Source organism: Meleagris gallopavo, chromosome 4, assembly GCF_905368555.1.
Source record: "Meleagris gallopavo chromosome 4, MGAL_WU_HG_1.1, whole genome shotgun sequence".
In the NCBI taxonomy this organism is placed as follows: domain Eukaryota; kingdom Metazoa; phylum Chordata; class Aves; order Galliformes; family Phasianidae; genus Meleagris; species Meleagris gallopavo.
Window position 1 is genome coordinate 2,409,527 of NC_139407.1, and position 288,358 is coordinate 2,697,884.

At 41.8% G+C, this 288,358-nt stretch overlaps 1 protein-coding gene across 10 annotated transcripts; it reads left to right on the plus strand.

Annotated features, from left to right (window-relative positions):
- The first annotated feature begins 12,943 nt into the window (after positions 1-12,943).
- On the plus strand, positions 12,944-187,164 carry RAPGEF2 (Rap guanine nucleotide exchange factor 2). Of its 10 annotated transcripts, none has more exons than XM_085222021.1 (30): positions 12,944-13,415; positions 65,746-65,816; positions 70,500-70,556; positions 85,199-85,282; positions 103,572-103,647; positions 105,350-105,517; positions 108,137-108,154; positions 142,617-142,748; positions 148,944-149,121; positions 150,764-150,900; positions 151,306-151,464; positions 153,155-153,307; positions 154,530-154,694; positions 157,694-157,801; positions 157,890-158,093; positions 158,183-158,291; positions 161,269-161,515; positions 165,687-165,844; positions 170,010-170,250; positions 170,487-170,870; positions 171,617-171,828; positions 171,919-172,042; positions 172,817-172,840; positions 173,865-174,088; positions 174,927-175,112; positions 176,642-176,794; positions 178,894-179,119; positions 180,577-181,136; positions 183,594-183,899; positions 186,496-187,164. In XM_085222021.1, the coding sequence occupies exons 1-30, from the start codon at positions 13,347-13,349 to the stop codon at positions 186,540-186,542; spliced, it is 4,980 nt and encodes a 1,659-aa protein (XP_085078147.1). In that variant the 5' UTR covers positions 12,944-13,346; the 3' UTR covers positions 186,543-187,164. The 10 variants fall into 10 exon arrangements, with proteins under 10 accessions (XP_085078147.1, XP_085078153.1, XP_085078149.1 ...); XM_085222020.1 differs by having other exon boundaries at positions 13,330-13,415; positions 185,134-187,164; XM_085222027.1 differs by lacking the exon at positions 176,642-176,794.
- Positions 187,165-288,358: the final 101,194 nt, after the last annotated feature.

Consider the following 288,358-nt stretch of genomic DNA (forward strand, 5'->3'; position numbering starts at 1 on the left):
AATATGTGTAATATCTAAATTACTCAGCAGAGATTTCTAATATGTTTCCAACCACGTCTGAGCTGATAAAACTTCTAATTAACAAATAATCAAGGATAACAAAAAGTTCTTTAACATTCTAGTGGAACATATGCTTTGAAAGTAACACCACTTGTTTTATTACGTTGGCCTGCAATGTCAGAGGCAGATGTTGGTTATAGCAGTACAGGTTGAACCTTCCCACCCATATCCTGTTATATTTTGTTGCCGTGTGACAGATGGCAGCAGAGGAGCAATCTGACAAAATGGCATCTGACATGGAATTGCTTATGGAGCAAAGGTGTATCATTGAAATCCTCCATGTGGAAAAAATGGCACTCGTTGGCATTCACTGATGCTTGCTGAGCATTTCTGGAGACCAAACAGTGGCTGTGAGTACAGTGAGGGTGAGTAGTGCACCCCAGAAATGGTGACAGTGACTGTGGGTCACCTCCATTGGTGCATATTTTTATGAGCACAGCATACAGCCTCCTGTTCATCGATGAAAAAAATGCACAACTAACGGTGGTTACTGTGTTGAAAAATAGTGTTTTGTAGCTGAGAATTTGCTCTATCAAATACTGTTCTTGTACTCTTTGTAGCCATTGTCATTTCCATGGAAATAAATAGGAGATGTCACTTTTGGAGCAACCTATGTACATGACAGCTCTGATTTGTGTGCCAGCCTTCCCTAAAGGGCAATGGAGAGTATCAGAGATTGTGGCTGGGGATGCTTGTCTGTGCATGATTATGGCAAATTCTGATGTTCTGAGTAAGCTGGGGGACACTGATCTCTGAATCACCACGGGTTTACTTGCTCAACCACATTTTGCTCCTCCTCCTGATCCTCCAGCTGCTCCTCCCAGTCTGGTTTGGCTGCTCCCTCATTTTTGCAGCCTGTCCCTTTCCTCACACCTCTTTCTCCTCCCTGCATCTGCCCTGCAGCTGGATGGCTTCATGTTCTGTCATGCAAGGGTGGAAGCACAACAAAACCTCCACCCAACGAGTCCACGGCTTTGCTGTGTGCAGCCTCCTGTCAGCATCTGTGCTGATACGTCTCAGTACTGTGTGACTTGGGGTTGATTTCATCTCTGCATCCAGCTCTTGTCTTTACAGAATTAGAATCATTATAGTTGAAAAGACCACCGAGATCATCTAGTCTAATCATCAACCTATCACCACCCTAGCAGTAAACCATATCCCTCAGTGTGACATCTGCTCTTTGCTTAAAAACCTTTGTGGACTCTTTTAGCCGTTTACAATGTCAGTGTGGATGAAGAGGTGTTGTACCTCCTCATGAGATGCTGCACTTTGGTAGGTGTGCAGGTATTGCTTACAGAAAAAGAGAGCTTTTATTTTTCTTACACACCTTTATGATAAACTTCTTTTGCAGTGAATGATGTTTGTATTTAGGAGTCTAAAATCCTCTCTTCTGACTGGCGTAATTATATTCTGTGTATAGAAACTGATAACTGATGGAAAGATGGAATACAGGAAAACTTGAGTACTTATGTTTGGGGGACTATACCATATGATTTCAAAATTTCTAGAAGTGAAAAGAATGCAAATTCCATTATAAAGACTGCACAAGGGCACTCAGTTTTCGGAGCAGCAGCATGGGAAGTGTCAGGACTGCCTTGGGCCACACAGCCTCCCTGGAGGATGTGCTGCTGAGGCGAAGGCAGGCCTCAGGGCAATGCAGACAATGAATATGTTAATTAGTTATTAGGATAAGGCGGAGCTTTGTTTAAAAAAAGACCCTGGAGATCTCAGGGAAGTCACTGTTTTAGTGGGCTGTGCTCTTTTATAAAGCATGCTCTGGTGAGCCGTGGCCAAGCTGGCTGCTCTCCATAGGCTCTCCCAGCAAGCTGTAGGAGGAGGCAGGAGGACTGACAGAAGCCCGGTGCAGACAAACTGCAGGCACATTAATTATTGATTGTGTTAGTTGATGAGTTGTGCTGAATTGATCTGGTAAAGATAATGTGAATTAAAAGCTGCTTAAATATTTAATTCAGGGCTTTTTGGCTATGGCAGGGATTTGAATGAAAGATAACGTGTGATTCATGACTGGAATCAGCTTCTCAATAAAGACAAGCTATTAGAATGAGAGGTACTATCTAAATGTAAATTATGATTTATTAGAGGAGAAATCTCTTGTGTGTAAAATTTTAATGAAAGATTAGAAAGCTTTCTAGATTAAATTATCTAAATACATGATAGACATTTTCATGTTATTCGTTCAATCCCTATGTATGTGACTTAATAAAACTTTGTTGCGTCTGAAGGCGTGCGTGAAGCACTGTAGGAAAGAAGCCAGGCAGACCTCCTCTGGTTGCTCTGGCTGTACTGCACTGACCTCCAGACTTTTGGGAAGGGCTTGGTGGTAGCACTAGCACTGAAGGCTGACATGCCCTCTTGGTTGGCTTAGGTGCTGCAGCTCCGAGGAAATTCCTGCCTGGTTTCTCCCAGCCTCTCCACAGAGACGTCCTCAATGCAAAGCAGACCTGATCCTGAAGCAAAAATGTTTTCTGTTTCAGCTTTTAGGGCATACAGGCTTCAATGAGAATAGCAGGCCGCTGCCTACTGCAGTTTCTGCCTCCCCTTCTATCTTGCTTCATTCCTCCATGTACCGGAGAGGGCTTTGGCAGAGTGTTAGCCTGATTTCTCTCACCCTTCAGAAAAGCTGTCCTCTGTTTAACCTGTGCATTCCTTCCTCCGGAGCCATTTTCTTCCACGGGCTCTCTGGGCTGGCCAGTGGCCAAACAGTAGGGTGAGCTGCATGAGAAGGCCTTGATCACTGACAGGCTGTCTTACAATTTTTTACTTGTATTCAAGATGCAGATGGATGTCATTAGAAAGATGTTTAATTTGAATGTGCACAACTCGCCCACATGCCCAAGCTTAGAGCTCAGTACTTATATAGTACTCATAAATGTGCTTTTCATCCTCAAAAGGGCTTTGCAAGCTCGAGTCCTCAGAACAGTTGTGTGAGGTGGGTTTGTGCGTTTTGTAATATGCTTCATAACAAGGAGGGACGCATGTCAGTGTCTCGTTCAAAGATACATTGTGCAGTGAACGTTATAAAGGAAGAAAATCTTTACACCTCCCTGGGGTTCCTCTCTGATGTTCTCTCTGAAAATCACATGGTTTCACCGTGGGAGCTTGTCTCTCCATATGAAAGATTTGATTAGTGACAGCAAAAATTAAACTGTATCTCAGGTTACAGTAGTACTAGGTAAATATATAGCATTTCTAAAAGTTGTGAGGCCAGATTTCCTACTGTACTCAGCTTAACACAGAAGAGCAGGAACCAAAGGGCATCATCAAAGAGACCCAAGTTTGATGGAAGATCTGAAGCTGCTTCACGTCGTACTTCTAAACAGAGGGAAATGATATCATGAAGAGTGATGAAAATTGCTTGTCTTCTCAGTTGAAAGGACAAGGCAGGATTAATTTTTTTTTTCCTTTCAAACTGTAGGATTATAATTAAAGTAGCTACAGTAACAGCAACAGCCCCAGTGTGAACTCAGCTCTATCAAAAGTTTTTGTAATATTGCATCTCATCTATGTGAGGGGGCTGGAATAATCTATAGCTATGGCAGGCATTTTTGAAATTTTGCATTCTGTCTGAGTTGTTACTGGCATGACTACCTTGGCACTCTTTACCTTGCACAGGCAAGCCAATAAATGCTTCAAGTGTCATCCAGCAGGAAAAATCTGGCTAGGGATGAGATCATATTGTGAGTGTGGTTCCTAAACTAGATCAGTGAGCTCTGGAAGAGAGGTTTAATAACCAGCATTAGGGTTTTTTGCACCTTCAGTGTGCCTTAGAACATGCATAGATATCTGGAGGAAATAGGTTTAGAAATCAGTAGCTACCTTATCCCAATAAGGAATTCTTTATAAGAGATGGAATGGCACTTGTCCTGAATAAACAAGCAGGAGTCTGTAAGAAAAAGCATCTGCTTTATAGACCTACACCTCCTTCATGCTTTCTGGGCAAATAGACTGAGAATAGCCTGTCTACTTCAAGTCATAAGAAGGATGAGTTAAAGGTAGATAGGTTAAAGCAAGCATTTATTTTAATACTGCTCCAGTTTCCCTCTTTTAATATGTAATTATGTCCAGTCACAACAGGACTCTGCATCTTCTCGGAAAGATGTTGAGAACTAGTTAATGAGCAACCTAGTGTGGCAGAGATGCTCACCTTCACCTGCTGAATACAGTAGGGTGGAGAAGTGGAACGGAGTAAATTAGTCATGCTTTTTTAACCCCAAAAGGATCATTTCTTTTTTTTTTTTTTTTTTCAAGAGAATTCTGTGTTCAGCTATTATCTCCCTCTTGCTGCTCTGGGAAGGGTATCTGGCCCCAGAAATTACTCTGGAGAAATAGGAAATGCAACTTATTTTCTGGTTTTCTAAACATTATGCAGTTTCAGATGAATTCATGGGAATGATGGGCAGAAAAAGTCCCAGAGAATTGCTGTGTGATGAATTACAAGTTATCACTTTTTTATGGATTCCACATCCATAGCTTTAATGTTGTCTACTCTATTCTGCTTAATAATTTTTAAGTGAGTACATCTGGGCCAATTAAGCATTTTCATTTGCCCTTAGATGTTACAAATGTCTGCTAGAGTTGGAAGAGTCTGTGATTTAAGCTCAAACATCTGGGGGACAGAAATGCTCTACCAGGCCTATTCAGTTCTACGTTGTTTTGATGACAAAATACATGTATGCTCATTGCAAAACCATTTGAGTTTTAAATTGCTGCCTTAAAGCTATGCAGTGCTCTGGATGCATCCAGAACTTCTATTCCTCTTTACATCTCACCATAACCATGAGTTACAAGCACTGCGATGTGAGTTCACTTTACCTGTGGACCACTGCCTAATGGTTGCCTTCACATCTCCATCCACCTACAAATCCCTTTATTATTTCCCACAAGATTGTCTTTGGAAGCATCAGGTTTGAAGGTCCCACAGAATGAAATGCAGCTCGACTCCTGCATACATCGGTCTTTCAGGATTTAACCACAGTAGAGAAATACTTTCCCTTGCTTCAGCGTTGCCCTCCAAGTTAAAATTAGCTGAGTATCTGCACCGTTCCTGCTGGTATCAAAAAATGTGTAGTGCTACTGCTTGAAGGGCCCCTCTTTGCCCTTTGGAGATGTGCTGATGTGTGTTTTAACCTATTGTATTTACATTGCCCAGGAGTCCACTGTCTGGCTCACATTCACATGTGTGGGGAGTGGGATCCTTACTAAAATTGTGTCTGGTGAGGAGTGGAGGTTAAGAATAATAAGTTGTTCAAAGAAAGTCTCAGAAAGTCTATTTGCATGTAACAAAATATCTGTGTGAATACTTAACTTCAGGAGGTTTGGTATTATTTCTGAAGCGCAAAGGACCAAGGCAAATAAATTAAAGATGAAATTTTCTCTTGTACTTCATTTCTTTTCCTCCATGGTAAGAAGAATCTGCTTTATCCTGATTGCAAGAGTAATGCTAAGGCTTCAGGCAAAATTATAAGCTACTTGCATCCATGGAATGAAGTTGCACAGCTAGCTTCAACCTGGGGACTTATCATTTCATGAGCTGTTGCGTTGCTAACAAGACACAGACATTGCCGTTGGACAAACAAGGGTAAGATTGTTTCGCTGTTTCTTCTGCAGCCCTTCTCAGCAGCACTGCTGAGCATGAGAGAACTCTCTTTCTGGGAGGTTCAAACAGTTCAGTGTTTTTTGCTGGAGATGAAAGGGGGCATACCCATCCTCTGTTGCAACATTATGGAAGTTCCCAGCAACCCCAACAGGAATCAGACCCTGAGCTGTTTTAAACGGACAGGAACTAGCTGATCCCCTTGAAATACATGGGTTTTCATTAGCTGAGGACCTGGAGGAAGGGTCCACCTGTGCCCTACCTCACACGGATGCGATTGCAAAGACACTGGATTCCAGCCTCCACTCTGCAGCATTTTTAGAGGAGGACACTCCTGAGGTATGCCAAGACTTTCTTGCCCAAAGGACTAAATACACTGTGCTGTCTCCATTCCAGCTAGCTGGAGTCGAAGGAAGAGAAACAAAAATTCAATATGGGTAAATACACAAGGGTGTATTTACTATGGCTACGTACAATGTTTTTTGTCATGCTGGTAAGATGCCAAAATAGCAGTATTTTAAGTTGCATGAAAAAGGAAAAAAAGTCCCAGAAAATAACTTCCCCATGACAAAATCTTTAAGAGTTCATATGCCTTTCAAAATGTGCATCTTCCAAAGCGTCCTTTTGGCTCCCCACAAAAAAGCAATCTTCATCTCTACTACTTCTTTTGTACAACAGCTTCCTACATTTCAGTTTCTATTCTGACTTACAAAACACACTTAACAAGATATATTTGCTTGGGTGCAGCTTCCCCTACATGCAGCAAAAAATGAGAGAGGCATTTATTTATTTTTTTAAATTATTATTATTTTTTAATAAATTTTGTTTTGGAAATCAAAAATGAAGCAAGCGGCAGGTTCCCATGTTTTTGCAATAGTGGTATAAGAAGGTGATGGTGGATGTTCTGAGCAGAATCAGTTGTTACAGAAGAGCAAAGATACTGTTTATCACATCTTGCTGCTGAGCATTTAAAGAGTATTATCTGCTTAACAAATGGAAAAGATTGTGAAATGTAAACAAAATAAGAGAAGGAAAGTAATTATTTATTTCAAGTCTGCCTTAGCAAAGACCCTGGCAATACAAGTAGCTCACTGTATGAACTTCTGCCCCATGGTCAGTAACAAGTCACCTGTGCAGTGCTGCTTATTTTTGTCAGCTCCTTCATGTCACTGTTTCCATGTTAATCATGGATTTCCTTCTTCAGAAGAATGTAATACTTGGATTTGTCACTGTATTTGTACAGAGATAGTGGGAGTGGAAACAGAAATCTCCACAAGTTTTCTACAAAAAAGACTCATAGAAAATCTTAATTTTCACCACTGACATCTGATAAACATATTATTTAGAAAACAAACTGGATCATAACAACATTTTGAACCCTTTTCCATGATCGAATACGAATGTTCTCAGTTAATGGTTGCAGCAGGGCACTCCACATACATGAGGGTAGGTATATTGTCATTATATTGTCAGGACTGATGAGTGCAATTCCAGGCAATATGTTAAGTTTAGATTGCTTTGATAGCTTACTTCAGTGTTGATCTATCTCAAATATGTTTTTTATAATAAGGAAAAATTAAATTTTAGTTCTGTTTTATTCCAAGTACTAGATGGTTTCTTCTGGAAGCAAAACAAAACAAAAAAGGAACATAAATTGATGAAGTGTGATGGCACTGATTGTAAGTAACAAACATATTAACTTTTTTAGCTTTTACTGATCTTGAAGTTGATTCTCTCCACTTAAATTGGTACCTAGTACTTGTCACATTGTGATATAGGTGTGAATATGCTTTGCCAGGATATGTATGCACAGCTTAGAAACATTCATTTAAGCTCACACCCACACATCTCCATATGCTTTGAACAGATCTAAATGATGACTGAGGGAAGAAGAAGGCAGAACCACAAAAACATACTGCTCGTCCAACACTTATTAATTTTGAAGCAATGGAATAATTTATAATGGTCATTAGAGAGCAGTGGAATTGGAAACGCTCTTGTAATGAGTGCTGTTAGTATCATAGTGGGGAATATTCCTGATGCTGCAGTAGGGGAGAGTGTGGCTGATTCCTATAGAACATGATGACAAGAGTAAAGAGGTGAAACATGAGGGGAATGCGGCATTCGGGGATTCGTTCCAAGAAGCAGTTCCAACACGAGCTCAGTGAGCAGTACAGTAAACAATGCTTGGTGGCTGACTGAGGAAAGGCAATATCTGGAATAATTAATCAGTAATTCACAACAGAAAAATGCTACCAGCCGTAAACTTAATATAAAAAAAATAATGCCCTGCAGTAATGCCAAAAATTATAAATGTATATATATATAAAGAATTAGTATAGACCAAAAGCCAAACACGTCAATCATACTTAATAAAATCGATTATCTTAAAAAAGATTTATGATAGTGAAAATTAGACAATCAGTGAAGAACCCTAATACTGAAAAAACCCCACATTTGCAGTGAAAGATCTTAATAACAGAGTTAACAACAAATTTTTCACTTATAAATATTTCAAATCTTTGTGCAGGAATAAAATTCCTACTTCTTTTATGTTTCATTTTCCTTGCAGAGATTTAGATGTTTTATAACCATTATGCATGATCTATTAGTGCAACAGATTTAATTTTGTCAACTTTCTGTGTTTTATGAAAAGCAGTATCATTGGATATTAATGAGTATCTATTGGCTATCTATTGTTCATACTTGAGTTTAACTCTTCCAAAGACTTGGCCGGCTTTGAATAAATAGTAATCCTGTCTAGATTGGCTTCCAGACAATTTCCCCTTTTCATACTTCAGCACAATCATGTAATGTTTACGTTTTAGGAACTTCAAAAGATTATCTTAAACAACTCAATTACTGTTATTTAAGAAATATTACATATGCATTTTTTCCAGAAAATATATTGGTTTAAAAACAGAAGACTGAGATGTAAGTTTGAACTCTAATTTGTCCAGTGACGAAAACATGAGTAAGAATGAAGTATTTTGTCCTTATTTTGGATGCTACCTAAATATAATATTTGCAAAGCATATGATGCTGAACATATAATTCGCAAATCTGTGGTATAATAGATTTCAGCAGACGAAATTACTCCTAATCTTTTACAGTGAGGGTGGTGAGGCACTGGAAAGGTTGCTTGGTGACGTGATTGGTGCCCCATCCATGGAGACTTTCAAAGCCAGGCTGGATCAGGCCCTGGGCAACCTCATCTAGCTGTGGTGCCCCTGTTCATTGCAGGGCTGTTGGACTAGATGCCCTCAGATGTCCCTTTGAACTCTAAGGGTACTATGACTCTATGGTTCTAATCCTGCCTGCAATTGTTACAACTGTTCCTCTTTTCACAGGATGAGAAGGCGAAGGGAAATCCTGAAGATCACTCTTCAAGTGGAGGAAGCAGGACAGAAGACTCATAATCATGTCCTAACAGCACTTCCATGACTGAGAGATGATGGACACACCTGCATTGTGATCTCAAGTATGCATGAAGCTTGCGTGAGCTTATCTGAACTTACTTCAGAAATTCAGGCTTGACCTCTGAGAGTTCATGCTAATATATCTGGCGTTCATTCAGAATCCAGCATAATGGTCCATGATCCATCACTGTGCTCCCAAGGTGCTCCTGCAAGACAGATTTCAGCCACCTTTCCCTTTGTATAGGTTCCTTTACCTGTGAATCTGAATGCTGTGTGTGTGGACTGTGAATTCCTCTCAGAAGACACTGTAAGTATTTGGACAGCTAATTTGTGCAGGTCCCTGAGCTACCTCTGCTAGGATTAAGCTCACTAGTTAAAGCTGCTTTAGATGGATGCAGCTACAGCAAAAGTTGAATGATAAATATTCCCAAATGTAACCAAACAAACTGGCAAACTGAATAAATACATGAAATACATCATAGCAGTCGCAAACTCTCCTTGTTAGTCTCAAGAGGAATGATTTTGTTTAGAGCCACAAACCTCTCTCTTTTACAGCATTTTGGATTTTATGCTGCCTTACAACTGCAAAAGGACAATAAAGCAATGGTAAATGTTCAAAAATTACTTTAGCATGGACTGTGTTAACTCACTGATATCTTTCTATCCTACACCACAGGCATATAGGGTGATGGCTATATACTGTGCTTGTGCACTGATGATGTCTGGATGAAAATGAGACATGTACCTATGGGATGTTGTAAAAAAAAACATCAGCCATTCTTTTCATGTTGTGAAAGATAATAAAAAATGGAGTTGGCAATGGTAGTTCTCAATGTCAGACATGGAGTGGTCCATCAGACGGACTGCAGTTCACTTTTGCCTTCCACCTACACAAATGATTATGAAAGGAACTTCCTATGACTGCAGAGAAGCTGCCAGGTGAGAGCTGCGAAGCAAAAAGGCAGTTCTGCATGAACTCATCTGTGTGAATTTGCTCTAGCTGCCACGCAATCTTCAGAAGATATAAGAAAATGACAATTTACCCAGAGAAAGGAGCTGGAAGGACATCCATGGGTTTATATTCTCACTGATGGTACATATCTTAATGAAATTGTAACTATGTGTGTATATATTTACATATATGTGTTATATGTATATTTAACTAAAAAAGAAATGCAAAATGAATGGCAATCCTGACACGTGTGTACTGCAAAACACTGATCTACTGTTGAAGATAGGAAATGGGAAAGAATGAACATGAAGGCTGCAAAAACATAGTCAACACTGTAAACTGTACCACACCAACATTTGCATGAAAAGTAGGGCTTAGCCTAAATGATTATTTGATATTTTTTCCTATTCAGATGTAAGAACTACTATAATAATGGCAAGAAAAACAAACATCATGCAGGGCAGACTCGTATCCACCATAGAGAACATGAGGAGCATTTACGTAATACTGGGCTGCTTACAGAAAGCTAAAGAAAGAGTAAGCAGGTACAACATGTTCTTAAATACTTTTGAGAAAGTGTTGAATATATTTGAATGTAATTTTTTAGCTTTCATTCCTTGTCATCTCTAACAAGTTTGTGGCATGTGATGGGTCTCTGACATACACTGATAGCCATCAAGGTTTGTTACACTAATCAGAGCGTAATCAGAGCACTCAAAATTGTGTCATTTGAAGCCGAGTATCATTGTGAATCACAGGTACTCTGCTAGCAGATAGCACAACAGAAATTAATCGCAGTGAAACAATTCACTGTATGCTGTTAAAGGTAATAGGTCTGGAATTAAAACTAATTGCATATTAAAATGGAGTGGGTAGCTATGTTTTGATTTAGAGATAGGAACACGTCAGGCAAGCTCGTCTGTAACAGGAGATATTCAGTGCCCTGAAGTGATGGAGGAGAAGAGCCCAGGAGAGCATTCCTTGCATTCCTGTGGCACTCAGCATATACATATGCCCCACAAAAAAGGGAAATCTTAGCACTCTGGGTTGGTAAGCTGAGCTTCAGAAAAGCTGGCACTTTCATGTAGCTGCAGGCTTGGTTAATTTGAAGAAATGATACTCTCTGATGATGAATATGAGGAATATTTAAAACTGTTTTTTTTTTCAGGGCAAAGGGCATTATATTTTCAGTCTGTTAGTTAAAAAGTAAATTCCCATAAGAACTACTAGTTAGCAACCACTAGCAAGATATCACTGGGATGTGGAGCTCTGTCTATTTGTGTCCTGTGGTCTGCCCAGAATGATCAGTATTAGATGCAAAAATGTTCTGCTGACATGTATGAGTAGGATTAGCACAAGGAGTTATCTTTGTTGATGATCTAAATGTAGAATTTCAAGAGGTTTAAAAGAATACTGTTTGAAGACATAGCCAGTAAGAGGGTCATCTGTGTCTAAACACATAAGATTTTGTCTCCTGAGATATGTAAGGAAAAAAAAAAAACATTCTTCATACCGATGTCCGTAAAATTTCACAAATACAGAAATAAAAATAAACGTTACAAGACCTTACTTCTGATCAAATGTAAATCTATGTCAGTGAGTGAAAATCAATCCAATCAGATTTCCTAATGCCAGTATTATTTACATTGCGTGATACGTATCAGTGAAAGGTAGACATTGCTTATGAAAGCAAACACAGCAATAGTTTCACACTGCCAGTAAGGACACCTTAATAGCAGTTCCACGCTTCGTGTTGCTGGGCTGCTTTTGTGACATGTTCATGTCACGTAACAAACAGTACCGGCCAACAGACAAGATCACTGCCCTTTACTGACCGTGCTTAGGTGAGAGGAAAGGGCCGCTTGGCAGCCCTAAAAGGTGCTGGTTTGGTGCCACAGTGCTCCCTTCCTTGGTTCCCTTCTTGCCTGTGCGGGGACAGCTGGTGTGTCGATGGGGGTCAGTGAGGGACAATCACCTCCCTGTCTCTGCTGGCCACCCCTCTTGCTCCATCAAAAGAGGGGCGGCCAGCAGGGACACGGAGGTGGTTGTTCCCCTCTACTCTGCTATTGTGAGGCCCCATCTGCAGTACTGCGTCCAGGTCTGGAGTCCCCAGTACAAGAAAGACAGGGAGCTGTTAGAGAGCATGCAGAGGAGAGCCACAGAGATGATCAGGGGACTGGAGCACCTCCCTATGAAGACAGGCTGAGGGAGCTGGGCTTGTTCAGCCTGGAGAAAAGAAGGCTGCGGGGTGACCTCATTGCAGCATTTCAGTACCTAAAGGGAGCCTACAAACAGGGGGGGAATCAACTCTTTGAAAGGGTAGATAACTGCAGGACAAGGGGAAATGGTTTGAAGTTGAGGGAGGGGAGATTTAGGTTGGATGGCAGGGGGGATGGAGATTCATGATCCCTGAGGTCCCTTCCAACCCTGGCCATTCTGTGATTCTGTGACAGGAGGAATGGCAACAGGTGGCCCGGCCAAAGCTGCTGGCCTCCCCATCCAGCTGGTGTGGCTTCAGCGCCCGGCTTGGAGGCAGTGCGCACCAGACGCCTCTTCGAAGAACGTTGGCTCTCGTGCCGCACATCCCTCGGGACTTTCGAGCCCTCCTTTTTAGGATTTCAGCCTCTCAAACGACGGACGTGGACTCTCGGGGCTGGCTTCCCAGGCTGGCTGGCGTGCAGCCGGGCTGAGCTCAGCCCTGCTTCGGCGCAAGCCAGCTCGGGCCCGGGCGCTGACCCCACCAGCTACATTCAGGAGTTGCTTCTCCGGGACAGGCGGGACACGACTAGACCCGTCGTTGCCGGGGCCGCCAGCTCGCACAAAGCGCCGAGCGCGGAGGCGGCAGCCCCCCGCCGCCCGCGGCCCCCCGCGGTCCGCCCCGCCCCGCCCCGCCCCGCCCCGGCCGGCCCTCCTCGGCCCCGCCTCCCCGAGCCAGCAACTTCCCCGTCGCCGAGACGGGCGCGGAGCCCCTAGCAGCTCGGATGGGAGGCGGCGGAGGTGCCCGTGGGGATGCGGCGGAGCGAGCCGGCGGGAGGCGCAGCGCCGGATAGAGCGGGAGCGCGCAGCCGCCTCCGCCGGGCGCCTCCGGCCCGCCGGGAGCCCCCGCGCCTCGGGGGCTCGGCCGCGGCCTAAATCCGGGCGGCGGCGCTGCTGAGCCGAAGCGCCGCCGGGGTCCCCGTCGCCGCCTCCCTCCGCTCGCCCCGGGCCGCGGCTCCAGGCCGCTGCCGGCCCTCCTCTCCTCTGCCGTCCCGCCCTTCCGAGCCGGGCGGGAGCGGCTGCCGCGCCGGCGGAGCGAGACGCGATGGCGTCCTACGTGGATAACAGCTTCCGCCAGGCGGTGATGAAGAACCCGGCGGAGCGGAGCCCCCAGGTAGGCGGCCCCTTCCCCGCGCCCCCCACACTTCCCACCCCGGGCGTGGAGGCGGGCGGGGGCCCCGCTGGCGGACGAGGGTGTCTGGGCGCGGGTCTGCTAGCTGGGAGAGGAGCGGAGGGGAGGGGAGAGGAGAGGAGAGGGCGCGCAAGTTTCCTCCCGCTGCCCGGTTTGGGGCACCACGGGGTGCTTCTGGCGGGGCGGGCGCCGATGCTGAGCCCCATCGCGGGACGCGCAGCCCGTACTGGAGACGGGCGCTGCCGGGGCGAGCCGGGAAGCCAGCACCCCGCCGTGAGCTCCCGCTGCTCCCGGACGGGTGCCGTTGCCAGCTGTCTGCGGGCTAATGAGCTTTGCGCTGATCCCCCCCATCGCCGTGCTCCGAGGCTAGCGGAGTTACTTTGCTGCGAGTTGCGGTGCCATCTGCCCTATTTTCCCCGCGCCCTGGGAGCCCGTTGCACTCTGGTTTTTAGGAAGGGATGTTTTTGCTGATCATTTTGGCGAGCCTCTGATTGGCTGGCAACGGTTTCAAATTGGGGGCAAAGAGGAAACCTTAACTTTCGGCCTGCACCCATAAGTCATTCCTTTTGCTAGAGAGACGTCATTGTGGTCGTTTTATTTTTATCCCTGTGCTGGTGGAATATGTGTGAGAAAACAAAAGCTCCCATGGAAAAACACGCCAGCCGCATGGACATTGCGTTAACCTGTCTTCTTTCCACATCTTCTAGTCTCCCACTTATTTTTTTTAGCCTACTTCTAGAATGTGTTCTTTTTTTTTTTTTTTTGGAGCTCAAGTTGTTCCTTTGTCATTGATTGACCTTTCCAAATGTCCCTCAGCTCAGTGCAGGAGGGATCCCCTGGCACCCGCTGGAAGTGCGGTGTTCTGGCAGCCAAGCCCCCGCACTGGGACAGTCCCAGGGTGGGAGCCTTGGTGTGGTGCTCACCCTGGGAGGTGGTTGTGGAGTGGTGGCCGGCTGCCGGTGGGGAGTGACACCACCAGTTGCTCAGGAACCAGTCAGTCAGGTCGTGGGGCCACCAGGCTGAGCATGGGGAGCCAACCCTTCCCCGTGACAGCTGTGAGCCTGTGCCAGGTGAGGCTGGAGCCTTGGCCCTGCCAGGCCACGCTCTCTGCAAGGGGTGGCTGAAAAGAGCAATGAACAAGTAGGAACTGGTGCAGTGAGGAAATCAGCTGGAAAGCAGGGATAAAGCCAGTGTGAAGGGCACAGAGCTAAATTGGGAACACCAGGGCTGCATTAATGTGCTAAAACTTCAAGAATCAGCAGACTGAAAGCGTGCTGTGGCAGTTGCCACAGGAAAAGAAACCCACCCTGAAATCCACAGAGCTGACTGGCCAAAATAAGCCACAAATAGACCACGCTGGTGGGAAATAGAATGTGTCATCAGAACCATAGAATGGCTTAGGTTGGGAGGGACCTTAAAGATATTGCAATCCAACCCCCTGCTGTGAGTAGGGCTGCCACCCACCAGATCAGGCTGCCCTGATCTGGGGATGGGGCATCTGTAACTTCTTTGGGCAGCCTGTTCAAGCACTGGGGGTGCTGGGAGCTGGGGCTCAGGCATGCTTGCCCGGTGCTGCCGGTGGGAGTGATATGGTGGGGAGAGGGCCCTCTGCTCCATCAGACCTGCTGTCCACAGTTGTGCTGTTGGCTAATCTGTAGTGCTTGTTTTCCACTCTGGAAGTAGTCTCAGCTTTGGAATCTGAAAGAAATGTAGCTATGAGCGATATCTCTGTAATGCAGATATCTCTGTAATGCAGTTATCAAGTGAAATGAAAAGCAAACAAAAGAAGTTTCTTCTGTATGAAGACACAAGGACCTTGTTTTATTGTGTTCCCAGAAAGTGACTTTTTTCTGTCCCTGTTTTCCTCTGCCTATGTTTTTGTTTCTACGGCTGTCTAGTGAAGATACTTATTTTTAGCTTTTGGGAACTCATTAGGCCAAGTCATTGGGAGCCGACAGAGTGTTGGGAAGAGAAAATATATTTATCGTCTTCATGTCAGTACAGGAAATAACATGACAGCAGCTTTAGTATCGTGTTCACTGCCTGCTCATGTTAACCAACTCATTTGGCTCAGCTTCTCCCAAATTAGGGAGATGTGAATTTGCATCTGACATTACTACTCTGCCCTGCACCAGTTTAGTGAAGTGTCTTCACCGCAGGCTCAGAGCAAGGAGTGGAGTGACAGCAGCACAGTGAGCACTCAGGTGTAGGTACGGCTTCAGTGACTGTTAGAGCTGGTGTAATCTGTTGGAGAAAGCAAACTAAACTGCATGAGCACATGTAGTGCAAAAACCTCTTGGAGATTTTGGACTTTAATTTTGTTTTTGGAAGGCAAACAATTCTGCACCTCCTTTGGGAAGTTCTTAGTAGCATACATCTTCTTTGTGTCCATGTTTAAGAGTTTCTTTGTGTTCTACGTATTACAACTCAACACTCCATTGACTAGAACTCTAAATAAAATAAATGGAAACGTACATAGTCTATACTTCAGCATGTCTGTTGTGTAACAGAGCTCTCCTCTTTAACTGCTTTATTAAACTATTCATTTTCTCTTTGAAGACTTGAACTGCGAAGTTAATTTGACTACTTTGGGGAATCTAACTTCTAAATGTTCATAAATTACAAATGGTTTTATGCCCTCGAGCTGTGACTAATAACAATCTAGTTTTTTTTCTCCAAATGTCATCTTATATTAAAGCTATAAAATTTCAGTCCTATCAAAACCATTTCCTATTAGCTTCATAGACCACCTCAGAGAGCATGCAGTTATATTCTGGAGGAGTTTAACCTAAAAAAACCCCACAATCCCAAAACAAGGCTCCTTTTGCTTTGCAGTAAGAGAACCAGCCCTAATCCCTCTCTGCCCTAGCATCCCATTTGCATGGCGTGGTACGCGAGGAGCTCCCTACCGCAGAAACTCCACATACTGGCTCACTGTTTGCATGCTGCACATTGACGTCTGCGGGAAGGACTGCTTCAATGTATGTATGCTTTAGATACACATTTGGTACTTCAAGTTTCCTTCTGGAAGCTGTTGATGTGGTTCGGTCTGGCAGTAAGAAGCCACAGGGAGATGATGGCACCAGGCTGTCGTAGCAGGCGAGGGAAGCGCTGCTGGGCTCAGTGCTGGCATGTTGTCATGTGCCAGAAGGCACCAGAGCAGGATGCCACTGCTGGGCAGATGTTCCCACTTCCAGTGCCTGGGAGGAACAATGGTTTAATTATAGGATGTACCTTGGCTTTTTCCAAATAATCTTTCAACTTGTTCTTCAGTGGTGTTATTTTTAACTTGGAGTCACCGACAGTGTGTTTGTGCGCAATATGAAGATAAGCCAGAAATGAACATTTCCTTCTTACTATAATGATCTCTTAGCAAATAAACAATGGGGTCAGAGGAGATAAGAGCTTCATGTGTGAGTCCAATGCAGGGGAATAAAGTCAAGTTTCACGTGTGTGAATGTGCCAAATGCACGAGGAGATATTTGTTAGCATCCTCAGAACGGTGTCTGAATGGCACTGTTTGGGTCTGAATCTGAATCCCTTGGTGCGTTCAGCCTAAGGCAGAGGAGCTGAGGGGAGGCCTGATGGCGGGTGCCTGAGGGCAGCACTCTGTGACAGCAACAGGGCCCAAGGGAATGGCATGGAGCCTTGTCGGGGAGGGGCAGCTGGGGGTTAGGAAAAGGTTCTTCAACAGAAGGTGGTGGGCATGGAACAGGCTGCTCAGGGCAGTGGGCATGGCCCTGAGCTGCTGGAGTTCAGTGGCTGTTTGGATACCGCTGTTGGACATAGGGTTTGGGTTTTGGGTGGTCTGTGTGGAGCTGGGTTGGACTCGATGACCTTTGGGGATCCCTTTCAACTCAGGATGTTCTGTGATTCTGCCATAATTAGGAAGATGGATGCAGATAATGGGCAGAAGTTAGGACACAGATGTGCCTTGGCCATAGTTGTTTTTCTTGTCACATTTCAGCCTGTAACTGAGAGAATAAAAAAAAAAACAACAAAGTAACAATTTGGAAAAGTGAGGCCTTTACCTGACAGAGCAAGTGACGTTTTCAGTAGGGAAGTTACAGAATCCCTCTGAAGTAGAAGTGCACTCTTTCTCTTGCTGTTTACTCTTGAGCTACAGAATATTTTGTGACAGAATATCCTACTGAAGAAACAGCTCTACTGATGGGCTTTCTTGTGCCTGGTAACTCGAACTGCAAGCCCTTGCCTAGCTCGCATTCTTTCCTGCGACCTCACTCATCTTGGTCTGTCAGAAAAGTTCAGGAATGTCTGATTCAGAATTCCACCATAAATTTCCATGCACTTCCTGAAGCTGAAGACTTGTGTTGTAATGCACTGCTCAGTTGTTTGCACATTCTTGCAGAAAATCCCTTTATTTCCAGGCCTTTCCGAAGGAATTTTCCATAGGTGTTCACAGCTTTGTTGCTAAGAGTTTTGACAATGATAAGAATGCAGAAGTTTGAATTTTCTTCAATTTTTTTTTCTCATTAATTCTCCCCCCATAGCAGTGCCATTCTTCTGTGCGTGTGCAGATTTCTGTGTTGTGCAGCATTGAGCTTCGCCACTGCCTGCAAAGCCCTTGTTGCAATGAGAGCACCTTTATCTGCAGAGCAGAAACAGCTGATTTGAAGCCTTATCCTGAACACGTGCCTGCTTTCTCATTGCATCAGCAGGTCGTGGCTGGGGTAGCTGTACAAATCCAAGCCGACTGGGAACTTGAACTTGGAAATTTACAATTTAACTGTAGCAAGCGGCACAATGAATGCTGAAGCTGGCTAGAAGCAAACCTATCAGTTCAGCAGCAGCAGAGGCAGAAGGGGCTTAGTTTGTTCTTGCCGTAGAAGCAGCAACAGATAATTGGTGTGCAAGTATTTGCCCAAAATCATGTTTTCCCCCTCAGGAGGGAGGGACATTGTTCCACAGTCTGTCAGGTTATTCACACTTTGTACCCGTGGAGGGAGAAGAGAAAAAAGATTCAGATATTGTCTCAGAAGATGTGTATTTTAGCTAATCTCCCCTGTAGTTGCTGTAAGGTGTTTTAAAGAACAGCTGCTTTTAAAGTTCTGGAACTGAAAAAAAAAAAGTATTTATTCTTACTCAAATTATTAACAAGCGATAGCTACTAATTCATTCTGATGAATCCCCGATTTGATTTTGATTTTTTTTTTTTTTTTCTTAAATCAAGATGCCGCTACTTGATCTGTTGCGTGTTTCGAGAACAACCATATGTACACTGAACGGATGGTGCAAGAATTCTGACTTCCTCATGGAGGGCTTCATGAGAAAATGTATTTTGGCTTGTGTCTTGGGAACTTTCCCACAGTAGGAGATCTAATTTTTGCAAGGTATTGTTTGGGAATTCAAAAGGAGCGCTGGCAGAAAGATAGCTCCACAAAGAGCCTTTGTGAGAGGCAGCCTAGCCTGCACGCCGCTCACTGCCGCCAGCGTTGCAGATTTAATTTGCTGGATATATTTTGTGTGAAAGGATGCATTTTAGTAAGTCTCAAAATGGAAGTGGCGCTCCACTTTGCTTCTTCTGAACTTCGTGGAGTTCTCCACTTCTCTTGAAAGCAAGGAGAGAAAGGAGCTCTATTGCAGAGCTTTTCTTATGGCTTTGTTTTTGGAGTAGAGATAAGCTGTTTAGTCTCCGTGCAGCTCTGTTATGCACATATATCTGTAGATATATTCCTTTGTGTGCCTCTCTATTGTCTGGCCTGAATAAAAGTGATTTAATATCTGGTTTTCAGCGGTTCTGAAGGATTCTGACTAACAATACTGAGCAGTATATATATCATTAAAACACTGGAGGAAAAAGATAAACTTGAAATATTTCAGTGGTCATGGGGGGAGGAAAAAAAAGTGCCTTTTTTAGTCACTGATAAAGCCAAGGAGTTTTTCTATATTAATATTTTTCTGGATAAAAGATTTCCATGTTTTTGCTTTTTTTTTTTTAAGGATACTCATGTCTCTGTCTGTATTTTACCTGTTCTGTAGTCGATGGGAAAATTTCTGGTAGCCTCTTTGTTTGAATAGTCATTCAGACGGCATGTCCTATTAAATAACAGCCCTCCCCCCAAAAAAAAACCCACCAAAACCAAAAAATGTAGGGAAATGAGATAGTATGTTATGCAAATGTGGTTTGTATGCACTTGATGGAAAATGAAGGCTGTACCACCAATACAGTTGGAAGATCCTTCTGTTTGAGATTAGGTTTACTTAACCAGGAGGCGGAATCTTTAATGGTGCATTGTCTTTTTCTAGTGGCAAATCTTGTTTAGGGGCTTTGTTTCTCATGGGATGTCTTCTCATTTGTGCTGATCTGCCTGTTTGTGAGGCCGGAATATAAACAGGATAAGTGATACAACCTTGTTAGCTGAACAAAAGAGAAATGACTTACTCCAAGAGATGGAGTGTGGTTTTTTCTTACCGAGATCTGGGTGGTGCAATAGTGTGGTTTAGATTATGGCTCCAAATGTCGGTGTTGGTGCAACTGAAAGTGTGAAGGCTTGTGTTATAAGGTGGAGAGTAAATGCTTATGGCTTTGTGTACGAACCTCTGAGCAGCCTAACCTCTGCCAAGTGAGCAGTGTTTGTTTTCAGACACTTTCTTAAGGTGTATTAAAAAAAAAAAGAGGAATGTTGTAGGAGTATTTATTCTTGCTGTAATTCCTAGTTGCCCAGAGAGGTGGTGAATGCCCCATCCTTGGAGACATCCAAGGTCAGGCTGGCTGGGGCTCTGAGCACCTGATGTGGCTGTAGATGTCCCTGGTCATAGCAGGGGGTTGGACTAGATGGCCTTTAAGGGTCACTTCCAACTGAAACGATTCTGTGATTCTAAAATCAGAATGTTTCTTGAACTAATGATGCATATGTGCAAGATAGGTCTTGAGAGAGCTCTTTTCTTTATATGCTGTACTGGAGATTAGCTTCAGAGGAAATCTTTGTGAGAACTCTGTTTTGTAGGTGTTTGTTCCCTCACTACTGTATGGCAATGGTAAGAAACTCAGCTAGCAACACTATCTTTGTGTACACTGTATTGAGTGAGTAACATGCTAATGCCTGATAGGCTTTGTGTGCCTAATACTGAGTCTTGTCTGTGTTTGCATTGCTCTGTTGTAGGCAGCTGAGAAATGGATGCTGAGGGCTCTTTCTGAGGGAAATGAAGGTGTAAAGGGAACCTGCTTTTGTTGGTATGCGTGTTGAGTGACAACGCATGCTTCCCTGTTTCTTATCTGATGGGACATACCTACAATACAGACCCTATGGTGTTCCTGTTTTGCCTTTGAGATAAGTGCTTCATCCCATTAGGAAACTGTTCCTTCACCTGCACAGAACATCGTCCCAAAATATTTAATCTCACCGAGATCAGCAGCACGTTGCAGTCCTGTGGGCAGCCAGCAGGAACTCAAATGGCTGTATCGGCTTTGGCTTTGTCAGAAGGAGTATCAGAATACACAGCAGTAAATATTTAGCCATATTGTGAGTGGATAGAGTGTGCCTTGGCCACATGCCGTTGCAGGTCTCCGTACCCACTGTCAGTGTCCCTGCAGGCACTATCGGTGCCCTCCTCGGTGTGCACAGGGCATGCTGCCCACACCAGTTTGCAGGAAGGTGGGAGAGGAGCAGTCTTATTTATGTAGCTATGTCAGCATTTTGGCGTCGTGGCCTTTTGTTGTGTTGATGTATGGTGGCCCTTGGTGGCTCTGGTGTTTTGGATGCCTGGTGCCGCTGAAGCATACTGTGTTGCCAAGATGTTTTATGTTGTGAAGCTTCTTCCAACTCCATTTGGATGCCAGAAGCTGCGGTGACCCAGTTGGTCTTGACCTGAGTTGTGATTTCCTGATGAGGGTGGCTAATGAATGGCCGCTTTCCTGCTGGCAGCTGTAAATGGCTCATTGATTGAAGTTACATTAGTACCGTGCCTTTGTAAAATATTCATTTAGCTTGTGGATAAAATACAGGTTGAGGGTATAGAGAAGCTCAGTTTGATTGGATTGTTTCCTCTCTGGCTGTAGTCTCAAAGGAATAAGTAGCAAATGTATCTAAAAAAAATATGGGAGTTAGAGTTTATGGAGGATGGTCAATGGAACAAGAAATGAGATTTTGCACCAGTTTGTTATAAGTGCCAGTTATGGCTCTGATTTATTAAACTCTTTTTTTATTGATGCAGTGGCTAAGTATTTTCTGTTCCCAGCTGCAGAGGTAGTGAGTAGACAGTAAAGACACAGTAAAGCAGTTTTCACTCTAAACTATGGAAAGGTAATTATGAAGGAATCTGTTTAAGTTGCATTTCATCTTCTCCGTTGATGTGTGGTATACACTGCTAGATGATGCATCAAATCTGTCTGTGAGCACCCTGCTCTGAGAACCAAGCATCTCTTCCTGTGTGATGCAGGTATGGAGCAGCATGCTGACCAGGAGGGCTGTAGTGAGGGTAAAGGTGTTTCCAGCCTTGTTGCACTGCTCTGTGGCAGCTGGGAAATGCTAATTTCAGCTGATGTCTCATTTTAATTTGTGATGATTTACTTGAATGATGCTTGCTCCTTGGTCACAGGCTGCTCATTGACTATCAGATGGCAATGCAGCTCAAGCTTGGCTGTTAAAAATGATTTGAGGCAACAACGCTGAAGAAAGAGTAATTGGTGCAGAGGTTTTCAGAGGGGGGAGGAGAGGAGTTTATTGCATCTCTGCTGTGTCTGAGGCAGCTGTCTGTTTTAGTGCTGCTAGCTCTTATTCTGCTAGACACGGCACTGATGAATAGCTGGTCTCCATTGCTCCTAAATCCTCTTGAAGAAGCTTGTAAGGCTTTTATTTAGGGTAACTCTTAGGAAAGTCTCTGTTCAGAAGCTGAACAATATCTAGACAACTGGATATTCCTGGAAAATAGTGGTTATGTATATGATGTGCTGGTGTACAAAATGCTTTGTTAGCTTTATAAAGCAGTGTTCAGTGACTGGAGCAGAGGCTCCTGAGGTTTGCAGCAGTATGTGCCACTGGTCTGCATAGGAAGGTGGTTTATTTCTGAATGCCCAGCTGGAACGTGAATCCTTTATCCTTTTCTTTCTTCTCTTACTCATTGTATGTCACCTGCTGCTATGGTTTAATATCTGTCCTGATAATTTAATGGCTTCTATTTTTTCCCTTTTTATATCCCTGTTGGTGGTTTTAATTTTGTACCTTGAAGTAACCACCTTCTATATTTTTCTTATTAGAGCACTTAGAGGAACACTCAGGTAGTCTTAGCTTATGCTTTCATTCATGTGTATTAATTTCAGAGCAGGAAGGAAATTCCTCTTTACTTACAAAGTACTCTACAGTGTATATTATAGAAAATATTGCCCACTTGTAGAAGAAATGAAGAAATACCCTCAGTACATCCTCATTTGAATTGGCATACACCAAACCTTGAACTGTATAGGGTTGATGAACTAAGTTTGCTTTTTAAGGTCTAGCGTTCTTGTGTGAGTGAATATTCTATGTGAATGTAAAAGAAAAGTAAAAAAAGAAGGAAAAAAAAAAAAAGAACTTTTTGTGCAGTCTGTCTTAGCTGGATAGTAAATGAACGGTCAGCTGTGACGAAAGTAGCACAGTTTGCAGAGACACAACCTAAATAAACCCAGGAAGGCTTGCTGTTGACATTGGCCCACATCTTAGCACAGGAGTTCCCTTACACGTCTCTTAAACAAAGGGGATTTGTTTGGAACAGGTGCTCTAATGGCTGCCCTGGCCTTCAGAAATAGTTCTTAGGTGAAGTAGTACTGCAGTAAACCATAGGTAGTTTCATAAGGCATCTTGGTTTATTGCGTATTTTTTTATTCTATTTTTTTCCTCAGAAAAGCAATCTGCTGATAGCTTCATGATGCTTGCTCCCCCTTACACAGCTGTATATTTTTAGAAGGTGCCTGTCACAATTTGACAGGCCAGCATGCAGCTGACACCTCTGCAGCTAGACAGCTGCTAAAATGCAGTTCCCAAGATGACTTTTTTAAACTACATGTAATGAATTAATGCCTACCCTGGCTGTTGCAGAGTGCTCTTAGTTGCAGTAGGAAATAGGCAGCTTGAAGTTGGCAGCTCTGCTGAATGTGTGAAAGGGTAGCAAAACTGAGATGCTCATATTAAATACTGAAACCATACTATAATGCATTAAGTGCAATTAATGTCGTAGAATGGGCATAAGAGTGCCTTGTGAGTTGCATGAGCATGTGGAAAGACTTGCATTCAATTTACTGAGAATAGCAAAAGACGATTCTACATCAGTTTGTTGTAAATAGAGGTAGGAGATGAAGAAGTAGCCGTGCCATCTCCTTATGCTGTTAAGACAGGCTATTGCCACACTGCATTGCTTTAGGAAAATGGTATCTGATTTTAAAAGAAAAATGAAAATCCCACTTTGTACAAGCATTATATGATACCTTACTTGATTTCTTTCTGACTTCTTCTATTTATAGACGTCTTGTTTCAGATTTATCTGGAAGCAAAGGTCAGGAAGTGCTCTATTCCAGAAGTGCTACTTGCTGTGGGTTTCTGGCATGTCCTCTCCCTGCTCCTTCCCGTGAGGAACTGTACAGAAAGTATTTTTCCACAGTGTACCACAGTTCCTCAGCTCTACAGATTTCAGGCTCTGCTGCCTGTGGCTTATGTTGCTTCACTTCCAATAACAGTACTGTTTTTTCACCATCTCTTGGTGTCCGCATCAGTTACACAAGTGATTGAACTGCAGAAGACGCTCACTGCTTTATTGGAAAGCATTACAGCTTTGAACGGTGTCCATGTGTGGGTTGGGGTGTGGGGGGCATAGGAACTTGGACTCTATCCTGTTTGGCAGGGCTCATTTCCCATGTGGAGTTTCAGACCATTGAATCATAGAATGGCTTGGGTCGGAAAGGACCTCAAAGCCCACCCAGCCCCAACCCCTGCCATGGGCAGGGCTGCTCCCATCAGCTCAGGCTGCCCAGGGCCCCATCCAGCCTGGCCTTGAGCACCTGCAGAGATGGGGCACCCACAGCTCTCTGGGCAGCTGTGCCAGGGCCTCACTGCCCTCTGAGGAAAGAATTTCCTCCTAACGTCTAATCTAAATCTCTCCTCTTTTAGTTTAAACCATCCCTCCCTTGTCCTATCTCTGCCAGACACTGTAAAACAAAAAGTTGTTTTCCCTTCTATTTATAAGCTTCCTTTAAGTACTGGAAGGTCATAATGACTGTATTTTAGACATATTAGGAATATGTATGTACGTGGGAGAAGTGCTCAGCCATTCTGTGTACTTCCACCAAGCATTTAGGGGCATGGTCTTGTACCAACATCTCTTTGTCTCTGCCATCTTGGAGGAGATGAGAATACAAAGCCCAAGGTCACGAAATGAATGAGGCTTTTTGCTAATTCTAGGGTAGGGAGAGGTTTTTCCCCCCCGTGTACAAACAAAAGGCATTCTTTTCAACTGGTCTTCTGAGAGAGTGTGGTAATTCTGAGGGCGGTAAAGATGTGGGATAGAAGTGCAACACATGCTTTTGACGAAATAACTGCTTTTGTGGTGGCTGGAGTTCAGTGCCAGGTCTTAAATGCTGAGCTAATTTCTCGCATAGCCCTGCTTAGTCATTCAAGCTTGTGCTGTTCTGCTCATGCAGTGCTGACCGAACTTGTGTGCTTCTGGTGTGATTACTTGAGGCAAAGTACTCTTGAGGAATAGGTATTAATCTAAGGAATTTGAAAGTTAGCTATAATTTAAGTCAAAATTAAAAACGTTTATCTAAGCAAAGCCCCCGCTGCCAAGTCATCTTGTCACGGTTGCTATTTTTTTTTTTTTTTTTTTTTGCATTAAATCCTATATACTTCCTGAGCCTGATGACCTGTAACTCCTCCTGTTTGTGTCAGTGTGTTATAATGACTGACTTGTCCTCTACAGTGACTGTTTGGCCCTTTGACTTGCTTTCGTATTGTTTTGTTCTTCCATTTGCCATAAACTTGTGCTTGAAAATCAGGACTGTCAACAATTGTGGAACTACTTGTGAACTTCAGGTCCCTGTAACTGGCTGCTTTGTGATTTTTTTTTTAATAATGGACTTGATTTGTGTTTAGAACTTTCTATTTACTTTTAATAGACTTTCCTATCTGTTGCCTTGAACAGGTTTCAAGAAACCAAATCTTTGAGTTTAGTTGTTGCTATTTGACAACCTCATTCTTAGTGTGTAGCACTGTTTGAGAGAGACTTAGGGAACCAGCTTGTCGAACATAAAGCTTCTCTTAGCTGTTACAAGTTGAAGTACTGACCAGACTGATTTAAATTTACTCCAGCAGACGTTGTGGCACTTGTTAAGAAAGTACTGTGAACAAAATAGGTTTGTGCATTCACCCTGTGTCTAACCTTCTTGTTGCCCTGCTGGTTGTGTTATCAATTTTGCATTCCGTATTTAAATAAAACATGAGATTAAAAACAAGCGCCCTTTGAATAGTGAGGGCTAGGGGCTCAGCCAGCGTGTGAGCTGCTCCTGCTCCCTTTTCCATACAGTCTGCAGAGGGTGAGGAGCTTGAATGTTTTTAGAGCATTACTTTTATTTCTTGCTCTTAAATATTCACCACAGGAAGGAGGCTGCTTTATATTTTTCTCCTTTTCCTAATTGCTAAACCTGTAAAATAACAGGGACCTACAGTTAAGACAAAAAAAAAAAAAACCAAAAACCAAAACAAAACCAAAAAAACACTCAAACCTTATTAATCCTATGCCTTGTTTTCCAGCTGTAAAATGCAGAAGGCTGGTAAGCATCTTTTCAGGCTGTCTGGTGTCTGTTGGAAGCTGGCCTTGAAACCACTGCAGTAAGACTGCATGCAGAAACGAGCAATTCTGTACTCAGATTAATGAGTAGACCTGGCAGCTGTAAAGTGAGGTGAGAGGCCAGGCGATGAGTGTTGAAAATGATGTTTTTTGCATTTACTTTCATTCACTTCGTATCTTAGTTTCGTATCTAAATGCTCTCTAAAATGTCAGAATGAATTACCTTAAGATAGGTGCCTGATTTGTTTCCAGAAGATAAAATAGTGACAGTAAGTAGCTGGAGGAACAAGAGCTGGTTGTTCTGTACAGGAGCTGTTACTGCAGCCAGTGACAGAGCTGCAGGCCTCACCATGGTGTTTGGCAGCAGGACGCTGAGGTTGAGTCATTTGAGCAAACTCCAGGTCTGACTGTATGGCTCGTGAGAGATCTGCATTGCAGCTGCTTTGGTGGAAAGTCGCGAATAACTCCGAATAAATGTTCAGAGAATACCTGCAAAACCTGGTGAGGCTGCAATTGGGAGTGAATGAGAAAGCTTGAGTTACGAGCCCACTAGCTTGGGAAGTACATTTATGTAGAGTAGCTCTCCAAACGCTCTCATGAGTTCCCTACTTTCAGAATATTAAGAAGAAACTGCCAGGGAATTAATTAACCAGTTTACTTCATCTTCTCAGAAGAACTATTAAGGACGTAAAGATGTTTTCCTACAATTAAAAAAATATGAATATAAAAATGAGGCCGCCTGTAAGTCCAAAAATTGCATTTTGATCCAGGGTAGATGGAGAAAAAAGAGTGAGAAACTTCCAGGCAGGGGGGAGATAATGACCTGACAGAAAGCCAGGTAAAGAAAAAAAGTCTCTTGGAGTCTCACAGTTGGTACCAACTGGGAGTTTTTTCCATCCACTCATTCTACTGCTTATTCTCTGCTCTTCCTATTCTCTTCAGTTGCAGTCTTTTCTTTGTGAGGATCTCTATTTCTGATCCCTTTGTGCTGCCAGGATTCAGCTTTATAAAATTCTGAAGCTATTCACTTTGGTAATGAACAATGTAAGAAAAAATGCTTTAGGGTTAAAGAGGAATTCAGTCTGTCATAATCACTAAATTGTACTTGCTGCTTATGGAGATGCCTTCCCCAGCCTCAAGAAGTGCTTCTCTTGCAAATCCCATACAGTATCAAAATCTGAAGGAAGAGATGGTGATTGTGCTGACATCTATTTGCATGATGAATTAAAAAAAAAGAAAGCAAGCCCACACTGGGATTATTTTTTTTTTGGCTTGTTACTTACGAAGATTCTGTTCAATCAATAGTCTCAGTGGATTTACATTTGCTTTTTATTAAAAAATGAAGTTCCCAGTAATAACAACATGATATTGAAATGACACACATTAGAAATGGTTTCTGACTTTTCGTATATTAAAGAAATTCTATTCAAACATCTGTTTATACTTGTGTGAAATCAAGAAAATTTATTTGCTGTTCTGTGGGGTATATGTGACTTTTTTTTTTTCTACTTTGCATTAAAATAAATGACTTATTGCAATTGAAGCTAACTTAGCTATACTTCAGTTTTATTCATTGATAGCTCGAAATAATTGAAACAGGAATACGCTTTAAATATTCAATTTTGGAACATTTTTGTTACTTTCTTCTTCTATCTTTTTCTAGCTAATCTGTTATATTTGTTTTTGGTGTAGATATAACAGTTTTTAACTATCCTTAGTTCAAACAAGTGAAACCTGTTCTTTAAACATGAAATAAAACTCAAGCATGTTGTGTGGGAGGCCTGTAAAATACCATACGTGAGTGTAAAAAGGGTGTTCTTTCCAAACTGGTATTTCAGACTTGGGGTTGTGGGTTGAAAAAGGGCAGCAGTTTATCAGTCTTGCCCTTGTTTTGCCAAGGATGCAATCCTGAACATCAGCTGTAAAAGGAATTATTGAAATTCTACGCCATCTTTAAGAATATAAGGATATATAAATAAAAATATTTAAAAATATAGATTGTATCCAGTGTTAACTTGTTGCGGGACCTTGGAAAAGTTGTCTTTCTGGGCAATTTTGAGAAATAAACTTTTTCTTGTGCTTTTTCTCTTGACTGCTTCTTGTTTGGCACTTCACTCGGGACCAGTGGGAAGAACTGTGGATCTGGATCCGAAGAAATGCTTTTTTATTCAGTGTAAAGTCAGGGTGAAGAAAAGCATTTTTATGTGTGCAGGGGAATATTTTAGCAACAAACAGTTCTGCATTCTGTTGCCATTAAAGCTAGAAGAGCGGGTGGAGAACTGGAGTGCTCTTTTTTTTTTTTTCCCCCATCCAATTTGACTTCTTGCAAATAAACCCTCTGGGATATATTTTTGTGTCCAGCTCCTTTGAGTGTCTCTGGAGGTTGCTTGTGCTTCCAATGACAGCCATCTAGAAGGAACTTTTAGTTGGTTCTGCATGACAACTCAGTGCTCTTCTGTAATTGCTACCCTGTGGACAGCCGAGAGGCACTGCCTGCTTAACAAGGCATATCTTAAGGCTTTGCTCTCTTCTGTCCATTGGACTAAGCATTAGCTGCTATCTGCAGGGACTTTCTAGCCACCTCAGAGCCATTTAAATTAGTGGAGCCACTTAGAAGTTAACTTTCAAAGCACCATCCTCTCATCTTTTTGCCGCCTAGGTGCTCCTAGTTTTAACACTCCCATAAAAAAATGATTTTGTGCATCTTCTTATTCAAGGATGGCAAATAATGTTTCTGATGCCCTGCAGTGCAGCTTACTGTGTGATAGTGTAACTAATGATCAGAGTCCTCAATAGCTGATGCAGTTGCACATATATGGGTTCTGGGGTCCCCGTGGTTAGCCCATCAAAACACTCGAGATTTTGAGGGGGAGAGAAGAGCTTTCACCAAACAAACTGAACAACGTTACGGTGCTGTGTGTCACCCTGAGCATTGCCGTGCTCCTTTCACTGTAAGCCTTTGATTGGAAACAACCATCTGTAATACTTCCCTTTTCCAAAACAGAGGAGGTTGATTTGGTGTCAGTGTTTTGTCCTGTTTCTCTCAAGTGAAACCCAGTGCAGCTTGAAGAGAACCGAAACAAAACTTAGTTGTGTGCAAAATGAATATAATGGCAAGCCTGGAAGTGTTCACTGGATCACACCTTATGAACAGGTGCAATGCTTACAAATAATACGGGCAATAATTACTACTGCAGAACTTGGAAGTAGTACCTGCAAGGATTCCGAAATGTTAATGACCTTCAGCCCGCAAGTCCAGACAGTTTCTTAAGGTTGTTGAAAATGCTAAACAATGAAGTGCAGGGGTGTTCACCAAGAGTAATAGAACAGCCAAATAGATGCTTTGTGTGACTGCTTTGACGTGTGGGTGAACGTTAACCACTTTAGCAGAACCACTTCTTTCTAAGAACTTGGTGGTTTTCTTCAGGCTGAGCCCCAGGTGAATAGCACAGGAAAAAGAATAAAACACAAAAGCACTGCAGGTCAGAGTGCACAACACATTTCCAGGTATCATCTTTTCCTCCCCGCTGTTAACTGTCTCCTCCAGCAACTTATTTGATTTGTAGTTCTTCAGAAAGCCGAATTGTTTCATTTAATGCAGCTGCAGAAGAAAATAACTTCCAGAGGAAGGTTAGATAAGGAGTGTGTTGTGGGCTTTCAGTTCATAGCAGCTGGGCCCTTTTTTTTTTTTTTTTTTTTTTTTGCTTAAACACACCTGAACTGTGTTAATTCCAATTTCCACAACTAAGTGTGACTATTTTATTGCAAGATATTGTGAAGGGCTTTCTCAGTATGGCCAAGCTTTTTAACTTATTTCTGTCTGCTCCCTATTTCTATCCAGGTAGAAATGTGCTTTCAGTGCACTCAGATTCTAGCAGCTCCTTGATCTAAGCATATTGACAAGATCATCCATGTACTGACGTACTGATTAAGAGAATGTAGTGCCATAAGAAGTTGCATCCTGTACTGTGGCTGCAGGAGTTTGTCTAAACTGGCATCCTCTCGGGAAGGTAATGGCTGTGATGCTTTCCTGTGCGGTAGTACAAGTGTAACTGATGCTCTGTTCATTGTTTTAACCAGCAAAACTACTTTTGATCATTTTATATCACAAAATACTCTGTTTGTTCTGAGAAGTGACATATACTGTACTGGCAGAGCAGCTTTTGCAGATGTCTCCACTCGTGTCAGCTAGCTTTGACTGCCTTTGTAGGCTGTTCTTTTTATAAAACTGTCTGCAGAGAGGGTGTAGGAGTGATAATAGCAGCTTTCATTTTCATGAAATTTAGTGAAGTGTTTGCAGTTTCCCTGATATCTTCCTGTACAAGTATTATTTCGCCAATGAATTACATGACTGTTAGGCTAACTGATCTGCAGGTGTTCCTGAATTTTTGGTTGTCTGTGATGTTGATGGATGTGTCTCATCTCACTGTGCTTCTATTTATAAGAGGTTCCAAGAGAAGCTGAAACAGCCTTCTTTTTTCCAATAAATTACAAAAATATGGTGCGACTGGTTTGAAACCTTTCTCTGAGAATAGAGGAGAATGCTGAGATGATGAATATTGCTCTATGAAACACGAAGCCATTAGGCAAGCTGGCTTAAGGGTTGGACTGCTGACTGCATTTCATATTTCAGAGGGACATGCAGGAGTGTGGGATGATTAGGTCCTCTGTAGTATTATTTCTGGTCTTGCTAAGATGGTGTGCTTTGAAAGAGAAGTGCTATTGGTGTGGAGAGGGGAGGGGGAAAATTGCAGGTTGCATTGTTTCATTACTGTCTAGTTATTTGGTGTGCGTGTAAAATTTTTATGTGGGAAGATGGAGAGTAGCTATAATAGAATTGGGAACAGAAACAGCCTTTCAGTAGTGTTCTGCTTGGATCCAAAAAAGCGCTCATTTAGAAGAAGGTGTGAACTGAGGAGCTGGGTGACCTCACGTCCCTTCTTCATTGCCAGTATTGTGTCTGAAAATACAGGTCTGATGCTTTAAGTGCTCGTTGCTTAAGACTGTGGCAGTGTGGAGTTGAAAGTAACACTACTCATGTCAAAAAAAGTAAGCAGGAGCTTTGTATCTCTGCTGAAACACTCTTGGTGAAAGGCCTGATTTCTTTTTCTTTGCTTAAGCTCAGGCAAACCTGAAGAAGAAAACCAAAAGAAATTATCTTTGCTGACCTTGGTGGACACAGGGGAAGTTCAAAATAGAAGCAGCATCCACAATTTAATGCATGAAATGAAACTTAGGTTGCACGAAGGAAGTAAATATACTTGAAAATCTCCATTAAGTCTGAATTTCTTCTTTTTGCAATAAAGTTTAGTCTCTCTTATTTCCACGTAGAAACACAGCCTAATATTGCAAAATACTGTCAGCTTTCCGTTGTCCTTATAAATAGTGTATCTGCACTCCTTGAGGTTTAAGATAGCCAAGCGAAGTCTGTGGCTGTAAATAATCTTATGTTGGGTATAGGATGTGGGTTTGTTGTCGGGATGCTTTTGTTCTCTTGAAGTCTGTTGTATGCATTGGGTGGGGAAAATGAAAACCATAGCATAACGTTCATGAATGTGCTTAGAAAAAATATTCCTTCTGAATTTCTGGTACCAGAATATACTGTGGAGAGACGTATTCCTATAGTCTGGAAACCAAACTGTTGCCATTACTGAACAATAATTTCAGAGACAATGCTTGTTGGATAAACTATAGTGGCAAAAAATAGACTTTCAGTAGTCTGTGACTGCTTTGTTTCTTGCAGCTGCACTCTTGCAGATAGGAGGCCTCACTATTTAACTAAACCTTGCTCTGTAAACAGAGGAAAAGCTACAATTTTTTCTACCTGATGATATATTTTTTTTAATACCCTTTGAAAACTCTGCTGCCAAATTTGACAGTAAAACTGACAGTATTTTTAACATCTGAAGTTAAGGAGCAACTTCTTTAAGTAGTCACAGCCTAGATTTACCATATTTAGAAGTGAATCATTTCAACACTCCTGACAGCCTGCATTTAGCAGCGCGTGTCAGGCGTAGCAAAGAGCCAGCAGTGAGCAGATGAGTGGTCCGTCAGCAGCTGCCACGAGTGAATGCTGGTTTAAGCCATAGCTATTAATGAGTTCTGCCATGAAGAGGACGAAAATGTATTGGAAGCCTTTAGGGCACTGGGAGGGTCAATTTCTTTACTCTACAAAACAGGAAAAATACACTTTTTGTAGTCATGTAGGGCCTTAAGTTGCTTGTGATAGCAGAGTTGTGCTTAAACTGTTTCTTTTGTGGACTGCATTTTTTTGCAACAACATTCATTGATGATCTTTCAAACAGCTGCAAAGATCCCATCTGTGTGGTTCTCCGAGTAGAATTTTTTTTTTCCCAGAGCGTAGAAAGGGGACACGAACCAGATTTGGTTCTGTTGGTTATGTACAGTCTTGCTAGTTCACTTTCCCTGTGTTCCTGCATGAAGCTTTTTTTTTTTTTTTGAAGATAAGACTGTAGCATTTCTAAGTTGTGAACTGTAAAATATCAAAAATCCCTGAGAAATCCTTCTGTGCTGTTGTTAATAAATTATAAACTGTGATTAAGTAAAGGTAGAACTCCAGAAATGCTTATGTTTGTGGAACCTGAAGAAATTCTGATTTACGTAAGCTGCTCATACTGCTTAACTTCAGCAGATTTAAAGAGATTGGAGTTTATTAAAGTTGGAGAAAGCCTCAAAGATCTAGTCCATCACCACCTTGCCCGTGTGTGCCCCATGCACACAGTTGTACCTAGCAAAACCCCTACGGAGAGCCACAAACATTTCCCTCAAACTTGGAATGTTCTTCAGGAAGCCAAGTATAAACTGTGAGGAGACCAAACATTCTTTAGTTAACATTCATTTTTAATTGTAGAAATTAGATGATTAACTCCAGGCCTTGAAAATAACTGTCAAGTGTGAGCCAGTAGCAGGTGTACAGGCTTTGAAAGATATTTGGGATGTTGTTCTAGATCACTAGTGCTAAAATAGATGCGGTGCTTAGGCAAAGGTATAATTAGAACAAGTGTTTGTTTTGATTAATGTCTCTAAATGGGAAGTAGGGATTTGAAACTGGGAATAGGGTAGTATTTCTCATGTATGCTCAACTCCATAAAAGCTGGATTTTTCTTGTGCATAGGCTATTCTGCATAGGTTGAAAATGAAAGCTGTTCTTTGGAAATCCAAGGAATGGCAGCCTGCCAGCAGTCAAAACATTGCTTCTGTTCTGTTAAGATCGGTGAATTCGAAATAAAAACTTCTGGATCTTCTAATGTAGATTAGAACACTAGAAAAATACCTGTTCTGCAGCGGCGTAGGGTCACTTGTGAATATTTGCTCATTTGGAATGCTACAGGGAGCATCCTATCACCCAATACAGACCTTTGAATTTTTAAATGCATTTTGTGGGTAGAGTATCAATGCTTCTGATTTTGTACCAAATCTTTTAATAAAATGTATTCTTGGTATGAAAATAAATCTTACCACAAGTATTTGTTTCCTTCCAAATAAACAGAATTATACAAGTCAGTTTCCCCCTTGTTACTGTAGTATCTTGAAAGCTGTTGACCTAAAAAGTCATGTTTACATGGTTTTTTTTTTCATGTTTGTGAAGATAGCCGGACACATTTGATAAGATAAAGGGATTTTTTTTCTTTATGTATTGTCATGGCCTCAGCCTTTCTGTTATGGATAGCTTTATCATAGCATGAGAGAAAAATGACTTGGCAACAGTGAAATGAAAAGAACAGCCGTGCCTTCAATGAGATGTAGTGTCCACAAAGGTAAATTTGCACCTACTTTGAGGTAAGAAGCTAGAAAAATAGAATCTCAGGGCTGGTGGAAAAGCTGAGCCTGTTTCTGAGTGAAGAAGCTACCAATAGTGATTAGAAGTACTGCTTTCTTTGGGAGCAACTGGGAATGCTACAAAAATGGCTTATTTTAGAACAGAGTCTTTTTAGGCAGTCTTAACCTTTCACAAATTCCTGGTTTGGCTGCAACAGTGGCTGGAGGGAAGTCTTAATGAAGGACAATCTTAAATTAGTACCAAGGGCATGTGACAAGGCATGTTACTGGTATTTCTCATAGTTCTGGCCCTCCTCATGTTTTTTACATTCTGCTTAGCAATTATGCTGTCAAGGATGCTAGCTGATGGACAGCTATACTTTGCATACTGGACAAGTGAATGCCTGGAACAAAACGGCCTTTGTGGCTCTGAAAAAAGGTCTGATTTGTACTGGGTGAAATATATGCAATTTCATACCATTATTTAGAATGCACAGTTCAATTAAAAAACTGATGCCAATTCACATGTGTAGCAAATAGGAAGGAAATAAACGTAAAATAAACATGCAGATGTAGTCTTGCGTTCTACACTTATTAACTTGCTGTGATGATATCATTATGCAGGACTGTAATGACAAAGCTAACCATCCTAGCAATCTTGCCTGGACAAGATTGATAATAATTTTTTTTGGTGATCATTCCACCATCTCAACTCATGAGGAAGCTAGAAAGTAGTGGTACTGTGGGAGAAAAATTAACAGAAGTTGAATATTATACTGTATTTAAATACCAAGTTAATGCATGTGACCGAATGCCCCTCTACTCTGCCCTCATGAGACCCTATCAGGAGTTCTGCCTCCACTTCTGAGATTCCTGACACAAGAAGGACATGGAGCTGTTGGAGTGGGATCAGAGGAGGGCCATGAAGATGATCAGAGGGCTGGAGCACCTCTGCTATGGGGACAGGCTGAGAGAGCTGGGGCTCTGTGGTCTGGAGAAGAGAGGGCTCCAAAGGGGTCCTTACAGTGGCCTTCCAGTCCCTGAAGGGGGCCTACAGGAAAGCTGGGGAGGAGCTTTTTATGAGGAAATGGCTTCTAACTGGAAGTGGGTAGATTTAGACTAGATAGTAGGAAGAAATTCTTTCCTGTGGGGTGGTGACACACTGGAACAAGTTGCTCAGAGAGCTTGTGGATGCTCCTTCCCTGGAAGCATTCAAGGCCAGGCTGGATGGGGCTGCAAGCAGCCTGGTCTACAGGGAGGTGACCCTGCCTATAGCATTGGGGTTGGATCTAGATGACCTAAAAGGGCCCTTCCAACCCAAACCATTCTATGATTAATGAAAGGCAAGCTACTGTTTGCCTGCAGAGTTCAAGGCTTAGTACTGTCCTTGCTGATACTGATAGGAGCCTTTTTTCTGGCAACTTCCATCTTTTCGATAGTATTAGGAGGCTTAGCTGAAGCTTCTGCAGTCTTCATTCATTTTGCTCTATTTACTTCTTTCTTCCATCTTTTTTTCCAGGTGCAGAGCTTTCTAAGGTAAACTGCCAGGTGTCCATGCAGTGCATGGGCTGAAAATGGTGCTGCTGAAGCACTTGTATTTGTCTGCACAATAAAAACTATCTTTCATCCTTCAAAGTGCATTTTAGATGTATATTAGCTTGATAGTTATTTCTGCTGATTTCTGAGCAGAGAAGAATTCTAAGAAGAATGTAGAACATATCAGAGTACACAGAACAGGCTCCCTAATGGTTTGTATGTGTACAAATTTCAGGTGGACTAAAACTATTCAGGGACCAATTCCTTTGAAAGGAAGCACAGGGTTTTCTTTTAATCACTTGTAATAAGGATTCTTGTGCTCTGCAGTGTGATTACACCATTATGCACAACAGTTATAGTGTAATTAAATGAAGCCTAAAAAGATAGCCCTCTTAAGTCATGAACCTTGTAAATTGATCCAGCTTATAATCTCAGTATTTCAGTTAAGAAGCTTCTGTAATGCTTGGACTTGGTGATGTTAACTAAATGATTTGCTCGAATGCTTTTCAACAGTGAAATAGCCATTCTAAGGATATAAGTTGTAAATTCTTGGTTGGCTTCTGCCATCTATCACCTTGATCTCTGAGCTCCCATCTTCGCTGAAAGTGGCACCTACTCTTGAGAGTTTTATGTTTGCTGTTGTAGTCTTTGTGGATACCACGGGCCAAGACCTGCAAGGTTTTGAAATAAGGTGCTTTAAATCCTTTAGTGTCATTTTGTGGCCTTGCTTTATATAAAATGATGTAACAGTAAAGATTTTAATTGCATGTAAAGAGAAAATGAGATCTTACTGCAAACGAAATATGTAATCTGCGTGGTCTAAGAGAACTTGGAATTTGCTTGCAGTTCTAAATGTCATTGTCAAATATCTGACCTTATGGCCTTCTTTTTCACAAAAATATTTTTGTGTTGTTGTGATGTCAAAACAGTGACCATTTCCTATATTTTTGTGCAGCTCTAAACAAAAAATGCATCCTGTTGGTTGTGTATATCCAATGGATATCTACTTTTTTAAAAAGAAAAGTTGCTTTCTAGAAGATAAGGTGGGGTCAGGGATTTTTTTTTCTTTAAGTTCTGTGTAATGAAAGGTTACTGGAAGTTGACCGTGAGTCAGGATGAACGCATGGTGGTGATGAAGTATTAGAGGCATGCTGGAAAAGCTGTTGATATGTGCTATAGATAGCTAGTGAGAAAGAGGAAACTAACAGCTCTGACAGTGTCTTTCAGCATATCAAAGCCATAGCTATTGCAGTAGGTGAATTTCTGACACGTTTGCTGGAACAGTGTACTCAAGGAAATGAATTTCTGTGGAGCAGAACAGAAGACCACTAAGTCGTATCTCACCTGAATAAGTTGCTGCCAAAGGTGGTTCTGATCTATAGCACTTGGTTCTTCAATGGCTTGCCTTCAAAGTTCTGTCTAGCACTATCGCTATTTCACTTCACACTTTGTTGGCAGGACTATGTGGCAGAGCTATGGGCTCTGATTTGCTGTAGCTTTGTTGATAGACCTTGTAGGGGGTTCCCATATTCTTCTTTTGAGTTTGAAGTTAAAGGAGGTAAGTAATGGGAAAGATCAATGTTTGGCTGTTTAGCTATTTGTCTCAATTGGGTGGTGATGTAAGGGAGAAGGAAAGATTATTGTGATGACTTGCGGGTGTTTCCAGGCCTTGAGTTCAGAAAATCCTAAGATGAAAAAAAAAAAGAAGTTGTTTATAGTATTAATGAAAAAGGGAATTGAGACAAAATGACTATTCAGAAAACATGCTTTTAAGGAGATATTTCACACTGAAAGTTTCCTTGAGGAGGCCAGCACAAACCACAGCAAGTGGATGACTTGCAGAGATGTGTGTGCAGGCACTAGCAGAGGATGTGCCCGATGGCTGGTAGTCATCTTTTTGGCTCTTCGTTTCTCTGATATGCTGTTAGAGCTACAGCTGCTGCGAGGGATTTACTTCTGCTCGACTACTGCAGTATTCACGAAGTGCAAATGAATGGGAATCGTCTTGGTTTGCTGTAAGGCAGGTTAGAGATAATAAACGGTAATTGTTTGGTAATGAGAGAGATATCACTTTGCAAATGAGCTTAAGCTGCGGTTCTCTTTTCAGCAATTGTAGCCCTCTGTTTGCCACAGCAAATGACAATTTTTACATAATAGAAAAAGGTGGTGTACAGAAATTATCCTAACACTGAATAAATCTGTTGAAGAACGATCTCATTCGGATCACTGCTTTTTCCTTATCTGAAGTCACAGTAACAAACTTTACAAGTATGACACGACAGTGCTGTCCTTCCAGACTCTGCTGTAGTGCATTTTCTTGGGGCCTCTTGCACCCTTTGAAGCTTTTGCTTGCTCTAAGCAACAAAAATCGTTGTTTTCAGCTGAGCTAAAGCAAAACAGTTGGGATTTTTCAGTTTTTAGTGAAAGTTGGAAAAAAATGGAATAATGTGTTTGTTAGAACCACTAATTCTGGGTAGTGGGAGTTGCTGCTCTAGCTATGCAGAGGATAAACAATGTGCTCCTAATGTCAATACTTTTAAAGCTGGATTCACTGTGAATGCTACTTAATGCTGAAAAATGAGTTTAATGCAGGAAATCCTGTTTAGTGCCATTGGGAGGATGACAAAGGAATGCATTTCAGAAACGAACTGATTTGGCAGAGCCAACAGCTGCTTTTGAGCCCTGTTGGCAGACATTTTGATAGCTCTGACTGTCTGGGTTTTTCATGTTAATATTGTGGTTGTGATTTTCATGTTACTTTTTTTTTTTTTTTTTTTTTTTGTATTGGCTTTCTTCTTTCCGAATATTATTTTCAATAAGAACTCCATGGCACAATTTTGTAACTGCCCCATTGGATTCTAGGTCATAGACTCCTGTGAAATAAGAATCATTTTACATTGCTACTTTTCTTTCTTTTCTCATGCCAGTGTGTGAATGTTAGATGTGTTAACTGGGGCATGTGAAATAAACTTATGGATGAGGCAATGTTTTGTTGGAGAACTGCGTGTCTGATGTACATGTAGAAAAAGGCATTCAAGGAGTTACGTGAATGAGATTTTTACTTCCCTTCCCGTGGACTTTTACTTCTGTGGGGAGGTAACTTGGTTAGCAGAAGCCTGTGGTCTCCCTCTGTGTAGTGCTGCTAGACCACGTGTTAAATGGAAGAAATTCAGAATCTTTTAGATTAGATTTAGAATTGGAGAAAAGTGTAGCCCTCAGGGGACTCGAGGGAGGGGATTGCTGGGACCAGAGCAGTCTCTCATACCTGAAATCATAAACTGGCTGCTGTTCTTAAAGTCTATTGGGATATGTGGTGTGCTGCGTAGGGGCGATCAGATGCCAGTTCTGTGTTCAACACTGATAAAGAGCACACTGAATTCCAGCCCTTGCTCTTTCTGGAATGCTTTGAGGTATTTGGCATGGCTTGGTTGCAGTCCAGCTTTATGCCGCAGAAGTGTTTAATGGAGATGGATGACTGTACTTGGTGTATGTTATCTTGATGTTCTCTAAAGTATCCCATAAACCAGAAAGATTTGTATACTTGTCCACATTAGCTGGGCTCTGGATTTAGTGTCTGACTGAATTGTATTTGTTCTGAATTTCTCGCTTTGGATTGATAGACTCCATGCTTATAACAACACAGAGCTTTCATTAGCAGCGTATTATTTTGATTATAACTTCATTTAGCTACACTAGCTTTCATAAATCTATTGTTGTGTGCCTGGTCTACTTCTAGGTGCCTAACTCCAAGTTTGCAGCTTCATCTCCCCTTCTCCCTTCTTTCAGAGGCAAGTTCCACGGTGTCATTTATCTCCAAGCTGTATAACTGCTGTGAAACACGAAAGCTGAAGAGCCAAGTAAATATTCAAAGGTGCCGTTCTTCCAGCTTTGGATGGCTTTGCCCTTCTTTGCTACTTATGAATGAGCGGAGAAAATGGAAATTTTCATTTGCAGTAAATACATTGGACAGGAAAAAAAGGATAAATGAAAATAACTTTTCATCTTAAAATAAATACAAATACAATATATATATATATATATAACGAGTTCTGCTTTCTTGTTGATTGTGGTGAGCTCAGTGAGTGCTGAACTATACTGGAGTTGTTAGGGAAGGAACCCTGCTTCCATTCTGACCTGAAGCTCTAATCAGAAAGGACACAGCTAAGGAAATACACTGATTCTGCATGAACAAATGCTGTGAAGTAATGCTTGAACTTGAGTTTATGAAGAACTGATATCAAGTACTATTCTTCTCTATCTGTTTTCAGAGGGCTCACTGTTATGTGGGCAGGTTATGTGTTCTCCTCAGTAGTGGTGACCTGCCCTGATACCTCTTGGAATCCTGAATCATTCCCCTAGTATTTGTTTTTCTTAACATAGCAGAGTATGTTTGAGTGCACTTGTGCATTCAGCTAGGACACGAGTTCAATACAACTGTAACCAATTCTGCATTCCTATGTGGCAACTTAAATTAGCCCAGTGCTAATGGGAGGAGGAGAGAAAGAGGAGTAATGCTTTTTCTGCCATGCTGATTGAGCAACAGGTTATTTAACGTTGCATGCAGTTCCTGAGAAGTCCAAGTTGTGCTGGTCTCCCGGACACGTAGCCTTGATTATACCCTCTGAAACACTGGTTGTTCTAGTTTATCTCAGTCTTGCTTTTCTACATTCTTTTCAGCATTTTTCCAGTGTTTGAGCTGAAAGAGCATGCTCTTCTTTCACAGGCACAAGTGGACTTCTGTATTCAGTGCCCCACAGCCTTGGTGTCAGTTGGGAATTTCAGGGAAAGGAGAATAAGATGCTTAGCACCCAGACAGACTGCATGTTGTGAGAGGGGGAAAAAAAGATCCTACACTTAAGCTTAAAATTGTGCTCGTTAGAAGAACCTTTTAATAAGTATTTAGGTTTTTATCTTGTTCAATGATAAAACTCTGTGTGATAGAGATATTTACTTCTGAAACTTGAAATTTAGTGATTGACAGGGTGAAGGAAGCAGTTTGTTTAAAATGGTGTGTTCTGAAAGCTTTAAAGGCAGGAAGAACATTCACCTGATTGTAAGCTGTGGCTCTCAGGAAGAGTCTGGTACAGGCTGAGAAGGACTGCCTCAGGTGTGCCTGAGATCTAAGACTTCTCTCATTCTGGATCTGGGAAATAATTTGAGGTTAATTTTGTCTCATTTTTCTGCCTTATCCATCCTACCTGCCAGCACCTGAACAACAGGGAAGGGTGAGTGCCAGAGCTGAAAGGAGTATGAAAGACAAGTTCAAGAGTCCTGAAACCAATTAAAATGCCTGCCCTTATCCTTAAGGATGAGGAACTGGGGCTGTAGTTCTCCTTGGTAGTATTAATAAGGGTCAAACTGACACTCGAGTGTAATCCCAAGAGTCTGTCACTCATTTATCCCCCTGCATGTGCTGTTTCATACCAGGGGGCATGGCTTGGGGCAGGCAGTGGGCAGGGAAGTGCAAAGAACATGGTGCAGAGCCTGGGGAGGGCAGAGCTGGGCTTCTGCAGAGCTGATGGGGCTTCTGGCCAGCACTCGGTATTGCCCTGCTGGAGTTGCACAAGCTGCCCAATGCCTCTATTAAATTGTGGCTGCTGTTCCAAATGGTAATGCCTGCAACCTTGAAACCTCTCCAGTTAAGTTTCCCTGTGCAAAGCAAGATGCTAGTCTGTCTTTTAATAGCACGAAATGAATTGGTGAAGTTGTTTTACAGAAATGCATCTCTAAGATGGGCTGTGGCATGCAGCTCGAGTGAAACAACGCTCACTTCTATTCTGCTCCTGGTGGTTTTTAGTCTTTAAGTTTTTAAATGACTGTCCCCTGTATAAGAAATGACCGAGTAAGACTTTTTGGGAACAGCAAGAGTTGAACTCATTGTGCTTTTGCATAATAAAGTGCGGGTACATTCTATTCATTTTACAGTGAGAACAGCCTAGACCTTGAAAGCTAAACATCCTAGGTGGTGAGGCAGTGAGTTGTTGAAGTAACCCCTCGGGGCAGAGTCTTTGTCCCTTCTCCATAGGTGCTCTCTGATGAAGGGCAGGTGGCTGATGTTACTGACTTTAGGGACAGCAAAGTAGGGGAAGGTGAATGCAGCCTACTGCTTCTGGAGAATAAGTTGAACTCAGTGTAATTTTGTTCTTTTAAAGACTTCTCCTTCTTTCTGTCCTTGCTGAAAACTTTAAAAAGTTGATTTCGTTTTTATTAAAAGCAAAACTAAGGAATAATGCAAGCAGTAAGTAGCACCAAATTGCCTGACAGGCCACTCGGGCTATGAAACTGCCTTATTAACGAAAGGGGAGGGGAGAGTTTGTTTTGTTTTTCCAACATAATGCACTTGAGCTTTGTTTTAGGACTGAATTAGGAGACACCCCTGGGTGACTAAATCCATCTTTTTGCAGTTGCCCGGCTACGACGAAGCAGAGCATCTCCTGAACTGTTAGTGTTCCTTCCCTAATTCCCATGGCAGTGGTGCTCACACTATTAGGTTAGCTCTGTAGCTTTGTCTTTTAATTGTTTTCTGTATATTCTGTTTGTCTGCCTTTCTAGAGTGCTGTGGTTTCCTTGGACCTCTTCTGTGTGCTAACAAAGCCAAGTTTTTGGGAGCCCTCTCTTAAACAGACTCTGCAGCTTCTCTGATTTTGAACTAATTTGAACAAAATCAGTAGGTGAAATCTCAAGAGTAGTTTGTAGGGTGCTAAATAGTTCTACCCTAATCTTAGAACTGACTTTTTTTTTTGTGGCTGCATTATAGCTCTTGGAGCTGTTACGTCCTCAATTAATAAGCAAGTTATTTTTCACTTGTTCATAAATATTTTGGCTGATTTTGGCTGATTTTTTTTTTTTTTCATGATTAAAATCCTTTTCTTTAGGTATGATTTGCCTTTTGACTGTGCTTTTAACTCTTTTTGTCATAAAATTGGAAAAAATGGTCAGTAATGACAAGATAGGATATAAAATCAGTCCAGAAAGATAGCCCAGTAATTCCTTTCTAAGGTCCTTTCTGTAATATTTTGCTGTATTCCCTTTGAAATAAGTCCTTGGGTTTTGTGTTCCTGTGCTTTGCTATAAACAGTCACATTCTCCAACTTTACTCATTTTCAACGTGGCACCGTATTCAATGTGATGTTCATTAAAAGCAACTAATCTTTCTGGATTTCCTCTAAGAGAGGGGGGGAAAAAAATCCACCCAAGTATAACCGAAATGTAATAAAAAATCTGGTTTTGGTTACGTTGTTGGCTGTGCTGTAATAGCTTATGTTTTTCTCTCTGACCTTAAAATTTGTTTCAAAGCCTTGTATGCCTGGAGATAAGAATAACAGTTGAAAAGCCTGGCTTCTTGTGTTTCCTGTTGAAATGAAGCTACTGCAGGTGATTTTGTTCTGTATGTCTTTGTCCATCACCTGACGGATATGTTGAAAATCCTAGCATGGGTGATTTGCTGTGTTTGAGTATTGTGGGATGAAAATGGTCCAACCTTCTGATTTAGTGCACCAACCTTTTGTTTGCGTTAGGCTCCTCTGTCCTTTTTCTCCGTTCACGATTCTTGTTTCGCCCCTTACATCTGTGCTGTGTTTCATCCTGGTTTATAGAGATGCAGTTCAAGACTGAGTTTTATCCCCAGCTACAGATGTTATGGAAGGTTGGTTGTACCACTGAGTGTTTTCAGAAAGTGTACTATAGGCAAAGAAAAAAAAAAAAAGAAAAAATAGGAAGTGCAAATGCTTGTTCATTCACCATAGATGAGTTCAGAGGAATGCTGGGCTGGTGATCATCTGTATATTGTCCAGTGCTTCTACACTCAAATCCCAAATGCAAGTACAGAGTAAATTTGACCAGAACTGCCGGTGCTGTTTGAAAGGATATGCAGTGGTGTTAAAGCAGAAGTGATCAAACCGCAGACATGTAAAAAGGCTGGCTGTCTATAAACAGACCACAAGTAGCTGGGGCTGGGGAGGCATGCAGGGAGGAAAGGAAGGAAGGAGGACGGCGGCTCCCTTAATTTGCTGGCGTTCGAGGATACCCTTGAGAAATAAAAAAAGCCCAAACAGAGCAGTACAGGTCATGGTCTTTCCTGATGATATCTTTGTTGTGACGGAAGTGTTCGGATGAGCTGTAGCACTGTAGCTGTTCTTAAATGTTTGCTTTGCTGAGAAGTCAAAATGTGTCCTTATGCAATGCCCGCAGGTTTTTGTGTTCCTGCTGCAGCTGGCTTGCTTGAATTCACCTCCTCTATTTTTTGTTTTTTCCTTTGTTAACGCAGCAATGCTTTCTGCTGTCAGTTGTGCACGCTTAATGACACGACCTCAACGGCTACAGTATATGGTCTTGCACATTTTACATGCATCAGAATAGGAAAACAGGTGTGGAGAAGGAGTTGCTTTGTACCTGAGACACAAGAAATAGCAAGGTTAAGGTTTTCTGTCTGGAAGTCAGGTGGAGATTACATGGCAGCTTCAGATCTGGGCAGCTGGAGATTCTTCTTTGCAATAAGACCTTCGTGCAGAGCATACATGCAGGGGACAGTCCTATGAAGAGACTTGCAGATATTCAGCTTAGTCACATTATATATGGTACTTAAGACAGATAATAAGTGGAGTGCTGCTGTAGCTTGTCTGGTATTTGGTTTAAGTAGGTCTAGTATACTGCTGCTGTGCTTTGAACGTATGCTAAAGAAATGATGCTTTCTTCTGTAGGCTTAATACGAATTCTGTCAAGCTGAGCTTAAACTAGAAGAATACCTCTTAGTTATGCTATATTGGACTTCATAAACGTGGCAGTGTTTATTTGGAGAAATGTGTTCAAAGGCTAATTGGAAAAGAGAACCTTAGACTTGAAAAATTCTTGTCTTTTTCCTAAAAATAAAGCCTTTTTTTTTTTTTTTTTTTCCAGGGGAAAGCCAAACAGCTAAGTGGCAAATAAGTACTGCAGTAAGACAACTTTGTAATGTCCAGGCTTTGACACGCTGCTGTAGAAGTTGATGTTTCTGACTTCACAGTTATCTATTTGTTGAATTTATTATAAGCTACTGTAATGCAATTTGTTTTTTAGTAGCCTGAAAGCTATCACAAGTCCTTGAAATCCTTTCATCGATTTGGAACTGTGATTTTTTTTTTTTTCCTTTAGAAGAGTTGGAAAAAATACAGTCCTTTCTGAAAAATGATGCAAGAACTTGCACATGATGCAGCGTGGAAGCATTTATGTAGTGTCCTCTTCCAAGCTAATAAGTGACTTAGCTTGTTTTCAGATAGGATTTTATTGTAGCACCCAGATGTTTGTAAACTAGTGAGTTGGCAGAATTTGTTTTAAGATGACTCTTGAGTGACTAGGATGGAACTAAATCAGTAGTAGTCAGAGACTGTGAAGTGATGCTGTTTAATTTTGAACCTCGGCGTGTTCCTCAATTGGAATATTTGTCAGGAGGTAAATGTGGAGGCAACACAATTTGCTGTAAACAATCTTGAATAATTTTCCTTAATACAAATGCGCCAGTTAGTTATCTAAAGAGTACTGTAAGGAATTTGGTGAATATGGAGTTTCCCCTTGTTATTCCTGGTAGAAATAGCATTCATTGGTGCTGGAAGCCTGTGGCAGTGTTGTGTATAGACGTAAGATTTTCCTGTTGGCAAGTTTCCTTTTGCATAATGCAGGAAAATACCTGAGATGAAAAAGCAAAACAGAGTTGCATTCTTTTCTGTTGTTTCTTCATTTATAACAACTCCACTGATCTTTCAGCACATTCTATTATCTGTTGGTTTGTGCTGTTATTCTAATATGCTTATAGCTTTCATTCTGATGACTGCAACTTTTTCCTTAAGTGCTTCTCCTCCCTACCCGCGTTCTTTTCTTTTTCTGGAGGCATGTCTACCTCTCAAGTGTATATAGACAACCCAAAACTAAACTCTGTGTTTGCCACAACGATGTGTAAAGTTCAGTGCAGACAAACTGCCAAATATAACTTGTCAGGAAGAAACAGATGATTATTTATAATCCATGTAGGACAGGTGTAGTCTTGATCAACTCAGCTGCTCCTGACTTACAACCCTACTGGGATGTATTTGCCTGCCTGGCAGGCTGTCTTTTGCAGATGTACCTTGAGAGATATCACTTCAGGATCTCTGTAGGATGTGGTTTCCTGACATGGGGTGCCAACATTGGCTCCCAGCTGCACTCCCTGGTAGCAGCCTGGCTGTGCTTGGAGCCCTGGAAGTGAGCTGGGGTGGGGGCACAGAGCAGCCCTGGATGATATAAGGGCTGCTGCACTGTTGTGATGCTTTCTCAAAGAGAAACACAAATTATACTTTTGTGAATGAAGGATGCCAGTGAAATATCTAAGCTTTCCTAATGAAATGTAACTGATAATAGCACTGATTTGGATTAGTGGCTGGTGTGATTTACGGTACTTGGTGCCATCAGGAAAGAAAATAGTACATCAGAGATATGTGACAGTAAAGCTTTCTGATATGTGATATCACATACCTGATACGTGACAGTAAAGCTTTCAAACCTATGACAAGGGTAGTGCTTTCTCCTTTCCCCCCTCTTTGTGGCTTCCCTTCTATTGATGACACAAGAATCTATCCACAGACTGATGCTCAAGCCACCTGGGTTTCTTTGTCCATCTGTACTTGTCTTTTCTGGTCAGACGTGGGCTAGCTCACAGTGCTTGTGTAGCACATCTCAAACCAACCTGCAGGTACCAATAAACGCTTCCTGAACTTACTCTCCTGATCAACTGTAGCACTTCCCTTCCCTTGGCTGGCCAACGACGCAGACTTCTATGCTGGCTTTTTCTCTGTCCTTCTTGAAAATCTGAGGTATGATTAAAATCACAGAATGGCTTGGGTTAGAAGGGGATCTTAAAGATCATCTAATTTCTTCCCTCCAAAATACAGGTATGTATGTACTGATAGACCTGCCAAACACAAAAATCTTAATGAAAACTGATGTTTACTCTTCCCCACAGGTGCTTTAAAGTACTGTTGGATGTACAAGGTAAAGGACAGCCCCACATGATATTAAAATCCCACACCAAGTCCATTGTCCAGTAGTTTGCTGTTCCTATTCAAGTTTCCTTTCTGTAAAGAATAACAGAATGATAGAATGGCCTGGATTGGAAGGGACCACAAGGATTGTGAAGCTCCAACCCCCCAGATGCATGCAGGGCCACCAACCTCCACATTTGATACCAGACCAGGCTGCCCAGGGCCCCATCCAACCTGACCTGAATACAACCTGTCAAGAAGTTGGAGTGTCTGAGAGGTGACTTGCATTAATTATTGTACTTTTTTTCTGGTTGCCTTTTTGGTCCTTTATTTAAGATGGAGGACTTCTCGATTCCAAGAAAGGGGAAAAAAAAAATACACCTCCACCCTTGCTTTTAATCTGCTCATGTAACTGATTGACTGCTGACACAATAGCAGTCACATCTGATATAACAACATCTTATTTATAGATGGAAGCAGCTGCATCCTCTGTCTTTGCATGCAAGAAACTCTATTGTTTTCAAATCACCAGGCTAATGAGACTGTGGGAGAATGAAGGCATGCTATAAAGGTATTATTAAAGATAATTATTTAACACAAAAAGGAAAGGAGGATGTGGCTGGTACGACTTGCTTTTATAACTGAGTTAGGCGTGGTTAAATGTAGGCACTGAGAAGTGAGGGAATGATATGGCCTTGCTGGTTTTTGTGCCACCCTTCAGTTTGGCAATGTTAAATCATCTACTTCTAAAGGTGGCCAAGCGTGGAACACCAAACAAATTCAGCGTGTAGGGAAGAGGCACTGCCCCTCGAACTCTTCTAGCACCCTGAATGCTTCCTACTCTTGGGCTCCCTTCAGGTGAGAGGAGTCGGTGCCCCGTGCACTGCAAGGTAACAGCAGGTTTTGTGGGGGCTGCAGGGGCTGCTTGGCACTGCCTGGTGTCAGGGCTTGCTTGAGCTGGGAGAGGTTCTCCTCTGGGAACTGTGGCCAGCTGGCCTGCCTCTGAAACTGGAGCACGGAGTTTGGGAGCTATCATAACTCATTAATCCCTCTGTTGTCATCCTTGCTTTTTCCCCTCGGGATGCCCTAGATGGAAGGAAGAATTTCTCTCTTTGTGCACAAGCTATTCCAGGTTTGAGAGCAGTTTCAGCTTCTTTACAGGTCCCTGGCAGCCTTCAGAACTGGCAACTGTCTCTAATCTAATTCACGAATTAAAAACTAGTACTGCCAAGTGGAAAATACTGGATGGTAGGAACAGTAATGGTGAGAATGCGTTCGGTGCAAACTCAAGTGACATCAGTTCTTGGTTGGTTGTCTTAAGGTCTTGTCTTAAGGTCCTTTGCGTGAAATGGAATTCTTGTTGAGAACATAGCTTTAGAATTTGTGCATGTGGAAGTCTGACTCAATGATCAAGAGTGTACTAAGATCAGCCTATGGCGTCTTCTGCACTACACCTACACTGTGAGTGCACCTTTAGAGAACTCTCTGATCCTGGTGTAAGTGATGGGATTTCCTGCATTCTTTAGGTAAGCTGGCCGAATGTTTAACAGCAGTCTACCAGAACAACAACAACAGAGTCCAATGGTCCCTTAAGTTCCTAGTTGGAATCATCTTGTTCCAGGTTTTGGGTTATTGAATTCGCTGCATCACCTTCTGTTAAACTGTAATTGGGATATCAGTCACATGACACTGTAGATGATTATCGAGCCTCAGGACCTCAGAGCCTTCCTTCGGTTCAGCTAGGTTCAGCTGATGAGCTATCTGATTTGTGTCCTTTTTCTCTCTTAAGCTCTAGAGCCAATGATTATTTCTCTTTTCCTTTTGAAGTGATTACAGTAGCTTTTAGGAAAGAATCCCGTACTTGCGTTGTGGAAAAACTTGGAATAAATAGTTCCTACAATTACTGTTGGGGATTTTTTAAAATAATTTCAATTAAAATTTACTGATTTGAAACATACTGCTCTAAGATATGGAGTCCTTTTTGAGGTATGTGTGTTTTAGGTTGTTTTTTGGCATTCATTCTTTAGATGTAATTAAAGGAGGAGGCTTATTTTACTGGTCAGTTTGTTACTTGGCTTATTTTTGTAATGTGTTTTACTGTAATTTTGACTCTTGATTTAATTCATATGTAATTTTTCAATTAGGCTGTTTTAAATTAAATGTTGGCAAGATAGAACCTTTTTCCTCTGGAACGTATTTTATTTTTAGAAGAAGCCATTATTAGGGAGATGTTTTGCACTCTCCAGGTCTCTTGACCCTTCTTATCTTGTTGAAAATCTAGCTTCAGTAATCTCCTGGAATTAGACTGCTTTGTTGCACAGATTCTTTGGTAAATAGATTAATCTCTGGGTCTTGTGACTGTATTAATCTTACTCTGCTGCTTAGGTTTGTGCAGGGATTTCTAATAATTAGGACGTCTTTGTGCTCTTTCTCAAAACAGTTACTGTGTGTGCTGGGGTTCAAATGGTGAGGTAGGAAACAGTGCAGACAGTCGGATGAAGTAACAGTAAGAGGTTCTTTGGTTACTTTTGCTTCCAGTGTTGTGTAAAAAGCTTATTTAACTAGATATAACTTTTCTAAGATACCAACCTGAAACAGAAGCTTGTGAAATCATGCTAACTGTGGGATTCAGCTGCAGTGTTGGCATGTTCAGGAAGGAGAGTTTAAAACAGAAAAAAAATGGACTCCTTTAAAAGGTGCAATCACTTTGTTTCATCTTCTGATGCCTCGCTGGGTGCTTGTGAACTGCGGACTGCTGCCAGGCTCAATCAAGTACCTTTATAATGCCAGAATGCTTCTGCAGTAACAGGATTCTTCTTTAGCAGTGTCTGGGAATTTGGATGATTACATGATGTAATTTCTTAGTGAAAAACCTGTACTTATCGAATGAGTTTGTTAGATCTGCCTGCCAGTGCCATTTGTTAATCAAGTATACTGAATAAAGATTTTGACACCAGAGGCAGTGGGAAACATCCTCTGAAGAAATGAAAGCATTTGAGTGCATCTTTATGTGCAAGTCTGTTTTGATAGACTACTTCCAATTACTTACTTTCAGAATTTTATTCCTCGCTATTCAGCAAATAGTGAATACAAGAATCCTTTGCTTGCTTTGTGTGGTGCTGCTTGCTCAGTTATTGTGGTTTTTTTTAATATATTTTTGTGTAAGTGGGCTTCCAGTAAACCTATTTCCATGTGATGTGTATTTGTGTTTAGTAATGCATGTGCTCACCAACCACGTGTGCTCCGAGGGTTAATCTGAATACATGTTAGCAGTGGCTGTGCTGTGAATGTACCCTGGGTTTCTTGGACTTTACTCTGCTGGCTTGAGGTCAGAAATAAAACTTATTCTTGGTAATAGTCATATTAATAGTCAAACAGAGGCTGTTCCAGTGAATGAAATGACATTAACCAGAAGGGCAATGGAAGCATTTCTTGGTTTTAATTTGCTTAGCAGAATGAGATTACAGCCAGAAAATTGTCTTGTCAGCCAGCCAGATATTGACTTCTTGGTCCTGCATTGCCAAATGATCAAGCTTCTTGTACTCCTCTGCCAGCTCACTGTAAAGCCAAGAATGAAAGCTTGGGCAGTTCATTTCTTTGGACGAAGTGTTACCTAGAAAAGACCCGAGCATTACTTTTCACTTGTAAGTTCTGAGAATTTGGATAGGCTGTTTTTACTTGAAGACCAACAAAGCTCTGTTTTTCTTAAGTCACTTTTCATTTGAGCACACTATAAATGTATACTGTGAGTAGGGTATTATGATTTGCTAACATGTAACTCGCTTTTAGTAATCAAGCTAAGGAAAGGTCAGTATTAAATTATAACTTAAAAAGCTTGAAAAAGCTGAACTTCTGTTTCAGGTCAGGTGTTTTAGTTTGAAGTACTTAATGTGTTTTTTAATTTTTTTAAAAAGAGATTATTCTGTGAACATAAGAATGTGTGTAAATATTTGTGTTTTCAAGTGTTTGATGTCCCCAACACGGACCCTCTGTGCTTCCCACCCCTTTTGAAATCTTCATGTTTCCAGTTTCTTAAAAATTCTTGATTTCTTCATCTTTTCTTCCTGCTAGAAAGCTCTTTCAGGCTGCCAGATTGGGTTATAATTAGCTAGCAGTTAAGAAAACAAAGAAGAATACACCTTGCACTCAAAAGTACCTTTCTTAAATCAAAAGAATAAATGTATTGAAACAAAAGGTTGGATTAGTTTGACTTAATTTTGAAATCAGCTTTGCAGATTTTACCAGTTCCTGTAAAGCTATTAGTTCAGTATTTCAGTTTTCTTCTGCCAAAGTATAAAATCAAGCTTAAAAGTAGGCTTTCTCTGACAAACCATTATCATTCCCCTCAAATTACTCCTGTAAAGTGATTTTCTAAAAGACTTTTCTAGATTTCACTGAATGAGAAAGAACTTTAGGCATCTTCTGAAAAGTCTGTGTGCAGTCAAACCTTCTGCAACTCAGTTTATCACAGAAAGTTGTGCTTCCTTCTCAGGATCTGCCTTTTGATTAGTTGTGCTTGCTTCCCTTCCCTTGTTCCGAAGGAATCCTAACTCTCTTATAGTAAAGCTGAAGCTTGGCCTTAAATAAGCTCTCAGTTTTAACATGAGAGAAGATCCCCTTGCCACAAGGTGGTTAGCTACTGCTGAAGACTTAAAAGGAGAAATACCCAAGGATCTGCTGTAGCTCTAAAAATAATTGATTCCACTGCTTAAAATATAAAAAATGGTATAATTCATTCCCAAATCACTTAGTATTTTCAGAGTAAATCCGGAGAGCTTTTGCATAGTGGAGAACGGACCAGTAGCCTGAATATAGTATTGGCACCTTGCAGGCACTGAAATCTCTGTTTTCCTGCAGTGTGGTTGAGAAGCAAGTTTAGCTTTTCTAAATTTCCCCTCAGTTTTGTAAGTGGGGAAGAAAAAGCTCTGAAAATGTCAGTGTTTTCTTCCTGTAGGTCTCTGCTGCTGTTAGCAGTTTTCATTCTTCCACTGCTTGTAAGCTCCCGAGGAAGAATCTAAAGGAGAGTCTGGTCACAGTCTTACCCGACTGAGGGTTGGTGTCCACATACAATCTTCTCTGCACCCTCATCCTTAGGATCATTCCCTCAAATGCTGGAGGACCCCTCTGCCTCCCGGTACCCTGGTAATAACGATGTTAAGCACATATTGACCCTAAACTACCTGGAGTTATCAGCTGGTTCACTGAAGGGCAGATAGTCCTTGCGTATAATTCAGTGGCCACCTGTGCTCTGTACTTGTACTGTGTGTGACTGCAACATTAATCTAGTAAATAGCTAACCTCTAACTTCTTACTTGGCAGGTATGTTCTGTGAGTTCTCTCTCTGTGAGTTAATGAATTCTTGCTTTCAGTCTAGAGTTCCAACTTTTTTTGATGTGCCACTGAAAACAAAATCAAGGTGTCTAATGGAAGCTATTCTATAATTGCAGTTTAAATGGGTTGAAATCGGCATTTTCTTGATTTACCGAGGAAACAGAAAAAAAATGCAAACCCCAAGGCATTTACTGTTCTTGACTATTGCATTCATTGAGTCTTCCAAAAAAGCAAGAATCACAGAGAAGTGCCAGTCAGTGTCAAACGAAAAAAAAGAATTGCAGAACCATCCTGTGAGATGTGGTGAGACAGCTGAACAGAGTCAGCTAAATCACAGCTGTAATGCTGGAGAATGTCTTCTGGCAAATCTGGAGGAAACCTGAGCAGTGAGCGTCTCTGTCATTCAGGCTGTCCTTCATCTGTGCATCACCAGCTGTGCAGGACTGGCAGGAGAAGATACATGCTGTACTGTACTGGTGCATTGTTTGAGATGATAAAATGGTCTCTGGCAGGCTGCAAAAAGGTGTTCCCAATTCCTAGGGTCCGAATTTCAATTTGGGTGGCAGAGAAGGGAGCCAAAGGCCACTATTGGGTGCTGGATCCCTGGAAATATAGAGAACATGCAAGTAGCATATTTTAAGGTCATTGCAAATAGGAAGTGGAAACAATCGTTTGAGATTTGGCTCAGGGCAGGTCATACAGTGAGTGGTGGCTGCACCTGGCAATCAGAGCTCCTGAGCAATGTCTGAGCCCTGCTGTTGTTTGTGCAAGTGAGTATTGAGCTGGGTGTGCGGAGGTGGAGCTGAGGTGCAATGAGAGCTGCAGGCCACTGAATTCTGTTGCTTGTGACAGTGATCTGTAGCCAAGTCTTGCTTTATTTCTCCTTCGGTTTGTTGTGGAAGAATAAGCACTAAGAATAAGCAGTGTGATCGTGGTATTCTGCACTCTAAAGAGAAGCTGTGGGGTTCTCTATTTCTATGAACAGCCATAAACAAAGTTTTCACGAAAATATTGCTCTGCTGATTGCTTCCCCAGAAACATACAGCTGATGAGCTTGTTGTAGAAATCCCAGCTGCCTTCTGCACCTTCGTAAGTGCCAAATGGCTTTAGTTAGCAGTACAGCTGGAACTTGCATAGAACTTTTAACCAGATTTTGCAGGGTTTTTCTGGCCATAAAATGTGTGGGGCCTTGGAGCTGCTGCTACGTCCAGTCTTTTTCTAGCATCTGCCAAGAAAGGTGACAATTTCTTTTCTCATCTGGTGGTTATTTAAGCTGTGCACTTGCCCTCTAGCAGCTGCTTAGAGGCCACTAACTCATTTTTATACTGGCCATCAACCGTGTTCCTGCCTGCTCTGTCTAAATACTGAAGGTATAGGAGAGAATGTAGTTAGATATTCAGTGAACTAATTTATTTGAATTAGTTACCAGGAAAAAAAATGGTAGCCGTGCTTGCCAACCTACAGCAATTGCCAAAGAAAGGCAAAGAAACCCCTCAGATCTTGATTGAAAAGTAGAAGCAATGAAATGGCTTAATGTTGGTGAGGAAGAGAAGGCAGAAGGGCTAACGTGGCAGGGTAGAAACTTCTTTCAACAGAAGTACTCAGCTGCAACGAATGGGCTGTGTGCGTAGGAAAAATGACTAAGTGCCACCTGAAAGTGCTGTGTTGTACAACCCATTGTTGATGAAATGTTGACAGTCTGATTGCTGTTTCTTCAACCAGTTCGCCTGAGGCTGTTAATCACTTGAAGATTAAATAGATAAAATCAGACAAACAAGCCACCCTTTGGATATGGTGGTCACTAGACATAATCAGCATAATCTGTGCTAAGCCTAAATGACGGAGGGAGGAGACTTTCTAAAAGGAAGAAGTCCCACCCCTGAAAGGCTGCCTCCTCAGTTAGTATCTGGATTACGTGTGCTGTGGGGATCTTTCAGAGAAGTCAGGTCCTGCCACATGCCTGAGCTGAGATGGAACAGCACGTGGAGGCACAAGGAGTGCTCTGAGGAAAGCCTGTGACAGTATAGGGTTGACTGAGTAACTCCTGAGCTGAGTTTCTAGACCTGGGGCAGTGGGAACGATACAGAGACACCCTGGGTTTCCACAGTGGGAGTTATCATCCAGTTCTGTTACTCCTGAGCTGATTCTCTATGGTTCTGCCTTCTACACCTCATTCTCTGGGGTTTCCATGGCTTATTTCTCCAGCTGAGAAATGCTACCTAAATGTGTGGAGACCGTCTTGGTGTCGTCAGGTTCCTGACTTAATGAGCCTTACTCAGTGAGGCTGGACAGTGAGGAAGAGAAGCAGCAATTAGCTCTGCTGGTACCAGCGTGAGGCCAGTGGAGGCCACAGCTAATGACAGGCCTGCCTGCATCTCGGTTCTTCATGCCAACACCACAGGGCTGGGCCTTACCCTCCCAGTACTCTGCAGCCAAGCAGATCGTGCAACTCAGCCACTGTGCCCAGCCTTTGCAAACAAACAAACAAACCAAAAACCTCTGCTTTTAGTCACACTGTCATTAGTAGTAACCCCTCTCCCTCCATGCCCAAAGCTCAGGTGTGCCAGTGAGTGCTGTGCAGCCATGAGTTGCACTGGCTGCTCCTGGAGCCAATCTCCTTGGCCACTGCCCTTTTCCATGGCTGTGGTGTCATCAGGATATATTTGCTGCCCTTTGGGATCCCTCTTGTCGCTTCTATGGTCTTGTGCTAGACTCAGAAGAATGAGCGGAAAGATGTTTGTCTCTTTTTCTTGTTTTAGAACACTCTAGACCTGTGGGAACAGGTAATTAATGTTAGTCATATTTCTTAGCACACTCTTAGGAATGTGTAGATACTGATGTGGTGCCTGGCTGTGTTTACAGTAGGATTTCTGGTGGTATTACAAGGGCTCACGTGGGGTACTCTGCAGAGAGAACTTGTCTGTTACCTGCTTTGGGGAGATGTGTGGTGTTTCACTCAGCTGCTAGAGCTGGGCTCTCCTTGGGGTTGTTTTTCATAGTAAAGAAGTGTTGTCAGACTTGGCAGTAAATTAATAGTCTCTAATGAAGAATGCACGTGCTTTAGTGTGCAGTTTTGTAGTTCAAACACGTGCTGCTGTGAAGGTAAGCACTGTGTTTAAGAGCAAATGTCACTCGTTCGTCAGTTGATAAGCAGTATCAAGATTTTGTAAACTGATGGCTGTCATGCTCAGTCTAAATCAGTCTGCAAAGTAACTGGTAAGCTTTTTCATGTTAAGACTTAACTAAGTTATTTTATACTAAGCAAAGAATATAAAACCTGATGGCACTCTGAAAAGACTGAAGTTTTAAAACTTGTTTGCCTTTAGTGTGGGGTGAATTAAGATGCTGAAAGACCAGCTGCTGCTGTCCTGTGTGGAGTTTTCAGGTGGTGGAGTGCTGGATTTTTCCATTCAGCAAAACCTGCTGCCAGTCCTTTGGCAGCTGCTATGCTTGCTGACCTGTAGATGTTGGTTGGTATTTGTTAGAACTGGAGAACGTGGTGGGAGAAATGCTAGTACAACACATGAATGTTAATGGAAACTTTAAAAATAAGTAAATAAATCAGTTGTGATTTGACCAGCACTTATCTTGGTAGCAATTATTAGAAATTAAGCTGTAGTTCAGTAGACAGCTTGTAGACCAGAGGTAAACAGTCACTGCTATTGGACAGAATAACTCCTGATTCTCCAACACAGTGTTTTAAGGTGTGGAATTTGAGATTCAATAATGAATATAGGTGTTGGGTATTGGATTTGGGAATCTGATGCAAGAAGTGGGTTTGGATCTGATAGTATGGTAAGATAAAAGGGACTTTAGAATACTGAGGAAGGGCTATCTAGAGATGCTAATGGGGAATGATAGAGAGAAAAGTGTTTCCAAATTTCTTCAGACAATTCAAGCCAAACCAACTTGCATGACTTGTTCTCTCTAAAATGCAATTTTTTCTTGACTGGTGGAGCGTTGTAGTGAAGCATTATGCTTGACTTCTCTCTAGTTTTTTTTGAGCTACTGTTTCTGATGGCTTTCCCTTGTAGATGCAGCACTGGATGAAGCTGAATGAAGGGAAATAAGCCCTTCCCCTGTGGGGCAGTGATCCATTTTATCTGCTGAAGCTGTGTCACTTTATCTTAGCAGCCACACGCAGAGCAGATGGGTTGAGCCCTGCTCATCTTTTGGCTGCAGAGCCGCGGTGGTCTTGTCTGCTCCTTGTGCCATGGGCAGCCTCACATGGGCTGGATGTGGACATGTGCATAGCCTCACTGGACTTAGGCCATTAAAGGGTCAACACAGTAGCCTGAACCTTCAGGATGTGGCTTTGGCAGGTGGGATTGGCTCACTGAGGACTCAGACATGGCCACTGTCAGAGTGAAAGGAAGTCTAATCATTGGCAACAAAAAATGCTAGGTGTTTCTTTTTTTTCCCTATCTTATTTTGTGGTACTCAGAGCTGCATTTAGGTGCAGAGTGGTGACCAAAGAGGACAGCACTTTTCAACACTGCCGTAATGCTACAGTGTTAATGACTGAATGTTTCACAATTTGATGTGAAAATGTCTTTGTCTAGAAGCTGTTCTGCTTCTAAGGCTATGACAATCTACCATATCAGCTCAGAGAAATGTCTCCAGTCAGCCCACCTGAGATATGGAAACTGATTCATCCCGAAGTTATGTTTAAGACAAGTCCTTTCAGAATCCTACAATTCCTTATCAGAAGGAAAGAAAACCCAAAAACTCGGCTCCAAACCCAGAAGATAAAAATGTGGAATTGCTTCAGGAAACACCTGAGCTAGCAAATTGAGGCTTGGAGAGGCTGTTCCTTGGAAAGTACTTCAGCATTTTTCTAATCACCTCATTTGCACAGAGGAGTAATCGCAGCTCTGGGAGGATGTGACCGCTAGCAGCTTTTGAGGTGAATTGTTGGATGCAAATGGATTTGACATGCAAATACGTACTTCAGTCTGATCATTTGCTTGATTGTTTGGGAATAATTTTCCTGTGATCTATTACTGATGCTTGGAGAAAGATGCTCGAAAAACCTCTCGAAGTTCTGTGCTATTTCCTTTTAAAACAAGAAATCAAATGATAAAGCTTTTGTTTAAATTATAAACTGAACTAAGAGGAGTTGAATGTTTGAATTTTGGCTGCCTAAATGAATTTTAACGCTTTGTTTAAACATGAGAGAAAAGTTGCATATCGCACTTGAAACCTTTGTGAAATCAGCCACGGTGCAATCTTATCTCCTCCTTTCCTTGTGCTTTTATTTATTGGTTCATGAACGTAAAGAAACTGAGAAATAGGATTTTTCTCAAGTGAAAATAGAATTATCCATGCCATAAAGGAGCTGTGCAGTTCTGCTGCAGTTAGTGCTCCAGTCAGCAGCTGGAGAGCTAAGCTTTTTGTTTTATTTTCTGTTTTTTGCTCGGGTTGATTGTAAGCCAGCAACAAAAATGGTTGCAGGCCAGTGATATAAAGTAACTTGCTCTTTTCTGTTGATTATAGTCCTGCCGAGATATTTCTGTTGTAAGTTCTGGCAGAGCGCTGCTTCCAGCACACTTGGTTTCTTTTGTTTTCTGCCTGCGAGTTGCCATGGTAATCAGGCAGGCAGCTCACCAGTCCCTGAGGATGCTGATGTCAGTCTGCAGCAAGGAACCTCGGGAGAGCACTTGGGGTCTTCCTTGGAGACCTCTAGGAATCCTGGTTGTTGATGGTTGTGGTTGTTTGTTTCTTTGCTTTCCTTTTTAAATTATTATTTTTATTAGTATTAGTTTTTCTTTCTGTGTGGCAAAGGAAAAATAGCAGAAAGTCGTGGGTGGAGTTTGCTGGCTTTCAGCACTCGGGACAGTGCTGAAAAAGCAAAGCTATGTGAAGCCTTGTTTTGAAAAAAAGATAAGGGAAAATTTGGGAGTATTCTGGAGAAATTAGACAAAACAGGAGTAAGTTGGCTTTGTCTGATTGTGCTGGTGTAGTTTACCAGGTTGTCCATTCATCGGCTGAGCATCATTGCCTTCTTAGCCTGTTGATACATTTATAGCTTGTTTGTAATGATGAACGTAAAATCTTTACGTGAATGGCTATCACAGATCAGTTGGCAAATGGCAGCTCTTTAATGTCACTGTAATTTATTTGCTTGTGGCTGGGAACAGCCACCCCTCCCAACAAATGTGCTGCTCTGTGGGTACCAATATGGTGTACGCTGTGACTTGTAATGATCACAGTAGTTGTAGTGCTGTGTTTGAAGAAAGGTTGCTGTGTAGTTGTGCTTGGCTATGATATTAAAGTACTGCGATCTAAGCTTTATAGAAATTCACAGTTCTCAGACAATAGAGGGCTCTTGCCCGCTGCAAGGCAAGTGTATCAGGATTTCAACAAGAGCAAATTGGGAGGAGGGATGGGATGTCTTTACTTTGTGGGGATTGGTTTGACTGGTTTAGTTAGGCTGAAGTTCTCTGGGTTGTAGTCCCTGTGGTTAACTGGTGTCATGGATCTAACCTGTAAACTAATGAAGCTAAGAAAAAAAAAATCAAAAAAAAAAACCCCAAATTATTGTCCAAAAACTGTCAACCATTATAATTTTAAGTGGTTAGTTAGATTTCTGTTGCAAATAGTTATTTTGAAATAAGTCCCACTTTATTTATTAGCTGGTATTTGTTACAAGACTGATTTTCTTGTAGTAGGTATTGAATCTTATACTACATAAATAATGGAAAACGTGGGACAAATAACATGGTCTCAAAACAATTCGAGGCTCTTCTAAGGATTATGAAAAGAAAATGAAACCAAACCCCTGGGGACTGGCCTAAGTGCAACAAAATATGTGAACTTTGGTACAATGAATGTGAAATGGGTAGAACAGATTTAATGCAAGCTTCCAACTGTTGGCTATAAATATTGAAAAGGCAATTATATATACTTCAAATAGCGAGTAACATAAATGCCTTTTATAATTATGAACTGTGCAATCAGTAGGAGAGATCTTTTGTGGTGAAACCATTTTGTTTACATTTGGACTTGCGACCAAAGATTGGATTTTTGACTACAGAACTTATACTCTTGTGTTAAGCATTTAATTGTCTGACTTCCGAGAGTCTGGGAAGCAGAAAGGAAATGCACAGCACTACCCTGTAATTTCCTATGCTCATTAGTTTATGCACTGACTTCAATGAGATGGCAGGCTTTAATTTCCCATCTACCCTTCCCACGTATAACCCCATCATATAGGATGGTTATATTCACAACTGTCTTGATTTCTTTACTCAGCTAAAAGCTTTATGACCAGCAGGTTATGTTAAATCAATTGTACTAATTTTGAGCCAAAGTTAAAAGTCTATTCCTAAGGGATGGGTCGTTGAACCTTCCAACTCCATTTTATACGTTTGAGCAGGTTTTGCTGGTTAAGATTGAAAACCAGCAACTGCTCAAATTATTATATGTGAATCTCTGAGGCATTATGTGGGAGCAGAGGTTTATAACCCAGCCTTTTGTTAGAGAGAAAAAAAAAAAAAAAGCATAAATGGAGATGAATGAAATTTTCTTTCACGAGGAACTTGTTTAAACAAAGTATTCACAACCCAAACGAAATATATGTGAAAGAGAGGAAGGCTGAATTAAGTATCCCACTGAAACACCTTGTTTCTCCACATTTGTTTTGCCGTGATCCTATAGTATTTCTCCAGCTTCTGAATTTTAGAAGCAATAATGCAACTGAAGGCTTTGCAGAAGCATGCATTTGTTCTGAGCTGGGACAGTGCCCAGTTAAGACAGACCATGAAAATGGGAATTTTCCATTTTCTTTAGGAGGTTTTGGAGTTGTTCCTGATGACCTTCACGTACGGGTGCTTCAGTTCCAGATAGAAATTGCCTGCTTTTCCTCTTGCCAATTGGGTTTGAAAATTCCTTTCCTAACCCAGAACAAATGTCCTTCCTCACAGCGTAGCTAATAATAACAATTTTCGTGTCTCAGCAAGCCTGAGCAAGATCAATACAGTGCCTGTATTCCTTTCCCACCACATCAGCCAAAGCAGGGGAAGTGAAGGCTTGTGCTCAGTTACTGCCCTTCTGATGGGGGCTGGTTCTCAAGCTTAGTCATGCCTGGTTACTGAGGAGTCATGTTTTGTCATAGGTTTCCTGAAATATGATGCATACTAGTCAAGACAAATTCATACAGGTTGAAGATGGCAACATTTTTCAGAACTTTGGCCCCCAACAGGTTTAGCTAATGTTCTAAAATAACTATTTTAACATCTGATGTCTCTAAAAGACCCTTGCATTCAAAAGTTGCCTTTTGATCCCAGTCACCCGTTCTGACTACGGCTGAGAAAGTACTTGTTTTTAGAAACTCTTCCATTCAAGTTCTCTTCTCATTGTCTCGGAGAGCTGTATTTTTTGAGAAAAGCCAATCTAGTGCTTGGAGCCTTTGTACGAGAGGGATGTGTTGGGCTGGGTGAGGTGCTCTGTGTCTTAGGTGGCACTTGGAAATCCAGTATATAAAGAATTATCAGTTTTATTCTGTGTTCAGAGATAAACTATTAGTCACTGATAGTTTGCTTTGCTGTCCCCACCGATCAGAATAAGATCTGTGTAGCTGCCAATTGGGTCACCTTATTCTGAAGAGAGAAACTTTTTTGAAAGCCACAAATTTCTTTGTGTGTTGTACAGTAGTAGGGATAACTTTCAGAAAAAAATGCTGTGGTAGCTTGCGGTGAAGTTAAAGAGTAATTTAACTTACAATAATGTGTTACATAGGATTATGCCTGGCTTTCCATGCAGTGAACACCCATCCCCTGAGTGTGAAGGCCCTGATGTGAGGAAGACAATGTCAGTGCTGCATGACAAATTCTTCATTTTAATCTCTTCAGTGACTGACTCCTGGTATGGCTCACTGATAAATACTCACATACCTGGACACGTTCCTGCACAGCAACTATGAGGAAGTTTAATTTTTTTCCTGCTGTTGGGAAGCTAGAAGTAGAGTACTTCATCTTCCTTTGTGCGTGGCAGGGATTTTAGTATCAGCAACGCTGGATTTTTGTGTTGTGGCGTAATTCTGTTTAGTCTGTGGTTTTGCTCTTGCTTTTGACAGCTTAATATTTGTAAAGCGTGAGCTCATTTTCAGGGTAACATCTTGCCATACCTTTGGGTTTGGCTGGGACAACCCAAGTCGCTTCCTTTCTGCTTGCCTGCCCTTCCCTTAGAAGCTGCTGGCTCTGATGGCAGGAAGCCTGCAAGTCCTTCTGAACAGCTTGTGGTGAGTGTGACACAGCTGCTGGAACCCACTTGTGTGCACAGACATGCTGGGAAGGAGGAACCTCTTCTGTGGCACGGGCACTTCTGTTTGAGCCTGATGAGTGGCTGCAGTAATCCAGTCTGTTTCTTTTGGCAGTACTGGCACTGCTTTGGCCTTGGAGCTGGTACAGGCAGCTAGACAGATGGGTGCTGAATTGAATGCTGGAGGGGCAAGAAAGAAATGCTTGGAGTAGGTACATGAATGACTGAAAGTCAGGTACCTTCAGGTGCTGGATGCAAGAAAAAAAAAAATGGAAAAGGATCCTACAGCTGCAAAGAAAGAGAAGAAAGATGCGATGTTAGTTTCAGTTACAGCTTAATTCTTCAGTCTCTCCTTAGTATATGACTAGGGTTGCGTATGGGGGAGACATTACAACACTTGAGGAGAAAAGGAAGTTCCAATTTCAAGCTAACTCTTCTGTCAGCCATGCTGAAACTACCAGCCCTCGCTCCCTGCTAGCTGATACGGCGTGCGTAAGCCAGCAAGAAGTATGCCAGCTTCCACCTCCATCTCCCCAACGCCCGCGCAGCACCCAGCCGCTGAGCAGTGCTGAGCCAGATGAGTGGCAGGGCTGGGAGCTCCCATTTTCACAATGCTGAAACCGCTTGGCTGGGGCACTGCCAGGGCCTGGAGCTGTGAGCGGGGTGCAGCCGCCTGGCCCTGAGCCGCCTCTGCTCTCTGTTTTCTTCTGTTGTTTGCTCCTCGCTGCCTCAATTGGAGTGATGAGCTGATGCGGCAAGCGCCAGCCTCTTGGAAACGGTTCTAGAGTCAGTAGGCTGGTAGTTTTGAGGTGGGTATCAGGTGCTTTGAGGAACCTTTTCCACCCTGGTGTGGTGAATTAAGGAATTTGTTCCTACCCTTGGATTTGAAATGAATGTCTTGGAGCGCTTTTGCCTTTCAACTGTAGGAACAGTTGAGTTCGGCTGGTAGTTCAATGTCTTAATGCAAAGCAGAACTGAAATCAGCAGAAGTTCAAAATGTATAGGGTGGCATGCTTTTTTAAGCCACAGCTAGTGAATTTTGAGGTGTATACATCACTTCACTGAAGTTTTTAAAGCTAGAGTGAATTTGGGGTCAGCATTTTTGGTTTGGCTTGTGTAACTGATGCTGCATTTGTTTCAAGCATGTTGGCAATATCTGTATGTAAATATCTGTAGATCTTTATTAGAAGTGAGAGCAAAGATAGGGTCGCAGATGTTTTTTTTTTTTTTTTTACAGTTCTAAATGAAACTGAGCTGTGTTAAATCTCGAGTCTCCCTGTTTTCTTCCATAGCCCAGTCAGAAAATTAACGTGAGCCAGCTAACACCACATCAAGAAACATCAAGAAATATCAGCAAATTAAATTTCAGTTTGCTCCACATACAGCAACTAAGCATACAACTTTGGCTGTACCACGGGTTGAAGTACAGATCAGTTTTCTGTCTTTCAGCCCGTTTCTTCATTTAAATAAAGAAAATGCTTTAAAACTCTGCTAATTTGTTCTCTGCATTAGCATAATCTCTGCTTTTAGAGTTTCCATTGACATTTTGTCTAACCACTGTCAAGGCCTTTATGCAGACTGGAATTCTTGCAGTAAGATCTGCTCTGTCTTTGCTTTGCTGTTGTGGTGATCTCTTTCCTATGGATAAAGTTAGAAAGCAGAAAGTTATTGGTTTGTAGCAGGATGTTGAACCACTTACATCAGTTGCAGCGAGCGTAGGACTTCATAAGATGTTCTGAAGTATCAATTACTTTTTAAAACAGAAGGAACTGTGTGAAGAACTGCAGTCTTAAAACTTTTGATGGCTCAGGCTGCCACCGTGTGGTAATTGAAGTACATCTATCGCAGGAGCAGAAAGTGCAACACACAGCATATACAGTGTAATTTAAGTGCTGCTTTTAAGGTTTTGCTCAGTGGTTCTGCATGTTCTGCTGTGTCCTCCTTGAAACAAAATCCTTTTCCTAGGAATTTTGAGTCTTCAGCTTTCTGCTGGTTTGTCAATGCTGTCAAAACTGAAAACATTCAGCCTAAGTTGGTATGTGTGAAGGTGAGGGGGCTTTGGGGAAGGCAGGTGGCAGGTGGGTAAGCTGGCTGTTATTTTGCCACTGTTTCAAGCATTCTGACTGTATTGGGATTTGACAAGGCTTAGTACGAATGTTTCAGAGGAACTCTTACGTTCCATTAACTCACTTTTAACTAAGAAGTTCAAACAACAGTTAAACATCCGTGTTTGCTAAGTAAGCAAAGCACAGCTTTCCAGAGATAAACAGAAAATGGAGGTGACGCACAGTGATACCTATTCAATATACTGATTCTTTTCAAATAGCTTTCCTTGTTAATGCTGCAAACTGAATGGGAGAGTAGAGGACCTACTGTTCGCGTGTGAAAATACAGCCAGTGCTCTTGGCTGGCTCTTCTGTGGGTTGTTTTGTTTTGTTTTCTTTTTAGTTAGGGGAACCTAGTGACTGGATTGATAGCGGAATCAGCTACTGAAGTGTCAGTGAACAGTCGTGGTGCTAGAGGGAGCTGTTTGCTGTCGAACACCCTCTGGAGAGAGACTGCAGCACTTGTGAGGAGCAGCTGATCTGGCACTGCTGCACATCAGCTGCAGTGCGATCATGCCAGAGTGCTTTGACGAGAAAGCAAGATGTCTGTGGACCCTTTTGACCACGTGCTTCCACTTGAGATCTGTGGATTCCCTGAAGTCAGAGTCTCTAGTGGTTCTTCAGTTAGTCTATGAACCGTTCCCTGCATATTAAATCCATGCCACTTGAGGGAAACCACGGTGCTAGCCCTGATGGCAGAGGGTTGGAGAAGAACTCCTGTGCCTGCCCGTTGCTGCTGAAAATGTCAGGCAGTTCAGAATTAAAGCCTTCTGACCAGGCTCTTGCCCATGGTGATGGGTTATGTGGAGATGTGATCTCCTCTCAGGCTCCTCTCAGCCTGCAGTGAGCGCAGGCCCCCAAAGGAACCTCTGCTTCACCCCAAGCCTGTCTGCAAGTGAGCAGCAGGCATGAGCTTTTACATCCTTTCATTAGTATAAAAAGAAAAAGAAAAAAAAAATCCTTGTGACTGCTATATTTTGTTCTCAAAGCTGTATGTGCAAGGTCCCTCCGTTCCAACCCATAGTGTTTTTTTGTTGTTGATGCATCATCTGCTCCTCACAGGAGGACCAAAGCCCGCAAGGAACAGAAGGATCAGAACAGCAGAATTTTGACTTGGCTTACTTGTGTGTTTCTTCCACTTTGTCAAACTATTCACTTTTTTTTTTCAGTGTGTGTGTGTGGGAGGAAAGACTTTCTTTTAGATACATTTATTTAGTCTCAAGCACTCGCTGCACCTCCTCACATCTTTTCTGATCAGTAGTGCGATTTAAGTACAATTACACTTGTGCAATAATATATTGAATTAGAACAACTTGGGGGAGTTGGACTAGATATCTCTGGAGGTCTCTTCCAACCCCTACATTCTGTGATTCTGTGATCATTGTAACTTTCCTCACTTTAACTTCTCTTTGAGGCGTCAGCACTAAAGTCTCTCTCCAGTTACCACCTCTCTCCAAACACCATACTCTTTCATTACATCTATAAACTGTATTTCACATTCAATTTTAAATAAAGTTTTCCAATTTTTCCAGCACTTTCCCATTTCCCTAATTTTTTTTTTTTAAGTTAATAGCTTTAATAGGTTCTATTACTGGGAAACATAATCTGACAGTGAGTTATGATGGCATTGGTGTTAGCTCGTTCTCAGCTTTCTGTCTGCTTCAGATAGTGGCTTTGGGCCATATTATCTACAATGAATTGTAAATAACACGTTTCTTAGCCAACAAGTTAAAAAAAAAAAAAAAAAAAAAAGGATGGTGAAACTATCAAATCCACCAACTAAGGTTAAATTATCCTAGAGATGGAGTTGAACTGAAATTTTCTGAAGTGATGGGAAGGTGTAACATTAGCAGTGCTTTTAGACTGATGTTAGTGTTTCCATAGCTGTATCTTGGGAAGCTTCAGTCTTGGGTGTTGGTTTTTGTGCTACTTGTCAGAGGTCTGCGATGGTTATCTGTAGGTTGAATGTAAAATTTATCATATAATTGGCATTTTGTTTATAAGGGTTTTTTTCTTTTGTTGTTATCTCATGGCAGTAGTTTTCTGTTTGCTTCACCTTTTTCTCACGTAAGCTCACGGTTTAGTTTCCATTTGAAGATATTTTATAAACCTTTATTTACATCGGGTAATTTTGGCTCAGTGTTTTGTACCTTTTTTCCACTCCATATGGAAGGCCTATTTTTCCTATTGTATTCCTTTATGGAGTAAATGAAGGGTTTTGGATGCACAGCCATTGAGAAGCTGGACAGTTGCAAAGTAGCTCCATTGAACTCTGGACCAGGCTTGCTTACTGAGCAAAAGCATAAAGGTTTTCTGTCTTTGAATGTTATGATTGGGCATATTTTAATGCTTTCCTGTGCCAGTTTCCAAAGGGGAATCAAAGGTTTTCATGAAGCTTGCCCTTAGTTGCCTGTAAGCATGTTATTTCCAATATTCCCGTGGCCTGGAATGGGAGAGCTCTGGGTGAATTATAAAAGCAGTATTTTAACAGCTTGTACCAAATTGAGAATCCTAACTGTGTTTTTCATTTGCTTGTAGGATTTGGAGATTGTGTATTCGTATTTGCATGGAATGGAAGCCTTGTCTAATCTGAGAGAACATCAGCTAAGGTATGATGCTGTATAGATACTACTGTTTGTGTGTGGAGAAAAGGTTTACACAATCTTATAAGAATCTGCGTTTCTTACAGACGTGTTAATCTTCTATTAAAAGTATTTTTTATATAAAGCATAGAAATAATAATGTAAGCGTCTCTTGCACTTGACCTCGCATCAAAAAAGGGCCAAGAAGTTTGGTGCTGAAGAGGTTCTGCTGCCAACATTTTTATTATGCATATATTTTATTAAAACAGAATTTCATGCTTTATACGAAGGAGTTCATAACTTTTATCACTTTTTTTTTTACACAAGCTTTGAACTTTCATAGGAAGAGATCATCAAAGTTAAATGTTGTCAAGATAGTTACAGTTTTTCTACTTGAGAACGCTTTCAGCTAATTATAGATTTGTCTATGTTTTGAACTCTTCTGTCTGAAACTACTTCTGTCCTGGGTATGAGCCCAGCCCTGAACGCATTCAGAAGGGCCAATCAGAAATAATTTTGAACTGCTTCTGAGCATGGAGTGTTGTGCTACTCCCTCTTCTTTGCTCTCCACTGAATAATAAAAAGGTCTACTGAAATCCATTATGTCCTTCAGTCTCTAAATCTTATGTCATCTTGAGTGTCAGGACAGCCAAAAGTTTGGACTGGAGACATGTGCTCTACTTAGGTTGTTTTGTTGGCAGACTTGCTGCGGTGGTTATCCTTGTTTCTTTATGAGATTTCATACTGGAAAATTACCAATAGAGAAGCAAATAGAGGAGAGAGGTATGATAGTCTCGAAGGGTGTAAAGGGAGAGATACTGCAGAGTAAAGAGGCTAGTCTTCTCCCTGCTATGGAAAGAGTAAAACTGGGCTGAAGACAAGTGCAATTTGCCTGTTACCAGAAAAATGAATTTTCCTACTGTTCTAGGAATGGTTTTTAAACTTTATATCTTCTTGTATAATCTTCACTGTTACTTATTGAAAGGAAAGCATTTAACAATCTTTTTGTTTTTATTGAGGATTAAACGTAAAGTTGAATACTTTACAGTAAGGTATTGCATGAATGCCTGATGGCAAATGCAGCAATGTTATTTAGAAAATAAAAGTTTGATTAAAATGAGTATAAAAGATATTGCTTTCTTTGGCCATACAATTAAGTTTCTTCTAGAAAAAGCTATTAAACTCTCAAGAAAAGAAGTGAAGATTTGAAGTTATATGCCATAACTGTAGTAACAGGTTTTTTTACATTTAATCAATTTTATTTCATTATTTCTGAAATATTTAAGGTATTAAAATAACGCATATTCATGCACTAATAAAATAAATGGATGGCATGTTTATTAACTATACATGACTGTTGTGTACCATACCTTGCATTCCAAAGCTCGTTGCATATATTTATTCAATTTTTTTATTGTCTTAATGATTTCTTCGTGTAGGTGCTATTGTTTATATACCTGCGTGCTCCTTTTAGTTTATATATTTTTTACATTATGGTGTTGTTTTTCTTGTTTAAGCTTTGAGGCTGGAAGTAAATGCTTTACATGCAATGTACAGGTTCCAGTCTTGAACAGAAGTTGGTATATGGTCCATTTCTAGGATGTAATAATCACAAAAGCAGCTTGTTATTTGGGTTCTGTTTCAGTTTGTGCTTGCTTTTGTGCTGAACTTTTAGGCAAGTTGTGCTATGCAAATAATACTTAGTCATAAACTACTAATAAATGTAATTGGATTTGCCTCATAAAGCATTCTAATAAAGTAATAAAGACTTCCAGATAAACTTTATATTTTTAAAAGACTTGTTTATTTGATTTTAAGTCGTTGCTCCAGTTGTCTTCACACAAACATCTTACTACCAACTGAGGCTTTTAAGGGCGTTTGAGCAACATCAGTTTGCAGCTGGTAGATATTAAGAAAAAAAAAAAAAGGACCACCATATCTCCTGTATGTTCTATAAAGAAAGAGGTTAAATCACTGTATTGCATCATGAGGCTTGTCAGCTTTTGCCACACCTGAAGATGCTGAAGCAACTTTGATTAATGCTGTTGTAATTTCTGCTTTCCTCCTTCATCATTCTGTCAGAGTCTGCATTCCCAAGCCAGTGTTCTGTAATTGTGAGAAAATAGAAGTGGGATTTTCTTCCTCCCAATCTGCGTTTTGTCATGTGAATGTTGACTTCAAAGTAGGTGTGTAATTACTTCTACTTTGGAAGCGTTCCACAATCACATTCAGTAAAGTTTTTCATGTTTTGCTCTTATGTGCAAGTCTTTTAAAACATCAAGTTTTGCAGACCTGGAGTTGAAGTGATGTTAACTTGTTTATAGAGATCCAAGTGTTCACATGTGGTTGCATGGTGTGTTGATTTCTGCTTTTTGGCTTCCTGTGCCAAATGAGGTTCTTGCTTAGGAATGTGTGGAACTTGAGCTAGCTCTCCCAGCACAGTACATTCCTAGAAGAGAGTTTCTGTTTTTAGTTCCATACATGGCAAAGGCTGGAATCTCTGCAGATGTGGGACAAAAAACTTTTATAGCATCCTTTAAGATATGGCATTTGTTGCAGCTGTGGAATACCAGAGAAACTTGAGATGAATTAAAATACTGATATTAAATATAGCCTAAATATATATATTATATATATTTATGCTATTTTAATATATATATGTCATATATGTAGCTAAATATAGTGAATAGCTTGCTTATAGTTTTCTGATGATCTCATCTTGGATTTATTAAGTATATTCAGGAATTGGACTAGAACACACTTGAGTGAAAATTAAACACCAGCACTGACAAGATCTAAGTACATTTTTAAAATATTTGAGGAAATGGTCTAGGTTTTGATATTCTGCAACTGTAGCTTCTAATTATTTCAGTTTAGCACAAGAATTTAAGCACTTGTCTATCTTCTGCATTGCCATCATAATAGTGGTTCCAAAGGGCTGTGAAACTCAGAGAGCCAGCCATGAGCTTGCGTGACTTTGTCAAGAATGTACTTCCTTTCCCTCAAATTCACACGGGAACCAAACTTGCTTGTTAAAGGGATTCTGTTTCCTGTAACTCCTACTCCTGAATGGCTTGTTGCCCACAATCTTTTCAGACCAGTAGTTAGTATGTTCCTTAAGCAGTATTCTCATTTTAAAATCTGATAGCTAGCAATGACTTTCCGTTTATTTTCTTCTGGTATCTTATTTCCACTAACCTCATGTCTGTTCTTCGTGTCCCTCTCAAAGCAGAGGACCCAAGATAGAATGCGATGGACACAGTGGTGGAAGCAGACAGTAGCAATTTGGGGTCTGTATGGTCTCAGCAAGACTTCATTCTAGGGTGGGAACTGGTGTTTGAGAAAGAGGAAGCCCTATGGTTTGGAAGCTTCTTGCTGAGCAAGGAAGACAGAAGTTATTTTCTTTAGCAGAAATTTGTATACAGTACATAAGACTTGGAAACAGTTCATGCACTGTTTATAAATAAGTTATCAGAGATCTCTGGGTGAAGGGTCATAAGAATAAAACTCCGAGCAAACAGAATTAAGTTCCCAATTCTTTTTTACGAGAAGTCTGAATGTCAAGGCCTGCCAAAGCCTGCCATTTATGGACAGAAAAAGCATTACTAGTGAGCAGGTCTAACGAGTAAAATCTTGAAAGAGAGAGGATGAAGATGACTTCTAATAATCTACTACTGGCTGTTGAAATGAAGAAATTGAGAAGCTATGAGAAACGATAACAAGGAGTTTTCAAATGTCACACCAAACCCAGAGCAACTCTTCAAAGCCTCAGGTCAACTCCTTTGAGACTTTCTTGCCTGAACAAGAAGCCATGAGCTGTGAGTAGTAGCTGGTCATTGGTACGCTGAGGTTCTTAAGGAATGAGAATTTCTTCCCTAAATCTAAATATAGTCCCTCATTTGAATATTCACATGAGCCTCTTAAGCAAATCTCTATATGATGTGATCTGTCAAAGTGCCTGGGTGTTTGTAGTTTATTTCAGTGCCCAGGATGTTCAAGGGAGGTGGTGGGTTTTATTCCTTGCCACCTGCAATGATTTGCTGAGCCCGTTTCCTCCAGGCAATGGACAGAAATGGAATATTCATTTCCATTATATTCATTTCCATCCCTCCCCCCTCCGCTAAGTTAACATTGTGTTTCCTAATATGTGTTAAATTCTGTTACGGTTGCTGTCTGTTCATTCTGCCTGAGAAATGTGGTAGAAGTGTTTTAATCCTCCTTTCTAGACTAGGGAATTTTCCTGCAGGAAGTTCTCTTCGTCTTGAGCCCTCTGGGATTTCAGTATTAAAATCTCCTGGTAATTTTTAAGTGAAGTTGTTGCTGAATTCAGCAAAATGATATACCATGGCATCTGTGAGTGTTACGTACTGCAAATTTCTACCAACTACTAAAATTCTGAATTGCTTCTTCATAAAGCAACTTACTTTTATCAAATAACCTTACAGAACGAGATCACCATCGTTGTACAGATTTTTTTTTCATGGCAGCAATTGTGTCACGTCCTAAGTTAGATCTGTTTTTGGATAAACTAATAACTTTAATGGATAGTCTTAATAACAACCTACTTTCCTGAATTAAAAATCGTCTTAACTTTAAATTGATGGTTAGTAAGAGCTGGAGGCAAATGTGAAAATGCTGGCTGAGTTCAGGAAGTGAAGTCCTGTGATGCTGATATAAATTGTAATTAAAAATGACTTCTTTCTCTTTCAGACTGATGTGTGAAACTGTTCGATATGAAAGGCATGAAGCAAATGAAGTTCTGTACTAGTAAGTGTTTCTTCTTCCTTTCACATGATGTTAGTTCTAATTATATTCTGTATGATTAGATATATTAACATTCTACATTCATTCTAGAGTGCTTTAAGGACAGTGTTTAATGCCAGCTCCCTCACCCAGAGTAGAGTCTGTAAACATAAATAGGCCACTTCATTTTGATCAAACAGTTTAGTAATTTACTTGTAACTGGGGGAGAGCTAATACTGACTCTTGCTTGTTTAAATTTTATATTACATTAATTTTTGTAACCAGTGAGATAATATAGAATTAAGGGATCTGGGATGCTATTTTATGAGAGTAAGATGTCATTTTGTTTCACATCAATTCTGTTGAAGTAGTAGCGACTAGCTGCTTGTGCCAGAGATGCCAAATCAATAAATCTAACGTGGTTTATAATTAGCAGGGATGTGATCTAATGTCATATCAGATTTACAGTATGTATCTGAGAGCTGTAGTTTCATTATTCACACAAGCAGCTTACTGAAACAATTTTATCAGATTTTGACTCAACGTAGCTAATCTAGGCTCTAAATGGAGATTTGCTGGGTTGTCTGATATCCTCTGAACGTTCGTGCAGGCAAAGAAATGTACCTGCATGCCTTCTTTTATGCATATGTATTTTTTCCTACGTTGACCACTGTGAAGTAAAGTTGATTGAACAAGTTTCAATGCTGAGCCGTAGCTGTTCTGCAAGGTTGAACTAATGTCAACTGAAACACATTAATTGGTTATGTATGGAAAGTGCTCAAGGTCAGAATCCATTGGTGGGTAAATTATTCTGTAATCAGACCAATATAATCTTTGTAATTAATTTTACAAATGAATTTGGTAGAGACTGTTGTACTGGTTGCTTTGTCCTTGTGTAGGCAGTTGGGTTTTGTCTGTTACGTGTTGTGAAGTGTTCAGAGTCAATGTCTTGGCTAATTCTAACTGCTGGTTTAAATTTGAATTATACAATTAGGGCTGCTACTTACATCAAAGCAGGCAAAAGTAACAAGGAAATACGTGTCTAAGAAAATATAATCTGCAAACAAAAAACTATGAAACCTGGGATAACTTGAAGTGGATTTTGCCATTCTTTTGCACTGATTTACCTTGTCACTGCTTTTGTGTGACTTCACTTTGGTTGTTTTTTTTTTTTTTTTTCCTGTCATTCCTATTTACTCACTTCTTGACATTTGTTTGCCCATGATTTATTCAGTAGATTTAATTGGCAGTTTTGCAGTTTCTGGGTTTAGATGCTTATATGAAGTATGCTTTCTCTCTAGCATTTAACATCACTGATTTTTTGTTTAACGGTCTAAACCTGTTAGATAAGACTGAAAGATTTTACCAAAATTCTTCAGTATTTTGAAGCTGTGTGTGTATTTATGGACACTTGTACAAGTGTGTGTGTGTATATCTTGTGTCATCTGAGTTGTTCTGTATTTTATTCTAATGGGCAATTTGAGATCTATTTAGTGGGGAAAATAACTTGGAACTTGCAATCAAATTTCAATATATTTTTTAGCATAATAAACGTGGAGAAATATGTTTTTGCTTCATAAATTCAACATATACACAGGGAGATACAGTCTTCTAAGCAGAAATCCAATTTCATAATGTACACATTTGAAGAATTAGAGTAGTGCAGGAGGTGAGCAATGTGATATGGTAGATGTTAGAGTCAGTGCACTTGGTTATAAGCTCTAGGAAATGGACACACAACCTGGTCATTTGCATTGAACAGGACCAGAACTCTTTACTCAAAGTCTTATTTTGGTCCTGGAGGCTAAGTTTGTTGTTGTTTTTGCTTTCCTTGATTAAATTTGAAATCTGATAGCATTTTTTTTTCCAGCAATATGATTTGCATTAAAATTTGAAATTGGGTGCTAATCTTCTGCATTCATTACAAAAATCTATTAAAATAGCTGTAATTGTTGCAGCTGTTAATTGACCTGTGTGTGTGACCTCCCTGAGGCACAGCTTAATATCTCAGCAAGAAGAAGCTGAAGCCTTATCCCTAAGTGCTAACAATAAAACTAATGCTGTTCCTCCATTTATTTGATGAAATTTCAATCACTGTTGAAACGGTTTGTGTTGTCAGCTGCATTTGTAGAAAGGTAAGTTTGTTTTGCATATATGCAATGCTGAAAATGATTATCCACTTTCAGTATAAATACAGTTAACTTTTTATCCTCCTCTTTTTTTTTTCTCTCTCTCTTTTTTTAAATGGCCAAAAGGATAAAACAAAGCACATTGTTTAAAATTGGCTTATCTGCAGTTACTTTACTATCAGTGGGAGTGCATGGTAGTGACAAATTCTCAAACCCTACGGCCATATCACTGTTTAAATGGAAACTGGGTTATTAAAAGTGGCAGTTCAGCTCGACTTATTCTCCATTTGCCAGTCATTCTCCTACTTGTGTTTGATTGGAAGTTAACAATAAAAGGACTTAATACCTTCAAGGCAAAATTTCAGAATTGAGATTTCACTTGACACTCATACCTGACTTTCTTACCTGCTTTCTTTATTCAAATCTACCTAAAGATCCATTTAAAAAAATATTTAGTTTGGCCACCTCACACATTCCGTGTAGTTGAAGAAAAAAGTTGTTTCAAAGCTGCCTAGTAGTCACACCTGTCATTTCCTTAAGTAAGATTCTAATTATTATTCTGTTTGGAAACCAAGATTTTAGCAGATTCATGATGATATTTATACCTCTTGACAGTTAAACACATTTTTGGGGGGTTAAAATTGAAATGTTTGCTATGGTGATAGAGAAGAATCTTTGGCAATAAGTGTTTTGCATGTGAGCTTTTAGTGAATATGCTTCTAGTAGGATAAGCAGCATTTTTTTCTCTCTCGTTAGTCATACAGTGGCTGGATTTGGTTGTCAGTTGTGCTGCTCAGTATTTCTGTATGTATTTGGCAGTATTTCATGTGCTTGAGCATCCTCACAAGTCCTGCATGACAACTGTCTTGTTCCTGCAGTTTCATGCTATAATTAAAAATCACGACCATTTGAAAAATAGCTTGCAATAAGCTTCTGTTTTAGGTGAAACAAAATCATGGCCATACCTAAAGATATTGTTTTGAAACGTGCAAAATTTTCTGGTATATATTGCAGGAGGACGGCACTGACTGTATGAATGCTATAGCATGGATGCTCTTTATCTAGACGAGTGGTGTTTGGCTTACTCCTTCCATAAGAAAGACTTGTATGTCTTTAAGCTTCACTTATTTTCTTCCCTAAAGATGACTGGCAAAAAAAAAAAACATTTAAGTTCTGATGACCTGAAGCCACTCAGTAATAAAACCCTCCGTGTTTCTGAATTGCCATGCTGTAGTACAGCTTGTTTTTGTGCTCTTAGCAAGCAGAGCATCCTCAGCACAGCTCAGGCACAGCACACACACGTATGAGGGAGGATTTGGTGCCTGGGTATGTTCTAGGCAAACTGCTAACCTGCAGTTTTCTTTGCAGCTGTAGGTCTATGCAATTATGGCACCAATGCTCAAGGTCATTTGAGGAACGGATCTGTGAGGATTCTTAAAGGTTCCCAGTCTTCCAGTCCTACAAAAAAACTTGATGATGAGCCAAAAAAATGCCCAAGTGACTGCACAACTACTACGAGCCTAGCTTAACTGTGCAAAATAAAGTATGGAAAGATGAGCTAAAAGCTTGTTCTTTAGCTACTGGTACGTTGTCTTTAATTAGAACAGCTCAGTGGAGAGCACCTCACTGAAATTCTGTTGACACATCCGATTGCGTTAGAGAGGTGTGCCGGGGATCGATGTTAGCCTCATGGCTTTGCATAGCCAGTTCTGAACTTGTGTTAATGTTTGACCTGTTTTTGAGCCTAAACTAAGGTTTTTGAAGAGACTTAAAATTTCAGCTTCCATACTGTATGTTTTACTAAAGGCTATTGAGTTTTTGTTTTTGCTGAACTATTGAGATTAAGATCCTTGATTTTTTATTATTATTATTATTATTTTTTAATATTACAAACATAAAATTCAAAAGAAGGGTTATCTGGCTAGAATAACCACAAAATGTTTTGGGTGCAAGACCATACTATTTCACTACCACTGCCATCATTTTCCTTATGATGTAAGAGACTATAACTTTTTTGTACTGAGTTTCTCTTCTCTGATATCAAGGGCTAATTCACTGTACGAGTTTGGCACCAAGACTGCAGTGAGAATACACCAATTAAATAGCATAAATACACAGTTGCTTCAAGTATTTAGTGGCTGCCTGTTTAATCAGCTAACTCTATGAAACTGGCACTCGCTAATGATGCTACAATAATATCTGGTTTGACTGAATTTTGTTTCGTTTTACTGATGGCCTATTAAAAAGAAAATTACAAATAAATGAAATATTCTAAAGAAAATCACGCTCCCCATTGTTTGTTTTCATATACACTGAGGAGTTGTTTCCTGTTGCTGAATGCTTCGTTTATTCTTTCATTCCCACTCCAGCTACCATGAGAAAAGAATCCAGTTTTCATCTAGTGCCCATTAATAAAACATTTTATATGAGTTGAAATATTCACTTTAAGATGCCTATTCAGTGAAAATGAGCTCTAATTTGAGTTAACAGTTATGTCTCTGGATGTTTTGCCTTTTTTCTAATGTTTAAAGATAGGCAGTAAGACTAAACGTAGCTATAATATGTTCATTTTTTTTTAAAAAAGTATAGTTAGAAATGGATCAGTGGAACTGATGCGTTCAGTACCAGAGCTGTTTTACTTCTGTATTTGGGATATACCTCTTAATGTCATTAAGCATATCTAAAATAACGTGATGGATAGCTGGTAACTCTTGAGCTAGCTTATTAAGGAAGGTTATAGACAGTGCTGACAGTGAGTAAATGATTTTCTGATTATCTTGAGTATTGCAAGGAAAAAGTGGGCAGGTCCTATGGGCAGGAGATGTTTAACAGTCTACCTGAAGACATGTTTGATGTCCCAAACCACTCCAGGGCCAATGTCTAATGGCAGCAGCACTTATTAAATTAAACAAATGCTTCACTACATACAGGTTTCAGCACACAGACAATAGTCCAAATGAGCAAAGAGAAACAGACGGAGTAATCTGCTGAAACAATATCCTATGGAGCATAAGCCTGCAGAACAATGTTCTTCCTAATTCCTTCTTGTGTAGCACTTAAATGCCTGAAGGAGGTCCCAGTTCTGACAAGTCAAATTTCCTTTGTTCCACAAGTGGGTACTTGAGAGTATGAGCAGCATCTCTTCTGAATTACTGTATGTACATTCTGAAATACATTCAGCTTTCATACTGAGTATGAAATCATAAAAATATGATCTGCTAGTTCCATCTTGGTTTGAGATATCATTTCTTTTATCAAAACAACTATATCAATCATAGCTCTAGGAGTACTGCCGTACACTGTTTAAATACAAGTCTTGAATCCTCTAGTGGTTTAAATTTTAATGATCCATAAAGAGAATAATTCAAAGTAGATCTTAGACATCAAGGAAATGATCTTACCGATTTCATGGTGGTTTGTTTTTTTTGTTTGTTTGTTTTTTTGTGTGTGTATGAAGAAAAAGACAGAACCATTCTTGTGAATTCTTCTGAATTAGAAAATAATTTTGGGTGCTGCTGTTTGATTTAGTGGTCCTTCTTGTGTTGCTGGTTCCTCAGCTGAATATCTGGTGTTGAAGGAAGAACACATGTTCTGGTGCTCAGGATAAGGGCATGCTGTAAAAAGGAATGAAAGTGGTAGTTGTATGGAATCAGTTTCCATGCTTGCTTATACTGAAAACTGCTTACCTTTTCTTGCTGTTTTAGCTGAGGACTGTGATGTAGTCAAAGCAGAAAAGACTTATGTTTATTTACCACATACTTTCAAGTCCAGATGCTGAACATTACCAAGGAAGTTGCCTCTTGACGGAATTGAAGTATGTGTGACATCACTAAAGACCTACAAGATCTTGCCACTATACATCTGTATGACATTCACAGTCCTAGTGAAACCATGTATGCAAGTAGGCATAAACTGAATGTGATCTGTTACAGAGCTTCTGGCGTGCTCCATCGCATCTTGAGGAGACTAAATGGATTGCTATGGCCCCAAAATATTTAGCTGTTACTAAAGAACTTTTGAAGAATCACACATCAAGTTTTGTGAAGGTAGTGAAGGATTTACTAGAAAGATTGTGGCTATTGGTATTAAGTCTTTCAGCAGCTTGAGTTGAATCTTCATTTTACACGAGTGCTTTGGAATGTTTTTCAGCATATTGTCATCAGAAAAGCTGACAGTTAACATTGGAAGAACTCTTCTGTTTAGAATCATGTCCTTTAGAATCACTACACGTGGAGCATGTACTTTTTGTGCATGCCTATTTTTATATCCTGTTAACGTTGATCCAGGTTTGTAGTTTCAAACCTGGTGTACAAGTAGTTCAGATCATTTTTAATAAAAATAAGTACAATTAGGAAAAAACCTTCATTGCTGAGGAGTAGCTAGTTGGGAGTCTGGGAAATAAGCTGCAGTTTCAAGTAGAATAAGTACATGACAGCATGAAGGACTTGTAACAAGTGCTAGAGGCTGAAAGAGCCTATGAATTTTTTGGAGATAAACACTATGGTGTATTATAAGCACTTCTTAAACTTGGAGTACCTCTGATGTCTCAAACAACAGCCGTATACTAGAAAAATGTGAAGACAAAGTCTTAAAATACTTCCCAACCTCACCAGTGGTGTGAGCATTTTGAGGCCTTCAAAGACCTCAGTAGTTGTGTACCTGAAGTGTTGAAACAGAGCAGTTTGAGTAACAACTGTGAATTTACATGGCAGTATCTGTCACTGTGATAGCTGATAAGTGCTGTTTGGCTTCAGACTGTAGTTGCACGAAAAGGAATACGTCAAGGAAGCTGAGGAGGGAAATGTAATGGAAAAATATTACAAACCAGTCTCTGGATTTCCTTTTCTAGCTCCTGAATTCCTGTAAATAACGCTCCTTTTCATTCTGGGAAATGAAATATCCATTCCTCAGGAAATCCTCTGCTCTCACAAGGACTGTGATATTAAAGTTGAGTTTAAACTTGATGATCCATGTGGGTCTCTTCCAACTTGGTATATTCAATGATTTTATGATTCTGTGATTCTATGATTTAAATTTTCTACGACTAACTTAAGTAGGGACTAGGAATGAACTCTTCAGATTGGCAACTATTTTCTTATTGGCTTTGTTTTGTACCGTTTTCAGGTTACTGCTAGGTTTTGAGGATTCTAAAAACTGTATTGGTATATCATAGAATTTAGAATTGTAGAATCATAGAATTGCTTAGGTTGAAAAAGAACTTAAAGATTATCTAGTCCAACTTAACCATACTACCCTAACTCTAACAACACTTCACTAAATCACGTAACTGAGCATCGCATCCAAATGTATATTAAACACATCCAGGGATGGTGACTCAACCACCTCTTTCTGTAAAGAAGGCTTTCCTGATTTCCAACCTAAACTCACCCTGGCGCAAGTTGAGGCCATTTCCCCTCATCTTGTCACCAGTGAGAAGGGACCAAGCCTGCTCTTGCTGCAGTCACTTTTCAGGTATTTGAAGAGAGCAATAAGGTCTCCCCTCAGCCTCCTCTTCCCCAGACTAAACAGCCCCAGTTCCTTCAGTCTCTCCTCATAGACTATATTCTCCAAACCCTTCACCAGCCTTGTTGCCCTTCTCTGGACCTGTTCCAGCACAGGCCTCACCAGTGCTGAGTCCAGGGGCAGGATGACTTCTCTGGTCCTGCTCACCACTCCATTCCTGTTACAAGCCAGGATGCCATTGGCCTTCTTGGCCACCTGGGCACACTGCTGGCTCATATTCAGCCACTGTCCATCAGTACACCAAGGTCCCTTTCCATCAGACAGCTTTTCAGCCACTCCTTCCCAAGCCTGTAGAGTCTTCTAGGGTTGTTGTGACCAAAATGCAGGACCCGACACTTGGCCCTATTGAAACTCATGTAGTTTTATTCATCCTATCGATCCAGTCTATCCAGGTCCCTCTGTAGTGCCTTTCTTCACTCTGGCAAATCAATACTCCCTCCCAACTTGGTGCCGTCTGCAGACTTACTGAGCATACACTCAATTCCCTCATCAAGATCGTTAATGAAGATGTTAAATAGAAGCAGCCCCAGTACCGAGCCCTGGGGACACCACTTGTGACTGGCTGCCAACTGGATTTAACTCCACTGACCACAGCTCTTTGGGACCGGCCATCCAGCCAGTGTTTCACCCAGTAAAGCTTACGCCCATCCAAACTGTGGGCAGCCAGCTTCTCCATGAGGATGCTGTGGGGGACAGTGTCAAAGGCTTTACTGAAGTACAGGTAGACCACATCTACAGCCTTACTTCATCCACTAAGTGGGTCACCTTGTCATAGAATGAAATCAGGTTTGTCAAACAGGATCTACCATTTGTAAACCCGTGTTGACTGAGCCTGATCCCCTGGTTGACCTTTAATTGGTCCATGATGGCTCCTGAGATTATCCATTCCACAACCTTCCCTGGCACCGAGGTGAGACTGATAGGTCTGTAGCTACCAGGATCATCTTTCCAGCCTTTTTGAAGATGGGCATCACATTTGCCAGTCTCCAGTCCACCAGGACATCCCCGGTTAGCCAGGACTGTTGAGGAATGATGGAGAGTGCTTGGCAACCACATCCACCAAGTCCTTCAGCACTCTAGGGTGCAATCCATCTGGCCCCATAGACTTGTGAGTGTCCAGTTTTTGAAGAAAGAACATTATGTTTTGGTAGCTGAATCCTTTTGTTGTCTTCACAGAAGAAAAGTCTTCTAGTAGATGATTTGCTCTTGAGTTTTAGACTTCCCTCCGCACTGCCTTTTTGGTGCTTTCAGTGGTTGTAGATGCGTGAGCAGTAGAATAGTCCTACTGTGCAACTGGTAACACAAGTGATAATTCTAGTGTGACTGGGATGGTGCCCATAGCTCTGGTGATTCTGTAAATCTTGGATGGGACTCCCCGATGTCTCACTGGGGGTTCTTGTTGACTTTTAAAAAAGCCAGGACAGAATGACTGTGCATTAATTTTGTCATCTTGTTGCCCCTTGGGATTTGAATTTCGGGTTGGTTTTGTTCTGATTCCCTACAAATTGCTTGTACCATCTTTTCCTTATAGTTCCCCCTGTAGTTGCTTGTAGGCAGAAAAATCCTGAGAGATGTAGGACACGTTGTTAATCAAGTGTAGTACAGAAAACATGGAGAATTGATTGAAAGCCACCTTCGGTTTGAGTAGAGTTTTGTAAAGCACAGGATTTTCAAAATGAAAAAAAGTGCATTGTTTGTATAATAGCACTCTTTAGCAAAAGAGTTTGCTTCCTAAATAGCTTCGTTAAGGTTTAATTCTAAACAAATGAAAGTATAACAAAGGGTGAGGAGCAGAAGAGTTAAATATATTTTCATATAAAAGGAATAGGTCAGTATTTCACTAGTCTGCACTTTACTTTGGAAGGAAATGTGGTTCCTTCCTTTGGAAGGAAACTGTGGTAACCTTCCCCAATTGTGATACAGGAATATTGAAGAGACGTGTTTATTTGGATAACAAAGGAGTATATTTTGTTTTACACAGTGTGATAGAAGTGTCTTAGGAGAACTTTGAGGTTCTCAAACGTTACTGTGAAAATAGTTACTAAAGTACAGATAAAGTACAGTACAAAAGGAAAACAAAACCAGACAGGTAGTAAAAATTAAACTTGAACAATCTTATCCCTCTCAGCTGTCTATAAAAAGATCACAGCAGTGACATTTTTTTTTCTTTTTTTGTAAGACTACACATTTATACTTAGTTATACCGCTAATTTTTAGGAAAAGGAGGTGAAAAATCCAACCAGCAACAATTTCAGCGATAATATCAACACTGCATTATGACTGGGAAAATTGTCATGGAAATCCTCACAGAGTTGCATCCCAACAACTTGGTCAATCAGTTTAACAAATCAGTCTGACAGCTGTTGCTGAAAATGACTATTTTTCAGCTGCTTTCAACCATGCTTATTATTGCAGATTGTTAGTATTTAGAATATCTATTAAAAATGGCAGCACCACAGCAGACTTGCACTTAGCTATTTATCTGCCAACTTAGAACTTCTGTGAGTGAATGTATGTTTGAAGGTGTGACTTAACTGAGATGCATGTTCATGCTTTTGAGAATGACTGTCTCTTTGGAGTGGTGGTTTTCTCTGCATTAATCTGGTCATCTTTGTGCAATATTGATTTTTTTAGACTGATGTGCTTGGTGGCAAGACACTTGAATTCAGCAACAAAACACTGCCTTCCAGAGAGCTTTCATGGTTTTTTTTTTTTTAAATAAATTAAGTGGTTGGCTATGAATTGATATTGAACAAGGTACTGCTACACTGGAGCCAATTATCTTCTATGACTTGCTATGATACTTGCATACTTTGCAGGATTAGATAATTAGCGTAGTTTACATTGCATTTCATGATTGAATCTCATATTTAACTTCGTTTAGGAGTAGTTCATAGAAGTTGGCACCTGAGTTGTCTTACCTGCTTATTTTTGACTGGCCTGTGGAACAGGCTTTTAATGTTTGATAAATCTTCTGCATCGAATGAATGAATACAACTATATGCTATTTAGGAACTTGTGGACAAACCCAGGGTGGAATATGTAGTTGTGTTCTAGGGAGGTTCATGAGTGCTATGCACAAGGTGTGTAGAGGAGGACTGGTGTAGCTTCAGTTGCCAAAAGCTTCCAAAGTTGATTATGCTTGCAGTCATTTCTTATGGTACCATGGAGCTGATAGTTTTCTCTAGTGAGCTTATGCGTGCTTGTATTTTCAACATCAACAGTAACTACTTAATATAAAAAAAAAAAATCTACCTCCAGCATTTGCTTAATGTTCTCAAATTCTTGTATTTAGGTTAACCCTTAACACTAAGTTGGAGGTTATCAAGAGTGGTGAAGGTACATGGGTTACATTGGTGATGTTAGTTGTCTTAGGAGCTAAACTCTCTGAGCTATGAGTACTTGCACACTTGAAAATTATAATGTCATTCCCTGGTATGTAACTGCAGTTATATCTAACTGAATCTTGGCCACAAGACATCAGAATTCAGCTATATCTAAAGCAAGCGTAGGTGAAAAGTAGAGCAAGAAAGAGGAGATGAGTTTAACTGCAGTTAAGATTGACACTATTTTGCTTCACTTTAGAGTAGCACAAAAACTGTAGAAAATGTCCACAGAAATTTTGCCGTATACCCGTGTTCAGTTTAGCGATCAGATGATAGAAAAGGAAACACAGGCGTCAACATCTTGAAACATTAATCCTATTTTTAAAAAAAGGAAAAAGGAAGACCTGGGGAACTACAGGCTGGTGACCCTCACGTCTGTGCCTGGGAAGATCATGGAACAGATCCTCTTAGAAGCTATGTTAAGGCACATACAAGATAAAGAGGTGATCTGAGACAGCCAGCATGGCTTCACCAAGGGCAGATCTTGCCTGACCAATCTGGTGGCCTTCTGTGATGGAGTGACAGCTTCGGTGGATGGGGGAAGGGCGTGGATGTCATCTACCTGGCCTCTACAAGGCCTTTGGCATGGTCCCTCACCGTATCCTACTCTCTAAACTGGAGAGGTGTGGATTTGAAGGATGGACTGTTGGATGGATTAGGAATCGGTTGGCTGGATGCAGCCAAAGGGCTGTGATCAATGGCTCTATGTCAGGGTGCAGGCCGGTCACAAGTGGTGTCCCTCAGGGGTCGGTCTTGGGACCGGTGCTCTTCAACATCTTCATCAGTGACAGATGATGGCATGGAGTGCACCCTCAGCAAGTTTGCAGGTGACACCAAGCTGAGCGGTGCAGTCGATACATTGGAGGGAAGGGAAACCATCCAGAGGGACCTGGACAGGCTGGAGAAGTGGGCCCATGTGAACCTAATGAGGTTCAACAAGGCCAAGTGCAGGGTGCTGCACTGGGGTCAGGGCAATCCAGGTATTTCTACAGACTGGGGGAAGATCTCCTTGAGAGCAGCCCTGCGGAGAAGGACTTGGGGGTCCTGGTGGACGAGAAGCTGGACATGAGCCAGCAGTGTGCGCTTGCAGCCCGGAAGGCCAACTGTGTTCTGGGCTGCATTAAAAAAGGGGAGGCCAGCAGGGAGAGGGAGGTGATTGTCCCCCTCTACTCGGCTCTTGTGAGGCCCCATCTGCAGCACTGCGTCCAGGCCTGGGGCCCCCAGCACAGGAAGGACGTGGAGCTCTTGGAGCGGGTCCAGAGGAGGGCACTGAGATGATCAGAGGGCTGGAGCAGCTCTGCTGTGAGGAAAGGTTGAGGGAACTGGGATTGTTCAGCTTGGAGAAGAGAAGGCTCCGGGGAGACCTCATTGTGGCCTTTTAGTGCTTGAAGGGAGCGTATAAACAGGAGGGGAACAGCTGTTTACAGGGGTAGATGGTGATAAGACAAGGGGGAAATGGTTTTAAACTGAGACAGAGGGAGTTTAGGTTGGATATTAGGAGGAAGTTTTTCACGCAGAGGGTGGTGATGCACTGGAACAGGTTGCCCAAGGAGGCTGTGGATGCCCCATCCCTGGAGGCATTCAAGGCCAGGCTGGATGTGGCTCTGGGCAGCCTGGTCTGCTGGTTGGCGACCCTGTACATAGCAGTTGAAACTAGATGATCTTTGTCGTCCTTTTGAACCCAGGCCATTCTATGATTCTGTGATCTTAGTCAGTTCCGAAGTTTTTGATCGTAGATAACATCCTCAATTTCTACTGTTAATTCTTCACATTTCTGATGCTTGTCCTTTTTCTTGAGGGTGTATTACACAGTGTAAAATAAGAACAAAACAATTTCCTAAATTGTATAGTTCGGTGTTTTGATCTCAGATCTTTTAGGCCAGCTCCCTCTCTCTCTACATAGCTTGCTCTGGACGTAATACCTCCTTTTTATTTGCTTGGAAAATGCAGCGGATAGAGCACAATAACACTATTTGATAGAGCAGATTCTTAGTGACAAAGCAGTATTTTTCAAGGCAGTCATCACCATTAGCTCTGGATTTTTCCCAGCACTGAACAAGAGTCTGTATGCCATGCTCGTAAAAAATGATACTGTTTGGTCTCTGAGCATTGGTGAATGTCAGTGGGTACAATTTTTTCCACATGGAGGAATTTGGTGAGACATCTTTGCTTCATGCACACTTCCCTCTCTGATGCCATTCTGTCAGACTGCCCTTCTGTTTTTATCTGTTACATGGCAACAGCTTGGAACGGGATATTGGTGAAAAGGTTCAACCTCAATTGCCATACCTCCAACATCTGCCTGTGTCATTGTGGGCTGATGTAATCAGAGCAGTCCTTGTAGCTTCATCTTTCCCTTTGAAGGAGTGCTGAGGAAATAGTACTCTTCTTTAAGAGACCCTGTCATGCAGGTGCTTTTTAAAATCTTGTTTCCTCAGATGAAAAACATGCTGCTAACTGCACATAACCTACTTAGATTTGAGGTTGGGTTTTAATACTATGCTGTCATCACTATTAAAGGATGTGGGCTGTTCTTGCTTGAAGTTAGAACTAATTGTTGCTAAAGACTTGAGACATAATTTTTAAAAATGAAGGTGCTGTGGATTAATTAAGTAATCTGCATCTCTTGGGGTGTCAGTGGAGACATGGTTTTCAGCTAAGAATGCTAGCACAGTTGCTAATCGAATTCAAATATGCTGTTATGAACTGCTTTGGAAGAAGCAGTAGGAGTGGTAAAGATTCAAGTGAGGTAAGGATATTTTCAGTACAGAAGGATGAAATAGCACAAGATTTCTACTGCAGCTGTTTCAAGTAACTTTAGGAAACTACATTGTCTTCCTCTAAACAATGATTACATCAACATTACTTGAACTCACCCAAAAAGAATTTAAGCCCATGAGAAAGAATGTATATTACTCAAGAAGCAAGATCTGAATCTACAATAGAATGAACTGGATGACAAAATGTTAATTTGGTCACTTATAATAGGTAAGAGGAGGGAAAATAAACTTTGTCCCTTTTATTAGGAATTTATTCTCGTACTGTGAGTAAGTGCAAAAGGGAATGAGTTTAGCAGCAGATAATGTTGACCACAGATCTCATGAAGGTTTATATCTGCAAGTTTGTCCCATGTTTTCTTACTGTGTGGAAAGGCAGAATGATGCCAAGGGGTGAATTTCTGCCTTGAAGTAAGGGAAGAGAAGATTTCTGTAACTGAGAAAGAAGGCCTTCCTTATTTATGGAGAGAAAGATGTTAGGTTCTCTTCAGCTAGGGGAAAGTAACAGAATTCAACAGAATGTAATACTATGTTTTTTACTATAACATGGCTTCCTTTTGATAACTTTCAGATGTATTTTATTGAATTTTTGTGGTGTTCCTAAGTGGATAGTTATGCTTTTTTTTTCTTCAACGAGATAAGTGGTATCAGACATTCTAATAAAATATTCTAATAATATATGTGTTTTCAGGTGGAAACTGGAATTGGTTTGTAATTGACTGAACTGTGGCTTTCTTCTGGAATTTTGAGCATTCTTGGCTCTTTGTGATGTTCTTTTCTACTGGAAATTTGGTAGTGGTAAGAATTTCTTCACTAAAGTGTCTTACTATCTGTTCTCTCCTTTATTGCAGCCCTGATGATATTGGTACCTGTTGGTATATCCTGCTGTCTGGTTCAGTCTTCATTAAAGAATCTATGTTTCTTCCAAGGAGCAGGTATGTCAACTATGGATACGCTACATTTAAGCAGAACTGATGAGTTAGTTGCCTTTTAATTTTTAACTCTGATTCTAAACAGAAGTGCAGAAGTACACACATATATATGCTTTTCCTTCCTTTACCAACTGGGGCATTTATGTGAGTCCTGCAGCTGGACTTGAGAGCCCATTATTATGTGCACTGTACAAACACCGAAAGTGTCGTGAAAAGACTGACAATTAAAAATACCTCCTTTCAATTCAACAAATAGTATGAAGTACCGACTAGTCTGTTGCTATGAGTAATCAAACGTTAAATCATAGGAGGTGCTAGAGCTTTTATGATGCTTTCCTGAGACTCTGCACAAGTCCTCAGTGCATGTTTTGGCATATGCTTATATCATATTACTGCCAGTTTTGTTACCTGTGTTTAAGGTTACCTTCATGTAAGTGAATTTGCAATAAAAAATGGTATTTTAAATGGGAAAAATATAAGTTAGAGTGCAAGACTGTTGAAATTTGTAACACTAAAATTAAAAAAAAAAAAGGTTATTTTGAGGTATGGAAAAAATGCAACTACTGAATGGATTTTAGTGGAAGCAGAACAGATTCACTTTAAAGTGCTGGTTATACGCATATTCATTCAACTACTAAAAAAGATTCTTTTGAAGTAAATAACACGTTATAAAATCTGTGAAGGGCAGAATGAAGGAATGACCGTTCTCTGTATGGTATGATGAGAATAAAAGAACCAGGAACTTCCTTACAGCTTAAATGGTGGGAAGTCAATTGAAAGCTATCATTGGTTGCTATATGAACAATTAAGTATCCAGATCTGCCTTTTAGTGAGAGAGGGATGCTGGTCTTGGGACTTCCATTTATGATGATGTATGTTTTGGCGCAAGCAAATACCTTGCATATTTAGGAAGACAGGCATTGCTGATGAAAAGGCATACTTGATGTGCCATCAAACAGTACAGTATGTGATAAAGGTGCAAAATTGCTTATTGTAAAAAGTAGCACAACAACAAATTACAGGATCCCTGCTGCCAGCAGATGGAAGAAAATTGTCCCATATGTCATCCCTGAAGAGGCAATGCCAGAAAAAAAGCTGGCAGAAAGTGCTGCCTTTAGATGCCAGGAGAAGGGACGTATGAAATCTGAATTAATCTAGAATGGTTGCATGTCATCTATGGCAAGAATTCTCTATTCTTTTGAAATACAGCAAAACTTGTGCTTCAGGCATTTTTTGATGCTCAATAAAAGGTGAAAGTTAATATTATAAACAGTGAGCTTGTGAATCTTCCTGGTAGAATGAACAGAGAAGTATACGTCTTGCTGTGTAGAGAAGCATTCAAGGATTGCTCACCTAGACTAATGCAGAAATGGCACGTGGAATGTGGTGTTGCAAACCTTCGTAAATGTGGATGGAGTCGAGTAGATGCCAAAGCTGATATCTGGGGAAGCAGATCTGATGATTTGTTAATTAACAAAGATAACATGACAAGTCCATAAAAGCAACATTTAGAATCTTCAGCGTAATGATGTGAGATAAGGTATGACTGGAGAGCAAAAACATTCATTCTAGTAAGAGGTTTTGCTCAGCAGAGGAGTTGTGGTTAATAAGAGGATAGATAAGGACTTCATTTAAATTTAGGACAGAGCCTGTCAGGATTTCTACTTTGTAAATGAGTAAGGTGGAATATCTGGGCCTTTGACTCATCCTTGAACAAGAAGTTTGGGGAAAATGAGAGAGGGCTTAAATCAAGTTAAATTCCAGATTTGGAATACTGGTGGGTAATAAGTGATTTTCAGTAGTGTTTCAGTTTCTTGCTTTTGTAAATAAAACTAATTTGTTCAGCTTTACTTATGTTGTCAGTAGAGTCCTCTCAAGGAAGTAGTAAGCTGCTCCTATATTGGCATTGGTTACAGGAGATTTATTAATAAGATGCAGAAAACTTGTGTCTCATGAGTGTAGAAGTAGTTGTCAAAGCAGTGCTGGTGTATAAGACGAACTAGAGGGATCTGGATACATCTGAAGGGGCTAAAGCCAAATTTTAGGGTGCTCAGTACAAAGAGGATGAAACCTTCCCCAAAAGGCTGCTAATGAGAAAGAACTGGTACGGGGAGGTATTTGGAAATGTAGAGAGTAAAGGCAAATTAGGCAAAAGGAAGTTACTGGGTAACAGTTAGCTTAAATTGGCCTTTTGCACATAGAGAGGAATGACTGTTTCAAGTGCCTTTTGGATCACTGTGTAGTTTGGGAATCTTGATGTCTTTTCACAGCTTCAAAGAAAACAAAACAGAAAACCTCCCACAGAAACAGTGCCATCAAAATGGAGGAATTTGACTTTAATACCGAGGGACCTAAGTATTACTAGGTGGAGATCATCTCATTTTGTTCTTGTTGTTTGGCCAAAACAATGCAATTGGAACAAGCTTACAGTAAATTCGTATTTAGATTAGTGTTTTTCAAGTTCCATCCATTTAATCTTTGTCAGTCTAGAAAGTTGCTAGGAAATAATTTTGCAACATGTGCAGCTGTGAGTAAGAGAGGATGGAGCTGAGAAGAGTGCGTAGGAGCAGCAAGAATGTTCCTCTCCACTACATCTGAGTGACTCAGAAAGCCCTCTTTCCCTAACTTTTCCCAGAGCTCAGGTTGCCCTATTGTCTAGCCCCTTCTATCCCTAGACCACTCAACATCAACAACACCTCATGTTTTCCTTCTTCAGAAGTATCCTCTCGCCTTTTAAGCTCAGTCCAGTGTGCCACACAAACACAACATCCCTTTGTCCAGGTTCCTTTCAAATAATATTGAGTGAACGTTCCACGCTTTGTTTGTTGGAAATAGTTTAGTGTTAGTTGACTGCATATGTTTAGTGTATTATTTACATCTGGGACCTTTATTGGCTCATTTAACTGCATTGGTATTAGGCTGCATCCTGATCACTTTTAGATAACACCAAAAGTGCTGTTTCATGTATTTTTTGTGCATTTTTTGTGAAGGAACCCTTTTTTTTTTTTCTTCCAAAATATCGTTCCCAAGTCTAGTACAAATAGTGCTTAAGATTATTTGAGGGGAGGAAAAGATGACTACAGCTTGCAGACTGATAATATATAGCTGAGAAGAGGAATTTCTTAAAAGTAAATAAAAACAGAAGTAATAAAAAATCCTAGGAAATTACCACCCTTCTGTTTTCCCATTCAAACCACAAGTGTATAATGGTACAGCACTCCAAAAATAAGCAGTTATGTAACACACTTTATATGGTCAAATAACCACTAATTGAAATACTTTCTAAAGAGTGGCACAGCTGCTGATTTTTGCCAAAGTTATATAATTTACTGTGTGACTAAAATATGCTTGCACCTAACTTCTTGACGAGTCTTTAATTTAAAGGTTTTAAATAATGTTGAAGGCAGAATACACAAAGTCCTGAATTGAGTCATTTGGTTTGGGAATTTTCGTTTCTAAAGGATGTCTTTGTTTGTGAAAACAGTTAAAGTAAATCTGTTTATTTGCCTATTACTATATAGCTTAAGCTGTATTTGTAAAAAAAAAAAATAAAAACAAAAACAAAAACCCAAAAAACCCAACAAAAGTCAAGCTATTGCTTAGCCAATATTGTTGTAAAGGGCTGAATTTTATTCAGTTGCTTTATTATTTTGGGAAAACTTGCAATTCAGAGTTTTTAAAGAATTTAGACCTGATTTAAGCTACTGTATGTGTGGTTAAATAAGGTAAAGCTTAATCTTGCTCTCTTATTCAATATTTTTAAGTTGAAGCAATGAGTTTTATTCTTGCAGCTTTTAATGCAAGGAAGTCTTGCCTCCCGTATTTTATTATTACATTTTTTCATATACTTTTTTCCCTTAATTTAAACATTTCAAGCAAATACTACAGTCAAATTAAACACTTTTCAACTTCTTCCTCCCACAGTGACCACCAAACTAGTGCAAATTAGCACTTACTTCCCTCATTGCTTCCCTTGAGCTTCTGTGCCCTGAAGCTGTTCATGTGGTAGATAGAGTGAGGTTTATCTATTAAGTCTAGAAAATAAATGAGCAGAAGTTACAGTTCCCTGAAGGTTGTCCTGGCTCTCCTGCATCTTCACGTGGTCACTGTCGGCAGCAATGTGACAGTCACTCAAAATATCTTTGGAATTGCCTCCAGCATCGCTGGGTCAGGTTTGTGCTCTCATTGCATTTGCTCAGCTGCTCAGACTTCCTGTGTAGTCTTTGTTCCAGGACTTGGTTTCTAATGGGAATTTTTACCATCTTCCTTCATCTTGTTTGACTTGGAGCTGCGGTACAAAAGCATCTCCAGATCTCCCACAGCTTCATGCTTGCCCATGGCCTCCACAACTGGAGGACACGGCTGACCTTCATCAGCAAGATATGGAATGGCTTGAAATATTTTCTCAGATGGGTAGGCTATGGTACTTGTACTTTTTTTCTGCCTCTTGAAGATTTTCAAAGATGGACTGAGCAGTGCTTGCTGTGCTGCTCAGACACACCTCAGTGCTGACTTGCCATGTGCACACCTGGTTGTCCTGGTGTCTTTGTTTAGTTACCTGCACTATTTGGTTCCTGCAGCCTCTTGTCCTTCCTTACTGCCATAGCCACCCTGTTGTCCTCTCACCATTTAACGTATGGCAGTGGGAAGTTGCACTCCTTTGGGCAAGTTCACCGTAGGAAAGCAATTTAAGCCTTTTCCTCTAATTAAAAGATGAACTTCTGAAGTTGAGAGAACGTCTGCTTCTTCTCTCTCCAAAATTACATCCGTTTAAATATTGATGATTTAGCCCTCTAGTCTTCTATAGCAAATCAAGTAAAAATAGAATTGGATATTCTATTCCATTTTTGACTTGTTTTGCTATAGAAAAGACTAGCAGGCTAAATCACCAATGTACTGGAGAACCAATGAAGAAATTATGGACTTGCTTTGAATCTGTTTAAAGCAATAATACAACCAGTTAGTGCAGAAGGGTATCCTGCTTTGTGTTATGAATGGTTTTTGTCAGATGTTTGCTTTCCTCTTCTATCTCAGGCCAGCAGTAGTGAATCTTGTTTTTCTATGTACTGCATTTGATACATTTATAAAGAGCTTTCATGTGGGCCTCATGATTGTTTGCTAGCTTAATTAACAATTAGTATTTATAAAACTTACTTGACTACTTAAAAGGCATGAATCTGGAAATGTTTTTTTTTCCCCATTGCAGTGGTATGGGTTTTTCTGTCTGCATCTCCACTTTCTGATACAGAGAATATAATTTAAATTTTACTTTGTCATTCTTCCAAGAATTATGAAGTGGTTTTAGAGTTTTCTGTTTGGCCATTTTTCAAATGGAAGAAATTAATAGGAAAGAGCTCATTTTAACTGTTTAAATACTTTTGCCCTGATCATAAAGACTGACATAGCTGTAGTACATTTATACTAATATATTAGTACTAACATATTTGCAACAGAATGTTTACTAATAATGGCTGTTACCGTCCAAAACTTCTGACATCTTTGAATCCAACTGGTAATTTGTCTGAAAGATAGTGATCAGTATAAACAAATGTTTAAACCATTACACGTTTTGAATTTGGCTCAAAGGAGGTTTTTTGCTTTGAGCAGGAAATGATTTTTAAAGGAGGCAAAAAAAAATGAAGGATTTGAGGGGTGCTCAGAGCTGCTGTTTCAGTCATTTGAGCTACGTAGGGAGCAGATTGAGTGCTTTGCTGAGCTTACTGAGCTCTTTCCTATTTCTGAGTTTTGCTAATGGTTAAGGATTTTCACCATAATGACAGAAACATGAAGAGATATGTTAGAATGTTATAAAGATAACATCCCAAGTCATGCTTTCAAATCTATTTAAGGAATTACTTGAAAATGTGATTTTGTTGTAGCTTGTTCTTTAATATTAAGAATATTTTTTCTGCTGCTAGGCTTTAGCCATGACCTGTTGCTTTACTATTTCTGTATGCACCTAATGCTGTTTCGAAGCTGCCCTTGCGATGTACCAGGAGAACCAATGGGGAGGTGCTGTCTGTGTCACTGGTGTGGGCTGATGGCTCATGCTGTATGTCTGCTGGCTGGCTTGAGTGACTTAGTTCAGCATTTCAGTCCATCATCTGAAGTCAGGGCGTGAGGGAGAGTGATCTTAGATTTTAATCTAGTGAAGACTGACTTAAGAAATTGAAGAAAAGTTGGAAGAAGTGGAGATGTTTGTCTCTTTATGATTGTGTACGCCTACCATGAGTAATTCACAATGGATTTTAGATACTGAAAGTAACCCAAACTGCTTTATATCGTCTTTTGCCATACTAAAAGGCTATGTTTCCAGTGATCTGAATCTGGCATCTTCACCTTAACCAGATTTACACTCAACACTTGGCCATATCTGAATTAGCCGAGCCATAAATGTAACCAGGCCTTGCCATATGTTGTTGCAGCAAAGTTCATGATGCAGGGCACATGCTACTTCCACCAATGTCATCATAAACCATCCTCGTTCACAGGATGAATACTTTAAAAGAAAATGTTTTTTACAGCTAAATGAATTTGGTATTACATACATTTTGCTTTATTGCACCCATCTCCTCTTCTGCTGAATAATTTAGAGTTCATTGAGGTTTGAAATTGGCAGCCACTTGGAAGATGACCAGAATCTGAGGTGTTGGGAAATAAGAGAGGATACGGTTCCTAACTGATGAGATTGGGTGGTGTCTGGCCTTGTTCCTGTCAAAACAATTATTTCAATGCTACTGGAATTTTCTTCTCGCACAACTGATAAAATGCTAAGGGACTTAATCTATTAGGCTGGCATCCTTTGAAAATAAAAATAGAAGCTTAGTGTAGTGGGGTTAGTGCTGCCAGGCTTCCTTCCAAGTTTCTAATAAGGAGATGAGAAGGTAACAGGAGCGGAAGCAGAAAAATGACCTGAATAACTTTCAGGGGAGCCTCACTACTACAAAAGGAACAAAATGGACAATTCCTGATGAGATGAAAAATTTCTACTGATTTCTGGCTTTACATCCTAGAGCTGGAGATTTTTGTCTTTACAAAAGACCTGGTGATGGCCATGAGAGAGGTTCTGGATCGTGGTGCTGGTGTTCAGATGCGTTCTTGGAGTGATCAGAACAACTTCATATGCTTATGTAGGAGACACGACATTCATTAATAATGGCTGTATTGGGATTATGTGGCAACATTTTTGTAGTGAGTGGCTGCAGGGGTGGTCTCTGAGCAATGCCAGCCCTGCCGCATGTCACATCAGAGCCAGCTGCAGCTTTACCCCTGGGCAGAGCTGAGATATTAAATAAAATTAAAAGAACTAATTTCAATACTAAAATTTGGCTCAGTAATTTGTATTATGGAGTATAGAAATAAAGTATATGATAATATAAATACCATGCCCACCAGAATTTGTATACTCTACTTTACAACAGCTCTTGTGCTTACAAGTGCAAGTCTTGCAAACTAAATATTTTTTTTAAATGTATATAGATACATATTCAAAACAGACATATTTAGATGCATATTTTTAGTATATATTAATTTGGATATTTGTGTATAATGTATGATGAAATATCCAAAAAAACCTAAATTTCAGATCTCTAAATTAAAGAGGTGTGGATTTGAAGGATGGACTGTTTGGTGGATTAAGAATCGGTTGGCTGGATGCAGCCAAAGGGCTGTGATCAATGGTTCTGTGTCAGGGTGCAGGCCGGTCACAAGCGGTGTCCCTCAGGGGTCGGTCTTGGGACCGGTGCTCTTCAGCATCTTCATCAATGACAGATGATGGCATCGAGTGCACCCTCAGCAAGTTTGCAGGGGACACCAAGCTGAGCGGTGCAGTCGATACATTGGAGGGAAGGGAAGGGATCCAGAGGGATCTGGACAGGCTGGAGAAGTGGGCCCTTGTGAACCTAATGAGGTTGAATGAGGCCAAGTGCAGGGTGCTGCAGTTGGATCAGAAGCAATCCCAGGTGTTTATACAGACTGGGGGAAGATCTCCTTGAGAGCAGCCCTGCAGAGAAGGACTTGGGGGTCCTGGTGGACGAGAAGCTGGACATGAGCCAGCAGTGTGCGCTTGCAGCCCGGAAGGCCAACTGTGTTCTGGGCTGCATTAAAAAAGGGGTGGCCAGCAGGGAGAGGGAGGTGATTGTCCCCCTCTACTCGGCTCTTGTGAGGCCCCATCTGCAGCACTGCGTCCAGGCCTGGGGCCCCCAGCACAGGAAGGACGTGGAGCTCTTGGAGCGGGTCCAGAGGAGGGCACTGAGATGATCAGAGGGCTGGAGCAGCTCTGCTGTGAGGAAAGGTTGAGGGAACTGGGCTTGTTTAGCTTGGAGAAGACAAGGCTCCTATGATGAGGGAGACCTCATTGTGGTCTCTCTGTACTTGAAGGGAGCGTATAAACCTCAGGCAGCCCTACAGGCTTAGGGAGGAGTGGCTGGAAAGCTGCCTGGTGGAAAGGGACCTTGGTGTACTGATGGACAGTGGGCTGAACATGAGCCAGCAGTGTGCCCAGGTGGCCAAGAAGGCCAATGGCATCCTGGCTTGTATCAGGGATGGAGTGGTGTGCAGGACCAGGGAAGTCATCCTGCCCCTGGACTCAGCACTGGTGAGGCCTCACCTCGAGTGCTGTGTTCAGTTTTGGGCACCTCAGTACAGAAAGGACATGGAGGTGCTGGAGCAGGTCCAGAGAAGGGCAACAAGGCTGGTGAAGGGCTTGGAGAGTATAGCCTATGAGGAGAGACTGAAGGAATTGGGGCTGCTCAGTCTGGGCAAGGGGAGGCTGAGGGGAGACTGTATTGCTCTCTTCCAGTACCTGAAAGGTGCTTGCAGTGAGAGCGGGGTTGATCTCTTCTTACAGGACGAGGGGAAATGGGTAAGTTTAGGTTGGATATCAGGAAAACCTTCTTTACAGAAAGGGTTGTTAAGCACTGGAATAGGCTCCCCAGGGAGGTGGTTGAGTCACCATCCCTGGATGTGTTTAAGAACTGTTTGGATGTGGTGCTCAGGGACATGATTTAGAAGATGGTTGTTAGAGTTAGGGTAGTATGGTTAGGTTGTGGTTGGACTTGATGATCCTGAATGTCTTTTCCAACCTGAGCAATTCTATGAAACAGGAGGGGTACAACTGTTTACAAGTGTTGGTAATGAATAGGACAAGGGGGAATGGCTTTAAACTGAGATGCAGGACGTTTAGGTTAGATATTAGGGAGAAGTTTTTCACCTTGAGGTTGGTGATGCACTGGAACAGGTTGCCCAAGGAGGCTGTGCATGCCCCATCCCTGGAGGCATTCAAGGCCAGGCTGGATGTGGCTCTGGGCAGCCTGGTCTGCTGGTTGGCGACCCTGCACACAGCAGGGGGTTGAAACTAGATGAGCATTGTGGTCATTTTCAACTCAGGCCATTCTATGATTCTATTCTATGATTCTACTCTTGATGCAAGTTTGGTATGAATCTGTTACAGAATGGCTATGGCTGCACTGGAGGTTGGGGGTTAAGTGGGGAAGAGCATTTTCTCCTCATTTGAAACTCAGGTGATCTACAATTCTATGGGCTTCCTTTGGTGAAGGATGAACTTGTTAAGTTGAAGTAAATGACTCATTTACTTACGTATTTATAAGACTTTAGAGAGCTGGAAGGAATCAATAGGAGTATTTAGATGATTAGTGTGGTCCTGGTACCATAATTCTTCAACAAGTGTTGTTTTTTTTTCTTTTTTTTTTTAAACAATATTGTTTTTAAAAAAAGGTTACTCAGTGCCATAGAGAATTTTAAAATGCCTGAGAGTTTTCCTTCAGATAAGGCTAAAAGTTTCCATTATTTCAGAAAATAAATCGTTACACTTGACATAGTACAGCATGCTAAATGAGGGATAATTAATTTGCAAATGATCATCTAAGGAACTAAGACACGACCCTCCCCATACTTTTTTTTCCAGTTTCTTTATTCATTTACAGTTATGGGGCATCTATTACAAAGTTATGTTGAATGCATTTTAGTAAGATTTATGGAAACTGATTTAGAGAGGCCATGTGTTTAGCCCTCCATGTCAATGAATAGCTTGTACTAAATGAACTAGGCACATCAGTGAGGGTGGGAAGTGCCACTATGTATGGTTTTATTTTACTGCTGCAGACTCAGATGACGTCAAGTTACTCATTTTATATTTGTTCAGAAAGTTCAAAAAGATGATGTTTTCTGGTAACTTCATTATAAAAATCTGTAAGGGTACTTAAGAAGCTTACTGACTATTTTTCAGGGTAAGAAAAGGACGGGACATCTGAAGACTGGAAAAATACTTCTCTGTTGTAATGAATTTCATGAATGTTAATTAGACTATTCAGACAAGGTCTTGCCTCTGAAGTAATGTTTTCCTATGACTTGTCCTTCCTTGAGTCTGTTGTACAGATCTCATGATGTCACAGTAATGTTCGTGGCAATGCAGGCGTCATTAAGACAAAGCATAAGCAAAGCTGACTTTGTTCAAACCATTCATTAAAATGTTTTTTTTTATTTTTTTAATTGCAAAATACTCAGGTTTTTAAAAGAAAGCTCTTATCTTCGAGTATTTCCCAACATAAATCGTTGAGGCCTTCAATTGATTTATTCCTAAGAAAGATCTTTCCTGTTAACTGTTCTTCTGATGTAGCTGCCTTCCAGCTTTCTATACTACAGATGCTGCTAAGTTATACTTCAAAGCTGCAACAGGCTGCACTTGTTTTCATTACTACTTCTTCCCAGTTTTATTTATATATTTGTGTACGTAGTCTAAATGCAAATAGTGAATATCACGGGGAAAGCTTATAAGCTCATTTCTGTTCTTAGTATATCTGAAATGGTCATAAAGAATTGTTAAGTGGTATTCCAGTCTGAGATGTATTTGGGATTACCTGCCCATAAGGGCCCTGAGCATCCACCATCATCTGCAGTACGCTTGTGAAACAATATAAGATTCTTTGCAACACTTCAGGGAATTTCAGAGAGGCTTTTTGACTATTTTTCAACTTTAACTTTCAGAAAGTTAAAGTGAAAAGCAACAAATCTGAAACCTGATGTAAGTTTTTAACATGGAATGAAGTAGTCAAGCCCACAGCCATGTTCAGTCTAATAACGAGGTGGAATTTAAAAATTAGACAAACTTTAAAAATATTAATCTTTTCTAAAAGAAAAACAAACGGAAGACATATATATTTTGAGGATTGGCTGAATGGCCTTTCTCTGCAAGAAAACCTCCAAAATCCAGCTAAATTCAAATTATTCTCTGTGGGCTTTCAGGAACTTCTTTTGAAGTGCATGTGCTGTATGTTAGTAGGTTAATCTTACCTACATCTGGGTTGTATGTGCATAAGAAATAAGGCAGTGCTTATAATTACGGAGATAAAACACTATGATCAGTTATCTGTAAGGATGCTGACCGAATGCATTCAAAATACTGAAGAAACCTGGTACACCTTTCAGCTTGTCCAGATAATTTCAATGCAGTTTCAGTGGGAATTAGTTAAAGCATTAATATGCCCAAAGCATATGCCCTTGTGATACCATTATCCTTCATGCAGCCTGGCTGTTGTTGGGCTCTGTAGGACTTGCTGGATTCATCCCTGCTTGACACCCTTCTGCTGCGGTAGGGTTACTGACCTGGATGCCATCGTTCTTATTAGCCCACAGATAGTGATTTAAGTTACAAGTCAAGGGGGCTGCAGTGATGTGGTTTTAAGCTTTTCCCTTTTGAGCTTCCCCCCCACCGCTTAGCTGTGGTGTTACAAGCAACTTCTTTCCCTGATATTGGAGCTGTTGACTCTGAAAGTGTAAACACCTAAGCTATCATATGACTCTGGGTGAGTCTAATCATCCTTATCCATGGTGATTAGTGAGCTCACGTCTCAGAATTTCGAAGGAGTGACAGGTCTGCAAATGCCTTTTCAATTCAATCCAGTTGCCAACATCTCAATTTTCCTCTCACCTGGAGAGTGAATCTTGAAAGGAGCTGTTTGCTTTTGCTGAAAACAGTCATGAATATAATGTGAGAATAGAAGAGTTTTAAAAAACAAACAAACAAACAAAAAAACTCTTATTTTGATATGCAGATGACTATCACATTTCAATTTAAAGTAGTACTTATCACAAGGCAGAGCAACTTGGGGCTTCACTCGCATACTTGCTTTTTCTAAGGCACTAATTGCAATGAGAATCAGAGATGTCAGCCTATATTGCACTGTTCAAATACTGTGATAACAAGCCTCTGACTTTCAGTGGACAAATCCATGCTTTCATGGTTTTCAGCATGCAGTTTTAACCCAGGAAGCCTGCTGCTACCTTCCCCCCGTGCATCCTCCCCAGCGCTGCTCGCATTAGAGCTGCTCTGCATGCATGAAGGGTTCTGCCTTTTATCCAAGGGGTCAGAAGCTGGCCATGCCAAATTTAGTTTTCTTCAAAACACTTAAGCATTTCCCTAGGGATGGCTGGCATGTGTACGTGCCCTTCCTAGTAGTAACTTCTTTTTGCCCTTCATCCCTGTCAAGGGAGACTTGGGTGGAGGAGTGATGTGAGTTTCATGACATCCAGCATGCTGATGTGAAACAAAGCTAAAACTAGCAAGATTAGATTAGAATAAGAAGATTAGCCATTAAAAGAGGACTCTTTTTTTTTTTTTTTTTTTTTTTTTATTAAATCTGGGCATATCAAAACAAGAAGCGATGTTTGGGGGAGGGGGAAGGAAGAAGTGGGGGAACTTGACTGTATCCCTTATTGCCTTCTGCCTAAGAGACAGATAGAAAATAGAGTCCCCATTGTTTTCTCTGTCTGGTCCACATTCTAAAGATACTTAGCACGATCCTCGTGTATTTCATTTGGGTGGTTTTCTGTGATTTTCCTCAGTCTAGATGTCAAATGAGCAGCGTGATTTTTCTCAAAAAGAGTTGGACAGTACTGATTTATGTAGCTAGAGATGCGTTTTTATGATGCAGACACCAAAAGCTTGGGAAACTGAACCACGCTCCACACTTTGCTTTATGTGTGCGGATTTATTCAGGTGCAGACGGGAAGAGAGAAGGATTAGTTTCAGGGAAGGTGGGGGAGGAGGGAAGGCATTTATTTTAATCCCCACACTGAGATATCCTGCGCTGGTAAATATTGCAAAGCAGTGATCTGACACCACAGGCATATTTGTGTGTCGTGTTTGAGAACTTGAGAAGAAATGAGGGGTTTGAATATCTGATTGCTAAAGTTTTGGCATAAATTACTGACTGCACTTCTAATGTTTTTGTACATCTAGGTAAAGAAAATAAGCCGAACAATTTATATGGCACATAATTGCTTTACCACAGGAATTTTGGTGAACTCTAGAAGCAAGGAAGATCTGCCTATATTTTCCATTGTGTTGGAACATGTCTAAATGGAATATGCTTTCTAGAGTAGAGGAAATGGCAATTAATTAGGGTTTATTCTAAAGCAGCAGCTTGGCTCTGAATGTTGCATTGACAGATGCATCCAACTGCCCATGCTTTGCAGAGCTTTCTCTCTAGGACTTAAATGTCATCTTGCTACCACTTGTAGTTCATACATGAATTAATTACTTTAACCTAATGCAAGGTGGTAAAAGTAACAGAAAATTAAGCTTCTATAAAAAGGGCAAAACTACAGTTTTGTATGTTCTGTACATGTAAGTGCTTATAAAAATTAATGGGGTGTGCTTAGCATTGGATGTTTCACTTGGTTAAAAGTACTTCTTATTTTTAATTTTTTATTTTTTTTAACCTCAAGTTATTCTCATTTTGTTTTTAGTCACTGGCATATTTGCATTAATTGTAATTTAGTTATTGTAAAGATTTTAATTTTTAATTTTCACTTAAAAAAAAAAACAACAAAAAACAAAACAAAAAAAAACTGGGGATATAGAAACTCTTAGTTTTCACTTAAAGGGTTTCTTCTATAAACCAGAACATTGTAAACTGCAATACCTCAGTTCCTTGTATGAGTGTATATGAGTTAAATATAAATAGTTGAGATATGCAAATATATATATATATATGAAAGTATACTTATGGAGAAGGGAAATATCATCCACAGTGTGAGCTCAATTTCAGAATTCGTGACAATGGAAATAAAGTTGTAAATGACTTCTATGGATTAGAACACCTGCTTTTATCGATCTCTCTATCTATATCTATATTTAGTGAGCAAAATGTTTGTAACAATAAATTTATTTGGGGGTGATGCCTTTGAATAGTCAAGCCAAGAGTTCTCTTGGTCACCAGTAGTTCACTAATTGTTCTCTTTTCCACCAATTGTTTTGGGAAATATTATAGTTAGAGAGTGTTGCTTGGGAAGAATGTACATATATTTTTATCATCTGATTTCAAAATTGTTATGCCAAGATTTACTATAAAGTGCATTCCTGCAAATAAAATAGTTTGGTATATCTTAAAGGGCTTTTTTTTTTTTTTTTAATGTAGATTTATATTCACATCATGCATCCAGTAGCTTTATGAGGGGAAAAAAAAAGGAACTGTGATATAAAAGGACTTCAGAAGCAAAATTGCCTCCAGGACAGGTACTGAGGAGAGCATCTGTAAGGTTTAACACTCAAGAGGCCCCAAGTCAGAACTTATATCATAGCAGGAAAGAAGTGTTGGAAGAACTGCTGCAAAACAAGGTTCTTTGGGGAATTTAGGTGGGGCAGCAACATCCGAACCCAACCTCTTAGCTGTCTACATTGCTGTTAACCTCTGCATCCCCTGGTGACAGCCACCAGCACAAAGATAGCTTTAAAATGCCTTAGCTTGGGTGTAATTCTCATGCACATCACTGACAGAGGGAAAATAGTTGCAAAGCTGGGATTCTCTCAGGTGCATTGTGGACTTAGCTGCAAAGGGGTTATTTTTAGGAGCAGGAATTAATAAGGGTTAGGTAGGAAAAGAAGATTTTATCTTTATGCAACAAGGCATGTTGGAATGAAATGACTAAGGAGTGATAGAACCAAATGCAATGTGCAGATGATGCAAAATTCTCTACTTCATTTTTAACATAAAAATGCGGTTTAATCTTAAGATCTCTGGTGAAATCAAATATCCATAACCTTATTTCACACTACAGTCAGGAAAGGAATAAATTTGTCAAATCCCTAGTCCTTGGAAATCAGCTCGTAAGGGCTTTCTACATTTTACATTACCCAGCCAGTGCTCTCTTAGACTGCATATTTTGTGATAAATCTGGGCACTCACACTCATTTTATCTAAGTCTAGCTAGTCTAGAATCAAAATCTGGGAAAAACAGTTCTGAAGGTAATGTCAGTCCCTGAAGGACTCAACATTTGACTCTGCAGGCGGAGTTCTGTGCTGGGAGGAAAAGCTAAGGAGTTTCTTAAGAATGCAAAGACCTTGAGTGTGATCCCAAGAATGACACTCTCCCATAGGAGGACAGGCTGGAGAGTTGGGGCTCTTCAGTCAGAGAGGGGAGGGCTCTAAGGGGCCCTTAGAATGGCCTTCCAGTACCTGACAAGTGGCTACAGGAAAGCTGGGGAGGGACTTTTTATAAGGGCAGATAGCGAGAGGATGGTCCTACCAGAAATGGTTTTAAACTGGAAGAGATTTAGACTAGATATTGGGGAGAAATTCTTTCCTGGGAGGGTGGTGAGGCATTGGAACGGTGATGCTGTGGATGCCCCCTCACTGGAAGCATTCAAGGCCAGGCTGGTTGGCTGTGAGCAACCTGGTCTACAGGGAGATGTCCCTGCCTATAGCAGGGGGTTTGGATCTGGATGATCTTACAGGTCCCCTCCAACTCAAAACATTCCTCTGGTGTTTTATAGAGGCTGTACGGCTTGCACTTCTTGATTAGCTTGGTGAATAGGCTGTATTATGTGTTGGTTATTTGGTTCTTTCTGGTTCTTACTAATATTTTAAACAACTTATTTTTGTTCAGTTAAATCAAGTTTGTTTGGTGTTTTCCTCTACCTGATGGCTAGTTACTTTAGCAGAGGATTTGGAGCAGAGAAGAGTGTCCTTTTTTGGTCTTTACTTTTTGCTCTTGTATCAATCACTGATAAATTAATTTTGATTAAAAAAAAAAAAAACAAAAACTTTTTGATTACCTGAGCTCCTTGCTGATAATGTGCTTTCAGTAGCAGATTGGAGGTCAGGGGGTTGAGATGCAATGGCACATCTGAGGAGAGAACTGCAACACTTGCAATATCATTGCATTTTTTGGCCTTGATTTACCTGCTGTCATAAATGCAATATTTAATAAAGATTACGGTTTGTTTATAACCTGAAGTGACTTGACATCTTTGTTCAAGGATTGTGTGTGCTCGGATAAATGTGCTGCCGTAGGAATAAAATATCTACCATCTCCTTTCTCTTTGCTCCTTCCTCCCTCTCCAGTGAGGTTTTAAGGAAGCACAGTGCCTCGCATCAGATTAATGGCCAAGAAAATAAGTTTGACACTTCTTATGTGGTCTAAGGAATCGAGATATGGCTTCATTTTCTTGTACCTTTAAGAGTTGAAATTCTGTAAAAATTCAGGAGGGCACGGCAGAGCAAAGCACCCTGTGGTTTGTCGCGGGACTGTAGAGGGAAGCATGTGTTTGCCTCTAGGAAAATATGCATTTTGTTGAGAGACTTCTTTATTGCATGTTTCTTTTCAAGAGGCTTAGTATTCTGGAAAATTTTTTCTATTGTCAAAGTCCCGTGTACCATTAAACGCGATTATTTTTTTGATGAATAAGCACAGCTGGCATTTCTTTTCAGTATGTGACTGCCTTCTTTTGGAGCTATAACGTGCTGTTGTTAAGAGATTAGCCTTTGGGGTAGCAAGTTAAATTGTTCATTTCCACTAATCGCCAGGCAGGACAGGAGAGCAGATATAAACTGGCTAGACACGCTGTTCAGATTGGTGTATGAGCTTCTGGAGTTTGCTTATTAGGAAGTGCTTTTTAGAAAGTTACTTTTCACCAACTCTGCGTGTGTCATTGTGCCTTCATCTTACATAAGTGCTTAAAATGTAGATCTTACAACCCTTTTCAGTCTGATTTGGTTTTCTTAAGCTTCCTTAATAGTGGCCTTCTGAAGTTCTTCAACCCCTTTTCCTGTGCCTTTTATTTTTGTGTGTGTTCTCGTATTTTTGCATGAAAAAATGTGTGTATACACGCACGTATCCATATTCTTTTCCATGCTGGATATAAAAAAATTTGAGGAAACAAAGATGTCTTTTGAGGAACATTTGGAAGCCCAGTGCCTTGCAAATAGCTTGGCTGCATAGAGATAAGGTAAAAGCACGGCTTTCCATGCTTTCTTGAGCCCAATACTGCAGTAACAAAAGGGCCAAATGATTACATCAACCTGTGGGAGACAGATGTTAGAGCAGGCTTGTTAGAACAGGCTGCAAGGTGAGTGCAGAATTACGTCTCCCATTGTCCTGTTTGCAACAAGGACAGGAAGGGTCTGGCATTGAGCTGTCAATTCTAAATAGGAGCTAACCAGATGGGGATGGATAGTGGGTAGGACACACCTCAGAAACAATCTTCAACTGTTTTTTTCTTCCACCTGGACTGCATGCATAGGAGGGCTTGTATTGTATTTCACTGAATTATGTACTGTGTCTCTATGCTGTACCTCTGGTGCTCCTGATTCTTTGCACTTGAGCCTGCAGAAACACACTTATTTAATACAGGCAAGCACTTCAGAAATAGAAACTAGAATTGCTATTTTATTTTATCCTATAGGAAGCAAAAATATTATCCTTCTTAATTGTTGTGCTCGTGTGGGAATATGTAATGGAAGGCAGAACAAGCTTTTGCCTTTATCTGTTCAGTTTGGGAACACTCTTACATTCAGAGTACTTCATTAATTTATTTTGAGTTAAAAACCAAGCCCAAACAAAAAAGCTAATTGAAGTTGATCAGTCTTTTTATTCTTTCCTTTACACGCTAGTTAGCTTTCTTTACAGAAATGCAGATGGTTTAAGTAACTTAATACTGTAATGCCAGAAGAAGATACGAGATCAAACTCCAGTGTAGTTCAGAATCAGCCATGCATCTTAAGCACCCTGTGCTTGACTGACATTTGTTTTAGTGCTAATGGAATTATTTAGCAGTTACTCTCAGTAAACTATGTGAATCAAAAATACTCCGCTCCTGGTGTCACCGGGTAGCAGCTATGTGTAGGAGGCCGTGTGCATGAAACTGTCATGTTGTGAATAGGTATGTGTGTATTCTTCTATGCTTTATAAGATCTGGATAGAATGTAAATATGCTTATGGATTTTGTTATGGACCTGACTTTTGTTCTGATGGACATATTTTTGTTCTTCAGCTTTGGCAAGCGTTCTGCAGGAAGCTTCAGGCGTGGCTGTGAATGCATTGTTTTAGAGCCTTCTGAAATGATTGTGGTAAGAATGTTTGCATTCAATTTCTTCTTCTTTTTTTTTTTTTCTTTTTTTTTTTTTTTTCAGAATAGAGCTTTATTTTACAGACCAGCCTAGATAAACACTTCAGTTTTCAATAAAACATGTTGAGATCTGTTTGCATGCTAACATTTATAAATGCAAGATGTCACACATAACTTTATTTTTTTTGCATACCATACTTCAGTGAGAGGCATCTTTTTATGCTGTTGTAGTTTCCTTGTAATCCTACAAATTTTGCTTGTGTTAGCAGAATAGCAGAATACAGTATTTATTTGTTTGTATTTAAAAGCTGCTTTACTTAAAAGATAAGTACTTTAAAGTATTAATCTCAGGCTTGCTTAAGTAATTGTTTGATTAAGTGAAATGTATTTTCAGCTAACAGGTTTTAAGTTGAAAATTTTGAATTACTAACAGCTTTTCTGCATGCAAGTTGTTCTGTTGGTGATGTCTGCTGTAGTCTAGGGCAGAACAGCATCATTTTTTAGGCTTCATAGGCACACAAGTTTTTAGTTGTCACATGAGGGTCCACTGTCTGAACAAATAGTCACCTCTCTTCTTCCATTTCTACTTGAGAAACCTGTCTTATGAAGTTAATTCAGTACAGAAAGAGAAACGAAAGGCATGTGTAAGAAATGCTAATTGCTTTTTCCTTAGCCCTAAAGCTCTCTGTAATACTCCCTTACTTAGAAGCAGCTCCTCAGCAGCAGCCCACTGCTAATGCCCTGTGCCAGCCCCATGATTTATCTCGCCTGGTTGTGTCACTGATGTCTGAGCACAGGTTCAGGAAAGGATGCATGGTCCCAAGGTTGTTCTCTGCTGGGATAGAGCTCAGTTGGTTATGTGAGCATCCCTCTGTCTTGGCCATTTCTACCATGATAAAGTTTTTGGGAAGTGTAGGCACTTTTGAAACGTAGGCGTAAGGAAAATAGAAGTAAACTGTTGGACAGGCAGGGTTACCAGCTGGTAAACCAGGTAAACTGTACTCACACCCTTGTATTGGTACACGAAAGTTACGTTCGGTGATGTGAGCTGGCTAGTATGTGACACTTCTGACTGATTTGCTGCAAATCCTTGGGAGTGTTTGTCTAATATTTATTTTTCTTACTGAAAAATACAGAGGGCCCTTGCTAGGTGCCTGGTAATCCCTTCTCTGCACCTCTACCTTTATCCCTGGTACGTTCAACTCGATTGAAGAATGGATTGACTGAATCCCCATGTGTGGCCAGTAATGAAAAGCTTTCTCTTGTTGCCCTGTTGGTGTGGAGTAGTGTTTCTGTTGATAGGGTGAACACAGAAGGGTTGTTGACTCTTAGCCAAATTACTAAAAAAGGAATGTTCTTTCAGGAAAGCCAGAGTTCCTAGTTGAAATATTTTTCTTTGCAGTGTGCTGTTGTTTAGTAATTTAGGACTTTCAGTGCAAGAAAAAGAACTGAGAGGGGATGGAGATAGCATTTTTGGAAGAAATGTTGATACTCGGTACTTCTGTTCATAGCTGTGTTTTTTTATTATCTCTCTGAGCATTTGATTTTTAGTTTATTTTGTAATGCCTTCACTCTTTGTAGTGCTGAAAATGCAGGAAATTCACAGCTAACTGCTGATTTTGAAATAGAATTAGTTATATTTCTACCATGCCAAAGCATTTTTATTTCTTATGGGAAATGATGCTTCCTTGAATCTATTATAGGTTGATTATATGGATGAAAATGAAGAATATTTTCAGCGTCAAGCTTCTCACAGGCAATCTCGAAGGAGGTTTAGGAAAATCAACCAAAAAGGGGAGCGACAGACAATTATTGATACTGTTGATCCTTATCCTGTGGGGAAGCCACCTCTGCCCAGAGGCTACCATACGGTAAGCTATCTGTATTTGTTTCACAACAACAGAAGCAGGAAAAGTACTGAATACAAAAATCAAAATGTCTAAATGTGTTGGTATCTTTAAACTGCATGGGGAGGAGTTTCCCCTTAACGTGCTGTGAATTTGTTTCTATCAGTAGGTGAGTGTGTGTAACTTCCCTTTTAGCTCATAGTTGAAAGCCTGGTTTCTGACTGTGAACGTCACCTATTATTTCCTAGTGTTCGAGTCATTACTATGTGAAATTGTGGGAAAAAACCTGCTCTAATTTCTATTTGTTATTAGATTACAGTACAAGGGGTTTCATGTACAGTGCTCTTGGTAACTTGGTGAAGCACTCATCCACGTACATGATAACTACTGTTGCAGAAAAAAGACTGTACTGCATTGTAGTAGGCCAGATTCTTGGCTTAATTCTGTTGTTTCTTCTTGGAATCTAGAGCTTAGATGTCAAATTACTCTTTATTGATACGTGCATTGAGCCCTTCATATACATGAGTTTCAGTGAGCTATGTATTCTGCCCTTCATTAGGGTGATCATTAGGTCGTTTTACTTGATTTCTTTTTATTGGATAATCTTATATGTTCAAAGCTTATGGACTTTCTCCTGGGTTCAAAATATTAATTAAATTATATTCTACAGAAGGTTTTGTTACGTCTTTTAAACTGGGGAAAGGTCTCTGAGATTAATGTTTGTATTGATTTCAACTGTAAACAAAATACTGGCAAAGCTGTTTGTCTTTGGCTCACACTTGGTTGCTTAAGCCTTCAAGTCTGCAAAAACCATACAGGCCTGGATGCAAATAACTTTGTGCATATTCAGTCTCGGTGAGTTCAATTGGCTGAGTTTTGCACAATGTAAACCACGTGGATATAAATGTGCAGGATTAGAGCTCTAGCTTTTAAAATAACCACCTTTGGTCCAGAGCAGAGTTGTAGGCTTCTTCCTTTTTTTGCCTTTATCCTTATTCTTCCATTTCTTTGGCCGTTCACAGTATATTCAGTGTGTGTCTCTAAGCGTGTAGATGTTTGATTACATCTCTTGTTAATTATACAGGCTTTTCCTCATAAGTTGAGTAATTACTTATGCCAACAATTTGTTATTTGTTTATACAACAGTTTTTAATAGTTTAATTTTCAGTGCAGTTTTAATTGCCTCTGAATTTAATATGATTTGAACCAGTTCACTTGATTTGAAGATGAAACAGTTTACTGATTTTATTCTTGGAAAATAAAAATGCAGAATTGTACTTCACAGGACTTAGGAGCACAGGAAGAATTTTTCCTGTTGATATTGATGTTTACAGTAAGCCCAGCAAACCATTCTGGGGTGATTTTTTTTAATACATAGGATAATAATTAGATGATAGAATGCCATTTGCATTCATAGATCTGTGCCTGTTTTGTAAATTTCACTTTAGGTATATATAGTGAGTTTTTCTAAGATTAACTTTGGCAGTGAGAACAAAAGCCCATTTTGTACTGCTTTTGTTGTGTTCATAATGATTTTGTGTATGTGTTGGTAAATTCATTGCAAGAGGGATTTCTTTTTGATTTGGAAGAGATTACCAAATAAACCATAAAATCTGCAATAATCGCAGTAAAATGTTGCTTTAAAAAGTAATATGATGTGTAGGACTGACTTGATATTTCTCAAAGCAAATACTGAGTCAAACAAAACTCAAATGAGTTTTGCAGTGTAGTAAAGGCTCTCTCTCCATGTTCTCTAATTCCTTCCTATTTTCACAGCCTTTAGTGAACTTGTGCACATGCTCTCCCATCTCTTGCCCATACCTTTTCTATGGCTTCAAACACACATCTTAAAGACTGCATTGTCTCTTCTCCCTTCCTATTTTTTATCCCCTGAGCTCATATTTTTTAGTCTCAATTTCTTGGCAAATCAAGTAAAGAAATTGTGGATTAAAAAAACAACAACACAGGAATTCAGAGCATATTGTAGCACAGACCTTAAGGGCTTATTAGTCAGCATTTGTCAGGGTCTCATCTTTGGTTCCACTTAGGAATGAACAGTGAGCAGCATTTAAAATAAATAGATGTACAAATACTGCAGTCAGTAATGTTAAAGGCATTGAAAATGAATGAATGCAATGGATTTGTTTTGAAATTTGCTCTTCATTGTGGATAGAATCTTGTTTAGGTGTTAGATGCACGATGTTTAAAATAATAGAGCTGCTTTGATAGCATTCTCAAAATCATTACTGAATGTACTAAATGTATAATTGCTTATTTTTTTCTCTTAATTCAAACTCCTACTTATCATGTAGTATGAATTTCGGTTGATAAATCACTAATGCTGTATTTCCAATACCTTTCTTCGGGAAGTCCAAACTGTTTTCTGAGGAAAGTTTTATGGAAATGTAGAGGGAAATATGAAGCTATCTTAAATGCATGGCTGTGCTTTTCACAAACTTAAACGCAGTGCTCTTAGTTGTGGCATGACTTTCTGCACATGAAGCCAAAATGTAGCGGAGAGTGGACCATCATTAACATAATTTTAACATTATCTTCATAGTTGTGGAGTGTACTATGGCATGTCTGATAATGTTCATCTTTTCCTTTCCTCCTATATGGCATTCATTTCATTTTGGCTCACAGGAATGCACTAAACCTCAGGTATTGTAACTTACTGTGTATGGTCCACTAACGATGTACTTGTGGGTTTGCAGTGTGATGTGATAATGCTGATGCAGTGTTCTAACTGAAAGTGCCTCCTAGCCTTTGCTCTGACACTTGAACAGTCTCGCTATTACATTCAAAATACTAACGTGAATGTGGAGTTTGATGACTCTTGCCCAGCCTGATTGACCTTTCTTCATTGCTTTCATGTCTTGTGATTTAGAGAAAACAGATTGATGAATCAAAGGGGAAAAAACAAAGCATGTAGTTATTGATAGAGATTTACTCGTGTATCCTTTCTGTCACGTGGGTCTGAATCTTTGGTTCTTGATTCCAAAATTAAGGACTCCTGTAGTTGTGTTCTACCTTTGTCACTAGATGAGTGAAATGGAGTATGACAAGATGAGGAGCAAAGATAAGCACTTGGAAGAGTGCTTATCTTTTTGCACATCTTCTTTCCTGATGGTGTGCACTGATCTTGTAAAAAAGCAGTTGGGTTTTGTGGGCTTGGTTTTGTTTTGTTGTTGTTTTTTTTTTTTGTAGGTTTTGTGAGAGGTGTGCATGGCCATTATTTGAAAGGCTGAAGGACTGGGCTTGCTAGGTAGGGAGGAAAGTTTGCTCAAGTGAGTCAAGTATCACAGAATGACACCAAAAATAAAGAAGTTTTGGCTAACGTCAGCTCTCAAATGCAGATATAGTGATTTGAAGACCTCAGTGCCTTTGGCACGAGTTGCCTTTGCCAGTATCAAAGTAAGCAAATAGTAAGCATCCAGCAAATCCAGTGTTTGCTAAGAATGAGTCCCATCAAACTGTTCAGCGTCTCCACTATTATGTGTAAGAAATCTCTTGTGATAGAGCTGAAAACAAAACTACTTCCTTCATCTTCAGAATTCTTCCCTGCCTTCGGTTATTGCTTTAATCAATTCTTCCGAAATTGTATCATAAAAGGTATTTATTTCAAAAGTTTTGTCCATACCACATTGCTCAATGAATTGTTTAAACGACTTTGAATTTCAATACAGTTCCATTGTCAGACACAACTGACTTGTGTGCTGGAATTCTTTCTTCAGTAAGTGTGGTATCTTTCTTTCCAGGAAGCTAGGTCTTTATCTGGAGAACAGTCCTCACCAATTTTTCAGTGGGTTTGTGAATCCTGGGTGACATATAATAATAAAATATTATGGCAAAGAGTGATAGTTTGGTCCTCAAATTATGAAATGAATTTTGAATACTTCACAATGTTTTGATAACTTACGCTAAAGGCTTTAAGGACCATTTGAAATAATATCTAATGTTGAATATTGTACAAAGGTGTGTTAATTTTGGAACATAGTTTCTAGGGTAAAAACAACAACAACAACTTGTTAGCGTGTGGAAATAAAATGGCATCCTTTTCTCCACCAGTTTTAGCTCAGTAGAGAGAATTGGTTCTGATAAGGTGAGGCGCAGCTACTTCTACTTGATGTTGGGAAATGTTGTACGGATTTTTTGATAGAAAATAATTTTTATTTGTTCTTGTGGTGTCTTTAACTAGATTAATATCTCCTGACTTAGTATTAGAAATTGTATTTTAACTTTAAACATAAATTGTCTTTTGCTTGCATCTATCCTGAAGATGATTTAACTTGGTTGTTAGCCTTTGTTGTGTGTGACTGAAAAGAATGTGGGCTCTACCTTATAAGAAACTGTTCAGCTTTCCTGCTTCACACTGACTTTTTTTTGAAGCTTCAAAATAGAGTAGTAGAAGTACTATCAGTAGACCCATAGATAAAATGCTGAAGCACCAGCCCCGAACCAAACCCGTAGCATGTGTTTTTTTCCTCTCCGTGATAATCTGAGAGGGTTTGGGTTATTTAATATCTTTATGAAAATTGCTGCTGGTGCATCCTCAGCCAGACTTGTTAAAGCTGCCTGCTGAAGCCCGGCATGATTCCTGCTGCCTTCAGGAGGCTTTCTTATCCTACTCAGCTTGAGGTTCACCAGAGGCAATCTACTTATCCTGTGAATGTTGGAAGGAAAAGAGCAGTGGGTGTGAGTCCAATGATAACCTCTGCTTTTCCCTCAGGTTACAATTATTTTTGTAATAATACAAAAATAATAATTTCATCCTCACATGCTGTGTGCTTTGGGGCCATTCATCCCACTGATAGCATTACAGGCAGACAAGTATTGTCCTTTGGGATTTTTTTGAATGGAGTGACTGAAAATTTGAATGAGAAGGGCTGGAAATGAAACCGTTTCTGTTCTGGGAGAGTTTCATTGGTAGTCATGGCTCTCCTGAAAAAAGTATGTGAAAATACGGTGGCTTTTTTGACTTCTTTAAGTATTAGAACTTGCTCATTTTAGAAGTCAGGAGCAAATGAAAAAAGATGTAGGAACCTTGCTTCCCTGTCCCTAACTCCTCTTGCAATTAAAATTTACTTCAAATGATTGGATGATCCTGGGAACTACCAACCTGTTAGTCTCACCACCGTGCTGGGAAAGATCATGGAGCAGATTCTCTTGGAAGCTATGCTAAGGCATATGGAAAGCAGGGAGCTGATACGGGAGAACCAGTATGGCTTCACCCGGGTCAAATCCTGCTTGATCAACCTAGTGGCCTTTTATGATGGTGTCACTGCATGGGTGAGCAAGGGAAGAGCCGCTGATGTCATCTGTCTTGACTTCAGTAAGGCCTTTGACATGGTACCCCACAACATCCTTCTCTCCAAATTGGAAAGAAATGGATTTGATGGGTGGGCTGTTCAATGGACGAAGAACTGGCTTCAGGATTGAATCCAGAGAGTAGTGGTCAATGGCTTCATGTCTGGATGGAGATAAGTGACAGATGGTGTCCACAGGGATCTGTGCCAGGACCTTTTAATATCTTCAATTACATTGACAGTGGGAATGTGTGCACTCTCACCAAGCTGTAGGATGCAGTCAACACACCAAGGGGATGGGAATCCATCCAGAGGAACCCAGGCAGGCTTGAGCAGTGGGCCCAGATGAACCTCATGAGGTTCAATAAATCCAAGGGCAAGGACTTGCACCTGGGTTGCGGCAACATCCGCTACCAGTACAAGCTGGGGGGTGAAAGGGTTGAGCACAGACCTGCCAAAAAAGACCTGGGGGTACTGGTGGATGGGAAGCTGGACGTGAGCGGGCATTGTGCCCTTGCAGCTCGGAAAGCCAGTGATATCCTGGGCTGCATCAAAAGAAGCATGTCCAACCGAGCGAGGGAGGTGATTCTGCCCCTCTGCTCTGCACCGGTGAGACCTCACCTGGAGTACTGCATCCAGGTGTGGAACCCTCAGTACAGGACGGACATGGACATGGACCTGTTGGAGTGTGTCCAGAGGAGGGCCACAAAAAATCAGCCAAGGGATGGAACGCCTCTCCTGTGAGGACATGTTGAGGGAGCTGGGGCTGCTCAGCATGGAGAAGAGAAGGCTGCGAGGCAACCGATAGCAGCCTTTTGGTGTCCAAAGGGAAGCTGCAGGAAGGAAGGGGATGGGCTGTTTAGGGGGGTTTGTGGTTGATAGAACAAGGGGAAATGGTTTCAAGCTTAATGAGGGTAGATTTAAGTTAGATAGAAGGAAAAAGTCTTTTACAGTGAGGTGAGGTGTGCTGGAAAGGCTTGCCCGGAGATGTGGTGGGTGCCCCATCCCTGGAGACTTTCAAGGTGAGGCTGGAGATGAGGCCCTAGGCAACCTGATCTACCCCTGTTCATTGCAGGGGAGTTGGTGACCTTTGAAGGTCCCAGCTCTCAGGATTCTATGATTCTGCTAGCAAAATAGCCTTTTTTTCTGATGGTATTCTGCAATCGCAGTGTATGCTGCTCAACTGTCTCACTATTTCTGTTATTGTGATATGCCTCACTATAAAGTATTCTTGTTAGTACATTGTATTCGATATCCACAGAAGATGCTGTAATGACAATATTTCCTGTCCCTATGTGGCAAAATGCAACCTCGTAACTGCACAGCTTCCTTCCTCCATTTATTCTGCAAGGAATCTGTTAATATATGAGCAATGCTGTTGTTTTTATTTTGTGTAGGACCTGCAGCAACCCAAAATTGTTAGATCTTCCTCCTTTTAGAAATATCTGCTGGCAAACTAATGCAAAATTAATGACATGCAGTGCGTTATTTACTCAACTAGCAGCTTCTGTCAAAGCACGTCTATTTTAGTGTATTACATCATCCCTGCTAAAGAACTCATGTATCCATTGGGATTTACTGTTCTTTCGTTCCCTTTAGAAGGGCTTACACTGATGTAACTGGATTTGTAATTGTGATTGGATTTGGAAATTCAAAGAGCAACGTACTTTAAATTATGTAGCATTTTGTGCAAGTGGGGTGTCAATAATCTTACTGCCAATTCCATTGCTTAGATACATTACTGACATTGGGTCTTGTTTGCAGATTGTAGAGGTTGACAATAGTTTATGAACATGCACATGATACTTTGGTTAGTAGCAGCATAGATTTTAGTAGTATAGCATGAGATTTTTCTGTTATTGAATTGTGTTCTTTTTTTAATGTCATACATGATATTGCTTTTCTGAGATGGGGAGTAAAGGACTAAAACCCAACTAAACGTGATGTTGATCATTAAAATGGAATGTTGTTCATGTAGCAGAAAATTAATTCTTTCGTAACTCTTTCCAAAATTGATCATTGCATAATATAACTAATCACAAATATGGAATTTCTGCTACTTAAACTTGATTGGAGTTGAGGACAATTTAAATACAAAACAAAACCCTACATGTTTTAAAATATTTCTTACATACGTTATCTTAATTAGCATCAAGTTGTTTTAGGAATGATGGTTGGCATGTCAAATGTGTATCAGGAAATGGGAGCCAGATATAGATTGTGTTTGTATAAAGCATATGATATTTGCATCTTTGCAGAGATGGACATCAGAAGTGATGGTATTAGCCCTCTAAAACATGGCCAGCTCATTTTCCCGAGCATCTGAGCCATTGTTATGTGAGCTGTGCTTGACATAATGACTTAAAGATAAAATTACTAGTGCTTGGCATCAATCTGTCCTTTAAAGGTTCTGTTTCTGAGAACTTTTAAAGGTACTTCTGAATTCGGATTGTTTAAAATGAACATTTATGTAAATTTTAAACTTACAAAACATGTTAAGTACATTTTAAATATCCTGAGCCACTACTTTGTTCAGCAGATGTTTATATCAGAGCCCTGTCTTATCTTGTGCTGAAACACAGTTTTCTTTGCTTGTACTTTGCCTTACATGACACCCAGTTTTGGGGAGCTAACTGCTAAATAAAATGAAGTAGTTGCTTTGAATTTGCTACGAGGCTTGCGTGTAAATTCTTTCCTTACCATTCTAGTAATGTGCTCCTGTTGCCATACTCTGGTCACTGAGGAACTAAATCGTCTTAAAACAACCTTGAGAACTTTTTTTCTTAATTCCTGGAATCTACAGATCTGTGATGGAAGGATATTTGATATTACAGAAAAGAAAAAAATATATCTTTTATGTAAGATCTAGTTAGTGTGTTAGTATTACGTTGCATGCTTATAATGAGTTTTGGGAGTTTATTCTTTGGCAGTTAGCCTTAATTATCTGGCAATTCAAAGACAGCAAAGTTTTGACATACACCTGGAACATCTGGCAGTGTTATGTGTATTATTGATATGCCTGGCATAAAAACTGCACAGATAATGCTCCTGTGCTATTTTCCTTCATTTGTATGTGCATGTGTGTGCATGCACATGCTAACTTTTTACCATATTTTACCTCGTCTTTTCATTTGACTCCATTCTACTCCTCACCAGCAGTTCATTCTTCTCTTGAATGCTGTAACTTGTATATAAAGGCATGCAGTGCAACTAACTGGTTTTTTAAGTCTGCAAATGTTCCCAGGACACAAAAGATGATCCTAATACTGAGCATGCTGATGTTTTCAGATAAGAATCTTCTAATCTTCCAATACAAAACAATAGAGAGCCAATTTGGTAGATGCACCTTATTTCATTGCGTATCCACATGACCAATATTAAAATTGCAAGGGAAAAATATAGTGTTAAATTTGCAAGATAGGGCTTCTATCAGTGGGTGGTAGTTGGCTCCCCGATTTACTTAATATTCACACGAAAGGAGTGAGAGGAAGGGTACTTAGAATTTCATTTTAAGGTCTCTGAAAGATGTAATACTGTTTTTAGACTCTTCAAAAATGGGTCACTTTTATTTTTGAAAAATAATTATTAGAAATATTTGAGGTTGTGTGTAATTGTTACTGATGTAAGCAAAAGATCTGGATAAATATTTCTGTGCAGTTGCTAGAACACAAGGCTCTCAGGGTATGATAGAGCATGCTGTATATTACACAAGGGAGAAATTGCAGCAACGTGAAGAGAGAGTTCTCCAAAAAGAAAATGATCTTATGCTGCTAAACTATGGTTAGTGTTGGTTTTAATTGGGAACCCCTGGAGTAGACTCTAGGGAGAATCTCCCTGGATAAAACTGTGTCTGAAGACAAAAACAAGTTATTTCCTTCCAGCAGATAACTAGAGTGAATGAAAATCCTCTCTCATAGCACCCAGCACTATCAAAGTTAAAGTTCCTTAAAATAACAGCAATACTTAGATATCTGCCACAGGAGATGTCCAAATAGACAGTCAAGAGGGCAGACAGCAAGCAATATCAGATACGGAAGAAAAACAACAACTTCCACCAGCAGGGGAGGAATCTGGAAACCTAGTGGAAGGTGGAGGTTTATTGCTGTCTGTCAGCTGTCTGTTTGAACCTTGAGAACATAGTGATGGGAATTTCACAATCTCTCTTACAGCTTCTATGTAAGTTCAAGGAAAAGTGCTAGAAAGCATCTCAGATTTTCTTAAAGCAAAAATATCCTTCCACTGCTGCCAAAATCTCACAAGTGACAAACCAATGAACGAACAAACAAACAAACAAAATAACAGAGAAGCAGCCAGTGTTTAGGTGAGATTAAGAAAAAAGTGGAGTGACTTTTGTTAGTTTTTTAATTCATTAGCATGTAATACTGGAAATCCTGCCCTGGTGGTCTCAGCTGTGTTGAATGCTGTGCCAGAACAAGTATTGCTTGTAATTCAAACGTGCCAGCTTGTTGCAAGTAGCAGTTACAGGATTCAGGGAGGCTGGTGAAGAACATAATGGGCTACAACTTGAGTGGTTAACTGACCTTAAAAAAATCCTTGACTTTTGTTCTTCCTCTCAACCATATGGCAGTAGGACGCACATGAAAGAGGTACTCCATTATCCAGCAGCTGTAACGTTTTCCTGCTGTAGCATGCAGTAGGAGTATGAAACGTGGGGGCACCTCACATAACTGAAGAACCTGTGTCCCTGAAATTCCTGCTGTGAATTTGTTAGGAACGAAATGATACAATTTACATTTGCTTTGTTTTGTCCCCAAGCTAGTGAGGAGATTTGTGTCTCAGCAGCAAACCTTTGCCCTAGCAGGTATGGATGGCAAGGCATCATTTAGATCTGGCAAAGGAGCCTTGCTAATTGTGTATGCCACCAATTCTTGACCTTGGAAGAAGCATTTGCTTTTTGGCTTGTGTACTTTTGTTTCACAATTTAAAAGCAAAAGACACATTCTCTTGTTCTCTGATTTGATTAATATTGTTTTAAACTCTTGTGCTTACACCAAAGAGGGGAGAAAACTTTATGAACGTTGGAAAAACTTCCAGTATTTTGCCAGAATGGATTTTCCACTCCTAAAGTACTGAAACAGTTAAGGAAACTCATCTGTGACCGTTCTGCTAGTTGAAATCATTAAAATCTTCTTTTTTAATGTCCAGTTCTTAGCATTAAATAATGATAATGTATGCTTTTAAAGCCCTGTTAATGGCATAAAACTTGAGGCTTATGTAACCAATAGTCAACAAGTAAATCAGTTAAACAATACGTTGTAAAGTGACTTTGCAAGCACTCAATCAAAATTCGTTTCATGCAAATAAGATTTAACAAGTACAACTGCAATATATGTTGCAGGAACACGAAGGATGTGTTTTTTAAGAAAAAAATTAGATTTAAAGCTTGGTTAAATACAGAGTGCAGATGAGTTTCTCTGTGCTCTTACTGTGGTTATTCTTTGCTGAAGTAGACTTTGGAAGATTTGGATGTTCTGAAGATGGGACACTGCCACGTTTGGAATGAGCAGTCATTATGTCTGCTCTAGCTTAAAAAAAAGTCATCTGTCATAAAAGAGAATTTGATGGCAGGTTTTTTAGAGGAAGGTTATAACTTGCTCTACTTTGAGCTGCCTGGCCCACATGCTGGAAGCTTGCTGTTCTGATGCCAGAGCTGTGCTGGAGGTGAAAAACCAGCCTGTGGTCACAGGGAAGATTGTTGGCTGTTGTACACCTGCCCTGCTCAGGCACCAGCCTGCCAGCTCCAGGCTCATCGTTCTCTTAAAGATCCAGATTACAGGTTCATCTGCAGCAGCAGCTCAGCAGAAGGGCATTTGTTCAAATGGTCTGGACCATCAATAAACATGCTATCAAAGCAACACAGATTGCTCCATTTAAACCAGACTTTGGTGTTGCCAGCAGTGCAGTGAATGTCAGTGTAATGATGGTGACGTTGTATCAACTAAAGCATTAATTTGACAAATGCTGTTGCCTTCTCCTACAGCCATGTGTAATGTCTGTGTAATTGCCCTTTGCTGGAAGTGTTTTGAGGGCACGTAATGATTGTGGAGCTCCTGCCTTATTACTTAGTCTTCTTTTCTAGATCACTTCTTTTTTTTTGTCTTACTGAAGTCATAAAGTGACAGTGAGTTTGGTGATTGAGAAAATTTTGATGTCTTTCGAGTTAGATTTTGAACAAGAAGGAAATGATTCTGTGTACAGTGCTCAAAGGAAAAGGAGAAAGATCTGATAACTTCTGTCTATGAGATAAAAAGAATATTTGGCGTGCATGTCATCTGTATCAAATTTTAAATACACCTACAAGTAGTTGTGAGTTAAAATGACTGTTTGACATTGAAGATTTGAGGAAATCTGTCATTGCAGCATTAGTCATTAATCTAAAAAGATTTTTAATGGTCCAAGCAATAGTGGCACCATTTAGGAGAATGTCTGTGAGATGATATTCTGGAATGTAAAATAGTTTAGAGGCATTATTTTAGGTGGTGCACACTGCTGAGATCTGTACCAGTTTCTACCTTAAATTCAGAACTACTGTTTATGAATTCTGAATTCCCTCCAAGGAAGTCCTAACATGTGTAATTGCATTTGTTAGGAATTTTTTATATTTTTTTATGAGGCTCAGGGAGAGATGCCAGCTTTCTTATTCATATCATACTTTGAAAGCTGTTGAGGATAACTCATTATGTCCTATTATTGCACATCAGGTTCATAAGCATCTCACTTCAACCACCTACAAAAGCATTTGCAAAAAAACCTTTTACTCTTGTCAAACTTGAAGTCTAAACTAGGAGTTTGTTCATGAACTTTGGAATGCACATGAATGCAAGGTTGCGTTTAGGCTTTGTAGTGGCTTCATACTTGTTTATGATAGAAACTTTTCAGGATATAATTCTTTAGTGTCTATAACTAATTTAAATGCCCTTCATTCTTTACTGAAAGATGCAAAAAGTAATTGAACTTCTTCTTTATTCAATTTTTATGAAGTGTAGTTTATGTGATTACGTGGGTAGCTCTGAAAGTAATGCTTCCTATTTATTTCTATGGAAACCATAGCAGATGCGAAGAGCACAATAACACTTGATAAAGCAAACTCTCAGCTACAAAACATCATTTTACAATGTAGGTCCCACCACTAGCTATGCATTTTTCACCAGTGATGAACAAGAGCCTACATAGCTTGTAAAAATCTGCATCATGGAGGTGACCCACTGTTGCTGTCACCACTGCTGAAACGCACCACATTCCACCTCACTTTGCTCACCTCCACTGTTTGGTCTCCGGAAACATTCAGCAAGCATGGATGAATGTCAGTGGGTACCATTTTTTTTTCTGCATGAAGTAGTTCAAAGACATGCCTTTTTGCTTCATACTCATTTTCATGTCCAGATGCTGTTTTGTCAGACTGCCCCTCTGCTGCCATCTGTCCTGTGGAAACAGAATGTAGCGGAGCATTGGTTGGAAGGTTCTACCTCTACTATTATATCACCAGCATCCAGCTCTGATGTCACGGGCCAACATAATAAAACAAGAGGCATTACTTTTGGAGCAGTCTTCACATTTTTCTGAAGTGATAATAGGAAGTATACGTTTACATTGCTCCACCGTACCTGGGAAGTGAGGGAGGTGGTGGTAATTGAGTCACAGGATGGTTTGGGTTGGAAAGACCTTAAAGCCCACCCAGCCCCAACCCCTGCCATGGGCAGGGCTGCTCCCATCAGTTCAGGCTGCCCAGGGCCCCATCCAGCCTGGCCTTGAGCACCTGCAGAGATGGGGCACCCACATCTCTCTGGGCAGCTGTGCCAGGGCCTCACTGCCCTCTGAATAAACGATTTCCTCTTAATGCCTTATCTAAAGTGTGCTTCTCTTTTAGTTTAAACCATTCCCCCCCGTTCCATATACAGATACATGTTTGTAGCTCAGTGAAGTACATAACAGTCCAGAAAGTGTTGTGTTTCCTTCCTACGCTGCTGAGTAATTTCTGTCTTGGCAGAAATTCTTTTTTCTTTTTTTCTGGTATGAGCTTGTAGCACTAAACTCAGGTTCTGGTTGTGCTGTTATACACTAGGTCACTGAATTGGGAAGTTTTTGTTTGTTTTGTCAACAAGTGGCAGTTTTTGATTTTGTACGAAGTGGGTTTTGTTGGAACTTCCCAAAGTGAATGTCTTTTCCTATTTCGGTTCAGACCTTCATCAGAAGATTGATGGTGCTAAGCATTTCACAGTTTTACAGGGCTCGAGCATGATCTGACACTTTAAAGTCATCTGTTGGGTGGCATTGGCACATCACAAAGACTTTAGAAAACTTATTTTTATAATTCAGACATTTTAAAGAGTAACTTCTCTTTGGCAGAAAGTTTTTAGCATATACTAGGAAACCGAGGGCACACGTGTCATCAACTTTCATAAATGTAAATAGATTCAGTTTCAAATATGCTGCGTATGAAGTGGTGTCCTTAGAGTAACCGTGAAAAATAAAGATCAGATTGGTTTTCATTAAATTTATAGCCTCATTTCCAGCAGTCTTTGTCCGCACAGAAAGACATCACTCCGTAATTACCAGTGGACATGTATTTTGGTGGAAGGCAGCTGCAGATTAGGTTATGTGGTACTCTGCAGCATTCATTTCTTCCTGTGTGTTTACACCTTTGTAACAACTGCTAAATCCTTTTTCCTCCTATTATTTAAGGAAATAAAAAAGACTTTGAAGTGGCTTTAAGCACAGATGGTCTCTGATTTGACAGAATATGCTGTAAACATGCCCCGAGAAGGCTGAGGCTTGCTTGGGCAGGTGGCACGATCCCGTTGGCCCCGTCTGGGTCTCCGCTGCCAGGTGCCATGGATCTGGGCTCTGTGGTGAGGGCTGCCCACTGGCTTTGCTGCTGCAGCCCGGCCTCTGCGCCTTGGCTCCTCTGCGGCCTGGTGCTGGCAGTGTGCGACCAGCAGCGCAGCCCTGCCAGGGGAGGCATCGGGAGATTTCCCAGTTTAAGATGCAATTACGGTCGGAGAGGAGGATTATAAAAGCCATATGTATGTCAGTCTCTTTCAGATCTTGCATCCCCTTTTGTTTTCTGGGGGATTTGTGTAGACAGTACGCACAGAGAAGCAAGATGTATATTCAGAAAGAAAAATTGCATTTTAAGAGGATCTTGACGTTCACGGGCTACAGGCCATGGATGTCTGTGGCCTGCCTAGCAGTGAAACAGCTGAAAATCTGCAAGAACTTGTCGAGTGCACTGTTTATAAATACTTGATAACAGCGTTTACAGTGCTGCAGCAGCACTCTTTTGGGTGGGGGGGAAAAAGGAAGGTGATGTGGAACCTGCTTTGCCTTCATCTTCCTGAGAAGTCCCGCTTGGTGGAGGTACATGCTGGTCCTTACCCTGGCAGCGCCCTCAGGAGCAGCTGTGAGCACATCCCTCCCCCTGGGGCTGCCTTCATCTTCAGGGGCTGACATCATACAGGCAAGAGCTGCTTGTTTTCTCTGCGTTGTCCACCTCTACCTTAATGAGTGAAACGGTTAAGTGTTGGAAGGGACGAGCCTCGAGGAATTTGTCTTCCATTCGACTCAAATATTTCGGTGGATAAAGGGAGAGGGAGGGAGAGAGTGAGTGAGAAATGCACTTACATCACTAGGACCGCATTGAGTGTGCCTGAGCAGGTTAAGAGACAGACTACAGTCTCTTTGCTTTCTGCAGGAAGCAGCAATGCCGTTTGTATCCTAAGAGGAATTTTTTATTTAGAAAAGGAAGCATTCTTTCTGCCCAGGAAATGGCTTTCCTTGTGCGTTGCTATGCCAACTGCCTGCAGCCATGGTCTTCCAAAGTAAGCACAATAACGTAATTATATTGGCGTATTGCATTCAGACTCATGATTCTCTGGGTTTTTGTGTGTGTTACTGTGTTGTATTTCTGTTGCTGGCTCTCCTGCTGGGTAGATGTGCTCGTCTCGATTGTGAGGAGCGGGCGTCATAAAATCCAATGTCCGTCAATGTCACGCTGCCGAGATTAATTGTGCAAACTTGGTTAGCTGAGCGGCGCACGGATCACCGGTCACTACTGCCGGTAGCGCTGGCAGCCAGGGGAGGAGGTCCCTGCTCGCATGCTCTGCCCTGATTTTGGGGGAGTGGAGGGTGGTGGCGGGGGGGCTGCGTGTGTGAGCGTGTGCGGTTGCAAATGAAACAGGAGTATTAACAACGCTTGGCTGGGTGCTGGGGCTGGTTCCTGCACCCTGACTAACATAATACTCTATTAAGCCTTTTTGAGGGAGTCTCTGTGCAGTCAGCCATTTTAGCTTTTTTTTTCCTCCTTTTTTTTTTTTTTTTTTTTTTTTTTTTTTTTTCCTTCCCATTTCTCTGTCTCGGGGAATGGTTTTGTTCCCCTGGATGAGCACTGGATATGTAGGGTTTCATCAGGCTCTTTGCATCCTGACATGGTTAGACTTTCTGTGTTACAAAAATGGAGACTAACGCTGTCGTTTGGATTGCTTCTCTGCACTACAAGTGTGAGGGGTTTTTTGAGCTTACCCGTAGTGACACTTTTAGCTCCAGCTTGCTTCCCCCCCTCCTCCTCGTTTTAATTTAATGCTGTAGAGGGTGACTTGCCATCCATAAGAAATTGGTACATGATGTGTAAATTCAATTCAGCTTCTGTTTCTTCATTATGAAACCACTTGCAATCCCAGCTAACCATGGAGTTATGGGCCAGCAGGAGAAACATTCAGTAAGTATTGCAAATTCTGTTTGTTCTATCAATAACCTGTCACAGGCGAGCTGCATGGAAAATTGGAACTGCTTGTCGTTATCCTTGCGTACTTCTCCTGGTCTGGGAATTTAATAGCGGGTTTTTCAGGGAAAGCTGTACCTGAGGTGGCGTTAGAAACTGTGTCTGTGCTTAAGGCTGTTTTTTTTAGCTTGGAAAAGGCAACTCTGTCGGTTTTTTGAAGGTTAGAAGTGCACTCGGGAAATATTGACATACTTTTCTTGGTCACAAAGCTATGAGTATTCAGGTAAAATGACTATGCATTTGTTAAAACTTTAAAGAGGTATTTGAGCTTTATAACAAGTGGTTTAATTGTAGCTGCTGATAAGAATAGATTTATTCTGTGTAACGTGTGGTACGGGCGTGCTGTTGCCTTGTAACATGGCATTGAACATCTGTGGTAGACTTGCACTGAAAATGCAGAAACTGTTAGTAAAACACGGCATGAACAAAAGGCATAAGTACTGATGCTTTATAATTGATCCCATGAGTCAGCTACACCTTTGTCAGGCTTTAATCCCATGGGCTGCCTGTGTTTATTGTTGGTTATAAATGCATTCATAAGCAGAACAGCAAACATAATTTAACAAGGCCTCAGGTGTCAGAAACTGGAAATCTAGGCTTGACAGTAGGAAAAGATGATAGAAATAGATTCTTATCACTTCGCTGACATTAACATCTTCATGGTAGATTTTATATGGCTTGACGTAACTTTTAATTTCACTATTTCTTTCTTGTAAACCTCCACATTCTGTGCTTAGTGTGTGTACGAGAATCTGCATGGGAATGCGTACAGTATATTCAGGGTAGTCGTAAACAGTGGGGAAAATGTGGTATCAGGAACTTCTTAAAGGAAGAATATTTTCGTCACAAATTCAGCTCTGATTTTGTGTAGAAACACAGAAACCAATCTAGAAACATTTCAGGACATGTCTCATGAATTTATTTTTATGCGTGCAGCAGACGTATCACAGTTTCTTATTGTGGACTGTTTTGTTCCTTTCTCTTCTTAACTACATTCCAAGTATGAAGGAGTTCATGTTACCAAATCATTGGTGTTCATGAAATATTTAGAACTTAATCTAAGAAAAAACCCCACCACAACTCCATTTCTCCTGAAACTCAAGTACTGAAGAATCTGAAATAGAATAGGATACACTGAATTTGCAAATTGAAATAAAATGAGACAGATGCATATGTATTCTTTTTCTTCTCCAGAGAAGGTTAACGAAAGTTTCTGGATGGATTCTTCTAACACAGCAAGTCTAATGTAAAATAATAGCTTATAAATGAGGGAAAAAAATAACTCAGTAGCTTGGAGACCTTACATTCTAAAGTCTGACACATTTTTAAATGCATTATTCCGAACTGATTAAATTACAGAGATAAATTTCACTCTATGGACCAAAATACCAAAATCATAAAAGGTAAAAGTTAATAATCATAGTATAAGAAAATTAATTTGCTGTAAGAAATGCTGACGTATAAATGAAAAAAAAAAACATATTTTTGACACAGAGCTGGCACACAATTGCAGATTTTGCATTAATAAAATCCATAGATAAGGGCTTGCACAGTTTAAAATGAATCTGTTAGGACACGTGTAGCTCAGTCAAACGCTACTTTGGCAATGAAACTTTCCATGCTTGTTCTCCAGGTAGAGGCTTTTTGCTTGGAAAATGGAATCTGAGTTATTGTAGGGAGGGAAGGCAAGCTCAGAGTTTTATGATATACAAGCTTTGTGTTGCTTTGCCAAAAAGGAAAACTGACTGAATCAATCGTTTTTGAGGAGAAGTTATTTTCATGTTTGCATTTTTCCAGTATCCTGAATCTTTTATTGATGTCTGATGGACTTGACTTCAAGAAAAGAACCTTAGTTACTTCTGTAGCATCCTTACCTGCAGTCTTGCAGCTTGATTTGCTGAGACAAGCTGGAAACGAGTGCAGAAATCTCTTGTGCTAGATTTCACAAAATTCTGTGACCTAATTGTAGGTAATGCTGTTAAGTTCCTAATTTAACATTAGTTTAAAAGGCAATAAGTTTACTGTTCTGTGAAAAATGATGTGCAAAAGGAACATTACGTTCATGATGGTTGGACTGGAGGGAGATGAAGTGAAAACTTACATTTCGTGGGTTAATTAATGTAAGAAATTAAAGATAAGTAGCATCCATGAAGAATACAGGTCTTATATATCTTTCATAAATAGGAAGGGATTGAGGCAGTGCTGCAGCTGCCTGTGTGTGCTGGGTGCTGTGTGGATGGTGTTCCTTGAATTACTATCAGCTGCCCAGCAGTATCTCATTCCTCCTTTTCTGTTCTACATGTTGTTTGTGGAAATTTTACTTGGCATTACTAGATGAGTATTAAAAAAAGAAGACTTTTAAGGATGTGACTTGAGATGCATAGCTCTTCCATGAGTGTGTAATGACTAACAGCTCATGAATTGCCCAGTGCCTTGCCATCACTTATGAACAGTCTGTAAGAGAAGTTAACTTTGGATACTATAGAAATTATGTGTGCAAATAAGGGATGTGTTTCACCAGAAACCCAGTGACTCTCCTTCAGTGCTCACATAGACACTTCAGCCTTTTGATGATCTTGACACGTCTTGATTACTGAAAGATATTGAAAGCAATAAGTCTTTGGCTTGCTCTTGCTGTGTTGTAGCTCACAAAGATTTATGATTCCATGCTATGGGCCCCCTCACTCCCAACAATGAGGAGGAAATGAATGATATTTTGAGGAAGAGTCTTGAGTTGTAACTATGCAAATATGGCTATTTGAATTTGGTGTGCAGTAAGGGTGTTGATTGTGGGATGCTTTCCTAAGAAACATGAAACGTTATAGCAGAAGCATAATTTTCTCTTTCTGGAAGGGATAATCAGTACTGTTTTAGAACTCAGAAGATAAACATAGCCAGGGATAGTTACTTGCCCTTTTGGGAAAGCATCACATACGGCCAGGAAGAAGAGTGTAAGCTGTGCTTGATAAACTGGGCAATCCAAGATGACTCGACCATATGCGTGTGTGTATGTGTGCACATACAGTTAGTAACACATGTATACACACACAAGGAGAAAAGTTATATGAACAAACATACATATGAAAAAGCCTGCCTCCAACTTGGTAGTAATCTGCTATCTGCTTTAGCTGCTGTTGATTTTGATCTTGTCTGTCTTAATGAAGTGCACTACCTTGGAAATTGATGGAGTTGTCCTTTAAAAAACAACTGTTTTTGTTGCTTGTTGACAAACAGGGCTTCTGTTTTATTCCCTTCAGATTGTTCTTTCCATTTCATTAGTGTATTTTGAAAAAGGTTCTCTCTGCAGACTAATAACACAGTTGTGGATTTTTTTTTTAATGATTAGGAGTAGTTATTTCACTACTTCAAATGTGCTCTTTAATATAGTCTTTCACTGTGCATGGTCACGTACAGTTTTTCCTTAAAATTCATCTCAAGATGGATAAGTTTTGGTATATATTTGATATTTTGTGTTAGGCTTGTTGCTTTAACGGTCAGACTATGTTTATGGCATGCTATTCAAGTGCTATTCAGAAGATAAAAGTATTATTTTTTCCTTCTCTGGCTTTTCATGGAGTTTGTAACTATGGTGTTAATGTGATTCATAGACGTGGCACAGAGTGACGTTATCTTCACTTTTCAGATAGTTCTAATGAAGCAAATCTTTGGCAAAATCTAAGGACAGAGTTCTGAAAACTTCAAACGTTTACTTATCAGTGTAGGTTGAGCTCAAAGTATGGACTTTTACTGATTTTTCTGTGTTTTGGCCCAGATCAGGCACCCATGGTCTAATGATTTTCTGAAAGGTTAATTTTAAGTGGCTTGCTTGGCATCATACCAGCAATCTGTGATAGAGTCTGGATAAATTCTTATTCTCCAGTACAACATTGAACGGCAAATTTTCTTAAAAGCTTATCATTGGCATAATATGGGTCATCTCATATGAGTGACAGTGGGTGCATTAGTGACCTGTACAGATGGCAATGAAAATGTCTTCAGCACGTAGTATAAGTCATGCCATTTTTTCTGTTACAGTACCAAGGCCTGGAGACTGTACAACGTGCACGTTTTTGTGTGCTTGTGTTGTATATGTGGAAATATATATTTAAAAAATATATACCATCTACTTTTTGAAAAGGAGGTGCAAAAGCAGATTATGTATATATGTATGTATGTTTATATAGATGTTGATAAACATTAAAAAAGGCAGATAATTGGCTTTCTCTGCCTTCTTGAGAAACAGATTTTTCCAGTCAGAATAGAGAGTTGACATCAGAAAGAAATTTGGAAAGAATTTAGAATCAGAGAATGATAGGATGGTTTGGTTAGGAAGGGACCATAAAGGCTATCCAGTTCTAGTCCCCTACAGTGGGCAGTAACACCTTTAACTATCTCAGGTTACCCAGGGCCCGATCCAACCTTGGCACTGAACACCTTCAGGGATGGCGGTGCCACCCACAGCTTCTGTGGCATTTATAATGCTAGAGAGGGAGGGGAGATTTAGGTTGGATGCCAGGGGGAAATTCTCTACAGAGAGAGTGGTGAGGTGCTGGAACAGCTGCCAGAGAGGCTGTGGATGCCCCGTCCATCCCTGGAGGTGTTCAAGGCCAGGTTGGATGGGGCCCTGGGCAGCCTGGTATTAAATGTGGACGTTGGTGGCCCTGCATGTGGCAGGGGGTTGGAGATTCGTGATCCTTGAGGTCCCTTCCAGCCCTGGCCATTCTGTGATTCTGTGATTCAGACAAGTTGAAAATCCAGCTAATATTGAGAGCTGCTGATACCCAGCAATCAAAAAAAAAACAAAAAAACACCAAAAATCCAAACCTCTAAAGAAAGAAAACAAGAAGTCCTTAAAGCCCTCAAGGTACCATTGGTTTGCTTCTGAAATTATAAGTTAAAAGTCAGAGGACTAATAGAAGCTCTAAAACAGAGGATATTAGAATGCTGTGCTAAGTAGGGTAGGGAATTATCAATATGCAAATAGAGTGACATGGAGTACGTCGTTACTTGAAGCATGAGTCTTCAGCTGAGAAAATCCTGTGCCTCAGTATCTCAAGCATCTTGCACCTGAAAAATATTTGCACTCCCTTGCAGAATTCTTGATTAAGAGTTTTGTGACGTGGTACTTGTGCTTGGGCTTATTTCCAGTTGATGTAGCATGTAAATTTAACAGTTTAGTAAATGGACCTATAAAAATATTCCGGCAAGATGGAGTAATTTAGATTTTTGGAAGCTCCATCTTTAATTGCCTAAGGCAGGGCACCTCAAATAGTGATATGCAAAGAAATACCTGGTTTATAAGAAGATTAGAAGCTGCTGTTGGTGGTGTTGCTTGTTCTATCAGTTACAATTGCTGCTGGTACTACTCCAGCATGCAAGCGTGAGGAGGAAGAGTGTCTTGTGGTCTGTACTCTGCTGCTAAGATCACCTGGAGCTTATCTGAAAAATTCTTCTGCATGTGATAGTATTACAGGTCTGCAGAACTGGAGAAGCAATTATCTGTGCCAAAAGACAACAGCGCATGAGTTAGCAATTAGAATCACAGTTCCCTAATGCTCAGTTTTGTAAACTGGAATTGGATCAACATATAAACCGTCTTCTGACCATCAGTTCTGGGATAATGAATGATTTTTGTGCTGCAAAATAATTTTTATCCAGTTCGGTTTTCTTGTTGTGTTCTGGGCTTTAAATTACTACAAATTAGTCTTTAACAACATCCTTGGTGTTTGAGAAGCTGTACTGATTTTACGAGCTCTCTCAGAAATACACAGTTCTGTGATTGTTATCTGAAATAAATACAAGATTTTCAAGGTTTCAGGAAATTCTTATTAAAATCTGATTTTAATTTTCTGATATCCCAGTTGCAGTAGCTTATATGTATTTAGACTTCAGTTACTATGGTTGACGCTTTCTTATTAGCATTCTCTGAACTTAATAATGAATAGAAGAGTACCAAAGGAAAAAAAAAAATCATGATGGTAGGGTGTTTCAAGAGTTCATGTGGGATAATCCTGAAGCAGTGCATACAGTATTTTTTGTTGTCAGTGGTGACAAGTACAACTGACTGTGATGACCCCACGTGATGAGTAGAGTCAACGTTAAGGATTTGAGAAAAATGAGAAAGATGTCTCAAGATTTGCCCTTGACCGGAAGGTCTTGTACCTAATGCATTTCACCTTCAGTATTGTATTTATCAGCGTCTGTAGCACAAAAAAAGGAAAGAAAGAAAGAAGTGTGGGTTGACTTGTGCAAGTCTGCAGGCTCTTTAGGATTCTAACCATTAGTGTGCTTAACCTGTCCGTCCGTCCCTGAAAAGTAACTGATACTTGTACACTACTCCAGCAATGGATGGTTGGCTGTTTTTCCCATTTTGATACCTTCCAGTAGTTGGTTTGTCTTTTATTTTTTTTGCTGTTCATTTTGAAATGCTGATGATTCAGCAGAGAAGCACGGGAAGAATGAACTGTACTGAAGGGTTACCTGAGTATTGCTCACTGAGTTGTTTGTGAAAACTGATCCTATGCCCAGGAGCTGGAATTTATAACAGTGTTTGTCATTCCTTCCTAAATCTGTTATATGGGGATATGAGGAGGGTAGATGAAGGACAACAGATTGCAAAGCTTTTAAGTAGATGATGGTGAAGGTAAATAGCCTTGTATTAACATATTACCTGACCCAAATGATGTTGATGTGTAACCCTTAATATAACTAAGAGTTTTGTCTGATTTTTTTTATTTTTTATTTTTAAATTGGAGAAGATAAGCATCATAACCATTATGTTAAGTGAAAAAACTGCAAGATAGGAGGAGATCTTGGGTAGATGTAGTTTGTATTTTGCACTTGTGGTATGCAGCTGCTTAGGTGGTACAGCACAAGAATGGGCACTCAGCCTCTGGTCCAAAAGGCATCCTACATTTTGGGTTGCTCTCACCACCAGCATACATCTTGACACCATGAACTGACTTGACTGTACTTAATTAACTTAGCATCCTCTACTTGGTCTAAACCTTAACACAGGTTAAAAACTGAAATAAGGGCAGTAGTCTTTTTTTTTTTTTTTGATCTGAGGTCTTCATCACAACCATTGGAGGATTTTTCTAAATGGGGTGTAGGTTGCTAAGCTAGCAGCTTGGATTGGATACTATTCTAGCTGTTCTGGAGTCCTGTGTTATAGGCAGTCAAACTGTCGTCTCCTGTAAGATGCCATTCCTCTCAAAGTCAGACTGGAGCACCTTAGAAAGGTATAAAAAAAAATTTGGCCTTTTCCAAAGTTAAGAAGTGTGTTGTGGCCCCTGGGGTGGGAGTGAGTGGGAGAATGAGTGTCCCTCCTTGAGCTGGGAATGTTATCCTGAATTTTCTTTATGTGGTGTATGAGTGCAAGTTCAGTTAGGCACTATAGTGACAACTTTGAACTGTTTGACAAAATGCAGACATTTTGCTTTAATGGGAAGATGTCTCTCTGTGTTCAAGTATATAAATACTTCCATGGATTTTATAGCTTATAATGGACATGGTGCTTCTCCTTTAGAATGGGAGTATGAAAACTGATTTAAAACTCTTCAGCCCAGGTTTCTTGGCTTGATTCAGCAATTTCTTTTCTAAATCAAAGAAAAAAACAAGCTCATGAGTTGTAAAGCTCTGTACTTGTTTGCATCCTATTATAGCCGCGTTTAATATCTGTTAATAAGTTAATGCTAATGCAGTCATGTGTCACTTGTAATTTCTGATCTGTAGATAATTTAGTGCTGGTGTCCAGGTGAGCCCATTGCTGATATTTGCTTGCAGCAGTGCATCTTCTTGGTAAGTACAGCCACCTGATCCTCAGAAGTTTATGGACGGCCTGGGAAGGGCCATCACAGTGACCCAGACCACGAGCAGTGCCCTTGTTCCTCAGTCTGTGATCTCTTTTACCCCGTGAAAGTGGAGTCTGTCAGCTTGCTTTCTTACTAGCACAGGTGCTGTGCACTGGATCACTTGGATGACAATTGGGATGGGATTTTTTAGTTGATAGCCCGACTCCAAACTGTGAGTTTTGCAAGTAAGAAAAATAAATAAGAGCCTTTTTTTTTTTTCTTCCTTCTGTGAAGAATGATTTCATAGAAATGACGTTGTGCTGTTTTGTAGGTCTGCTCCCTTTGTGCATTTAGTCATATTGGCTTTCTTTATAGGTAAAAATAGGCTTTCACTGTACTATGTGGCTGTTATTCCTGCAGAGTCAAGAGAATGGGAGCTGGATTGTGTTCTTAGGACTCCACCCATGGCATTGTTTCCTAAATTCCTATCCTCTGCTGCATGCCTGCCAGCTCCTGTAGGAGTTGCATGAGTGTCAGAAAGGTCTGATGGGAGATTTTCTGCAGGGGCACAGCAGGAGGAGGGGATGTGGCTGTGGTACTGGAACCTACATTTAATCTTGGTAGTGGGATTGATGGCTGGGAAGTGGGGTAATGGAGAACATCATGCTTGAAAGCTGGATGCATGCAGCTGTGGTCAAAAGTAATAATCAGACTAGATTTTGGGAAACCAAACTGTGGAATCTATTTTTCAGTTGACCCAACTACAGTTTTTGTTCTCCTGATTGTTATTATTTTCCTTCAAACTACGCATAAGCAGCTAAAAGTGCTTCAAAACTTGCATTGTACGGAGTCTGTCTCTGCTGCTTCCCTGATCAGGATACAGCTTGACCTCTAAATCTTCATTTATTCCTAATAGCAAGCTAGGGAGAAAAAAAATCTTTCAAATACATGGCAGGCATTAGCCTCTCTTCTATTCTGTGTTGCTCAGGAAAGAGCCAGATGCCTTCCTGGTGTGTCTATATTTTCAGTTTTGACCCACATTGCTAGTGGATTGTTAACTGGGTCTTTTGGCCTTTGAAGAAGTTGGAGATAGAGAAGTTCTTATTTGAAAGATTCTTACATAAAGCTGGTTTGTTTTTTTCCTTCCCCTCAAATCCTTACTGCAGAGGAACCACGAGGAACAGGAAAACGAACGCGTTTAATGACTTAAGAGCTTTTGTAATGTGAAATTTGAATAATTAACTCTGTGTCTGGAAATGGCGTCCCACTGCTTTTTTTTCATGGCAACAGCAAAGAGCATATATATATATATTTAACAAGAACTTAAGTGTTGCAGCTGAACAAAAACACGAACTAAAATGAAAACTGTTTGTTTCTGCTAATTACTGTAGAAGTCTGTGTACTGTGTGCATACTGAGTGTATACACCTGCTGGTCTATAACTTCTGCAATTGCTTTTTGTTGTCTGTCTCCAAGGATTTCCATTCTGTTTGATCTTGCTGGAATCCAAAGAATACGTTCTTTTAATTGCTAACAAATATTTTTATTTCCTAGTTTTGTAAGAGATTCCTTGCACTTCACAGAAAAGGATTTCAGATAATTCATTTAGCAGTTTCCAAGATTCCCGAATGCAGCTGGTATTCCTAAATAAATGGATACTAAAGCATTAGTTTGTTGAACAGTGACATGCATGTCAGCAGTAGTATTCAGAAAATCTACTTGTCTGTCTCTTCCTGCTGAAGGCAGAGGTTATTTAGATAGATAAATGTCACTCCTACACCTGACACTTCCATTATTATTGTGTGTTGTTATTATTTCTGTGGGGATGGTACTCCGGGAAAACTAAATTTATGAATTCCTTTGTTAGAGTAATACGAGTGGAGCTGGGATTTTATCACTTAGGCATGCAAAGATAACACAGTTAATATAGCAAATGACTAAAAGATCTATCACTTAGCCAAGACCATTTGGATACTGTCAGGAATCAGTGGTTAGAATTTGGCTCTCCAATTCTCTCGTTATCACAAGGTGGCCTAATGAAACAAGGGATGCGCACACACGCATTCTAGGTCTCTGTAACTAATCTTCTGCTCAATGGGAGGAAAAAAAAAAGATTAAATTTACAAATGTGGCCTAGTGGGAAAATATTGGTGGTTGGTGGGCAGTTGGACTGGATGGTCTTGGAGGTACGTCTTCCAGCACTGGTGATTCTATGATTCTAAATGCATTTCTCTCAAATTTCTACTTTATTTCTATATTTACTGTTTTTCTGCAGTTTGGCAAGCTAAAATGTCTCTTCCTAAATAGGCATCACTGAAATTGTTTGTGATATCAGTTGAATATATGTTGCTAAATGGATTGATATTATTTATTTATTAGTATGCTGTTTTCCTATGAAAGGAGTACAAGAACTAAAGTTTGTGTGCACTGCTGTACAGACACAAATAGATTTCTAGAAGCCACACCTGAATGTCAGCATTTTATGCAGACTAACACGATCAGCTGACTATTTCCTTGCTCTAAAGAGGTTCTGGTTTTTAGCAGGTACCACGTAGTTCCTTTTAGCTGCATTGATAAAGATTTTTGGGAAACCATTATGTTGTGAATGTGTTCGTGTGGGTATTTGGCAACGTTAGGTTATGACAAGGCTGGGCTAGTTGAACTTAGCATTTGGTGTTAGTATATGGAATAACACTTTGGCTGTAAAGTAAACCAGCAGGTTGATTCAGAATTCAGTGGATGTGCTGTTAATGTACAAGAAGGGTCTGTATTGAGTTGCATAAATAAACTCGTGTCTCTGCACAGGGATCCTGAATTTAGTGGAACGTTTATACTTACCTAGAGATGCTGCAAAAGGAAGGAAAATAGGTTTTTTTTTCCTCCTTCTGTATGGTCACACACAAGGAGCACTTCTGTCCATTTAAATCAAATAGTCGCAGTTATTTAAAGAACTTTAAATCTTGTTCTGTGCTTACAGAACGGATACTCCAGGGGTATTAGGATTGCGTGTTACCATACACAGTCCTGAATGTTCGTGTCAGTGTGAAACACTTTCTTTATTGTCTTTGGATACTATCAGAAGGAAGGGATAAGCAACACGTAGGCAAGAAAGCTGCAAGTATTACTGCAGCATTCTCTGCCATTATATTGCCATAGCAGAAGTACTGTTATAATTTCAAAACGATTAAAGTAAGTAATAAAGCTGTTTGACTGGTAGGTTGGTGTAGCATTAAAAATCAGTGGTAAGGTAAAAACATTATGTTAGGATTTTGCAGCGTTAACCATGCAGAAAGAGAGAAGCTTATTTAAAAATAATCTGTCATCTAGCTGCTGTGCTATTTTTACACTATCAGAAAAACCTTGAGACATTATATGTACTCATTTTGCAGTGCAAATATGAAACCTTCTTACTCTCCGTACATTAATCTCAAAGGGATTCTTCTTTTATTTAGTATCTTCTACAGCAACCCTTCTTTTAAAAATCTTCAAGTAAGAGCATCCTCGTTTTTTAAAGCAAAACTATTTGCCTCTCATTCTTTCAAGCAATTTGTAAAATTTTGTTTCCAACCATTGCTTAGGAATGCTCACTTTATGTGAGTAGGAATCTCCAAAATACAACTCTGGGAATACACATTTTTGCTCTGTCTTAAAAAATACTACAAGCATAATATTCTTATTAAAAAGTTTTAGTGGTCCTTTGCTTATTTGTGTATTGAGGTGTGCATCTTGCAGTATTACAATTCTTCAGTTACTTTGGGGGTGAAGTAGAAGTGTGAATCTGGTGTTGATGAGTGAGGAAAATAAAAGAAGCTTCTATTGCAGAGAAAGCACGTGGAAACAAGTAGGAGTGGAAGAATTGTATGTCTACCTCCTATATCCTAAATTATGGAAAAGCAAAGCTATCTTAGGAATTCTTTTTCTCATGAGCTGTACTGTGGAGAGCAAATATAATCCCTTAGTTAAAACTCCAACTGTGGTCTTGATATGGCCACAGATATTAATTTTAAATAGCAAATTAAAAAAAAAAGCCACAGAAAGAAACCTCCACCATGTAACTTCTGAATTCTATTTCATCAAATGTATTTTTATTTGGTATTTTATAGAGATATAACTCCATGTGAGATTGAAATCTTCAGTTTTCATGCTTACGTAGAAACTATTTACATATCTATATTTTTAAAAATATTTTTCCCTTGCAAGTTTAGAGAATACATGTCTTTCCTGAGAAACTGCAAGTAGTTAAAATCTAAAATGTAACATTAATCATGTTGACTCTTGTGAGTTTTTCCTCCTTTGGTTAGTCTGTTTCTCAGTGAAAGTGAGAAAAACCAAGCTGGCCACTGCTTTTTCTGCTTGGACAAATGACGTGGACCTGGAAGGGATTTTCTGGGTCACTGCCTTTATGCAGTGGGTTGCACAGCACGCTCAGGACTTTCTCTGGCTTCAGTTTGAAACCTCCTCTACCACAGCTCCTGTCGAGACTGCTTTTGAGAGTCTGTGTTTCTCTAGGCAACAACTTTCTTTCATTTTTTTGCTCATTAGTTTTTGCACTTGCATTGCATTTTTACTGTAAATGCTTCGTTTTGTCCTTCCTATTTCTTGGTAGTGATAATATGCTTGGCTGATGTTAAAAGGTGCTTTATGCACCTTCTCAAACTACTTCCTGTAATAATTTTGGTAGTTTTTCAAATGTGTGACTTTAAGTTCACCTTTATTGAAAACACACAGCTGGGAATCTGTGCAAGCTTTCAGGGAAAATCTCTCCTGGAGCCAAGGACAAGAGCCCCAAACTAGTGTGTTTCTGGATGATGCATGCAGTGATTTCATTTTCCTATTCTGCCTCGTCACCTTAAACAGTTCAGTCACCTAATCGGGTAACTGACTGGAATTGTTTTCATGATCATTTCTGACTGATAAATTCCTAGGCTGTTGTTGTTTTGTTTTGTTTTTCTCTAATTGCTTGACCTTGCATCTTTTAAGCAGCACACTCACCAGTCCTTAGCTCCACGTGGGCATCGTACTGCTCTCATGGACGTGTCCTGCTCATCCTTTGTGCCATCCGGATCTCTTTGTGCCGTACCAGCAGGATTTGCCACCATGTTTGTGATGCATCTCCATCTTTATCAATTTCTATGCTTCTTACACCCCGCTTGGAAACATTTACTGCTTGGTTTGCCCTTCGTTTTTGTCTGTGATTGGGTACGAAACAAAATCAACGCAAGGCGTAAGAAAGCCCTTCTGATGAAACCTTCAACACTTGACATTGCATACATATCATATGTTTTTAGTTTTGGTCGAGACTCTTTACTTTTCTGTAGTGGTCAGTTTTTACCTCTGCTGGCCCTGCTCCTTGTATGCATTTTAGAGTGCTGCTTAGGAAACCTACGCTGAGTCTGAATGCAAGGTGTACTACTTGGGCATCCCATCATTTATGAAAACATAATGCAGGATTTAAAACATTTTGTTTGAAAATATTTGAATTCACATTTCCTGTAAACATATAGATACACTTACAGTACTCTTGAACCTTTTTTACCTTCACAACTTTAAACATAAATCTTTTTCTGATTTCCTATGGAAGCAAAATTGCTAACCATGCTGTCTGATCCTTCCTCTTCCACAAGTTCACGTACCAGGTCAAAGAGTTTAGCATTTACAGATCTCCAAAACTCCTGAAAGTAGGCTATTTAGTTTCTAGTTCAGCAACAGACATTTGCAAATGAAACAACAAAGCAGCCACGAGACCAAGTGTTTAGAAATATCATCAACTGGAACATGTATTACATTAGTATGGAAATCAATTATTCCCAGGAGACAAATCTCTGCAAAGCCAGGCTTTATTAATTTTGTCCTCCAGATCTACTGCTATTAAATAACAGGAGCTTTTGCTGAAGTGGCTGAGCTCATTAACTGGGCAGAGCAGTTGGTCACTAAGTGACCTCTTTTCAGAATTGTTAACTGGGCTCACAGCAATGCAGAAATCTTTGTATTCCTGAAAATAGGGTACTTATTGCTCTATAACCTAGCTTAACTGTTGTCTAGGGCACTGAGTTCTGTAAAATGTTTAGAGTGTTTTGCTTGATGGTCACAGGTACAGTTCTCTACCATTTTACCTACAGAGCAGTATGGTTTTTGTTGAGACAGTGCATTTCTTTAAGGGAGGTAATTAAAACACTGTGGTATTAGAGTGATTATTTTTTTATTATTATTTTTTACTTCCTTTCTACTCTCCCACCTTCAAGATATTCCAGATGAAAATTGGGATGTCTCACAGTGGTCTGCAGTTGTAGCTGAGGCCTCTTCGTCTGTCAGTTTCCATTATTTCCCCAGTATCTTCCCAACTTTAGTCAGTGTTTGAGGGAAGCTGTTAGCTTGTAGGTAGCTGTGGGCTGCACACACAGCACAGACTCCAGGATTGTAAGTAGGAATGCTTGCTGAGGGCAAGTCCAAGCTGTCTGATGCAGCATTACACATGTACAAGGCTTGAAATGCTGGAACAGAGATCTTGCTGAGCATTAGTTCAGTGCGACAAGGAATAGAGCCCCATGTAGACTTCAGATGCTTTTTAAAACAGAAAGAATTGGCCGATGTGAAATACTTACTAATGGAAAACCAGGAGTAAGACCTGCAAATCCTACCTCCTTCGTTCTGCAGTGTTTCACTTCAGCTCTGCTGCTTGGGAGAGAATGTTAGCAGACAGAGAAAAATCTCGCAGCAATTAAGCAGCAGATGAAGACAGAATTGCACATCTTCTCTGTGAAGTAGATTAAAAGAATGTGCACAGGGCCTGAATTATGGCAGTTATTCTCTGCAAAATCAAAGTGGCTGCTAAGACAAGGTGAGGCAACGTGACCTAGGTGGTGTGAGAGGGCAGGACTTGTGTCTTGCATGCAGCTGAGGTTCAGAGAGTTGTCTCTACGTGCATCTGTATCCACAGTCAGCAGTTGAGGAACACGTTCTCTATTTTGATCCCGTGGGCAGAACTGCTCCAACATTAAGAACAACAGAGCCAGCGTTTTAAAAGTACCAAATTATCTTTTGTTGCCAAATGAAGAAGTTACACTTTTTCTGAGCGAGACAGAATTCTGAATAAACTTCTGAATAAAGTTCTAAGTTGAAATACTCTGATCTTGCAGAACTGTTGCTTCAGGTAGCAGAATTGTTGCTAATGGATTGAATATATTACAATGCTTTGTGTTCAGAATCTCAGAAACCTGACCAGAAGCTTTGGAGAATTATATCCTCAGTTCAATGTATTTTAGTTCAAACCCACTACACTTTTTGTTTGTTTGTTTGTTTGTTTGTATTCTTGATTCGTTGTCACTATAAATATCTGTGTGATACTTTTTTCTTTTCTCATACATTATTTGAGCTGATGCCAATAAATTTGTTTGCCAAAGGAATAATGCTTATGTGAAATTTCCTGCAAAAGATGCTTGAATATAGAACATTATATTGAATCTGTGGCACTGAAGCTGTCAAAAAAAGGCTAGTCTTACAGACCTGGTTCTACAGCAGATAAGGCAGTTAAGTTAAAGAAGCATGAGCATGTGTTAGTGATCCATTTTGTACTTCTCTTTTGAAAAGGATTGTCCCTGAGAGCTTTTCTCCATTCCCCTGATAGCCATTTACATTTCACCACCTCTGTCCCTATGCAGAAGTCAATAGTCCTCCAAGCAAGGGATAATTATGTTCGATGCATTAAACGCTCATAGGATTAGCTGCTGAGAGCTATGAGATGTACATTAAGTGGCAGGCGTTGTGTGTTTTGTAAGGGAAACAAAATGAACTTCCCACATGTGCTACATCTTGCTCATTCTCTCCCTGAGACCAGCAGGGCACATTGCATTGCACTAAGCCCCTGAATAGTTTTATGGGGGAGTACTTACAGAAAAGTATTAGTGCAGGAAAATTCTAACGAGCTTGCCTGACAAGGTCCTTGCAGGTCTGTGTTGCTTTCTGTTGTTAGAGAGGTTCTGTCATGGGCTTTGTATGTAAACAGTCTGCTTAACAGATTGCACAGATGCAGTGTTTTCAGAACGTGGATTACATCTCGAATGTTGAACTCCAGATGAAGAACATCTTTAAGAATAAGTCTGCATGAGCTTTGAGTCACCACTTCACACAGAGATACCTGTCTGATTGGGGAAAATATCTGCATTCAGGATGCATGAGCTACTTTTGCATAAAGTGAACAATGTACAGAATTCATCGTTCAACTCAGAAGGTTTCTTCTGTTTTTATTATTTAACTCTTCTCTTGCTCAAGTTAGCAGAGAAAATACATAGATACTTCAGATTTTCCATCCCACCCCTACATAAAAGGAAATCCTGCTTCCGTGGGAATTGCATCCAAATTTGAACTGTGCATAGCTTGAACTCCTTTTTTAATTTAACTCTGTGCTGGACATGTCAGCTTGCATCACGTCCTTAGGCAGAATCAATAGAAGTTAGTTTATTATTCTGTAATTACTTACATTGACTGCTGTGTTTTAAATTACTGAACCATAAAAAATTGTTTTCCTTGATGTCTCTCTTGGTTTGAGAAAGAATTATGTTGAAATAGCACACAAATAGCATGCTGATGAATACTTAACATCAGTAGAAATGTTTCTTACTTCAGTCATTAGATATGACAAATGTGAGAGCATCAAAAGAAAAAGCAGATTTACAAACATTTAATAGAAAATTGAATGCTTACATAAAATAGTGAAATAAGATGTTACTGTATTGATAGGATAATAAAGAATACTGGGTTTGTAAGCTAGACTACAATACAACTTCTTTTTTCAATGGAGGAAAATGGGAAAGACTAAGTCATAGTATTTATTGTATGTGATGGTGTTTATTATTCTCTCATTAGTAAGAAGGCTTAAGATATGCATTTAGTAACAGCATGTAATTACAAGCATTAATGTATTTCATAGCACTGCAGTGTCTGTTGTTACAATATTTTGTTAGGCAACAGGTGCTACAAGTGCAGAGATGCATGTGTTTAGAGGCTGAAGAATTAATGTTTGTATTTCTTCAAGGTCAGAAATTGTAAGCGTGTCATAAAGGAGATATTTTGTGTTGTCTCATGTCCTCCAAACTTGCTCCAAACCTCGGGTTGCCTAATTACCTGAGGTTCCTTCCAGCCTCTGCAATTCTGTGATCATGTACTGGTTTGTTCAGTAGGGTGAACCCAACGAGCTCAAGTGCTTGATAAGGAGGAGGATGAACCTGGCACAGCCCCTGCAGTGGCACGTAGTCATGGCCTCTTGTTAGACAGAAAGGCGTGCTGGAGAATAGGAGAAAGTCATGATGTTCCTAAAATAGGAGGAAAGCATTCAGAGCAAAGTAATTGTTAGCTTTGCGTGCATGGAATGGTGACTCATTTTGAGGGTGGAAGTAATAAAACGCTGCTTTTAAGATAGACAGTTATGTTATGGTTTAAGATCTGTATGTTTCAACATGGAGATACAGCTTGTCCTTAAGAAAGTTTCCCAGATTTGTTTTTTTTTTTCCCTTTGTTTTATTATTTTCAAGTAGTAAATGCTTGAAGTTCCCAGATCCTTTCTTCCCCATTTTATCTATGTGCATGTAAACCACTGAAATGTGTTCATCTATACATGCACACTTTCCAAGAGCTACAAGCGTGTGCGTTGTTCTAAACTTTCTTTTCCCAGCTGTGTTATACCTTCGTATTTTTCACTTCCCAAATGTGTCTTTGAAAACTGGTTGGCAGGACAGTTATCTGCTCCTTGTCATGGCTATTAATTATTTAATATAGTGTCCATGTAATATTTTAAACTTATATTTACCGAAGAATGAATCATGCGTTTATTTTTGTAAATTAGCCTGCCATGTTTTCGTTCCATCTGCTAGTTCATCCTCATGCTGCGGCTGCCAGTGTTTGATAGCAAAGTTCAGAGTCACTGTAAGTTGCTGGCTTCAGCAGAGCTGTAGTTTGGTGTTGTTCTTGCAGAGCTTATTATACAAAATACACAAGTTGCATTTCTCCCCTTGTTACTTTGAAGGATTCCTAGCCATTTTTTAATAGAGATGCAGAAAGGGATGCACAAGGTGCTCTTTGGCTCTGGTGGCATTGGTAGTGCCTGAAATCCCTCACAGCTGATGCTGCATGGAGAGAGCAATGTGCCCTTAGGTTTTCTCATGTTATGGTAGGATCCAGAGGGTAAGTGCTGTATCTAGCCTTTATGCACTTACAGTGCTACAAGTCAGCCTTTACTCTAAATGCTAAAGCTGTTGAGTGGAATGCTAGTTGAAAACAAGCATGAGTGCTTAAATTTCACAGGAAAGAGATATTCCATAACACTACAAATAGATCCATAGCAGTGAACTGTCAAGTCTTCCAAAGACAGGGATTGATGTTCTTAGTCATTTCTTGACTGGGTACAACAGTGGAGATTCCTGATGTTATTTTCGAACCGTGTTCTCTTTTTTGCTGCAAGTAGGAAATTAAGTCTAAATGCCGTGGTTTGGGCCAGACGGCTTTGTGCGGGTTGCTGGCACTGCTCAGGGTGTTGAAAGCTGTGTTTTATTCTCGCACTGCTTACTGAAAACTGTTTACCCAATGTCATCCTCTGCAATAGAAAGGGCTGTCAAATCTTATCTCGAAGATTTCGACGCATGCTTTTTTTGTTGTCATCAGTACCTTTGCTTTTTCCCTTGGTGTGCAGCTCTGTCTGTTATATAATTTAAATAGGAGTGTGTGACTAAGACAGAAATGCATGCACTTTGCACTTCTCACGCACTCTTTGTTGAGCTCACAACGTAAGTGTTTCAACCTCCACGCTGTCTTTTATTTCTTCTCACACAGCTTCTCACCTTAACTTGTTTGGGGGTAGGGCAGTTGAACTGGATGTCGCTTTTGGGCACGTTGCACAGTGATGTAGTATTTTGCAAAGATGTGAGCATGTGCTTCCTGCTTGTGAATAGTCCTATTTGATTAAGATCAAAGTGACTGGCTGGGTTGCCCTGAGTAAAATGCCTGCTTCTGATCTGCTGCTGTCACCACTTGGCAAGCCCATCACATGCGGCATGGCTTTGACTCTGGGAGCTCTTTTGAGACCAGTAGTCACCAGACGTTCAGCTGATTGTCTACAGCCAAAATTCAGAAGGCTTGCTTTTTCTTTGCCTTGTTTTTTATCAGTTGCGGTGCAACCTCCTGCCTCTTCTATCTCCTACGTAGGAACAAAACAAAGACCCACTTAAAACACTAATTGCAGCCATTATGCTAAACAAAGATGGATTTCTTTTTCTTTTAAACGTACTAACTGGCTTTGCTTTGATGTAAGGTTTTAAAGAGTTGTTATTGCATTCATTAAAAATAAATGCAATTATTAGTGACTTGGAGACATTTGAAGGGCACTGTGAAAAATGAATGTGTTCGGCTGAACTCAAGACTGCTGATGATAATCAGCTTCCTTTGGAGTTAATGTTTATTTGTGATTGAAACAGTTACTACTTCCTGAAATAAAAATCTTTCAAAATATTATACGATATCTATTTTGTGAGTTGTCATTAAGCGACGTGTGTCCACGTGTTAAAATAACATATAGGATTTGCAAATATCCCTGGAATACTTTTAATTCTAGGGGACTGTATTTTCAGAACCAAGTGGAATGTTCAGTGACATGTCATAAAGGCCATGGAGGCTCACTTCCTTCACATTCTATGTATAGAATATATTCTGATTTTTAGAATGGTCTGAATTCAAGAGGCACCTGGATGAGGAGCTACGAGATATGGTTTAGTTTGTGGTAGCAATGGTGATGAGAAGATGGTTGGACTAGATGATCTTACAAGTCATTTCCAGCCTTGTGATTCTATGATTCTATGAATTGTGATCAGAAATTAATACAGTGGCTTGAATATCCTCTGTAGTTTTGTGCTGATTCAAATGAAAAAGGAAGTAGCAGGATCAACAGATTGGTACAGGAAATGCCAGTCAGTCGAAATGCGACTGAGGTTTCTGGCTGCCTGTGGTTTGACCACACATCCTGAAGTCAGGGTTCTTTCAGGGCACGTACTGTGAACAGCCTTCTGTCAGGCATGCAGCTGTAAAACCTTTCAGTACCTCTAACTGTATCGAGCCAGTCGTTTTCTGAAGCACAGCCGTTCTTATGACTTACAGCTGACTTTCTGCCTAACCTTTCCTACTGGTTGACTTATTCTGTCTTAATATTGGATGAGCTCTTAATTCCGTTTCCATCCAGGGTGAATGGTAGTTGTGCCAAGGTAGCATTAATATCTGACATGGGTGGACAACTCCACATTGTTACTCTGTTGAGATGTGCATCTTCCCTGTCTGAGTTGAAACATCAAAAAATGAATGAAGAGTTTTGTGGTTTTTTGTGTTTTTTTTTTCCCTCCAATTATTGAAACATTTGTTGCATGTCAAACTGATAGTTTAACATACTTTTATTAGTGATCAAGGGAATGAAAGCTTTTTTGGGGAGAGGAGAAATAGCATTTAAAGGTTTATTCATCAATCTTTTCTTTCTGCAATCTGGTAGGGCTTACAGTTCTTACGGATTTTGATGGGAGCAGATGTAAAGTATATGTCACAAATCTTTGGTGAATGGCTGTTAAAAGATCAAATGCACCATTTTGTTTCATTCTTCAGCAAAGCACGTTAGCAAACTCATTTCAGGATTGCAGCTCTTTGCTGTTGTACTGGTCTTCCCATGTTTCCTTTTTGCCACCATATTCTTTCACCCAAAGTAGAACAGACAGTTCAGTGGCTTGGATTTTACTTTACTTGTCTGTAATGCACCTTGTCTACTTCAGAAGCAAGAGTTGGTCAAATCCAGAACATTCTTTGCTGTAATTCTGTGACTTTACTCACTGTTAATTCTAATCTAAAGGAAACCATTGATGTTGCCAGCAGTGTAACATTCATATGAAGTTGAATTCTACCCAAAGTACATAGTAAGAAACTGGAGTGTCTTGGCACAAAAGTTATTGCTTCAATTACGTTTGTTTTCAGAACTTTTTTTTTCTTTTTTGCATCTGTTCTTATATTTCAGCACCTGCATTATGTTGCTGACCTCTGCACCAATGTAAAAAACTGTAGAAATTTTATGCTTTATCCTCAGACCCCAATGGTTTTCTTAGTACAGTTGGTACTGGCAGAGAGTAAAGCGCGACATAAATGATTTAAATGCATTTGTCTGTGTATCTACATCAAATTGTAATGATGCTTTTTCTGCTCCACCTGTAGCTTCCTGCAGATTTCACAAAGCTGCACCTTACTGACAGTCTCCACCCACAGGTGACCCACGTTTCATCCAGTCACTCAGGATGTAGCATCACAAGCGATTCGGGAAGCAGCAGCCTTTCTGATATCTACCAGGTAAGACAGGAGTGCACCAGCTGGGAGGTGTTGACAGTGTTAATGGATCAATGCCTAGATTACTGTGTATTGTCAGTTCTTATCTGAAGAAGTCTCTAATAGATTTCAAAAGACAAATTTTGGTTTGAATCAGCATAATTTCAAGATTTTGTCTACTACTTAATAGATAGGATGTTGCAAAACTCAGCAGGTAACTTGTTGCACGGTGACGTCTTTCCTTTGTTACCTTCAAGTCAGCAGTGTAGGGATAAATAGTGTTTTGCAATGTTTCAGGATTCCATTTCATGAATTTTGTTTGCACTTTGTGATTTTTTTGGAGAGGAAATGTCCTGAACTTCAGTTTGGAGATCCAGTGCGGCACTTCTGCAGGGCTGTCTGGTGGGACTTAAAGCAACAAAGGAACTCTGGTTCTGATGCCAGCACAGCACCACACCTCACCTTTTCTGAGCATCTGTTTTACCATTTGCAGAACAACAGCTGTGATTTTTGTTGCTACTTCAATACAACTTTGAGATCTGTTGACAAAAAGTGCCCTGAGCCGGCATTATGGTTAAAAGCTAGATCAGAATTTCAAAATTATAGATTTAGAATCTTGTATTTTTCTGGATGATGTATCAGTCTTGATATGGATTGGCTTTGAATTCTGAAACATACTTAAAAGAAAACATTCTCAGTGAGAAGAACCTGACTTGAGGGATGAATCCCATTTCTTCACCCTTTGGAGACCCAGTGCTAGGACTGGTGAGATTTCAGGTTGTTATACTGCTGGGTGGAGGCTCTTGTTGCAAAGTCCTGTGCTCTTCATTTGGAGTAGCATGAGTTTTGAGGCATTTAACGTGAAACAGATCCTAACGGTGTCTAGAATGTTTGAGATGCGCATGCTTGTTTTAAATCTAAATTAAAACAAAAATTAGATAAAATAATTTGAGGGAGTCTAGATATTGATAGGAGTCCTAGATAAGATCTAGGAGTCTAGATCTTGATATTTTTAACTCTTGCCAAATCCTCTAATAGGAAACCATAGCAATTTCTGAAAAGGTGAATCAAATTGAATTTAAACCAATCTATCAAAAGGCTATGCTGTGGAGAAACATCAGAGAAATGCTGCTTCTTGTAGTTGCCAATTTGATATATGACTCCTGTAGTAAGTTTTGTTTACAAAAATGGAGTCATCAGGATGGTAGAGAGAGCTACTGATATTTTTTTAAGTATTTACGTGGAGAATATTTACTATTACATTATATATAAAAAATAAAGTCTAATTAAAAAGAGAACACTTCGTCACATGCTTACAAGTATTTTCTGATTTTGTCAGTGAATCTTCAGTTAATTCCTCATTTGAAAAACTCTTGGCACAGATTTATTGTAATCTGTATAATCACACAACGTCTGAGAATTTATTAAAATAACCTATGTTCCTGCAGACATCAAGTGCTATAAGCATTTATTGTGGAATATTTTATGTTAGAACATGTACTTTAAGCCTATACTTTCAAGAACAGCAATAAAAATACATTCATGGCCTTTTCAGACTTTTTTTAATTAATCATGAAGCTGAATCTTCAGATGCTTTCAGCATTGAGCTGAGATCATTTCCTTTTAAATATTAATGCTGTAACTAAATTTGTTTGTCAAATGTTGCACATGAAAGAACTTCTTTTTAAGACAAGAATTATTTACCAAAATAAGACAAGTAATCCTTTGTCTTTGCCTCACCTAAGTCTAAAAATACATTTCAGGTGCCCATCAGTAAGGCGTTAAACGCTGGAACTTTTATTTTAGGAAATCAGTTCACAGAGGGACTGTAATGTGGCTGCAGAGGAAGGGGATGCAGAGTGTTGGTAGCTTGTGTGCAAACTGGTGTTGGTCAAGAACAATACTTTGCTTTTGCCTTGCGTTGCAGCTTCTCCTGTTTAGTCATGTATCTCTTCCTATACACTTTTTAAATGCTTCCTATCCCTGACATGTTTATCATCAGCTGATGATCCTGCTTAGAGAGTGTGATTTAAGCCCGTGAATTTGTGGCTTCCCCTCTCTCTCTTGGGAAGGCATTGTGTTGTTGGAGGTCTTTCCTTCGTCAGCCTTTCTTTACCTTATCCTGTCCTTAGACTGAGGGCTTCCCGTTGGCCCTGTGTGCCCTCCCATCTGTCCCAAACTCTCCCAGCAGTAAAGGAAGTGGGTAACATCCTTTCCACGACCCTCCCAGGATGCCTGTACACTAGGATATTGTCAAGATGTCAGCTTTGTTTTCCCATGAGTCTGATACTGGTCCTCTTTGAAGCAAGGTCTGTGTAGGATTTTCATGGCCACCTGCCCTCTTGGCAGTGCAGTTTCAGAAAATAATTGGACAGCCTTAAAGTTGTGTAAGATTTGTATGTTTGCAGTAGTTAAAATTGATTGCAATGTGTATTACAATAATTGTATAACACTCAATTTCATATTACAATTAGTTATAGGGGTTGAATTTCATAGCAGTTTATTGATATTGTAGTGTCAGTATCCTTGGTGTTTTTGACTAAAAAGTCAAAAAGGAATATTTTTGCTAATAAACATTCTTCGTTTCACTTTTCCTGTGTACTTTCAGCCCTTTGACTGTGATAATGACAATGATTAAAAAAAAGGAGTGGGATATTTTTGAATGAGGCTTGTCTGTTTTCTTTATTAACTAGAAATACGACATAGATGAACCTGCTTTTGATCTGCACAATAACAGTTTTGATTTTTCTCCACTATTTTCTCTTGCACATTTGCATATTCTGTGTTTTTCTGTTAGTGCTGGTCACAGAGGGGCATTCATTCTTTAAAATTGATGAATTTCTTTTCTCTTTTTTCACCTTAAAAGGTGGAACATTTCTCCATTCTCTTCCCTTGAATATTGTCCACAGTTCTGGGACACCTGATAGACCAGTTTTCTCAAAAACCCAAGCAGCCTGGCCACGAACACCTCCAGGATGATTCTCTTGAACTGAACTACTCTGTTCTTTCTTTACCCCAAAGTAAAGAATATGTGTTTGGTGTGTGTGCAGGCACTGAGCAAGGAAGTAGTTACCCTGAGAGCTGCTTGATTATAAAGAAACAGATTTGTTGAGTGAGCACATGTCCCCTTGACCTCTTCTCACCTGTTCCCTGACAGATATCCAAATCAGTTGGAGGAGAACGTAAAAGCAGTCATCTTCCTTAGCTGTTCATGTTGTCCATCCCTTCTCATGTGATGCTCGTGTTACCTCCAGAAAAGTTGGACTTAATCACTTTCCTCACAGTCAAACAAAACCAACAAGGTCTTCATTCTCTAGTCTGCCATGTTGGGCCAAATGAGAATGACAGTCTTTTCATTAATATTTTTCCCTGCAAAAATAATTCTAAGAGGCAATGGCTATCTGAGGAAAACTTACTCAGTGTGCTTTTACTTTTCATATTTCTGTCTTCATTTTACTATATGTACTTAATTAACTTTTACCACTTAAATTTAGAACAACCTTTGGTCTTGGACGCAGCGAATGAAGCAGGCATTTTTGTATCACTTCATTATTAGTCTTATTGGGCACAGCTTAGAAATAGGTAGGTCTCTTCATGCATTGAAAGCGAAATAACACTTCGCCTCGAGGTTGAGAATCTCAGCCTCCTGAGTTTCTTGTTGGTGATGTGACAAATGAAATCCTAGGCTGTCACTGTTGCATGATTCCTTTGGAAGCTTCAGCAAATTTTTCGTGACATTTTTTCAACCGTGAAGAAAATTTTCATGGCTTCTGGTATTCCGATTTTGGAGAGACATTCTCTTGAATTTAAGCTGCAACCAATTTTTCATACATAAATGTAAAAAGAGTGCATGAGGGTAAAGGATTCAACATGTACCTATGACAGTGTACAGTGTTCTGAGGTGTATTTCATCCTTGTTAAAAATGCCTTGGAAATCTTCAAGCCTCACCACTGAGCATGGGATAAACTCTGCAGGATATGCATCTTGTTTTCTGGATTTTCTCTTGTGACAAAGAAGCCCCTAACCCCAGCGGACCTCACTAATTTTCCTCTAGTCTTACACAAATGTATAGCTGTTATTTCCATAACTAAAAGTTCCTATGCAGACACTGCATTTTCTAACTCACGGTGGAGTAAAAAAGTGGAACTAGATTGAGACGAGGTTCGGTGTGGCAGTTAAGAGGACACTGAACACTTGATGTTACATTTAATGTTATTAAGCCTTAAGCAACTAATTTATTTCGAGTAGATACGTGGATGTGTGCTTCTAACGTGAAGGCATACCCAGTTATTCTACATAACATAGCAAAACTCATGCAAAACTTTTGCATATGTGAAGTGGGAAGGCGTATTTGTGGGAAGAGGTTCTTTATGTTTTCTGCAACAAATGTGTATTGCCTACATGCAAAAGCTGCATATTCTTCCCTTGCTGACTTTTGTGTGTTAACTACATGATGCTTGAAAAAGTGCATCTTTCTCTTGCATGGTAAGATGTCTTACATTTTACTGCTGCTCTCTGTGATTGCTGTGTTCAGTTCTGAGTTTCAAGGATTTGTACTTACTGATAACTATTAAACTATCTGAATGACAAAGCAACTGTTCCTGCTTCTGTCAATGACTTTGGTTGCTACAAGGATTTAATTAGCTCAGTAAGATGTGATCATCCCTCAGGAAATAGTTGCATCCTTTAGTTACAGTGTTTAAGGTATTTTCTGAATACAAAGCCGCATTTAATTTTTTTTTTTAGTATTTGTAATTTGTCCTTTTTTTCTTAGGGCTTCTATCCTAAAGCAATAAACTGAAAGTGGGCAGTCAACTTTTTTTTTTTTTTTAAACAAAACAGAATTTTTTTGTACAGTATGTGGAATTTTCTTGGATTCCAGAGTACCTCTTGTATGTTAGCGCTGTGTGACTAAGCTTAATTTTGTATTCAGCTTTCCATCCTGCTTTTGAGAAAGCTTATTCTGAGCAGGTAAGAGTGGCACTCATTAGTAAAGGGAGGATTTGCAAAACCAACTTGTGAATTAGTCACACTATCTCTGGAATTGTCACAGCTGGAGACTTATTCTGACAGATCCGTGTCATAAGCTGCGAGTCTACTGACTCATCATCGCTAATTTTTCCACCAGTCTTTTTTGATGAAATGTGTTTTGTAAGAGTAGTCAGAGCAACTGCTTAAAATGTATCATAGGGAGCGTTGATGTTAAACACAGCAAGACTGCTAATGAAAGCACTGCTAGCAGTATTGCATTTTTGTGATTTCTTTGTATGCTGATAACAGCCTTCTTTATCCTGTTTCAGGAATGCTCAGCATTTTTTTCTTTTCTTTCTCCTTTTAAAAGCATAGTAAGAATAATATGAATATTGCCTGGGTGCTGCTATGATGATTTTCGTGTTAGCAGATGATAGTGTGAAAGCTTGCTACAAACACGTGTTGTTATGTTGTAGGGTTGAGGTGTGTAGGAGCATTGCTGGTAGGTCTGATCCCTCTCCAGCCATGTGCCATCACTTGCAAGGAGGTTGTATACGATGTCATTAAAGTAACAAAAGTCAGCCATGCCTAGTCAGGCAAAAGTATAGAAGCTCATTCTATTGAAATACAACTATAATTTGTCTTACCTTCTCTGTGTTTAAAGGGCAATCAATTTTTTTCTTTTTATATTTTTAGACAGATTTATGTAAATCACAGCAATGAAACAGGCTTTGGTGTCTGTGTTTGTCCTATGTCGTATTTTTAAAGACACAGAGGCATTTTTTGCATTCATACAACATCTGAAAAAACTTGATTTTGTCAAGCCATAGCTTAAAACTTTCTCATTAGAAGATTGCATTCATAAATGTCTGAAAATTTAATGTTGGGGCAGGAACATAAAATGTTTTAAATTAACTGTTTTGATTTTCTTTTTATCTATTTTTTGTCTATTTTGAGGAAAAATTTCTTGGGATAAATTGCTTTCAGTTCCCTCGGGACATGCTAATTAAATAATGTATGTTGAATCCTGTTTATGTATGACTGATTAAAATATGTTGGAAGCTGTATAAACATTGTTCTGGGGTTGATTAATGATTAGTTGTTTTAAAAAGAAATAAAAAATATATATATAAAAATCAGTTGAGAGATTAAATAGAATTTATGTCTATGTACTAAGTGGGAAACTGGAGCAGTGTCGAGCATATTTGAATACTTCAAAAAAAAAAAATGTTTATACTTGAATTTAGGCTACAGAAAGTGAGGCTGGTGATATGGATCTCAGTGGGTTGCCAGAGACAGCAGTGGATTCTGAGGATGATGATGATGAAGAAGACATTGAAAGGGCATCAGATCCTTTGATGAGTAGAGATATTGTCAGAGATTGCTTGGAGAAAGACCCAATAGACAGGACAGATGATGACATTGGTAAGTATTACAGTGTAGTAAAATACAATCAAATCTATTTTGACTCCACCAAAAAGTGTACTTTTGAAATGTAAGGATTTTAGGTTTTGGCTTTTGTAGTTGGTTAGCTTAGTGTCTATTCTTATTATTAGTTGGTTATTGTTTTTATTGGTTGACTCATACAGAACAGTGAATGAGTACAGCCAAAGGTGCAGAAAGTGCACATGGTATGGGTGAAAACAATCCGTGCTGGCCTTCCATGTTTCAATGTTCTATTTCTAATTGATATCAGGACTTTATGAAGTAAGTATTTCTGCTTTTACTTATTAAGCATAAGGAGGCATAAGACCTTTCACATAAATGTGAATCTACTAAAACTAATTTGCTATGTTAATGTACAGACTAATATCTTGAAAGCAAAGCAATGCATAACTAGAATTATTATATTACCATTTCTAATTGAATTTGTTTTACTGGCTTGGGGTTTTGTTTTTTATTTTTTTCTTTAATCAAAATATAACTAAATGATGATTAAGTTTGATTATGAGATAATTAAAGGGCTAGAACATCTCTCATACAAGCAAAGGCTGAGAGAGCTGGAACTGTTCATCCTGGAGAAAAGAAGTCTCAGGGTGATCTCTTCTATGCATACAAATACCTGAAGGGAGGATGCAAAGAGGACAGAACTGAGCTCTTTTCAGCAATACCCAGTGCCAGAACAAGAGTCAGTGGGCACAAAATGAAACGTAAGGGGTGCTGTCTGAACACCAGGCAGCACTTGTGCCATGCAGGTGCTGGAGTCCTGGCATAGGCTGCCCAAAGAGGCTGTGGAGTCCCTTCCTCCTTGGAGATCTCCCAAAGCTGCCTGGACATGGGCCTGGGCAGCTGCTATGGGTGGCCCTGCTGCAGCTGGGGCTGGGCCTGATGGACCTGGCATGCCCTGCCAACCTCAGCCATCATGGGATTATGCATAAATAAAACTTTAGGAAAAAGATGGACTATTTCCAGTACACTTAGATAAAAATAAATGCAAAAACGTCTAGTGTTTAGGGCATATAATCCCTCTCTATTAAGGAGAAAAATGAGCTCTATCAAAAAATCAAAACATGGGAGAAGCTCATAACTGAGTACAAGTGGAACTCCAGTACACACAGAAGACAGAACAACACCAATCCTATTCTATCCAGTCCATCCTAAGGGAACTTTTGAACATTTCAAGTTACAGCCATGTACAAATTACTGTTAAGTCTAGACTGGACACAGAAGGAATGGACTTACAAGGAACTTGCTCAATTTTGTGAAATTTCCTCTCTTGATATTTTGAAGTGTTTTATATAGACCTGTCTTAGTTTTAATGGAGTTGCTGGTCTGGCTGAATGGAGAATTAGTTTCATTGGCTGTATTCAGAGCTTTTGATTGCATTACAATTCTTCCACTATGCTGACTTTTACTTTGCAGGGTTTCTATTGATGATATGACCAGCTAGTCTATGCCTACAAAATACTCAGTAATTACAACAGGCCACTGTATATGATTTATTAGTATACTGAAACGATTGTGCAGCATTTTAGCTTAAGTAGCCTTAGGCATCTTTCTGAAGAACCGTCTTTGCTGTGCTTTGTTGTTTTGACATGCATGACTCAGTGGGCTTTTTCTCCTTCAGAACAACTACTGGAATTCATGCATCAGTTGCCTGCTTTTGCCAACATGACAATGTCAGTGAGGAGAGAGCTCTGTGCTGTAATGGTGTTTGCAGTTGTGGAGAGAGCAGGAACTATTGTACTGAACGATGGGGAAGAGGTCAGTGGGCGTTACTTTTGACTCTCCTGTTATACCAGACATCCCAGATTCTACAGTGTAAAGGTCCTATTTTTTGACTTAAAAAAAAATAAGTAAAAGTAACATTGAGCAGGTAAAAGCTGCCTCTTCTTGATCTGCCTTTAGAAGTTTTTTGTAAGTACTTATGCAGTGTTTCTTCAGTAAACGTTTAAGAAAATGGTCTTCATAACACACACGATGCTTCTTGCCTCTTAGAGCTGATTTTGGAAGTATATTTCAGTGTTTTAAAGCCTAGTATATACATCTTGATAATAGATGCAGAAGAAAAGACTGTTCCTTTGGGGAGGAAAAAAACCTGGGGATTGTATCTGTATTGTATGATATTACAATGTCAAGTGATTCAGTCTTCCCACGTTTACTTTGTAGCTGGATTCCTGGTCAGTCATTCTGAATGGCTCTGTGGAAGTGACGTATCCTGATGGAAGAACAGAGATACTGTGCATGGGAAACAGTTTTGGAGTTTCCCCTACCATGGAAAAGGAATATATGAAAGGAGTGATGAGAACCAAAGTGGATGACTGCCAGGTAGAGTGTATAATTGTACAAGCAAAACCACATACAGAAGTAATATAACCAGACACAGCTTTATTTTAAATTGCAGTGTATGCATAAGATCTCCAGTGCATAACCAGTGCAGTACTGGAGAAATGTGGCTCCTGTGTTTGTATGTATGGTCCAGGAAATTGAATTCTCTTCATCCGGATAGGGATTGCTTTGAATGATGAGGTTTATGTGCTTTCTCTAGAGCTTAAGGCCCAGCAGCCTGCTCCATATATCCATTGCTTCACTTTTCTTTTCCATTGCATATATCCTTGCTTTTCAGTTTCATCCCTTTAGTAGAATGTCAAGGTCCATTACCCATTAAAGGCTCTTTTACTTCTGTAGATAATAGCCATTCTTCCTCACTGGACTCAGCTACTGAATCTTAGAGGAATACATCTCTTTGTCTTCTGGTTTTAAGAGTAGATATTTTAGTTTCAGCCAGCCTGGCCTTTCAAGGAAAATGTCTCGGCATTTGCTGTAACACAAGCAGTCAGTTGTAAGGCACGCTTCTTATAGCATAAAATAACCAGCTCAAACTGGACATGTAGTGTTTGTTGACTTCATGTAGGTAAATTAAGCATTTTTGTTGGTTTTGATGGCTAATTAGCTTTCGTGAGATGCCCTTTGAAATAGGTGAAAATGTACTAATGGAGTCACCTGGTTTAGGTTGTCCATCTAACTTTGAATAAACACATAAAATGGCATCTTGTTAGAATAATGTTCTGCAACCAATCCAGATTGTAGGAGCTCTGTTTCAGCTCCTGATAACTACTGGAAACAGAAAAGTTATGTTGATTCATTATGAAGAGTGAGAGAGAAATTCTACTTGGGAATCTCATGCCAAAACTATCATACACAATGATTTTGCAACTTGTCAAATAAGAGAAATACTGTAATTTCCTTTCTGTTGATGGCCTAGGCTTTTTAAGAAGACAGTTTAATCTCAAATATTTGCAAAAAAAAACCCAACCCAAGCCAAACAAAAAAAAAAACAAAGTTGTAAAAATGTATATATTTTTATTTCCAAGTTGTAGTGAGTGGTCACATTTGGATAGTGTAGATGCTGGAATATTCTTAAGATATATGTTCTAGTGCTTACTTTTGGCTGAGTAGGTGATCGTAGAGCTTTCTTTTTTTCCTGCAGTGTGCTTTAATCCAGACTTGATATGCTTATGTGGTTGCTTTCATGAAAAAGAATAAATGTTAGTTTTCTTGATGATTGACTTTTTTTAACAATAAATGAAAATAATTGGGAATAGTAATAAACCCACACACAAAAAACAAAAGCAAAGTTTTTCTTTCAATCTCTTTTACCCCTTTTAAATAGCACACAAAAGGGCTAACATAATGGCACAATATGAGCTATAGGATACTGAGCTTCATCTCTAGAAGCAGGGTGGTTGTAGCTGCTGAACAAAAATGGCTGGTAATGCTAAGTCATCTTGCTGTGATCAATCTTGGGCTCCTTTAATTGCAGGATCATATTGGAAATATTGTGTATTCATCTGCCTACTACAGCTGAACTGCTGATAAGACAAAATTGACTGACTGCAGTTTGAACAACTACTTTTTTGATAATAGAGTACTTGCATCATAAGTCTAAATGTTTGTTGTTGGTTTTTTTTTTTAAAGACTTTACCTTTTAATACTGGTGCGTGATGATTCTTTCCAGTTTGTTTGTATAGCTCAGCAAGATTATTGCCGCATCCTCAATCAAGTGGAAAAGAACATGCAGAAGGTAGAAGAGGAAGGAGAGATTGTGATGGTTAAGGAGCACAGAGAGCTTGATCGCACTGGAACAAGAAAAGGTCACATTGTCATCAAGGTAAGAGCAGAAAGGGGGAAAATCTTGCAAAGGTCTGTGTTTATAAACCTCTGTACTTGGCAGAAGGGGTGCCATTCAGAGGGACCTCAACAGACTTGAAAGGTGGGTCCAGATAAATCTAATGAAGTTCAGCATAGCAAAGTGCAAGGTTTGGCACTTGGGCCGGAGGAATCCCAGGCATCCATACAGAGTGGAAGGAGCAGTCCTTGAGAGCAGCCCTGCAGAGAAGGACCTGGGGGTCCTGGTGGATGAAAAGCTTAACATGAGCCAGCAGTGTGCTCTTGCACCTTGGAAAGCAAATGGGATCCTGGGCTCCATCAGAAGAGGGGTGGCCAGCAGGGACAGGGAGATAATTGTCCCTCTCTGCTCTGCTCTTGTGAGGCCCCACCTGCAGCACTGTGTCCAGGTCTAGAGCTCCCAGTACAAGAAGGACAGAGAGCTGTTGGAGAGGGTTCAGAGGAGCCACAAAGATGATCAGGAGACTGGAGCACCTCCTCTATGAAGACAGGCTGAGGGAGCTGGGCTTGTTCAGCCTGGAGAAAAGAAGGCTGTGGGGTGACCTCATTGCAGCCTTTCAGTACCTAAAGGGAGCCTACAAACAGGAGGGGAGTCAGCTCTTTGAAAGGGTTGATAACTGCAGGACAAGGGGAAATGGTTTGAAGTTGAGGGAGGGGAGATTGAGGTTGGATGTCAGGGGGAAGTTCTTTACAGAGAGAGAGGTGAGGTGCTGGAACAGCTGCCCAGAGAGGCTGTGGATGCCCCGTCCATCCATGGAGGTGTTCAGGGCCAGGTTGGATGGGGCCCTGGGCAGCCTGGTCTGGTATTAAATGTGGACGTTGGTGGCCCTGCATGTGGCAGGGGGGTTGGAGACTCATGATACTTGAGGTCCCTTCCAACCCTGGCCATTCTGTGATTGGAAAGTAAGGCTCAAGATTAGTTGAGATGTGTTATAAAAGTATGTATTTGAAATTAAAAGATATAAAATTCTACTTTTTTTATTTTTAAAATGTTATGCACATGATTAACTACATGATTTTTCTAAAACATAATTATAGGGTTTTTTTTTTACATTTATAAAAATGGTTAAAGTGAAGTTTATCTCATCAGTCAATAGCGACAGTACTGCTCTTTCTGGTATAATTCATCTTCAGTATGCTATGAGAAAACAAATTTTCATTTGTTGAAAATATATTTTAATAATTAAAGTTTAATTTCTCTGTAGGGAACAGCGGAAAGGTTAACAATGCATTTGGTGGAAGAACACTCTGTGGTAGACCCAACATTTATAGAAGACTTCCTGTTGACATATCGGACCTTTCTTTCCAGCCCAATGGAAGTGGGGAAAAAGTTGTTGGAGTGGTTCAATGACCCCAGCCTCAGGGATAAGGTTAAAATCCCCTGAAATTTACATACCTTTAATCGTATACATGAAAAAATAAGCCATTAGTAATAAAAAGTGACTAAACTGAAGAAATATATATAACTGAATAATTTGGGTGACTAAACTGAATAAGATATAAATAGCTGGTGAAGTATTTTAATGGCAAACTGCATGGATAAGAGTAAGAATGACAGCGTTCGACATACATAAGCTGCATTTTACATTTTTTGTTTCTACAACAAAATTCAAGTGCTGCTAGTACAGGAAAGCTTTTTTCCCCAATAGTTAGCATATTTATTTAATATAGTTCAATGGAGTTCTGTAGTGCCTGGAAATCTGAGCATAAAATGAAGTCCTGTGTTTTCTCTTATAATACTAGTTAATACATCTTGGCAAACATTTGGTGATAATTTATTCTTACATAAAGACTCTAGAAAATATAGCAATTGTTAGAAAACTGCTGAGCCTTGCCCAGTTTTAGGAAAAGAATACAGCAGTCAAACAGCTCCTTCCCCAGACAAGACTACCATGATGGAAGAGCATCCTGTCTATCCAACTCTGGCACACTGATAACCACACAATGTCTATTGAGGCCAAATTGTGCTTCACACTGTAATGCTTTATTTACAATTTTATACATTTTTCAAATGTAAAACACTAGTTGGAAAATAGACATTTTTTTTTAAGATTTGAAACCAAGGAAATAACATCAGAAAGGTTAAAGAAAAGTTTGCTTTTCGACTTCAATTTAAACCCAGATATTTCTTCAACTAGAAATGTTAGTGTATCTTTGCCTTGTGTCTGTGCCTCTCTTGGCAGAAGGTTAGGCTTTGCTTCAGGGAAGTACTAGCTGTTCCTGTGAAAATCTGATTGCTATGTACACTGGAAAGCTGCAGCTAATATTGTTTAGCACAGACTTGCTTAGAGCTTCGGAGCTCTAATACCAGAGTTCATCTTTAAACTTATTTTTCCTCTCCTCCTATGGATAATCCTCTCAGCCTCTAAGAACATAAGCAAGTGTAGTTGCTGTCAGCACTGGAAACAGAGCTGCTCTTTGTTCTGCCATCTCAAGAACCAGCCCTCTGTCACTGAACAGCGCTGACAAAAAGCCTGCTTGGTTCAAGTGCAGGAAAGACAATAGCTTGGGAAGAGCAAAAATAAGTGGCAAACAAGATCTGGAGGATTTTGGCTGTTTTCTATTGGGAGCTGGCAGATGGTGAGGAGAGGGAAATGAATGAGTAAAACACCGTGAGTAGCATCAGTACTTGGTAGTCAGTCTGGGATATTTGAGATCTAGCCTTTCTTATGGTTTTGCCCAGTGTCAGGGTACCTGATTTTAAAGCTTTAATTTTTTTTTTTTTTAATAGTGTTACTCTGCTGGTACCAATGTTAGTAAAGACATTATTCTGGAAGTCACTGCTCAAGCCATTTCAGTGCTGTGTCTGCTGAGTACAGCACTAAGCCCCAACCTTGAAAGCAGTATTGATGTTGAAGCTTTCACTGCAACGATTTAAAATAAATTACGTGGCTCACAACTTCCCAAACGATTTGAAAAATTTGTGGTTGCTCCATGTTTATCTAAACATGATCTGTACCTTCCAGTGTGGTCTGCATTAATGAAAAATGGCACAAAAGAAGTTCGTCTGCTGTTTTAAAGAAGGAAAAATCTCAAATATGTCAAAAATGCTACCCCTAGCCTATTTTCTGGGGGCTGTAGAACAGATAGTGTGTAATTCTTCCCCTTTAGAATCCAGTCTCTCTAAAACAGTTGATTAATTTGGTTGAGAACTTCAACAATTCTTCTCAATTCACTTTTTATCAGCGTAAAAGGGAACCCACTTGGAAGCAGTGTAAATACAAACTATACGGCTCCCATGAGGGTGCTGAGCTTTGCTTTTGGATGCTTTGTCTCAGATCTTTAGCGCAGGAAACTGCAGGGGTTTATATTTTGTGCAGAGACAAAGAACTAGCAGTGGTTAGCTTTGCAATTAGAATTTGTATGAGATTCTGTTCTAAGCTTTGGTTTTTGAAGTGTTTTGTTCTTCTCCCTACTGAGTTGCCTTCCCATCATAACACAAGAAATACTGTGTTTCTGAGATCTCTGAGTGGCACAACCATTTTTGATTCGGGAGTCTCTTAAAAATAGTGCGAATTAATTTTAACTCTAAGCATCAGAAATCTTGTATTTTGTGAGGACAAAAGCTTCTAGGTCAAATCGTGCACTACGATCAAATTTTGCAGCGGAAGCCTACATTAAAAAAAACAGCATTTAAAAAAAAAAAAACACCTCTTTTTTTTCAACTTCACTTTTAGTAATATTAATTGACAGATGGCATCCCTATTTTTTCCCAACAAATTGTAAAGTATGAGCTAATATCCATTTGAACTTGATAATCAGAGTTGCATGGGGAGAGTAAGGATGAAGAGAGAGGAGAAGGTGTAAGCTGGGAGATTGAATGTAAGGAAGAAAATTGCATGTATTCACTGGTAAGACCTCTTTCCTGCTCCTCACAGTAGCTCCTTTTTCTTGCCTCTGTAATGTACAATAGCTGTTTTACACAGGCAAATGCCTAATGGAGTTAATGGTGGCTTAGGTCAAGTTTTGTGAGCCTCAAGAGCCAATTTAAGGAAAACATCAGAAACTTTATGATCACATGCTTGAAGAGTTAAGCAGGTTTTGAAATATATGCAGACAAGAAATTGTTGATGTCAGTCAGAAACTGATCTACGTCAATGCCTTATACAGTGTGTCCTCCATTCTCTCCCCAAACAAATCTGATTCAGCCAGTGTCAACTTCTTAGCTTCAGTAATCTTTGTGAAATGCAATTCAAGCAATTTTTCCACTTCATTCTTTCCTCCTGGTAAATGGTTGCATATCAGTGAAGTTAGGATATATAACACTTAGGATCCTGATGAAAACTTTTAGAAGCTGTAAGAAGCAGTTTTTTTAAAAAGAACTTAGCAGTAGTACTGCTTGGTAATTAGTCATTTAATTAATTTTCAGGTTACACGGGTAGTATTGTTGTGGGTGAACAATCACTTCAATGATTTTGAAGGAGATCCTGCTATGACTCGATTTCTGGAAGAATTTGAGAACAATTTGGAGAGGGAGGTAAGTTGTTTTTTTTTCTGACAGTTTGAGATAGCAAGGAATAGGCTGTTATTATGTAGAACTCACTGTGCTCTCTTTTTTTTTGTAGAAAATGGGTGGACATTTGAGGCTGTTAAATATCGCTTGCGCCGCTAAAGCGAAAAGAAGATTGATAACCTTAACAAAGCCATCTCGAGAAGCCCCTTTGCCTTTTATCTTATTGGGAGGGTCAGAAAAGGGGTTTGGAATCTTTGTTGACAGTGTAGATTTTGGTAGTAAAGCTACAGAAGCAGGCCTGAAGCGTGGAGATCAAGTATGTATTTAAAAAAAATTTTTTTTTTCCTTTTTTTCCTCCATTTTCTGCATTAAATTAAAATAATGCTAATGTCTTTGTATTTTTAGATATTGGAAGTGAATGGTCAAAACTTTGAAAATGTTCAGCTGTCAAAAGCCATGGAAATCCTTAGAAATAACACTCATCTGTCTATCACTGTGAAAACCAATTTATTTGGTAAGTTTAACATGCAATTTTTGTTCTAATTTAGATGAAGTTTTTCATTTTGCACAGAAGACTTTTGGAAATGGTTTAAAATAATTACTTGAAGTACTTCTGAGGTGGGAAGAATTGGAACAGGAGCTTTGCGTGTCCTAAAGTGTCTGAATTCAAATTGGCAGAGAAAAATTTACAAATAAGCTTGTTTGAGGTCACTTAATTCTCAGAAGTGCTTATGTTTGGGCTAAGAGGCAGGAACTGCAGTGGCCATTTAGCTCGAATTTATGAAACACATTGGCACTTGTCAGATTTAGCTCTGTCTCAAGAAAGAAGCCTTTTTTGGCAGTTCATTTGTCTAGTGATCTTAATCTGTATTTTTGCGTCCTTTTTCGTTCTGTGCTGTAAGATGAGTACAGAAAGATTAATAAAAACTTTTTTTTGTCAGATGGGCAACAACAATCTCACTACTCCCCAGGTCTATTCCCTCCATTTCTCTGTCTAACAAATACCAAAACAGTCCTGAAGGAGTCTTTAAGCAACTCAGGACCTCTGTTACTATCATAAGAAATAGATCTTGTGCATTTTACTTGATTTTTTTCTTTTTTCCCCACTAGGTACTTAGATTGTTTATATGATTTAGTGATGTGTTCCCTAAGTGTTTCTTCCATGATGGTGTTCTTCACTGTAAATGAGTAGGGTATAGTAGTATTTCCATAGGATGCCACTACACTAATTAATTGATGGTTAAATATGCATAGGCTATTTCCAAAAGTTATTTGTGAAATCTATATCCTGGGGCTTTTCTTTTTCCTTTCCAATAATGATTCTAACATTTCAATTATTTATAATAAAGCATTTCTTAATGTAGCTGTATATGCTTATTTATCTGCATGTGCTTGTTTCTCTGTAAATAGTTTGCAAAGATATCTCTGGATTTTTTTAGTTACGTGCATTGCTTTAATCTTAAGACTAAACCTGTTTTCTTAAATAGTGCTTTCTAAGTTTTGAATCCACTCCAAATACTGAAACCACATCACAGCAGAGTATCAAAACAGCTGTATTGCATGCAATATTCCTATCAATAATTTTCCAAAGGAGATGCCTATTTCTTGATGGCATTTTCCTGTATGTTATTTAAGTCATCTCTCTAGCCCCCAGCTCCTTTTCTACAATACTGTTATGAGTTTTTCTTTGCTTTTCATTTAGTCGTATTTGAAGCTTTTAAGATTACCTGCTAATTTCTTGTGTACAGCTGGAGGAAAAGATTATTAAGGGCAAAAATGGATACAGTGGAGTAAAAGCCTGCTTTGAATTCTCATTACTGCTCTCTTAACTGCTTACCATTTTTTTCCCATTTCTTCCACAATTTCTTACTTTTAATCATCAGTTTCACAGAAAATACCAGAGAAACAATGACTTCTTTCTTTGCTTTTGATTTTCTTCACTTTCGAGAGAGATTCCTGTTGTTTATTTAACATAGCCTTCTGCAGTAAGTACCAATTGGCCAACATAAATTCCCATTTCTTAGTTTATCTTCTCAAAATCTGCGCTAGCTCAAACTCTTGGGTTGAATATTCTTTTTTTTCTTACTCATTCCCTTTCTTAAAATGTCTTCCTTCTTTATGGTGATTTTCTTTGAAGATATTCTACTTCTATGCTGTTGAAATACAGAGAGCTTCTCTTTTTCCTGGGATTAAAATTATTCACACTTAAAAAAAATTCATTGGACTATTTCTATACAGCCAAGTTATTCTTTGCAAAGATATGTGAATAAATGAAGTCTTTCTTACATCAGTGTCCTATATACAAGACCGTGCATGAATTGTTACTTCTTGAATGTTGCGTACTCGGCCCATAGCAGTGGCTTTCTGTTTGCTCAGAAAAACAGAATCATAGACTCATAGACTGCTTTGTGTTGGAAGGGCCCTTTGAGATCACCAAGTTCCAGGTTGCTCCAGCCCTGTCCAACTCGGTCTTGAATGCTTACAGGGAGGGAGCATCCTCAACATCTCTGGGTAAACACTTAAAAAAACTTTCTCTTCTTGCTTCCTGGGAGAGATTTGTGCATTCCTCTTATCTGACCTCCAGTGTTAATCTTGCAGTTTGTTCTAACGTGGGTTTATAGCTCTCAGAAGTATATTTACCATTACAAATCAAATCATCAGATATGATACTTTTTTCTACTTATCTATAGGTACTGTCTTGTTTCAAACTGATCTGGATTCATTGTCATGTCAGTTTTTTCAATATATTTAAATATATTGACATTTTGGCTAAGTTTAAAGCTGTGGTAGAGGAAGTGATTCACAAATTCGTCAGGTATTTCTGCCTTGTTTTTTGACTGTTTGCTAGTGTGATGTGGGAGAAATTTGGGAGCAGTATTAAGTTTGGCCTTCTGACTTTTGCTACACTCAGCCTGTTAGCCTTCTAAGATTCCAGGTGTTCTTGTACATCTGGCACATGGACACAACAGCAAAGAGGTCAGAGAATTTTCATAGCATCTTATTTTATTTTATTTTATTTTTTTTAACAGTTTGGTGAGTTTCCCCTCTGATTTCTGACTTTTGATGTCACTAATTATTGCCCACCTCTGAGCTTTCATTGCTGGCAGTCAGTTTAAAACTTTCCTTCAAGGTTGGGTTAATTTTCTTGCTTATTTCTCTTTTTAATTTGTTCTCTTTTTAATATGCTGTTATCCCACAGAAGTCCGTGGGAAATTTGACTGAAAAGTCAAATTTCTTCTGCTGACAATATCCAAGCAACAATATGATTATCTGGTGTATTTCTTTTTCATGCTGGGCTCATTTTCAGGTTTTTCTGATTCTTACTACAGTAGAGTCCTCTTAAAAAGCTGTAAACTATTTAATCATATCTCTTAAATTCAGTTAATATTTGAATTAACAGAAGGTGCTATAGATTAATAGTAAACTCGTCAGCTGTGCAGTGTTTTCTTTTACCTTTTTTGTTCTTCTTTCATTCCTTTTGTCCTGTACAGTTTTTAAAGAACTTTTAACGCGGTTGTCAGAGGAAAAACGAAATGGTGCTCCTCACTTGCCTAAAATTGGTGATATTAAAAAGGCGAGCCGTTATTCCATCCCAGATCTGGCTGTTGATGTGGAACAGGTAATAGGATTAGAAAAAGTAAATAAGAAAAGTAAAGCCAACACAGTTGGGGGAAGAAATAAGTTAAAGAAGATACTTGACAAGACTCGAATCAGCATTCTGCCTCAGAAACCATACAAGTGAGTTTTTGGATTTCTTCTAAGTATTTGCTTTGTGTTACATATTAATAACTTCTTGTGATACTTATAATTTGCTGTGATACTTTTAGTTATTAATGCAAAACACTTTCATATCTTCAATATACTGGGAAATACTAGTTGGAATATACACCTGTCCATAGACTCCTAACAGTGCAGTTTGTGGTGTCAGTGTGAAGGTATTTATTTCTTATAGGCACAGCGATGGCATACTTTACAGTTTTCTTTTAAGATGACTGTTAATTGGAAGCACCCCAGGCAATTAATTTTTGTATAACTCTGCAAAGCAGATTTGCTTGCAAATTGCTGATGGGGGTAAGAGTTTCTATCTGTACACAATCCAGTGGTCTGTAAGAATTTAAGCACGCTGCCATCAAGAGGAGACTGAGGTTAAAACTTGGGTTCTTTGATAAAAGTGATGAAGATTGTTGGAAACAATTAGTTTTATATGTTTTTTATGGTAACCTAGAACTTGTCCTAGGCAAGTGCCATCAATGGGAGGAACGTGAAAACAGCAAAGCTGAATTGTAGAGGATAGTTGATGTCTAATAAAAGTTTTCTCCTGTATTTTTCTTTCTGCATGCTATTGAGAAAAATCTTTTCAAAATTCGTTAAGAAGATGCTTCTGCCAAAAATCTAGGTTCTTTCCCTGCTAATGACTATTACTGTCAAAAAAGAATACTCTTCTGAAACATTAGCAGTGGGATAAATAGGATGTTACTGATATATAGAGATATATAAGAGATATAAAAGATTATATCCAAATAATGATTATTTTCTAAAATTGCTGGGGATAGGTTTCAGTAGGGGAGCATATGTAAATCCTCATTTTATGCTGTTTGTCTTTAGAATGTTCTCTTATGTTTTCTTATACGTTTCTTCCCGTGATGAGCCATGCATATTGTTGATGTGATTTTTGCACTGCTCGTGATTCATAGCTTTGACATAAAATTCTCTTGTTGGTTTTCACTTTGTTTTGTTTTGTTTGTGCATGTTTTCTGTTCAGGGATATCTTTGGGTAAGAGACAAAAAACAAACAAACAACAACACCAAAAACAGTCCACTTTACCTATTTTGTTTTCCTTTTGCTAGCTTTACTTCATGTGTTAGATATAGCAATTTATGTGCAAAGCCTCTTGATGTTTTGCCTGCCTGTTGCTATTTGCCTGCACAATTCTACATAGAGATGTGTAGCTGTAGATTTGCTTGTTTGTGTTCTTTTCTTCACCTTCTGTAGAAACTTTTATCTTGTTCTTCCTAATTACGTATGGTGCTGCGTATATGAGGGGACTTTACTTATTCTCATGAGTTTTTAAAAGCCAACAGTAAAGAGGATGAAAAAGCTGATTTACTTATTTTAGAGTAGGTATTTAAAGACTTCATGAGTCAGCTAGCCAGCTTATGAGGTGAAGATATCTACCTTGTCTTGAAAGCAAACACAGCGTGTGTTTTCAATATGTAGCCAAATGAAGCCAGTCTCAACTAAACTGAGGTAACTTATCAGTTTTGTGAGACGTCAAGCCAGTATCAAAGACAAATTGTTTGATCAGGAGATAGTACATTTCTTCAGTCTTGCTTTTCATTCTGATAACGTTGAGTGACTTCCCAAATTGAGCAAACAGTTCCATTTCCTCTGGGGCTATTAGGAAATCTCCTTCTCGTAGGCACTACTCAAGCACCTTGGTTGCAGCACTTGACACCACTTGTCATCCAGGAGTGGTTTTCCTTCAGATAAGAGCTAAGTACCGTCACCCTTCCAGCTCTTACAGAGCTCTGCTTGGTCCATAGTGCAGCACCCCAGATTAGGAGGAAGCCCCCCCCTCTCTTCTCTATTTGCAGCCCTTTGGTGGGATGCTCAACGTGCTATACTGAAGCAAGAAGCATTTGAACACTTCTGCCATTCCTCTACCCGTTCTACCACATTTGACATTCAGCAGGGAAGTCATTTATCAGTTAATGCTATCTCTGCACAGCAAGCATTACAGAAAATAACATAAATGCTTTCCTTTAAAAGCACGATTTCCTTTCACCCAGAAAATGAAATATTTTGCTTAGTGATGAGAGCAGTTGGTCTTTGTGGGACCTGGGAATCCTCTGGTGCTCTTATTTATATCTGAAATTTCTGAGGTTTATTTTTTGCTTGTGTAACTTGAAATCAGAATTGGGGGAGTGTTCTGCGTTTTAAAAATAGAGCCAACTTGAGTAACTTCGCTCCAGTTTAGTATATGAGCACTTAGGGGGAAGATAGAAGAAGTTTAGGAAGGCTTCTCTGAATTTTTTAAAGCCTGATGTTTGTCAGTTGATCCACTTTAGCGAAGCCACTTTGGTTATGACGCACAGGATTGGTGCAGTAAAACATGAAAAGGTTATATAACACTGACAGACCCAAAAAGGAATATGTGATGTAACTGAATCTACTTAATGTAAGGGGGGTGGGGGGGGCACATTGTCTTCCTTGGACTGAATTTAGAGAAAAACCAGTGTTAGCACTTCTATGAACTACATTGCATAGTTTCTGTAGTTGCCAGAAAGCATTTTGTTCGTCCTGTTTGTTTGTTTGTGTGCTTTTTTGTGTGTAGAGAGTGGCTCCTACTTGAAAGACCAAGCTTCGATTGCTGGGAATGCTTTTTAGTACTAGCAAAGTTTGTTTGAGGCTTGGCATAAGGGTGCAGTGCTGTGTTGATCACTGCTTGTCGCAGCATTTTGTGCTTTATGTGGAAGTACAGAAACACAGATGTTCAGATTCAGCTTATCTTACGGCGGAGGGAATCCAGCAACACTTTTTTGATTTTGAGTATTTTTCTCTCGTGAATCTCACGACACTTTATAAAATATTTTTGTGATGCTGGCTGCCTTGGTTTTTAAAGAACAAACAAAAACTCACCTCAAAATAACAAAAAAACATACACAGATGCTTTCATGTGACGTTGCCTTCTGCAAAGCAGTGACTGTGTCTGTGTAATTGACATGGTGCAGATACCCACCTTGCTCCCCAGAATGCTTTCCACTCCATAGCACTTAAAGAAGTGGTACAAGAATGTACTGGGCAAAGCGATCCTCCTGTGAGCACAAAAGGATGCTTATGCTGTAACAGCTCTACAGGGATAATTATCAGGCCCTTAATTACTTCTGTGTGGGCTTTCTGAGGATGAATAGGAAACTAGACAAAAACCAAAGTGCCCCTAAGTTGGGGTACAAAAGGCCATTTGTGTTCTGTCATCTAATTTAGGAGCTTGACTTTGAGTGGCGTCATTTTGCAATGGAATTGAAGTTCTGATTTGTGCTTTATTTACATGTGTAGATACAGATTTAGATGTGTTAATCTTTTTAAAAGTCTTTTCCTATAATGGCTGAGTTTTAAATCATTTTCAATCTCTATAGCATCTCCATTTCAACATTTTACACACACACAGTATTTTACTAAGGATGTGTAGCTATGTGTTTATAGAAAAGTTCAGTGCCTAGCTTCTCAACTCGACATGCAATAAGCAGATAGCACCTGCTGTAGCATGATAATTCTGTCCCAGATGCATCTTTAACACTACTGACCTTTGAGACCCAGCATTTCACAGTTTAGTAGACCAAGTCTTTCACCTGTACCTCAGAATACTTTATTTGCAGTTAGACACTTTGAAGGGGATAGCAGTAGCACCCAACTGTGGATACATACCTGTATATATCCTTTCAAGTCAGCTGGCATCGTTTCAATCACATACAGTGAAGAGGAACTCGGAGAGGGTGATACAGGGTAGAAGGGCCAAAAGGATGTGCTCAACAATATCTATCTGTGAATAGATTGCAGTATACTATATAGCTACAATAACTCCCAGAGTACAGTTGCAAATACATGCACCACCTTTTCAGTGAAGATCTTGGCCTCTATGAAAAAATCATTAAAGAAAGGCAAGAGTAGCAGCTCCTCAGAGCTGAGTGGTAAGCATAGGAATCTTCTGTCAGCACGAAAAGGCTGATCTGATCGAGGTGAGTGGACATTTGGGTGCTGTTGACAAAGCTAGACAGCAATCCCTGTCTTCTGGAGAATGCTGATTCATAAATAGTAATTCCTGAGAGTCTGGAAAATGTAGTATTACAGACTCCTTGCATCCCTCCGTTATAGTCCAGGCTCTGAACATTTGTTTCTTTCTGGATGCAGTGACATTGGAATTGGCCAGTCTCAGGATGACAGCATTGTAGGACTGAGGCAAACAAAGCACATTCCTCCTGCTTTACCTGTCAGTGGAACCCTGTCATCCAGTAATCCTGATCTACTGCAGTCTCATCACCGCATCTTGGACTTCAATACAACTCCAGGTAAGGATCCTTTTTTGTTCTCTACTGTATAATTTTGTTTCTTTTATTATTTTTAATTTATTATTTTTTTTTCTGGGCTTCGGAGTCTTCTATTAGCTATACACTGTCATCCTCATTAGATTAGCCATTTATGAATGCTTATTATATTCCTCCACTTTGCCCAGTTGTGTATAGGTGGATTTTTGGAAGTATGTTGCATGCGGAGCATCTTTTCCTGACTGAATACTCCTGGCTAGTGAAAACTTCTGCGTGGTGCTTCATAATCTGCTGTGATAGATCAGTCTTTATAAGACTGCAGTATTTTCAAACAGCATGAGAGATTGCAAGCTTACAATAAAACAGAAAGGCATTGAGCTTGGACACACACTGTGTGTTTTGTTTTTTTTCTGAACACACTTCTTATGTAATCTTGTAAGGCATAGAGTTTCTGAGTTGCCTATTAATCATCCTACCCTGCAGAAGTGTCTACAGCTGAGTTCTGAATGCTTTGTACATAGTGATTTGAAATCTATTCTCAGTAATAGTTTAAAAATCCCCCATCAAACAAAATTATCAAGCCAACACATATTTAGTAGAGAGGAACAAACTATGAGGGGAAGTGAGGATGAGAAAGGGAGAGAATATGACAACCTTGAGAGCCTTATCATATGAGAAGGGCTTAGCTGGAACTCCTGGAGAGTTAGGATTTGGGCTCTTATCTGGCTTCAGAAAAAGTTCTTAAAGTGAATCTTTCTCTGTATTAGGTATATGATTCTTTATTGTTAAAATGTATCTTCTGGAGGATGATATGCTGGTGGTAGCTGTGTGGATACTGGGTTATTTTTAGTGTTTTTCTCAAAAATAGAACCAAAAATTGAGTGCCCTCTAAGTCCAAGGGATTTCAGACCTTACCTAAAAGGACATTGCTTGAATGTCGGTCGACAGACTGTCGAAGTTTGTGCAATTTTTTACTCTTGAAACTGTGATGCTGAGCATCACTTATATAATGGGGGGGGGGAGGGCAGGGGGAGGGCACGACTAGAGAAGGATACAAGAAACTTTTGTGTGGGAGTGATTTTTTTTAATTTTTTTTTTTGCTGTTGATGTTTTTGGTGTTATTTTTGTCCCAATGCCTAAGATTGCTTCTTAGAGAGTGGGAAGATTATTTTTTAATCTAACAACTAATGTCCAATACTTTGAAGATATTGAATCAGTAAGAGCCTATAACTCTTCAATTGATGCCGTGGCTATATATGTTATCCAAGTGTGTGTAAAATCCATTCTCCAGCTTGCTACTTTGCTAGACTGGGCAATTTCCAGCAAGTGCCAAGTACAGCGAGTGGCTCACTTCCAGAACTGTGGGGAGTGCTGTCTCAGAGCTCAAGTAAATCCCATTTCGTTTTATTTATTTATTTTTGCTTAAAACTTATTCAAATGCCCACCTACTGAATATTTTCAAATTACTTTGCAGCTGTGATTTTTTTTTTTTTTTCTTCAGTGAGAAGTAGGGGAATGGAGATTCATGATCCTTGAGGTCCCTTCCAACCCTGGCCATTCTGTGATAGGGGAATGGGAGGTCTGAAATCAAAAGCATGTACCTTAGGGTCCTCAGGGGTGGTTGTGCTGGAGATAAAAGTTGAGTTATGCCACTATACACTTTAAGACAGGGAAACAATTAAAGCCTACAATTTTAATTTCTTTTATTACCTTAGGCTATATTAAAGATGGAGATGGAGGCAGCTTGCAAGAAATTGAATGTATCGGAGAAGGAGAATAGTAGTAGAGTGGCCTCCTTTGAGGCTTTAAGGGATATCTCTCAGGGCAAAAAGTAAAACAGCTCATTTTGAAAGGGTAGTCTTTGAGGAGGAAATGAGGATGTAATTCCTTGAAATTGCTTAAAAACTGCACGGAGTCATTTTAGTTTTTCTTCTCAGTCGCACAGACATTTTCAAATACATACTTGCAAAGGCTTCTTTTTAAACACACATATAGTCAATAATACTTTGACTTCTCTTCTCTTGTGCTGTCTTTGATTGGAACCAAAATAACATAGTAATGATGACCTATCAGTCACTGGTACTCTTCCCCAAGTTTTCTATGGGACTAGGCTGCTATCATAAAGCTTTGCTTTCTTCTGTCTGCCACTCTAGTTTCCTTTTTAAAAAGGAGTGAAGGGGTAATTACAATTCTTTTCGAGATCTGTTTTACTTTACAAACTCATGTGCTGAATTACATGTTAATACTGCTGCATTTGTAGTCGCTTGATTGCTAGTAGACTTCTCAGTATGCTGCTTAGTGCTTTGCTACCAGCTCTGATAGGTGTGCATACTTAATAATTCATATTAACTTCACTGATTTAGCAGAGCAGGGTTTCTCCTTGTGCAAAATACTTGTTTCTTTTGAGTATTAAGTGAGTTCCTCCAATTGTGTGCAAGGGCTTCCCGTCTTCATAACAGTTCTTTGAGTGGCAAGGATTTCTGTAACAGCAAGACACAACAGGGTCTACAGAGCGTTCTCATTCTTAGTAATTCCTCTGAATGGTTGTGTCTTTGGCATGTGCCTTCCCTACAATGTCAAAGTATGTTGAAATGTCTTCAGGCCCTGCTCTGTGTCCCTTTTCAACTAATTACCTAAGACAGATGGGTCAATGAGTTGGTGATGATGGGCAAAATTGACTTGCTGGTTGTCAAAGGTATTCATAAATTTAACCCAAGTACTTGGGAATGGCTTAGAATTGGCCTACACTGCTGTGTGTTATGGGTAAATAATAATGTAATCACTTAATCATAATGTGCTTGAGTATTAGTGCTCCTTAAGATGCAAAAAAATATTACTGTGAGCTTGACAGTTATGGGCTTGGTTCCATTTATGTCTAAACAGCCTTTTTAGCACGTATGCCCATTCATATCAGAAGGATTTACCTTGCTGCTTTCAAATGGTCTTAGAGAAATGGAACAGTAGTGGGAAGACATTAATTTTTGTTATTTTCTCACAAGATTTCTGTTGCTTAATGTAAGCTTTATACAGTACCTTGAGTACGTATTATGCACTTTCAGGTCTCTTTTTCCATAAGTCGTCAAATAAGGCCTTTATTTTATCAACGTGCTTGTTTTCATCTATTTCTTTTTTTCCAGTATGTCATTTTTTCCAGTGTCTTTTCAGATAATGATCACTTCTGGTTGTACATTCACAAGACTTTCTGTTACTTTCTATTTTCTTGTTCAGCTGACCTTTATAATCTTTTAAAAAAAAATCCTAATCAGATAAAGATGACCAGATATCATACTGTACAATACTAGAAAAGGTTATTTGTAATAAAGAGAAAAAATTAAATTAAATTAATTGAAAGTACTTTATCTTGTCATTTGAAAGCTAAAAATAATAATAATGCTGGACAGCAGTACAATTTTAGTTCTTTGTTTTCTTTTTATAATACAATTACAACAATCTAACTTCAGTTGATTAATGGGTCTAGATTTCAAACTGTTAATGAGGTGGTAGAGATACCAAATGCAGCCTTGGAATTAGGATGATAATTCTCCAGGTTTCCTAAAAACAGGTTTCTTGTACACATTCACTGCAGGAATTGTCATGAATTGAAACATGAATCGAATATTTGAAACCTAAATGCTTAGAAAAGCTTTCTTGCTTAGACTGTTTAACTGTTTAACCCTGTGACGAAATTTTAGTGATGACATTTTCAATCATTTACACATTTGATACAGCGAGTTCAATTTATCAGGGATAGAGTCTTTTTGGTAGTTAAGAACTTGGATGCATTAACACCACAGCAGTCTATTAGTGCACACAGCTGGCTATTATATGTGCATTTCTAGCTGCTCTCAGACTTAAATGGAATTTACCAGCATTCAACACCTGTGAAAATCCTATTAGCTCGTCTGTCCATACGTGGGAAATGTTTGCATATTTTTGTAGCTTTCCCCTTTGATAGCTGTATTTTTCTGAATGTTGGCAGAACTGGTCTTTCATTTAAAAACAAAACAACTAGAATAAAAAATAAACAGCATTCCTGTTCCATGGGAATGGGAGATAACAGTGATACTGAAATAAAGAGAAACAGCACGAGGAGTTTGATTCAATGTGACTGATATTGTTGTTTGTTGTTAAGCTCTTTTTATTTTTCTCTCATTACTGAATTGTACCTCTTGCATGCAACTTTTTTCAGACTTACCAGATCAAGTTCTGAGGGTTTTCAAGGCGGATCAGCAAAGTCGCTACATCATGATCAGTAAGGACACAACAGCAAAAGAAGTGGTCATCCAGGCCATCAGGGAATTTGCTCTCACTGCTACTCCCGATGCGTATTCACTGTGTGAAGTCTCTGTCACACCTGAGGGTGTAATCAAACAAAGGAGGCTTCCTGATCAGTTATCCAAGCTTGCTGACAGGATACAGCTAAGTGGCAGGTGAGAGTAGAGACTAAGCTAGAGCTGACTATGCTAGTTTAATAAGTAAGAATCCTGCTAATGAAGCATTATTTAATTACTATCATTCTGTTTCTTTACAAGAAATCACCTCTTATGTAATTTCTAATATCAAAGCATGTTAAAATTCAGTTTATTCTATGGTTACAGCGAGGCATTAATTTTCACTAGTATTTGAGTATACTGTATCAAGTCTGTTTGGAATTTTGTTTTTACAGGTATTACCTGAAGAACAACATGGAAACGGAAACTCTTTGTTCAGATGAAGATGCTCAAGAGTTATTAAGAGAGAGTCAAATTTCCCTCCTACAGCTCAGTACCGTTGAGGTGGCTACCCAGCTGTCCATGAGAAACTTTGAGTTATTCCGTAATATTGAACCCACAGAATACATAGATGACTTGTTTAAACTCAAATCAAAAACAGGCTGCACTAATCTAAAGAAGTTTGAAGAAGTGATAAATCAAGAAACATTCTGGGTAGCTTCGGAGATTCTAAGAGAAACCAACCAGTTGAAAAGGATGAAAATCATCAAGCATTTCATTAAGATAGCACTACACTGCAGAGAATGCAAGAATTTCAACTCGATGTTTGCTATCATTAGGTATTGAATGTCAAATTCTATTTTGAGTAAAAAGAAAATAGAAAAGCCTTGCCTGTCTCTATTTAAAAAAATGCATTAAATTCATAGTGCTAGCAGTGGCACTTGATAATCCAGTAAGGAAGGTATTTTCCTGTAATTTGAACTTAAAACTGTAATGTTTGCTGTAATACTATTGGAAATGCTACTATACCAAATTTTTCAAGAGTTAGAAATTATAAACGAGATGTGCTAGCCACTGCATGAGGTACTGTCTTCAATGACATTGTTAAGGAGAAGAAAATTGGTTTTTGTACCAGCTACAGCTTTAGAATAGCCTCAAGTATATGGAGTCTTTCATAGCAATATTTGAGCTAGACACAATCAAGTCAGGTGGATTATTGCAGCAAGAAGGTGGGTCCCTGTGCAGTCATCACCTAAGTGTTATGTAGATGACGTTTCTGGGGATCTGGAAATAATTGATACTGATGTACTCCTATATTTACAACATTATTATCCAGTGCAGAATTTCTCCAAGGTAGTAAGAATAAATACATATTCCCTAAAATGTTTAACTACTTGTAATGTTATTAATTTTTCTGCAATGCACACCGGAAAAGGAAGTTTTCAGTTTTGTGGTTTTATTGGTGTTGTGCTATGCTGTTCTGGTTGTGTGATATTTTTCCCTAAAAGTTGAGTGTGGCCTTTTTTTTTCTTTTTTTTTTTTTCTATTGTTCTTTAACTTCTTCCACTTCTTTATTTGTTTCAAGTGGCCTGAATTTGGCTCCGGTTGCACGGCTCCGAACCACTTGGGAAAAGCTTCCAAGCAAGTATGAAAAACTGTTCCAAGATCTACAGGACTTGTTTGATCCATCTAGGAACATGGCAAAATACCGTAATGTCCTTAACAGCCAAAATCTGCAGCCCCCTATTATTCCCCTGTTTCCTGTTATCAAAAAAGACCTTACATTCCTTCACGAAGGTAAAAACATAAGTGCTTCATCTCTTACCAGCTAAGAAAAACTCACTTTGGCACCCAGTCACTGGTGATGTTAATTATCGTTGATTTTAGGAAACGATTCCAAAGTGGAAGGCTTAGTCAACTTTGAGAAGCTGAGAATGATCGCGAAGGAAATTCGCCACGTTGGTCGCATGGCATCTGTCAACATGGATCCTGCTTTAATGTTTAGAACTAGGTAAGCTTCTTGTGGAAGGCAGAGCTTTTACCAGTTTGGAGAAGGCTAAGTATCAGCAAGAGGTGCTTTTCACTTGCCTCTCCGTGTACTTGGGGAGTAAAGGATGTGTTTTTCTTCCTGTCAGCAGGTCCTTGGCAGTTGTTCAGTGAGCTCTGTGTGAACAGGAAATGTTACTGATTATCAGGGCTGATGTCTAACTCTTCTGAGCCCCTTTGATGCATTGGAGCAGTATGAGAGGTTTTTTTGTTGTTAACAATTAACCAAAACCGTGTATTGCGTATATCAAAGGAAGTTCTGAAACTGGAGAAATCATTAAATTCTGTGATTTTGCACACAAACACACACAGACACACACATATATGGATTTTTATATTATTTCTTAGCTGCTGGTTATTTTATTTCAAAAAAAAAAAAAAGATTGCATCAGCTGAAGGGTGGGGGAGGTGTGTTAGTTTGCTTGAAATGTCAACGTGTGAGACCTTTATCATTTTGATTTAATAGATGAGATTGCATTTGAAACAGTGTAAGCTAGAGTCATTAAAAATGTGGAGTGAATGGTCTTTGCCTTCATGTTAGACCAGCTTATTGCATATTGTTTTCCTTAATTTGAACTTAGAAGAGTTTGTAATATCTGACTGTGTAGCTGAATCTTTTTAGTGTTTGTGGGCTTCTAGAAACTGCTTGTCCTTAGATCTGGTCTTTTTCTTTCTGAGCTTGTGATCTTTCTGTCTCTTCTTAAACCCATGCTTTACTCTTCCTGGCTCTCACTTGCAGGAAGAAGAAATGGAGGAGTTTGGGGTAAGTGGTTGTAGACAATGCACACAGCCATTCATTCTTCCCTTGCCATTTGCATTACTTCCTACTTGCCATCTTTAATTTTCTGGTGCTTTGATACTTTCTTTTGTTAACCCTGTTTTGTTTTGTTTTAACTGACAATATGTTTTAGATCAGGAGTGCTTTTGAGGTTAATACACAAAAGCTGTAAGATACTCAAGTGATTGTAAATAGCAGTGGTGTGTTATTCCCACCACCTCCAATTTCTGTTGCCAAAAAAGTGACTTTAAGTAAAAGGGAAATTGTGAAGTGGGAAGTTAGCAACTGCTAAAAATTGGTGTTAACTTTCTTAAGGCTGATAAACAGTTACTGCAGTCAAGTAGAAATGTTATAACTCCAGAACCTGCTGAACTTTTTTCCCACTACAATTCAGCCATAACTTTTGTTCTTATCAATTCAGGAAAAATGCATAGCTTTTATGTTGATGTACATGCATTAAAATCTGCATGACTTTTATGTCAGCATGAACTAGCAAATCATTTTTAAGAAAAAGCTATTTTCAACCTAGGAAGTTACAAGTGAGTTTTATTCCTTAAAGCTGTGTTACACATTCTGTATATGGTCAGACTGAAAGCTCCCAAGATACTTCTGTTACATGTCTTGAAATATAAACTTCAGCTATAGTCTTCTGTCAGCATTGCCTTATTGCATGAGCTTTTCCTAATGCCCCAGTCTTCTCAACAGCTGGCTTATGTGAGAGAGCTAGCTTGAATGCTTTTCTTGATGTGTGAAGTGATACTGCCTAGTTGGAGCAGAACAGGTTAAAATATTTATGTAATCAAAGTAGTGCCTGTAACCAAGTAAAAAGATTTTCCTGATCCTCATCCTTCTGTCTGTTATAGCTGTTTGACTTACCGGAATGAGGCATGTGAGCTTTGACCATAGACTGACATTCATGCAATCTTTTTGCATGTTTCATGCCTGTTAAGGGATTCTGTGTCGGACTAACTCATACTTTCCCCTTCTTATCCCCCTTCATTCACTCCAGGTCTCTCAGCCAGGGCAGTACAAATGCAGCTGTGCTTGATGTCGCACAAGCAGGGGGTCATAAAAAGAGGGTCCGTCGCAGCTCCTTCCTTAATGCTAAAAAACTGTATGAAGATGCTCAGATGGCACGGAAAGTAAAGCAGTATCTCTCAAACTTGGATCTGGAAATGGATGAAGAAAGCCTCCAGACTCTGTCTCTACAGTGTGAGCCAGCCACCAACACATGTGAGCGTTTCCATTTGCTGTGGGCTGTAAGGAGGCTGTTAAATGTATTTCTTTCTAATGCAAGGAATTATTTGGGAATGGCAACTGGACAATGAGGCAGAAAATTATATAACTGATTGTGAGCAAGTACTGGACATCTTTGAATCTTAAGGGAGTCATTTTAGAGGTTAACAGCATAGAAATTTATGTAGGCTTTTTGGATGGTGTAATGCCAAAGTGCACAAGAGTTCTTTTGATTTGTCTGTGTGAAGGATCCAGAGAGACCAAAAGATCCTCTATAGTTTTTATGCGCTCAGGGTGTTGGTATGAATAGGGCCGTCGTCCCAGATGACCTCATCCTGAGAGAGAAAAAGGAATTCCATCATGTCCAGGTATTTCAGAGACACGGTGGAGAAAGCAGAACTGGAAATCTGTTGCACTTTAATTAGAGAATGCTGTATCTTATGCTTTTCCCTTCCTTCAGGATAGTAAAAAATGCTAATTATGATATTAGGATACAAAATTGTGTTGTATCAATTATATCTGCCCTAAACCAACTACAGTCCTTATCATAGCTCAATATACTTCTGGTCACGTTTTGAGAGCTATAATAGTCAATTTATGAGAGTTTTATTTTAAGAAAGAGGAAAGGTTCTTTGGTAATGTACAGATTTTAAATGAAATTAAATCTTTTTTTCATCCTCTCTGTTTAGCTCTAGATGTGTCCTCTTGCATTTGTGGTTTCAGTATTTTATCACTTCTTAACAATTAATTGGAAGGCTTGGCACTTCTCAGCTTAGAACTCCCACTGTATTTGTGGTTGATAGTCATTCTTTGCTTTCTCCCATTTCTTGCAAAGTGCCAAAGAATACAGGAGACAAGCGATCTGGAAAATCTGAAACATCACCAGTGGCTCCCCGGGCAGGAATTCAGCAGAAAGTGCAGCAGCAGCAGCAACATAAAGCAAACCAAGCGCTGCAGGTCCCTGCTGTATCGCTTTATCCCTCTCGCAAGAAAGTGCCCGTCAAAGACCTCCCACCATTCGGTAAGTCAAACAAAGAAGCATTCAGTGGAGTACTCTGAGGTTTCTTTGCTCATGTCAGGGAAGTATTTTAATCAAATAAGACGGACACTTTAATTTATGGTAGTATTATTGGATGCCGTTTCAAGCAGCGTATGTGTAAAATTATCTTCTCTAGAAATGGGAAGAAGAAATCTGCCAGGAAAACATCCTTGTCAATTTAATCAGTGTAATTATTTACCTCTTAATAGGAGGTGGAAATAATGAATTTTTCTGGCTATCTGTGCTAACACTTTGGCTTTTCCAAGTCGATTAACAAACATCAGGTTTTTCAGTGACCTGAAGTGCCTCAGAAGTTCTAGTGGCTTTTTTACTTTTTTGTTGTTGTTGTTTGTTTTGTTTTGTTTTGTTTTGTTTTGTTCTCTTTTTAAAGTTGAACATATAATGAGAAATTCAGTTGTGCCAGACTAATGACCAAAGTGGTGTGCTCATCACTGCAAACGCGGGCCTGAAGTTCCAATTAGAGGATTGTTTCCCTGGATTCCATTCCCTAGTGCTTTTTACTGTTAAGCTGGTGCTGCTGCCTGCATGTCATGCTGAAAGATTAAGGGGTATAGGAATTACTTCCAATTTGTTTCCCAAATCTATGTTCCTATATATGTAGGTAACGTGAATTTTTAAGATCTGCTTAAGAGCTGAAGTCGTCTCTCACTTTTTATTAGTTTATTTGTGCACAGCTTAGACTGCTAGAGAAGAATTAAAAGCAGCAAAATGGGCAAGAAACAATTCAAACTTCATCTCGTTCTTAATTTTACCGTTAAATTTTAATATTAAAAGCATTTTGAAGCTACATGGATGGTGTTTTTGCTCATGGTGGGAAAGTTTCTGAAAAGTTGACTGGGTTGTGTTGATGAAGGAGCTGTAAATTATTGATAGCAGCATTGTGATCCAACAGATCAAAGGAAGAGTCTGTAGAAGGTTTGAAAATATCCTCTACCACAAAACAGAAATTTACAAAACTGCCAGAGAAGCTCCATTTTTGCTTTTAAGTGTATGCCAGGGTGTATTTTTTGAAGGGAGGAGAGGGTGGAAGAAGACAAAGATAAATGTTGCCTCAGAAAAGCAATTCTTTATGCCCTAGATCTTTACATCATACATTATCTTAAATATGTTGTTATTCTTTGGTTTCCCAAAATAAACCAGTGCAGAAATAATTCTCTAAAGGGAGAAAGGCAACTGCAGGATGGCCTTATTTTGTAAGCCAGTCTTCTTGTGCAGCCAGTGTTGCAAAGCACCACCTCTGGATTATATTTTCTGCCACAAAATATTGTGGCAAAAATGAAAGACTGGTTTCATTAAGTTACAGAAATACAGCACTATGTTTCGATCAGTGGGATTAAAATTTTGCTTCATTTAAGCCACTGTTAGAAACTCGCAAATTAAAGAGAAAAGTGTTTTTTCTTATATGGCGTTCCCTCCATAAGTGCAGTGTGAAATAGGAAGATGTATTTATATTAAATTTTACATCTGCCTGCATTCATTCTTACTTAAAGGCATTAACTCCCCACAAGCTTTAAAGAAAATTCTTTCATTATCTGAAGAAGGAAGTCTGGACCGCCACAAGAAACAATCTGAAGACGCAGTATCAAGTGCATCTTCACATCTGTCTTCTCCTCCCACCTCACCACAGAGTTCTCCAAGGAAAGGTACTAGATGCAGAACGTTTCTCATTCTGTTTGCCGAAGGTCGTAGGCTTTGGAAGTTTCTGAAAGAAAATCTGTACATTCAGAATAAATCACTGCTCCTGTTTCAGGTCAGCAAGAGAGCAGGAGGTGGTGCTCAAGTGGGACAGCTGAAGGCCCTCCTTGACAGTAGTAGGCAAGGAAGCCAGAACTAACACAGGTTGTGATGCATTAGGTCACTCTCATTACAGCTGCTTCTGACAAAAGTATTCCCATCAGAGCACCTTCTGCCAGTGGCAGTACGTGCAGATTGCTGTACAAGATTTTAAACTTCACTGAGCTCATTAACCTATTAAAGGAATTATTTGCTCTGTCACCTGGCTGGTGGGAAATGACCTATGTATGACAGGCAAGCTTAAGGTAGTTGGGATACAAATCACTAACAGTCATTTTAATAGAAGCATAATTAATTATTCAAACGTGGATATTTGAGGAATGGCATTGCACACTGGAACTTTCTTGGTGGTGTTAATTTTTAAAAGATTTTCTTTACATTTAAAATGAATTTAAAATGCATATATTGAGGTTGAGTTCCTGTAATAAAATGCCAAAGCGATGCATGTGTTGGAGGCTTTGTTGTAGAAGTAACTTTCCCCAAATTGGACGGAGACTATAAGGTTTTGAGACATGCACGTATCAATTTTTCTGCTTTCTTATCAAGTGGATAGCTAAACCCTTTTCTTAACCTGGTAGGTGGCAGTACTCCGTAACCGAGCCCCTGTGGTTCCAAACTAATGGATCCATCCAGATCCTCCTCTCTTTTTGGAATTGAGAGCAGTAGCAAGAATATCAATTCACTATAGACCTCTGGGATAGATGGAGTTAATGGAAACCAAGGGGAGAAAAATAAGTCCAACTGGGTAAGCTGGGAACTGAAAAGAGGAGAGATAAATATAGCATAAAAGTACAAAAGCCTATCCAAAATCTCTACTGAAGTGATCTATACTAAGGTTGGATGGAGGAGCATGCTATATGAAGAAGAGTTAGGTTATCATCTTGAGCCCTCGTAAGATCTCAGCCCGATTTCTCCCAAACGCTGGATTAGCAAAAAGTGAATTTAGGTAATTTTGGTCAGAGCTGTGACTAAAAAGTATTTTACTATTTAAACAGCAAATCATAAAGATGCTTTTAAATTTTAAATTTAGGATCTTGGTGGTGACAATATGTACTTTCAGAAAGTCTGACAGTGTTAATTCCATATTCTCAGCAAGTGTGAATGGAAACAGATCATTCAAAGTCATCTTGACACTTAATATAGATAGAAAGCAAAACAATTGTAGATGTGTGTTGTTCAGTGACCTTCAACCTAGCATTTTGTTAGTGTTGAAACAAAAGCTGAATTTACCTATGTGACTTTTCGTTGTTTGCAGGTTTTATTACAGTCTGGCAGTGTCAGTGCTACCTCCAAATGATGGTGTAATTCTCATAGTTCACAAATACTGTCTTTTGGAATGTAATTAGTTAGCCAAGTAGCACAAAGAAAGCTTGAAAACCTTGATTATTTTTTTTTAACTTAATTAAAAAGCATTATAGGCCTTTTATTCACCAAGATATATAATAAACAGTGAGTCCAGACATATGTGCTTCACACTGCATATGTTGCTCACCTCCGAAGGGTAGTGTTTTGGAGCACAAAAACTGCATGAGAGAGTCTTATGGATTACTTTTGAGCATTAATCTTGTCTAGTGCACTTCTTCTGTTCCAAACTTGGTGGCAGTGTTTATGTATAGGCTGTTTTTTTTTTTCCCCATGAAAAGTGTGATTTCACGATGTAGGAACACAAATACGATGCATTTGAAGATAATTTTGGGGGAGGAAGGTAGAGGGGAAAGAAGGTGAGTGGCTGGTTTCTAAATGAGTGTTTCACATTCCCCACAATCTTAAACCCCTTTTCAAGAAATAGGGCATACAGAATTTATAAAGCTATGCTGCTTTTTTTTTTCCAGTGCTTTTTCTGTGTGTAAAACATAATCATATTTTTGATTTACTACAGTTGCAGCAGTGAAACTTGCCAGCTGAGTGGGCCTCTAAGACACTGATTAAAGTGATGCTCCCTTTGCAGGTTACACTTTGGCTCCCAGTGGCACAGTGGATAACTTTTCAGACTCTGGTCACAGCGAAATTTCTTCCAGATCTAGTATTGTCAGCAATTCCTCTTTTGACTCTATGCCAGCATCCCTGCATGATGAGAGGAGACAGAGGCATTCTGTCAGCATTGTGGAGACTAATCTTGGCGTGGGAAGAATTGATAGAAGGATTGTGATTGAGCCAGATCAATACAGCTTAGGGTAGGAATTTTATTCTTACTTAAATTATGCTTTCATACAGTGTGTGGCATTGTATATTTGTTTATATAACTTTCCTTGTATCTCTCTCAAATTTTCCTTTTCTCCTCTGTTCTTCAATTCCACTATTTCACTATTCCACTATTTGAATTTTGTGATCATGTTCTGTTTTCTTACAAAAAAATGTTTTGCCCTCACACATGGTTTTTGAGGTCTATGGCAGTATGGCAGAAGACCTTTCTTCCAGTAGACCTTATCTGAGCACTTAGTATTTCTGTAGACTCCTCTCTGTAGCACATGAGTATTCTAGCCATTTTTTTTAGGAGGGGAATTAACTGAGATGACAAATTATTGATGCAGTTATTCATGAATGGCACTGTGAGCAGAAATAGCTAGTAATTTTCCAGTCTGTTTTTACAGAAAAGTGCAGTTTTATCTAACTCAGAAATATTTTACCCCAAATCTCTCTCCTAGTCAACAATAATTGGAAGCTAAAATTCACATTTGGCTGTTGGCTCTCTAAGTAATTTTCTAGATAATTAACTTCTCTAAAGGTGGGTAAGCTAGTGCTGCAAGGAGTTCTCTGAATCTCTGTCAGTGAGCCTGAGAACCAGTTGCTTTCCTGAGCTATTATTTGGAAACTTTAGTTCTCTGATTTTGAGTCCTGTAGGGTCTGTGGATAACAGGCCTGTTCCAAAAGTGATGTGCTTCAGCTCTGGGAATCCCAGGCTATGCAAGTTTTTTAATCAGATGTATAAAATCAGATGAGGGTCCCAATCTGCGTAGCAAGCTGCCCTCAAACCACAACTCACAGCAGTCCTGATAGTTGCTAAATGAAGCTGACACTTGATCAGTTTTCACTGCTGCTACGTAAGTGATGCTGTCAGACTTGATCAGCCACCGGAAGGCTACAGAGAATGTACTTGCTCTAAGAAGTAGTATGTTTTTCCAGAAGTAACATTAAAGTCAATTTCCTTTGCAAGAAATACTGATAAGTTGTCATTCAGAATTGTGAATGAGCAGAAGGCTAAATTTGAGTTTCAGTCACTTCCTGATAAATCCAAGTTTCTAACTTTGGGTTATTTGCACTGCTCGTCTGGAAAAGTGGTAGCAACCTATCTGTCAGTCTGCTCCCTTTTATTCTGTGTATCTCAGTGGTGTTTGCCTGTCTTAAAGGACTGCTGCAAAGTTAAGATTTTACATTCTGAGGTGGCTCCACTATAGTGTTACGTTTCACCAAGAGAGCTGCCCAGTGATTATTCCCATTGGTTCTGTTAAGGATGAGCTTAAAAGGAAAGTGTTCTATGCTCAAAATCAGATTAGTCTTTTAAGCAAAGACTTGCATCAAAACTTTCAATATGCTCATTTTTTTTATTTGTTAGTTCTTTGCGTGCTTTGTAATGGATCTCTGCTTTCAACGCTGGATGTTTTTTTTTTCCCCCTCTTCATTGTGCATCTAGATCTTATGCACCGCTGTCAGAGAACAGAGGCCTGTACTCTGGAGCTACTGTTCTGTCTTCTCCTAGCACAGAAGAGCTGTCACAGGATCAGGGGGACAGAGCTTCACTCGATGCAGCAGACAGTGGCCGCGGTAGCTGGACTTCTTGCTCAAGTGGTTCACACGACAACATACAAACAATACAGCACCAGAGAAGCTGGGAGACGCTGCCTTTTGGACACGCTCATTTTGATAATTCAGGAGATGGGGCAGGACTGTGGGCCTCAGGCACTCACGTGGACCAGCTGATGTTCTCTGATCATGGCACGAAGTACAGCCGGCAAAGCCAAGGCAGGGAGGGCCTCGAGCAAGCACAGTCCAGAGCAAGCTGGGCATCCTCAACGGGCTACTGGGGAGAGGACTCAGAAGGTGACACAGGTACCATAAAGCGAAGGGGTGGGAAGGATGTTTCTATTGAAGCTGAAACCAGCTGCGTAACATCCATACCGGCAGAGGAGGCAAAGCCAGCTCCCGTGCCTGCTCACATACCAGTAACGTCAAGTACTACGAAGGGGCTTATTGGTAAGTTAAATTTTACTTTAATTCACTTACCTACAGTGCTTAGCGTTGTTCTAAACCTATTTTTCTTTTGTCTGGTTTGATTTTAAAGCAGAACGGAACGTTTTGTAGTCTCTCAGTTTTTGCCCTCTAACTTGGTTTTTACTGCTAGAGAAATTACCACTTAGAGCTGCTTCTCAGTTCTGGCAGTTCTTTTGTGATTTGATCTGCTGTACATCATTAAAAAAAAAACACCTAGCTCAACTGCTGGACAGTGTTTTGAGGAGTTGATGTGTATAGATGTCTGTTCTGAAATGTGCATTCTCTTCACAGTAAGGCTCTGTATTCTATATTTAGGTATTTTTATAAATGTGGCCTGATTTATTTTTTTAGAAGTGTTTTTCTTTCTACATTTGTGTAACTAGTCTGATGGTACCTAACTTTTGAATGTTCCTTACTTCTAAAAATGGGGTCACTTTGTGTTTAGGCACCAGCTGAGGCATTTCTACAGATTACTCAAATTGAAGAGATTCCTTAAGAAATTAGGGCTGTATTACATTTATAATCATCCAGTGAGGTAATAATGTATAAATTAATATAAAGATAGGTTTGGCAGTATTTTAACACTTCTCATATTTTTCCTTCTACACATCCCAGATGTCATATGGCCATCCAAGACCCCTGTACATTTTTTGCATCTTTCATTTCCCTTTGCTGTGAGTGCCTTTCCTCAGGTTATTACGAAGAGCTATCTGAAAGCCATTTTGCTTTGACACAGCTGAAAAAGTCTGCCACATTGAAGTCATGCTGAGACCGTTGTGATAAGCTGCTTTTCCATTTTCTGCCCAAGTATATTGCTTAGCAGTGGCCTATTGCTGCAAAGCTTGGGTGCAGCTCTGGATCCTTGAACTGTGAAGAGGAGGAATCTGCTCAGTTCAGGACTCGAGGTTCTGATTTGTGCCAGTCTCTAATTTTACTCTTTGATGCACTTGGTTTCACCAACAGGCGTGCTTCAGACTTGCCTCTTGTGGCTGAGCTTGCCACTACATTTATATATGTTTATAGACTTTGGAGAATGTGAAAAAGAGCCAAAAATTGCAGCTGTGTAACTTCCATGCATTCAGTACTATTAACTGTGCTTGCAAATGCAGCTCTGGGTATCATTGATCTCCTCCAGTAGAATTTTTCAACAGAACTTATTCTATGTCAAAATTACTTAAAATCAAAATTTCTGAAATCTTTGAATAAAAATTCTCAGAAGTTTCTTCATGTTGTTTTGTTCAGGTGCATGTATTTGTGCAAGAAAAGTATTTGGATTCCATGCGAGACGATTTGTTTTGCTAACAGTAAAAGCAAAAACTCACCAGCCCAGTAAAAGCAGTTGTGAGCTGGTACTGCCCTTTCAGTCAATTTCATACTGCATAATGCAGGGTGATATGCTGTCCTCATCACTTGTGCAAGAATATACAGGGTATGACAAGAGAGGAAGAGTAAATTTGCTGTGCCAGGCTTTTTTTACCCGCTGTGTTTGCCTTTGTACTGTAAGTAGTCACATAAAAGGGTTACATTCACAAAAACTGTTCAAAGTCCTAATTAACTTCTTTAAACATGAAATTCCACAATACAGAATCGTGAAATCAATGCCCATCTGGTCTGTTCCTGAAGGTGTTTAAAACTCTTCATCATTCCTTCTTCCCTCGAATCTCTCTGCTGGGTATGGCCAGAGTTAACTCTTGTTCAGGTAAACAGGTAAAGCTCCATGAGATCCACGAAGTATGTGGGCTTTCCTTCTCCTGTACAAAATCTTATTCAATTAGTGTTCTTGCAGGAATGATTTCAAGACTTAATTTTGCAGAAATTAAAACCATAAGAGTAGTGGTCAGTGCATGCAGAAAGCATGAGAATGAGGTCCATTACTCTTACCTCATCTGTAGCTTTGCCTTATTTAGCATGGTTTGTAGAAAAGAAATCAGATCCTTTTTTCTTTTTTTTTTTCCTTTTTTCCCTTGCCTGCCAGCTGCTAAGAACAAAAGAGATGAGCTTTTAGGGACAAAGTCCATCTTCAAGATTAAGATAGACATGCTTTTGGGGAGATGCTGATATTCATGATGGCTGTCACTTTTGTGGACTCTTGTGTCTTCCACATCACTGGTCTCTGACCAATGAATATTTTGTTCTGTGTAATTGATGGAGCAGCTTCAGCTGCTAAGTTAGAGCAAATTCCTCATGTAATTTGGTGAATTTATTTCCATTAATACTTCATTACTGGAAGAATAATGGTATCGTGCATATGTTGTATATTTTTGGTTTTCACATATGGTTTGTTTTTCAGTATCTCATTATGTACTATGTAGTATTTAACTTTCATCCTTCTTCAGGATTTTTCCTCCTGGGATCACGAGTTGATCAGTGTTTAACTCTCACTGTTTCATTTGAGCAGTTTTCATCTTATTACTTCATAATAATCTGTTTCTCTTGCAGCACGAAAAGAAGGTCGGTATCGGGAACCACCTCCAACTCCTCCTGGTTATGTAGGAATACCTATTGCTGAGTTTGCAGAAGGTGTTTCCCATCCAACTAGAAAGCCTCCGGATTACAACGTAGCACTTCAGAGGTCTAGAATGGTGGCACGGACGTGTGAGACCCATGGGACGTCGGCTCAGCAGCAACAGTCACATGGCCATTCAGCTAGCAGGCCTGTGAACAAACCTCAGTGGCATAAACCAAACGAGTCAGATCCACGTCTTGCTCACTATCAGTCTCAAGGGTTTCCCACAGAGGAAGATGGTAAATTTCTAATTGTTAAATTTTAAGCGTGCTGCATGCAGATGCGTTCGTTGTTTTCACAGTCACAAAGTAGATTATGCAAGTGATTACTGCGGTAGAAATTCTTGCTATAATTTGAGTTTCCATCTTTCAAACCTTGCTGTCTGTTTAGTTTTTGGAAGGAGAAGGATTCAGTTCACTCAAAACATCCTTTAAAATTTGGAGTGTATGTCCGCCTTGAAACTTAGACAACCAAGCAGTTGGCTTAGGCAACTTCTTTTGAGGTGCCTACGTTCCAGGTAAAAAGAGCTGGCTGCCCTGAAAATAGCCAGTGTTTGGCACTCGCTCAAAATATGTATCTCAGTCTACAAATGCCTGCCCCAAAGAGCATCGTTGGTGGGGTTTAGATGGATAATCACTCAGAGTTCTAGCTGAAACTCTTAGATTGTGGACACTGGGTCTTCCATACCAACTGCTTCACGTGATTTTGCTATCTTGCTTGCCAATCTTTATGCTTTAGCTCGGCTGTTGCGATATAAAGACCACGCACACACAGTCTTTCTGTTATTCTGTGGAGTGTATGTGTGTCTGGATTGCATTTCTGAGCTAGATGCTTGCAGCCTAAGCAAAGTAATGCTCAAGTCATGCATCTGAATCTTTGATGCTCTGTTTTGCCTAACGGTAGAAAGGCTGTCTCCTTCCCTCCCTAACTGCTTAGTTACTAGAGCTCTATGTGCAGCATGAACTCTGCAGTCAAACATGACAAAAAAGATGAGATCCCTTTAATAGAGTTACCTCAAACTTACGGAGTTCTGTGGCAGTTTGAGAATTTTAATTGTATTTTACCAGTGACAAGGGAAGCCACGGTCATTTTTATGGAAACTCAATTCAAATAAACCACTAGGAAATAGTGACTTCTGTCAGGTATATTCAAGGAAAAACGTAAGAACTGCTTTATGAAGCTATTAGATATTTAGGAGTAGCTGTCACATTCTTGACCTGAGAGTACTGCACCTAGCTCAGAATAGCAATTGCCTTATTTTCTTAGAGAATAAAATTTCAGTGCTTCTCATGAGACCTGAAATGTAAAGATACTCAGATAGTCTTTTTTCTTTCCTTTTTTCTTTTCTTTTTTTAATGTACCTAGCAGAGAGGAACAGAAAGCACGTGAACACAGTACAGGTTGTTTCATTTGGTAGCAGTCTTCATCTACGTGAACTAAATGATATTTTCCCCTGTCCTATTGTGTTTGCAGAAGATGAACAAGTCTCTGCTGTTTAAGACTTGGGGCTTTTCTGGATCCAGAGTGAACCACCTTAAAGGAGAGCACAAGAAGACGTCCCTAGAATAGGAGCCTTGGAACTATAGTTAAAGGATGGTGGACCTGTTTGCCTCCTTCCCTGCCTTAAAGCAGCATGGGGCTTCTTCCTCCACCCCCCACCCCTTCAAACCCCCCTTCTGTCCCCTCTCCCCTTGCATGTGAAATACTGTGAAGAAATCGCCCTGGCACTTTTCAAACTGTGTTGCTTGAAATGCACAGTGCAGCAATCTCCAAGCTACCACTGTCGCTGTCTGCCACATCACACAGTATCATTCCAAATTCCAAGATCATCACATCAGGATGATAATTCTGGCTGCACTTCCCAATGCCTGGAAGGGTTTTTTAATCTTCCTTTTCAATTTTAATCGTGATCCTAGCACTTAGTCTCATTGGGACAATGAGATAAGCTAGTTGTCAATTTACGTTTGGCCTTTAACCTACCAAGAGTGGAATGCATTGAAATCCTTCAAGGAGGCAGTGCTTACTTGCTTGTTTACAATGCCTTTGTTACAGTTTTGTACGTTTGTGTTCCGAGATCAAATACTGCATCTGCCTAGTAACGACAGTATTATTTCCTACCTGTAAGTAGGGTTGCCAGCCTCAGCTCCCAGATAGCATCAACCTGCCGCGTGGCTGAGCAGGGCAGAAGGGAAGGCAGAGGCTGCAGGACGCAGCCGTTCCCAACCGTCTAGCTTCTCTCTTAGTGTGTCCCCCACCCTGGAAGCTTCCAGACTCGTGCCCATTAGTGGGGACGGCGTTGGGTCTAGGATCAGTGCAGAGCCGTGCGCTTACAGCTCTCCAGTGAAGGAACAGCGGACACCATGCCTCGTACCTGTGCCTTGTGGGATACAGGACGGCGTGCTCAAAACAAAGTATCCCATTCTAACGAGACAGACGGCAACCTCACCTTTAAGTTATATATTATTTCTATTTTTGTTTTGTTTTGTTTTGTTTTTTTACTCTATAGTAGTTATGTTATGAGAAAAATTAACTGGATAACGTTGCAGTGAAGGCAAGCTGGGATGTCACAGCTCCTGACAGCTGTTAATATTGATCTAATAACCTCCATCTATTGACTTGGCATTAGGGGGATAAACAAGCCTTTAAGTAAAGAAGAATAACCTTTTTAGATACGCCAGCCTTTGCAATGCAGAAATAGTCACAACTGTTAATGGCTTTGTGGAACACTGCATGTGTAGAGAAGGCCAATGTGTAGCAACCACCTGCTCACAGCTGCTATTAACCTATAACGACTGAAATGACCCTCCCCTCTATTTTTGTGTTGTTTTTGCACAGACTCCGGAGAAGTGAAGGCTGCCAATCCGAGTAGTACTCAAATGTGAGGAACTGCTGGTCTTGGATTTTTTTTTTTTTTTTCCATTGAACTCAGCTGATCATATTGATCAGTAGATAAACGTAAATAACTTCAACTTTTAAAGATCAAAATGCAGTGTTTTTTCACTGTATCGGGCAAATGTCAGTGCTTTATTTAATTCTCTCTCCTGTAATCATAGCTTTTGTCTATTTGCTTATATATCACATTGTCAATTACGCATTTGTAATTTTACATGCAATATGCATTATTTGCCAGTTTTATTCTCAAGGCTATGGACCTCATGTGCATATAGAAATACAAAATCCTAGCTCTATCACAAGTTGCACAAATGTTATATAAGCATAAAGTAATTGTAGACCATAGGACTGCTAATCTCAGTTCGCTCTGTGATGTCAAGTGCAGAATGTACAATTAACTGGTGATTTCCTCATACTTTTGATACTACTTGTACCTGTATGTCTTTTAGAAAGACATTGGTGGAGTCTGTATCCCTTTTGTATTTTTAATACAATAATTGTACATATTGGTTATATTTTTGTTGAAAATGGTAGAAATGTACTATGTTTATGCTTCTACATCCAGTTTGTATGAAGCTGGAAAATAAATAAATATAACATTAATGATGTCCATATTGATTCTTAAGCATTTTACATGTTCCACATACTTGAACAAATTTATGAAAAAAAATTTACTTCTCTGTGTATTAATATTAAAGGGACATTGCCAAGTGATGTTGGGCAAACTATCAGCGTGGAGTTTTTCTTGATAAACACTTGTGCCAGTGTTAATTAAGAGAGGAAGTTTGTATGTGTACTGCTGAATGAGCGACTGTTGTGTATCCCCAGCAGCAAGAGTTTGGGAGCCAAAAAGAGGAATGCTTTTACGTATGTATAGCATGTAAATAATTATAAAGGAAGGCTCGTGTTGATTTCATACTCTGTATGGTGTGAAAGTGAAGAATGTGCATCGTACAGTCTGGGTAGAGAGAAGGAGGAAAAAATAATCCATTGGTGAGTTGTGCCTGAAGAAGGTATTTCAAGTAATATAGTAATATACTTAACAGCATCCTCGGCAATAAAAGTTGATGTTCAACTCAACTCAATGTCCAACCTTGGCCATCTTGAAGAAGTTTGCATGCTTTATTTTATTTAATTTACTTAATTCAGGGAACCCTCATATAATCCCCTTGATACACATTCAGTCTTGGGACAAGATGGCTTCTGTTGCTGCTTTTATGGAAGGCTTTGCCACAGCCACAGCAGTTCAAAAGGTAATGCTAACATTATTGTCACATGAAACTTCTCTTAGATTAAAGAGTACTCTTCCTTCTTTTTCTTCTATTTCTTACTGTGGTTTTAGGTTCATTTTGTCCCTGTCAGATTAAGTCAGACTTGAGTAGGACAGGAGTGGGAACTTGTGCAATGCCTCTGTATCTTGTGTAGTTGGATATTTTTTTTTAGTGCTGGTTTTAAGTGCTTTGTTGGCTCAGAAAGGGTGTCCTTAGCTGCTTTTCCTCTTTCTAGTACAAATGCCATTTCCATTGCTCATGCCTCTTTGTTGTTCTTCGGAGTTCTCCCTCCCATTAACCTGTTCCTGTTGCTTATCTTTGCTGCTTGCTCACATAGCCTCTCTGCTTCTGTGCAGAGCACAGTACCACCCATTTCCTTTCTCTCCAGACGTGGTTTGTGTGCAGTCTCCAGAAACAATACCGGGAGGTGACACTCCAACATTCAGAAAGCCAGAAGTGCTTCCAGACAGGGCAAGCTCAGGCTTTGGGGTCAAACTCAATCTCTCGAGGTCCCTTCCAACCTGTGATTCATTTCTTTGTCTGCATACACACAGCCCTACAATTAATCACAGCGTTATACTCACTCTGCTGCTTTTAATCATGCTTGACCAATATATGCTCTCTCAAGAAAAACATGCTCCTTTCTAGATTCCTGAAACTGGTTGCAGAACTGGTGTTGCTAGCGACCCTGCAGGACTGTGCAGCCTTCATTTCAGGTGCTGGACACTTGCTCAGATGGAAGGAGTCCATTCTGGCACTCCCAATGGCCAGCTTTCAGAGGGTCAGGAGAAAGCCTTCTTTCAGGTGCAGTTCTCTGTTTGGATCTTCATCAAAATGGGCGCATGGCAGGTTTATTTAATGCCTCTGACATCTTCCTGTATCTCCTGTGCTTCCTTGAAGACAGTTTCCAGCTCCTGGACGTTTATGCTGCGGATATTAAGGAGTCAGTGAGTTGCTTTCTGTCCCTTTTCTGGTGACGTATTATGTAATACAGCAATTTCAGCTAGTTTGGGGTTGCTTACAAATTCTAATCATTTCTGAATAGCTATAGTGAGATAATGCCTTTAGGCACCTAGCATCACATTTGCCCTATAGAGGATTGGATTAAGGCTTGCAAACATCAGCAAGTGTCCCATAAAGCAGTAGTGCAGTCAGTTTTAATTGCATTCTCTAAGTAACTTCTGACAGGTATTTGAAGATGTGTCTGTAGTTCCCTTCATGTTATCTTTATGTTAGGGACCCCAAACGCCATCACTTGTAGGCGCAGCTCCCTTAAAGGCTTATTGCACATCTGGTGAATACCTTGAGGACAAATGTTTTCAAAATGTCTCCCCACTTGCAGGGTGTGCAGTTACTCTCTTTATTCAACCTATCCTTATCACCAGCTGGGGGATAAGCTGGTTTCCTGTTCACTTCAATTGTCTGAACCCAACGCTGGCATGGTTTCGGTGTATTTACGACTGCTGGCTTGGGAGTTAGGTGCCTGATTGCAGCAATTTTGCCTTTATTTCCCAGGATTTGGCTTTTCCTTTGAGTTCAATGAGTTCTTCCTGTGGCAGGTGCTGGGCACTCTGCATCTTGTTAAATCTTGGCATGCCTCTGAGCTGCTGGGATATCATGCTCCATTGTTTTTGTTCTTGGTATATTTCTGGATTATGTTTTGCTCATCCATTTTTATGAATCATTTGTCAGGTTTGGGGATCAGTTTGCATGGTTTAACTGAAAGCAGGAGTGTGTGGTGGTTTTCTAGTACCTGCAAGGTTAGCTTTTCTTCCTTCTTTGTTGTAAACTTGTGCTTGGTTGTAGTGTTGTCCTAATGAGCGTGTCCTCATACTTTTAATAGCTTTGGTTGAAATTTGACCATCTCCTGCATACTGTTGAAGAATTCACTGCTCCTAATGCCAAACTGGTGTGCTGGTGTTCTGTTCCTCTGCATCTCATCCAAGTGTCACAAGCAGCTTTTTCCCTGTTCTGAAGCACGTTAATGCAGTGTGTTTGATCTACACCTGACACTTATGGTGGGCTTACCTTGGGCATGTTCTCATTTGTAATTGCCAGTGGGCAGGGCATTTTCTTGTCAGGGTGCTTCTTGACACACAGAACAATTCTGGCACTGTTTAGTCTGGAGAAGGGGAGGCTCAGAGGGACCTTACTGCTCTCTACAACTTCCTGAAGGGGAGGTTATGGAGAAGTGGGCATCAGCCTCTTCCCCCAGATGATAACAGCAATTGGATGAGAGGTGATGGATTTAAGTTGCTCTGGGGAAGTTCAGGTTGGACATGGGGAAGAATTTATTCTCGGAAAAAGTGGTAAGGTGCTGGTGCAGGTTGCTCAGGGAGGTGGTGGAGTCACCATCTGGAGATGTTCAAGAAACATGTGAATGTGGCACTGAGGAATGCAGTCTGGAACAGTCCCAGGCATGGGCTGATGGTTGAACTTGATGATCTTAGTGGTCTCCCCAATCTTAATGGTTCTGTGATTCTATAAGATGGCTATGAAGGGGAATGCTGAATTTTTTTCCTGCACTCTGGAAAGTACTGGCTTATACACTTAGAATTCTCAATTTTTCACAAACTGCCTGCATGAGGTTTTCTTAAGTCCCTATTGGCAACATGGAGAACATGAAGTTATTTCTGTGTGCAGTTGGCGTTCCCCAGGCTTGATGTGGAATGGAGAAAACATGCTAATTTGTGAAAGGATGAAAAAATGATAGTGCTGTTTTCTTTTTTTGTTTGTTTGTTGTTGTTTTTTGCAATATTTCTGTAAGCAAATGTTAGAATCCTTGCAATCCTTTTATTTTCCCCCCTCCCTGACATTGGAGCTGCATCATCCAGTGTTTCAAAGGATAAGATAATTTCACTGAGATGGAAACTTGAGTCATGCTTTGTTCCAGGGATGTACCCAAGGACTATATTATTTGCTATGTACTTGTACTGTAGCAAAAAGTTCTGGGTTGGTTCACCCTGTAGCAACCCATGCCCTCAGCCCTTCTGCATGCTCATTAAGGTCACCCCTTCATGTGGTTCACCCAAAAACAGTGTAATGGCTGAAAGCAGCAGCTTTGAGGGATTCTGATTCTCTGAAAGTGCATGTAAATAAGAGGCGGGGGAAGAATGCAAATTGCTGGCCTACTGAGAGTGGCCATGTCCCCTCATCATGTGGAGCAAGCTGCTTGACAGCAGTTCAAGCACCAGTGGCACCAGGTGCCGTGTCCCAGTTCCAGTGTGCTGCAAGCCCCTGACACCCAGAGTCCATGCAGGGACAAGGACACAGGGCTGGCATAACACGGTCATCAGCAATGACCTTTTGATTTATTCACCTTGGTGTGTCAAACAAATTACCATTGCTGCTGTTTGGAGCTCGTAGGTTAATGTTTTATATGTTATTTCACTGCTTCCCATTTTCCTTCAGCTGTGCTTCTTGGAATCTTTGTGCGTTTATTTAACCTCCACCAGTATTTGCTTAATATCTGAGCTTTCCATGTGTTGTCAGCACAATGTGCCCTTCGATCCCCTCCCTGCTGTTTACCTTTGCTTACTACATCAAATACGGTGCATAATTTAGACTGAAGGCCCCTTGAGAAAGGCAGTGCATGTTTGTAAAGTAACGTCTGTGTTAATTTTTATTTATTTCCCCAACAAAGAAAATGTTTTTCTTTCTGGAAGCATGCTCAGCATTGTCAAGATTTAAAAAAAAAAACATCTGCAGATTTCTTGAATTATAGATATACAGGTAAACCATTTTTAAAAAGCGCTGCTTGCTCGGTGAAGGTCACCTTCTTTCACCTGAGCTATTATTTTATAAATGAAATGTGCTGGGATTTTAGGAACATGGAATTGGCCAGATGTACCCAATCAATACCTTTCACAAATCTGCTAAAAATATGCACTTAATAGAATGCTGCGTACTGATGACATTGCTTTTTTTCCTATTACAATAAATTATGTTTTTTGAAGATGAGAGCTCAGCTAAATTTATCGACCTCTTACTTGGCCTTATACCTAGGGAAGAAAAACAGTAATGGAATGACTAAAAACTCTGGTATTACGAAGGTCTGCAGAATGTGTACATACATACTTCTTTCAGTCTTCACCTTCCACCTGTTACGAGCATAATAGACCAGTTCTTCCTAGAATCGTTAAGGTTGGAAAAGACCTCTAAGATTATCTCACCCAACCATCAACCCTCTGTGTCCACTAACCATGTCCCTCAGTGCCACTTCTACACAGTTCTAGAGCAACTGCAGGGACGGTGAGTCTCTGTGTCACTGTACAGCCACTGGAGATGCCTGGAAAGCTATTTTTGGGTTTCTCTGCTTGTAAAAGTGTTACATGGCTCTTGATACCTAAAAATTTCATTCCTTTCCTCTTTCCTCTCCTAACGTTGCTGCTGGAAAACCTTACAATTCTTATAGTTTCTAAATAAAATGGAATCTCTTCCTTCACTAGCATAGGAACATAACTAGAATAAGAGCTGGCTTTTTATAGAAGGCTGTTCCCCACACATATTAACTACTTGAAGAGACACCATTTGCTGTGCTGCGTAATGAGATACTGGAGTTGTATTTATTTTTCCTTATGCGTGTTGTTTGTAGCCCAAAAAACACCAGTGTGGTGCTTGTGGGCCAGCTCTGAGTTGTTGTGTTCAGCATGTCCATGGAGAATGGAAGAGTTAAGAACCTGATGCTCTAAACCATAATAACCATAATCCTACCCAGCTGTTACAAACAGAGTCCAACCTTGACATCTTTACTATTCAGTTTTGAGCAGCCTGCCTTCAAACCTGTGGAAGATCTGGGGGCACAAGTATTCTGCCTATACTGGGAGGAATTGCGTGACTACAGTGAGTGAAATCTCTCTTTCAAATGGTTTGTGAAGTACAGGCCACATGCAGTTTGAATTTTTTTGGTCATGCTAGGCATATATATTGGGTGTTGCTGCACTAGTATCAGAAGAAACAACCTAAAAACAGGGCAGCAATTGTAGGAGGAAATTAAACGTTTTTTATCCTTGTCTACTGTATGGATTTTCTGAGATTTGAAGGCCAGCACTCTTTCTCCTACGATTTTCTGTATGTAGTATGAATGCTAGTAACGTGTCCGAGGGATGCTCTGATATTTCTGAGGGATGTGAGTAATATTGTGCAGAAAACTTTGGTTACTCAGGTGAAGATGCAATGCATTATGAGGGTGAAAAAAAATTAGGGATTTTCTTCAGTAATAATGCCTAGAGGAGCAATTACCTTCTCCAAAACATGCTTTTGCAAAGCATGTTTCAATCTCTGTTATACTATCAGAACTGGAAAGCAAAAATCTGGACGTTGGAGCTTTTTGGAAAAAACATGCACCAAATGCTGGGAGCCTTGTTTAGAAAAACAAAATCATGCAAGCTGACAGCAGGGGCTGTCTTCAACTTGCTTTATCGGCAACAAGTGCATCACTGGCAGTTTCTTGGAGGTCTGCAGGCTGTCTTGGATGAGAGCTGGTATACAGGCATTTGCAAACAAGTCAATGTTCCAACAAGCTTTACTCCCAAGCTGGTGTTCTACTTCAGTCACTGATTTTAGAAGAAAAGACTTAATGTGCAATTACTTTTCAGTTCGGGAAGATGCAACAGTGACCTGGTAAGTGTTGCCAATTGCAGGACAAAAAATACGTTGCTCTGGGTAGTGCTGCCCATTATTACTGATCTGACAACTTCAAAAACAGAACATCCCAACAGATCTCAAAATCAAGCATAAGTGCGGCTTAGAAAAGTGGCTTTTAGAGAGCCCACATAGTGAGGGATTTAAATAAAAACCTTCCTCATCAGCTAATTTAAACCGTTTGCATTTATGCACGTCGTTGTACATAGATCTAAGTTACGTGTTGATATTTAGAGTCTTTTTCACAGCTACGCTTGCAAATTCCTTGTGAATAATGTTTAGCCTTTTCTGTGTACATGTTTCCATTTCCTAAAAGCATGCAGTACTTGTGAAGTGGTTTGTATAAGATTGCAAAGAATCCCAGGATGGCTGAGGCTGGCATGGCCTACCAGGTCCATCAGGCCCAGCCCCGGCTGCAGCAGGGCCACCCATAGCAGCTGCCCAGGCCCATGTCCAGGCAGCTTTGGGAGATCTCCAAGGAGGAGGGGACTTCACAGCCTCCTTGGACTCCACAGCATCTTTCCAGCACCTGCATAGCACAGAAGTCCTGCCTGGTGTTCAGAGGGAACCTCCTATGTTCCATTTCGCACCCGTTGCCTCATGTCCTGGCAATGGGGATTGCTAAAAGGAGCCCAGCTTTGTCCTCTTTGCATCCACCCTTTCAGGTCTTTGTACACGTGGACAAGATGCCCTTGAGTCTTCTTTTCTCCAGGTTGAACAGTCCCAGCTCAGAGTCAGCCTTTCCTCATAGGAGAGGTGCTCCAGTCTCTCGTAAGGACCTTTCTGGCCATTCTTTCGATCCACTCCTGTATGTCCAGGTCTCTCTTGTACTGTGGAGCCCAGATCTAGACACAGCACTCCAGATCTAGCCTCATCAGCGGGGGAGAAGCACTGTCTCCCCTGACTTGTTGGCATCATTACTCTTTATCTAGCTCAGGAAACCATTGGCCTTCTTTGCTGGTAGAGCACATTGGTGGCTACTGTTCAAATTTGCGTCCAACAAGATTCCTACATCCTTTTCTGCCAAGCTGTTTTCCAGCTGGGTGCACTTGCATGTTCCTCTCTTGGTGCAGAACTTTTTGTTTCTCCTTGAGGAACTTTGTGATGTTCCTGTCATCCAGTTTTCCAGCCAGTTGAGGTTTCTGTGGGAGGCGCCGTGACTGTCTGGTGCATCTGCCACTCTTTCTAGTTTTGTGTCAACAGCAAAACTGCTGAATGTGCACTCTGCCCATCATCCAGACTATTAATGAAGATGTTAAGCAGGGCTGGAGCCAGTCCTGAACCACTAATTATTGGTCTTCAATTGGACTTTTTACCTCTGATATGCATGCCCTATCCTGGTTGTCCAGCCAGTTTTCAGTGCAGTCATGTTCTGCTCACCCAGCCCAATGCTTCAACTGCTTCTGTGTGAGGATCTTAAGGGTCACAGTGCTAAAGGTCTCCCTGATGTCCAGGATGAGAGACACAAGGGATGAGATACTTTAAATGTCCTCAGTGTGGAAAGAAAAGTAGTTCTGAATTGAAGCTGCACCAGCGCATCCACGCAGGAGAGAGACCCTACAAGTGTCCTGAGTGTGAGAAGAGCTTTAAAAGGAATATTCACTGATCTTCTCTCATCTGTCAGGCTGTTTATTTCAACATAGAAATTTATCAAGGTGATCAAGCTTGTTGAACCCGTGTTGACTACTCCTGATGACATTTGTGTCTTTCAGATGCCTGGAAATGATTTCCAGGCCTTGCTGCGTTGTCATCTTCCCAATGATCAAGGTGAGGCTGACCACCTGTGCTTCCTCCCCTTCCTCCCTCTTGCCATTATTGAAAATAGGAGCAACATTTGCTTTCTTTCAGTCTTTGGGCACTTCTTCCAAATGACACAATTGATCAAAGGTAGTCAAAAGTGATCTTGTGATGACTTCTGACAACTCCCTCAGCGTTAACATGCGCACCCCGTCACGGCAATTGGACGTACCCAGTTTGCCAGCTCAGTATTGCCTTACCTGATCCTCTTCCACCAGGAGTTATGTTGTCTTTGCTCTGGTTCTTCCCCTTATTCTCTGGGATTCCAGGTTCCGGAAGACTGGTCTTGCTGGCGAACAACAGGGTGAGATATTCAACTTTTCCTATCCTGTGTGTCATCAGGATTCAGCAGTGGGCCCAAGCGGCCCCTCATTTGTGCATGTAATCAAATTCCTAAGAATTTGTTTCTTCACAGTTCACAGGCAACATTCTCAGAGAATTTACCTTTGAAAAAATTTACTATATTAACAAAAGGGCCTTGCCACAAGCACTGTATACAAGCAAAGCTCTCTTTTCTGTCACTGTATTGACATAAGGGCCTTATTATAAGCAAGCCCATCTCTTCTGTTTCACAATCTGTTACATTATAATTGTGCTCTACAGGCTGTTATTGCTGTTGGGGATGGATCCAGCTGGTACTTATTATCTGAACAGATTCATTGTGTAATAGGAAGCTTCATGCACTTGTACCAGTTGACTATAACCTACTTTAAGAATAGAAAAACAGAATCGATTTAGTGGGATATTGGCCACCAAAAAAAAAAAAAACCTAAAAAAAATCTGTTTTTTCCTCCTCATTGGTATTGGCATTTGTACAGGAACTTTATTTTTTATAAAATTTCTTTGAATTGTGAACCAATAATTCAAACATTCAAGGATTAGATTTGTGGAATAACATCAGCCAAGTTTGGGTGACTTCATTTCATACTGTATGTCTCCATGCACACAGCTAGTGATGTATGCATGTAAGCTGAATGTCTGCAGCTGCCAAGCTCTGTATAGGTTTAAAAAAGCTGTGCTTCTATTCCAAAGTAACATTTATCAGCAGGTTCATTTGCAAACTGGAGAAATTTTTTGCCTTCAAACAAGATCCTTCATATAGACGTCATGTTAATGCTGGATAATGTAAGAATATATTTTTCAATCCTCAAATATGAGATGTTAAATAATTAAAAAGAACCTGTTCTATTTTAAGAAAGGACTTTTTGGGGTGAGGTGAGAGGGGAGAGGTGGCAACTTTAATCCACAATAGTGCTTAAAGCAGTGCACTCTTTCTGTGCATTTTAAATGGAAAACGTTCTCTTTCGTTAGCAATATCATCTTTCTTTGCTTCTGCTTCTCTGTCTACTTCTTCCCCTGCTCCCTCCTACCCTCATTGTGCAGCTTTGCATTATCAGTTAAGCCAATCCAAGCACTAGCAACTTTGGAAATGGGTGGACCCATCTTTGGCAAGGTGTTTCAGCAGACACATAATATGCCAGGTAGAGAAAATGATGCAACTGAAAACAACTTCAGGGGAAAAAAATTAGCTGGATCGGTTTTCTGTAACGAGTGGTTCCACAGAAGGAGAGAAGACAACATGTGGAGAGGAAAGGGAACAGAAAATAGCGGTGACCTGATTTTGGCAACTATGGCAACAGCGTTCACTCACCCTGCGGTTCCTTATCATCCCTACTTCTGTTGGGGTGGTCCTGGATTGTTCCCTGGCTGCACGGCTGTCTGCAGAACCTCCCTGTCCTGTCACCTTGTGGAGTTTTCCACACTGTCCCCAGGCAGCTGGTGCAGCTGGGTGCTTCAGAATATGCTCTCATGCACAAAAAGTCTTCACTTAAATAAATTCTTGTTTAAATTGTATGATCTGTATGTCCACCAAAAATGATCAATTTTAATTATTTAAGAGAGGAAATGTGTCATAAAGTACTTGTGTTTCCCCCCTTAATTTACAGATAATGAGGTGTGCTGATTGGAAAATGTGGAGATTGCTTTGACCTCAGAACCATTTACAGCACAGTCGAGCTCTTAGCTTCAAGTAGCCAGTTTTGTAATGGCTCACTTCACTTCAGCTCTCAGCACCTGAGAGCTAAGCTCTCATCTGGAAGGAGGTATAAGGATGTATGCAATCACAACGTCTTGTATTGCGTGAAAACACTAAGTCTTGTTCAGTAAAGCATGTGGAGGAAATGTGAAGAAATAAGGCACAATCTGAGGCAATGGCCCCAAGTTGCACCAGGGGAGGTTCAGGTTGGTTATTTGGAAAATTTATTCTCTGAAAGAGTGGTGAGGCACTGGAATGCCTGGGGAGGTGGCAGGAGTCACTGGAACGGGCTGCCCAGGGAGCTGGTGAACTCACTGTGCCTGGAGGTGTTCAGGAACTGTGCGGACGTGGCACTGAGGGATGTGGTTTGGAGCCTTCATGGGCATGGGCTGATGGTTGAACTTAATGATCTGAGTGGTCTTTCCAATGTTAATGATTCTATGACTCTACGAGATGGAATTCTGTTAAGAACATGCAGGTTGCCTCTAGTGACACCGGCTTTCAGTCTTTCTAAACTTGCTTTCTATTGCCTTCTGCAAGACTTTCTAAGCGTCGTGACATTGCAGCCTCCTCTTATCTCAGGGGACTTGACATTTTTCACCACAGTGGGCATATTAACAAAGAATACCAGTACAAATGAGTACTACTTAATTTTACAGAGCATTTTGCAGAGAGGGCCCATCTAAGCCCTGCAGTGCCCAGTACTGTATGACAGCCAGTGTGCCTGCTTGTTGCCCCTCACTTGCAAGACCTGCAGTGGGGCAAAGCCAGCACGTGATGCTCTGCAGACACCTGACGACGGGATCTCCACAGCTCCTATCAGGAAGCAGCTGTTTCTGGCACCAACAGCAAACAGCACAGTGAGATCAGGGTGTCTGTGTGTCACAGAAGGCGGAATACCCACAAGAATGCAACCCCCTGACAAATTATTGGCAATATTTTGGTACACATATTCAGTAAATACACTTGGTAACATTGCTGACCTTCTTTTCCATTGTTTTTGAGTGTCCCAAGGCTGGGGGGGTGGGGAGGGGCTGCTTCTTGCTGTCAGTATTTGAAGTGCAATGACATGCTGTAGGAATATGGTGCTAATTCAGAGAGCCAGTTGTTTTTTGTTTCGGTTACTTTGAGGCTTAAATAATCTCTGTCTGAGCTCGCTGTGAGCAGCAGCTCTGCCCTTAGCTTACAGTGGGTAACGGTCTCCCCGGAGTGGCAGCTTGCAGTAACTACAGGCTGGCTGTTCGAATCAGTTCTTCACCCTTACACTAAGGCATTTAAAGTATGCTACGATCCACCTACATTTTAAGGATGCATGCCCAGAACTGTTTTATCAGTTATTAACTATGCAGTCTAAACCTCATCTCTTTAGGTAAGACTTCAAGTGTATAATTAGTATGAATAAGTCACATTAAAAAGCTTACACCTGTGAACTACTGTAAATGGCATGGAAAATATGCTACAGCAGCAACCATAATCTCTAGCCGTATATATGCATATATTTAATTTAAAAAACGTAATTCTGGCTTATCTTTAATATCTAGTGCAGTGGGAATGTTACAGGTTCACATCCTACACATAGGCAGTCTCTATGTGTGATGCTATTTTACTATAAATTAGTAAAAGTATAAAATATAAATAATATAAAATATAAATTTTACTATAAAATATGGCTGAACTCTGAGTATTTTCCCAGTAAGGTTAGGTTATCTGATACTAACATTGTTTACTGAGTAATTGCATTGCTCCCCGTGCAGGCAGCTGGTTGAAAGCCCTGCTTTCTGCAATGTAAGCTTAGACAAGTAACTTCCAGGTTATTTAGGATCACTTTATCTGGAATAAAACTTACACTTGGGGTCCAGTTCAGCTGTTCTCACACTGGTACTTGTTGGAGGTACCACAGGCTATCATCCTATCTGGTCTCTAATTGCTGCTCCAGGAAGGTGCAGATCTATCAGGTGTATCCAGGTATGTTGAGCATGTGTGGGCCACCCTTGACCATAAGGTAGGGGAAACTAAGTCCTAAGCATTTTCTGTTCAAAATAACTACCTCAAATACTGGCCGTTCTCTTTCTTCCTTTTGTTAGTCTTTCCTGAAATTCTTCCTAGTAGTTGAGAACACTTTTCTGACTGAATTTTTCTTGCGTTTCTTTCGATATTTCTAAATCAAGCTTTGATTTAGGATGCTGAATTTGAATTTTCTGTTCAAACACATCTTCAACTCCTGATGAAATGCCACATATTAGCTATAAAAATCAGATTTAGTCAAAACCAGAAAACTGCTTCAAGTTTCAAAAATCATTTTACTGTTAAAAATAGAACATTCAAAGCATCTGCTCAACCGTTGACCTTCCAGGTGACCTGGAAGCATCTGATAACTTGGATAACTGATCTGAACAGCTCAGGACTTGCCTCTTGCAATGACTGACTGCAGGGATCTAGCTATCTGTTGACACACTGAGTTGATTTCGTATGCAGACACAACATAGTGACATATTTTTCTGATTGATCTAAGTGCAACTTTCTATTGGAAAACCTCTTCACAATTAAAAAAAAAAAAAAGGTATATATCTTTATTCCGCTGTGAATCGGTGTTGACTGTTGGTAATTTAATTTAGATTTCTATTTTGAAAGAGGGTCTCTGGCATGAAACTTTCCAAAGATTACTACCTAGTATTTAGCATGTGGCAGTACCCAAATGATCCAGCTCAGAATGGAGTAGCTTGTATTGATATTAAAATATATACATAAAACGGGCATGCCTGTCTGAAAGGGGAGTCCAACTCGAGTTTCTGGATTTAAACAGAAATTGGGAAGAAGAATAAATGCATTTGAGTAGGAGAGAGTTTGGTGTTTGAATACCACACTGACATGTTTCTCAGGGTTGTGCTTTCCAAGTTATTCTGCGTCCTATCCCTACATACAGCCCTTTGCTTTGCATCTGGGAGCAGTCTGGCAGAATGGACATCCATTCCTCTTGGATGAAAGAGCACTGGAAGAAATACTCCAGGAGCCACCTGATGTTCATCGGCCACACACAGCTGTTCAGTTTGTGAGGAAAGAGTTAGTCCAAGGTAAATAAACAGGCAAACCCTAGCTGCATCTAGTATGGGTGTCAAGCCCTCAGGATCAAGTGGTTTTCACCAGATATCTGCTCCTCTTGGCCTGGCGTTCTGCAGTGCCACGCTGCCATACGCTGCCATGCTCCATAGGTGGTGTACGAGTCTGCAGAATGTGGTTGACAGGACTGCTGCAGTACTTGGTAAGAGCTTACCAGAAATAGACACCAGGCTATTAAGTAACCTGAAGCTTCAGGCTGAGGCAGACTGGTATTATTTTTTTGGAGGGAGGGAAAGAGGGAGGAGAGGGATTGAGATCGTAAATATGCATTCAACATCAAATTGGAGGCTTTCCAATATTTTTACCGGATTGAAGCGAATAGATTTGCACATGAATGGTCTCCTCTGACAGAATTAAAATGTATTAATAGCATCTTCTCTGTTACTGGCAAGAAGGTCATTAGTGTAATAAGGAATCATTGTTATGACTGAAAGCATACATCTATTATGAGTTTAGTAGTCATATTAAAAATGGATGTCTGAGGTGCGCGTTGCACTTTTTATTTAAGTTTAATCTATTACCAAAAAATAGCAACAAGATCACAGGGGTCCTCGTGGCCTCACAGTGTAAATTTTCTTCTCACCAGACAGTTATTAAAAGGAAGAGGGCTATTCCTTTTTGTTTCCTCTTGGCTAGTGGATGTTATTCACATCCTTACCGTTGTTATTTTATATGTGTCCCTGCAGCATCATAAAGTCTTCTGCAGTGCTTTCATAAAGCATATAATACGTAGTTCCAACAGATGCCAAAAATAAAGGGCCAGCGTTCTGCAGTCCTAGCAAAATGAGAATGAAATTGTGTAGTAGTGGCTGCTGTCAAATTCCGTTATGACAGTGACGAGGAGTTTGAATGCATCTGTATTTGCTGTGAAATTTGGCTGTCAGACCTTAGTGTATGACAGGGAACATACTCTTGGTATGAGGGCAGGCAAGCCAATGATTAACCAGTGTATTTAAGGGCTGCTGCTGTTCTCTAGTCCCTGTGCCTACCTGGAACACACCTGGAGTCAATCTCAACCTTTCAGTGCCTGGAAAATCAGTAGAGAGAGTAGTGCTGGCCTATGCATTTGGGTTTTCCCATGTAGCAAGACCGGTGGTGTGGATGAGGCTGTGTGTTCACAGATGTGCCCGCGATTCTTCAGAGTATCCAGTAGCATAACCTCAAGCGCCTTACATCTGTGAATCCTGTTCCACCATTTTGTTCCAAAATCTACTTCTTTTTTGGTGTGGACCCTTAAAGCTGACTTGAAAATACTTCATTGCTTCTCAGCTGCTGACTGCTGAATTAACCGTCTAGTAGCGTTGTTCTCTCTGCCTTCGCTGAGGAGAGAGGCTAACTTGAGTGATTTATAGCTCACTTAAATGCTCTGAAGTGACCCAGGAAGAGCCTTCTTTGTTTCTCTTAACTACAGGAAGACCTTAGGTCAGTTTGGGTTAGATAATATGGACAGTGCTGACAAAGCTGCGTTTAAGTTATTTCCAGTACCTACAAATTATTTTCATATTTTCATATATTCACGCATTTATCTTTTGTTTCTAGTAGTTCTCTCCCCTATCCAGGGAGATTTTTTTCTCTAAAATTGCTGAAGGAAGATGTTCTCTACTAATCAGGCCCTGAGTGACACTGGAACGTGAAGAAAACAAACCAGGAAAGCCCCAAGTAGGGCAGCTAAAGCTCTGGCTGTCACCAAGATGCTCCTGAATCTGGTAGGCAAGGGGAGCCAGGGAGCACTTAACTAATTGTAAGAAGTTGTGGCTATAAATTAAAAGGCAGTTTGACTTAACAGATGGTTTTAAGTCTTTCTGGCAGATAGCAATCTTCCATTTTGCCTGCTAGAGGAGCAGTTTCTGCAGGTGCTGTGTCTGCACCCTTTTCATCTCTGTCACCAGGCTGGATTTGGAAAGAAATCTGGGTAAATAGATGTCTACCAAAGTACACAAAGACTCCTACTTGATTTCTGGACCTGCCAGAAATATAGTCTTACAGTGGCTGACCCTGTGCTAATTAGTGTCTCTGCAAAGCTGGTTGGGTTGGGAGCATGCTGTGGGGATGCTGCTGTATCGATTCTGATGCTGGGGCAGGTTTGGGGATGCAGACACCGCTCTTCTGTGCTACGTGGATGTGCCTTGCATATAACTGCTGCATATAACTTGCATATAACAGCACTGCCACAGGAAATAACCTTCAAATCTTAGGACGTTGACATCCCAGATAGTGACATAATTTGGAGAAATAATCAACACTCGAGGAACTTGAGATGGGGGTGTTGAGGTAAGTGAGTCAGGTGTTCACCTAAAAGCATCACCTTTGTCAGGGCAGTGTTGACAGATACAGATTGAAGCTATTTCAGTCTGTGAGTCAGGGAATGCCACAGCCAAGGCGTGGGGTGGCAGTGCCACTGTGACAGCAGAGCCTGCTGTGTGTTTGGGTTTCTGGATGTTATGTAAGGAGAACTGGCTGTCTGGAATCATTTGCAAACTACTGTGGAAGGACTGCTGAATGAAGAGTCGCATTCAGCAAGAATTAGTTTAACCTCGAGCAATGATATAGCTATGATGTAATGCTGTATCAGTGAGGTGTGTCTACTGGCACTGCTACCTTTTATTCTAGTAGCTGCATTTAGCCTGATGGCTACTTAGCTTTCTGATATCATCTCCTTTGGAATAGCTGCTTATTTCCATCTGTGAATGAACACACAGTGATCTCAAACCTATTAATACATGATTCCAACTTTCTGGGCTCTATGTTTAATGAATTGTGAACTGGTACCAAAATGTGAGATGGCATTATAAAAAGAAAAGCCCAAAGTACTTCCTGTAACAGATTTGCATGTGGTACGAAGTAACTGTCTCTGTCTGAATGACTTTAACTGCATTTTTTGGTCAAAAGGACAGCTGTAATTCGAAGCTATTGCATTTTTAGCTCAGTGTCAGGCTTTCCAGGAAGGTATTAGAGAGAGTGATAAAACTGCGGTGCAGTTCCAAATAGAAATTCTTTTTCCAATTCGTTTCTCGGACAGTGAAATAAATACTTGCAATCTGGCTTGGTAATTCTAGGCACCACAGTAGCACTCATCAAAGCGTTTTGTTGTGTAAGGCCTTCATGAGTGCATATTATTGCAAGGCAGTTTATAGAGCGAGCAATAGCTAGTGTCACTGTACAGTATTGAGCACTAAATCAGTGAAAGCTGCTTTTGGCTTGAAGCTTGCACAGGTTCACAAATGGATTGGTTCACTTCCGTCTCAGAAGTTGGCTGTGAGGTGTGTTATCCTACCAGGGACGATTAGTGTTTCTTTGATCTAGGACGTGTAGGGACCTTGCTAACAGAGGATGCTATTGATTAAAATAACCCTATGTTTTTTTTTATTGCTGTTCTTCTTTTTGAGTATCACAGAGTAGCTCATTGGTTTGGTTCCTCATTAAAAACATTCCATATTCCCATTCCAGTGGGTTTACAGAGAAATACAATTGATTCAATGTGTTGTACTCCATTCCCTTATCTAATGTGTTGTAATGAGAGAGACCACCATTACTGATGGGAGTCACTGTTTGGTACTGAAAACCTGTAGCAGTTTGAACAGTTAAACTCAAGTTACCTTGGGTAATATCAAATTTGGTGCCAAAGTCCCATTTTCTATATTAAAATCTAAGTATAAAATACAGGAGTGGGAAAAACCTCACAGGATATAAGATAAAGATAAAAAAATAATTTGGATAACTAACTTCAAAACTTTTTTGCCTTGTAACTAAGTCAGATATTTCTTAAAATCTTGAGCCACTCTTGCCTCTCTTCTCAACCTGCAGTGTTCTGTCCCTTCTTTCAGCCCATTTTCCAGAGAAGTTTGCATTCCCACTGTACCTACTGCAGCCAGAAGAGATGATAGAATCATAGACTGGTTTGAGTTGGAAGGGACATTTAAGTTCACCTAGTCCCAACCCCCTGCTATAGGCAGGGACACCTCCCTGTAGACCAGGTTGCTCTCAGCCCCATCCAGCCTGGCCTTGAATGCTTCCAGGGAAGGAGCATCCACAAGCTCTCTGGGCAACTTGTTCCAACGTCTCACCACCCTCACAGGAAATAATTTCTTCCCAATATCTAGTCTAAATCTACCCTCTTCCAGTTTAAAACCATTTTCCCTCATCCTGTTGCCCTTATAAAAACTCCCTCCCCAGCTTTCCTGTAGGCCCCTTCCGGTACTGGAAGGCCACTATAAGGTCTCCTCAGAACCTTCTCTTCTCCAGGCTGTAGAGCCCCAGCTCTCTCAGTCTGTCCCCATAGCAGAGGTGCTCCAGCCCTCTGATCATTCTGTGGCCCTCTTCTGGGCCACTTCAACAGCTCCATGTCCTTCTTGTGCTGGGGGCCTCAGAACTGGATGCAATACTCCACGTGATATCTTGCAAGAGCAGAGAAGAAGAGCAGAATCACCTCCCTTGACCTGCTGGTCACGCTTCTCTTTGATGCAACACAGGATACAGTTGGCCTTCTGGGCTGCAAGCAATACTGAGTTCTTCATCAACTGACACCCCCAAATCCTTCTCCTCAGGGCTGCTCTCAAGCCGTTTTCTGCCCAACCTGTATCTCTGTTTGTGATTGCTCCAACTCAGGTGCAGTACCTTATGCTGGTTCTTGTTGAAGTTCATGATGTTGCCATGGGCCCACCTCTCAAGCCTGTCTAGGTCCCTCTGGATGGCATCCTGCCCTTCCTCCAGCAAAAGGTGGATGTCACCCTGAAGCCACTCCTGGCACCTTGCTGTAGGGAGTTTCTGGTGTCTCCAAGGATCTTCCCCATGCCAGGGATGCCCAAGGACCTGAGTCAAGCACTTTGTCTGGCAGAGGCACCTCAGCTTGTCTTGAGGCTGCTTTCAGGAGGAGGTAATGGTGTGCAGCACTACAGGAGCTGGATTCTACTTGCCCTGTGCAGCTCTCACCTTCCTACCCCTTGCCCAGCCTGGGCTGGCAGCCAGACATGAGGTCACTCCGAGGGACACGGTGCATGTGTCTGCTTTGTGTGAATCACCTTGTCATGCCTTTACTGGCTGTAGATTGCGTTTTGCTGTTGCTAGATGGCAATGTGCCTTCAGGAAAAGGAGGGCTGTGGAGTTCTGGGGAAGGAGGTTTTGCTGTGGCACTCAGAGGTGACAGGGTAGGGGAAGGAGCTGCAGGCTTTCCTCATCTGCACTTTTTTGGGGCAAAGGGGAATCTGGCTTAAACTCTCTCTCTCTATATATATACACACACATACACTTATGCACACAACCTTTTATTATTTAAAGTATGTTAGCTGGGGAGATGAAACTAATCCCCATACTGCTTTAAGCTAATTTAATACCCAGGGCACAGAGGGCTGTAGCAGCCAAGGTGCAAAATGACAGTGGGAGCAGCAGTTGCTTCTCAGCCCAGGGGCTGCCACAGCCCAGAGGTTTGGGTGCTTATAACTTCACACATTGTAATGCAGCTATCGATAGGAATAGGTTACTACTTCAGAGGCTGATGATTTTTATGTTTATTTTCCAACTAGGAATATGCTGCAAGATGTAAGCTGGAGATGCCCTGAAATCTTCCTGCTCATAAGTTCATTTCCTTCAGAGTTTCTCTCCTCCTGGCTGTCCTCTTCTCCGTAAGAAGGCCTTGTGTTACTTGACTAAACATAGATTAAATTACTTGGTGCTAATATATTTGCTGGAGATAGCTTTTACTGAAGATTAAGACAGTCCTGGATTCAGAAAGCTTTGCTCTATATAAACAAATGCCATTTGTATAGATAGTGTAATATGTTCCAGCTTTATTTGGTCTGAGCAAGAGGGTGCCAAGGATACATCCAATATTTTTTTAAAGCTGGCAGTTGGGGATGGAAGGGAAATTTCTTTTCATCCGTTTGATCCTGATTCCTATTTACAGAGAAATGACAATTATTTTAAGGAGAATTAATTATGAGCCAGTCACAGAACTCAGTTCAGCGCAGCTGGTTGGCAACGATTGACACAAATATCGTAATTATTGCAAGTTTGGAAAGAGAGCTGAAATAATCCAGATGGTTTAGCCTGATTAAACTGATCCAAAAGTCACCAGAAGTAGTGTTAATCCTTTACTTCTGCTGGGTGCAGCAGTCCATACAGACCTGTGATAGCAGCGAAGAGGTGCTAGTCAAAGTGATTGAGAGCTGTCCCCTAAAGACATCCAGCTGGTCAGAATTCTGAAGCACTGAGTTGGTGGTGGTGAGGAGCTGAGAAGTTAAAACACAGACACTGAATAAAACAGACCCCTCTGTCAGTTTCTGCATGGTTACTGGCCCATGCATGGGAAAGGGATAAAAGAAACTAAGAAAATAATCTGAGAAGGAAAATGAGGGCGAAGCTTCGCAGCTGAAGCTCCCTGGAAAATAATCAGGACAAAGTTTATGCAGTGTTTTGTTTTCTGTCATATATGCAAGCTCTGTATTCACATGACAAAAACAAACAAAAAAACCCGAATGGAATCTATCAGTAGTCTTAAAGTATGATTAGTTTTGGAGGATTTTATGTACTCTGGCAATATTAGCTGTACAAATATTAGTGTACAAATTGCTGCTTCCTTGTGATAGAAAGAGGCACATGACAAATATTTAAAAGGAGTGAGGAAAAAAGCCAGAAATACATCAGTGTGAAAATGTATTAATGACTGCTAAATCTGGTAATACTAGGAGAAAAAAAGATGCTGTGAGGATCCTTGATATTGAAAAGTATAAGGGAAGGATCATAAATGCCTTTTGCTTTCTTCAACTAAAGAATGACAGTAAGGAAGCTTCTAGAGCTTTCTTTGTTGCTTCAAAAAAATAGATCCCTACATGGGAAACAGCTGTAGTATTATGGGGAGTGACTTTTTATAAGGGCACCTGGTGACAAGATGAGGGGAAATAGTTTTAAAGTGGAAGAGGATAGATTTAGACTAGATATCAGGATGAAATTCTTTTCTGTGAGGGTGGTGAGACACCACAGGAGACACCACAGGTTGCCCAGCAAGATTGGGGATGCCCCTTCCCTGGAGGCATTCAAGGCCAGGCTGGATGGGGCTGTGAGCAACCTGGTCTACAGGGAGGTGTCCCTGCCTATAGCAGGGAGTTGGAAGTAGGTGATCTTAAAGGTCCCTTCCAATCCAAACCAGTCTATGATTCTATGAATCTATGATAATATCAGAGGATGCACCAGTATTGGTGTAGAATGTATTATCCGTGATTTCATATGTAATGACTTTGTGGAAAATGAGTTGGTTGGTAAGGAAGGAAAACAACAGAATGTCTACTGGAGTGTTGTGTAGCTTCAGACTGTGCTCTTTCAGCTCTACTACAATGCACAATGCAGACAGCGAAGTATAGTTTGCTATTTTTAACTTTTTAATTAAATAGGAATAGAAAAGAAAAAAAAATAACTCCATAATTTAAAAAAAAAAAAAAAAAAAAAGAGGACAACAACAGCGAAAAAGATGTCTGGGCCAGCAGGGAATTGCAGATGGCTATGGAGGCAAGTAAAGTAAATCCTACCAAACCTTGGCATGCTTTGTGATTCCGGGAGATACGCTTGGTCAATAACGATAAGGCTGGAAGAACTTGCAATAGAAAACAAAGGCTGTAAACAGCAAGAGAGTCTTGAGAGGCGAACACGGGATTGGATAAGATAGTTATTTCAGACGGTGACATGTTATACAGCTACTGTTTCTACAGACTCCAGATGGAAGCAAGACAGGGGTTCTAAATTGGTTGGTTTAACTGAGGGATAGGCAACAGACGGAGCAGTTTTAATCTGTAAGACTAATTATCTTGTTATCATCTGGTAACTGTGATGCCCACAAGACTGGGAGGTCACAAGAAAATGAAAGGATCCACAGAGACACTTGGAACATTACTGTTATGTATTTCTGATGTTGAATTACATATCAGCTGGTGGTTAATTGCTGTATTTCCACATGAAGTTAAGACATGGTGAACCATCTCCTTAAAAGTTTCTGGAACGAGCTGCTCATCATAGCGACTGCACACGCTGACTGGTGTTGATGTGTTTAGATGTCTGATGCCAGATGAAAGTGGCCTCTCCTTAACTTGGATTTCTGAGTTCCTCAATGTGCCCAAGACAAGTGAATATGCCCCTAACAGACACATCATGCCAGTCAGTTCTCCTTAAGGAAGACTAAATTCCAACACAGTAATTGCTTTTTATAAAGGATTAATTTGGTTTAGATGAGGTTGACCAATTATCTGTAACATACTTATTATATTTAGAACAATGCAATCAGACAGTCTTCCTACAAAGAAACTAATCTCACTGTGCAGTGTGCTTAGAGGTATGGAGATAGAGAGTATCAGTATCTGCATTGTGCTGTTGATTCCATTTATTTCTCTCTATATATTTTACAGTTATAGTTATTCAGTTTGGGTAATTACCTGTAAAGTCAAAAATAACTGATTGTTTTTGACAGGCAGTAATGATTTAAATCAGCATTACATTTGCAGTGCTTCTCTTAAAATGAAAGCACTTATAAGAGCATATTCATAAGTTTGCCTAGCCACTGTACAAATATATTAAAAAATAGAGTCTTTGCTTCAAGAAATATCAGTTAAACAGATACTGAGCCAGCATGGACACCAAATCAAACAGAAGAGATAGGGAAGGTCATTAAGCGAAAGGATTAAGTTATTCATCTCTGAATGGCATTTCCATTACTGTGAAACTACTGTGAATGAAACGGGCAAATAGCTTTGAAGAACAAAAAGCTACATTGTAGTGATATCATTTGCTTGGGTTATTACGTGATGACTTTGATTTGGAGGAAGGGTGAAGAAGAGTTGGGAAGGAATTTCAATCAGAGCTGTTAGCAGTAAGAAAAAAGGAAGGACAGAATGTAAGCGATTCATTCAGCGGTGTACACCCTGGGGAACTGGCATTTGCACAGCTGGAAAGACTGTCAGTTGCTTTCTTCTTCCTCTTTGGGTGTTGCTTTCTTCTTCTTCTTTCTAGGCAGACTGTGAACATACAGCAGATCCTTTCACAGTTCCGCGCTCAGCCTTGCTAGACCTCCATCTCTGCTGCTTGCTTAGCAAGGACAGCCACACGCTGCACTGTTCTGATCTGAGCACGGAAGAAAGAGGAGTTTGCTGAAATGAAAAGAAGGATGGTCAGAGGCAGGAAACACCACCACGAAGCTCCTGCTTTCATCAGAGATGGCATTATCTGGTGACCTAAGCAAGGGGTCTGGATTTGTTCAGCCACTACAGTGAATGGTGTGGGTAGTGGGAGAACCAAACCCCAATGAGGTAAATTTGACTGAAATTGAGCAGGGAGATAAGGGCAAAATCGGTGCTTTGTTTTTTCCTCTTCCCGGAGCCTTCACGAAAGAAACCAGTTTGTGTTCAGATACTGCAATGAGGTCTTCATAAAAATGAAGCAGAAATTGTTTTTTGAATTACCTGAATCTTCTGAGCCTGAAAAAAGAGCATCCTCTTGTCCTTTGTCATTGCATGGAAGAACTAAACTCTTCAGAAGCAAAGGGAACGCTTATATGTGGATGCCAGGTTGCATTCTGGAACCCTCAGTGTTCTCAGTATTCGGAAAAGATGATCTGCCTGCTGTTTTCACTATCTGAGAAAAGTGGGAGAGCTTATGCTAAGTGGTAGGGATACAGTTAACACAGAGGATAGAAAAGTGCTCAATTTCTCTCGTACTTCTCATTATTTCCTGATTTTTGAATCTCTTCAGTACTCTTATTCCACTTAAGCATTCATACCTGTCAAACAGATCGAGATGAGACGAATTTCTTACTGGGAAGCAGGTATCCTGGAACCAAACAGGCACAGTGGTCTCAGGATGGAGTGGAAGCAGCTTAGAAGCAGAGGCGTAGTTTCTGCTTCCTTGCCCACTGGGACGTTATCAGTGTCAGAGGAAACTCAGAAAATTGCTCAGTGTGGTTAATTGCTTCTCTGTAGCATTTCTGGGTCGGTTTATTGTTCTTCTAAACTGTTTTAAAAGGTTTCAGTTCTATGAGGTTTTAATGCCTTCAGAGACACCGCAGTCCTGAGCAAAAGCTAAATTTCTTTTATGTTTACTATTTTATTTTAGTCTATATACTTATTTCTAAAGATTGGGTGTTATATATTAAATCTCATTGCTGTCAAGTAATGTGTTTTGCAGATTGGGTTGGCTCCATAAGCAAGGCAGGCAGGCCACCACAAGAACAGCAGAGGTGGAACAGAGGGGTGATAAATGGTTTGCTGCATGGCTTGGAGGAGACGGAGAGAGTCTGGATTACAGAGAGATCTTTGAAAGAATATTTGGTATTCTCAGCCTAGGAAAGAAGATATATAGCTAGATCACAGTTCAAATATCCACAGTTACCATCACAGGGCATATATGTTACCCTACTCTGCAATGTACAGAGGATTGTAAGCTCCATATGTTTCCTTAGCACTCGGACATAGAGTGCTCTGGTGGCTTGCTGTTATGCTCACTGTGATGTTCAGAAATGGCTCAACTTTGATTTTAATCTTCAACATTTTGGATCTAGCTGTTACCTTTCCCAGAAGGTCCGCTATACTAAATACAACATAGTTTTGTAACATCTTGTGACTTTGTACAACCCTCGTAAACAGAAACAATATTGAAGGAAACATACAGTAAAATGAGTAATGTAAATTATTATTTATACATTTCTATGGCCTTCTGTGAAGCGCTGATTTCACACAGTCAGTGTCTATAAATTAAAGTGTACAAATATAAACGTTCAGCTTGCCTCCAAAGCTAACCAGATAGGAATCAGAAGATACTTTTATTCCTGTGACTGTGCTATACTATTTGGAGAGTCTGTTGAAGTTTATTTCCAATCTACAAGTTAGTGCAATTCCTTACACATTCAGATTCTGAATAGCCTTTTTGTGCATCTAATGTCTCGCTCTATACAGATATCTTAGCTAATGTTGATGTAAAGCTTCAGTCCATGCACTGCAGCAGGGTGGATGCTTAAATCCCGTACATTCAAGATTGTGTTTCAGTACCGCATTCAGCAATTGCTCAGGATATTATTCAGATACTTCAGCTAGGTTGCCATATATCAGATCTAGTTCTGGAGCCTAGAAAAGGAGAGAATAAGTGTATTCAAATAAATACAATAGATTGAAAAAAAACACAAATTTATATTTATACCTGTTGGAGGGAACAGAGTGCCTCCTTATTTGCTTATTAGTAGGCCACCTTTATGAGACTTCCACACAGGTCTTGTAAACAGGTATCCCAGTATAGTGTGAAATCGTTAAAGATGCCTTTTTAGCCTCATTCACTTTGGAAGGGTCAAAAAGTAGTTCTGTATGTTATGCTGGCAGATGTGGTTCAAGAAAGCTAGTTAATGAAAGTTACTCCAAAGGCATTGTCTATTTCACTATCTGCAGGAGAACAAAACTTTGGCCACCAAGGTGCTAAAAGGCGACATGTTAAGAACACACACATCTGCACTGCAGGCAAAACTGTGACTAAACATTGAAAATGTCAAGTACCTGCTCAGTGCCATTAATACTTAAACACTGCTTGTTTCGCATCTTTGTTGTTCTCCAAAAATGTTCACATGCTGTGCTTGACAATGTTGGATACCAGCATTTCATTTCCAAGCGTTGAGTTGCTATGACTATTATTTATGTTATCACTCAAGGAACAAATTTCTCCAAATCTCCCTTTAAAAATATTTACCTTTAGTTTCACCTTGTTGTTCTGAGAGTCTAGTTTAACTAGCTTCTACTAGATCCACTAATGTAAATCAGAAAATCTCTCCTTTTTCTTGCTTTTCCTGCTTTGGAAGTTACATATTTATGCATCGTATGGAGCCATCTATGGAATGTTTAATCCTGTTTTCAAGCGAATTCTAGAACTCCAACAGATTCAGTTTCCAATATGCATTACTTATGTGCATGTGCTGCAAAATCTTTTCACTTCCTGTGTTCCTGATGACTTGTCACCTGATGATTGGTCAGATGTTTGTTTTTTTTTGCGTTGTGACTCTGGAAGAGAATATTATAGTTGTGTAATACCACATAAATTAACACAAGAACATGCAAGACCTGGAGTTTGATTTTACCAATATGCTCGCATATTTAAACCCAAACTTAATTCTTTTTGGAAGGCTGAAAATGCATTTTTTGAGCACTTCCATAAGCAAATGCAAATTATTTTTTTATAGCAGTGTTTTCAAGGAAATCGCACCTTTATGAACAAGACATTTTGCACTCTGAAACCACGTATGAATAAATTTGGTCCTTAGTGTTAGATAAGTCAGTGTATTGCATTCCATGTCAGACTTTGTGCATTACTTTCCACTATCTTTTTACTATTCCAAGTTTAGAACCTGTAAATCTCAGATGCGTAGAATAATGTCAGTGTGATAGCAGAGACCTCAAGGCCGTGACCAGCTCTGAGCCTGTATTGAATTAATATTTGCCTAGCATTTTTTGCTTTCTCACGGGATGTGTTCTGCTGATGAATCATTCTTTGTGTTGTGGTAAAAGCATAGGTATAAGCATACATGTGTATGCAAAAAAGACGACAATGACGATTTTACAGCTAGGTTTGTTTGAAAGCTATATATTCAGTAAAAAGATGATCTTAGTCTTCGCAGGTTTTCTCAGAGCAGATTTACATTGCATGTAATCCTCTCGTGTATCCTGAAAAAATAAACTCTATATCTTCTTTCCAGTGTAGATTTTACCTATTTGCAGCCATTCTACGACAGCTGCTATGGTTCTCCAGAGATACATTTTCGGATTTCTTTTTATTTTCATTCTGCTATCACTATTTATACTGTCCATCTTTGGATTATTGGTTTTTTTTCCAGGCTTTGAAAAATGTTACATCTTTGTATGATCAGAAAAATCTGGTAGAATACCGTAGAGTATCCATGGTGGTACTTCCTCAAAGATATGCATACAGGTATGTATGTATAATATATATACTTAAGTGAAGATCTGAATTTTAAAGCTGGGCAGACATGGCCTCAATAATACATATTTATAATAAATCAAGCAAACTTGGCCAAAAGGATTTTGGCAAGAAGCTGCCAGGAAACAAACAAACAAGAAAACATGACCTTATTTTACTTTGTTGGCAAAGACAGGAATAAATCTTGCATGAGGCTACGTGAAGCACCGGCCCTCTAAAGTGAAAGAGAAGGTTCAAAAGTTGCAATGCCAAGACATTCCAAGTAGCAGGCAAAAGCAGAGCCAGGCAAAGCTGGACGAAAGCAAGCCTCCCAACAGTGGAGGTCATTCAGGCTTTTGCAAGTTCTCTATGCAGGAATTTCTTCAGAAATCTTGGAGAAGATCCCTAGTAATGGTTAAGTGGTCTAGAGAATAAAGCTAACAGTTTGGGATTGAGACAGATGATATACTTACATATTTTTTTGGGAAAAAAAACATTATAATAAAATATGAATAATAAAACAGGAAAAGAAGTGTCCCCAAAACTGCTTGAATTCTTTCACTTTGATGATAAAAAGCACAAAGTAGACTGTTCTGATTAAATGTGACCAACTTTAAAGCCATTTTGATTAATTTCAGAACTTTTTTTTTATGACAGTAAGTGCTTCTTAGTTATAAAGATATTCTATAGTTGACTTGAAGGGCAAAGAGTTGAAACTCCACTCAGTTTTGTTATAGAAATGCCAAACTGTCAAGTTTCAGTAATTGATGGAAGAATGTATAGGATCTGAAAAACAAACAAACAAGCAAAAAAACGTTGAACACAAACTACCTGTTTGACCTGCCTACTGCTGTCATGGCAAATGCTCTGTTGCTTCAGCAAATTCTGCTTGGATGCATGCACTCATGTGAAATACCCATTAAAATCAGGAGGGAGTCTGTGGAGACTCAGAAGTTTTTCAAGTATGGAATTTACTGCAGCGTTATTGATGAAACTGCCCCCCTAAGTGGGTTTGGATGAAATATAGATCTGTCTTTGACAGTACCAAATGCAGAAGGCCTCATTTCATGCTTTCATCTTAAGCAAGACACGCAATCTAGGAGAGTAGATAAAATAGTCATCGTGGCAAGTCAAAATGTTGTGTCATGCTGCCTATCATTTAGCTCTTTTCCAAACCTCAGTTTTACCTTTAATATCTGATTCATCCTGTTTGTTTGTTTGTTTGTTTGTTTGTTTATCCTGCGTGAAACAAGAGGAGATGCCAAATCTTTGGTTGACCTTGGCGCGTAAATAATTAATGCTCCTTTGAGATAAAGAGGGCGATGAGAAGAAGAACTTTAATGCTGTAGAAATAATATTGAAGCATTTGTTCTTTGGACAGGCAAGACAATGTTTTCATTTTGCAGCAAAATTAGGGTGAGCAAACAGTTAACTTTAATAGGATGAGAAAGATACAGAGAGGTCCGTATAAAATGGCTGCCTGAAGCCTTAAGCGTTAATTAGCTGCAATACCGGTTCAGCAACCGCGGCCGAGTTTTCTGCGACCTCACCGGTGTGGCATCTGGGCAATTATCTTTGGGATAATGGGCCCTTTCATCCATAGCAGAACAACAACATTACACTCAGCTTGCGGAAGATCAGAGCCAATCTGCTGCTCATCAGGGTGCCTGCCATCCCCTTCGTATCACACCTTATTTCAAACCTAACCTTTCACATCTTGCATTAATTGTTTTTAGATTAAAAAAGAATGAATCCTTTTTAGCAGCACAGGGAGAGGAGAGGGGGGCTAATAAGAACCAGGTTTCATCTGCGCAGTAATTTGGATCTTAAATATTCCTGCCTGAGTTTCAAAAAGAAAGAAACAACATTCCAGATCACTGGTTACAAATGATGGTCATCTTTTTCATCTCTAAAGCAATGTAATTAACAGGTTCTTCTTCCTCAGTGTACTTTTTTTTTTTTGAAAATAACTCTTGCCATCTATTCACTTAACGTACAAAAATTATTGAAACACCCAGCAAAAAACTGGGCACCTTCTTTCTTGTTCTTTTTACATTCGGCACCATGCCGTAGAGCAAAGCTTTTCAAATATTTGACCCTTTGCAGAGGTTTGCCCCTTATTTCAGTTCATTATTAAAGGGTAGTGTGAAGACCTGTTTGATTCCACTGAACACGTTGTGGCTAAATTTCTCTAAGACTATTCTTTCCTGTTTATTGATGAGTAATGAAGATTTTTCTCTTACTTGGAAGAGTGCCTGGGATGGTACATAGCAGTTTCACAAGGTGTGGCAATCAGAACAGGAGAGTGATGTGTACTGTTAAAGTTTCAAAACTCTTTGTTTTAGCAAAGTATAAATAGGAAATACAGAAGTTAGAATTCTCCATTCTCTTTATTTTCCTGAGTCTAGGTGACTTCAGCTCCTCTTCTCTATTTGTACAATATAGTTAGGCTTCTTCTACAGACTTGGCTTAAACTGAAAGACAGAGAATTATGGTTTGATTTTCCTCACAGATCTGAGGCAAGGGCACTTCCTCCAACCAGGAGAAGTTATTGAGTTTCTTTGAGATGGCAGCCAGAAAGGTATCACTGCCTAATATAGAGCAGCAATGTCAACTTTTGTTCCATTGTTAATATAAGCAAATCATCAAGCCGTGAGAGCTACAGGCTCTGAAAATTCCTTCCTCATTTTTATTCACATGGCTATCTTAAATTTGCCTTTATGCTCATTCAGCTTTAACTCTCTACTTATGGTTTTACATGTCTTTGAAATGTTAGTATCATAAGTCTTGGTTTTTTTTTTGACTCTAATTAAAATGCAAGCAATTCATATGCTTCTAACCTGCAGTCATTTCATTACTGCATTGAGAAGGTGAGAAACTAACAGACTACTGCATGTAGGATGGTTTCCTTAAGAAATCCAGAGCATTTTTCAGTTTTTTACTTAAAAAAAAATAAAAATGAAATTCTAAGTCATTCAATAATCATCCTTTGTGCAGCTTAAGTGTTACTTTGAATTTCAGATGTTCGATCTTTGAGACCTGTAAGTTGAGAAGCCCATTTTAAATACTTGATGGACTTTACACAGGTAAATCAAAGGCTAGGTGTTTAACCTCAGAAGTTAATTGTAAATCATTCCGCAGCACAGCTTTCTGAGTCTGGTTTCCATGCTGTCTTGTGAGCAATGATGGTAATGTTTTGAGAAGGGAATGTATTACACACCGGACTGCCCCTGCCTCACTAGCCAGTGCTGATGCCTTCTGATGGCTTTTTCTCTCAAAAGCTGTCTCTTTATTTTGGATGCCCACCAGGTGCAGCTTCTGTTGCCATTTGCCCTTTTTCTAGCAATCATTGGTGAAGTCTCTCTGATCAATTTCTCTGTTCCATTTACCCTCTCAAGTGCTGCCATTGTTTTGATGAGGGAAAAGATTTAAAAAAAAAAAGTCTGTCATCACCTGCAAACATTCTTCCTTTTTAGTGGATAGTTAATTTTGTGCATAGGCTTTGTTGCCATTAATATCCCCCTTATGAATCTCTGAGACATCACAAATGTCCAAGCCGTAAATATGATGGACAATAGCTCGCTCCACAAAGGTTAATGAAGGCAGCCTATTAGTATCCTGCTGAGTTTGTTGTAGAGTACCACATAATGTGGCCAGATAGAGTGCTTACAGGTTCATACACAAGACTGACAAAAGAAGGGCAATTGAGATCACTGATTGAAAAAAATCAAGCCTATGAGAGCCGTTCCCTATCTTTCACTTTGCCAAGGTGGCAAAGGAAATGGGTAAGCTGTCAAGGACATGGCTTGAAAAGGAAAGCAGAAAAAATCTTATACATCAATGAAAATGTGGTCTAAAAGAATATCTGAGGCTAATTTTGAAAATGTTGGGGGTACTTTGCATTGTAACTGTCCTAATTGAGCCAGTATTATTCCTACCTCAAAGAGAGAGACTGGGATAAAAATGGGTGAAATTACTTGCAAAAGTGAGCAGAAGTGACTGGGGAAGGCTTACGCTCAAGGCTAGATGGCAGAAGATGCTTATCCGAGAGGAACTCCCTCTTCAACACCACACTTCTGAAGTACCATTTCCTTGTCTTCTGTCTTATTTTATAACCAAGTGCAGGGAGTGAAATGAAACAGGAAAATCATAAGCACAGTAGTTTCAAGGCATTATCTGTCTGTAATCAAACCTATCTTCTTGTACATTCAAAGTGAGCCCTGTGCAGAGTTCAAGTCAATTCTATGGAAGACAGTGGCTTGCAGAAGAAAACTCAATTTTTCTTATGCTTTTCTCTCAGAGAGTGGTCAGGCACTGGAATGGCTGCACAGGGAGGTGGCAGAGTCGCAGTCCATGGCAGTGTTCAAGAGGTGTCTGGATGAGGAGCTACATGACATGGTTTGGTAGCTTGTGGTAGCAATGGTGATGGGAGGGCGGTTGGACTAGATGATCTTGTAGGTCCTTTTCAACGTTGTGATTCTATGATTCTACAATTCTGCACTTGCTTTTCCTTGCAGTGGAAAACTGCAGTTCTTTAGCTTTTGTGACATACCAACACAGAGGAGTTTAAGAGCTTGTCTTTCCATGCCTTGCCAACTGTGTTACTTGTGACCAGCTCAACTTATTTCAAACCATAGAGTGTTTTCTTCAGCTGCGTGGAGCACTGACAACTACTGACTTCTGCACATTAGGTGTGTTATCATTTACAGTGTAGTTGAGTTCTGACAAAATGCATCTGCGTTGTACATTTAATTTCTGCTTGCTCACAGAGACTGGACAGGCTCAAGCATGTGGCTGTGTAATCCACTGAAGGATTATTCTCCTTGGCCTTACATTCTCTTGTTCAGGATTTCAAAGTAGCAGTTTATGGAACAACAGGAATAACAGGATGCAATATAAAATAATGAATGTGTCCTAGACCGTGAGTTATGGTGGCTGTGGGAACCATAAATTTGTATTTCCTGACTTCTGAGTGTTAAGATGGGCTTTGAATTCCTCGTCGTGCTAGCATTAATGTAGTTTAGCACAATGAATAACTTTCCTGTCCCTCCCCTCTTTTTCTTCTAAATTCTACCACCGATTTCACTGGGCTCTGTGGGTGAACGAACAAAACTCTCACTTTACACGTGGCCAATTCTTGCTCCACTCGATTTGATGAATCCAGGTCGTACTTTCAATATGATAACCCTCAGTGTAGAACTAAGGTGTGTGATGAGAAGATGGTGGGCCTAGACTCGACAACTGCTTCTGGAAGAGTTTTGATCTTAACAGGAACACACATTTCCTTGTTTACTTCTTTGATTCAGAATGAATGTTTGAAACAGTGATGTTGAGGAAAAAAAAATCTTCTGCCTTCACAAAACCCTTAATAATCTTTAAATCGTTAGTACAGGGGTATAACAGAGACTTGAAGAATGAGCTTTTACTGCCTGACCCATTTCCTTTCTGAAATGTTGGCTGATGCAGCCACAGTTCTCTGCTGAAATTATACTCTTGGCATTGCTTCGAAAGACTGTAAAAATATTCTGTGTTCTTGATACTTCTAAGGGCGCTTCAGTTTCTCTCTTTTCCCTGTTTTGTCTGTCTTCCTACCCATAGTGAAGTGGAAAGACTCCCTTTTGTTTTGTCCCATAAATATCTAATTTGTCCACCTTAATCGTGGGTGGTCACTGTGATTAGAAAAAAAATTCTAGTCGCATATTATGTGCCTAGTTCAGAGTATTTTGTTTTAATGCGGAGAGAGAATTGTTGTTACAGAAAGATAATGCAATGCTGGATACGGTGTTGTAGTATTTAGCAGAATGCTAGGTTCGGTACTTCTGGTAATCATGTATTCTTTGGAGTCCCTTTCATTTTATTGCATCTTCTTCATTTTCCTGCTCCTAGCACTCACGCTCGCTGGATAAGTGCAGAATTGATCAAATGCTCAAGTCGCTGATAATCGCATTTGTTAGGATGCACGATCGTATGGTGAGGGTGTATAATTACAGTATAATTACACAGGAGGCAATACCTTAATTTTTGTACTTTCATTTTATTACAGGGATGCAGTCACTACTCTACTTTTTTCACATTAACTTCCGTTTTTCACTTGAGTTCCACCTGTTAGCTTTATGCCACTAAAACATCATATCTTACCTTGGTTCACAGCACTTCTCTTCCTGTATCGAACCAATGTTTCTGATGTTTTCAGCTCTGCTCTTTGTTTTAGTTAAACTTTAGACATTTGGGAACTTCTGTTATCACTTCTCTTTTCTTTTTTGTGTCACACTTTGGAGTTTTGTATCGTTTCCTAGAGTTTCCCCAATGAAAAAGTGAATGCCCCAGCATCAGTGTTATTCCTTAAGCAATAAGGCTTGTGCTGCATGGCTATCAGTTTCTCACTAATATTGTTCAAACTGTCACCATATTGATGGACCGTAGAGGTCACAGCATCAGCCAAAATGTGAGCACGTGAATGCTCCGAAGGGGGAAGCCTAGATCCACCCTTCTTCTCTCTCTCCCCATCTCAGCAGTGCTTCCAGAACCACGTATGCAGTCAGAGTCTGAGTGGGTCTTCCCCCACTTTCCAGTGCTAGAGTTTGAACCAGAGAAGGCTTCATTCCTTTTTTTACAAACTGTTGCTGGGAGGGGTGAGTTAATTCCTCTTTCTTTGATATCTTGTTCTTCTATAGCCTGTATCTCAAATAAAGGCCCTGTCACTGCCTTTGCTTTACACCAAGACACAGGCAGAAATGAACTTGTCAAGTAATGTTAAAAACAATAAGACATTCTACAGGTACATTGGCCAGAAGAGACAGGCCAAAGTGAGTGTACCTCCTTTGGTAAATGTAAAAGGAGAACTGGCTTCAACAGATGAAGAGAAGGCTGAGGTACTGAATGAGCTCTTTGCCTTGGTCTTCACTGGGGACCAGGATTCTAATATTTCTCATGTCCCGGAGCACTGCTTCCCTAAACCTCTGGATGGGGACCAGGGGAGTAAATCCCACTGCACTGTAAGGGCAAAGCAAGTACAAGACCGCCTCATGAGATTGGACACGTACAAGTCTACGGGGCCGGATGGCGTGCATTCCAGGGTGGATGGAGATGGATAAGGTGGTTTTCTGAGTTGTTCTCCGTCATATTTGAAAAGTCATGGCTGTCAGTTGAGGCCCTGGGTGACTGGAAAAAGAGTCACATCACTACCATTTATAAGAAAGAGAGCAAGGAGGACCCGGGGAACTGCAGGACAGTGAGTCTCACTTCTGCCTGGGAAGATCATGGAACAGATCCTCCTGGATGACATGCTTGATCACATGAGGAATGAGTGTGGGATCTGAGACAGCCAGCACAGCTCCACCAGGGGCAGGTCATGTTTAACCAATCTGGTGGCCTTCTATGATGGAGTGACAGCATTGGTGGACAAAGGAAAGGCAACTGATGTCATTTACCTGGACTTGAGCAAGGCCTTTGATATGGTCCCCCACCACAGCCTTATCTCCAAATTGGAGGGATGTGGATTTGATGGGTGGACCACCCGATGGATAAGGAATTGGTTGAAAGGCTGCAGACAGAGGGTGGTCATCAATGGCTCTGTGTCCAGGTGGAGGCCAATAACGAGCGGCGTCCCCCAGGGCTCTGTCTTGGGACCTGTGCTTGGTAACATCTTTATCAATGACATCGATGACTGAATCGAGTGCACCCTCAGAAAGGCTGATGACACCAAGCTGAGTGGTGCGGTTGACATGGTGGAAGGAAGGGATGCCATTCGGAGAGGCCTCAAAGGTGGGCCTGGGTGAACATAATGAGGTTCAACACAGCAGAGTGCAAGGTTTTGCACTTGGGCCAGAGGAATCCCAGGCATCCATACAGACTGGAAGGAGCAGGCCTTGAGAGCAGCCCTGCGGAGAAGGACCTGGGGGTCCTGGTGGACGAAAAGCTTAACATGAACCAGCAGTGTGCTCTTGCAGCTCAGAAAGCAAATGGGATCCTGGGCTCCATCAGAAGAAGGGTAGCCAGCAGGGACAGGGAGATGATTGTCCCTCTCTGCTCTGCTCTTGTGAGGCCCCACCTGCAGTATTGCATCCAGGTCTGAGGCCACCTGGGAAAGAAAGAAAGGGAGCTTTTTGAGAGGGTCCAGAGGAAGGCCATAAAGGTGATCAGAGGGCTGGAGCACCTCCTCTATGAAGACAGGCTGAGGGAGCTGGGCTTGTTCAGCCTGGAGAAGAGAAGGCTGCGGGGTGACATCATTGCAGCCTTTCAGTGCCTAAAGGGAGCCTATAAACAGGAGGAGAATCAACTCTTTACAAGGGTAGATAACTGCAGGACAAGGGGAAATGGTTTGAAGTTGGAGGGAAGATTTAGGTTGGATATCAGGGGGGACGTTCTTTACTATGAGAGTGGTGAGGTGCTGGAACAGCTGCCCAGAGAGGCTATAGATGCCCTGTCCATCCCTGGAGGTGTTCAAGGCCAGGTTGGATGGGGCCTGGGCATCCTAGTCGAGTATTAGATATGGAGGCTGGTGGCCCTGCCTGTGTCAGGGGTGCTGGAGCTTGATGATCCTCGAAGTCCCTTCCAACCCAAGACATTCTATGATTCAATGTTTCTATGATTCTATGCAATAATCATTGCTTCATAGTGGCTTTGCATATATGATAATCCACATTCTTGTGTTTTTTAATAACAGTGAGGAGGGATCTGTATCTTATTTACCTTCAATGTAAGTTTTACTTCAATAATTTCTTCACAGCATTTCCAGTTGCAGAGGCTAGCTATTATGATGGCAGGCCTTTCCTAGCCAGAGGGTTCATTTTGTAGTTCAGAGATGCTTTACCCACTCTAATCGCTGGTTAACCTCCAAGTTACTTCCAGCTTATAGACTTCTCCTTCTGTCTGTGTGCTCTTGGCTTCTGCCTAGGATCTCACTAGCAGAAGCCGTGTTGTGCTGGGGCTGTTCTCTGATCTGCTAGCAAAGGCTGTCTTTGTAAGTGGAGTCTTTTGAGAAAATGAAGCTGCTCAGTAATCTCCAGCTGAAATAAAAATAATGATGATAAATAAAATAGAGCGTTTAAAGAAAACGAAAGATATTTCGGGCTAATACATTCTTTCCCAGATTTTTTTTTAAGATGTCACAGAGGTCTTGAAAGATTTCATTAAAAACAAAATCCAATCTTGTCCATTTTAAAATTTCATCCAAATAATTTTCTTCTACCTCCCAGCTTTCTTGACTCACTGCATTCTTTTCCCCAAAAAAGGGTATGTCTTTTTTTTTTTTTTTATCCTTTCTCTTCTTCACTGAAATTGAGACTTTTAGGATTGCTTTCCTGCAAGGCTGCTCCATTTTATTAATCAGTGCCTGGATTAATCTTCAGATCTGCTCATTGTAGTCTAAGCAGCAGGTACAGGCTCTGCAGCTTTGCTGGAAAAAAAAAAATCCCATTCTTTCTAATTACAAACTAAAAGAATGGAAGAAGCGTAGATTAGACTAGGCAGGCTCATGGTGTGACAAAGTGTCCTCTCAGCCTACACACTACAGAGTCTGAAGGCTAACATAACTCACTTCTGACTTCTTGCTGCATTTTTTTTCTTTCCTAATGACTGCATCTTGCTGAACAAGAATAGATTCCTCTGAGTTACGCTGGCTTGTTAAAGCAAAGTCTGAGCTTTGCTCTCTGACCTCTGAAGAAAGAGAAAATGAAAAGAAAAATATTCTCTTTTGTGAAGACAAAAAGAAAGCATTGGCCAGATTGTTTTAACCAAATGCTGACCAGAGATTAAAAGGAAATGTCAAAGGAGTTAAACAGTGCTAAACCTGGAGAGACATGAAAATCAGTGCTTTAGATTTACCTGGAAATTTAGGCTTGAATCGTGTTTTTCAGGAAATACCCTAACTGTATTCAGAAAACATTAAGCACGTTTGTGAAAATCCTTTACGTGTACTTTCCAGATAGGTGCAGGTTTTGACCCATTGGTTGTTTGGAAACAACGAGAGAAAAAGAAGAACACGTACTGATGTAGATTTTCAGGATTGGGTCGAAAGGAACAGTGCCACATTGTTTTACAAAAGGAAATCAGATTGACTTGCTGTTCAGTTTAATGGTGGCTACGCTTTTCCATGTCCCTGTGAATTATAAAACACTCTTGCATCTTTGATTACAGCTTTATTCTTTTTGGATTGTTTGCAATCTCCTAGACAGATTTTAAAACTATGCGAGTGCAGAGAATTAGTTTCAGTTTATATTTTTATGTATCAGTTGGACAAAGGTAGGTAATCAGTCTTACTCTGATACTATTTGCTTAGTAAACGGGGAAAAAAGAATAACAAAAGTGTATTCAGAAAAGGAATTGCGCAGCCCAGAAGGACATACGTATCAATACGGTTATTTGTCTTTCCATAGTTTTTCTTGTACAATCTGGGCATGTTAAAGATGTGGTGAAGCTGATGCCTACACTGTAATAATAAAACATGGGAGTTTATAGATTGAATATAATAAGGCAACCAGGCCTGGATTATAATCAGTGCATGTACTTTGTTTCTAATAGTTTATATATTGTTGAAGTTGCAGTAACAGCATAAATGAGTGTATCTCCTTTTTCTATTCAAATATATAAAATGAATATACCTTATAATAGAAGAAGACTTAGCTTTAGCTTAGTGTTTAGTCTATTCCCAACACCATTTTCCTGATATGAATTCATGAAAAAGAAAATATTTCTGAAGAACGCTTTGCAGTGCGCAAAATGGAGAACATCTTCTTGAGCAGCTACTGTGAAAAATTAGAATTTGAAATTTTGGGGACAGATCGCTGCCTTGAGTCAGTCCATGTAGTTTTTTCTTGTGTCATTGAAGGCAATACCAAAAGTGTATTTCTAACACTGAACACGTGGCATATTTTGTTTATTGTGGTCACTGTATGAAAGGGCGGATTGCCTATACCACAGGTACATAAAATCATAAGTTTGTAGGATTTGGTAAAGGTCTTAGCCATCAGAATTTTGTGTATCTCCCAAGATAGATGTGATGTGGCAGAGTCTGTACAACCTCTCTGGGTAATGTGTTCAAGTGCTCAATTGCTCTCATTGTCAAAAATACTAGGAGATTTTAAAAACTAGCAGTATAGTATTTTTTCCACAGTTTAGTTGATATCTTGGAACAGAAGGAGGATGAACTAGACTGTAAGGTTATTCTGAATCTGTGTGTATACAATTTAGGTTGTGACCATTACTTAAAACAATACATTTATTTTTATTTTGAATTTAATTACAACAGGAAAAGAATCAAGAAATCTCAAGAAGTAAAGCTAAGTGCTTTCTGTTTTCAAAACATGGTGATTCTTGAAGCTGTCAAAAATTTGACATTTGTTTTTAGGAAAACAACAACGACAACAAAGCAAAACATATACATGTGACTGCTAAATATTTGGTATTTAAAATGGCAGGTGTATATCCAGGAAAGGGGAACGAAATGTACATATCTAAAGTACTATTTCTGGATAGCCTTGATAGAAGCAAACAAGGCTGAGTGCTATATTTTATACAGGATTTACTGTGTCTTCTTACTGAGTTCACAAACCAGATCATGGAAACTTGTTATACTTCAATGAAACATTGGTACAGTCACTTTAGCTTTCTATTCTGTACACCTGCAATTGGATGTGATGACAATTTATTCACAAATGATTTGTGTCCTTAGTAGGATGTCTTTCAAAAGCAGTTGTGCTTTTACATAAGTTTTTTGTAGTTTCACTGCACCTAGCTGTACCTACCTTATGGGCTCAATACTGGGGCCGTTTCTATTTAACATCTTTGTTAACGATCTTGATGAGGGGATTGAGTGCATCCTCAGTAAGTTTGCAGATGACACCAAGTTGGGAGGAAGTGTTGATTTGTGAGAGGGGAGAAAGGCACTACAGAGGGATCTGGATAGACTGGATCGATGGGCCAAATAAAACTGCATGAGTTTCAATAGGGCCAAGTGCCAGATCCTGCATTTTGGACACAGCAACCCCAGGCAACCCTACAGACTTGAGGAGGAGAGGCTGGAAAGCTGCCTGATGGAAAGAGACCTTGTTGTACTGATGGACAGTGGGCTGCACATGAGCCAGCAGTGTGCCCAGGTGGCCAAGAAGGCCAATGGCATCCTGGCTTGTATCAGGAATGCAGTGGTGAGCAGGACCAGGGAAGTCATCCTGCCCCTGGACTCAGCACTGGTGAGATCACACCTCAAGTACTGTGTTCAGTTTTGGGCACCTCAGTACAGAAAGGACATGGAGGTGCTGGAGCAGGTCCAGAGAAGGGCAACAAGGCTTGTGAAGGGCTTGGAGAATGTGGCCTATGAGGAGTAACCAAAGGAACTGGGGCTGTTTATTCTGGGGAAGGGAACTGAAAGGTGCTTACAGCAAGAGCGGCGTTGGTCTCTTCTCACAGGTGACAGGTGACAGGATGAGGGAAATGGCCTCAAGTTGTGCCAGAGAATGTTTAGGTTGGATATCAGGGAAACCTTCTTTACAGAAAGGGTTGTTAAGCACTGGAATAGGCTCCCCAGGGAGGTGGTTGAGTCACCGTCCCTGGATGTATTTAAAAACCATTTGGATGTGGTGCTCAGGGACATGATTTAGCAGAGGGCTGTTAAAGTTAGGGTAGCATGGTTAGGTTGTGGTTGGATTTGATGTTCTTTAAGGTCTTTTCTAACCTGAGCAATTCTGTGATTCTATGACTCAATTCTGTAGAATCATTTGAGAATTTTTGATGATTATTTTTTTGTTGGAGCAACAAGCTTATCTACTAGTGCTTGACAAAATTAAAGCATTATCCTATATTAGTGTTCTAAACAGTAGAACCCCACTGCACTGGGGTTCGTAGACTCATAGAATCAAAAAAGCAGAAAATGCCTGTAAATATGAATGTATATGTATATTGATCGGCACAATGGAAATAGTGATGATAAGTAACAATCACATCCTTCAGATAGGCAAAGTTCATCTACAATCTGATCGAAGTGGGAGGAATGACATTAATTTTAGTACAAAAATAATTTTAGTGTTTGCTCTAGTCGAGGGACAAAAGAACTGAACTAGTCCTCCAGACTCTGTGGCAGGGAACCTAGAGAGCAGCCTCAGTTCTCTAACATGCTTATGCTAAATGTATGATGTATTGGAGCTGTTCTTACTGGTAGCCTTAATACATGAGGTATAGATAAGAATCCTCCACTTTTTTTTTTTATTTTTTTATTATAATGATTATAATCATTTCCATATGATTAAATAAGGATGGTGATGGTAAAAATCCTGTTTCCCTTCAAAAGGCTGGGATTCGATTTACCCTGTTGTGGAATCGTAGAATCACAGAATAGCTTGGAGCTTGAGTTGGAAGGGACCCCAAGGATCATCAGGTTCCAAACCCCATGTCTTCTACACAGATATCCTGGGAAATACATGAATGAAAAAGCATTCTAAAAATTTGAGAGAGTTTGTTATTGTTGTGAATGAATGTGTCATTACAGCAAGTGGACTAACATACATATATGTAAAAAAAGCAAAAAAAAAGTCCATTTATTTGCTTGCCTACAACTTACGTATGAAACGCAGTCAAAGAACACATTGATATTATTTCCTTTTTGCTTAATAGAACTGAATTGAAACAAGTGTCTCTCCAGCTGAGTTTTGCACGGTACGTTGATTTTTTCCAATGGCAGAAGAAATGAGTGATCCAAATTTGCTTTGAAAAAAAACAAAAATAATTGCTGTCCAAGCAATGAAGCTGTCTTAGTCTCTTGTTCAATTCAAAGCTAAAATAAGAAGCCATTCTTTAAAATAGCTCATCAGAGAGCTGAAGTGTAAATAACTATTTTTTCCAGTTCTGTGGAGGAATATGTATCTTGTTTAGGCATTGATTTAGCCCTGAAAATTATTTGACTGTACTTATAAAGGACATTTTGACCAAAAAAAAAAAAAAAAAAAAGAAAAGAGAAAAAGAAAAAGAAAAAGGAATGGAGAAATTCATCTGACTGTGACTTTATCAGTGTCAGTATAACGAGAACTAAGAAGAGTTAAAACAGTATAACCTGTCCTGTCCTGAAGGAAATGAGGCTTTGACATGTGAAGGCTTTTGCTGATGTTAACATCATACAGAACAGCCTGCAAGAGCCATGCACAGTGGATAAGTGCATCAAGAAATATGCAACCATTGCCAAGCTACCTGTCGTCTAACTGTGATCCATAGAATCCGTGCTGCTGCTAACATCCTCTAACTGCTTTAAGCGGGGGAAGGTAGAGACGACTTTATTGGTATTAAGGCTTTTGGTTTCTTCTATAAAAATGGATCTTGCCTGGAACTTCGGGCTGTCAAAATATGATTTCTGGAAAAAGCAGTGACTCCTACTGAGACAATGCAGAGAGGGAACAGCTGGTGAAAACCCAGGAGGAATGATGGCCCATTTAATTCAGCACACAACCCTTTAAACCTTTTGATCAGTGCAGCTGGACTTGGAACCAGCAAATTCATTTACCTGTAACCAGAGAAGTAGTCATCACAGCTCCACAGCTCTTAACAGAGGTTCCCTCACTGTTGTCTCTGACAGGCTTGGAGGTTGGTAGTGCTTCACATCAGGCCATGGCCATGGCTCCACATATGTCTTTCACGGCCACAGGTGCTGAAAGATTTGCCCTGAACTTGTCTGTTCTGAGGTCCTGGCCCTTTTTGGTTCCTTCCCAGCCAGCTGTGTGTCTGTGCTTCAGACATACAGTCCTAACACCTTTTTCTCTTCTCCTTCCATATGGGAAAGGTGAAACAATGACCGGAGCATGAAGGTGCTTTTACAAATTGAAGCTCACTTCTGATTTGCTTTCTCCTTAACATGTGCTTGCTAATATGTGTTTGTTGCAATGGGAAGGCCTTTCCTTTAGCTCTTTTCCTGAAATCTTAGGTCACCTTTTTAGGATCAGCAGACTTGGTGGAACTGCTTCAAGGTTTGCCTATCAGTTTCCCTCCTCTTCTTCCCCGTGTAAGTAATCATTATATACATCTGGGTAGCATTTAAGCAGATTGATCAATAGATAATTTATTGAATAGCATTTGTTTTGTATTTCTTTGAACATTTTTTTTTCCCCATTTGAATACAGTAAAAATAAGTTTGAATAAAGCTAGCTGGAAGTCTGGATTCTCCTTCATTGAGTATTTATAGCTTCCCTCTCTATAAATAGGTGCTCACAAAAATTAAAGAATACTAACAATGAATAAGAACAGCAGAAAAGGGAAAGAATAACTGCTTCCCTTTCTAAGCGCTGTTTCAGAGGTGCTGAGTTACTGACCTCAGGTTGTGACTGGTCAGAATGCAACAAGCTGTGTTACCGCAGAGGAAATAGATAGTCATCACATTTTTATTAGAAACATGTGCAGCTCTCTCTATCTGCTTGGTTTTGTATCAAGATCTACTGAAGGAATTAATTTGTTTTCTGAGATGAATGAGTGATCATGTCAGCTGCGCCAGGAGAAGGAATTACTTTCCTGAAGCTGCCTGTCTGTCAGAGATTATCTGCCCCATTGGTTAAATAGCAGAGACTGCTGAGAACTTGCATAGTCACTACAACTAAAAGTAGCCAGATTCACATACGCTTTTTAAATAGTTGATCTTTGATAGCTTGGCTCAGGTTGTGAGTGTAGCCTTAGAAATTGTAGAAACAAATTTGCTACCAAATGTCGAGTGCTGTCCATATCTGATTACAGATATGCTAGAGATACAGCGAACATATCTTTTTAATTCTGGTGGCTAAGGCTGATGTAGAAAGTGAACGCATGGTAAAAACTGGCTGGAGATAACGTGGAACAAAGAAAACAGCCAAACTGAAGTGGAGGGAAAACTATAGAAGGGAAGAAGATTTGCTACCTTGGGCCAGAAGAGGCAGGCTGGGCTGCTACTGTACGTACACTCTTTGCTCTTTTAAGTCAAGAAATCTGAAGAGGATGTACTACTTGGTTAATGAAGCTCCCAGGAAAGATAAATCTCCAGGTTTCCTTTGGAGCTGGATGGAGGACAGTCGATGCAATAAAAAATAGGTATGCTAAAGCTGCAACGCATTTTGGCATTATCAAATTCTGCAGCCCAACTTTCTTTGCATTCATAATGCACACTGTATCTGGAGCAGATTGCACTCATCCAATTTGTACTTAATCTGTCAAAAGCTCAGACCTGGGATAATGCTGACTAAATTTTGAACTTGCTGATCTTCTACGGTCAAGGGTGCATTAAAACAAATGCTTTTGTTTTATGTGCCTATTTCTGAACTGGAACCACACCGTTTTATGATCTCTCGTGCTCAAGTTCTGTCACAAACATTAAAGTAACCTCCTTGCCAAATGGCCATGAGCTTGAAATTTGACCTTTTTCTTTCAAATCTGCAGTTTGACTATGAAAAATAGCATCGGGATAACGCTTTATGACGATTAACAAAGAAAGGCTGAAAATCTTCCTTTCTTCAGTTTCTCACCTCGGTCACTGCAGACTGCAGTAACAAAGATATTTTCAGTGATCCGCTGCATACTTCTGGACTAATCAGCATCCTACGTGATTTTAACTCTCTATCTGAAATAAGGAGGTTTTTTTGTTTTTTTGTTTTGTTTTTTTTCCTCTGTTACATCTTTTCCATAATCCCTGAAGAAAGTGTTCAGCATGAGCAAAGAATTAGAGACTTTGAAGTAAAATGGATCCGCCTAAGTTGATTTTTATGTTAACAGAGTAAAATGTGTAGAGTCTTTTGATTACTTGTTTGTTAGTCTGATTTAAAAAAAAAAAGAAAAAAAAAAGGAATTACAAAGGAAGGCATCATTTGCAATCTAAATAGTTGTGATGCTTTGTTATATAAGAGCTGTAGAAGACAATGTGCTAGTGGACTTATACTCTCCGCTGAGACATAGGCATTTTAAATCCAGAAAGCCACAGATCGGAACTTTGGTTTCAGTCCTCTTATTTTGGATCTGACTGCTGTACTCAAGGTGTTTTAGAGATTGAGTGCTGCTGAGATTTTAAAATGAAAAATGAGGTTCTCTAGTCTTAGGTGCTGTTACTTGTAGTACTAATCTAATGAACTCCTGCTATCACAATAAAATATTTACAACCAGGAATGAGGACTACAGAATTTTTTGGAATCTTGCCAGCAATGCTCCAGAGATCAGCCACAATTCAGGTGTACTATTTGCTGCCCTAGAAATCTTTTGGTTACTGGTAGAACTGTTATTGACAGATGTCTGGGCTTTTCCCAAACAGGCCTGCAGAACCAGCCTAAAACAAAAGAAATCTTTCTTAGCTTCACAGAGAAAATTGAAGAATTTAGAACAATAAAAGAAAAAGGATTTTGAGAGAAAAAGAAAATTTTGAGGAAGATATGAACCAACTGCTGGATCATCATACCCTTAGTCAAATGCAGGAGAGAGTAACAGAGTGGTTAAAGGAGCAGTTGTTGAAAAGTATATCCTTTAGTGGTTAAAGGAGCAGTTGATAGTTCTATTAGTCATTCCCTTTTCATTTTCATGAAATATGGAGCTGAATTCAGTCACGTGGCAAACAAAAGTTTAAGCACTTGAGAATTTTATTGCCCTCAGTCTATCAGTGTAGGCTCTACAGCTTTATCATCAGAAACAGTTGGAGGTCTTGTAAAGACCAGTCATTCTAGTGACATTCTGAAGGACTTAGATAGAAAGAAGAACCCTTCTGAAATGTTTCCATTCATGTTTGAGCAGAAAAGTGTTCATAGGGCTTAGTGATTTAATCTACTGAACAGCTTCTTCTTTTTTTCTTTTTTTTTTTCTCCTACTTTGGTTTTCCTCGTACTTGGATATAAGCAGAGACCGATTCTCTCAGTTTGGTTCTTTCATTCAAAAGATAAAGACGAGTAACTGCAGTATGCACACAGTTAAATTATGTTGATTAAAAAACACTGTGAGAAGATCAATTTTATAGCTGGGGAGATCTCATCCAGAGAAGTTTAATGGTAAAATTTACTCCTAATTTGCATGACACTATCATTTAAAATATTTGTTTATATATATACAATCCTTTATGATTAAGAAAAGATATAATATTTGAATAATTATACAGAAGATGAAGACGGTATTCTGTTGTTTTTCTGATCATGTCTTGACTACTGAATTGCCCAAACTTGATGAAGAGGATGGTGAATTGAGGGCAACGAAAGAGCAGATGAGAAAAGACTCTTCTGGTTCTTTTGTTGTTAGCTCTATGTCAGCTATGATAAAATAAAGACTAGAGAAATTACTAAGGTGGTAACTGTATTTGGGTAATGGGACAGAGAGCAAAGACTGTTGAGAAGTGCTGGGGACTGATGTTTTGTCTATTACTAACCACAGAGAAGCGCCTACTTTGTAATGAAATGTGTTAGCAGCAAATTTGTGTGATTTATTTTAAGCATGCAATATGTGCATGCGTATCACTGATCATTCCTACTGAACAGGTCAAGCCAAAGTTTGGCTTGAAATGATTCACGCTTTAAATGGAGAAAATAGATGAAAAGTCACACATACAGACTTTATACGCTCCGAACTTTTAGATGCCCATGGGGTTCAAATGCCAGTTACCTCAAGAAATGCAGTCCTGGTTTCTTTTGTGATTTCCACTAGCAGAGATCAGAGAACTAAGGCGTCTGCCTGTCCAGGATGTCACCTACGATGTTTTCTTTTTGACATCAGTATCATGTATTGGAATTACTAAATTTTGTCATTGGCCTTCTTCACTTCTGTTATGGGGTGCTTAAAAAACAGACACCTTGATGTTTTTGCATTCTAGCCTATTACTCTGTCATTACAAATGTCATTACTCTGACATTTAATCAGTTTAAGATCACTGCCCCAATTTTTCTGACTCTAGTTGACCGACATTGTAAGTAGACCGACATCAGAGTAAAGGTACACTCCACAATTTGGCTTACAAATGAAGTACTGGAAAGTCTCATAAATTGGAGTCCTTAAGCACAGAGTTAATCTGAGTTTAGGTCCTACCGACTTCAGAAGGAGTACATTCTTTTTCTTCAGTGTTTGATCAGAGAGATAAAGAACATCAAATCCTGGCCCTTTATGCATCTCTTTCGGATGAGAACCTTTGAAGACAAATGACCGGTATGTGATTACCAAGTAACCTTTGTGCCATTTTACAAGGAGCTCCACTACTCCCACTTATACTTAGAACTGGAAATCTTTCAAGATCACCAACTATTATGGACAGAATATGAATCTTCTAGAAGAGCCAAAGGGACAAATACAGGAGCTGATGTGCACAGAGTACAGAAAAAGAATATTTTACTAGCAGGGGCCTTAATAGGATGCTGAGGGAGAAAAAAGGAAGGATATATTTAAGTGTCTGTAAAGATCAGCTGAAAAAAGTCAGAGACGTTTAGAAAATTAGATTTCTGTATATAGTATGTCTTCCAGCATGGATGAGATATTGCTGAATGGGTTATTAAAAAAAGAACAGCACTGAAGCTTACATACACATTTGCTGCTTACCGATATGGGAGAATCTGGAACCCAAGAAGATCCACAGAAGTAAAGAAGCAGTCTGGTGTCTGGTGCTCTTCAGAACTCGTGCATGAATAATTAGTGGAAACACCCAAACCAGTTTAATAGGTAATACACTTAGGTGCCTTCTCAAGGGGAAATTCACATCCTCTGGGGTGTCTTTTCCTACTTCACTGTCATTTATTCTGCATTGTATAAAAAGCCTGATGTAATTATCTTACAGTGACAAACTGCTATTTCATTTTCAGCACTTAAATGCCCTACTCACCAGGTATCGTTGTTTTACATGTGAAGGAAAAAGGAGCTGTAATTAATAGCAAGAGTCTTTCATGATTTCATTGTACAGAATTGCTAGAGCATTTTTTCCATTGCAATGTTTTCTTTTACCTAGAATTCATTTGTTTCATTTCCTTATGAAAGGTCGCTGATGACAGAGTAGTGTCTAGCTTCTTTTTCTAACACTTAAGTTCGTCCTGCATTAAACTGTGTTAACAGTGATTTTTTTTTTCCTGTAACGAATCCTAACTGTGAAGAACAGGTTTCACAGAAATACCAAGGCCGGAAAAAACCTACAAGATCATCCAGTCCAACCATCCACCTATCACCAATAGTTCTCACTAAACCATGTCCCTCAACACAACGTCCAATATGAAACATCTGTTTCTCTATGGGCAGTCTTTTTCTCACTGAACTACTAACATTTTAAAATCTAATTTCTAGTGGGAAGTTAGATACTTGTGCTCCTTTTGCTATGAAGCTGACAACTAGCTACTTCATTTTTCTTTAATCTTAATCGGTACAGAGCTGAAGAGATTACTTGCATCCAATACAATAAAAACATACTTGCTAGGCTTGTACTGAAAAAAAAAACAAAAACATTTTTATTGCAAGAAGACAATTTGAACTAAAAGTTTTGTGAATCACCATCTTCCATAGATGTGTCCTCAAGCATATGGCTTATTTTTAAATCAGAAGTAAGAAGGAGGGCATGTATCACCTTCATCAAATAAAGTACTGATTTAGTTTGTCTGAGAAAAAAATGGCCTGTTTCTCTCAACACAGGTTATTGTATTTCCTGATAGTGAGTGTTAGGCAGCATTCTGACATAAATATGCAATAAATTTATTGAGGCACACGGTAAATATAGACAGAACTTGTTGAAAGTTCTGAAGTGCTCAGTCCTTTCTTCAGATTTTTAGGCTTTAACTTCTGTGCTTAGATTCTACTATACTCTGTAGCTGAGGTAAAGTGTGCGTTAAGGCAGGGAGTATGTGAAAATTATTTAATTTAATGCCATGGAAATGCATAGGCATAATTTAGTGTTTCTTTGCAACAAACCTTCTCTAACAATTACATAATTGGAAGCTCCATGAAAAAGAAAGTCTAAATGATGAGCTGGATGACTAGGAGAAGCTATTTGGAAAGCCAAAGAATGAAACCTCATGGTTTGCTCATGGAAGGAGCAAAGTTTAAAGCGGCAAAGCAAAATGATAGGGGAGCACCTGGAAAACAGCCTCTGCTATATTTTATGCAGAAAAAAAGCCTCACTTACTTGGTTGTTTTGGAAGGGGAAAGAGAAGTAAGGTATCTTGAAATACTGGAGTTATAAATGACAAGTTGTAAATTAAGTTCTGTGAGATTAAAATGATTAATATTGATAGATGTAACAGTAGTTTTTCAACGTGAAAAACAGAATAAAAAAATTCTTTATCTTAAGTTGTGGCTTGGAAATTTTAGCGATGGCCTGCTCTCAAGGGCATCTGGTCCTTCAAACATTTAGATGAAGAATTTGTTTGAGTACAGTTGACTGTATTGGACGGGGTGAAAAAAGGGGAGAGAGAGGGAAAAAATAAGTTGTAGACAAATAATTGACAGGTAGCAGACATTTAGAAAAACCCATGGAATTAAGTGATGTGACAAAGAAACTTCTGATCGTGTTCTGCAGGCATCCCCTGGCTTTACAGCACAGTGGGATCAATGATTGGTGAGGCAACACCAAGGGGCCAGAAAGCAGAAGAAGGAGGCGATGTGGTACTGTTCATCTGAGGAACTGAACAGAAAAAGGGAAAGAGAGGGGAAGGACTGTGGAGATTGATTATGAAATTTGCCTGAAAGAGGGTGAAATCACTGACAGGATTGCCTCTGAGTTTCTCTGCTTCTTATGCATAGAGATAGCATACAAACAGATGGTAGCATATGGAACATTTCCAGAGCTCCTTTGCATAACTAAATTAAAGGTGCAAGAAGAAGAGGAAATTTCTGTACAAGAGTTCATATTCATTACTGTTTGCATCGATGACAAACTACAACATTGGTTCAAGCTTCAAGACTTCTAAATGTCTTGATTTTTCTAAAAATATATGTATACTGCTGTCATGTTTCTGATAAGTGACCATAGTCTATGCTATGAATGATGAATGTCAGCATTGATGTCTATCCATTTTTGTAATGCTTTGTATAGGATAAGGAAAATTGTATGTAACAACATTATATTTTCATCATTCTTTTCTATCTCATGCTATGAATAATCTAACACATGGCTTACATGATATTACTGAAGTAGGAGCTGAGAGGCTGATGGTGACATGCAGATCACTCTTCAAATAAGAGTGATTAATTCATCTGTTAAAATGTTGTTAAAATTTGATTAAATTAACCATTTCAAGGTGTTTTCTTATGTATAATAATAGTCTGACACGTTTCAACAATCAGTTAATTCCAAAGAAGAATCTAACAGGAAAATATAAGGTTGTGTTATGCTTAGAACCTACAGAAGGAAGCTTGATAGGAAGATTTTTCAAAGCTGGTCTAAAACATGGAATTCTCTCTTCCGCCTTCAAAGTTGTGGAGCTTAATTCCTAAAGCTTAAAGGCAGGAAATGCTAAGCTTAGAGTGAGCACAGGTTTCTACCTGCCCTGCAGGCAGAGAGCTCTATAGCCCTCGGCTAAAAATCAGCTGATGCTTCTGCTTTAATATAGCAGAACTCTTTGTGAGTTCTGTTACTCTTGTGAGCATATCTGCTGTGAGGGGAATAGCAAAACTACGCAAATGACTTTAAATCTGTTGTATGAACTGCAACATTTGGTGATATATTCTAATGTGTGAACAACTGGGACAGTGTTTATGCTGAGTTTCACGAACGTTTTATATCCCTCATTTTTCTCTATATGGATCAGAATTTCTCCTTGTCTAAAAGAAGAAGTTTAGGCTAAAGTTGTCTGTGTTGGTAAAGATTCAAATTAAGCCAGCAAAATTCTGGTGCCACAAGAGCAGATGACATTTGGAAGCAGTGTGAAACAAAGGTGAAGTCTAACTGTTTTCCGAGAGCAATAAGAACACCAGGAGGTAGGTTTGGGGAGCATCTTCAGCTGTCTTGCAACAGTGCAATATATTAGTGAGAAACACTCAACTCATTCTATGTAATGCATAAATAGAACCAGGTCAATGATGATAAGATGTATGCAAAGTATTCTTGTGTTTGTCTTTTGCCTTTTCAATTTGGAGTTAATTGGCTGCTGTTCCAGGCCTCGGAAGGTGATCCTTTGTGATTTCCAGATCTGAGGAGACCTGCAAGTTTTGAGAGTGCCTGGGAGCCTGCCCGAGTAAAACTGCAGAATTCTATTTATCTTCAAAACAGGATATATAAAGGTCTGGAGGTAGAGATGTGCTGCAGTAGCTGAATGTGTGAACGGAACCACTCTGGTTCCACCCACACTGACTCCATGTCTAGAGGATGATTCCTTATAATTAGACAAGTCTCGATCGCCCTGATTTTTTCAAAAAGTTCAGCAAGTCTTTGCACAGTGGCATGTCTTGTAAGTCGCAATATTTTTTTTTTTTCTTTTTTTTTTCACACTTGGTAAACAACAGTGCTTATATTGATGGGTCCCAGATGATACAAAAGCAAGCTGAGAGAAGCACTTACTGAGATTTTGCTACTGCTAGAAAAAAAAGTGCATATATGTAGCTACATGTAACGGGAGAAAAATGTCCTCCAAACAGCTGTAGAAGAAATACTCTCAATTGACATTTAATAACAGGAAAGAATTTTGTATCCATTTGGGGCAAATCAATTAAAGGGGAAAAACTTTTTCCTTAATGACTATACTTTTTTTAATAGAACGAGAACTGTGACGAGAAGGCTTCAGAAACAGCAACAAACTGTGTAAACTTCCCCTGTCAACTTAAAATGGAAAAAGATCCATTTGTATCATTCAGTACCATGTTCAGTCTATCGCTGTCTTTCCTAAAGGCAAAAAGAGAAATTATTAAGGTAGCTTTTACCTGTTCACCTACAGAGAATTTTCAATTAATTCAAATATAAAAAGTGTTTCTTACTTTTCTTCAATTTCCAGATAACTTTTTGCTCTCCCACTCTTTCTTGTGACGTATTTACCTATCTATCTATATATATTAATGAATTCCTTCACTTTGTATTCAAATTTGAAATCAGATGTGATCTGGACACACTGTTTTGGAGCATCTGTCTGATATCAGGGAGTTGAATGTTGACCTTACTCACTCTACCAGTACACAAGAAAGCTATTTGGTGCCAAGTCCAGTTTCAGTCGTCTGCGTGCAATCATGCAAACAGCTGGTTCAGTAAGTTTTGCAAATATCTGCTAACGTGCCACCGTATGCCACTTGTAACAAAACGTTCTCGATTCCCCCAGAACGTTAAGATTTGTAAGACAAGGGCCAAGGCACAAATGTAGCAAGTCTCAGAAAGACAATGCAAATGATCACCAGTGTCCCATGTCCTGCACCATTATGGTATTTGTCAAACTCGCACCTGAATTTAGCCTATGCTGCCACACTCTACAGTGAGGAATGTGGAAAAGTAGACTAAAATTCAACCAGTGAATGCCATGGACCAACCACAGGAAAATAATTCATTTCTGGCTCCGATTAGGTCATTACCAGTTCTCTTGGATATGTGGTTTGGGTAAATCTCATAGCATATAACTTCTTTAGTATACGTAGCTAACCAGGAAAGCTTCTATGAAGAATAAGAGCTCTTATTACAAACAAATCTTTTGTCCATTTATAAAATGCATTCTATAAGCCTACTGGTCTGCATTTCAAAGTTATAGATTTTTTTTTTTAAACCTTTCATTACTCTACTTAGAATCCTCTTCCTGAACTTTTAGGGATGCGTTTACAGTTGATTTATTACTATACGATCTTGTGCAAATAGTATTAGTTTTGTAATCTGTATTGCAATTCTTTGCAGTTATTGCAGTTAAAGTTCATCTTTCATTAAAACTATTTGACCAGAACAGTACGCAATTAGGTCTTTCAGTTCCTCTCATGACAAATGTCTTTCCTCACACATTTATGAATTCGTTAGCTCATTCATGGCTTTGGATGGAAATGATCATCCTCAAGTAGGCAGACAAACGTACCTCACTTTTCTTGTTTTATTTTGTTTTTTAATCTATGGAATCAACTTCTTCCACAAGTAGAGGTGTCTGCTCTTTCTACCCTTGTATCACCATCTCATTTTATCAGTCTAATCAATACGGTAATATTCCCTGCTAATTTCATCTGCGTTGTTCCTTACGATCTTTGAATAACTTATTAAACGGGATGTCTGCTTGATAAAACAGTTAGCAACCTCTCCTTATATCATGGCCTCCTAGGCAATTATCTGTTGATGCCTCTAGCCTTAGTGGCTTTAGAAATGTATTAGCACCTGCCTTCTTCACCTCTAGCAAATCTTTTCTGTGTGTAAACTGTATCAAATTCCTGATTTACATCCCTGATAAATAATGTTCTACTGTCTAATAAATCAGGTATCTTGGAATAGGAGAGATTAGATTGATCTGTGGTGACCTACTGTTGATAAAGCCACATTGTAATTTATACTGCTTTCCTTTTCTCTCTCTGTGCCTTAATTCTTCCTACAAAATCTGTCCGAAGACTTAGTTTTGATGAAGTCAGTTAATATGTCTAGTTCCAGAATTATCTGTACCCATTCTTTTGAATGTAGTACCCACATTTACTGATTTCAGTTCATAAGATATCTCCAAATAGAATAGTTACTACTTATAATACTAAATATGAATATACTATATAATATAGCATTATATATTATAATATAGCAGGACATGGAGTCTTGTTTGACTATTCCGCACATCTATATTCTAATGGGGAGATTATTCAGCCCTTCTTTTATTTGCTTTAGAAGGTATTAAGAATATTAACATTTATTTCTCTCTCAGGTATCATAATTTCTGATGTTCTATCTTTATTTTCATTCTTTACTCCACTAATGTCCCCATCATTAACTTTATAGAAAATTAAGGCAAAATATGCATTTAATATGCAGGTTGATATTAATCTCTATACTATATTTGCAGTGCTGCATCTTTTTTTTTTTATTTCAGATGCTTCTTTATTTTAAACGTTTGTAAAGAATTGCTGTTAAGTGTAAAGTCTAGCTGAAGAAATCTCTCAGCTATTTTTCTTCTTTCTGCATTCTTTGACTTCTGAGAAAAGGTGCTCTTTGTTCTTAGATTTGCATGAGTACAAAAGGAGCCGATTTATTGAAGAAATGCCATAAGCATTTTTTCTAGTAGCTTTTTCTCTGTCTTGCAGCACAAACTAAAAACAGTATCTGGCCTTTGATTTAAATTCCTAAATTTTTATGTTTTAAAAGCTTTGCGTTCCTGAATTCATGCTGTATGGTTTCTTTAATTTCTTCTAAAATCCCAAACGTTAGTCATGGGCAGACCTCGTGTGTGTCTTGCAGTTTGATAAAGACTGATTCAGCTCACGATCACCCAACTCATGATTGTTTTCTATTGCTGTGGAGAGTAGCTACAGGGCAGGTAAGAATGCACTGGGCAAGGTGAGAAAAGGCTCTTTTTAGGGCTTTTTTGAAGCCAGCAACAACTCTGTTCTTGTGCTGGAGGGTTGGCAGCTTGTGGATGGGCTGCTGAGCTAGCAGGGACTGCAGGGTGTGTAAGTGTTGCCTTCTTTGCTCAGGAGACCTGCTCTCCTCTTGGCAGTCTCTGAGACCATAGGCTTAAACACGCTACCAGGGGGAGGGTGGCAGGAAGGCAGGGATTCCACCTGTGTGAGGTATGAGCTGGTGGATGAGCTGCTCAGCCTGGTGGTGGAGCTCAAGGAGGAGGTGGAGAGGCTAAGGGCCATCAGGGAGTGTGAGCAGGAGATTGACTGTTGGGGTGACTCGCTGGCATGCCAGAGGGAAGGGTGCCATGGAGATACCCCCAGAAAGGTGGTTGGCCCCCTGCCCTGTCACAGTCAGATGGACCTGACAGATGAAGAGGATTGAAAGAGTCCCAGCTCGGCATCACAGGCGCACCCCCTGCCTGCCTGCTTCCCCAGGTCACTAAACAACAGGTTTGAGATGCTGAAAGTTGAAGGGGAGGTGAGTGTGGAGGTGAGGGAGGATTTGCCTAGGGGGGAGCCTAGGGTGAGGCGGTCATCCCCACACCTTGAGACTTCCTCTATCAGGAAAGACAGGAGGGTAGTTGTGGTGGGCGATTCTCTTCTCATGGGAACGGAGGGTCCCATTTGCAAACCTGACCTGTAGGGAGGTGTGCTGCCTCCTTAGGGCCTGCATCAGGGGCATCACTAAAAAAAACTCCTGGGTCTGGATCGCTCCTCTGATTACTACCCACGATTGATAGTTCAGGTAGGCAGTGATTAAATTGCTCAGGGAAGCCTGCAAGCTATCAAAAAGTATTTCAGGTGTTTAAGGTGAATGGTTGAAGGAGCGGGTGCACAAGTGGTATTTTCCCCTCTCTGTTCTGAGGTGGTGAGGAATATGGAGAAGTCTAGGAAAATGCAAGCTTTGAATAAGTGGCTGGAAAGTTGCTGCAGCCACAGGAACTTTGGGTTCTTTGACCATGCGGCGGATTACTCGGTGCCTGGACTGATGGCTGAGTATGGGCCTTGCCTGTCTCCAAAGGGAAAATGGATCCTAACCCAGGAGCTGGCAGGGCTCATTGAGAGAGCTTTAAACTAGGTATGAAGGGGGATGGGGATAAAATGATGCTCTCTAGGGTGGAGCAAGTAGTTCAGAATTTTCAACTAGATTTGATGGGGGAAGCAGGTGGTGGTCAGTGGGACAGAAAAGGGCCTGGGGATGTTCCTGTTGTAGGAGATGGCAGGGATAAGCCTCTGAACTGTTCTGTAGGGTCTTCTGGGAACTCCTCAGAAGAGGTAATGTTGCTGACCACCTGCCTGAAACCTCCAGGAAGTGGTGGAGGAGAACTTCAGAATTCTTTCGGAGGTTTGGGGAGGGACCCTCCAGAAAGGTAGTGTGTCAGAAAGCCCAGCTAAAGTGCTTTTACACTAATGCATGCAGCATGGGAAATAAGTAGGGGGAATTGGAAACGTGATGTACCTGGAAAATTATGATCTGGTTGCTATCACAGAAATGTGGTGGGATGAATCCCACTGATTGGGATTCATCTGGAATACTCTGATTGAAGGCTACAGGCTCTTCAGAAGGGATAGACAGGGTAGGAAGGGAGTGGACATTGCCTTCTATGTTAGGAAGTGGATAGATTGCGAAGATCTGAGTAACAGCCATGACCAGGCAGTGAGTGGTTATGGGTGAAAATCAGGAATCGGGCCCAGTAAAGGGCATCTAATGGCCTTATAATGGGGTCTGCTATAAGTCACTGGATCAGGGGGATCCTGTTGACGAGGCCTTCTTGCTTCAGCTGCAGGAGGTGTCGTGCTCGCGGGCTCCTGTCCTGATGAGGGATTTCAATCACCCGGATATCTGCTGGGAGAGTGGCACAGCAGGTGTCAGACAATCCAGGAGATTCCTGGAGTCTGTTGAGGATGACTTCCTGGTCTAGGTATTAGATGGACTGACCCAAAGTGAAGCCTTACTGGACCTGGTGCTCACCAATGCGGAGAAGAGCATTAGAGAGATTAAGATTGGAGGCCTGGGCCTGGGTAGTGACCACGATATGGTGGAGTCTCTGAAAGGTGGGAAAATGATGCACAAAAAGTTTTACAGATTGCTAAATTATACATTTGAAATTTAAATAAAAATGAAATGTTCTGTGCTGCATTTGTAACCGATACCGTCTTTCCTTATTTGTCCTGAACCTTGATTTTCATATTCCATTTCTATTCAACCTTATATCAGAGTTGTGAAAAATTTTTCTACAAAGCATCTGAATAAATTTCAAGATATGAATCAATGAAAACAGAACCATATTTAAAAGCTTTCTTTAAAAATAATAATGAATATCTGATGTGAAAGAAATAGAACATCTAGGTGAAATTTTCAAAAGTGGTGTATGACTGCTCATTCATAATAACATTAGTTGTTAGCTATTGTAATGTTAAATATTAGTTTTAGCTATTAACACTGAGATGTTTACCAGTGTGATAGATAATATTCTGAAATTGCTTACATGTTTTAGCAAATCTCATCTACTGTGATTTGACAGTTGAATTGCTCTGCTACAAAAAGGAGTCAAAGACTAAAAGCTATCCACAGTAGACATAATTCATCCAAAAATACTTGTAAAGTTTGAAAGCTTTCCATGCTAGTATTATGGCAGATGAAATAATGTAACATGGCCAGCAGACTTGCAGAAAACTTTGTTTTCAGAGTTCACTGATAACAATTGGTTTGATCAGGAGTAGGCAGAGACCCAGTGCTAACAAGGGCACCATCTGCTGTAGTTCCTTGTTTACTGTTGTTAGAACCAACCTTATGTGTGGATGTGCACATGGCTCACAGCTGGAATAACTGTATCCAGGATGAGAAATACAGTCCTGTAACCTGTTTTCTAAAGAAGCAACATTTTAGAAGTTGGTGTTCTGGAACGATTCAGTTCAAGTCTTAAAAGTGACCAGAAATAGATCCATCATTCCGATCCTAATTAGTACTTTGCACAGTGACAGGATGGCCTCTTAAATGAGGCTGGAATATATTAGTGAGAAATTTGTGTTTCTCTTGAAGTTATTTTGGAGGGGGAGAGGGAATGAGGCCTTTTCAGCATTTTGCTTCTATTCCAATTTTCCTTTTAGTATCTGTTGTCTCTCCCTAGATATTCCATGATAATAGCTTTATGCCTATGCATGTGCAACACAGACATCTTGTTGAGGTTCAGCAAGACTGAGTGCTGAATCCTCTATCCCTCCAGTTATAGACAATAGGAGTAGCTTATCTCACCACTGGAAGGAGAGTGGGGGTGTAATTCGGGTTAATAGAACAGAGTTATATGTAATGTGCCAGTGCTTGTAGGAGAGGGATGTGCTAGTAAGATCCCACAGTCTTGTATCTTGGTGAAGGAAGAGGATGACTCACGTTTTTGTAGGAAGAATGCAAGGGTTGGTGTGAGGCTATGGAAATATCTGAGTATGGTCAAGAGGATATTACGGCTACTGCCTCTCAAAAGGTGGTCCAGCTCAGGTGCTTTTACAATAATGCGTGCAGCATGGGTAACAAACAGGAGGAGCTGGAGGCCGTTGTGTGGTCAGAAAGCTATGATATAGTTGGAAACACAGTGGAATGATTTGCACAGCTGGAGTGCTGCGATGGATGGCTACCAACTTTTCAAAAGAGATAGGCAAGGCAGGAAAGGAGGTGGTGCAGCCCTCTATGCTAAGAATGTGAATGTATAGAAATTAATGATGGTAATGATAGGGTTGAGAGCTTATGGGTCAGAATAAAAGTGAAGCCCAATAAGACTGGCATTATTGTGGGAGTCTGTTACAGGCCACCCAACCAGGATGAAGAGGTGGACAAGACACTTTATAGACAGTTGGGTGAGGTCTCAAGATCTCTCCTCTTTGTCCTCGTGGGGGACTTCAACTTTCCAGACATCTGCTGGATTTATAATGCAGCAGATAGGGCTCAATCCTGGAGGTTCCTAGAGTGTGTGGGAGATAACTTCCTGACACAGCTGGTGAAGGAGTCTACAAAGGGAAGCAAAATCCAGGATCTGGTGTTTGTTAACAGAGGAGGTCTTGTGAAAGGTTGGAGGCCGTCTGGAGCACAGTGATCATGAGATGCCAGATTTCTCGATCCTTGTTGAACCACGAAGGGGAGCCAGGAGAACTGCCAGCTTGGACTTCCGGAGGGCAGACTTTGGCCTCTTTAGGTCCGTGGTTGAGAGGATTCCTTGGGAGATAGTTTTGGAGGGCATGGGAACCCAGGAAAGCTGGGAAGACTTTAAGAAAGTTATTTTAAAGGTGCAGGAGCTGACCATCCCAAGTCACGGAAGATGAACCGACAGGCAAGGAGGCCGGACTGTCTGAACAGAGACCTTTGGCTGGAACTCAAGAGCGAAAGGAAAGCTTATGGTCTTTGAAAGAGTGGACAAGCTACTTATAATGATTACAAGTACGTAGTGAAGCTGTGCAGGGAGAAAATTAGAAAAGCCAAAGCCCAGCTAGAACTGAACTTGGCCTCTAAGGTAAAGGACAACAGTAAATGTTTCTGTAAACACATCAACAGCGAGAGGAGGGCTAGGGAGAATCTCCATTCCTTGTTGGATGCTGAGTGCAACATGCCGACCAGGGCTCAGGATAAGGCTGAGGTACTTAATTCCTTCTTTGCCTCAGTCTTAACTAGTAAGACTTGTTATTCCCAGGGAACACAACCCCCTGCACTGGTAGATAGGAAGGGGGAACAGAACAAACCCTGGATAATCCATGATGAGATGACTTTGGACCTGCTCCAAAAGCAAGATGCTCACAAGTCCATGGAGCCAGATGGATTGTACCTAGAGTGCTGAGGGAGTGGGCAGATGTGGTTGCCAAGCCACTCCCCATCATTCTTCGCCAGTTCTTGCTAACCGGGGATGTCCCAGTGGATTGGAGACTGGCAAAAGGGATGCCCATCTTCAAAAAGGGCTATAAAGATGATCCTGGTGGTGGGGAAGGTTATGACACCAAGTAGGGAGGAAGTGTTGATCTACCAGAGGGGAGAAAGGCAGTACAGTGGAACCTGGATATACTGGATCAATGGGCCAAGGTAAACTGAGTGACTTTCAATAGGGCCAAGTGTATCCATCGTGCATTTGGGACACAACCACCCCAGGCAATCCTGCAGACTTAGCGAAGAGTAGCTGAAAATCTGCCTGATAAAAAGGGACCTTGGTGTACTGACGGACAGTGGGCTGAATATGAGCCAGCAGTGTGCCCAGGTGGCCAAGAAGGCCAATGGCATCCTGGCTTGAATAAGGAATGCAGTGGTGAGCAGGACCAAGGAAGACATCCTGCCCCTGTACTCGGCACTGGTGAGGCCTCACCTCGAGTGCTGTGTTCAGTTTTGGGCACCTCAGTAGAGAAAGGACATGGAGGTGCTGGAGCAGGTCCAAAGAAGGGCAACAAGGCTGGTGAAAGGCTTGGAAAATCTGCCCCACAAGGAGAGAGTGAAGGAAATGGGGCAGTACAGTCTGGGGAAGAGGAGGTTGAGGAGAGTAATTATCATTCTCTTCCAGTACCTGAAAGGTGACTACAGGTTGGAATTTCTCACTGGTGACAGGTGACAGAACAAGGGGAAATGACGTCAGGTTGCACCAGCGAAAGATTGGGTTGGATATCAGGTAAAACTGCTTTACAGAAAGAGTTCTGAAGCACTGGAATAGGCTCCCGAGGGAGGTGGTTGAGTCACCATCCCTGGATGTGTTTAAAAAAATGCATGAATGCGGTTCACAGAGAATTGATATAAAGGAAGATTGATAGAGGGAGACGAGTACAGTTAGATTGTGGTTCCACAAACTGTTCAAGACAGGCAGCTACATGTTAAGGCTGACATATATTATGTGTAGGACTCCAACACCAGTTGTTCGAACTGACCTCAGAACCTGGGGATCACCTGTTTCCATATGGGCTGGACTGTCCATCTGCAAGGCAGAAGGGAAGCATGACAGGAGCAGCCTCCCCCTCCTCTCTCCCATGCTGCCCTCCCCTGCACAGCCCTGCTCACCGGGTTGCTGGTCTGCAATTGGTTTCCATGGCCATTTGTGTCTCATTCTGCCAGAAATGCCTCGTTGACTGGGCCACTGTAATCTGGTGGTGTCGGGCCAGCACCTGCAGTGGGGTCAGGAGTTAACGAAGCAGAGGAAAAGCTTTGGGGTAAGATCAGGGGGATCTTGGGGAGATTCCCTGGACCTTTAGGAGCAAGACAGGCTCAATTTAGGGACTGAATTATCTTTGTTGCTAAGACACCAACAAAACTTGATCGAACTGAGCTCAGGCCCTTGGGATCACGGGTTTCCATCTGTGTTGGGCTGTCCATCTGCAAGGCAGATGGGAAGCACAGCAGGAGCAGCCTCCTGCTCCTCTCCCCCATGCTGCCCTCCCCTGCACAGCCCTGCTCACCGGGCTGCTGGTCTGGAATTGGTTTCCTTGGACATTTGGGTCTCAATCTGCAAGCAAAGCACAGTTGACAAGGCCACTGCAATCAGGTGGTGTGGTGCCAGGTTCTGCAGTTGGATCAGAAATCAGCCAAGCAGTGGAAAAGCTTTGGTTTAGTAAGATGAGAGGGATCTTGGGGAGATTGCATGGTTCTGTAGGAGCAAGACAGGCTCCATTTTGAGGCTGACTTATTTTTTTTTGGAGACGTGACCACCAGTTGATCGAACTGAGCTCATGCGCTCGGGATCGCCTGTTTCCATTTGTGTTGGGCTGTCCATTTGCAAGGCGGATGGGGAGCACAGCAGGAGCAGCCTGCTGCTCCTCACCACTGTGCTGCCCTCCCCTGCACAGCCCTGCTCACCGGTTGCTGGTCTGGATTTGGTTTCCATGGCCATTTGGGTCTCATTCTGCCAGAAATGCCTCATTGACAAGGCCATTGCAATCAGGTGGTGTGAGGCCAGGTTCTGCATTGGATCAGGAATCAGCAAAGCCGTGGAAAAGTTTTGGGGAAGTACAGAAGAGTATTCATAATATTTTGGGAGGAAAACAGGCTCCATTTAGAGCTGACTTATCTTTTTTTTGGTGATGTGACTACCAGTTGTTCCAATTGAGCTCAGGCCTTTGGGATCACCTGTTTCCAATTGTCTTGGACTGTCCATCTGCAAGGCAGATGGGAAGCACAGGTGGAGCTGCCCCCTGCTCCCCACCACTGTGCTGCCCTCCCCTGCACAGCCCTGCTCATCGGATTACTGGTCTGGAATTGCTTTCCTTGGCCATTTGGGTCTCAAACCACCAGCAAGGCACAGTTGAGAAGGCTACTGCAATCAGGTGGTGTGGTGCCTGCAGTGGGGTCAGGAGTCAGCCAAGCAGTGGAAAAGCTTTGGGGTAGTAAGATCAGGGGGATCTTGGGGAGGGTCCCTGGACGTGTAGGAGCAAGGCAGTCTGCATTTTGGTGCTGACTTATCTTTTTTTGTAGGACACCAACACTTGTTGATCGAACTGAGCTCATGCGCTCGGGATCACCTGTTTCCATTTGTGTTGGGCTCTCCATCTGCAAGGCGGATGGGAAGCACAGGAGGAGCAGCCTCCTGCTCCACTTCCCCATGCTGCCCTCCCCTGCACAGCCCTGCTCACCGGGTTGCTGGTCTGCAATTGGGTTCCTTGGCCATTTGGGTCTCAAACCACCAGGAAGGCACAGTTGAGAAGGCCACTGCAATCTGGTGGTGTGGTGCCAGCACCTGCAGTGGGGTCAGGAGTCAGCCAAGCAGTGGAAAAGCTTTGGGGTAAGTACAAGGGACATTTCATACTTTTTTGGGAGCCAGACAGACTACATTTTGGAGCTATCTTATCTTTTTTTGGGAGACGTGACCACCAGTTCTTCCAATTAAGCTCAGGCCCTTGGGATTATGGGTTTCCATTTGTGTTGGGCTGTCCATCTGCAAGGCAGATGGGAAGCACAGCAGGAGCAGCCTGCTGCTCCTCTTCCTTATGCTGCCCTCCCCTGCACAGCCCTGCTCACCGGGTTGCTGGTCTGGAATTGGTTTCCTTGGCCAGTTGGGTCTCATTCCCGAAGAAACGCCTCGTTGACAAGGCCACTGCAATTTGGTGGTGTCGGGGCCAGAACATGCAGTGGGGTCAGGAGTCAGCAAAGGAGTGGAAAAGCTTTGGGGAAATACAGGGGAGATTGCATAGTTCTTAGGGAGCAAAACAGGCTCCATTTTGGTGCTGACTTATCTTTTTTTGTAGGACATGAACACCAGTTGTTCCAATTGAGTTCAGGCCCTTTCCTGTTTCCATCTGTGCTGGGCTGTCCATCTGCAAGGCAGATGGGAAGCATGGCAGGAGCAGCCTCCTGCTCCTCTCCCCCATGCTGCCCTCCCCTGCACAGCCCTGCACACCGGGCTGCTGGTCTGGATTTGGTTTCCATGGCCATTTGGGTCTCAATCTGCAAGCAAAGCACAGTTGACAAGGCCACTGCAATCTGGTGGTGTGAGGCCAGGTTCTGCATTGGATCAGGAATCAGCAAAGCAGTGGAAAAGTTTTGGGGAAGTACAGGGGAGTTTTCATAATATTTTGGGAGCAAAACAGTCTCCATTTTAGGGCTGACTTATCTTTTTTTTGGTGATGTGACTACCAGTTGTTCCAATTGATCTCAGACCCTTGGGATCACGGGTTTCCATCTGTGCTGGGCTGTCCATCTGCAAAGCAGATGGGAAGCACAGGAGGAGCTGCCGCCTGTTCCCCACCACTGTGCTGCCCTCCCCTGCACAGCCCTGCTCACCGGGTTGCTGGTCTGGATTTGGTTTTCTTGGCCATTTGGGTCTCAAACCACCAGCAAGGCACAGTTGACAAGGCCACTGCAATCAGGTGGTTTGGTGCCAGCACCTGCAGTGGGGTCAGGAGTCAGCCAAGCAGTGGAAAAGCTTTGGGGTAAGTACAAGGGACATTTCATACTTTTTTGGGAGCAAGACTGACTACATTTTGGAGCTATCTTATCTTTCTTTGGGAGACGTGAACAGCAGTTGTTCCAATTGAGCTCAGGCCCTGGGGATCACGGCTTTCCATCTGTGCTCGGCTGTCCATCTGCAAGGCAGATGGGAAGCACAGCAGGAGCAGCCTCCTGCTCCTCTCCCCCATGCTGTCCTCCCCTGCACAGCCCTGCTCACCGGGTTGCTGGTCTGGATTTGGTTTCCATGGCCATTTGGGTCTCATTCTGCCAGAAATGCCTCATTGACAAGGCCATTGCAATCAGGTGGTGTGAGGCCAGGTTCTGCATTGGATCAGGAATCAGCAAAGCCGTGGAAAAGTTTTGGGGAAGTACAGGAGAGTTTTCATAATATTTTGGAAGCAAAACAGGCTCCATTTAGAGCTGACTTATCTTTTTTTGGGAGACGTGAACACCAGTTCTTCCAATTGAGCTCAGGCCCATGGGATGACCTGTTTCCATTGGTGTAGGGCTGTCCATCTGCAAGGCAGATGGGAAGCACAGGAGGAACAGCCTCCTGCTCCTCTCCCCCATGCTGCCCTCCCCTGCACAGCCCTGCTCACCAGGCTTCTGGTCTGGAATTGGTATCCTTGCTCATTTTGGACTGACTTAGAAAATAATGCCTTATGGATATTTCCACTGCAATCAGGTGATGTGGGGCTAGAACCTGCAGTGGAGTCAGGAGTAAGCATAGCAGTGGAAAAGCTTTCGGGTATGATCATGGAGATCTTGGGGAGATTCCCTGGACATGTAGGAGAAGGACAGGCTCCATTTCGCATCTGACTTATCTTTTTTTGTAGGACACCAACACCAGTTGATCAAACTGAGCTCAGGCCCGTGGGATCACGGGTTTCCATCTGTGTTGGGCTGTCCATCTGCAAGGGAGATGGGAAGCACAGCAGGAGCAGCCTCCTGCTCCTCTCCCCCATGCTGCCCTCCCCTGCACAGCCCTGCTCACCGGGTTGCTGGTCTGGATTTGGTTTCCATGGCCATTTGGTTCACTTTCTATCAGCACGCTTCATTGACAAGGCCACTGCAATCTGGTGGTGTGGTGCCAGCACCTGAAGTGGAGTCAGGAGTCAGCAAAGCAGTAGAAAAGCTTTGGTTTAGTAAGATCAGAGGGATCATGGGGAGATTGCAAGGTTCTGCAGGTGCAAGACAGGCTCCATTTTGAGGCTGAGTTATCTTTTTTTTGGAGACGTGACCACCAGTTGATCGAACTGAGCTCATGCGCTCGGGATCGCCTGTTTCCATTTGTGTAGGGCTGTCCATCTGCAAGGCGGATGGAAGTACAGGAGGCGCAGCCTGCTGCTCCTCCCCACTGTGCTGTCCTCCCCTGCACAGCCCTGCTCACCGGGTTGCTGGTCTGGAATTGGTTTCCATGGCTATTTGGGTCTCATTCTGCCAGAAATGCCTCATTGACAAGGCCATTGCAATCAGGTGGTGTGAGGCCAGGTTCTGCATTGGATCAGGAATCAGCAAAGCCGTGGAAAAGTTTTGGGGAAGTACAGGAGAGTTTTCATAATATTTTGGAAGCAAAACAGGCTCCATTTAGAGCTGACTTATCTTTTTTTGGGAGATGTGAACACCAGTTCTTCCAATTGAGCTCAGGCCCATGGGATGACCTGTTTCCATTGGTGTAGGGCTGTCCATCTGCAAGGCAGATGGGAAGCACAGGAGGAACAGCCTCCTGCTCCTCTCCCCCATGCTGCCCTCCCCTGCACAGCCCTGCTCACCAGGCTTCTGGTCTGGAATTGGTATCCTTGCTCATTTTGGACTGACTTAGAAAATAATGCCTTATGGATATTTCCACTGCAATCAGGTGATGTGGGGCTAGAACCTGCAGTGGAGTCAGGAGTAAGCATAGCAGTGGAAAAGCTTTCGGGTATGATCATGGAGATCTTGGGGAGATTCCCTGGACATGTAGGAGAAGGACAGGCTCCATTTTGCATCTGACTTATCTTTTTTTGTAGGACACCAACACCAGTTGATCAAACTGAGCTCAGGCCCGTGGGATCACGGGTTTCCTTTTTGTTGGGTTGTCCATCTGCAAGGCAGATGGGAAGCACAGCAGGAGCAGCCTCCTGCTCCTCACCCCCATGCTGCCCTCCCCTGCACAGCCCTGCTCACCGGGTTGCTGGTCTGGAATTGGTTTCCTTGGCCAGTTGGGTCTCATTCCCCAAGAAACGCCTCGTTGACAAGGCCACTGCAATTTGGTGGTGTGGGGCCAGCACATGCAGTGGTGTCAGGAGTCAGCAAAGGAGTGGAAAAGCTTTGGGGAAATACAGGGGAGATTGCATAGTTCTTAGGGAGCAAAACAGGCTCCATTTTGGTGCTGACTTATCTTTTTTTGTAGGACATGAACACCAGTTGTTCCAATTGAGTTCAGGCCCTTTCCTGTTTCCATCTGTGTAGGGCTGTCCATCTGCAAGGCAGATGGGAAGCACAGCAGGAGCAGCCTCCTGCTCCTCTCCCCCATGCTGCCCTCCCCTGCACAGCCTTGCTCACCAGGCTTCTGGTCTGGAATTGGTTTCCATGGTTATTTGGGTCTCATTCTGCCAGAAATGCCTCATTGACAAGGCCACTGCAATCTGGTGGTGTGAGGCCAGGTTCTGCATTGGATCAGGAATCTGCAACGCCGTGGAAAAGTTTTGGGGAAGTACAGGAGAGTTTTCATAATATTTTGGGAGCAAAACAGTCTCCATTTTAGGGCTGACTTATCTTTTTTTTGGTGATGTGACTACCAGTTGTTCCAATTGAGCTCAGGCCCTTGGGATCACCAATTGTCTTGGACTGTCCATCTGCAAGGCAGATGGGAAGCACAGGAGGAGCTGCCGCCTGTTCCCCACCACTGTGCTGCCCTCTCCTGCACAGCCCTTCTCACCAGATTACTGGTCTGGAATTGGTTTCCTTTGCCATTTGGGTTTCAAACCACCAGCAAGGCACAGTTGAGAAGGCCACTGCAGTCAGGTGGTGTGGTGCCAGCACCTGCAGTGGGGTCAGGAGTCAGCCAAGCAGTGGAAAAGCTTTGGGGTAAGAACAAGGGAGATTTCATAATATTTTGGGAGCCAGACAGACTTCATTTTGGAGCTGTCTTATCTTTTTTTGGGAAACGTGAACAGCAGTTGTTCCAATTGAGCTCAGGGACTTGGGATCACGGGTTTCCATCTGTGCTGGGCTATCCATCTGCAAGGCAGATGGGAAACACAGGAGGAGCAGCCTCCTGCTCCTCTCCCCCATGCTGCCCTCCCCTGCACAGCCCTGCTTACTGGGTTGCTTATCTGGAATTGGTTTCCTTGGCCATTTGGGTCTCAATCTGCAAGCAAAGCACAGTTGACAAGGCCACTGCAATCCGGTCGTGTGGTGCCAGCACCTGCAGTGGGGTCAGGAGTCAGCAAAGGAGTGGAAAAGCTTTGGGGTAAGTACAAGGGACATTTCATACTTTTTTGGGAGCAAAACAGGCTCCATTTTGAAGCTGACTTATCTTTGTTTGTCGGACATAAACACCAGTGATATTTCCCCTGCAATCAGGTGGTATGGGGCCAGGACCTGCAGTGGAGTCAGGAATAAGCATAGCAGTGGAAAATCTTTGGGGTAAGACCAGGGCGATCTTGGGGAGATTCCCTGGACCTGTAGGAGCAAGAGAGGCTCCATTTTGGAGCTGACTTATCTTTTTTTGGGAGACGTGACCACCAGTTGTTCCAATTGAGCTCAGGCCTTGGGATCACGGGTTTCCATCTGTGCTGGGCTGTCCATCTGCAAGGCAGATGGGAAGCACAGCAGGAGCAGCTTCCTGCTCCTCTCCCCCATGCTGCCCTCCCCTGCACAGCCCTGCTCACCAGGCTTCTGGTCTGGAATTGGTATCCTTGCTCATTTTGGACTGACTTAGAAAATAATGCCTTATGGATATTACCACTGCAATCAGGTGATGTGGGGCTCGAACCTGCAGTGGAGTCAGGAGTAAGCATAGCAGTGGAAAAGCTTTCGGGTATGATCATGGAGATCATGGGAAATTCCCTGGACATGTAGGAGAAGGACAGGCTCCATTTTGCATCTGACTTATCTTTTTTTGTAGGACACCAACACCAGTTGATCAAACTGAGCTCAGGCCCGTGGGATCACGGGTTTCCTTTTTGTTGGGCTGTCCATCTGCAAGGGAGATGGGAAGAACAGCAGGAGCAGCCGCCTGCTCCTCTTCCTTATGCTGCCCACCCCTGCACAGCCCTGCTCACCGAGTTGCTGGTCTGGAATTGGTTTCCTTGGCCATTTTGGACTGACTTAGAAAATAATGCCTCATTGATATTTCCATTGCAATCAGGGGTTTCGGTCCAGGACCTCCAGTGGAGTTAGGAGTCAACAAAGCAGTGGAAAAGTTTTGGGGTAAGAACCGGGAGAACTTGGGGAGATTCCCTGGCCCTATAGAAGCAAGACAGTCTCCATTCTGGGGCTGACTTATTTTTTTGGAGGAGACGTGACCACCTGTTGATCGCTCTGAGCTCATGCCCTCGGGATCACTGGTTTCCATTTGTGTTGGGCTGTCCATCTGCAAGATGGGAAGATGGGAGATGGGAAGCACAGCAGGAGCAGCCGCCTGCTCCTCTTCCTTATGCTGCCCTCCCCTGCACAGCCCTGGTCACCGGGTTGCTGGTCTGGAATTGGTTTCCTTGACCAGTTGGGTCTCATTCCCCAAGAAACGCCTCGTTGACAAGGCCACTGCAATTTGGTGGTGTGGGGCCAGCACATGCAGTGGTGTCAGGAGTCAGCAAAGGAGTGGAAAAGCTTTGGGGAAATACAGGGGAGATTGCATAGTTCTTAGGGAGCAAAACAGGCTCCATTTTGGTGCTGACTTATCTTTTTTTGTAGGACATGAATACCAGTTGTTCCAATTGAGTTCAGGCCCTTTCCTGTTTCCATCTGTGCTGGGCTGTCCATCTGCAAGGCAGATGGGAAGCACAGGAGGAGCAGCCTCCTGCTCCTCTTCCTTATGCTGCCCTCCCCTGCACAGCCCTGCTCACCGGGTTGCTGGTCTGGAATTGGTTTCCTTGGCCATTTGGGTCTCAAACCACCAGCAAGGCACAGTTGACAAGGCCACTGCAATCAGGTGGTGTGGTGCCAGCACCTGCAGTGGGGTCAGGAGTCAGCCAAGCAGTGGAAAAGCTTTGGGTAAGTACAAGGGACGTTTCATAATATTTTGGGAGCCAGACAGACTACATTTTGGAGCTGACTTATCTTTTTTTCGGAAACGTGACCACCAGTTCTTCCAGTTAAGCTCAGGCCCTTGGAATTATGGGTTTCCATTTTTGTTGGGCTGTCCATCTGCAAGGCAGATGGGAAGTACAGGAGGCGCAGCCTGCTGCTCCTCTTCCTTATGCTGCCCTCCCCTGCACAGCCCTGCTCACTGGGTTGCTGGTCTGGATTTGGTTTCCATGGCCATTTGGGTCTCATTCTGCCAGAAATGCCTCATTGACAAGGCCACTGCAATCTGGTGGTGTGAGGCCAGGTTCTGCATTGGATCAGGAATCAGCAAAGCAGTGGAAAAGTTTTGGGGAAGTACAGGGGAGTTTTCATAATATTTTGGGAGCAAAACAGTCTCCATTTTAGGGCTGACTTATCTTTTTTTTGGTGATGTGACTACCAGTTGTTCCAATTGATCTCAGACCCTTGGGATCACGGGTTTCCATCTGTGCTGGGCTGTCCATCTGCAAAGCAGATGGGAAGCACAGGAGGAGCTGCCGCCTGTTCCCCACCACTGTGCTGCCCTCCCTGCACAGCCCTGCTCACCGGATTACTGGTCTGGAATTGGTTTCCTTTGCCATTTGGGTCTCAAACCACCAGCAAGGCACAGTTGAGAAGGCCACTGCAGTCAGGTGGTGTGCCAGCACCTGCAGTGGGGTCAGGAGTCAGCCAAGCAGTGGAAAAGCTTTGGGGTAAGAACAAGGGAGATTTCATAATATTTTGGGAGCCAGACAGACTTCATTTTGGTGCTGTCTTATCTTTTTTTGGGAGACGTGAACAGCAGTTGTTCCAATTGAGCTCAGGGACTTGGGATCACGGGTTTCCATCTGTGCTGGGCTATCCATCTGCAAGGCAGATGGGAAGCACAGGAGGAGCAGCCTCCTGCTCCTCTCCCCCATGCTGCCCTCCCCTGCACAGCCCTGCTCACTGGGTTGCTTATCTGGAATTGGTTTTCTTGGCCATTTGGGTCTCAATCTGCAAGCAAATCACAGTTGACAAGGCCACTGCAATCTGGTCGTGTGGTGCCAGCACCTGCAGTGGGGTCAGGAGTCAGCAAAGGAGTGGAAAAGCTTTGGGGTAAGTACAAGGGACATTTCATACTTTTTTGGGAGCAAAACAGGCTCCATTTTGAAGCTGACTTATCTTTGTTTGTCGGACATAAACACCAGTGATATTTCCCCTGCAATCAGGTGGTATGGGGCCAGGACCTGCAGTGGAGTCAGGGGTAAGCATAGCAGTGGCAAATCTTTGGGGTAAGATCAGGGGGATCTTGGGGAGATTCCCTGTCCCTGTAGAAGCAAGACAGGCTCCATTCTGGGCCTGACTTATTTTTTTGGAGGAGACGTGACCACCAGTTGTTCCAGTTGACCACAGGCCCTTGGGGTCACGGGTTTCCGTTTGTGTTGGGCTGTCCATCTGCGAGGCAGATGGGAAGCACAGCAGGAGCAGCCTCCTGCTCCTCTCCCCCATGCTGCCCTCCCCTGCACAGCCCTGCTCACCAGGCTTCTGGTCTGGAATTGGTATCCTTGCTCATTTTGGACTGACTTAGAAAATAATGCCTTATGGATATTTCCACTGCAATCAGGTGATGTGGGGCTCGAACCTGCAGTGGAGTCAGGAGTAAGCATAGCAGTGGAAAAGCTTTCGGGTATGATCATAGAGATCTTGGGGAGATTCCCTGGACATGTAGGAGAAGGACAGGCTCCATTTTGCATCTGACTTATCTTTTTTTGTAGGACACCAACACCAGTTGATCAAACTGAGCTCAGGCCCGTGGGATCACGGGTTTCCATCTGTGTTGGGCTATCCATCTGCAAGGGAGATGGGAAGCACAGCAGGAGCAGCCTCCTGCTCCTCTCCCCCATGCTGCCCTCCCCTGCACAGCCCTGCTCACCGGGTTGCTGGTCTGGATTTGGTTTCCATGGCCATTTGGTTCACTTTCTATCAGCACGCTTCACTGACAAGGCCACTGCAATCTGGTGGTGTGGTGCCAGCACCTGAAGTGGAGTCAGGAGTCAGCAAAGCAGTGGAAAAGCTTTGGTTTAGTAAGATCAGAGGGATCTTGAGGAGATTCCATGGTTCTGTAGGAGCAAGACAGGCTCCATTTTGGTGCAGACTTATCTTTTTTTTGTAGGACACCAACACTAGTTGATTGAACTGAGCTCATGCGCTCGGGATCGCCTGTTTCCATTTGTGTAGGGCTGTCCATCTGCAAGGCCGATGGGAAGCACAGGAGAAGCAGCCTCCTGCTCCTCTTCCCCATGCTGCCCTCCCCTGCACAGCCCTGCTCACCGGGTTGCTGGTCTGGATTTGGTTTCCATGGTTATTTGGGTCTCATTCTGCCAGAAATGCCTCATTGACAAGGCCACTGCAATCTGGTGGTGTGAGGCCAGGTTCTGCAGTTGGATCAGGAATCTGCAAAGCCGTGGAAAAGTTTTGGGGAAGTACAGGGGAGTTTTCATAATATTTTGGGAGCAAAACAGTCTCCATTTTAGGGCTGACTTATCTTTTTTTTGGTGATGTGACTACCAGTTGTTCCAATTGAGCTCAGGCCCTTGGGATCACCTGCTTCCAACTGTGTTGGACTGTCCATCTGCAAGGCGGTTGGGAAGCAAAGGTGGAGCTGCCACCTGCTCCCCACCACTGTGCTGCCCTCCCCTGCACAGCCCTTCTCACCAGATTACTGGTCTGGAATTTGTTTCCTTTGCCATTTGGGTTTCAAACCACCAGCAAGGCACAGTTGACAAGGCCACTGCGATCAGGCGGTGTGGTGCAGCACCTGCAGTGGGGTCAGGAGTCAGCCAAGCAGTGGAAAAGCTTTGGGGTAAGATCAGGGGGATCTTGGGGAGGTTCCCTGGACCTGTAGGAGCAAGACAATCTGCATTTTGGGGCTGACTTATCATTTTTTGTAGGACACCAACACCAGTTGATCGAACTGAGCTCTTGCCCTCGGGATCGCCTATTTCCATTTGTGTTGGGCTGTCCATCTGCAAGGCAGATGGGAAGCACAGGAGGAGCAGCCTGCTGCTCCTCTTCCCCATGCTGCCCTCCCCTACACAGCCCTTCTCACCAGATTACTGGTCTGGAATTGGTTTCCTTTGCCATTTGGGTTTCAAACCACCAGCAAGGCACAGTTGACAAGGCCACTGCAATCAGGTGGTGTGGTGCCAGCACCTGCAGTGGGGTCAGGAGTCAGCCAAGCAGTGGAAAAGCTTTGGGGTAAGTACAAGGGACATTTCATATGTTTTGGGAGCAAGACAGACTACATTTTGGAGCTGACTTATCTTTTTTTGGTGATGTGACTACCAGTTGTTCCAATTAAGCTCAGGCCCTTGGAATTATGGGTTTCCATTTTTGTTGGGCTGTCCATCTGCAAGGCGGATGGGAAGTACAGGAGGCGCAGCCTGCTGCTCCTCTTCCTTATGCTGCCCTCCCCTGCACAGCCCTGCTCACCGGGTTGCTGGTCTGGATTTGGTTTCCTTGGCCATTTGGGTCTCAAACCACCAGCAAGGCACAGTTGACAAGGCCACTGCAATCAGGTGGTGTGGTGCCAGCACCTGCAGTGGGGTCAGGAGTCAGCCAAGCAGTGGAAAAGCTTTGGGGTAAGTACAAGGGAGATTTCATAATATTTTGGGAGCCAGACAGACTTCGTTTTGGTGCTGTCTTATCTTTTTTTGGGAGACGTTAACAGCAGTTGTTCCAATTGAGCTCAGGGCCTTGGGATCACGGGTTTCCATCTGTGCTGGGCTATACATCTGCAAGGCAGATGGGAAGCACAGGAGGAGCAGCCTCCTGCTCCTCACCCCCATGCTGCCCTCCCCTGCACAGCCCTGCTCACCGGGTTGCTTATCTGGAATTGGTTTCCTTGGCCATTTGGGTCTCAATCTGCAAGCAAAGCACAGTTGACAAGGCCACTGCAATCCGGTCGTGTGGTGCCAGCACCTGCAGTGGGGTCAGGAGTCAGCAAAGGAGTGGAAAAGCTTTGGGGTAAGTACAAGGGACATTTCATAATATTTTGGGAGCCAGACAGACTACATTTTGGAGCTGTCTTATCTTTTTTTGGGAAACGTGACCACCAGTTCTTCCAGTTAAGCTCAGGCCCTTGGAATTATGGGTTTCCATTTTTGTTGGGCTGTCCATCTGCAAGGCAGATGGGAAGTACAGGAGGTGCAGCCTGCTGCTCCTCTTCCTTATGCTGCCCTCCCCTGCACAGCCCTGCTCACTGGGTTGCTGGTCTGGATTTGGTTTCCATGGCCATTTGGGTCTCATTCTGCCAGAAATGCCTCATTGACAAGGCCACTGCAATCTGGTGGTGTGAGGCCAGGTTCTGCATTGGATCAGGAATCAGCAAAGCAGTGGAAAAGTTTTGGGGAAGTACAGGGGAGTTTTCATAATATTTTGGGAGCAAAACAGTCTCCATTTTAGGGCTGACTTATCTTTTTTTTGGTGATGTGACTACCAGTTGTTCCAATTGATCTCAGACCCTTGGGATCACGGGTTTCCATCTGTGCTGGGCTGTCCATCTGCAAAGCAGATGGGAAGCACAGGAGGAGCTGCCGCCTGTTCCCCACCACTGTGCTGCCCTCCCCTGCACAGCCCTGCTCACCGGATTACTGGTCTGGAATTGGTTTCCTTGGCCATTGGGGTCTCAAACCACCAGCAAGGCACAGTTGAGAAGGCCACTGCAGTCAGGTGGTGTGCCAGCACCTGCAGTGGGGTCAGGAGTCAGCCAAGCAGTGGAAAAGCTTTGGGGTAAGAACAAGGGAGATTTCATAATATTTTGGGAGCCAGACAGACTTCATTTGGTGCTGTCTTATCTTTTTTTGGGAGACGTGAACAGCAGTTGTTCCAATTGAGCTCAGGGCCTTGGGATCACGGGTTTCCATCTGTGCTGGGCTATCCATCTGCAAGGCAGATGGGAAGCACAGGAGGAGCAGCCTCCTGCTCCTCTCCCCCATGCTGCCCTCCCCTGCACAGCCCTGCTCACTGGGTTGCTTATCTGGAATTGGTTTTCTTGGCCATTTGGGTCTCAATCTGCAAGCAAATCACAGTTGACAAGGCCACTGCAATCTGGTCGTGTGGTGCCAGCACCTGCAGTGGGGTCAGGAGTCAGCAAAGGAGTGGAAAAGCTTTGGGGTAAGTACAAGGGACGTTTCATACTTTTTTGGGAGCAAAACAGGCTCCATTTTGAAGCTGACTTATCTTTGTTTGTCGGACATAAACACCAGTGATATTTCCCCTGCAATCAGGTGGTATGGGGCCAGGACCTGCAGTGGAGTCAGGGTAAGCATAGCAGTGGCAAATCTTTGGGGTAAGATCAGAGGGATCTTGGGGAGGTTCCCTGTCCCTGTAGAAGCAAGACAGGCTCCATTCTGGGCCTGACTTATTTTTTTGGAGGAGACGTGACCACCAGTTGTTCCAGTTGACCACAGTCCCTTGGGGTCACGGGTTTCCGTTTGTGTTGGGCTGTCCATCTGCGAGGCAGATGGGAAGCACAGCAGGAGCAGCCTCCTGCTCCTCTCCCCATGCTGCCCTCCCCCGCACAGCCCTGCTCACCAGGCTTCTGGTCTGGAATTGGGATCCTTGCTCATTTTGGACTGACTTAGAAAATAATGCCTTATGGATATTTCCACTGCAATCAGGTGATGTGGGGCTCGAACCTGCAGTGGAGTCAGGAGTAAGCATAGCAGTGGAAAAGCTTTCGGGTATGATCATAGAGATCTTGGGGAATTCCCTGGACATGTAGGAGAAGGACAGGCTCCATTTTGCATCTGACTTATCTTTTTTTGTAGGACACCCACACCAGTTGATCAAACTGAGCTCAGGCCCGTGGGATCACGGGTTTCCATCTGTGTTGGGCTGTCCATCTGCAAGGGAGATGGGAAGCACAGCAGGAGCAGCCTCCTGCTCCTCTCCCCCATGCTGCCCTCCCCTGCACAGCCCTGCTCACCGGGTTGCTGGTCTGGATTTGGTTTCCATGGCCATTGGTTCACTTTCTATCAGCACGCTTCATTGACAAGGCCACTGCAATCTGGTGGTGTGGTGCCAGCACCTGAAGTGGAGTCAGGAGTCAGCAAAGCAGTGGAAAAGCTTTGGTTTAGTAAGATCAGAGGGATCTTGAGGAGATTCCATGGTTCTGTAGGAGCAAGACAGGCTCCATTTTGGTGCAGACTTATCTTTTTTTTGTAGGACACCAACACTAGTTGATTGAACTGAGCTCATGCGCTCGGGATCGCCTGTTTCCATTTGTGTAGGGCTGTCCATCTGCAAGGCCGATGGGAAGCACAGGAGAAGCAGCCTCCTGCTCCTCTTCCCCCTGCTGCCCTCCCCTGCACAGCCCTGCTCACCGGGTTGCTGGTCTGGAATTGGTTTCCATGGCTATTTGGGTCTCATTTTGCCAGAAATGCCTCATTGACAAGGCCATTGCATCAGGTGGTGGGAGGCCAGGATCTGCAGTTGGATCAGGAATCAGCAAGGCAGTGGAAAAGTTTTGGGGAAGTACAGGGGAGTTTTCATAAAATTTTGGGAGCAAAAGAGGCTCCATTTTAGGGCTGACTTATCTTTTTTTTGGTGATGTGACTACCCGTTGTTCCAATTGAGCTCAGGCCCTTGGGATCACGTGTTTCCAACTGTGTTGGACTGTCCATCTGCAAGGCGGTTGGGAAGCACAGCAGGAGCAGCCTGCTGCTCCTCTTCCTTATGCTGCCCTCCCCTGCACAGCCCTGCTCACCGGGTTGCTGGTCTGCAATTGGTTTCCTTTGGCCATTGGGTCTCAAACCACCAGCAAGGCACAGTTGACAAGGCCACTGCAGTCAGGTGGTGTGGTGCCAGCACCTGCAGTGGGGTCAGGAGTCAGCCAAGCAGTGGAAAAGCTTTGGGGTAAGTACAAGGGACATTTCATATGTTTTGGGAGCAAGACAGACTACATTTTGGAGCTGACTTATCTTTTTTTGGTGATGTGACTACCAGTTGTTCCAATTAAGCTCAGGCCCTTGGACCGGTTTCCATTGCTAGGCTGCCATCTGCAAACGATGGGAAGCGGGGCGCCCCTGTTCCCACAGCTGCGCCTGACAGCCTGCTCCGGATACGGGGATTGGATCTTTGCCATTTGGGTTCAAACCACAGCAAGGCCATTGGAGCACTTCATCGGTGTGTGCCCACCTCAGTGGCGGAGTCGCAAGCGTGAAAAGCTTTGGGGTAGACGGGCATTTCTAAATTTGGGAGCCAACAGATCATTTGTGCGTCTTTCTTTTGGACTAACACAGCTGCCAATGGCTAGGGCTGGAATCACGGGTTTCCATCTGTGCTGGGCTATCCATCTGCAAGGCAGTGAAGGCCAGAGCAGCTCTGCCTTCCCCATGCTGCCTCCTGCACAGCCTGCCAATGGGGTTTGCTTATCGGAATTTTTTTTGGCCATTGGGTCTCAATTGCAAGCAAATACTTTAAGGACTGCATTGGTCGTGGGTTGCCAGACTCAGTTGGGTCAGGGTCAGAAGGTGGAAAAGCTTGGGGAAGTCAAGGGACAGTTCATCTTTTGGAGCAAACAGGCTCCTTGACCCTGACATCTTTGTTTGTGGAATAACCAGTGCATTTCCCCTGCAACAGGGATGGGCAGACTGCATGGAGTCAGGGGTAAGCATGCAGTGGAAAATCTTTGGGGTAAGATCAGGGGATCTTGGGAGGTTCCCTTCCCTGTAGAAGCAAGACAGCCCATTTGCCTGACTTATTTTTTTGGAGGAGACGGACCCAGTTGTTCCGTTACCAGCCCTTGGGGTACGGTTTCCTTTGGTTGGGCTGTCCATCTGCGAGGAGATGGGAAGCAAGCAGGAGCAGCTCCTGTCTCACCCCTGCTGCCCCCCCTGCCACCCTGCTCCCGGTTCTGCTGGATTTGGTTTCCAGGCCATTTGGGTCCTTTCTGAAAGCGTTCATTACAAGGCCACTGCAACTGGTGTGGGCAGCACCTGAGGGGTCAGGAGTCAGCAAAGAGTGGAAAAGCTTTGGTTAGTAATAAGGGATTTGAGTTCCTGGTCTGTAGGAGCAAGACAGTCTTTTTGGAACTTACTTTTTGAGGAACAGCCTTGATTATGGCCTGGCTCGGTCGCTGTTCCATGGTAGGGCTGTCATGCAAGGCCGTGAACCAGACGCCTCTGCCCTCTCCCATCTGCCTCCCCTGCAGCTGTCACCGGTTCTGGCAATTGGTTTCATGGCATTTGGGCTCATTTGCAGAATGCTCATTGAAGCATTGCATCAGGTGGGCCAGTTTGAGTGGACAGGAACAAGCAGTGAAAAGTTTTGGGGAAGTCAGGGATTATTCTATTTTGGCAAAACAGGCTCCATTTTGGCTGATTATCTTTTTTTGGGTGGCCCATCTCATGAGATCAGGACCCTTGGGATCACTGTTCCACATGTTGGCTTCCATCTGCAAGGGTTGGGAAACGGGAACTGTCTCCTTTCCATTTGCTCCCTGCACACACTGCTCACGGCGGTCTGGTGGTTCCTTGGCTGGGTCCAACACAAAGCTATTGACAAGGCATCATAGTGGGGCCAGCACCTCTTGGGTCAGTGCAGCGTGAAAAGTTGGGTAATACAGGGTTTAATTGGGGCCAAAGCTCTTTGCGCAATTTTTGGAAGGAACAGTTGTTCCATTGAGCTCGCCCTGGACACGGTTTCACTGGTTGCTATCTGCAAGGCGTGGGAAGCAAGAGACCGCGCCTGTCCTACCCTGTGCCTCCCGCACGCGTCCGGTTGTATGGATGGTTCCTTGGCATGGGTCTAATTGCAACAGCCATTGACAGGCCACTGATCGTGTTGGGCCAACCCAGTGGGTAGTCCAAAGGAGTGAAAAGCTTTGGGTAAGTCAGGGACATTTCATAATTTTGGGGAGACAGGGACTGGGACTCCCCAGTTTTCCGTTACAGGCTGATTGGGTCTTTTTGGCTGCCACCAGATTGAAACGGAGGTTGCGTTTCCTTGTGCCCCCAAGCCGCACGTGCGCTTTGGTTCTGCCATGTCTTCCCAAAGCCTTACAGGCTCTGTGGTGCCTTCCATTGGACGAATGAAGTGGAATTTGGGGAAGTAGGGGTTCAATATGGAGCAACATTGGGCGCTTTCTTTTTGAGACTGTTCCTTGACTGCGGACACGTTTCCATCTGTTTTCCACAGAGACAAGAGCTCCTGCCACACGGGCTCCTGAGCTGCCCGTATGGTGTGGTCCTGCCTTGTCCAACCCCAGCAGCCTTGAAGCCCGCAGTCAGGTGGTGTGCCAGCCCTGCTGGTCAGTCACAAGCTAAGCTGGGGTAAGACAGGGGTTCAAATATTTTGGAGCCAGACAGCGGCGTCTACTTTTTTTGGAGACGGAACGAGTGTTCCATGGCTAGGGCCTGAACGGGTTTCTTTGTGCGGGCTTCTTGAAGGCAAGAACACAGAGGACAGCTCCTGCCCTCTCCCATGGCCTCCCCTGCACAGCCCTGCCACTGGGTCTTACTGGAATGTCCTGGCCTTTGTCTCAATCTGCCATCCTGACAGCCTGCAACGGTCGTTGTGGTCCCATGCAGTGGGGTCAATCGCAAGGATGGAACTTTGGGGAAGTCAAGGGATTCACTTTTTGGGGAAAACGGTCCATTGAAGCTGATTATTTGTTGTGGACATAAACACAGTATATTTCCTGCAAAGGTGTTGGGCAGACTAGTGTAGGGTAAGATAGCAGTGGAATCCTGGTAAGCGGGATCTGGGGTTCCTGTCTGTAAGCAAGGGCCATCTGGCCTGCTTATTTTTTTAGGGCTGCACCTGTCCATTGCGGCTGGAGGTTTCCTTGTGTTGGGTTCCACCAGGCAGATGAGCCAGAGGAGCAGCCCTGTCTCCCCACTGCCCTCCCTGCAACCGCCACCAGGTCTGTGGAATTGGATCCTTCATTTTGGGCAGAAAAAAGCCTAGGTTCACTGCACAGGTGAGTGGCTCGACCTTGGGTGGATACATGCATGAAGCTTTGGGTATGTATGGTCTTGGGGGTTCCCTGGAGTGGAGAAGGCCCTTTGCTCTACTTTCTTTTTTTGTGGACACCACACCAGTTGTCGATTGGTACCTGGACACGGGTTCCACGTGGGTCAGCAAGAGTGGAGACCAGAGCCTGCTCTCTCCATGCCCCCTGAAGCTGTACGGTGTTCTGATTTGGTTCCAGGCCTTGTTCTTCTATCATCAGGTCATGACAAGGCCATGAATCTGGGGTGGGTCGCCCTGAGTGGGCAGGATCGCAAGCAGGGAAAAGCTGGTTGTAAACAAGGGCTTGTTCGTCTGAGCAGACGGCTCATTTTGGAGTTTCTTTTTTTGGACAACACCTGTCACCGGGTTATGGGCGGAATTTGGGTTTCCCTTGGCCCTTTGGGGTTTAAACCCCAAACAAAGGACAGTTTAAAGGCCCCTCAAAAGGGGGGGGCAGCCCCGCTGGGGGGCAGGAGTCAGCCAAACAGTGGAAAAACTTTGGGGGAAGAAAAAGGGGAAATTTAAAATTTTGGGGCCGACAGCTTTTTTTGGTGCTGTTTACTTTTTTTTGGGGCTGAACCGATTTTTCCAATTTACCAGGGGGTTATACGGGTTTCCATCTGTGCTGGGTTAACTGCCCAAAGGGAGGTTTGGGAAAAACAGGGACCCCTGTTCCCCCCCCCTTTCTGCCCCCCTGCACACCCCGCTCAAAGGGGCTTTCTAATTTTTCCTTGGGCCCTTTGGGTTTAAATTCAAGCAAAACCATTGAAACCCTGCAATCCGGGGGTGTGGGCCAGCCCCGAGTGGGGGTCCAAAAAGGAAATTTGGGGAAACAAGAGTTTTGGGGGAAAAACTTTGGGGTTTTTAAAAATTCAGGGACCCTTTTCCCCTAACCCCCCTTTTTTTAGCCCACGGGCCCCCATTTGAAGCTGACTTATCTTTGTTTGTCGGACATAAACACCCGGGGATATTTCCCCCTTTCAAAACAGGTGGTTTTGGGGCCAGGACCTGCAGTGGAGTCAGGGGTAAGCCCTAGCAGTGGAAAATCTTTTTGGGGAAGATTTAGGGGGGTTTTGGGGGGGTTCCCCGGTTGTAGGAAACAAGAAGGGTTTCCCTTTTGGGGTGGGCTTATTTTTTTTGGGGAGACGTGACCCCCAGTTGTTCCAATTGATCTCAGACCCTTGGGATCACGGGTTTCCATCTGTGCTGGGCTGTCCATCTGCAAAGCAGATGGGAAGCACAGGAGGAGCTGCCGCCTGTTCCCCACCACTGTGCTGCCCTCCCCTGCACAGCCCTGCTCACCGGATTACTGGTCTGGAATTGGTTTCCTTTGCCATTTGGGTCTCAAACCACCAGCAAGGCACAGTTGAGAAGGCCACTGCAGTCAGGTGGTGTGCCAGCACCTGCAGTGGGGTCAGGAGTCAGCCAAGCAGTGGAAAAGCTTTGGGTAAGAACAAGGGACATTTCATAATATTTTGGGAGCCAGACAGACTTCATTTTGGTGCTGTCTTATCTTTTTTTGGGAGACGTGAACAGCAGTTGTCCCAATTGAGCTCAGGGACTTGGGATCACGGGTTTCCATCTGTGCTGGGCTATCCATCTGCAAGGCAGATGGGAAGCACAGCAGGAGCAGCCTCCTGCTCCTCTCCCCCATGCTGCCCTCCCCTGCACAGCCCTGCTCACTGGGTTGCTTATCTGGAATTGGTTTTCTTGGCCATTTGGGTCTCAATCTGCAAGCAAATCACAGTTGACAAGGCCACTGCAATCTGGTCGTGTGGTGCCAGCACCTGCAGTGGGGTCAGGAGTCAGCAAGGAGTGGAAAAGCTTTGGGGTAAGTACAAGGGACATTTCATACTTTTTTGGGAGCAAAACAGGCTCCATTTTGAAGCTGACTTATCTTTGTTTGTAGGACATAAACACCAGTGATATTTCCCCTGCAATCAGGTGGTATGGGGCCAGGACCTGCAGTGGAGTCAGGGGTAAGCATAGCAGTGGCAAATCTTTGGGGTAAGATCAGGGGGATCTTGGGGAGATTCCCTGTCCCTGTAGAAGCAAGACAGGCTCCATTCTGGGCCTGACTTATTTTTTTGGAGGAGACGTGACCACCAGTTGTTCCAGTTGACCACAGGCCCTTGGGGTCACGGGTTTCCGTTTGTGTTGGGCTGTCCATCTGCGAGGCAGATGGGAAGCACAGCAGGAGCAGCCTCCTGCTCCTCTCCCCCATGCTGCCCTCCCCTGCACAGCCCTGCTCACCAGGCTTCTGGTCTGGAATTGGTATCCTTGCTCATTTTGGACTGACTTAGAAAATAATGCCTTATGGATATTTCCACTGCAATCAGGTGATGTGGGGCTCGAACCTGCAGTGGAGTCAGGAGTAAGCATAGCAGTGGAAAAGCTTTCGGGTATGATCATAGAGATCTTGGGGAGATTCCCCGGACATGTAGGAGAAGGACAGGCTCCATTTTGCATCTGACTTATCTTTTTTTGTAGGACACCAACACCAGTTGATCAAACTGAGCTCAGGCCCGTGGGATCACGGGTTTCCATCTGTGTTGGGCTGTCCATCTGCAAGGGAGATGGGAAGCACAGCAGGAGCAGCCTCCTGCTCCTCTCCCCCATGCTGCCCTCCCCTGCACAGCCCTGCTCACCGGGTTGCTGGTCTGGATTTGGTTTCCATGGCCATTTGGTTCACTTTCTATCAGCACGCTTCATTGACAAGGCCACTGCAATCTGGTGGTGTGGTGCCAGCACCTGAAGTGGAGTCAGGAGTCAGCAAAGCAGTGGAAAAGCTTTGGTTTAGTAAGATCAGAGGGATCTTGAGGAGATTCCATGGTTCTGTAGGAGCAAGACAGGCTCCATTTTGGTGCAGACTTATCTTTTTTTTGTAGGACACCAACACTAGTTGATTGAACTGAGCTCATGCGCTCGGGATCGCCTGTTTCCATTTGTGTAGGGCTGTCCATCTGCAAGGCCGATGGGAAGCACAGGAGAAGCAGCCTCCTGCTCCTCTTCCCCATGCTGCCCTCCCCTGCACAGCCCTGCTCACCGGGTTGCTGGTCTGGAATTGGTTTCCATGGCTATTTGGGTCTCATTCTGCCAGAAATGCCTCATTGACAAGGCCATTGCATCAGGTGGTGGGAGGCCAGGTTCTGCAGTTGGATCAGGAATCAGCAAGGCAGTGGAAAAGTTTTGGGGAAGTACAGGGGAGTTTTCATAATATTTTGGGAGCAAAAGAGGCTCCATTTTAGGGCTGACTTATCTTTTTTTTGGTGATGTGACTACCAGTTGTTCCAATTGAGCTCAGGCCCTTGGGATCACGTGTTTCCAACTGTGTTGGACTGTCCATCTGCAAGGCGGTTGGGAAGCACAGCAGGAGCAGCCTGCTGCTCCTCTTCCTTATGCTGCCCTCCCCTGCACAGCCCTGCTCACCGGGTTGCTGGTCTGCAATTGGTTTCCTTGGCCATTGGGGTCTCAAACCACCAGCAAGGCACAGTTGACAAGGCCACTGCAGTCAGGTGGTGTGGTGCCAGCACCTGCAGTGGGGTCAGGAGTCAGCCAAGCAGTGGAAAAGCTTTGGGGTAAGTACAAGGGACATTTCATATGTTTTGGGAGCAAGACAGACTACATTTTGGAGCTGACTTATCTTTTTTTGGTGATGTGACTACCAGTTGTTCCAATTAAGCTCAGGCCCTTGGAATTATGGGTTTCCATTTTTGTTGGGCTGTCCATCTGCAAGGCGGATGGGAAGTACAGGAGGCGCAGCCTGCTGCTCCTCTTCCTTATGCTGCCCTCCCTGCACAGCCCTGCTCACCGGGTTGCTGGTCTGGATTTGGTTTCCTTGGCCATTTGGGTCTCAAACCACCAGCAAGGCACAGTTGACAAGGCCACTGCAATCAGGTGGTGTGGTGCCAGCACCTGCAGTGGGGTCAGGAGTCAGCCAAGCAGTGGAAAAGCTTTGGGGTAAGAACAAGGGAGATTTCATAATATTTTGGGAGCCAGACAGACTTCGTTTTGGTGCTGTCTTATCTTTTTTTGGGAGACGTGAACAGCAGTTGTTCCAATTGAGCTCAGGGCCTTGGGATCACGGGTTTCCATCTGTGCTGGGCTATACATCTGCAAGGCAGATGGGAAGCATAGGAGGAGCAGCCTCCTGTCCCTCACCCCCATGCTGCCCTCCCCTGCACAGCCCTGCTCACCGGGTTGCTTATCTGGAATTGGTTTCCTTGGCCATTTGGGTCTCAATCTGCAAGCAAAGCACAGTTGACAAGGCCACTGCAATCCGGTCGTGTGGTGCCAGCACCTGCAGTGGGGTCAGGAGTCAGCAAAGGAGTGGAAAAGCTTTGGGGTAAGTACAAGGGACATTTCATACTTTTTTGGGAGCAAAACAGGCTCCATTTTGAAGCTGACTTATCTTTGTTTGTCGGACATAAACACCAGTGATATTTCCCCTGCAATCAGGTGGTATGGGGCCAGGACCTGCAGTGGAGTCAGGAATAAGCATAGCAGTGGAAAATCTTTGGGAAGATCAGGGGGATCTTGGGGAGGTTCCCTGGACCTTTAGGAGCAAGAGAGGCTCCATTTTGGAGCTGACTTATCTTTTTTTGGGAGACGTGAACACCAGTTGTTCCAATTGAGCTCAGGGCCTTGGGATTATGGGTTTCCATCTGTGCTGGGCTGTCCATCTGCAAGGCAGATGGGAAGCACAGGAGGAGCAGCCTCCTGCTCCTCTCTCCCATGCTGCCCTCCCCTGCACAGCCCTGCTCACCGGGCTTCTGGTCTGGAATTGGTATCCTTGCTCATTTTGGACTGACTTAGAAAATAATGCCTCATTGATTTTTCCACTGCCATCAGGTGATGTGGGGCCTCGACCTGCAGTGGAGTCAGGAGTAAGCATAGCAGTGGAAAAGATTTCGAGTATGATAATGGGGATCTTGGGGAGATTCCCTGGACCTGTAGGAGAAGGACTGGCTCCATTTTGCATCTGACTTATCTTTTTTTTGTAGGATACGAACAGCAGTTGATCGAATTGAGCTCACACTTTGGGATCACTGTTTCCATATATGTTGGATTGTCCATCTGCAAGGCAGATGGGAAACACAGTAGGAGCAGCTGCCTGCTCCTCTTTCTTATGCTTACCTCCCTTGCATAGCCCTGCTCACCGAGTTTCTGGTCTGGAGTTGGTTTCCTTGGCCAGTGTGGTCTCAGTCTACCAGCAAGGCACAGTTGACAAGGCCACTGCAATCTGGTGGTGTGGTGCCAGCACCTGCAGTGGGTCAGGAGTCAGCCAAGCAGTGGAAAAGCTTTGGGTAAGTACAAGGGACATTTCATAATATTTTGGGAGCCAGACAGACTACATTTTGGAGCTGTCTTATCTTTTTTTGGGAAACGTGACCACCAGTTCTTCCAGTTAAGCTCAGGCCCTTGGAATTATGGGTTTCCATTTTTGTTGGGCTGTCCATCTGCAAGGCAGATGGGAAGTACAGGAGGCGCAGCCTCCTGCTCCTCTTCCTTATGCTGCCCTCCCCTGCACAGCCCTGCTCACTGGGTTGCTGGTCTGGATTTGGTTTCCATGGCCATTTGGGTCTCATTCTGCCAGAAATGCCTCATTGACAAGGCCACTGCAATCTGGTGGTGTGAGGCCAGGTTCTGCATTGGATCAGGAATCAGCAAAGCAGTGGAAAAGTTTTGGGGAAGTACAGGGGAGTTTTCATAATATTTTGGGAGCAAAACAGTCTCCATTTTAGGGCTGACTTATCTTTTTTTTGGTGATGTGACTACCAGTTGTTCCAATTGATCTCAGACCCTTGGGATCACGGGTTTCCATCTGTGCTGGGCTGTCCATCTGCAAAGCAGATGGGAAGCACAGGAGGAGCTGCCGCCTGTTCCCCACCACTGTGCTGCCCTCCCCTGCACAGCCCTGCTCACCGGATTACTGGTCTGGAATTGGTTTCCTTTGCCATTTGGGTCTCAAACCACCAGCAAGGCACAGTTGAGAAGGCCACTGCAGTCAGGTGGTGTGCCAGCACCTGCAGTGGGGTCAGGAGTCAGCCAAGCAGTGGAAAAGCTTTGGGGTAAGAACAAGGGACATTTCATAATATTTTGGGAGCCAGACAGACTTCATTTTGGTGCTGTCTTATCTTTTTTTGGGAGACGTGAACAGCAGTTGTCCCAATTGAGCTCAGGGACTTGGGATCACGGGTTTCCATCTGTGCTGGGCTATCCATCTGCAAGGCAGATGGGAAGCACAGCAGGAGCAGCCTCCTGCTCCTCTCCCCCATGCTGCCCTCCCCTGCACAGCCCTGCTCACTGGGTTGCTTATCTGGAATTGGTTTTCTTGGCCATTTGGGTCTCAATCTGCAAGCAAATCACAGTTGACAAGGCCACTGCAATCTGGTCGTGTGGTGCCAGCACCTGCAGTGGGGTCAGGAGTCAGCAAGGGAGTGGAAAAGCTTTGGGGTAAGTACAAGGGACATTTCATACTTTTTTGGGAGCAAAACAGGCTCCATTTTGAAGCTGACTTATCTTTGTTTGTAGGACATAAACACCAGTGATATTTCCCCTGCAATCAGGTGGTATGGGGCCAGGACCTGCAGTGGAGTCAGGATAAGCATAGCAGTGGAAAATCTTTGGGGAAGATCAGGGGGATCTTGGGGAGGTTCCCTGGACCTTTAGGAGCAAGAGAGGCTCCATTTTGGAGCTGACTTATCTTTTTTTGGGAGACGTGAACACCAGTTGTTCCAATTGAGCTCAGGGCCTTGGGATTATGGGTTTCCATCTGTGCTGGGCTGTCCATCTGCAAGGCAGATGGGAAGCACAGGAGGAGCAGCCTCCTGCTCCTCTCTCCCATGCTGCCCTCCCCTGCACAGCCCTGCTCACCGGGCTTCTGGTCTGGAATTGGTATCCTTGCTCATTTTGGACTGACTTAGAAAATAATGCCTCATTGATTTTTCCACTGCCATCAGGTGATGTGGGGCCTCGACCTGCAGTGGAGTCAGGAGTAAGCATAGCAGTGGAAAAGATTTCGAGTATGATAATGGGGATCTTGGGGAGATTCCCTGGACCTGTAGGAGAAGGACTGGCTCCATTTTGCATCTGACTTATCTTTTTTTTGTAGGATACGAACAGCAGTTGATCGAATTGAGCTCACACCTTTGGGATCACCTGTTTCCATATATGTTGGATTGTCCATCTGCAAGGCAGATGGGAAACACAGTAGGAGCAGCTGCCTGCTCCTCTTTCTTATGCTTACCTCCCTTGCATAGCCCTGCTCACCGATGTTTCTGGTCTGGAGTTGGTTTCCTTGGCCAGTGTGGTCTCAGTCTACCAGCAAGGCACAGTTGACAAGGCCACTGCAATCTGGTGGTGTGGTGCCAGCACCTGCAGTGGGGTCAGGAGTCAGCCAAGCAGTGGAAAAGCTTTGGGTAAGTACAAGGGACATTTCATAATATTTTGGGAGCCAGACAGACTAATTTTGGAGCTGTCTTATCTTTTTTTGGGAACGTGACCACCAGTTCTTCCAGTTAAGCTCAGGCCCTTGGAATTATGGGTTTCCATTTTTGTTGGGCTGTCCATCTGCAAGGCAGATGGGAAGTACAGGAGGCGCAGCCTCCTGCTCCTCTTCCTTATGCTGCCCTCCCCTGCACAGCCCTGCTCACTGGGTTGCTGGTCTGGATTTGGTTTCCATGGCCATTTGGGTCTCATTCTGCCAGAAATGCCTCATTGACAAGGCCACTGCAATCTGGTGGTGTGAGGCCAGGTTCTGCATTGGATCAGGAATCAGCAAAGCAGTGGAAAAGTTTTGGGGAAGTACAGGGGAGTTTTCATAATATTTTGGGAGCAAAACAGTCTCCATTTTAGGGCTGACTTATCTTTTTTTTGGTGATGTGACTACCAGTTGTTCCAATTGATCTCAGACCCTTGGATCACGGGTTTCCATCTGTGCTGGGCTGTCCATCTGCAAAGCAGATGGGAAGCACAGGAGGAGCTGCCGCCTGTTCCCCACCACTGTGCTGCCCTCCCCTGCACAGCCCTGCTCACCGGATTACTGGTCTGGAATTGGTTTCCTTTGCCATTTGGGTCTCAAACCACCAGCAAGGCACAGTTGAGAAGGCCACTGCAGTCAGGTGGTGTGCCAGCACCTGCAGTGGGGTCAGGAGTCAGCCAAGCAGTGGAAAAGCTTTGGGGTAAGAACAAGGGACATTTCATAATATTTTGGGAGCCAGACAGACTTCATTTTGGTGCTGTCTTATCTTTTTTTGGGAGACGTGAACAGCAGTTGTCCAATTGAGCTCAGGGACTTGGGATCACGGGTTTCCATCTGTGCTGGGCTATCCATCTGCAAGGCAGATGGGAAGCACAGCAGGAGCAGCCTCCTGCTCCTCTCCCCCATGCTGCCCTCCCCTGCACAGCCCTGCTCACCGGGTTGCTTATCTGGAATTGGTTTCTTGGCCATTTGGGTCTCAATCTGCAAGCAAATCACAGTTGACAAGGCCACTGCAATCTGGTCGTGTGGTGCCAGCACCTGCAGTGGGGTCAGGAGTCAGCAAAGGAGTGGAAAAGCTTTGGGGTAAGTACAAGGGACATTTCATACTTTTTTGGGAGCAAAACAGGCTCCATTTTGAAGCTGACTTATCTTTGTTTGTCGGACATAAACACCAGTGATATTTCCCCTGCAATCAGGTGGTATGGGGCCAGGACCTGCAGTGGAGTCAGGGGTAAGCATAGCAGTGGCAAATCTTTGGGGAAGATCAGGGGGATCTTGGGGAGATTCCCTGGACCTGTAGGAGCAAGACAGGCTCCATTCTGGCCTGACTTATTTTTTTTGGGAGACGTGACCACCAGTTGTTCCAGTTGACCACAGGCCTTGGGGTTACGGGTTTCCGTTTGTGTTGGGCTGTCCATCTGCGAGGCAGATGGGAAGCACAGCAGGAGCAGCCTCCTGCTCCTCTCCCCCATGCTGCCCTCCCCTGCACAGCCCTGCTCACCAGGCTTCTGGTCTGGAATTGGTATCCTTGCTCATTTTGGACTGACTTAGAAAATAATGCCTTATGGATATTTCCACTGCAATCAGGTGATGTGGGGCTCGAACCTGCAGTGGAGTCAGGAGTAAGCATAGCAGTGGAAAAGATTTCGGGTATGATCATAGAGATCTTGGGAGATTCCCTGGACCTGTAGGAGAAGGACAGGCTCCATTTTGCATCTGACTTATCTTTTTTTGTAGGACACCAACACCAGTTGATCAAACTGAGCTCAGGCCCGTGGGATCACGGGTTTCCATCTGTGTTCGGCTGTCCATCTGCAAGGGAGATGGGAAGCACAGCACACCTTATGGTGCACGCTGCCCTCCCCTGCACAGCCCTGCTCACCGGGTTGCTGGTCTGGATTTGGTTTCCATGGATATTTGGTTCACTTTCTATCAGCACGCTTCATTGACAAGGCCCCGCAATCTGGTGGTGTGGTGCAAGCACCTGAAGTGGAGTCAGGAGTCAGCAAAGCAGTGGAGCTTTGGTTTAGTAAGATCAGAGGGATCTTGAGGAGATTCCATGGTTCTGTAGGAGCAAGACAGGCTCCATTTTGGTGCAGACTTATCTTTTTTTTGTAGGACACCAACACTAGTTGTTTGAACTGAGGTCATGCGCTCGGGATCGCCTGTTTCCATTTGTGTAGGGCTGTCCATCTGCTAGGCCGATGGGAAGCACAGGAGAAGCAGCCTCCTGCTCCTCTTCCCCATGCTGCCCTCCCCTGCACAGCCCTGCTCACCGGGTTGCTGGTCTGGAATTGGTTTCCATGGCTATTTGGGTCTCATTCTGCCAGAAATGCCCCATTGACAAGGCCATTGCATCAGGTGGTGGGAGGCCAGGTTCTGCAGTTGGATCAGGAATCAGCAAGGGAGTGGAAAAGTTTTGGGGAAGTACAGGGGAGTTTTCATAATATTTTGGGAGCAACAGAGGCTCCATTTTAGGGCTGACTTATCTTTTTTTGGTGATGTGACTACCAGTTGTTCCAATTAAGCTCAGGCCCTTGGGATCACGTGTTTCCAACTGTGTTGGACTGTCCATCTGCAAGGCGGTTGGGAAGCACAGCAGGAGCAGCCTGCTGCTCCTCTTCCTTATGCTGCCCTCCCCTGCACAGCCCTGCTCACCGGGTTGCTGGTCTGCAATTGGTTTCCTTGGCCATTGGGGTCTCAATCCACCAGCAAGGCACAGTTGACAAGGCCACTGCAATCTGGTGGTGTGGTGCCAGGCCCTGCAGTGGGGTCAGGAGTCAGCCAAGCAGTGGAAAAGCTTTGGGGTAAGTACAAGGGACATTTCATAAGTTTTGGGAGCAAGAAAAGCTACATTTTGGAGCTGACTTATCTTTTTTTGGTGATGTGACTACCAGTTGTTCCAATTAAGCTCAGGCCCTTGGAATTATGGGTTTCCATTTTTGTTGGGCTGTCCATCTGCAAGGCGGATGGGAAGTACAGGAGGCGCAGCCTGCTGCTCCTCTTCCTTATGCTGCCCTCCCCTGCACAGCCCTGCTCACCGGGTTGCTGGTCTGGAATTGGTTTCCTTGGCCATTTGGGTCTCAAACCACCAGCAAGGCACAGTTGACAAGGCCACTGCAATCAGGTGGTGTGGTGCCAGCACCTGCAGTGGGGTCAGGAGTCAGCCAAGCAGTGGAAAAGCTTTGGGGTAAGAACAAGGGAGATTTCATAATATTTTGGGAGCCAGACAGACTTCGTTTTGGTGCTGTCTTATCTTTTTTTGGGAGACGTGAACAGCAGTTGTCCCAATTGAGCTCAGGGCCTTGGGATCACGGGTTTCCATCTGTGCTGGGCTATACATCTGCAAGGCAGATGGGAAGCACAGGAGGAGCAGCCTCCTGCTCCTCACCCCCATGCTGCCCTCCCCTGCACAGCCCTGCTCACCGGGTTGCTTATCTGGAATTGGTTTCCTTGGCCATTTGGGTCTCAATCTGCAAGCAAAGCACAGTTGACAAGGCCACTGCAATCCGGTCGTGTGGTGCCAGCACCTGCAGTGGGGTCAGGAGTCAGCAAAGGAGTGGAAAAGCTTTGGGGTAAGTACAAGGGACATTTCATACTTTTTTGGGAGCAAAACAGGCTCCATTTTGAAGCTGACTTATCTTTGTTTGTCGGACATAAACACCAGTGATATTTCCCCTGCAATCAGGTGGTATGGGGCCAGGACCTGCAGTGGAGTCAGGAATAAGCATAGCAGTGGAAAATCTTTGGGGAAGATCAGGGGGATCTTGGGGAGGTTCCCTGGACCTTTAGGAGCAAGAGAGGCTCCATTTTGGAGCTGACTTATCTTTTTTTGGGAGACGTGAACACCAGTTGTTCCAATTGAGCTCAGGGCCTTGGGATTATGGGTTTCCATCTGTGCTGGGCTGTCCATCTGCAAGGCAGATGGGAAGCACAGGAGGAGCAGCCTCCTGCTCCTCTCTCCCATGCTGCCCTCCCCTGCACAGCCCTGCTCACCGGGCTTCTGGTCTGGAATTGGTATCCTTGCTCATTTTGGACTGACTTAGAAAATAATGCCTCATTGATTTTTCCACTGCCATCAGGTGATGTGGGGCCTCGACCTGCAGTGGAGTCAGGAGTAAGCATAGCAGTGGAAAAGATTTCGAGTATGATAATGGGGATCTTGGGGAGATTCCCTGGACCTGTAGGAGAAGGACTGGCTCCATTTTGCATCTGACTTATCTTTTTTTTTGTAGGATACGAACAGCAGTTGATCGAATTGAGCTCACACCTTTGGGATCACCTGTTTCCATATATGTTGGATTGTCCATCTGCAAGGCAGATGGGAAACACAGTAGGAGCAGCTGCCTGCTCCTCTTTCTTATGCTTACCTCCCTTGCATAGCCCTGCTCACCGAGTTTCTGGTCTGGAGTTGGTTTCCTTGGCCAGTGTGGTCTCAGTCTACCAGCAAGGCACAGTTGACAAGGCCACTGCAATCTGGTGGTGTGGTGCCAGCACCTGCAGTGGGGTCAGGAGTCAGCCAAGCAGTGGAAAAGCTTTGGGTAAGTACAAGGGACATTTCATAATATTTTGGGAGCCAGACAGACTACATTTTGGAGCTGTCTTATCTTTTTTTGGGAAACGTGACCACCAGTTCTTCCAGTTAAGCTCAGGCCCTTGGAATTATGGGTTTCCATTTTTGTTGGGCTGTCCATCTGCAAGGCAGATGGGAAGTACAGGAGGCGCAGCCTCCTGCTCCTCTTCCCCATGCTGCCCTCCCCTGCACAGCCCTGCTCACCGGGTTGCTGGTCTGGAATTGGTTTCCATGGCTATTTGGGTCTCATTCTGCCAGAAATGCCTCATTGACAAGGCCATTGCATCAGGTGGTGGAGGCCAGGTTCTGCAGTTGGATCAGGAATCAGCAAGGCAGTGGAAAAGTTTTGGGGAAGTACAGGGGAGTTTTCATAATATTTTGGGAGCAAAACAGTCTCCATTTTAGGGCTGACTTATCTTTTTTTGGTGATGTGACTACCAGTTGTTCCAATTGAGCTCAGGCCCTTGGGATCACGTGTTTCCAACTGTGTTGGACTGTCCATCTGCAAGGCGGTTGGGAAGCACAGCAGGAGCAGCCTGCTGCTCCTCTTCCTTGTGCTGCCCTCCCCTGCACAGCCCTGCTCACCGGGTTGCTGGTCTGGATTTGGTTTCCTTGGCCATTTGGGTCTCAAACCACCAGCAAGGCACAGTTGACAAGGCCACTGCAGTCAGGTGGTGTGCCAGCACCTGCAGTGGGGTCAGGAGTCAGCAAAGCAGTGGAAAAGCTTTGGGGTAAGAACAAGGGAGATTTCATAATATTTTGGGAGCCAGACAGACTTCATTTTGGTGCTGTCTTATCTTTTTTTGGGAGACGTGAACAGCAGTTGTTCCAATTGAGCTCAGGGACTTGGAATTATGGGTTTCCATTTTGTTGGGCTGTCCATCTGCAAGGCGGATGGGAAGTACAGGAGGCGCAGCCTGCTGCTCCTCTTCCTTATGCTGCCCTCCCCTGCACAGCCCTGCTCACTGGGTTGCTTATCTGGAATTGGTTTTCTTGGCCATTTGGGTCTCAATCTGCAAGCAAATCACAGTTGACAAGGCCACTGCAATCTGGTCGTGTGGTGCCAGCACCTGCAGTGGGGTCAGGAGTCAGCAAAGGAGTGGAAAAGCTTTGGGGTAAGTACAAGGGACATTTCATACTTTTTTGGGAGCAAAACAGGCTCCATTTTGAAGCTGACTTATCTTTGTTTGTAGGACATAAACACCAGTGATATTTCCCCTGCAGTCAGGTGGTATGGGGCCAGGACCTGCAGTGGAGTCAGGGGTAAGCATAGCAGTGGCAAATCTTTGGGGTAAGATCAGGGGGATCTTGGGGAGATTCCCTGTCCCTGTAGAAGCAAGACAGGCTCCATTCTGGGCCTGACATATTTTTTTGGAGGATACGTGACCACCAGTTGTTCCAGTTGACCACAGGCCCTTGGGGTCACGGGTTTCCGTTTGTGTTGGGCTGTCCATCTGCGAGGCAGATGGGAAGCACAGCAGGAGCAGCCTCCTGCTCCTCTCCCCCAGTAGCCCTCCCCTGCACAGCCCTGCTCAACAGGCTTCTGGTCTGGAATGGATATCACTGCTCATTTTGGACTGACTTAGAAAATAATGCCTTATGGATATTTCCACTGCAATCAGGTGATGTGGGGCTCGAACCTGCAGTGGAGTCAGGAGTAAGCATAGCAGTGGAAAAGCTTTCGGGTATGATCATAGAGATCTTGGGGAGATTCCCTGGCCATGTAGGAAAAAGACAGGCTCCATTTTGCATCTGACTTATCTTTTTTTGTAGGACACCAACACCAGTTGATCAAACTGGACCCAGGCCCTTGGGATCACGGGTTTCCATCTGTGTTGGGCTGTCCATCTGCAAGGGAGATGGGAAGCACAGCAGGAGCAGCCTCCTGCTCCTCTCCCCCATGCTGCCCTCCCCTGCACAGCCCTGCTCACCGGGTTGCTGGTCTGGATTTGGTTTCCATGGCCATTTGGTTCACTTTCTATCAGCACGCTTCATTGACAAGGCCACTGCAATCTGGTGGTGTGGTGCCAGCACCTGAAGTGGAGTCAGGAGTCAGCAAAGCAGTGGAAAAGCTTTGGTTTAGTAAGATCAGAGGGATCTTGAGGAGATTCCATGGTTCTGTAGGAGCAAGACAGGCTCCATTTTGGTGCAGACTTATCTTTTTTTTGTAGGACACCAACACTAGTTGATTGAACTGAGCTCATGCGCTCGGGATCGCCTGTTTCCATTTGTGTAGGGCTGTCCATCTGCAAGGCCGATGGGAAGCACAGGAGAAGCAGCCTCCTGCTCCTCTTCCCCATGCTGCCCTCCCCTGCACAGCCCTGCTCACCGGGTTGCTGGTCTGGAATTGGTTTCCATGGCTATTTGGGTCTCATTCTGCCAGAAATGCCTCATTGACAAGGCCATTGCATCAGGTGGTGGGAGGCCAGGTTCTGCAGTTGGATCAGGAATCAGCAAGGCAGTGGAAAAGTTTTGGGGAAGTACAGGGGAGTTTTCATAATATTTTGGGAGCAAAAGAGGCTCCATTTTAGGGCTGACTTATCTTTTTTTTGGTGATGTGACTACCAGTTGTTCCAATTGAGCTCAGGCCCTTGGGATCACGTGTTTCCAACTGTGTTGGACTGTCCATCTGCAAGGCGGTTGGGAAGCACAGCAGGAGCAGCCTGCTGCTCCTCTTCCTTATGCTGCCCTCCCCTGCACAGCCCTGCTCACCGGGTTGCTGGTCTGGAATTGGTTTCCTTGGCCATTGGGGTCTCAAACCACCAGCAAGGCACAGTTGACAAGGCCACTGCAATCAGGTGGTGTGGTGCCAGCACCTGCAGTGGGGTCAGGAGTCAGCCAAGCAGTGGAAAAGCTTTGGGGTAAGTACAAGGGACATTTCATATGTTTTGGGAGCAAGACAGACTACATTTTGGAGCTGACTTATCTTTTTTTGGTGATGTGACTACCAGTTGTTCCAATTAAGCTCAGGCCCTTGGAATTATGGGTTTCCATTTTTGTTGGGCTGTCCATCTGCAAGGCGGATGGGAAGTACAGGAGGCGCAGCCTGCTGCTCCTCTTCCTTATGCTGCCCTCCCCTGCACAGCCCTGCTCACCGGGTTGCTGGTCTGGATTTGGTTTCCTTGGCCATTTGGGTCTCAAACCACCAGCAAGGCACAGTTGACAAGGCCACTGCAGTCAGGTGGTGTGCCAGCACCTGCAGTGGGGTCAGGAGTCAGCCAAGCAGTGGAAAAGCTTTGGGGTAAGAACAAGGGAGATTTCATAATATTTTGGGAGCCAGACAGACTTCGTTTTGGTGCTGTCTTATCTTTTTTTGGGAGACGTGAACAGCAGTTGTTCCAATTGAGCTCAGGGCCTTGGGATCACGGGTTTCCATCTGTGCTGGGCTATACATCTGCAAGGCAGATGGGAAGCACAGCAGGAGCAGCCTCCTGCTCCTCACCCCCATGCTGCCCTCCCCTGCACAGCCCTGCTCACCGGGTTGCTTATCTGGAATTGGTTTCCTTGGCCATTTGGGTCTCAATCTGCAAGCAAAGCACAGTTGACAAGGCCACTGCAATCCGGTCGTGTGGTGCCAGCACCTGCAGTGGGGTCAGGAGTCAGCAAAGGAGTGGAAAAGCTTTGGGGTAAGTACAAGGGACATTTCATACTTTTTTGGGAGCAAAACAGGCTCCATTTTGAAGCTGACTTATCTTTGTTTGTCGGACATAAACACCAGTGATATTTCCCCTGCAATCAGGTGGTATGGGGCCAGGACCTGCAGTGGAGTCAGGAATAAGCATAGCAGTGGAAAATCTTTGGGGAAGATCAGGGGGATCTTGGGGAGGTTCCCTGGACCTGTAGGAGCAAGAGAGGCTCCATTTTGGAGCTGACTTATCTTTTTTTGGGAGACGTGAACACCAGTTGTTCCAATTGAGCTCAGGGCCTTGGGATTATGGGTTTCCATCTGTGCTGGGCTGTCCATCTGCAAGGCAGATGGGAAGCACAGGAGGAGCAGCCTCCTGCTCCTCTCTCCCATGCTGCCCTCCCCTGCACAGCCCTGCTCACCGGGCTTCTGGTCTGGAATTGGTATCCTTGCTCATTTTGGACTGACTTAGAAAATAATGCCTCATTGATTTTTCCACTGCCATCAGGTGATGTGGGGCCTCGACCTGCAGTGGAGTCAGGAGTAAGCATAGCAGTGGAAAAGATTTCGAGTATGATAATGGGGATCTTGGGGAGATTCCCTGGACCTGTAGGAGAAGGACTGGCTCCATTTTGCATCTGACTTATCTTTTTTTTGTAGGATACGAACAGCAGTTGATCGAATTGAGCTCACACCTTTGGGATCACCTGTTTCCATATATGTTGGATTGTCCATCTGCAAGGCAGATGGGAAACACAGTAGGAGCAGCTGCCTGCTCCTCTTTCTTATGCTTACCTCCCTTGCATAGCCCTGCTCACCGAGTTTCTGGTCTGGAGTTGGTTTCCTTGGCCAGTGTGGTCTCAGTCTACCAGCAAGGCACAGTTGACAAGGCCACTGCAATCTGGTGGTGTGGTGCCAGCACCTGCAGTGGGGTCAGGAGTCAGCCAAGCAGTGGAAAAGCTTTGGGTAAGTACAAGGGACATTTCATAATATTTTGGGAGCCAGACAGACTACATTTTGGAGCTGTCTTATCTTTTTTTGGGAAACGTGACCACCAGTTCTTCCAGTTAAGCTCAGGCCCTTGGAATTATGGGTTTCCATTTTTGTTGGGCTGTCCATCTGCAAGGCAGATGGGAAGTACAGGAGGCGCAGCCTGCTGCTCCTCTTCCTTATGCTGCCCTCCCCTGCACAGCCCTGCTCACTGGGTTGCTGGTCTGGATTTGGTTTCCATGGCCATTTGGGTCTCATTCTGCCAGAAATGCCTCATTGACAAGGCCACTGCAATCTGGTGGTGTGAGGCCAGGTTCTGCATTGGATCAGGAATCAGCAAAGCAGTGGAAAAGTTTTGGGGAAGTACAGGGGAGTTTTCATAATATTTTGGGAGCAAAACAGTCTCCATTTTAGGGCTGACTTATCTTTTTTTTGGTGATGTGACTACCAGTTGTTCCAATTGATCTCAGACCCTTGGGATCACGGGTTTCCATCTGTGCTGGGCTGTCCATCTGCAAAGCAGATGGGAAGCACAGGAGGAGCTGCCGCCTGTTCCCCACCACTGTGCTGCCCTCCCCTGCACAGCCCTGCTCACCGGATTACTGGTCTGGAATTGGTTTCCTTTGCCATTTGGGTCTCAAACCACCAGCAAGGCACAGTTGAGAAGGCCACTGCAGTCAGGTGGTGTGCCAGCACCTGCAGTGGGGTCAGGAGTCAGCCAAGCAGTGGAAAAGCTTTGGGGTAAGAACAAGGGACATTTCATAATATTTTGGGAGCCAGACAGACTTCATTTTGGTGCTGTCTTATCTTTTTTTGGGAGACGTGAACAGCAGTTGTCCCAATTGAGCTCAGGGACTTGGGATCACGGGTTTCCATCTGTGCTGGGCTATCCATCTGCAAGGCAGATGGGAAGCACAGCAGGAGCAGCCTCCTGCTCCTCTCCCCCATGCTGCCCTCCCCTGCACAGCCCTGCTCACTGGGTTGCTTATCTGGAATTGGTTTTCTTGGCCATTTGGGTCTCAATCTGCAAGCAAATCACAGTTGACAAGGCCACTGCAATCTGGTCGTGTGGTGCCAGCACCTGCAGTGGGGTCAGGAGTCAGCAAAGGAGTGGAAAAGCTTTGGGGTAAGTACAAGGGACATTTCATACTTTTTTGGGAGCAAAACAGGCTCCATTTTGAAGCTGACTTATCTTTGTTTGTAGGACATAAACACCAGTGATATTTCCCCTGCAATCAGGTGGTATGGGGCCAGGACCTGCAGCGGAGTCAGGGGTAAGCATAGCAGTGGCAAATCTTTGGGGTAAGATCAGGGGGATCTTGGGGAGATTCCCTGTCCCTGTAGAAGCAAGACAGGCTCCATTCTGGGCCTGACTTATTTTTTTGGAGGAGACGTGACCACCAGTTGTTCCAGTTGACCACAGGCCCTTGGGGTCACGGGTTTCCGTTTGTGTTGGGCTGTCCATCTGCGAGGCAGATGGGAAGCACAGCAGGAGCAGCCTCCTGCTCCTCTCCCCCATGCTGCCCTCCCCTGCACAGCCCTGCTCACCAGGCTTCTGGTCTGGAATTGGTATCCTTGCTCATTTTGGACTGACTTAGAAAATAATGCCTTATGGATATTTCCACTGCAATCAGGTGATGTGGGGCTCGAACCTGCAGTGGAGTCAGGAGTAAGCATAGCAGTGGAAAAGCTTTCGGGTATGATCATAGAGATCTTGGGGAGATTCCCTGGACATGTAGGAGAAGGACAGGCTCCATTTTGCATCTGACTTATCTTTTTTTGTAGGACACCAACACCAGTTGATCAAACTGAGCTCAGGCCCGTGGGATCACGGGTTTCCATCTGTGTTGGGCTGTCCATCTGCAAGGGAGATGGGAAGCACAGCAGGAGCAGCCTCCTGCTCCTCTCCCCCATGCTGCCCTCCCCTGCACAGCCCTGCTCACCGGGTTGCTGGTCTGGATTTGGTTTCCATGGCCATTTGGTTCACTTTCTATCAGCACGCTTCATTGACAAGGCCACTGCAATCTGGTGGTGTGGTGCCAGCACCTGAAGTGGAGTCAGGAGTCAGCAAAGCAGTGGAAAAGCTTTGGTTTAGTAAGATCAGAGGGATCTTGAGGAGATTCCATGGTTCTGTAGGAGCAAGACAGGCTCCATTTTGGTGCAGACTTATCTTTTTTTTGTAGGACACCAACACTAGTTGATTGAACTGAGCTCATGCGCTCGGGATCGCCTGTTTCCATTTGTGTAGGGCTGTCCATCTGCAAGGCCGATGGGAAGCACAGGAGAAGCAGCCTCCTGCTCCTCTTCCCCATGCTGCCCTCCCCTGCACAGCCCTGCTCACCGGGTTGCTGGTCTGGAATTGGTTTCCATGGCTATTTGGGTCTCATTCTGCCAGAAATGCCTCATTGACAAGGCCATTGCATCAGGTGGTGGGAGGCCAGGTTCTGCAGTTGGATCAGGAATCAGCAAGGCAGTGGAAAAGTTTTGGGGAAGTACAGGGGAGTTTTCATAATATTTTGGGAGCAAAAGAGGCTCCATTTTAGGGCTGACTTATCTTTTTTTTGGTGATGTGACTACCAGTTGTTCCAATTGAGCTCAGGCCCTTGGGATCACGTGTTTCCAACTGTGTTGGACTGTCCATCTGCAAGGCGGTTGGGAAGCACAGCAGGAGCAGCCTGCTGCTCCTCTTCCTTATGCTGCCCTCCCCTGCACAGCCCTGCTCACCGGGTTGCTGGTCTGCAATTGGTTTCCTTGGCCATTGGGGTCTCAAACCACCAGCAAGGCACAGTTGACAAGGCCACTGCAATCAGGTGGTGTGGTGCCAGCACCTGCAGTGGGGTCAGGAGTCAGCCAAGCAGTGGAAAAGCTTTGGGGTAAGAACAAGGGAGATTTCATAATATTTTGGGAGCCAGACAGACTTCGTTTTGGTGCTGTCTTATCTTTTTTTGGGAGACGTGAACAGCAGTTGTTCCAATTGAGCTCAGGGCCTTGGGATCACGGGTTTCCATCTGTGCTGGGCTATACATCTGCAAGGCAGATGGGAAGCACAGGAGGAGCAGCCTCCTGCTCCTCACCCCCATGCTGCCCTCCCCTGCACAGCCCTGCTCACCGGGTTGCTTATCTGGAATTGGTTTCCTTGGCCATTTGGGTCTCAATCTGCAAGCAAAGCACAGTTGACAAGGCCACTGCAATCCGGTCGTGTGGTGCCAGCACCTGCAGTGGGGTCAGGAGTCAGCCAAGTAGTGGAAAAGCTTTGGGGTAAGTACAAGGGACATTTCATACTTTTTTGGGAGCAAAACAGGCTCCATTTTGAAGCTGACTTATCTTTGTTTGTCGGACATAAACACCAGTGATATTTCCCCTGCAATCAGGTGGTATGGGGCCAGGACCTGCAGTGGAGTCAGGGGTAAGCATAGCAGTGGAAAATCTTTGGGGAAGATCAGGGGGATCTTGGGGAGGTTCCCTGGACCTGTAGGAGCAAGAGAGGCTCCATTTTGGAGCTGACTTATCTTTTTTTGGGAGACGTGAACACCAGTTGTTCCAATTGAGCTCAGGGCCTTGGGATTATGGGTTTCCATCTGTGCTGGGCTGTCCATCTGCGAGGCAGATGGGAAGCACAGGAGGAGCAGCCTCCTGCTCCTCTCTCCCATGCTGCCCTCCCCTGCACAGCCCTGCTCACCGGGCTTCTGGTCTGGAATTGGTATCCTTGCTCATTTTGGACTGACTTAGAAAATAATGCCTCATTGATTTTTCCACTGCCATCAGGTGATGTGGGGCCTCGACCTGCAGTGGAGTCAGGAGTAAGCATAGCAGTGGAAAAGATTTCGAGTATGATAATGGGGATCTTGGGGAGATTCCCTGGACCTGTAGGAGAAGGACTGGCTCCATTTTGCATCTGACTTATCTTTTTTTTGTAGGATACGAACAGCAGTTGATCGAATTGAGCTCACACCTTTGGGATCACCTGTTTCCATATATGTTGGATTGTCCATCTGCAAGGCAGATGGGAAACACAGTAGGAGCAGCTGCCTGCTCCTCTTTCTTATGCTTACCTCCCTTGCATAGCCCTGCTCACCGAGTTTCTGGTCTGGAGTTGGTTTCCTTGGCCAGTGTGGTCTCAGTCTACCAGCAAGGCACAGTTGACAAGGCCACTGCAATCTGGTGGTGTGGTGCCAGCACCTGCAGTGGGGTCAGGAGTCAGCCAAGCAGTGGAAAAGCTTTGGGGTAAGACCAAGGGAGATTTCATACTTTTTTTGGAGTAAAACAGGCTCCACTTCTGGGCTGACTTATCTTTTTTCGTACGGCATGAACACTAGTTGTTCCAATTGAGCTCAGGGCCTTGGGATCACCTGTTTGCATTTGTGTTGGACTGTCCATCTGCAAGGCAGATGGGAAGCTCAGGAGGAGCAGCCTCCTCCTCCTCAGCCTTGCTCACCTTTTTACTCTTCTTCAATATTTTCCTTGTTAAGAACTGGTCATCTGTTAGTTTCCAGAGTTTTTTAGTTTCCTGGTTTTATGTAGTTTTCAAATGACTTCTCTGTCCTGTAGAGCACTGCCCTCCTGTTTGTAGAGGGGGAGGACTGGAGCTAGTTGCCGTCTTGCTGTTTCCTTATCCCTCTGTGTGTCTGTGAGGGAAAGGAGCAGCTGCTGCCATCCATTCCCATGGGCTGCTCCTGACCACCACAGCCTTCACTCCCTTGGTTGCTGGGCAGGGAACTGTGGCTGGCTCTGCCCTTGTGATCAGCATTCTGTGCTGCTGTGACACCAAGCTGGCTCTGGAACCCATCCACGACCAGCCCTGTTCTCTTTAGACATGGCTATTTCAGCTGCTTTGTGGTTCCTAGAACTGGTGCCTGCTCCTGTTAATGTGGCCATGATGTATCAGGGCTGGTTCTGGCCTGGGATGGGGCTGCTGCCTTCCACCATCAATGTAATGCAGAAAGCAATGTCTTGTTTTTAAGTTTGTGCCCATTGGTACTTAAGCCATGTGATCATGAAGATCACAGCCATTGCCTTTCTCCCATCTCCTCCTGGAGCCAGACGGAGGTGATGAGAGGGAGGAGGAGCAGTGCCCTATAGAACAGCAGGAGGAGGAGTGCTCCTTCCTTCCCAGAATTTGTGCACACATGGCTGAGTCCTTGTTGAATGCCTTTTATTCCCATGGCTGAAAGGAGCATTTCTGACCTCGTGCTGCCCATTTCTGACCTTGTGCTGCCCCTGGAAATGTACCTCCCATTGCCAAGAACTCCTCTAAGCCCTTTCTGTTCTTCCCAGATTTGGCACAGTGCTGTGCCCATGACAGTGTTGAACCCTGTGAAAATTGGTTGGGTGCAGCCCTGCTGCAAAGGCTTTGCCTGTGAATCCACTCATGTACCAAGGTGGAGCATCTTCATGTCACCCCCCAGACCACTGTAGCCCCTGCCCTGTCTGTGGTACCAGCCGCTGCAGGGCTCCATGTTCTACAACTTGTCAGTCTCTGTTCCTTTCCAGATACACAGAAAGTAATTCTGTCTCAAATATTCCACATTCTTTCTCAAATATTCTATGTTTTATATTATGTATGGAAATTAATGATGGAATGTATGGAAGTTAATGATGGTGATGATAGGGTTGAGAGCTTGTGGGTCAGAATAAAAGCGAAGGCTATTAAGACTGATATTATCGTGGGAATCTGCTACAGGCCATCCAAGCAGGATGAAGAGGTGGACAAGACACTTTATAGACAGTTGGGTGAGGTCTCAAGATCTCTCCTCCTTGTCCTCGTGGGGGACTTCAACTTTCCAGACATCTGCTGGATTTGTAATGCAGCAGATAGGGAACAGTCCTGGAGGTTCCTAGAGTGTGTGGGAGATAACTTCCTGACACAGCTGGTGAAGGAGTCTACGAAGGGAAGCAAAATGCTGGACCTGGTGTTTGTTAACAGAGAAAGTCTTGTGAGGGATGTAAAGGTTGGAGGCCGTCTGGGGCACAGTGACCATGAGATGCTAGATTTCTCAATCCTTGCTGAACCACAGAGGGGAGTCAGCAGAACTGCCAGCTTGGACTTCCAGAGGGTGGATTTTAGCCTCTTTAGGACCGTGGTTAAGAGGGTCTCTTGGGAGGTGGTAGTGCAGGGCATGGGAGCCCAGGAAGGCTGGGAATACTTTAAGGAAGTAATTTTAAAGGTGCAGGAGCTGACCATCCTCAAGTCACGGAAGATGAACCGACAGGCAAGGAGGCCGGACTGTCTGAATAGAGACCTTTGGCTGGAATTCAAGAGCAAAAGGAAAGCTTATGGTCTTTGGAAGAGTGGGCAAGCTACTTATGACGATTACAAGTACGTAGTGAAGCTGTGCAGGGAGAAAATTAGAAAAGCCAAAGCCCAGCTAGAACTGAACTTGGCCTCTAAGGTAAAGGACAACAGTAAATGTTTCTGTAAACACATCAACAGCGAGAGGAGGGCTAGGGAGAATCTCCATCCTTTGTTGGACACCAAGGGCAACATGTTGACCAAGGATCAGGATAAGGCTGAGGTACTCAGTCTTTAATAGTAAGACTCCCTGGGCACACAGCCCTTTGTGCTGGTAGATAGGGTTGTGGAACAGAATAGGCCCTGCATAATCCATGATGAGATGACTTTGGACTTGCTCCAAAAGCTGGATGCTCAGAAGTTCATGGGGCCGGATGGATTGCACCCTAGTGTGCTGAGGGAGTTGGCAGATGTGGTTGCCAAGCACTCTCCATCATTCTTCGCCAGTTCTGGCTAACCAGAAATGTCCTGGTGGACTGGAGACTGGCAAACGTGATGCCCATCTTCAGAAAGGCTGGAAGGATGATTTTAGTAGCTACAGACCTATCAGTCTCACCTCGGTGCCAGGCAAGGTTATGGAATGGATAATGTCAGAAGCCATCATGAACCAATTAAAGGTCAACCCAGATCAGATCAGGCCCATTCAGCATGGTTTATGAATGGTAGATCCTGTTTGACAAACCTGATTTCATTGTATGACAAGGTGACCTTCTTAGTGGATGAAGGTAAGGCTGTTGGTGTGGTCTGCCTGGACTTCAGTAAAGCCTTTGACTCTGTCCTCCACAGTATCCTCGTGGAAAAGCTGGCTGCCCACGGTTTGGATGAGCATAGGCTCTGCTGAGTGGAACTCTCAATCTGAGTGTTTGGATGGCCACGCCCAAAGAGTTGTGGTCAATGGAGTTAAATCCACTTGGCAGCCGATCATAAGTGGTGTCCCCCTCAGTACTTGAGCCACTTCTATTTAACATTTTTATTAATGATCTTAATGAAGGGACTGAGTGCACCCTCGTTAAGTTTGCAGATGACACCAAATTGGGAGTGAGTATTGATTTGCCAAAGTGGAGAAAGGCACTACAGAGGGACCTGGATAGACTGGATCGATGGGATGAATAAAACTGTATGAATTTCAATAGGGCCAACTGTCAGGTCCTGCATTTTGACCACAATAACTCCAGGAAACCCTACAGGCTTGGGGAGGAGTGGCTGAAAAGCTGTCTGATAAAAAGTGACCTTGGTGTACTGATGGACAGTGGGCTGCACATGAGCCAGCAGTGTGCCCAGGTGGCCAAGAAGGCCAATGGCATCCTGGCTTGTATCAGGAATGCAGTGGTGAGCAGGACCAGGGAAGTCATCCTGCCCCTGTACTCGACACTGGTGAGGCCTCACCTCGAGTGCTGTGTTCAGGTTTGGGCACCTCAGTACAGAAAGGACATGGAGGTGCTGGAGCAGGTCCAAAGAAGGGCAACAAGGCTTGTGAAGGGCTTCGAGAA

Excerpts from the sequence above, each read along its gene's own strand:
- RAPGEF2 (XM_085222021.1), top strand. The coding sequence starts at position 13,347 with ATGGCGTCCTACGTGGATAACAGCTTCCGCCAGGCGGTGATGAAGAAC. Across the intron at positions 158,292-161,268 it reads TGTGAAAACCAATTTATTTG|TTTTTAAAGAACTTTTAACG; the intron begins GTAAGTTTAACA and ends TGTCCTGTACAG. Across the intron at positions 174,089-174,926 it reads TGAGCCAGCCACCAACACAT|TGCCAAAGAATACAGGAGAC; the intron begins GTGAGCGTTTCC and ends TTTCTTGCAAAG.